The sequence below is a fragment of the Heptranchias perlo genome, chromosome 12, assembly GCF_035084215.1.
Source record: "Heptranchias perlo isolate sHepPer1 chromosome 12, sHepPer1.hap1, whole genome shotgun sequence".
Taxonomy (NCBI): Eukaryota; Metazoa; Chordata; class Chondrichthyes; order Hexanchiformes; family Hexanchidae; genus Heptranchias; species Heptranchias perlo.
Genome location: NC_090336.1, coordinates 71417985 through 71706342, shown reverse-complemented (window position 1 = coordinate 71706342; position 288358 = coordinate 71417985). Strand labels below are relative to the sequence as shown.

At 47.5% G+C, this 288358-nt stretch overlaps 3 protein-coding genes across 6 annotated transcripts in view; all 3 read left to right on the top strand.

The window, feature by feature from the left end:
- The window catches only part of LOC137327792 (F-actin-monooxygenase MICAL2-like), a 205017-nt gene extending 93703 nt beyond the window's left edge, over nt 1–111314 (top strand). The window contains exons 15-30 of the mRNA XM_067993598.1: nt 3546–3653; nt 5506–5692; nt 9503–9597; nt 16614–16941; nt 23210–23263; nt 51020–51094; nt 52646–52756; nt 58549–58672; nt 60575–60692; nt 68956–70423; nt 78421–78515; nt 81490–81585; nt 97287–97380; nt 101417–101516; nt 104231–104304; nt 109863–111314. Of these exons, the coding sequence (XP_067849699.1) occupies nt 3546–3653; nt 5506–5692; nt 9503–9597; nt 16614–16941; nt 23210–23263; nt 51020–51094; nt 52646–52756; nt 58549–58672; nt 60575–60692; nt 68956–70423; nt 78421–78515; nt 81490–81585; nt 97287–97380; nt 101417–101516; nt 104231–104304; nt 109863–110047 (3312 nt within the window). The 3' untranslated portion in view covers nt 110048–111314. The remainder of the gene's footprint in view (nt 1–3545; nt 3654–5505; nt 5693–9502; nt 9598–16613; nt 16942–23209; nt 23264–51019; nt 51095–52645; nt 52757–58548; nt 58673–60574; nt 60693–68955; nt 70424–78420; nt 78516–81489; nt 81586–97286; nt 97381–101416; nt 101517–104230; nt 104305–109862) is intronic.
- A 10228-nt stretch (nt 111315–121542) lies between these two features.
- Nucleotides 121543–247941, top strand: parvaa (parvin, alpha a). Its single transcript, XM_067994248.1, has 13 exons — nt 121543–122034; nt 207447–207536; nt 207627–207697; nt 210106–210208; nt 213593–213733; nt 218634–218749; nt 223723–223781; nt 225488–225507; nt 228203–228264; nt 230722–230790; nt 233946–234047; nt 236311–236383; nt 244297–247941. The coding sequence occupies exons 1-13, from the start codon at nt 121902–121904 to the stop codon at nt 244371–244373; spliced, it is 1116 nt and encodes a 371-aa protein (XP_067850349.1). The 5' UTR covers nt 121543–121901; the 3' UTR covers nt 244374–247941.
- Nucleotides 247942–282532: 34591 nt separating this feature from the next.
- Nucleotides 282533–288358, top strand: part of LOC137328085 (transcriptional enhancer factor TEF-1) — a 270061-nt gene continuing 264235 nt past the window's right edge. For all 4 annotated transcript variants that reach the window (XM_067994247.1, XM_067994245.1, XM_067994246.1 and 1 more), the window contains exons 1-2: nt 282533–282717; nt 283227–283411. The gene's annotated coding sequence lies outside the window, so the exon portion shown is untranslated. The remainder of the gene's footprint in view (nt 282718–283226; nt 283412–288358) is intronic.

The window sequence follows — 288358 nt, the reverse complement described above, 5'->3', positions numbered from 1 at the left end:
ATCTGGGGGTCCTAGTGCAAGAAAATCAAAAAGTTAGTATGCAGGTGCAGCAGGTGATCAAGAAGGCCAACGGAATGTTGGCTTTTATTACTAGGGGGATAGAATATAAAAACAGGGAGGTATTGCTGCAGTTATATAAGGTATTGGTGAGACCGCACCTGGAATACTGCATACAGTTTTGGTCTCCATACTTAAGAAAAGACATACTTGCTCTCGAGGCAGTACAAAGAAGGTTCACTCGGCTAATCCCGGGGATGAGGGGGCGGACATATGAGGAGAGGTTGAGTAGATTGGGACTCTACTCATTGGAGTTCAGAAGAATGAGAGGCGATCTTATTGATACATATAAGATTGTGAAGGGGCTTGATCGGGTGGATGCGGTAAGGATGTTCCCAAGGATGGGTGAAACTAGAACGAGGGGGCATAATCTTAGAATAAGGGGCTGCTCTTTCAAAACTGAGATGAGGAGAAACTTCTTCACTCAGAGGGTAGTAGGTCTGTGGAATTTGCTGCTCCAGGAAGCTGTGGAAGCTACATCATTAAATAAATTTAAAACAGAAATCGACAGTTTCCCAGAAGTAAAGGGAATTAGGGGTTACGGGGAGCGGGCAGGAAATTGGACATGAATTTAGATTTGAGGTTCGGATCAGATCAGCCATGATCTTATTGAATGGCGGAGCAGGCTCGAGGGGCCGATTGGCCTACTCCTGCTCCTATTTCTTATGTTCTTATGTACTGTGTGACCTACATAACAAGTGCGTGCCTGAAGACATTAACACTCAGTCAGATGGGTCATTCTGGTTAATTAATGCTTAGAAGCCAGTTTCGAAACAATTAATTGGCTGCTAAACTGGAATAATTGGTTTGATGGGTTGGAAATGGGTGGAATTTATTTTTCTTTGCTTCTAAAGTGACTAATGCAAGCTGAAAATAGTTATGCAGTAAACCAACTGAAACTTCTTACTGATGTTTGGTGCCCAGAGCTCCCCAGTTGCTAAATGTACTTCATAGTGAGGATCATGAGACGTACAGATCAGGATGGTCCGGGTTTGGTTTCTGGTCTATTATTGAGTTAGCTGCTCTCGAACAGGGGGTGCGAGTGGAGGGAATACATAGGAACAGGGGGAGGCCGTTTCGCCCCTCGAGCCTGTTCCGCCATTTGATGCGATCATGGCTGATCTGTGATCTAACTCCATATACCTGCCTTTGGCCCATATCCCTTAATACCTTTGGTTAACAAAAATCTATCAATCTCAGATTTAAATTTAGCAATTGAGCCGGTATCAATTGCCGTTTGCGGAAGAGAGTTCCAAACTTCTACCACCCTTTGCGTGTAGAAATGTTTCCAAACTTCACTCCTGGAAGTCCTGGCTCTAATTTTTAGACTGTGCCCCCTACTCCTAGAATCCCCAACCAGCGGAAATAGTTTCTCTCTATCCACCCTATCCGTTCCCCTTAATATCTTATAAACTTCGATCAGATCACCCCTTAACCTTCTAAAATCCAGGGAATATTGGCCTCACTGTCTCTGGAGCAAGGAGAGGAATGTCAAACACTCCTGATTATTCCCAGGTGACTTCCGCTGGAATGGGGCGAGGGGCACGCAGGAGTGAGGACAGAATTGAGCTCAGTTGCGATGTCTGACATTGTTGAGTCGCCTGCCAATGTTTGCCATGGATGATCTCCCATGAAGAATGGTCACTTTAGATACTCCAGAAGACTTTTTGAACTGTGCTCATAAGAAATAGGAGCAGGAGTAGGCCATACGGCCCCCTCGAGCCTGCTCCGCCGTTCAATAAGATCATGGCTGATCTTCAACTCCACTTTCCCGCCCGATCCCCTGATTCCCCTAGAGTCCAAAAATCTATCTATCTCAGGCTTGAATGTACTCAACGACTGAGCATCCACGGCCCTCTGGGGTAGAGAATTCCAAAGATTCACAACCCTCTGAGTGAAGAAATTCCTCCTCATCTCAGTCTTAATTGGCCGACCCCTTATCCTGAGACCATGCCCCCTAGTTCTAGGCCTCTCCAGCCAGGGGAAACAACCTCTCAGCATCTACCCTGTCGAGCCCCCTCAGAATCTTGTATGTTTCAATGAGATCACCTCTCACTCTTCTAAACTCCAGAGAGTATCGGCCCATTCTACTCAATCTCTCCTCATAGGACAACCCTCTCATCCCAGGAGATTCATCATGGGGGAAGGGGACAAGAACAAATGCAGATTTTCACTGAGGTTGCCTTGGCAGAGTGAGCAGTGTAGAAACATGGGGGGTGCTACTAATCTGCTTCTTGCTACGAATATCGCATCACGAGTGAAACAACCTTGCGTTTCCCGTTCCCCTCTTGCCACCTCCCTTTCTCTTTGCACGTACCCCTTCCAATAACTCCTGGGATCCTCCTGTGTAATTTGTGCTGTCGGTTGCTTGTCAATTTCAAGCCTGTGACACTTGCTGCCCCAATGGCTCGGTGACTGTCATGCCCCCCCGGCGACCGGCTCGGGGAGGCCGCCGGCGACCGGCTCGACCGCCTCTCCCCTGAGTTGGGGCTGAGTTGGCGAATCCCGACCAGGGCAGTGACGCCATTGGTCTGAAAGACGGGGAAGGAGAGGGCAGTGGGTCAGTGCTCCTGCTCCTGTCGCCACCCGCTAATTGGATATTGAGCGAGACGGAGTTGGACTCCCATATTCGGTGATGAACCCCTCCCCCCCGCCTCCTCCTCTCACCTGATTTCCCCCCTCCGCCCCACCCAGTCAAATAACCTGCAAGACATTCGCTGAATATGGACGTGCGAAATTGACAGGCAGGAAAAGACTATCTGGTCCTTCCATCCTGCCCCTTCACACCATGATGGCCAGACCATCGTGACTAAATCCTCCCTCCCTCCATCCCTGAGGTAATCTCCTGGGAGAGGAAAAAAAAACCAGAGAAAAATCCAGGGCCAATAGTGGGGGGGGAAAGAAAATCTGGAAAATTCCTCTTTTTTTTTTCCCCCCCCCGCCACCTTCCCCAGCCGATCGAGACCTGTCCAGGAGATCACATGGACCATGCTTACGTCAACTGTGAAATCACTTACCTTTTAAAAGACGCAATCTTCGCCCCAATCAAGGGACCCCTTTTGAAGAATGAGCGATGGTCTCTTATGCGAGCCACTGCAGGGCTCTGGGCACGGGTGGGACCCTGTGCCCCAGGAAGGAGTCAAGGTCTTTAGGAGCGGAGTGGGCGAAAGCTGGTGAGAAGCTCTCATAAGGAAAGTCTACCACTTGTCTCTCTTTGCACGTCCGGCTGCATATTTTGCTTTTTTGAGAAGTTGCAAATGTCCCGTTGGGTTCTCTCCTTGTCGTGCTGTGTGATGTGAAACTCAGGGACCCCCAACCTGAGGTAAAGTGTAGTCTTGATTAACGTTGACCCTCTGCTCCTTATCGTCCGGGTAAGCTACCCTCACTTTATTTACCTTTCCCTGATCTCTCTCTCTCTCTCTCTGTGTGTCTCTCTCTCTGTGTCTCTCTCTGTCTCTCTGTGTCTCTCTCTGTCTCTCTGACGTTAGATGACTGTGGGGAAAGTATCGACTGTGATCGGTGCAATGGCAGAAATCCTGGTCACCCTTTACCAGACTGATCACAGGCCCAAAGCAGTGGGAATCTTGCCTGACCTGGTAAGCTTTGAACTAGGTGTGGTTAGACATGGCTAACTACCCGTTTGGCATTCGGAGCATGTTTGTGTAATTGTGGTCAGATTTCAGGTCACAAAGGAGATGACTGCTTTTATTTGTGACCATTCCGGATTGGATTGTGTAAGGTTGATCCTGAAAATTGCTGTGAAAGATGCTTCTAAAATAAGTTGAATGCTTTGTATAATTATACCTAATCCAAACTACTCTCCACGATATTAATAATCGTACAAATTACTGTCAGTGATATTAATCTAATAGGGTACGGTAGCATAGTGGTTATGTTACTGGACCAGTTATCCAGAGTCATGAGTTCAAATCCCACCACAGCAGCTGGGGAATTTAAATTCAATTAATTAAATAAAATCTGGAATTTGAAAAACTGGAATCCGTAATGGCGGCCATGAAACTACCAGATTGTCGTAAAAACCCATCTGGTTCACTAATCCCCGGAAGGGAAGGAAACCTGCCGTCCTTACCCGGTCTGGGCCTATATGTGACTCCAGACCAACAGCAATGTGGTTGATTCTGAAATGGCCTTGCAAGCCACTCGGTTGTAAAATCTCGCTTAAAAAAAACTCATCTTAAGAATCGAACCGGACGGACCACGAGGCACCGGACACAAAGGCAAACCAAGCCCAGTCGACCCTGCAAGTTCCTCCTCGCTAACATCTGGGGACTTGTGCCAAAATTGGGAGAGCTGTCGATGATATTAATCTAATAGCATAACTTACTGTCAGTGACATTATTGTTCCAATATTCACCAAATTTATCCCAACAGACATGAGACTCTTGAAACAACAATTCCATATAAATAATGGATGGAGGAACTTTTAACGAGAGCTTTGGGCTTTTGTACAGTAACATTGTCAACAATGGTTTCTACCCAAATATTATTTAATAGTGTCAGCTTGGCTCGGTGAGTCGCACTGTCACCTCTGAGTCAGAAGGTCGTGGGTTCGAGTACCATCCACAGGCTTCTTCGACAGCACCTCCCAAACCCGCGACCTCTACCACCTAGAAGGACAAGGGCAGCAGGCGCATGGGAACAACACCACTTGCACGTTCCCCTCCAAGTCACACACCGTTGGAAATATATTGGCCGTTCCTTCATCGTCGCTGGGTCAAAATCCTGGAACTCCCTTCCTAACAGCACTGTGGGAGAACCGTCACCACACGGACTGCAGCGGTTCAAGAAGGCGGCTCACCACCACCTTCTCAAGGGGCAATTAGGGATGGGCAATAAATGCCGGCCTCGCCAGCGACGCCCACATCCCGTGAACGAATAAATAAAAAAAAAATAATCCAGGCCGACACTCCCAGTGCAGTACTGAGGGAGTGCTGCACTGCCGGAGGTGCCGTCTATCGGATGAGACCTTAAACCGAGTCCCCGTCTGCCTGTCCAACGGATGTGGGAGAGGACTCGGGGATCTTTGTGCAGAGGCGAGGGAACGGAGCGGGAGAGAGACGGAGTTAACCGTTCAGGCGGAACGGAGAAGATCCCCGCGGCACGACTCAAAGAACAGCAGGGGGTTCTCCTGGTGTCCTGGTCAACATAGAATCATAGAGTGGTTACAGCACAGGAGGGGGGGGGGGAGGCCATTTGGCCCATCGAGCCCGTGCTCAACATTCCACCCTCGACCAACACCATCGCAATGCAGATGAACCGAGGCTGCCCATCTTGCTGCTGCATGTGGGATCTTGCTGTGCAGTAAATTGGTGGCGGAGTTTGTGACAGGCCAGGCAATAGGCGAAATGCTACAAACAGCAAATCGCTGAGGCATTGTTTGGAATGCTCTTGGATGATTTATTTATTTTTTTTTGTCTTTTTTTTTAGGGGTCCCTGCGGAAGGAGTTCCCCCAGAACCTGGGGGGCAGTGACATCTGCTACTTCTGCAAAAAGCGAGTCTACGTCATGGAGCGGCTGAGCGCGGACGGTAAATTCTTTCACCGCGAATGCTTCAAGTGCGAGTTCTGCAGCACCACACTGCGGCTCGGAGCCTACGCCTTCAGTGTGGACGAAGGTAATCACAAACCGCCAGCACTCGTAGGGTTAAATGGGTTGCATTCACGAGGACTGGTCGCGTGGACTCGGCTTGTATTCCCTTGAGTGCAGAAGATGAAGGGGGATGATCTGATTCATAGTTGGATGCAGCACAGATGCAGTCCCTTCTGCTCCAACAAGTGTGGGTCTCATTGCACGGGTCACAATAAAATCCTTGTCCTCAAGATTCCCCATACCAACGGCAGGAAAAGACCCACTGGCCCGTCCAGCCTGTCCCACGCAATTGTGATGAATTATGGTACAGACGCTCCCCTTCCCAACCATGTGATCTCCTGGGAGATAAAATTAGCTCCAAACCCAGGCCAATTGGCGGGGCGAGGGGAGGGGGGGAAAGAGGGGAATGAAAAATTCCTCTCCCACCCCTGAAGTCAGAGGAACAGGAGTAGGCCATTCAGCCCCTCGTGCCTGCTCCGCCATTTGATAAGATCATGGGCTGATCTGTGATCTAACTCCATATACCTGCCTTTGGCCCATATCCCTTAATACCTTTGGTTGCCAAAAAGCTATCTATCTCAGATTTAAATTTAGCAATTGAGCTGGTATCAATTGCCGTTTGCGGAAGAGAGTTCCAAACTTCTACCACCCTTTGTGTGGAGAAATGTTTTCTAATCTCGCTCCTGAAAGGTCTGGCTCTAATTTTTAGACTGTGCCCCCGACTCCTAGAATCCCCAACCAGCGGAAATAGTTTCTCTCTATCCACCCTATCCGTTCCCCTTAATATCTTATAAACTTCGATCAGATCACCCCTTAACCTTCGAAACTCCAGAGAATACAACCCCAATTTGTGTAATCTCTCCTCGTAACTTAACCCTTGAAGTCCGGGTATCATTCTAGTAAACCTACGCTGCACTCCCTCCAAGGCCAATATGTCCTTCCGAAGGTGCGGTGCCCAGAACTGCTCACAGTACTCCAGGTGCGGTCTAACCAGGGTTTTGTATAGCTGCAGCATAACTTCTGCCCCCTTGTACTCCAGTCCTCGAGATATAAAGGCCAGCATTCCATTAGCCGCCTTGATTATTTTCTGCACCTGTTCACGACACTCAGCCATCTTAACCCCAAACCCTCGGAGGGCCTTCACTCATTCGGGACTTGCTGAGGTTCTGGCAGTTCATGAATTGGCTCCAAAGGGAATCCCTCAGATTGGCATCAGGGTCAGTCAGTCTTAGAGGTCAAGCAGGAAACAGGAAAGTTCATTAAACAGCAGTGTTGGCAGTGGCTGGTCTCATTCACCACCCGCAAGACTGGCACAGGATGCCCACATTCGGCATCATACTGGAGTTGCCCCATAGGTTGCCAACCCTCCAGGATTGTCCTGGAGTCTTACATGAATTAAAGATTAACGGTCCAGGACACTGCTGCCAGCAAAAAAAAAAACCAAGGAAAAAATTGTAAGGGCACTAAAAAAAAAAATGTTTTAAAATTTTCTTTAAGAATATAAGAAATAGGAGCAGGAGTAGGCCATTCGGCCCCTCAATAAGATCATGGCTGATCTTCGACCTCAACTCCACTTTCCTGCCCAACCCCCATATGATTCCCCGAGACTCCAAAAATCTATCTACCTCAGCCTTGAATGTACTCAACGACTGAGCATCCACAGCCCTCTGGGGTAGAGAATTCCAAAGATTCACAACCCTCCGGGTGAAGAAATTCCTCCTCATCTCATTCCTTTGAACGTTTCCGTTTAGTAGTTATAAAAATATATAGGGGAAAGTTTGACCGGCAGTCAGGAATCATCCAACCGGCCAATGAAGCTTCTGATCACTTTCCGATTGGCCATGGTAAGGTGAGGGTGGTTGCGTTGGGCGACCAATGGCAGGAGTGTGGGGGGCGGGGCGGTTGGAGGCGGGAGGGTCATGTGACGATGCCTCCGGGGATACGTCCCAACCAGAGTTAGCGACCCCCCGGTGAGAGGTGAGGCCTGTTCACGTTGCTGAAAAGTAAAGGGATAAATAGGAATACTTAAGAAAAGACATGCTTGCTCTCGAGGCAGTACAAAGAAGGTTCACTCGGTTAATCCCGGGGATGAGGGGGCGGACATATGAGGAGAGGTTGAGTAGATTGGGACTCTACTCATTGGAGTTCAGAAGAATGAGAGGCGATCTTATTGAAACATATAAGATTGTGAAGGGGCTTGATCGGGTGGATGCGGTAAGGATGTTCCCAAGGATGGGTGAAACTAGAACTAGGGGGCATCATCTTAGAATAAGGGGCTGCTCTTTCAAAACTGAGATGAGGAGAAACTTCTTCACTCAGAGGGTAGTAGGTCTGTGGAATTTGCTGCCCCAGGAAGCTGTGGAAGCTACATCGTTAAATAAATTTAAAACAGAAATAGACAGTTTCCTGGAAGTAAAGGGAATTAGGGGTTACGGGGAGCGGGCAGGAAATTGGACATGAATTTAGATTTGAGGTTAGGATCAGATCAGCCATGATCTTATTGAATGGTGGAGCAGGCTCGAGGGGCCGATTGGCCTACTCCTGCTCCTATTTCTTATGTTCTTATGAATGTCCCCTTCAGTGCTTCAATCTCCACTGGTGTTCTGTCCTGCTATAGAATCTTACAGCACAGAAGGGGGCCGTTCGGCCCATCGAGACTGTGCCGACTCGTTGAGAGAGCTATCCAATTAGTCCCACTCCCCCCTGCTCGTTCCCCGTAGTCCTGCAAATTTTTCCTTTTCAAGTATTTATCCGATTCCCTTTTGAAAGTTATTATTGAATCTGCTTCCACCGCCCTTTCAGGCAACGCATTCCAGATCATAACAACTCGCTGCGTTGAAAAAAAATTCTCCTCATCTGCCCTCTGGTTCTTTTGCCAATAACACAAATGTCAAGTGTATAACTGAACTGTATCTCATTAGGAATACACGTCCCAGAGGAGCAGATAGAATGTGTTCTCGGATTAGAACACTATTCATGCATGGTGTTACCACTTGGACAAAACATTCCCTGCAGAGGGTGTTAGCTGAACCTGGAAAACAACCAAGAGCCAGTACGTCCAATGGGACCAGTAACCAGCAATTGCTGAGATGTCTACTGCATGTGGTATCGGACTCCCGTGCCTTAGCGATCAGGTGACTTTCTCTCTGGTCACTCCCTGTACAACTCCTCCAGCCCATCCTGATGGTCCCAACGAGCGAACGACTCATCCAATCTTATCCCAGGAATTTCAGCACAGAAAGAGGCCATTCAGCCCATCGTTCCACACCGGAACTACCTACTCTAATCCCATTGCCTTTTAAAGGGATTGGCGAGGGACGACGATGCAGAGAAACTATTTCCTCGAGTGGGGGGAGTCCAGAGCAAGGAGGCATAATCTTAAAATTATGAGCTCGGCCGTTCAGGGGTGACGTCCGGAAGCATTTCGTCACGCAAAGGGGAGTGGGAATCTGGAACTCTCTCCCCCCCCCCAATAAACTGTTACGTCTGGGGGACAATCGAAGCTTTCAAGACTGAGATCGATGACATTTTTTATTGGGTGGGGACATCAAGGGATTTGGAGCAAAGGCAGTTAAATGGCAGAACAGGCTCGAGGGGCTGAATGGCTACAAAATTCACAGGAGGAAAGCAAGCAAATCTCTCCATCCAAACAGAAACAGGAATTGCCCTTCAGTCAAAGGCATTGGGTTTGGGCTCAAAGATATGATTTTTGAACCTTCTCCTGCAGGTCCTCCAACTGAACCCTACAAAAAGCCTCCAGTCATTCTGTGCTGGAACATGCTGCACTTTAATTTGTGATTTTAGCGTGACTTAACCTGACCTCTTGTTCACCCAGGAAAGTTTTACTGCAAACCTCACTTCGCTTACTGTAAATTGAACAACAAGGCAAGAAAGAGGCGAAGCGATCCGACTGCATCAACACACAGAAAGGTAGGGGCGTTAGAAGCAAAGGTACATTACAGAAAGGTAGGGGCGTTAGAAGCAAAGGTACATTACAGAAAGGTAGGGGCGTTAGAAGCAAAGGTACATTATAGAAAGGTAAGGGCTTTATCACCTGCCGGCATCGCACGCATCTTTATAAACAGTGGATATTACGCTGCTCAGCACAGGGTCTAAGACTTGGGCCAAGGGCTCGCTGCATTCAGAGTCCAGATAAACTTTACGCCAAACTTTGCTGTGTGGGAAACCCCTGCAAATGTTGAGCTATCCTGGGGACAACCCTCTACAAGTATTGTCACACTCAAAGGGACTCCCCTCGACAAGTATTGTCGCACTCCCAGGGACTCCTGTCCACAAGTATTGTCACACTCATAGGGACTCCCCTCTACAAGTATTGTCACACTCCCAGAGACTCCCTCTACAAGTATTGTCACACTCACAGAGACACTCTCTACAAGTATTGTCACACTCCCAGAGACACTCTCCACAAGTATTGTCACACTCCCAGAGACTCCCTGTACAAGTATTGTCACACTCCCAGAGACTCTGTCTGCAAGTATTGTCACACTCCCAGAGACTCCCTCTACAAGTATTGTCACACTCCCAGAGACTCTGTCTGCAAGTATTGTCACACTCCCAGAGACTCCCTCTGCAAGTATTGTCACACTCCCAGAGACTCTGTCTACAAGTATTGTCACACTCCCAGAGACTCTGTCTACAAGTATTGTCACACTCCCAGAGACTCCCTCTAGAAGTATTGTCACACTCCCAGAGACTCTGTCTACAAGTATTGTCACACTCCCAGAGACTCCCTCTACAAGTATTGTCACACTCACAGAGACTCTGTCTGCAAGTATTGTCACACTCCCAGAGAATCTGTCTACAAGTATTGTCACACTCCCAGAGACTCCCTCTACAAGTATTGTCACACTCCCAGAGACTCTGTCTACAAGTATTGTCACACTCCCAGAGACTCCCTCTACAAGTATTGTCACACTCCCAGAGACTCTGTCTACAAGTATTGTCACACTCCCAGAGACTCCCTCTACAAGTATTGTCACACTCCCAGAGACTCCCTCTACAAGTATTGTCACACTCCCAGAGACTCCCTGTACAAGTATTGTCACACTCCCAGAGACTCCCTCTACAAGTATTGTCACACTCCCAGAGACTCCCTCTACAAGTATTGTCACACTCCCAGAGACTCTGTCTACAAGTATTGTCACACTCCCAGAGACTCCCTCTACAAGTATTGTCACACTCCCAGAGACTCTGTCTACAAGTATTGTCACACTCCCAGAGACTCCCTCTACAAGTATTGTCACACTCCCAGAGACTCTGTCTACAAGTATTGTCACACTCCCAGAGACTCCCTCTACAAGTATTGTCACACTCCCAGAGACTCCCTCTACAAGTATTGTCACACTCCCAGAGACTCCCTGTACAAGTATTGTCACACTCCCAGAGACTCCCTCTACAAGTATTGTCACACTCCCAGAGACTCCCTCTACAAGTATTGTCACACTCCCAGAGACTCCCTTTACAAGTATTGTCACACTCCCAGAGACTCCCTCCACAAGTATTGTCACACTCCCAGAGACTCTGTCTACAAGTATTGTCACACTCCCAGAGACTCCCTTTACAAGTATTGTCACACTCCCAGAGACTCCCTTTACAAGTATTGTCACACTCCCAGGGACTCTGTCTCCAAGTATTGTCACACTCCCAGAGACTCTGTCTACAAGTATTGTCACACTCCCAGAGACTCCCTGTACAAGTATTGTCACACTCCCAGAGACTCCCTCTACAAGTATTGTCACACTCACAGAGACTCCCTTTACAAGTATTGTCACACTCCCAGAGACTCTGTCTACAAGTATTGTCACACTCCCAGAGACTCCCTCTACAAGTATTGTCACACTCACAGAGACACTCTCTACAAGTATTGTCACACTCCCAGAGACACTCTCCACAAGTATTGTCACACTCCCAGAGACTCCCTTTACAAGTATTGTCACACTCACAGAGACTCCCTTTACAAGTATTGTCACACTCCCAGAGACTCTGTCTACAAGTATTGTCACACTCCCAGAGACTCCCTCTACAAGTATTGTCACACTCCCAGACACTCTGTCTACAAGTATTGTCACACTCCCAGAGACTCCCTCTACAAGTATTGTCACACTCCCAGAGACTCTGTCTACAAGTATTGTCACACTCCCAGAGACTCCCTCTACAAGTATTGTCACACTCCCAGAGACTCTGTCTACAAGTATTGTCACACTCCCAGAGACTCCCTCTACAAGTATTGTCACACTCCCAGAGACTCCCTCTACAAGTATTGTCACACTCCCAGAGACTCCCTTTACAAGTATTGTCACACTCCCAGAGACTCCCTTTACAAGTATTGTCACACTCCCAGAGACTCCCTGTACAAGTATTCTCACACTCCCAGAGACTCCCTTTACAAGTATTGTCACACTCCCAGAGACTCTGTCTACAAGTATTGTCACACTCCCAGAGACTCCCTGTACAAGTATTCTCACACTCCCAGAGACTCCCTTTACAAGTATTGTCACACTCCCAGAGACTCCCTCTACAAGTATTGTCACACTCCCAGAGACTCCCTTTACAAGTATTGTCACACTCCCAGAGACTCCCTTTACAAGTATTGTCACACTCCCAGAGACTCCCTTTACAAGTATTGTCACACTCCCAGAGACTCCCTCTACAAGTATTGTCACACTCCCAGAGACTCCCTCTACAAGTATTGTCACACTCCCAGAGACTCTCTCTACAAGTATTGTCACACTCCCAGAGACTCTGTCTACAAGTATTGTCACACTCCCAGAGACTCCCTCTACAAGTATTGTCACACTCACAGAGACACTCTCGACAAGTATTGTCACACTCCCAGAGACACTCTCCACAAGTATTGTCACACTCCCAGAGACTCCCTTTACAAGTATTGTCACACTCACAGAGACTCCCTTTACAAGTATTGTCACACTCCCAGAGACTCTGTCTACAAGTATTGTCACACTCCCAGAGACTCCCTTTACAAGTATTGTCACACTCCCAGAGACTCCCTGTACAAGTATTGTCACACTCCCAGAGACACTCTCCACAAGTATTGTCACACTCCCAGAGACTCCCTCTACAAGTATTGTCACACTCCCAGAGACTCTGTCTACAAGTATTGTCACACTCCCAGAGACTCCCCTCTACAAGTATTGTCACACTCCCAGAGACTCCCTTTACAAGTATTGTCACACTCCCAGAGACTCTATCTACAAGTATTGTCACACTCCCAGAGACTCCCTCTACAAGTATTGTCACACTCCCAGAGACTCTCTCTACAAGTATTGTCACACTCCCAGAGACTCTGTCTACAAGTATTGTCACACTCCCAGAGACTCCCTCTACAAGTATTGTCACACTCACAGAGACACTCTCTACAAGTATTGTCACACTCCCAGAGACACTCTCCACAAGTATTGTCACACTCCCAGAGACTCCCTTTACAAGTATTGTCACACTCACAGAGACTCCATTTACAAGTATTGTCACACTCCCAGAGACTCCCTTTACAAGTATTGTCACACTCCCAGAGACTCCCTGTACAAGTATTGTCACACTCCCAGAGACACTCTCCACAAGTATTGTCACACTCCCAGAGACTCCCTCTACAAGTATTGTCACACTCCCAGAGACTCTGTCTACAAGTATTGTCACACTCCCAGAGACTCCCTCTACAAGTATTGTCACACTCACAGAGACTCTGTCTACAAGTATTGTCACACTCCCAGAGACTCCCCTCTACAAGTATTGTCACACTCCCAGAGACTCCCTCTACAAGTATTGTCACACTCCCAGAGACTCCCTTTACAAGTATTGTCACACTCCCAGAGACTCTGTCTACAAGTATTGTCACACTCCCAGAGACACTCTCTACAAGTATTGTCACACTCCCAGAGACTCCCTGTACAAGTATTGTCACACTCCCAGAGACTCCCTCTACAAGTATTGTCACACTCCCAGAGACTCCCTCTACAAGTATTGTCGCACTCCCAGAGACTCTGTCTACAAGTATTGTCACACTCCCAGAGACACTCTCTACAAGTATTGTCACACTCCCAGAGACTCCCTCTACAAGTATTGTCGCACTCCCAGGGACTCTCTCTACAATTATTGTCACACTCATAGGGACTCCCCTCTACAAGTATTGTCACACTCCCAGAGACTCCCTGTACAAGTATTGTCACACTTCCAGAGACTCTGTCTACAAGTATTGTCACACTCCCAGAGACTCCCTCTACAAGTATTGTCACACTCACAGGGACTCCCTGTACAAGTATTGTCACACTCACAGGGACTCTCTCTACAAGTATTGTCACACTCATAGGGACTCTCTCTACAAGTATTGTCACACTCATAGGGACTCCCCTCTACAAGTATTGTCACACTCCCAGAGACACTCTCTACAAGTATTGTCACACTCCCAGAGACTCTGTCTACAAGTATTGTCACACTCCCAGAGACTCTGTCTACAAGTATTGTCGCACTCCCAGGGACTCTCTCTACAAGTATTGTCACACTCATAGGGACTCCCCTCTACAAGTATTGTCACACTCCCAGAGACTCCCTGTACAAGTATTGTCACACTTCCAGAGACTCTGTCTACAAGTATTGTCACACTTACAGGGACTCCCTCTACAAGTATTGTCACACTCACAGGGACTCCCTGTACAAGTATTGTCACACTCATAGGGACTCCCCTCTACAAGTATTGTCACACTCCCAGAGACACTCTCTACAAGTATTGTCACACTTACAGGGACTCCCTCTACAAGTATTGTCACACTCACAGGGACTCCCTGTACAAGTATTGTCACACTCATAGGGACTCCCCTCTACAAGTATTGTCACACTCCCAGAGACTCCCTCTACAAGTATTGTCACACTCCCAGAGACTCTGTCTACAAGTATTGTCACACTCACAGGGACTTTTTTTTTATTCGTTCATGGGATGTGGGCGTCGCTGGCGAGGCCGGCATTTATTGCCCATCCCTAATTGCCCCTTGAGAAGGTGGTGGTGAGCCGCCTTCTTGAACCGCTGCAGTCCGTGTGGTGACGGTTCTCCCACAGCGCTGTTAGGAAGGGAGTTCCAGGATTTTGACCCAGCGACGATGAAGGAACGGCCGATATATTTCCAAGTCGGGATGGTGTGTGACTTGGAGGGGGAACGTGCAGGTGGTGTTGTTCCCATGTGCCTGCTGCCCTTGTCCTTCTAGGTGGTAGAGGTCGCGGGTTTGGGAGGTGCTGTCGAAGAAGCCTTGGCGAGTTGCTGCAGTGCATCCTGTGGATGGTGCACACTGCAGCCACGGTGCGCCGGTGGTGAAGGGAGTGAATGTTTAGGGTGGTGGATGGGGTGCCAATCAAGCAGGCTGCTTCATCTTGGATGGTGTCGAGCTTCTTGAGTGTTGTTGGAGCTGCACTCATCCAGGCAAGTGGAGAGTATTCCATCACACTCCTGACTTGTGCCTTGTAGATGGTGGAAAGGCTTTGGGGAGTCAGGAGGTGAGTCACTCGCTGCAGAATACCCAGCCTCTGACCTGCTCTCGCAGCCACAGTATTTATATGGCTGGTCCAGTTAAGTTTCTGGTCAATGGTGACCCCCAGGATGTTGATGGTGGGGGATTCGGCGATGGTAATGCCGTTGAATGTCAAGGGGAGGTGGTTAGACTCTCTCTTGTTGGAGATGGTCATTGCCTGGCACTTATCTGGCGCGAATGTTACTTGCCACTTATCAGCCCAAGCCTGGATGTTGTCCAGGTCTTGCTGCATGCAGGCTCGGACTGCTTCATTATCTGAGGGGTTGCGAATGGAACTGAACACTGTGCAGTCATCAGCGAACATCCCCATTTCTGACCTTATGATGGAGGGAAGGTCATTGATGAAGCAGCTGAAGATGGTTGGGCCTAGGACACTGCCCTGAGGAACTCCTGCAGCAATGCCCTGGGGCTGAGATGATTGGCCTCCAACAACCACTACCATCTTCCTTTGTGCTAGGTATGACTCCAGCCACTGGAGAGTTTTCCCCCTGATTCCCATTGACTTCAATTTTACTCGGGCTCCTTGGTGCCACACTCGGTCAAATGCTGCCTTGATGTCAAGGGCAGTCACTCTCACCTCACCTCTGGAATTCAGCTCTTTTGTCCATGTTTGGACCAAGGCTGTAATGAGGTCTGGAGCCGAGTGGTCCTGGCGGAACCCAAACTGAGCATCGGTGAGCAGGTTATTGGTGAGTAAGTGCCGCTTGATAGCACTGTCGACGACACCTTCCATCACTTTGCTGATGATTGAGAGTAGACTGATGGGGCGGTAATTGGCCGGATTGGATTTGTCCTGCTTTTTGTGGACAGGACATACCTGGGCAATTTTTCACATTGTCGGGTGGATGCCAGTGTTGTAGCTGTACTGGAACAGCTTGGCTAGAGGCGCAGCTAGTTCTGGAGCACAAGTCTTCAGCACTCACAGGGACTCCCTCTACAAGTATTGTCACACTTCCAGAGACTCTGTCTACAAGTATTGTCACACTCCCAGACACTCCCTCTACAAGTATTGTCACACTCACAGAGACTCCCTCTACAAGTATTGTCACACTCCCAGAGACTCCCTCTACAAGTATTGTCACACTCCCAGAGACTCCCTGTACAAGTATTGTCACACTCCCAGAGACTCCCTCTACAAGTATTGTCACACTCCCAGAGACTCCCTGTACAAGTATTGTCACACTCCCAGAGACACTCTCTACAAGTATTGTCACACTCCCAGGGACTCCCCTCTACAAGTATTGTCACACTCCCAGAGACTCTGTCTACAAGTATTGTCACACTCCCAGGGACTCCCCTCTACATGTATTGTCACACAAGTGTGCAGCGATATTACAAATTCTCGAGATACATTGAATACAAATCGCAGCTGTTGGTTTTTTGTTTTTTCAGGGCGAGGTCGTGCCTTTTAGCGACCCGGACGCCGAGGCGTCGACGAGGGCAGAAAGCGTCTGCACTGTCAGTTCTGCGGCCGACACGCCCCCAGGTATCGTGACCTCCTTGTCTCGGAGAATCGTAAGCTGGCCCCTGCGTGCCACGAGCGGGCTGCTTGATCTCCCTCGGCGCCTGTCTAACTGGATGCATGGTGTTCTGCATGCCACCAGTCGCCACTTGAGGGACAATGCGTACAACTATGCCTACCTGTATGAGTTGCTGAGTTTGAGTGTGCCCCTGCTCTATGTGCAGTACGAGATTGTCCTCCACATGTGCCGAGAAGCAGGTCCGTCACCAGACTGCCTGATCGAATGGGTGCAAAACGCCCTGGGGTTTAAAATGAATTGAAGTGCCTTTTTTTAAAAAAAAACTTCTTCCAACCCTGCAGATACTAGCGGCAGATTGTGCAGGTGGGGCTTTAACATGAGGCGAGAGAAAGCTATTTATTTTTTTTCCAAAAAAAAACCAAATGACTGTATTTACAGCGTTCGGTAATCAAACTGTGTATCAGGTACACAAGAGGGTTTATGCAATATAGATTTACAGTCACAGCAATGCATTGTGTTTGTGGTAAATGTGTTTCCAAAATCTTGTCGTTTTTACGATTCAAATTTATATTGTTCTGCTTTAAACTGTTTACATTTTTACATAAGGCTTGTTTTTAAAGAAGGCAGAAAAGGTTTTTTTTTTATAATCCTGTGACAGGGAAATATAGCTTTAAAAAAAATCCAATGAATATAAATTTCCTCACTGTTTACTGCCTTAAGAAATTCAAGGGGCAGACGTGCCTTTAACAAACAGTACTGGTTTACTTAGTTAGACAACTGTTGACAATTAAAATGGTTCACTGTAATTAGACTAAGAATTCGGAGTGGGCAAGGGGATAAACCAGCCCAGTGATGTCCAGTATTAGTTACAGCTGTCGTGCATTTATCAGTATGCGTTTACATAGCAAGGTTACTGTTGGAGTGAAGCAATTCCCGCTCCGCACTGATGCTAAACTGATGTAAAGTGAATCCAGAGTTAGAGTCTGGCCGGACTCCGTGGTGAAGTCGAGTGAGACTCCCCTCCTCTTCGCTCCACGGTGAAACAGAGTGGGACTCACTCCTCCCAGATAGGCTGCCCCCCCGCCCCTCCTCTTCACTCCAGAGTGTCTCAGGCCGTACGTTACTCTGGGTCTCGGCCTTGTCTATGTTGTGACTGCAACTTCAGTGCCACTTTCCTGAAGGGCGAATGCAGCCAAAGTCTTCCGTTATGTTGTGAGCGACCTTGACGCTGTCGTGGATGATTTTTAATATTTATCCGTAGCTTTATTTGAAGTGAATGTTATTTCGTTCCCTCTTTGTGCCTGGCGTCACAAGTGCCTTTTAACGATGGAACCTTCGAGGCCCGTGCAATTGTTTTTTTTAAATGTGTTTGTTTACAAGTTGTTTTTCCAGAGACTGCCGGTAGGACAATTGACGAGTGTTTGATTTGTCCCCGAGTGTTGTGTCAAAAGTCCCTCGGCCAAAAAAAAACAAAGCAATCGTGAACGTGAAGCGCCTGAAGTGCGAGGTTGAAACGTACAGGGGGACCCCTCTTGTCACGATAGGGTTGGCAATGAGAAGGTGGAATCTGTTGGCTGTAATCAGGATAGGGTCGACTTGTACCTGGATTATTTTGGTAAAAGATGACAATCAGAAGTGGCGCCTTGCACTGATTGGATCTGCTGTTAATGTATGTTTTTTTTAAAATTATAATTGCTTGAACCTTTCGTAAGACGGAGTTATGTCTTAATATCAGCGCCCTCCTCTTTTCCATTACATAATTGCGATTTTGCTTGTTTTTGTAATCTCTCTCCGCCTTTTCCCATTGCTTGTATTTTGTCGCCTCTCCTCAGTGCTGCACCCACTGAACAAATATTTATCTCTCGTCATTGGCGATCGACCTGCTTGTGAGCCACTTGACTTCTCAGTAAACCGCATGCCTGATCACACCCTGAACCTTACCACCGCCTCTCTCTCTCTCTCTCTCTCACTCTCTGTAATCCCTTCTCTCTAACCTCTCCCCGTTCAGCCATGACGGCCTTAACCAAAAAAAAAAATGACAAATAGCTTCTGACCCTTTGAACTTTGGAAAGTAGAGAGAAGACGTCTCACAAGAATAGCTTTCAAACTTTGCACATTCTGATAGATTATAGCCAACTGGTAATGAGAGCCAATTAACAAAATCCCTGTTAATGAAGATTAATCAGTCTTTTCAATTTGAAAAAAAATTAAAATGACAATGGAAGCCTTTCAGTTGATATGAAATATGCAAAGCATTAACCTGATGCAAGACTTAACTAAATATTTTATACCAGTAACTCTGCTTTCCGCAGTATTTTTTAAATTCGCTAAAATTGAAACCTTAATTCACTTTATTTCAAAAAAATATAAATCATGTTTTACATCCTGAAACTGAAGAAAAATTTGTTTCAAAAAAATACTTTTCCAAGTTTTAAATTCTGAAGTTAAAAAAAAAATCAATAAATAAATTTGATGTGTCTGAGCGCTTCTGGTCAACTCTTCAAATTTAACAAACAACGCACGCAAAGGCCATAAAATTCCTCAGTGCGATAGTTTGCTGTACGAGCTTTGTGTGAAACTTCGCTATCTGAACCCACTCGTTACGAGCGAGGTTGTTTGAACCCCTTCCGCAGAGTAACGGAGAGAGGAATTTCAGACCTGCTTGGCCGTACCTCCCCCAAAGACGGCACGATTTTCGTGACTTCAAACTCCTCCCGAGTTTAGCAGAGACGGCCTTGTCTCAAATTCTTTTCTGAGTGGATATTTATCGACCAAAGCAAATCGACACATGAAAAGAAATCCTTTTTTTTTCGCTAAGTGGATTTAATGATCAGGCACGTTTAACAGCTAAAAAAAAAAGCACCCTGTGTCCTTACTAACAGACTAAAAGAGCTTGTATCCTGACCCCATGTTTTAATAATACAAATCCACCCATTGCATGGTCTGGAAATGCACACCTTGATTTATAATTAATCCTTCGCACTTTCAGCTGGAGCTATATTCTCCTGTATCTTCTGTTACAGACTCCGCATATCTTTAAAGGATGCGAATCAGAGGATAATTTTAATCGCAATCCATCTGAAAAAGGTTTAACAGAAGGTTCCTATTTCATAACAGAATACAATTAAGGAAAATGTTTGTGAATCCATTTTTTTTTTGAAAAAAATGTGTTTTTTTTTGAAGTCTCACAATCCATCCTGTATTTTGCACAAAATGGAATAATGTCGAGAGTTATTTATGAAACCCAAGGCTGTAAGCAAATAAATAAATTAAATAGATGCTTTGTAAAGTACTCCCTGTCTCTTTCTCTTTCTTTCCTCAAGAGTTTTGTTCTCCTGTGGGCTTTCCCCAAAGCCGTGAGTGAGCGCACTCTCTGTTACAAACGGCCTTTTGAAGAATGGGATTTCTGTGTTGGGGCTGAGTCATCGAGGTGTGAGATTTGCCCGAGATTCAGTTGTGACTTAATAACTGTTAGACACATGCCTGACATTTTAATAGTGCAGAGAAACGGGTTGAAATTGGGGAATTGGGATTGTGACAAGCTCTTGGACTCATTTTGAGGTACATTCCCACACCCCTCAACTCCCCCTGACATGTTTTCCATCCCTCCTGATGCGCTACTATATATCCGTAGGAATATGTACAGATGCAGGCCATTCAGAACCTCCTGCCTGCTCCAACATTCTCTTGGATCATGGCTGATCTCTGCCTCAACCCCATTTACCAACGTTTGCTCCACGTCCCTTGATTCTCTCACCCAACAAAGACACCTATCAAAGATACAGAAGACAGAGGGTGGTTGTAGAGGGTTGTTTTTCAAACTGGAGGCCTGTGACCAGCGGTGTGCCTCAGGGATCGGTGCTGGGTCTGCTGTTATTTGTTATTTATATCAATGATTTGGATGAGAATTTAGGAGGCATGGTTAGTAAGTTTGCAGATGACACCAAGATTGGTGGCATTGTGGACAGTGAAGAAGGTTATCTAGGATTGCAACGGGATCTTGATAAATTGGGCCAGTGGGCCGATGAATGGCAGATGGAGTTTAATTTAGATAAATGTGAGGTGATGCATTTTGGTAGATCGAATCGGGCCAGGACCTACTCCGTTAATGGTAGGGCGTTGGGGAGAGTTATAGAACAAAGAGATCTAGGAGTACAGGTTCATAGCTCCTTGAAAGTGGAGTCACAGGTGGATAGGGTGGTGAAGAAGGCATTCAGCATGCTTGGTTTCATTGGTCAGAACATTGAATGCAGGAGTTGGGATGTCTTGTTGAAGTTGTACAAGACATTAGTAAGGCCACACTTGGAATACTGTGTACAGTTCTGGTCACCCTATTATAGAAAGGATATTATTAAACTAGAAAGAGTGCAGAAAAGATTTACTAGGATGCTACCGGGACTTGATGGTTTGACTTATAGGGAGAGGTTGGATAGACTGAGACTTTTTTCCCTGGAGAGTAGGCGGTTTAGGGGTGATCTTATAGAAGTCTATAAAATAATGAGGGGCATAGATAAGGTCGATAGTCAAAATCTTTTCCCAAAGGTAGGGGAGTCTATAACGAGGGGGCATAGATTTAAGGTGAGAGGGGAGAGATACAAAAGGGTCCAGAGGGGCAATTTTTTCACTCAAAGGGTGGTGAGTGTCTGGAACGAGCTGCCAGAGGCAGTAGTAGAGGCGGGTACAATTTTGTCTTTTAAAAAGCATTTGGACAGTTACATGGGTAAGATGGGTATAGAGGGATATGGGCCAAGTGCAGGCAATTGGGACTAGCTTGGTGGTATAAACTGGGCGACATGGACATGTTGGGCCGAAGGGCCTGTTTCCATGTTGTAAACTTCTATGATTCTATGATTCTATTCGATGGAAATTTCAATTGACCATTTTGGTGGGGGGGGGGGGAAGAGTGTTTCAGATTTCCACAACCAGGGACTGAGAGAGGCTAGACTTGCGATTCATTGTAATTCTCTTCCCCCCAACCCTGGGCCGCTGATGCCAAGTTCCATCGCCACCATCTGGTATCCAAGTGACTATCCTTCGCAAGGTGGGCCCACACTGAAACCCAGCAGCCTCTCCCGCTCTGCCACCTGAGCCTAGCTGACGTGGAGCTGGAGAGGGAGGTTCCCGAGGGTCTGTTTTCCAGCTGAGTCCTGGACGAGTGGACTCTATTTTTGAAATCGTTGCTGGCCGACCGTTTTCATTTCTTGCTAAAGTAGCAAGAAAGAAAGATTTGAATTTATACAGCGCCTTTCACGACCATCAGGACGTCCCAAAGCGCTTTACAGCCAGTGACGTCCTTTTGAAGTGCAGTCACCCTTGTCATGTCGGAAACCCGGCAGCCAATTTGCGCACAGCAAGATCCCACAAACAGCGACGAGATAATCACCAGATAATCTCGTTTTATTAACGTTGGTTGAGGGATAAATATTGGCCGGGACACCGGGGAGAACTTCCCACTGCTCTTCTTCGAAATATTGGCCGTGGGATCTTTTATGCCCACCTGAGAGGGCAGACGGGGCCTCGGATTAACGTCTCATCCGAAAGACGGCACCTCCGACAGTGCAGCGCTCCCTCGGTGCTGCATTGGGAGTGTCGGCCCTGGATTACGGGCTCAAGCCTCTGGAGTGGGACTCGAGCAAGTTTTATTGAGAACATAAGAAATAGGAGCAGGAGTCGGCCAATCGGCCCCTCGAGCCTGCTCCGCCATTCAATAAGATCATGGCTGATCTGATCCGAACCTCAAATCGAAATTCATGTCCAATTTCCTGCCCGCTCCCCTAATTCCCTTTACTTCTAGGAAACTGTCTATTTCTGTTTTAAATTTATTTAACGATGTAGCTTCTACAGCTTCCTGGGGCAGCAAATTCCACAGACCTACCACCCTCTGAGTGAAGAAGTTTCTCCTCATCTCAGTTTTGAAAGAGCAGCCCCTTATTCTAAGATTATGCCCCCTAGTTCTAGTTTCACCCATCCTTGGGAACATCCTTACCGCATCCACCCGATCAAGCCCCTTCACAATCTTATATGTTTCAATAAGATCGCCTCTCATTCTTCTGAACTTCTTTTACATCGGCCACTGACGATTTTACGAATTTACGCCTTGCTGATGTGACAATCTGGAATAATAAAAAGTCTAAGACTGATAATAATCTAGCCTATAATTGACCACTTGCCCAGAGGGAATGGCTGAACAATGCCTTAAACGGACAGGCCAGGTTAGCAGCTAAACATCGCAAGCACATTCCAAACCACAGCCTTAACAACAGACGCCCACCCCGATAATATTATAAAACGTTTATTTAATGTGTGACCCCCGTCCACCGTTGACTGATATCGCTGCTTGGCACTATGGTGTATTTATTATTAAGTCATGACTGAATCTAGGCTCACCTTGCCGTACGTCACTCTTGTGATGGTATCAGAACTGGTTCACGTTCACTCGCGTCTTTTAACAACAGCGACCCGAAGGCTCTGTTGTTATTAATCTGTGTTCCTTCCCTCCTGATTCAGGTGACCTCAGCGTGCTGCGCTCGATCTGCATGAGATACCTGCGAGCAGATCAGGGTAACGACTTTACTGGTTGGGTCTGTTGAGTGCTTCCTTCTGTTTGGGCTTTCCTTCCATCGCTCTCTGTCTCGCGTCACGGAGCGATTTCTATAAGTAGATCGCGCCTTCTCTGGGCTGAAATCTCACCCCTTGCACCAGCCGTGTGAGACCACGCGGAGGATAAACAGTCGTTGAATCGTACGGCGCAGAAGGAGGCCATTTGGCCCGTCGTGCCTCGTGCTGGCTCTTTGAAAGAGCTATCCAATTAGCCCCACAGCCCTGCAAATTTTTCCTTTTCAAGTATTCATCCAATTCCCTTTTGAAAGTTACTATTGAATCTGCTTCCACCGCCCTTTCATGCAGCGCGTTCCAGATCAGAACAAAATTCTCCGCATCTCCCACTCTGGTTCTTTTGCCAATTATCTTAAATCTGTGTCTTGTGGTTACCGACCCTCCTCCCTATCTGCCCTATCAGAACCTCTCATGATTTTGAACACCTCTATCAAATCTCCCCCCTTAACCGTCTCTGCTCTGAGGAGAACAATCCCAGCTTCTCCAGTCTCTCCACATTAACTGAAGTCCCTCATCCCTGGTACCATTCTGGTAAATCTCCCCTGCACCCTCTCCAGGGCCTTGACGTCCTTCCTAAAGTGCGGTGCCCAGAACTGGACACAAAACCCCAGCACAATGATCCCTTAATCATGGTACTGAGCACAGGATATCACAAAAGACCATGATTCAAGAAGGCGGCCCACCACCACCTTCTCGAGGGCAAGCAGGGATGGGCGATGAATGCCGGCCTCGCCAGTGATGGCCACATCCCGAGAATGAATCTTTTCTTAAAAAAAAAAGGATGCCCACTCCCCTCTCCTGACTCGACGGCAGAAACAACCATACTGTTGAACAGGCTAAACCAAGGGATTTCTTTATAAGTTGAATGATATAGGGAAGCAGCAATATATTGAGAGTGCAATTCTTAATAACGATAAAAGCGCCATTGGTCTACAATGGGTTAAAATTCCATTTGCAGAGTAGAGTTCTCGCACAGTTGAATTAGTGATGGGACTCCTGCGAGACAGTTGTTTGTTTTGTAAACCATTGCGATGCGATCAGTGCGGACGATGCAAATTGCCATTGCACCCGTGGAATTCAGATCTCCAGCCAAAATGAATGCCAGTAGGAACATTCCTGAGATTGAAACGGTCCAAAAGTAGGAGTGCCTGCCCCTCGTCCGAGGTCTCTTGTGCCTTTAACCGTGTATAATTTAATTATCCCCTGGAAGAACGCCCACATATCTGACTAGTTTCTATAGCAATGGAAGCCCCATAGAGGTCTTGTGTCCTGGCCTCCATTTTAGGTAAGGGACGATGGTGTCCATTTTAACTCAGACACTACAAACTACTTGGAGGGAAACAAAGACAGAAATTTCCCTATTTGTCACAGAACGAAAATATCTTTTCACCACAAATTAGTATTCTAACTATCCACAAAGATAACATAAGAACATAAGAAATAGGAGCAGGAGTAGGCCATTCGGCCCCTCGAGCCTGCTCCGCCATTCAATAAGATCATGGCTGATCTGATCCTAACCTCAAATCTAAATTCATGTCCAATTTCCTGCCCGCTCCCCGTAACCCCGAATTCCCTTTACTTCGAGGAAACTGTCTATTTCTGTTTTAAATTTATTTGATATATTAATTTAATATATAGAGGCACTGGAGAAGGTGCAAGAAAGAAAAGATTTACATGGATGATACCAGAACTGAGAGGTTAGACCTACCAGGAAAGACTGAACAGGCTGGGGCTCTTTTCTCTTTAAAAAAAACAAGAGAAGGCTGAGGGGTGACCTGATCGAGGTCTTTAAAATTATGAAAGGGTTTGATGGGGAAGATGTAGAGAAAATGTTTCCACTTGTGGGGGAGACCAGAACTGGGGGCCATAAATATAAGATAATCACCAATAAATCCAATCGGGAATTCAGGAGAAACTTCTTTACCCAGAGAGCGGTGAGAATGTGGAACTCGCTCCCACAAGGTTGAGGTGAATAGTGTAGAGGCATTTGAGGGGAAGCCGGATAAACACATGAGGGAGAAAGGAATAGAAGGATATGCTGATAGGGTGAGACGGAGAGGTGGGAGGGTGCTCGTGTGGAGGATGAATAGTAGCTCAGGCCTGTTTCTGTGCTGCAAATTCCACGTAATAGTTTCACGTCTCATCCGATAGACGGCATCTCCGGCAGTGCAGCACTCCTTCAGTACTGTCGAACTAGATTTTGAGCTCAAGTGTCTGGAGTGGGACTCGAACTCACGACCTCCTGACTCAGGTAAGAGTGCTACCCACTGAGCCAAGCCTGACACAGTTGCTGGGAGAAGTCTATATGTTAAGAGAGAGTTTGAATATGGTCGTGTCGTGGTTTTGATGCTCGACCCAGCAGCCCCGAGATTAAGTGTTCAAATCTCACCATCTATGAATCTGGCAATTTATGGAGCGATGCCAAAATAAACTGGGGCAGAATTTATGCTGCAGCTATACAAAACCCTGGTTAGACCGCACCTGGAGTACTGTGAGCAGTTCTGGGCACCGCACCTTCGGAAGGACATATTGGCCTTGGAGGGAGTGCAGCGTAGGTTTACTAGAATGATACCCGGACTTCAAGGGTTAAGTTACGAGGAGAGATTACACAAATTGGGGTTGTATTCTCTGGAGATCGAAGTTTATAAGATATTAAGGGGAACGGATAGGGTGGAAAGAGAGAAACTATTTCCGCTGGTTGGGGATTCTAGGAGAAGGGGGCACAGTCTAAAAATTAGAGCCAGACCTTTCAGGAGCGAGATTAGAAAACATTTCTACACACAAAGGGTGGTAGAAGTTTGGAACTCTCTTCCGCAAACGGCAATTGATACTAGCTCAATTGCTAAATTTAAATCTGAGATAGATAGCTTTTTGGCAACCAAAGGTATTAAGGGATATGGGCCAAAGGCAGGTATATGGAGTTAGATCACAGATCAGCCATGATCTTCTCAAATGGCGGAGCAGGCACGAGGGGCTGAATGGCCTGCTCCTGTTCCTATGTAACCCAATAACTGGTTCACTACTGCCCTGCAGGACAGCGAACCTTGCAAGCTTTGGCCAGCTTGACCGTGTTACCCCAGAGCTGCCCCACACGGCTGACTCTTAATGCCCTCTGAGGTGGCCTCGCGATGCTCCGTTGTACAAAGGCCCCACCACTCGAGGCAAGTCGGGATGGAGACTCGACCACATCGTGAGATGCGAAAGCTTTTATTTACACACCAGATCGATCGGGATGAGCAACAACAGCAACTTGCATTTATATGGCACCTTTAATGTAATAAAACGTCCCAAGGCGCTTCACAGGAGCGATTATCAGACTCAATTTGGCATCGAGCCACGTAAGGAGATATTAGGACAGGTGACCAAAAGCTTGGTCAAAGAGGTAGGTTTTAAGGAGCGTCTTAAAGGAGGAGAGAGAGGCGGAGAGGTTTAGGGAGGGAATTCCAGAGCTTAGGGCCCAGGCAGCTGAAGGCACGGCCGTCAATGGTGGAGCGATGGAAATCGGGGATGCGCAAGAGGCCGGAATTGGAGGAGCGCAGAGATCTCGGAGGGTCGCAGGGCTGGAGGAGGTTACAGAGATAGGGAGGGATTTGAACACGAGCATGAGAATTTTTAAACCGAGGCGTTGCCAACCGGGAGCCGATGTAGGTCAGCGAGCACAGGGGGTGGTGGGAGAACGGGACTCGGTGTGAGTTAGGAGTTAGAGGTCGCTGTTACGTCAGAATCCTGGTACGAGCAACAGGTGTCTCAAAGCAACAAGTTCTGCGTATCTCCACGCTGTTCCAGCAATGTCCTGGATCTAACTTCATTCAAACCAATGCTGACGCTTCACTGAAGGTAAGTTATCGTTTATGAGTGCAGCTGTGGAATGTCTAAATTTATCAGGAGTATTAAATTGCTTTGATTTGCTGAAACTGCCTAACTGCAGTCGTTAGAGTAATATTTCATATCAATTTAATATTGACCGAAGCAAACTTTGACCTATAAAATGTCCTTAATTGGTTTCCCAAACTGTGAATTGGGCATATCAGAAATTCATGGTTCAAGATAAACACAGGTGAAATTTCAGTAAGAATGATAAAGTGTAAACAATTACATAAGAACATAAGAAATAGGAGCAGGAGTAGGCCAATCGGCCCCTCGAGCCTGCTCCGCCATTCAATAAGATCATGGCTGATCTGATCCTAACCTCAAATCTAAATTCATGTCCAATTTCCTGCCCGCTCCCCGTAACCCCTAATTCCCTTTACTTCTAGGAAACTGTCGATTTCTGTTTTAAATTTATTTAATGATGTAGCTTCCACAGCTTCCTGGGGCAGCAAATTCCACAGACCTACTACCCTCTGAGTGAAGAAGTTCCTCCTTATCTCAGTTTTGAAAGAGCAGCCCCTTATTCTAAGATTATGCCCCCTAGTTCTAGTTTCACCCATCCTTGGGAACATCCTTACCGCATCCACCCGATCAAGCCCCTTCACAATCTTATATGTTTCAATAAGATCGCCTCTCATTCTTCTGAACTCCAATGAGTAGAGTCCCAATCTACTCAACCTCTCCTCATATGTCCGCCCCCTCATCCCCGGGATTAACCGAGTGAACCTTCTTTGTCCTGCCTCGAGAGCAAGTATGTCTTTTCTTAAGTATGGAGACCAAAACTGTATGCAGTATTCCAGGTGCGGTCTCACCAATACCTTATATAACTGCAGCAATACCTCCCTGTTTTTATATTCTATCCCCCTAGCAATAAAAGCCAACATTCCGTTGGCCTTCTTGATCACCTGCTGCACCTGCAAACTAACTTTTTGATTTTCTTACATTTTTAAATTTATTTTCATTCACACAGTGTTCTGATGATCTACTCTGATGTGTTGCTAGATTTGAAGTGTCAGCCATGGCTCAGTAGTTAGCATCCTCGAGGGGCCGATTGACCTACTCCTGCTCCTACTTCTTATGTTCTTTTCCTCGCCTCTGATTCAGAAGGTCCATGGGTTCACAATCCCACTCCAGAGACTTGGGTATTCTCGGTGCAGCACTGAGGGAGTGTGGCACTGTCGGAGGTGTAGTTTTTCTGAATGAGATGTTAAACCGAGGCCCTGTCTGCCCTCTCAGGTGGACGTAAAGGACCTCGTGGCACTATTTTGAAAGAAGAGCAGGGGAGTCCTGGCCAATATTTATCCCTCAACCAACATACCTAAAAAAAGAAACCCCAGATTATCTCATTGCTGTTTGTGGGATCTTGCTGTGCGCAAATTGGCTGCTGCCTTTCCTACATCACAACAGTGACTGCACTCCAAAAGTACTTCGTTGGCTGTGAAGCTCTTTGGGACATCGTGAGGGCATGAAAGGCGACAGAATCGCTTCTCGTTTGTTGCCAAAATAATGGCGAGTTTAATGGCGTCCAGCAGTTTGCGGTGAGGAAGAGATTTCCCCGTGAGTTGTGAATCGCCACAAATCGCTGGACGATTTGCGCCGCTCCGCCGTGAGCCTCGCGAAAATGGCCGCTCGTCCTCAACCTCCCCGTTCGTTCGTTCGTGGGATGCGGGCGTCGCTGGCGAGGCCGGCATTTATCGCCCATCCCTGATTGCCCCCTTGAGAAGGTGGTGGTGAGCCGCCTTCTTGAACCGCTGCAGTCCGTGTGGTGAAGGTTCTCCCACAGTGCTGTTAGGAAGGGAGTTCCAGGATTTTGACCCAGCGACGATGAGCGAACATGAAGGACGATGAAGAGTTTCAAGATATTGGTGCATTTGCCCATTAATTGCGCGTTAAACTCGCTGCAGAATGTTAGGGCTGGTACTTAACAGCGTAAGGACCCTTTTAATGACGGGACTTATATTCCTGCAATGCCAATCAAACTCTCTGGTCCAGAAAGGGAATAATTAGAATCATAGATTCATAGAAGTTTACAACATGGAAACAGGCCCTTCAGCCCAACATGTCCATGTCGCCCAGTTTATACCACTAAGCTAGTCCCAATTGCCTGCATTTGGCCCATATCCCTCTATACCCATCTTACCCATGTAACTGTCCAAATGCTTTTTAAAAGACAAAATTGTACCCGCCTCTACTACTGCCTCTGGCAGCTCGTTCCAGACACTCACCACCCTTTGAGTGAAAAAATTGCCCCTCTGGACCCTTTTGTATCTCTCCCCTCTCACCTTAAATCTATGCCCCCTCGTTATGGACTCCCCTACCTTTGGGAAAAGATTTTGACTATCTACCTTATCTATGCCCCTCATTATTTTATAGACTTCTATAAGATCACCCCCTAAACCTCCTACTCTCCAGGGAAAAAAGTCCCAGTCTATCCAACCTCTCCCTATAAGTCAAACCATCAAGTCCCGGTAGCATCCTAGTAAATCTTTTCTGCACTCTTTCTAGTTTAATAATATCCTTTCTATAATAGGGTGACCAGAACTGTACACAGTATTCCAAGTGTGGCCTTACTAATGTCTTGTACAACTTCAACAAGGCATCCCAACTCCTGTATTGAAACTGTGGAGTCTGATTCCTGCAGGTGGTAAATTGTTCTTAGAGATTTTTAAAGTTTATAGTTTTTTTTTTCTTACTTTTCCTTTCTGTCTCTTTTTTCTCTCTCTCTTATTCCAATCTTTCTTTCCCTCTCTTTCTGTACCTGATTTGACTCTAATTCACCCACTTTCCTTCTCTGTCACTCCTGTTTCTTTCTCAATCTTTAAACCTCATCGGTTTAAGTAGACGGACAGTCGGTCCCGTCGTTCACTCAGGGTCCCAGATGCCTCCTTTCCCTCGCTGCCCCGTGATCAGCTCGCACTTCCAGCGAGTAACGGCGCGAAAAGATTTCAAGCTGAAGGGTGAGGTCGAACTCTCGGGGCCTCGTCATGAGATGCCCCACTCCAGCAAATTCTGGGCCAATGATTTCTTAAGGAACAACACATGGGGAGAAAGTTCCAATAATAACCAAACATGTTCCTCCCCTCCTGCTTCGGGATTTATGATTTTCCTCTGATGTTAATTCTTCCCCTTGAAGCTATTTTTTCACAAGCTGCATCAGACACGTGTAATTATTACTGATAAAAGTTGTAGAATTGTAACAGAACAGTTTACAGAACAACTTGTACAATCGAACAGAACAAGCCTTTGAGATTACGAGTCTCCCAGAGTCATGAATTTATTTAGAGGGAGAATAGAAGGCGTTTGCTTTTCGACTCGAGTTGGCTGAATCGCAGAGAATGTCACGGACAGTTCGTTCCTTCTCTCTCTCCCTATAACATTCATCTTACCTTCTTCAAGTTCCAAGCATTCAGGAAAACATGTCAAATTTTGATTGCTTCAATAAAATTCCCCTCCAAGTCACACACCGTCCCGACTTGGAAATATATCGGCCGTTCCTTCATCGTCGCTGGGTCAAAATCCTGGAACTCCCTTCCCAACAGCACTGTGGGAGAACCGTCACCACACGGACTGCAGCGGTTCAAGAAGGCGGCTCACCACCACCTTCTCAAGGGGCAATTAGGGATGGGCGATAAATGCCGGCCTCGCCAGCGACGCCCACATCCCATGAACGAATAATTTAAAAAAATGTTCTGTGCCCTCACATTGTGGGAGATGTCGAGGCCCTGGGAGGGTCACTCGATCAATACCTAGTTTAAAAGCCCTTAATTTAGAGAGTTACAAAATTGGCGGGCAGGAAAAGACCAGTTGGTCCATCAAGCCTGCCCTCACACACCATGGCGGCCAGAGCATCCTGACTAAACACTCCCTCCCCCTCCCTCTACCCTCGCTTCCACCGCCCCCCCAACTCCCACTGCCCCCACAACCATGTAATCTACTGGGAGAGGCAGAAAAAGCAGAGTAAACACATAGAAAAATAGAAAGTAGGAGCAAGAGTAGGCCATTCGGCCCTTCGGGCCTGCTGCTCCATTCAAAATTATGATGGCTGATCGTCTAACTCAGTACCCCGTTCCCGCTTTTTCACAACACAAGGTCAATCATGGAAAGAAATACACTGGAAAATTCCTCTCCACCACCCCCACCAGGAGATCACATGGACCAAGTGTTATGTGCAAGGACACTTACCTTCTAAAACAAGTTGTGTCTTTTTACTCTAGAAAAAGGGAGATCAGATTGAGATATTTAAAATAATGAAGGGGCTGGACTGTGTCCGAGTGAATAGACAATTTGAGTTGGATGGGGTGAGGGAGAACGAGAGGACGCGAGGATATTATGTCGGCACAGAACGAGGTTAGACGTCAGGAGGAGGTTCTGTTCGCTCAGGGTCGTCGACCTCCGGAACAAGTTGTTGGGTTTGAGAAGCGAGTGTGGATTCACTGCAAACGTTGAACGGGGAGTTGGGCGAGCTCCTGGCCGAGCCTGATATCGCTGCGGACAGAAGGTGGGCGGGATGTTGGCTGGTGTTCCTCACGGTCGCTGTGGGCTCCTTTTGGGGATTGGAGAGGAATTTCCTAGAATCCTTCCTTGAGTTGGCCTTGGAGGTTTTTCTTTTCCCCTGGTTGATTTTTGCCTCTCCCAGGAGATTACGTGGTTGCTGATGATGGGTGGGAATCATTGGGTAGGTGGTCATGATACTTAATTGCAGCGTGCCGGTATGGGACAGGCTCGATGGACCAGCAGGTCTTCTCCTCAGGCCTTGTTTTCATATGTCAGTCTGTGCAGTGACTTACTTGGAGTACTGGGTACAGTTCTGGTCTCCATATTATAAAAAGGATATAGAGGCACGGGAGAAGGTGCAAAAAGGATTTACAAGGATGATGCCAGAACTGAGAGGTTATAACTATCAGGAAAGACTCAACAGGCTGGGGCTCTTTTCTCTAGAAAAGAGAAGGCTGAGGGGTGACCTGATAGAGGTCATTACTTTTATGAAAGGGTTTGATAGGGTACCCTTAGAGAGGATGTTTCCACTTGTGGGGGAGACCAGAACTCAGGGCCATAAGTATAAGATAGTCACTAATAAATCCAATCGGGAATTCAGGAGAAACTTCTTTACCCAGAGAGCGGTGAGAATGTGGAACTCGCTCCCACAAGGAGTAGTTGAGGCGAATAGCATCGATGCATTTAAAGGGAAGCTAGATAAACACATGAGGGAGAAAGGAATAGAACATAAGAACATTAGAAATAGGAGCAGGAGTCGGCCAATCGGCCCCTCGAGCCTGCTCCGCCATTCAATAAGATCATGGCTGATCTGATCCTAACCTCAAATCTAAATTCATGTCCAATTTCCTGCCCGCTCCCCGTAACCCCTAATTCCCTTTACTTCTAGGATATGCATGATAGGGTGAGATGAAGTAGGGAGGCAGGAGGCTCGTGTGGAGCATAAATACCGGCATAGACCAGTTGGGCCGAATGGCCTGTTTCTGAGCTGTGCATTCCATGTAATTCTAAGAATCGCAGTGAATGCCATGTGGGAAAAAAGTAGCAGCCGTTTTGCGCGGATCGAAGAGATTAATGACCGTGAGATTAATCTATTTTTTAACCAGTGTTGGTTGAGGGAGGATTGTTGTCCAGGGCTTCAGTCCCTCAGTACTACACTGGGAGCGTCAATCCGGGTTACGTGCTTGTGTCCTGGAGTGTGGGACTTGACCCCACAACCTTTTATGGCGAGAGGCGAGAGAGTGCTACCCACTGAGCCAAACTGGCACTTTCGGAAGTCCACGAAGAAAATTAGTTCATTGGGAATGAGTCACGTTGACATTCAGTCGCACGAGAGTCACCAGCTCTGCTCCACTTCTCCCAACGGGCCGTTCCACCAAGCAAGCATTGCCTTGAGTGTTTGCCCACTGGCCTTTCACGCTCTACCTGCGACCTTTGTAGCGTGAATCACCCGATGACTATCTGGAAAATTCCTCTCCCACCCCTCCCCAAAACCAGGTGACTGAAACCAATCCAGGAGAGCACATGCATACCTTAACAGTTCAATCTTTTACAAGGTGCAATCTCCACGTTCTACCGACTCAGCTAAACTCTGGGTCCTTCCTGATCTGGGAGGCGCGGGCGGGGTTTAAACTCGCCTCCGGCGGTAACGCTAAACGGGCGATGGTATATCGGACGCCCGTGTTACACCCCGCCCCGTTCCTGATCGCCCAAGGCCGCGGTATACCCCAGTGTCACTCTGCACGGTTCATTTAACCCCAGCGAGACATCGGGGGGCGCGTGCCATCCATTTTGTGATCACCACTTGTCCTGTTGTAGCTGCTAGGTCGGTGCGGAGCCTTGATAGATGCCATGTTTACATTAGGAACAGGAGGAGGCCATTCAGCCCCTCGAGTCTGTTCCGTCATTCAGTTGGATCATGCCCGATCTGTATCTCGACTCCATTTAGAAGTAAAGGGAATCTAGAAGTAAAAGGGAATTAGGGGTTACGGGGAGCGGGCAGGAAATTGGACATGAATTTAGATTTGAGGTTAGGATCAGATCAGCCATGATCTTATTGAATGGCGGAGCAGGCCCGAGGGCCGATTGGCCAACTCCTGCTCCTGTTTCTTATGTTCTTACCCACCTTTGCTCCAGATCCCTCGATACCCTCACCCAACAAAAATACATGTTGTAGGCCTGAGGTCCATGTCTGACCCACGCTCGGGCCTCGAGTCCACGCTAAATGATGCGCCCTACCGAAAGCAGAGAAATCACTCTCCGCGATCAGACTCTGTGTTAACCCAGACGGCACTCGCTGATCAATGACAAGACTGTGAGCATTATTTTTCGAAGCTGGCCTTGCACATTCCTTTCAGGCAATTTGGTCGCTTCCAGATGCTGAACTGTGCAGCCTCCAACATATCTGTCTCCTCCCACCAACGGGCATGCCTTGTGTCAGCGAAATGCGAGATCCGTCTAGCTATCAGAAACCCCTCCACCAGCGAAGTAATTCCTGCCTTTAGGTTATTGACTCTCCTCCCCGTTTGAAGGAGAGACCAGACGTACAAACACAAAGAAAGTTGGATCTTTTTTCGTTCCGACAAAAGCAGCTCACTGAGCAGTGCGTTCGAAATGATGAAAGGGTGGGACAGGGCAGATAGAAGCAGAGAGTTTCCAGTAGTTCAGGGATCACGAACGAGGGGCCGTTGATACAAGACGTAAGAGATTGAGGGCAGAGAGCAGGAGAAACTTCCTCACTCAGAGAGTTGTGAGGGTGGGGGATTCACTTTCAGGGTTAGTGGTTGAGACAGAAACTATTGTCAATATTGAAGATTAGATCGGATGGGGGGGAATGAAGGAAAAGGGGGTTGGAGGGGATATGGGAACGGGGGTGTGGGGGGAATAAATGTGATTAGAACTATTTGCTTGTATGGAGGGTAAACACCAACACGGACAGGTTGGGCCGAACGGCCTGTTTCCATGTTGTAACTTTGATGTATTTCGAGGGGAACGACATAGAGCCAAGTTACTGTTCTATTTAATGAATACCAAGCTCTTTATCGGCGAGGAGCAATAATGATCGATATCGTTGACTCCCGCTGCCCCCAGGGTCAGGTCAGGTCAGGTCAGGCTGGGTCAAAGTCTTGATTTATGCCGAAGTGACTTCAGTCACGAATTCGATCAGCAACCCCATGGAGAATTGGCATCCTTTTCAATCCTGGATTTAATCAGGAACTGCTGTCCTTTGATCCGTGAACCCGGTGCGAGCTGTGGTTTTGGGTTGGAGCTGGGTTTTTTTTTTATTCGTTCATGGGATGTGGGCGTCGCTGGCGAGGCCGGCATTTATTGCCCATCCCTAATTGCCCCTTGAGAAGGTGGTGGTGAGCCGCCTTCTTGAACCGCTGCAGTCCGTGTGGTGAAGGTTCTCCCACAGTGCTGTTAGGAAGGGAGTTCCAGGATTTTGACCCAGCGACGATGAAGGAACGGCCGATATATTTCCAAGTCGGGATGGTGTGTGACTTGGAGGGGAACGTGCAGGTGGTGTTGTTCCCATGTGCCTGCTGCCCTTGTCCTTCTAGGTGGTAGAGGTCGTGGGTTTGGGAGGTGCTGTCGAAGAAGCCTTGGCGAGTTGCTGCAGTGCATCCTGTGGATGGTACACACTGCAGCCACTGTGCGCCGGTGGTGAAGGGAGTGAATGTTTAGGGTGGTGGATGGGGTGCCAATCAAGCGGGCTGCTTTGTCCTGGATGGTGTCGAGCTTCTTGAGTGTTGTTGGAGCTGCACTCATCCAGGCAAGTGGAGAGTTTTCCATCACACTCCTGACTTGTGCCTTGTAGATGGCAGAAACAAAAGGATGTTCAACAAATCCATTGGAATTCAATCCGGAGAAGTGTGAGGTAATGCATTTGGGGAGGGCAAACAAGGCAAGGGAATACACAAGAAATGGGAGAATACTGAGAGGTGTAGAGGAAGTGAGGGACCTTGGAGTGCATGTCCACAGATCCCTGAAGGTAGCAGGACAGGTTGATAAGGTGGTTAAAAAGGCATACGGGATACTTTCCTTTATTAGCCGAGGCATAGAATATAAGAGCAGGGAGGTTATGCTAGAACTGTATAAAACACTGCTTAGGCCACAGCTTGAGTACTGCGCACAGTTCTGGTCACCACATTACAGGAAGGATGTGATTGCACTAGAGAGGGTGCAGAGGAGATTTACGAGGATGTTGCCAGGACTGGAGAATTTTAGCTATGAGGAAAGATTGGATAGGCTGGGATTGTTTTCTTTGGAACAAAGGAGGCTGAGGGGAGATTTAATTTGAGATATATAAAATTATGAGGGGCCTAGATAGAGTGGATTGGAAGGACCTATTTCCCTTAGCAGAGGGGTCAGTGACCAGGGGGCATAGATTTAAAGTAATTGGTAGAAGGATTAGAGGGGAGCTGAGGAGAAATGTTTTCACCCAGAGGGTGATGGGGGTCTGGAACTCACTGCCTGAAAGGGTGGGAGAGGCAGAAACCCTCAACTCATTGGATGTGTACTTGAGGTGCCGTAACCTACAGGGCTACGGACCAAGTGCTGGAAAGCGGGATTGGGCTGGTTGGCTCTTTTTTGGCCGGCACGGACACGATGGGCCGAATGGCCTCCTTCTGTGCCGTAAATTTCTGATTCTCTGATTCTGTGATTGAGTGTTCATTGGTTCTGAGCCTTTGTGTAGAACTCAGGGTTGAAAGCTGCGGAAACTGCAAGCTAACCATGAAGCACAATGTCCTAGAAATTGGTTGCACCCATCATCGGACGAGGCCATTCAGCCCCTCGAGCCTGTTCCACCATTCAGTGAGATCACGGCTGATCTGCATCTTAGCTCCATCTACCCGCCTCGGTTCCGTAACCCTTAATCCCCTCACCCAACAAAAATCTATCAATCTCAGTTTTGACATTTTCAATTGACCCCCAGCCTCAACAGCTTTTTGGGGGAGAGAGTCCCAGATTTCCACTCCCCTTTGTGTGAAGAAATGCTTCCTGATTTCACCCCTGAACGGCCCAGCTCTCATTTTAAGGTTATGCCCCCCTTGTTCTGGACTCCCCCCACCAGAGGAAGTAATGCCTCTCTATCGACCCTATCAAATCCTTTAATCATCTCAAACACCTCAATCAGATCACCCTCTTCTAAACTGAAGGGAGTACAAGCCTAGTCTGTGCAACCTGTCCTCATAATTTAACCCTTTTAGCCCCCGGTATCATTCTGGTAAATCTGCGCTCGGCCCACCCCACGGCCGATATATCCTTCCTGAGGTGCGGTGCCCACGACTGAACGCAGCATCTCCAGATGGGGTCTGACCAGAGCAGGTGCTCCAGTTGGTCATAGTGTGCTTGGCCTCAGGAGACGGGAGAACAGTCGGGAGGACTTGCTTTGGACTGTTACCCGGGGGCGGGGGGAGGCCCTTCGTGAAGTCCGCGAGGACAGACTGGGCTCGGCCGTGATCCTTTCCCACGGTTGAGGAGTGTCCTGGTTCACCCGTGAAGGACGGACACTGGATTGAGCTAGCGGACGACACGGGTGATGTAGTGGTTATGTTGCTGGACCGGTAATCCAGAGGTTCATAGATGAATAATCCAGAGAACGTGAGTTCAAATCCCACCAGGGGTAGTTGGAGAACTTAATTTAGTTTTAAAAAACCTAGAAATAAAAAGTTGGGATCAGTAAAAGTGACCACGAAGCTGTCAGAGTCAACCACGTCGGTGTGGGGGACTGGAGTCACGTATAGGCCCAGACCGGGTAAGGACGGCAGGTTTCCTTCCCTAAAGGGCATGAGTGAACCAATTGATGCCAACTAAAAAGAAAGACGGGCAGTTTGACTTTAACTGCCCTCGGAAGTGGCCCAGCGAGACCTTGAGTTGCACCAAACCGCTACCAAAGGTTCAAGAAGGCAGCCCACCGCTGCCTTCTCTGGACAACTCGAAGGACCCCGTCCCTTTCGGCGCGAGAGGTCAGAGGTTTATTGATGACCACGTCACTTGTCATTTTGATGAACTGGATTCTTTTTTCCCCCTCAGTCTGGTTCAGTAAACACTGAGTCGAATACACCTTTAAAGTTCAACACAACTTTAATAGCAGGTCTCAGTCTGTAGCTTCGATTCAGGCTCCTGAGGGAGTCCGGACGATTCTAACAGAGTAAGGAGACAAAGACACATACAGAAATTCATACCTTTATACAGATCAATAGGGGTTGGAACATCTTTAACACAAGAGTCAACACCAATCATAAGCTGGGCATCGGCTGGCCATGCTACATTACATGATTTCAAGCCAATCACAGGTAGCCCATGGCCTGATCATGCCGCAGTGACAGACACTGATGGATGCATCCTTTCTTCTCACTAGGAATGTCCCTTTTGGTCTTGCTAAGGTGTTACCAATCTTGATTGGCTCGCAACATGGAGACACTCAGACCAGACCCTGAAAAACATCATAGACTCTACACTGATAAGACAATGCAGGCCTGCTGACTGCTCAAACATATGGCCCAGCAAGGGCGGGGGGATGCCCTTTACCAACCTCAGCTATCAACGTTTTTTTTTTTTATTCGTTCACGGGATGTGGGCGTCGCTGGCGAGGCCGGCATTTATTGCCCATCCCTAATTGCCCCTTGAGAAGGTGGTGGTGAGCCGCCTTCTTGAACTGCTGCAGTCCGTGTGGTGACGGTTCTCCCACAGTGCTGTTAGGAAGGGAGTTCCAGGATTTTGACCCAGCGACGATGAAGGAACGGCCGATATATTTCCAAGTCGGGATGGTGTGTGACTTGGAGGGGAACGTGCAGGTGGTGTTGTTCCCATGCGCCTGCTGCTCTTGTCCTTCTAGGTGGTAGAGGTCGCGGGTTTGAGAGGTGCTGTCGAAGAAGCCTTGGCGAGTTGCTGCAGTGCATCCTGTGGATGGTACACACTGCAGCCACGGTGCGCCGGTGGTGAAGGGAGTGAATGTTTAGGGTGGTGGATGGGGTGCCAATCAAGCGGGCTGCTTTATCTTGGATGGTGTCGAGCTTCTTGAGTGTTGTTGGAGCTGCACTCATCCAGGCAAGTGGAGAGTATTCCATCACACTCCTGACTTGTGCCTTGTAGATGGTGGAAAGGCTTTGGGGAGTCAGGAGGTGAGTCACTCGCCGCAGAATACCCAGCCTCTGACCTGCTCTCGTAGCCACAGTATTTATATGGCTGGTCCAGTTAAGTTTCTGGTCAATGGTGACCAGAACCCTTTCCTAACCATTTTGCATTCTGCTATTTTGCCACGTCGGCATTTTAATATTTCACTGGACGCTGACCACACAGCGATTCTCAATTTCTCCTGCAGTTTATCCGCTCCGGTCTGGGTCAGTCGGCAGTAAGAGGACAAGATGTGCGTCTGGAGAATTTGGCCTGCGGGAGACGAGCGCCAGCCAGGAGAGACGCTCACCTCTAAGGTCTCCCGGCGTGGACGTGACGGAGCACAACCTCCTGGCGATCCGGGTCATTGTGGTGAGCGACGGGAGCAGGTACTTCTGACCTTAACCTCACGTTGCCCTGAAGGTGATCTGCAGCATTCCTCCTCTGTGACCTGCCGACCCCCTCAAACGCCCTCAAACTGCGTGTTTCGCACCGAGGTGAAGCGGCCTCAGCTGCGCCAACAATAACCCCCTCAACTCCAAGCCCTAATGATAAAAAAAAATCTCCATCGATGGCCGGCCACGCGATGGAACTGTAGAATCGTAGAACGATACAGCACAGAAAGAGGCCATTCGGCCCATCGTGCCTGTGCCGGCTCTTTGATAGAGCTGTCCGATTAGTCCCACTCCCCCCCCTCCCCCCCCCCCCGCCTGCTCTTTTCCCCCCCATAGCCCTGCAAAGCTGTGCAGTGGAATTTTGGAACGGGAGGAGGCCACTGGAGCCCTCGAGACTTTTCTGCCGTTCAATTAGATCAAGTCTGATCTGTATCTTAACTCCATCTACCCGCCTCGGTTCCGTAACCCTTAATACCCTTACCCAACAAAAACCTATCAACTTCAGTTTTGAAATTTTCAATTGACCCCCAGCCTCAACAGCTTTTGGGGGAGAGAGTTCCAGATTTCCACTCCCCTTTGTGTGAAGAAGTGCTTCCTGACATCACCCCTGAACGGCCCGGCTCTAATTTTAAGGTTATGCCCTCCTTGTTCTGGTCTCCCCCCACCAGAGGAAATAGTTTCTCTCTGTCCACCCTCTCAACTCCTTTAATCATCTCAAACATCTCAATTAGATCACCCTTTAATCTTCTGTACTCTCTTGGCTATTGGATGAGAGTTATACTTCACGTATAACTCTATGACAGATGTCAGGTTGATAACACAAGTGAGAACCAGGCTGAATGTAGAAAGTTCAGAGGGGAAGTGTAAAAGGAAATGAGAGGGGCAGAGAGAGAGTATGAGAGTAGACTGGCGGCCAACATAAAAGTGAATCCAAAAGTCTTCTACAGGCAGTAAACGGGTAGTAAGAGGAGGGGTGGGGCCGATTAGGGACCAAAAAGGAGATCTACTCATGAAGGGAAAGGGCACGGCCGAGGTACTAAATGAGTACTTTGCATCTGTCTTTACCAAGGAAGAAGATGCTGCCACAGTCTCAGTAAAGGAAGGTGTAGTTGAGATACTGGATGCACTAATAATTGATGAAGAGGAGGTACTAGAAAGGCTGGCTGTACTTAAAGTAGATAAGTCACCTGGTCCAGATGGGATGCATCCTAGGTTGCCGAGGGAAGTAAGGGTGGAAATTGCGGAGGTACTGGCCATAATCTTCCCAACTTCCTTAGATACGGGGGTGGTGCCAGAGGACTGGAGAATTGCAAATGTTACACCCTTGTTCAAAAAGGGTGTAAGGATAAACCCAGCAACTACAGGCCAGTCAGTTTAACCTCGGAAGTGGGGAAACTTTTGGAAACGATAATCCGGGACAAAATTAACAGTCACTTGGAGGGGTGTGGATTGATTAGGGAAAGCCAGCACAGATTTGTTGAAGGCAAATCGTATTTAACCAACTTGATTTAGTTTTTTAATGAGGTAACAGAGAGGGTCGATGAGGGCAATTTTTAAAAATTATTCGTTCATGGGATGTGGGCGTCGCTGGCGAGGCCGGCATTTATTGCCCATCCCTAATTGCCCCCTTGAGAAGGTGGTGGTGAGCCGCCTTCTTGAACCGCTGCAGTCCGTGTGGTGAAGGTTCTCCCACAGCGCTGTTAGGAAGGGAGTTCCAGGATTTCGACCCAGCGACGATGAAGGAACGGCCAATATATTTCCAAGTCGGGATGGTGTGTGACTTGGAGGGGAACGTGCAGGTGGTGTTGTTCCCATGTGCCTGCTGCCCTTGTCCTTCTAGGTGGTAGAGGTCGCGGGTTTGGGAGGTGCTGTCGAAGAAGCCTTGGCGAGTTGCTGCAGTGCATCCTGTGGATGGTACACACTGCAGCCACAGTGCGCCGGTGGTGAAGGGAGTGAATGTTTAGGGTGGTGGATGGGGTGCCAATCAAATGGGCTGCTTTGTCCTGGATGGTGTCGAGCTTCTTAAGTGTTGTTGGAGCTGCACTCATCCAGGCAAGTGGAGAGTATTCCATCACACTCCTGACTTGTGCCTTGTAGATGGTGGAAAGGCTTTGGGGAGTCAGGAGGTGAGTCACTCGCCGCAGAATACCCAGCCTCTGACCTGCTCTTGTAGCCACAGTATTTATGTGGCAGGTCTCGTTAAGTTCCTGGTCAATGGTGACCCCCAGGATGTTGATGATGGGGGATTTGGCGATGGTAATGCCGTTGAATGTCAAGGGGAGGTGGTTAGACTTTCTCTTGTTGGAGATGGTCATTGCCTTGCACTTGACTGGCACGAATGTTACTTGCCACTTATGAGCCCAAGCCTGGATGTTGTCCAGGTCTTGCTGCATGCGGGCTCGGACTGCTTCATTATTTGAGGGGTTGCGAATGGAACTGAACACTGTGCAATCACCAGTGAACATCCCCATTTCTGACCTTATGATGGAGGGAAGGTCATTGATGAAGCAGCTGAAGATGGTTGGGCCTAGGACACTGCCCTGAGGAACTCCTGCAGCAATGCCCTGGGGCTGAGATGATTGGCCTCCAACAACCACTACCATCTTCCTTTTATGCTTGGTATGACTCCAGCCACTGGAGACTTTTCCCCCTGATTCCCATTGACTTCAATTTCTACTAGGGGCTCCTCGGTGCCACACTCGGTCAAATGCTGCCTTGATGTCAAGGGCAGTCACTCTCGCCTCACCTCTGGAATTCAGCTCTTTTTGTCCACCTTTGGACCAAGGCTGTGATGAGGTCTGGAGCCGAGTGGTCCTGGCGGAACCCAAACTGCTCCTCTTCGAAATAGCGCCACCTGAGAGGACAGATGGGGTGAGGGCTCAGTTTAATGTCCCTTTGCGGGCCTCGTGACGCCTCAAAGTGCTTCACAGTTACTTTTGAGTAGTTTAGTCGCTGTTGTTATGTGGGGGAAATGCAGCAGCCAATTTTGCTGTCACAAACAGCCCCCTTATCACATCCCCAGAACAAAGTACATTCACACCAAATCCAACATTTGTGGTAGGGTTTAAACACACGGGGGGGGAATCCGCATTGGAGTCTCACCGAACCAAAGGTGAACTTGTGGTCACAGAGTTGAGCAAAGGATTGCTCGTCTCAGTGACTCACTCTGACGTTCTGTAGATTTGGTTCCAATAGTCTGAAGGTTGGTTTGAGATCAGACCATTTAGCACAGGCGCTGACCTCATCCCTGATTAAATTGATGGTAAAAAAATCAGTCATTCGGTCTCGGAACTGGTGACTTCACTCCTTAAAAATTCATCTCTCATATTCCTTCTGCGTGTACAGTCCTTGGGAGGACTTGTTGAATTTATTTTACAGACTGGACCTCAGTAAAAACCATTATTAGAAACAGAAGCTCGTAAATATAACTCTAGACACCACATTAGACGCTCGAAAAAAATACCTTCAGCAGTTTGTGCCACGGAATAGAACTGCTGCGTTTTCCATATGTTTTGCTTCTTATTAATGGATCAATTAATGTGGCATTGGTCAGATGTTGCATTATTTTGTAAGGAATGGAGCTTTCTATCGCGTAACGAGTACAACAACTTGCATTTATATAGCGCCTTTAACGTGGTAAAACGTCCCAGGGCGCCTCACGGGAGCGATTATCAAACAAAATTTCACTCCGAGCCGCATCAGGAGATATTAGGACAGGTGACTTGGTCAAAGAGGTAGGCTTTTGAGGAGCATCTTCACGAAGAAGAGAGAGGCGGAGATGCGGAGAGGTTTGGGGAGAGAATTCCAGAGCTGAGGGCCCGGCCGCCAATGGTGAGATGAAGGGAGTGGCGGATTCGCAAGAGGTCAGAATCGGTGGAACGCGGAGGGTTTTCGGGCTGAAGGAGGCTACGGAGGGGGCCAGGCCGCGGAGGAATACGATTCTGTTGCCTCGTGCGCGCGGCGGCCGCAAGATTTAATTGCCGCCCAAAGGCCAGTCCTGGCTAATTGCTCTTTTAGCAGATCCTGAGGTTAATTGAAGGTCTGAAGAGACCAACAGGAAACGACTGGCTTTTATTTTTCATTTTTATTGACGTTAATTTTTTTTGTGCGTGTGACGCCTGAGGTATGATGGGCACGTCACAAAATGGTTTATATTTACTGGCCGATCTCCCATGGTATTGCTCACGGTGAGTTGGAAGATTGTGAAGGGGAATGTAAGATAAGGAAGTGTTCATAGTATCACAGTATGGTGCAGGAGGAGGCCAATCGGCCCATCGTGCCTGTGCTGGCTCTTTGAAAGAGCTATCCAATTAGTCCCACTCCCCCCTGCTCTTTCCCCATTTTTCCCCTTCAAGTATTTATCCAATTCCCTTTTGAAAGTTATTATTGAATCTGCTTCCACCGCCCTTTCAGGCAGCGCGTTCCAGATCATCACAACTCGCTGCGTAAAAAAAATGTCTCCTCATCTCCCCTCTGGCTCTTTTGCCAATCAACTTAAATCTGCGTCCCTCTGGTTACCGACCCTTCTGCCACTGGAAACAGTTTCTCCTTATTTACTCTGTCAAACAACGTTCCTGATTCTCATCAAATCTCCTCTTAACCTTCTCTGTTCTAAGCAAGTATGTGTGACACTGTGAATGCCTTTGGCATTGCCCAAGGCGGATTGTTGAATATCATTTTTTTGTAAATATACGAACTGGCGAGGGAGCTGGGACTTGATAAACTCACTCCACATGGACACCTACCGGCCAAAGCCTGTAACTACAGTTGACATTACAATGGTATTTGTTGATGGGAAAGTGTGACCAAAAATCGTGACAACAGGAAGTAAGGATCTTGGGCAGGAAGTGTGAGCACGCTATGCACAATCTTTAATAACATTTAGGTAGATGATTAAAAGTATTGCACTTCCTGCAAGTGTCACACTTACTTTCTGTCACACTTTCCTCGTCACACATTGTTAGTCACACTCCTATTCTACAACAGTCCATCCTTCGATCCACCGTGAGCAATGCCACGGGAGATCTGCTAGTACAGGATGCACTGCAGCAACTCGCCAAGGCTTCTTCGACAGCGCCTTCCAAACCCGCGACCTCTACCACCTAGAAGGTCAAGGGCAGCAGGCACATGGGAACAACACCACCCGCATGTTCCCCTCCAAGTCGCACACCATCCCGACTTGGAAATATATCGGCCGTTCCTCCATCGTCGCTGGGTCAAAATCCTGGAACTCCCTCCCTAACAGCACTGTGGGAGAACCTTCACCACACGGACTGCAGCGGTTCAAGAAGGCGGCTCACCACCACCTTCTCAAGGGGCAATTAGGGATGGGCAATAAATGCCGGCCTCGCCAGCGACGCCCACATCCCTAGAATTACTAATAAAAAAAATCATCACATCAATTCATTTTCATCCAGATCAACTATTTTCTGAACTATTTTGATTCTATTTCTTGTATATTGTAGGAAGAATGAGGAGGGGCAATATAAACTAAATGGGACAATTTGAAAGGGGGTGCAGGAACAGAGAGACCTGGGGGGTGGACGTACACAAATCGTTGAAGGTGGCAGGACAAGTTGAGAAGGCTGTTAAAAAAGCATACGGGATCCTGGGCTTTATTAATAGGGGCGTAGAGTACAAAAGCAAGGAAGTTACGCTAAACCTTTACAAAACACTGGTTGGGCCTCAGCTGGAGTATTGTGTCCAATTCTGACTTTAGGAAGGACGTCAAGGTCTTTCAAAGAGCTAGCACAGGCACGACGGGCCAAACGGCCTCTTCCTGTGCTGTAAGATTGTATGATTCTGGTAAAGTGCTGTGCTTTGTCCTTTTGTATTCAGTAAAAGGCATCCACAGTGCAGTGAGGCTGGGTCACTGATTCCAATTTCAGACTCAGGCTGCGACGGTATTCAATTAACTGAAGTTTAATTCCAAGGAGCTGAGCTGCTTTATCTCCCCGCGTTTCTCCGTCGTCTGCACCGTACTGTAACCCTGTGCATTCGTTAACTGGGCCTCACAATTCCTTTTTCTCTTCTTGTCTTGGCCCGACCAGCTCGGAAGCTGACGCAGAGCCCTCCGATCGTGAAGGGAAGGTCACCTCCAGCCCGGGCGCCCCCGTATCAGGGCTGGAGACTAACGGACTGCGGCTGAGAGCCCGCCCGCCACTAAGTAAAGATGACGCGAAGCCCAGTCAGCCCAACTCAAACTCCAAGGCCCAGGAAGGTAAGGGGTTGTCTGGTCAACATCAAAGCTGGCGTCTCCTCCCAAATGCCTTTAACGATAGCGACCGGCTGGAATGTGCAAGTGGGCCTTTGAACGCAGACGTTATCTCATCTAATTGCTTTCCTTGCATCAACTCAAGTTGACGGGTGAAGTGGAGCTGACAGCTCCCTCGCCAGTCGTGGCCGGTCTCGCTCGGTTTGTTCAACCCCCATCCCCTGGGGACCCTTTAACGTTCACCGTCATTAGAGTGAAGTTGCTTCCCGGGTCTCTCTCATCCAATCACGTAAAAACTGCGGTTAACATAAGAAATAGGAGCAGGAGGAGGCCAATCGGCCCCTCGAGCCTGCTCCGCCATTCAATAAGATCAAGGCTGATCTGATCCTAACCTCAAATCGAAATTCATGTCCAATTTCCTGCCCGCTCCCCGTAACCCCTAATTCCCTTTACTTCTAGGAAACTGTCTATTTCTGTTTTAAATTTATTTAATGATGTAGCTCCCACAGCTTCCTGGGGCAGCAAATTCCACAGACCCACCACCCTCTGAGTGAAGAAGTTTCTCCTCATCTCAGTTTTGAAGGAGCAGCCCCTTATTCTAAGATGATGCCCCCTAGTTCTAGTTTCACCCATCCTTGGGAACATCCTTACCGCATCCACCCGATCAAGCCCCTTCACAATCTTATATGTTTCAATAAGATCGCCTCTCATTCTTCTGAACTCCAATGAGTAGAGTCCCAATCTACTCAACCTCTCCTCATATGTCCGCCCCCTCATCCCCGGGATTAACCGAGTGAACCTTCTTTGTACTGCCTCGAGAGCAAGTATGTCTTTTCTTAAGTATGGAAAGGTTGAAATCCTTTCTTAAGTTCGTCTGCATGATCCCAACCACTGCAGCAATTTTGTGGTCTAAAAGATTCCCAGCTGTGATACGATCTCAGTGCAGGTGCCTTTGCACTCTTAAGGTTGATGAGAAATTATTCCCTGACACTGAAGTTTTATTGCAAGTCTGGAGTTAGGGCCCAGCCCAGCCTGGGAAGAAGCAGAGTCAGTCTCCCAGGAGATAGTCTCACATCACTAAGATTTTCGTACTGTCTGGTGGCTTGCACTCTTCGCCTCTAAGTTAGAAGGTTCACTGCAGGGATTTGAGCACGTAATCCAGGCCGACACTCCACTGCAGTAACGTGGGAGTGCTGCACTGTCAGAGGTGCCGCCTTTCAGATGAGACATTAAACCGATGCCCCGTCTGCCCTCTCAGGTGGACCGTAAAAGATCCCACGGCCCTGTTTCGAAGAAGAGCAGGGGGAGTTCTCCCCGGCGTCCTGGGGCCAATATTTACCTCTCGACCAACGTCACTTAAAAAAAAAACAGATGATCTGTTCATCGTCACGTCGCTGTTTGTGGGATCTTGCTGTGCGCAAATCGGCTGCCGCGTTTCCTACATCACGGCAGTGACTACACTTCAAAAGCACTTCATTGGCTGCGAAGCCCCTTTTGGACGTCCTGAGGTCATGAGAGGCCCGATAGAAATGCACGTTCCCCCTTTAACATTCAATTTTCAGTGGGCAGCCATTCAACCGGCTTTACGGTGAGCATTTAGTGAACTATATTACCATCTAGTGGCAAAGTCGAGCATTCGCTCCCAGTGTTTGTTCATTGAAGGCCAAAGGGTAATAATGGGTGTTGTTAAAAGCTAATTATTCCACTCCATGGTCACCATTCAAGCCTCGAACAACCCCACCGAAAATAGCTGAATTGGGTCACTCGACTCGCCGCCATTTGTGGGATCTTGCTGTGCGTTATCAACGGCCGGTGCGTTTAACCCGTCCTATGTGTGGTGCTGTTATTGAGAGGGGCGATAAGACGTGGTGGGACGGGGTGAATTTCGTGGGGTTCTCTCCCAATCGTCCCCCATAACTTCGGCGGAAGAGCCCCCCCGCCCCGCTGCGAAAAGTCCCCTTCCCACCCCCACTAAAATTGCTGGACTATAACTTGGTGTTGTAAAATTGTTTACAAAAATAACAGGGACAGGAGCAGGCCATTCAGCCCCTCAAGCCTGCTCCACCGTTCAATTAGACGATGGCTGATCTGTATCTCAACTCCATTGAGCCCGCCTTTGCTCCATAATCCCTCGACACCCTTTATAACAAACCCTACCGATCTCAGTCTTGAAAATTTTCAATTGGCCCCCAGCGTCCACAGCCTTTTTGGGGGGAGAGAGTTCCAGATTTCCACTCCCCTTTGTGTGAAGAAGTGCTTCCTGACATCACCCCTGAACGGCCTGGCTCTAATTTTAAGGAAATGCCCCCTTGTTCTGGACTCTCCCCACACCCACCAGAGGAACATAAGAACATAAGAAATAGGAGCAGGAGTAGGCCAATCGGCCCCTCGAGCCTGCTCCGCCATTCAATAAGATCATGGCTGATCTGATCCTAACCTCAAATCGAAATTCATGTCCAATTTCCTGCCCGCTCCCCGTAACCCCTAATTCCCTTTACTTCTAGGAAACTGTCTATTTCTGTTTTAAATTTATTTAATGATGTAGCTTCCTGGGTCAGCAAATTCCACAGACCTACTACCCTCTGAGTGAAGAAGTTTCTCCTCATCTCAGTTTTGAAAGAGCAGCCCCTTATTCTAAGATTATGCCCCCTAGTTCTAGTTTCACCCATCCTTGGGAACATCCTTACCGCATCCACCCGATCAAGCCCCTTCACAATCTTATATGTTTCAATAAGATCGCCTCTCATTCTTCTGAACTCCAATGAGTAGAGTCCCAATCTACTCAGCCTCTCCTCATATGTCCGCCCCCTCATCCCCGGGATTAACCGAGTGAACCTTCTTTGTACTGCCTCGAGAGCAAGTATGTCTTTTCTTAAGTATGGAGACCAAAACTGTATGCAGTATTCCAGGTGCGGTCTCACCAATACCTTATATAACTGCAGCAATACCTCCCTGTTTTTATATTCTATCCCCCTAGCAATAAAAGCCAACATTCCGTTGGCCTTCTTGATCACCTGCTGCACCTGCATACTAACTTTTTGATTTTCTTCCACTCGGACCCCCAGATCCCTTTGTCCTGCAGTACTTTCCAGTTTCTCGCCATTAAGATAATAAAATAGTTCCTCTCTATCGAACAGAAAGAAGTTCCATTTCTGTAATGCCTTTCACGACCCCAGGATTTCCCAAAGTCAAGTGCTTTTTGAAGTGCAGTCCCTGCTGTAACGTAGGAAATGCGGCAGCCAAATTGCGCACAGCAAGATCCCACAAACAGCAATGTAATAATGACTCGATATTCTGTTTTTAGTGACGTCGGTTGAGGGATAAATATTGAACAGAACTCTCCCGCTCTTCTTCGAAATAGCGGCCGCGGGCTCGCTTACATCCTCCTGAAAGGGCGGAAGGGGTTAAAGATAACTCAACTCTTTGGGTCTCTTCTGGCTCTGCCCCCGCTTCCCGGTGAGGGAAAAAGGCACAGCAGCTCCTCCCCCCACCCCTGGTTAAAATCGCAGTGGGAGCCCGATCTGCATATTTAAAGGATGACTCCGCCTGATTCAGGCTTGCGAGAGTCGGTTAAAATTCCAGACGGAGGGAACGGAGCAGGTTGCAGGTGGGTACATCCCCCGGCCGATTTTAACTGCCCCTCCATACGGTTTGCACTGTTGGGGGGGGCAGGGTTAAAATCACCCCTTGATGGCCAAGGTGGTCCCGGCCGCTGTCCTGGCTGCGATCAGTGAACTCCGCACAGACTGCGAACTGAACCTGCGTCCCTCCCAGCTCTTCCGCCGTGGTTGTACACTGGGGTGCTGCTCTGCCCCACACTGCCGTCGATCAGCTATAATCATAGTATTATAGTAGGCACGGCACAGGAGGAGGCCATTCGGCCCATCGTGCCTGTGCCGGCTCTTTGAAAGAGCCGTCCGATTAGTCCCACTCCCCACCCTGCTCTTTCCTCGCAGCCCTGCAAATTTTTTCCCTACAAGTATTTATCCAATTCCCTTTTGAAAGTTATTATTGAATCTGCTTCCACCGCCCTTTCAGGCAGCGCGTTCCAGATCATCACAACTCGCTGCGTAAAAAAATGTTTCCTCATCTCCCCCTCTGGCTCTTTTGCCGATCACCTTCAATCTGTGTCCTCTGGTCACCGACCCTCCTGCCACTGGAAACAGTTTCTCCTTATTTACTCTGTCAAAACCATTCATGATTTTGAACACCTCTGTTAAATCTCCCCTCAACCTTCTCTGCTCTGAGGAGAACAATCCCAGCTTCTCCAGTCTCTCCACATAACTGAAGTCCCTCATCCCTGGTACCATTCTAGTAAATCTCCTCTGCACCCTCTCTAAAGCCGTGACATCCTTCCTAAAGTGCGGTGCCCAGAATTGGCTGAGCCCTAACCAGTGTTTTATAAAGGTTGAGCATAACTTCCTTGCTTTTGTACTCTACGCCTCTATTAATAAAGCCCAGGATCCCGTATGCTTTTTTAACAGCCTTCTCAACTTGTCCTGCCACCTTCAAAGATTTGTGTACGTGCACCCCCAGGTCTCTCTGTTCCTGCACCCTCTTTAAAATTGTACCATTTAGTTTATATTGCCAATCCTTATTCCTCCTTCCAAAATGCATCACTTCACATTTCTCTGCGTTAAATTTCATCTGCCATGTGTCTGCCCATTTCACCAGTCTGTCTCTGTCCTCCTGAAGTCTGTTACTATCCTCCTCATTGTTTACTACATTTCCGAGATTCGTGCATTAGATTACATCTGCGCACACATCCTGTCATTCCTTTTGAATTATAAATCCTGCAGCGCCTTCCTTGGCGGGAGGCTGTAATTACAGCGTGACAAGTTTACACAGGCAGTTCCCATTATAATTGTTTACATACAAATTTACAATGGCAATATAAAAATAAGGAGAGGATGTGTCACTTCAAAATTGAGATCTGAATTATATCCGTACCCCCTGGTCTCATTATCCCCCACCCACTAACCCCACTTCACCCAAAGACGACACTAGGTCCTGACTCCCCTGCATGTGAAGCTATGGAAGATTGGCTAGTTTTTTTCTCGTTCATGGGATGTGGGCGTCGCTGGCGAGGCCGGCATTTATTGCCCATCCCTAATTGCCCTTGAGAAGGTGGTGGTGAGCCGCCTTCTTGAACCGCTGCAGTCCGTGTGGTGAAGGTTCTCCCACAGTGCTGTTAGGAAGGGAGTTCCAGGATTTTGACCCAGCGATGATGAAGGAACGGCCGATATATTTCCAAGTCCGGGATGGTGTGTGACTTGGAGGGGAACGTGCAGGTGGTGTTGTTCCCATGTGCCTGCTGCCCTTGTCCTTCTAGGTGGTAGAGGTCGCGGGTTTGGGAGGTGCTGTCGAAGAAGCCTTGGCGAGTTGCTGCAGTGCATCCTGTGGATGGTACACACTGCAGCCACAGTGCGCCGGTGGTGAAGGGAGTGAATGTTTAGGGTGGTGGATGGGGCGCCAATCAAGCGGGCTGCTTTGTCCTGGATGGTGTCGAGTTTCTTGAGTGTTGTTGGAGCTGCACTCCAAGACTAGTGCTCTATATACAATTATTTTAGCCAGTTTTCATTGACTCTATTTTATAAATCTGACCCTTAGCCCTGAGACGAGCTCACAGCTTCAACACTCCAGCAGTCAACAGGCAAGAGAAATGGAGGAAGAAAATCCAGACAAGTGAGGATAGAGATATTATTAAATCACTTTTACACTTGATGTTTGCTCTTGTCCGTCCGCCAATCCCTTCCCCCCACCATTGGCGGCCGTGCCTTCAGCCGTCCAGGCCCTAAGCTCTGGAATTCCCTCCCTAAACCTCTCCCCCTCTCTCTCCTCCTTTAAGACGCTCCTTAAAACCTACCTCTTTGACCGAGCTTTTGATCACCTGTCCTGATATCTCCTTCTTTGGTTCGGTGTTAAGTTTTGTCTGATAACGCACCTGTGAAGTACGTTTTACTATCTTAAAGGTGCTAAATAAATGCAAGTTACATCGAATGTACAGCACAGAAACAGGCCACTCGGCCCAACTGGTCTATGCTGGTGTTTATGCTCAACACGAGCCTCCTCCCTCCCTACTTCATCTCACCCTATCAGCATATCCTTCTATTCCTTTCTCCCTCATGTGTTTATCCAGCTTCCCCATTAAATCCATCAACACGATTCACCTCAACTACTCCTTGTGAGAGCGAGTTCCACATTCTCACCACTCTCTGGGTAAAGAAGTTTCTCCTGAATTCCCTATTGGATTTATTAGTGACTATCTTATATTTATTATTGTTGTTTAGTGATTTATAGTAATTATATGGAGCACATGTATTGCCACTGTTCAATAGTATTTGATTTCAGTTATTGCTGTCTGCAGTATTTTGCGAGTTTGAGTTGGTTTGTCTGCATTAGGGATCCATGCTTACCAAATGCAGTCTGACCAAGATAATAACTCCGCTGTTTTACACAGCATTTGTCTTCTCTTCTCACATTGAATACAGGAGTTGGGATGTCTTGTTGAAGTTGTACAAGACATTAGTAAGGCCACACTTGGAATACTGTGTACAGTTCTGGTCACCCTATTATAGAAAGGATATTATTAAACTGGAAAGAGTGCAGAAAAGATTTACTAGGATGCTACCTGGACTTGATGGTTTGACTCATAGGGAGAGGTTGGATAGGCTGAGACTTTTTCCCCTGGAGAGTAGGAGGTTTAGGGGTGATCTTATAGAAGTCTATAAAATAATGAGGGGCATAGATAAGGTAGATAGTCAAAATCTTTTCCCAAAGGTAGGGGAGTCTATAACGAGGGGGCATAGATTTAAGGTGAGAGGGGAGAGATAAAAAAGGGTCCAGAGGGGCAATTTTTTCACTCAAAGGGTGGTGAGTGTCTGGAACGAGCTGCCAGAGGCAGTAGTAGAGGCGGGTACAATTTTGTCTTTTAAAAAGCATTTGGACAGTTACATGGGTAAGATGGGTATAGAGGGATATGGGCCAAGTGCAGGAAATTGGGACCAGCTTAGTGGTATAAACTGGGCGACATGGACATGTTGGGCCGAAGGGCCTGTTTCCATGTTGTAAACTTCTATGATTCTATGATTCTCAGTAACATCTCAATGCACTTCACATCTAATCAGTTACGATTGACGTGCAGTATCTCCTGTTACACGGACAACCATTTCTGCGCACAGCAAGATCCCACAGGCCAGGCAATGATTTCATTTCGGCGGTGGATTCCTCTTGCAGCACTTGAAGATGAGACAATCACAGCATTTAAGAAGGAATTAGAAATGCAGTTGGAGCGAAAAAACGTCGAAGAATTCAGGCAAATGGGAATAGAGGAGACAAATGGTGTCCGTACTTAAGAAAAGACATACTTGCTCTCGAGGCAGTACAAAGAAGGTTCACTCGGTTAATCCCGGGGATGAGGGGGCGGACATATGAGGAGAGGTTGAGTAGATTGGGACTCTACTCATTGGAGTTCAGAAGAATGAGAGGCGATCTTATTGAAACATATAAGATTGTGAAGGGGCTTGATCGGGTGGATGCGGTAAGGATGTTCCCAAGGATGGGTGAAACTAGAACTAGGGGGCATAATCTTAGAATAAGGGGCTGCTCTTTCAAAAGTGAGATGAGGAGAAACTTCTTCACTCAGAGGGTAGTCGGTCTGTGGAATTTGCTGCCCCAGGAAGCTACATCATTAAATAAATTTAAAACAGAAATAGACAGTTTCCTAGAAGTAAAGGGAATTAGGGGTTACGGGGAGCGGGCAGGAAATTGGACATGAATTTAGATTTGAGGTTAGGATCAGATCAGCCATGATCGTATTGAATGGCGGAGCAGGCTCGAGGGGCCGATTGGCCGACTCCTGCTCCTATTTCTTATGTTCTTATAACTCCATTTGAAGAACGAGTAGCAGCACAGGATCGATGGGTCGAATGGGAGAAATATCGGCCCCAGGACACCGGGGAGAACTCCCCACTGCTCTCCTTCGAAATAGCGGCCGTGGGATCTTTTGCATCCGCCTGGGAGGGGCAGACGGGGCCTCGGTTTAACGTCTCATCCGAAAGACGGCACCTCCGACAGTGCAGCACTCCCTCAGTGCTGGCACCGGGAGTGTCGGCCTGGATTATGGGCTCAAGTCTCTGGAGTGGGACTCGAACACATGACCTTCTGACTCAGAGGCGAGAGTGCGAACTTTTATGGAACAATTTATAGCATGTTAGGATTGAGGGGTTGGTTTTGTCCTGTCTGTTACTAGTTTAATGTTATTCTCAAAGCCTCTAATTGCCTTTGAAGTGCCTGTGCATTGTAATTTGGTTGATGACTGGAATTTACGTGAGCTTTTGTTGCTGTGTTCTTTTGGGGAATGGTCTGGGTTTAAATAAGAACAAGATGACAGGAAACCACACTTTAAAGGTGAGAATTGTAAGGAAGATTTCAGTTCCATCTTTATGTGAATCGCAAATGGATCGGGTGGTAAAATGGCTGCTACCTTTCAAAGATGGACTCCCACAGACCAGGAAAGACCCCGGTTCGAATCCCCCCGTCCCTCCTCCCGACCAACCCTGGACAACATCCCAAGTAACATTCGCGCCAGATAAGTGCCAGGCAATGACCATCTCCAACAAGAGAGGGTCTAACCACCTGCCCCTTGACATTCAACGGCATTACCATCACCGAATCCCCCACCATCAACATCCTGGGGGTCATCATTTACCAGAAGCTTAACTGGACCAGCCATATAAATACCGTGGCTACAAGAGCAGGTCAGAGGCTGGGAATTCTGCGGTGAGTGACTCACCTCCTGACTCCCCAAAGCCTTTCCACCATCTACAAGGCACAAGTCAGGAGTGTGATGGAATACTCTCCACTTGCCTGGATGAGTGCAGCTCCAACAACACTCAAGAAGCTCAACACCATCCAGGACAAAGCAGCCCGCTTGATTGGCACCCCATCCACCACCCTAAACATTCACTCCCTTCACCACCGGCGCACTGTGGCTGCAGTGTTTACCATCCACAGGATGCACTGCAGCAACTCGCAAAGGCTTCTTCAACAGCACCTCCCAAACCCACGACCTCTACCACCTAGAAGGACAAGAGCAGCAGGCACATGGGAACAACACCACCTGCACGTTCCCCTCCAAGTCACACACCGTCCCGACTTGGAAATATATCGGCCGTTCCTTCATCGTCGCTGGGTCAAAATCCTGGAACTCCCTTCCTAACAGCACTGTGGGAGAACCGTCACCACACGGACTGCAGCGGTTCAAGAAGGCGGCTCACCACCACCTTCTCAAGGGGCAATTAGGGATGGGCAATAAATGCCGGCCTCGCCAGCGACACCCACATCCCATGAACGAATAATAAAAAAAACCCGTCTCCAGCCTGTGTTAAGTTAACTAGTCTCCCCCAACACCGGCAGTAGGGACACTGCATTTAATTTCAGTGCTCTTTGTCCAGGGAGCATAGGGTGGGAGAGAAAATAATTGCCAGACTGATTGCATGTGTGTGTGTGTGTCATTTTTTTATTCGTTCGTGGGATGTGGGCGTCGCTGGCGAGGCCGGCATTTATTGCCCATCCCTAATTGCCCCTTGAGAAGGTGGTGGTGAGCCGCCTTCTTGAACCGCTGCAGTCCGTGTGGTGAAGGTTCTCCCACAGTGCTGTTCGGAAGGGAGTTCCAGGATTTTGACCCAGCGACGATGAAGGAACGGCCGATATATTTCCAAGTCGGGATGGTGTGTGACTTGGAGGGGAACGTCCAGGTGGTGATGTTCCCATGTGCCTGCTGCCCTTGTCCTTCTCGGTGGTAGAGGTCGCGGGTTTTGGAGGTGTCTGTGTGGGAGTTGGGGTGAGGATAGCCACGATGCCCCCCAAGGTCGACCAGCCTGTCGCTGCTCACCACCCGGACTCGCACACGAAAGGAATGGCCACTTGGATCTGGTACCGGATGGCGGGCAGCTATTTTCCATTGTTCAGTGCGTTCAGGATGAGGGAGAGAGAGAAAACTGTGAGGAGACAATCAGAAAGAGGAATTGTCATAATCTTCTTCACTGTTGTGCCTTGAGCTGCCTGTGGAGGGCAGCGGGGCCCTGTGTGACAGTGCTGAAATATTGTTTGATTATTGATTAGTTGATTGTCACTCCATCATTCTCTGTTCATGAATCTATATACACTATAATTTTATCTATTAATATTACAGTGAATAGGTCGTAAAAGAGTGAAATGACTGGGTTTGTTCACATACGCGACTGCACTTCAGAGCCATTGGTTGTGCGTGAAGCACTTTGTGTCATAAGAACATAAGAAATAGGAGCAGGAGTAGGCCAATCGGCCCCTCGAGCCTGCTCCGCCATTCAATAAGATCATGGCTGATCTGATCCTAACCTCAAATCTAAATTCATCTCCAATTTCCTGCCCGCTCCCCGTAACCCCTAATTCCCTTTACTTCTAGGAAACTGTCGATTTCTGTTTTAAATTTATTTAATGATGTAGCTTCCTGGGGCAGCAAATTCCACAGACCTACTACCCTCTGAGTGAAGAAGTTTCTCCTCATCTCAGTTTTGAAAGAGCAGCCCCTTATTCTAAGATTATGCCCCCTAGTTCTAGTTTCACCCATCCTTGGGAACATCCTTACCGCATCCACCCGATCAAGCCCCTTCACAATCTTATATGTTTCAATAAGATCGCCTCTCATTCTTCTGAACTCCAATGAGTAGAGTCCCAATCTACTCAACCTCTCCTCATATGTCCGCCCCCTCATCCCCGGGATTAACCGAGTGAACCTTCTTTGTACTGCCTCGAGAGCAAGTATGTCTTTTCTTAAGTATGGGTCATTGCTGAGAGATGTGATCAGGTTGGGAGGGAGGGGGAAGGGGAGTTGCCAACCCTCCTGGATTGGCCTGGCGTCTCCAGGAATTTGAGATGAATCTCCAGGACACTGCTGCAAGCAAAACCCCAGAGAAAAAATCATAGGGGCAATAAAAATAACGGTGTGTTTTTTTCATTTTCTTTGGACACTATTGTTTATTAATTATAAAAATATTGGACTTGAAATCATCCAATCGGGTAATGAAGAGTCTATTCGCTTTCTGATTGGCCGTGGGAAGGAGGAGCTCCGCGAGGATGGACATGTTGGGCGACCAATGGCGGGAGTGTTGGGGGGGGTGGGCTCAATGAGGATGGACATGTTGGGCGACCAATGGCCGGAGTGTTGGGGGGTGGGCTCAATGAGGATGGATGTGTTGGGCGACCAATGGCGGGAGTGTGGGGGGGGCTCCACGGGGATGGACGTGTTGGGCGACCAATGGCGGGAGTGTTGGGGGGTGGGCTCAATGAGGATGGACGTGTTGGGCGACCAATGGTGGGAGTGTGGGAGGGGCTCCACGGGGATGGACGTGTTGGGCGACCAATGGCGGGAGTGTTGGGGGGTGGGCTCAATGAGGATGGACGTGTTGGGCGACCAATGGTGGGAGTGTGGGGGGGGCTCCACGGGGATGGACGTGTTGGGCGACCAATGGCGGGAGTGTTGGGGGAGCTCCACGGGGATGGACGTGTTGGGCGACCAATGGCGGGAGTGTTGGGGGGTGGGCTCAATGAGGATGGACGTGTTGGGCGACCAATGGTGGGAGTGTGGGAGGGGCTCCACGGGGATGGACGTGTTGGGCGACCAATGGCGGGAGTGTTGGGGGGTGGGCTCAATGAGGATGGACGTGTTGGGCGACCAATGGCGGGAGTGTTGGGGGGGGGGCTCCACGGGGATGGACGTGTTGGGCGACCAATGGCGGGAGTGTTGGGGGGGGGGCTCCACGGGGATGGACGTGTTGGGCGACCAATGGCGGGAGTGTTGGGGGGTGGGCTCCACGGGGATGGACGTGTTGGGCAACCAATGGCGGGAGTGTGGGAGTGGGCTCAATGAGGATGGACGTGTTGGGCAACCAATGGCGGGAGTGTGGGAGTGGGCTCAATGAGGATGGATGTGTTGGGCGACCAATGGCGGGAGTGTTCGGGGTGGGCTCCACGGGGATGGACGTGTTGGGCGACCAATGGCGGGAGTGTTCGGGGTGGGCTCCACGGGGATGGACGTGTTGGGCGACCAATGGCGGGAGTGTTCGGGGTGGGCTCCACGAGGATGGACGTGTTGGGCGACCAATGGCGGGAGTGTGGGGTGGGCTCAATGAGGATGGACGTGTTGGGCAACCAATGGCGGGAGTGTGGGAGGGGGCTCAATGAGGATGGACGTGTTGGGCGACCAATGGCGGGAGTGTGGGGGGGGGGGGGCTCAATGAGGATGGACGTGTTGGGCGACCAATGGCGGGAGTGTGGGGGGGGCTCAATGAGGATGGATGTGTTGGGCGACCAATGGCGGGAGTGTGGGGGGGGGCTCAATGAGGATGGATGTGTTGGGCGACCAATGGCGGGAGTGTGGGGGGGGCTCCACGGGGATAGGCGTGTTGGGCGACCAATGGCGGGAGTGTAGGGGGGGGTTCCACGGGGATGGACGTGTTGGGCGACCAATGGCGGGAGTGTGGGGGGGGGCTCAATGAGGATGGACGTGTTGGGCGACCAATGGCGGGAGTGTGGGGGGGTGGGCTCAATGAGGATGGATGTGTTGGGCGACCAATGGCGGGAGTGTGGGGGGGGGCTCAATGAGGATGGATGTGTTGGGCGACCAATGGCGGGAGTGTGGGGGGGGCTCCACGGGGATAGGCGTGTTGGGCGACCAATGGCGGGAGTGTAGGGGGGGGTTCCACGGGGATGGACGTGTTGGGCGACCAATGGCGGGAGTGTGGGGGGGGGCTCAATGAGGATGGACGTGTTGGGCGACCAATGGCGGGAGTGTGGGGGGGTGGGCTCAATGAGGATGGACGTGTTGGGCGACCAATGGCGGGAGTGTGGGGGGGCTCAATGAGGATGGACGTGTTGGGCGACCAATGGCGGGGCAGGGCAGTTGGAGGCAGGAGGTCATGTGACCATACCTCCAGGAATATGTCCAACCAGATGTGGCACCCCCCTCGATAAGGTGCTTTATGAATGTTTTTGTTTAATTCTTCAGCTTTCTTTCCAAACACAATTAAATGTTAAATGATGAATTCTACCTTGATCGTTATGAGTTAAAGTCTTCAACACTGCCTTTCCCGTTAAAGAGCTCCCTCTGCTGCTGCGTAAGAAGATTGAACCAACGTCGAGGGAAAGTGACCTGAATCAAGTGAACTCCGCTGAGGACAGGGACCAGGGAGCTCAGGTATGGCAGCTGGTCATTATTGGCTGGTACTTGTTTTTTTAATCGATTCATGGGATGTGGGCGTCGCTGGCGAGGCCGGCATTTATTGCCCATCCCTAATTGCCCCCTTGAGAAGGTGGTGGTGAGCCGCCTTCTTGAACTGCTGCAGTCCGTGTGGTGAAGGTTCTCCCACAGTGCTGTTAGGAAGGGAGTTTCAGGATTTTGACCCAGCGACGATGAAGGAACGGCCGATATATTTCCAAGTCCGGGATGGTGTGTGACTTGGAGGGGAACGTGCAGGTGGTGCTGTTCCCATGTGCCTGCTGCTCTTGTCCTTCTAGGTGGTAGAGGTCGCGGGTTTGGGAGGTGCTGTCGAAGAAGCCTTGGCGAGTTGCTGCAGTGCATCCTGTGGATGGTACACACTGCAGCCACGGTGCGCCGGTGGTGAAGGGAGCGAATGTTTAGGGTGGTGGATGGGGTGCCAAACAAGCGGGCTGCTTTGTGAGGTTGGTTCATGATGATTTGGGGACCTGGCTAAGAACAGAAAAAGTGCACTGTGGACAGTCTGGGTGGAGAAGGGAAGGGAGGGAGAGAAGGAAAGACACTCCGTAACCAACTAATTCACAGCAGCAGCCACTTTGCACCAAATCTTCTGCACTCAAGGGACTACAAGCCAAGGGAATGCACCAGTATCTAATCTCTATACACGTGGAGAGTATTCAACGGAACTGTTCATAACATCAAAAAAAAAGCCTATGAGGTCCCCCCAAGAACTAAATGGACCAATTGGCAAGACTAGGTGGGGCCCTGGTACCATCTCTGGTCTGTGTCATGCTATATACTTTGGATCAAAAAAGGATAGAACAGGGTACTTTCTAAATGGCAAAAAGTTAAAAACAGTGGATGTCCAAAGGGACTTAGGGGTTCAGGTTCATCGATCATTGAAGTGTCATGAACAGGTGCAGAAAATAATCAATAAGGCTAATGGAATGCTGGCCTTTATATCTAGAGGACTGGAGCACAAGGGGGCAGAAGTTATGCTGCAGCTATACAAAACCCTGGTTAGACCGCACCTGGAGTACTGTGAGCAGTTCTGGGCACCGCACCTTCGGAAGGACATATTGGCCTTGGAGGGAGTGCAGCGTAGGTTTACTAGAATGATACCCGGACTTCAAGGGTTAAGTTACGAGGAGAGATTACACAAATTGGGGTTGTATTCTCTGGAGTTTTGAAGGTTAAGGGGTGATCTGATCGAAGTTTATAAGATATTAAGGGGAACGGATAGGGTGGATAGAGAGAAACTATTTCCGCTGGTTGGGGATTCTAGGAGTAGGGGGCACAGTCTAAAAATTAGAGCCAGACCTTTCAGGAGCGAGATTAGAAAACATTTCTACGCACAAAGGGTGGTAGAAGTTTGGAACTCTCTTCCGCAAACGGCAATTGACACTAGCTCAATTGCTAAATTTAAATCTGAGATAGATAGCTTTTTGGCAACCAAAGGTATTAAGGGATATGGGCCAAAGGCAGGTATATGGAGTTAGATCACAGATCAGCCATGATCTTCTCAAATGGCGGAGCAGGCACGAGGGGCTGAATGGCAACTGTTTCATTTCACGCAACACCAATCGGAAAATCCGAGCTTCATCACCTCGGCTCTGACGGGAGCGGGCACGTTGATGAGCTAATGGACAGGGCCTCCAGCTCCCTCTTGTGTGGGCCAATGGATTCAGGAGAGAGATTGCGAAATAAGACACACTATTTTCGAAGGGCTCGGAGATGTAAATATTAATATTTAAGGACCACTTTGACATTCTGCTTATCTGCAGAGCTGAGATATTGGACGCAGGGAGCTCTTATCAGTGCTGGACGCTAACTGTTCCCCGGGCATTGTCAGCGGACAAAGCCGACGTAATCTCTTAATTAGCACAGAATGTTCTTTTGTTCCACAGTCCTTGGAAACGAGGCATTAACTGGCTTGCTGTCTGCCGATTTATGGAGGCTCAGCAGATTCTTGCATTTGGACCTCGGGTGCAGGACAGGAATCTTCTGATACGTTTCGCAATCGTGGTGGGGAAATCCACTGAAGGAATGAGGGCCAGTTCTCCGGCCAAGACTTTCTTTCTTTCCTTTTCGTCCTTTGTTATTTTATTTTTGTTGAGCTGGGTGTCTGAAGGGCCTGGAATTCTGTCACCGTGGAGGAGAGGGGGTGGCGGGGCGGATTTACGATTATTTGGATTTCTCCCCGTTTCGACCACTTAACCACGAGGGACCACTTGCTCGCTGGCGTTCAAGGGACAGGCCAGGTTATCAAAGCCGCGCCCCAGACCCAGAGAGCAACGCCACGGGAGATCTGTTAGTTTCAGCAAGAGCTCTAGAGTCAACTCGGTAAATCAGGCTCCACAGGAGGGTTCCCGGGAAGAAAGGGGAGGCGAGTTTAACCTAACCCCCCCGTCGGAAGAACCAAAGGGCAATGCCACTTTTACGCCCCGCCCGAGTTTACTCGGTCAGTCAACGGAGAGCAATATTGGGCCAGGTGTAAACCCGCGACCTCTACCACCTAGAAGGACAAGGGCAGCAGGCACATGGGAACACCACCACCTGCACGTTCCCCTCCAAGTCACACACCATCCCGACTTGGAAATATATCGGCCGTTCCTTCATCGTCGCTGGGTCAAAATCCTGGAACTCCCTTCCTAACAGCACTGTGGGAGAACCTTCACCACACGGACTGCAGCGGTTCAAGAAGGCGGCTCACCGCCACCTTCTCAAGGGGCAATTAGGGATGGGCAATAAATGCCGGCCTCGCCAGCCACGCCCACATCCCGTGAACGAATTAAAATAGAAAGCTGCATTCCACCCGATCCTGTGGGACCCCCAACCAGCGAGTTTGGTTAAAATTGCCCCCCAGTATGTCAGAATCACCAGTCTAGCATTATTCTGCCAAGATGCAAGATTTGGAAAGTGAAAATTACAGATGGGATATTGCAAGAATACTAAAATGACAACAACAGCTTGCATTTATATCGTGCCTTTAACACAGTAAAACATCCCAAGGCGCTTCACAGGAGCGATTTTCAAACAAAACTTGACCCCGAGCCACATGAAGAGGTATTAGGAAAAGTGACCAAACGCTTGGTAGATAGGTTGAAAGGAGAATCTTAAAGGAGGAGAGAGAGGGGGAGAGGTTTAGGGAGGGAATTCCAGAGCTTCGGGCCGAGGCAGCTGAAGGCACGGCCGCCAATGGTGGAGCGATGAAAATCGGGGATGCGCAAGAGGCCAGAATCGGAGGAGCGCAGCGATAACTCGGAGGGTTGTAGGGGCTGGAGGAGGTTACAGAGATAGGGAGGGGGCGAGGGCCATGGAGGGATTTGAACACAAGGATGAGAATTTTAAAAATCGAGGTGTTCCTGGACCGGGAGCCAATGTAGGTCAGCGAGCACAAGGATGATGGGTGAACTGGACTTGGTGCGACTTAGGATATGGGCAGCAGAGTTTTGGATGATTTCAAGTGCGTGGAGGGTGGGAGATGGGAGGCCGGCCAGGAGAGCATTGGAATAGTCAAGTCTAGAGGTAACGACGGCACGGATGAGGGTTTCAGCAGCAGATGAGCTGAGGCAGGGGGCGGAGACTGGCGATGTTACGGAGGTGGAAGTAGGTGGTCTTGGCGATGGAGCAGGTATTCGGTCGGAAGCTCATCTCAGGGTCAAATAGGACGCCAAGGTTGCGAACGGTCTAGTTCAACCTTAGACAGTGGCCAGGGAGAGGGATGGAATCGGGGGCCGAGGGAACGGAGTTTGTGACAGGGCATCGAAGACAATGGCTTCGGTCTTCCCAATATTTAGTTGGAGGAAATCTCTGCTCAAAATGACTGAGTTATGGGAGATCTTTCCTTTTGGAGTGGCCTCACCTTTGTCCGACTCGAGCAAATAATCTCGGCTGACACTCCCAGCGCAGTACTGAGGGAGTGCAGCACTGTCAGAGGTGCGGTCTTTTGGAGGAGACGTTAAATTGAGGTCCCATTTGCCCCCTCGGGTGGACGTAGAAGATCCCACAGCCACCATTTCGAAGAAGAGCAGGGGAGTTCTCCCCGGTGTTCTGGTCAATATTTATCCCTCAACCAACGTCACTTAAAAACAGATTATCTGGTCATCATCACGTTTCTGTTTGTGGGATCTTGCTGTGCGCAAATTGTCTGCCGCGTTTCCCTACATTACAACAGTGACTACACTTCAAAAGAGCTCCATTGGCTGTAAAGCCCTTTGGGACATCCTGAGGTTGTGAAAGGCGCTATATAAATGCAAGCTCGCTCTTTCTTTATGTGCTGTGCCCAGGTGAAGGGGTGAGGATATCTAGTCCCTGGGGCCAGCGAATGCTTCCTTTTTGTGAAAAGACGTATGACTTTTGGCCCCTGATATTGCCCTGCCAGGATAGGGCCGTATGAACACTTGACGCCTTTCCCTGAAGTTCCGCTCTTGGTCGTTTTCGAGGAGGCAAATGGACTTCAGTCTCCGCTAATAAAAGCAGAGAATTTCAGATGAGAGCACTGAGCGTCCCAGCCCTGCGATGTCTCGTCCTGGATCGATGCAAATGTTCTTTCAAGCCACTGATGTAATTCCTGCTTGTTTTAAGTAGGCAATTTGTAATTAATTTGAAGCATAAAACGGCTCGTGTCAGGAAGAAAGAAAACATAAACAGGGAGAGACTGATATGGTCTCTGTTGATCTGTGTGTGTACAAGCGTGTATATGTGAATGCATGGGTGTTTATATGTCTGTGTGTGTGTCTGCGTATATGTGTATGTGTGTGTACATGCACGTGTGTGTGTACGTCCATGTGTGCGCGCGTCTGTGTGTCTCTGTGTGTGTACGTCTGTGTGTGTGTGTGTGTCTGTGTGTCTGTGTCTATGTGTCTCTGTGTGTGTACGTCTGTGTGTCTGTGTATGTTTGTGCCACCGGCCAGTAACCATTACCTCATCCAAGAGGGGAGGGGAGGTGAGGGGAGGGGAGTGGAGAGGAGGTGAGGGGATCACAGCTGAGTCCAGTACTGTTCTCACAGGATGTCCACATGCACCTACATTTCAGCACCAGTCGATGGACAGCAATCAGGAGCAGGAGCCCTGGTCAATCTTTCCCACTCAGGGGCACTGTGCAAAATTAGTACCCTCTTCCACCTTCCCAGATACCTCAGCACAAACCCTCATGGCCTATCACAACTTTACCAGCTGCACCTTCGAGGGAGATCTGTTCTTTATTCAGTACCCAAAACAATTTTTGCAGGGCTATGGGGAAAGAGGATGAGGAGTGGGACTAATTGGATAGCTCTTTCAAAGAGCTGGCACAGACACGGAGGGCTGAATGGCCTCCTTCTGTGCTGTATGATTCTATGATAAGTTGAGGTTAAATAAATGCGCCAGTGGGATCTATTATAAAACTCTCATCCTTGTTTACAAATCCCTCCATGGCCTCGCCCCTCCCTATCTCTGTAACCTCCTCGAGCCCTACAACCCTCTGAGATCTCTGCACTCCTCCAATTCTTGCCTCTTGCGCATCCTCGATTTTCATCGCTCCACAATTTTTTTTTTATTCGTTCATGGGATGTGGGCGTCGCTGGCGAGGCCGGCATTTATTGCCCATCCCTAATTGCCCTTGAGAAGGTGGTGGTGAGCCGCCTTCTTGAACCGCTGCAGTCCGTGTGGTGACGGTTCTCCCACAGTGCTGTTAGGAAGGGAGTTCCAGGATTCTGACCCAGCGACGATGAAGGAACGGCCGATATATTTCCAAGTCGGGATGGTGTGTGACTTGGAGGGGAACGTGCAGGTGGTGTTGTTCCCATGCGCCTGCTGCTCTTGTCCTTCTAGGTGGTAGAGGTCGCGGGTTTGGTAGGTGCTGTCGAAGAAGCCTTGGCGAGTTGCTGCAGTGCATCCTGTGGATGGTACACACTGCAGCCACAGTGTGCCCGTGGTGAAGGGAGTGAATGTTTAGGGTGGTGGATGGGTGGCCAATCAAGCGGGCTGCTTTGTCCTGGATGGTGTCGAGCTTCTTGAGTGTTGTTGGAGCTGCACTCATCCAGGCAAGTGGAGAGTATTCCATCACACTCCTGACTTGTGCCTTGTAGATGGTGGAAAGGCTTTGGGGAGTCAGGAGGTGAGTCACTCGCTGCAGGATACCCAGCCTCTGACCTGCTCTTGTAGCCACAGTATTTATATGGCTGGTCCAGTTAAGTTTCTGGTCAATGGTGACCCTCAGAATGTTGATGGTGGGGGATTCGGCGATGGTAATGCCGTTGAATGTCAAGGGGAGGTCGTTAGACTCTCTCTTGTTGGAGATGGTCATTGCCTGGCACTTGTCTGGCACGAATGTTACTTGCCACTTATCAGCCCAAGCCTGGATGTTGTCCAGGTCTTGCTACATGCAGGCTCGGACTGCTTCATTATTTGAGGGATTGCAAATGGAACTGAACACTGTGCAATCATCAGCGAACATCCCCATTTCTGACCTTATGATGGAGGGAAGGTCATTGATGAAGCAGCTGAAAATGGTTGGGCCTAGGACACTGCCCTGAGGAACTCCTGCAGCAATGTCCTGGGGATGAGATGATTAGCCTCCAACAACCACTACCATCTTCCTTTGTGCTAGGTATGACTCCAGCCAAGGAAGAGTTTTCCCCCTGATTCCCATTGATTTCAATTTTACTAGGGCTCCTTGGTGCCACACTTGGTCAAATGCTGCCTTTATGTCAAGGGCAGTCACTCTCAGCTCACCCCTGGAATTCAGCTCTTTTGTCCATGTTTGGACCAAGGCTGTAATGAGGTCTGGAGCCGAGTGGTCCTGGCGGAACCCAAACTGAGCATCGGTGAGCAGGTTATTGGTGAGTAAGTGCCGCTTGATAGCACTGTCGACGACACCTTCCATCACTTTGCTGATGATTGAGAGTAGACTGATGGGGCGGTAATTGGCCGGATTGGATTTGTCCTGCTTTTTTGTGGACAGGACATACCTGGGCAATTTTCCACATTGTCGGGCAGATGCCATGCCTTCAGCCGTCTAGGCCATAAGGTCTGGAATTCTCTCCCTAAACCTCTCCGCCCCTCCACCTCTCTCTCCTCCTCTAAGATATTCCTTAAAACCTACCTGTGTGACCAAGCACCTGTCTTAATATCTCCTTATGTGGCTCGGTGTCAAATTTTGTTTGATAATCGCTCCTGTGAAACACCTTGGGACATTTTACTGCTAAATACTTTAGGAAGGATGTCAAGGCCTTAGAGAGGGTGCAGAAGAGATTTACTGGAAAGTGCCAGGGATGAGGGACTTCAGTAATGTGGAGAGACTGGAGAAGCTGGGGTTGTTCTCCTCAGAGCAGAGAAGGTTAAGGGGAGATTTGATAGAGGCGTTCAAAATCATGAACGGTTTTGACAGAGTAAATAAGGAGAAACCGTTTCCAGTGGCAGAAGGACACGGATTTAAGGTGAGCGACAAAAGAGCCAGAGACAACATGAGGAAACGTTTTCTTACGCAGCGAGTTGTGATGATCTGGGACGCGCTGCCTGAAAGGGCGGTGGAAGCAGATTCAATAGTAACTTTCAAAAGGGAATTGGATAAATACTTGAAGGGAAAAAGTTTACAGGGCTATGGGGAAAGAGCAGGAGGAAGGAGACTAAATCTTTCAAAGAGCTGGCACAGGTTCGATGGGCCGAATGGCCTCCTTCTGTGCTGTACCAGTTGTTATACTGTGGTAAAGGCGCTATATGAATGCAAGTTGATGTTGTTGGAGATTAAGGGGTCGGCAGTGGGAGAGGGTTCGAGAATTGTGTCTTGGAGGATAATGCAATTATTCAGCATGTGTTTCCTGAATCTGCATTCATTCCAAATGAGAATTTTGTCGAGTGTATTTGCACCGTCTGATTCATTCACCAATCCTGCGCTCAAAAGGGGCACTGGTTGGAGACAGGGCTCCAACATTTTTCATTCTCTCCGCCATGCTCCCCTTGACCATGGCTTCCCATTGGGTGAGTTGAATTATTGATCATACCCTTCCACACTATGCAGTCCCCACCATGCTCTCTGGAGTTTAGAAGAATGAGAGGTGATCTCATTGAAACATATAAAATTCTTAAGAGGGCTTGACAGGGTAGATGCTGAGAGGCTGTTTCCCCCCTGGCTGGAGAGTCTAGAACTAGGGGGCATCATCTCAGGATAAGAGGTCGGCCATTTAGGATTGAGATGAGGAGGAATTTCTTCACTCAGAGGGTTGTGAATCTTTGGAATTCTCTACCCCAGAGGGCTGTGGATACTCAGTCGTTGAGTATATTCAAGGCTGAGATCGATTGATCGTTGGACACTAAGGGAATCAAGGGATATGGGGATCAGGCGGGAAAGTGGAGTTGAGGTTGAAGATCAGCCATGATCTTATTGAACGGCGGAGCAGGCTCGAGGGGCCGAATGGCCTACTCCTGCTCCTAATTTCTTACCTTCTTACAGCGGGCGTGATCGTGCGAACGCAACTGCCCGCCATGCGCGATGGCCAGTACAGCGAGGGTCGCCCGACTGCAGTAGTCGACAAGAATGTTGCTTGTGTGTAGCTCCACCCTGACCTGTAGCTTTCTTTAAACTGCAGTCAGTTTACAAACTGTAACCCCACACCCCTTTAGAGAGGATTAAAGGCTTTAAGTACACAAAAGGAAGCTGAAGGCTAACGAAGTCTTATTTAATTATGTTTGTTCTTACATTCGCTCCACCTTAACGAGTCGCGAACTGGTGAGTGAGCGCAGCTGTTTCTGGCTGAAATAAACGGAGCATTTTAAACCGCTCGAACCGGTAACTTTGAAATTGATGTTAATGCAAATGGTTATTGGCTTTTGGCCGAGATAAGACAGTTTTAATCATGGACGTTTTAAGTGGCGGGGACTGTGTTTTGTGCCTGTTGGACTTCTGTCACACTTCTGAGTGTCACACTTCTGAGTGTCACACTTCTCAGTGTCACACTTCTGAGTGTCACACTTCTCAGTGTCACACTTCTCAGTGTCACACTTGCTCGTGTCACACTTGCTTGTGTCACGCTTTGTAACAGATGCAAAACGATCTCAAATAAAAAGTCGTTTCATGCTGAGTCCATGTGACCGGGCACCCGAAATCTACAAGTCGCTGCAATTACCCTCTGACTGACCTCGGGTGTTTGGTCATTTGGATTTGCCCATTGAAAGCACCTCCCCACGGGCCTTAAAGGGACAGGCCAGCTCAACATCACGATCACGCTCCACGCCGCGGTGGGGGGCGGTGGACGAGGGGAGATTTGTAGAGTGTAAAATAACAGCGTGAGTGACAGTACTGTCGTATCCGACACAGCCCTGAGCTGAAGCAAACTGCACTCCCCCCCCAACTCTTCGGTAATAACGACTAAACCTCAAAGCTTAACCTGTGCCCCATTCATTGCTGCGGGTTTTAGCCAGAATTTGGACGGTTAAAGATGCGCCAGAATGATAACATTCTACGACTGGGGAGCAACCGGCTATAAGTCAGGACTGTAGTGTCCCGTAAGGCAGCCTGGACGTGTCATCACTGTATCATCCTTGATTATCACCGATTACATTAGGAGTGTCGGCCGATTGCAGAGAGTGATATGATGCACACCTGTGAGTTCTTTATCTCGGCCATGCTGCTGTCGGGCACTCCCTGACAGGCGAGAGCAACTATCAATAATCGGGGGTGCTCTTGTGGGCCTCCGAGAGACTGGCTATGAAGAGGCATTGACAGGATTCTGGAGGAGGTTTTTAGCCCATTCTATCCCGCAGGGAATCTGTGCGAAGAAGCGAGGGGAGAACGGGGTTAACAAGAGAGGGGAACGGGGCTGACGGGCGAGGGGGGGAACGGGGCTGACGGGCGAGGGGGAGAATGGGGCTGACGGGCGAGGGGAGAATGGGGCTGACTGGCGAGGGGGGAACGGGGCTGACGGGCGAGGGGGGGAACGGGGCTGACGGGCGAGGGGGAGAACGGGGCTGACGGGCGAGGGGGGAACGGGGCTGACGGGCGAGGGGGGGAACGGGGCTGACGGGCGAGGGGGGGAACGGGGCTGACGGGCGAGGGGGGAACGGGGCTGACGGGCGAGGGGGGGAACGGGGCTGACGGGCGAGGGGGGGAACGGGGCTGACGGGCGAGGGGGAGAACGGGGCTGACGGGCGAGGGGGGGAACGGGGCTGACGGGCGAGGGGGGGAACGGGGCTGACGGGCGAGGGGGGGAACGGGATTAACGGGCGAGGGGGAACGGAAATACCCACCTCCAAAAAAAAAAGATTAGTTCTGTGATGTATTGACTTCAACTATTTTTATTTCTGGCAGGTTCCTTCTGTCCATAGCCCGTGTCAGCTGAGGAGGGGATATTCTTCACCTAACAGGTCACCATGGCAACAAAGGCCCGTCAAGAATCCAGACCTCGCTGTCTCCGTTCCTCGGCCTCATCTCACACGCGACGTAGAAGCCCCGCTGACTAACAGGGAGGCCCACCAGCCTCGGAAGGTCCATTCGGCCAGGGCAGGCCACAAGTTGCCCATTTTTTGTAACGGTGGCTCCGAGAAAGATGGAGAGGACGTCTCATCCGATTCACGTGTTGGATCCAGCCTGTCAGCAAAGGACGAGTTCACACTTGTCCCGGAAACTTCTGTCTCATCAGGGCATCAGGGCACGGGGCGTGTTTCTCATTCCAAGCTTACTTCAACGGGCACCGTGGGAATGAAAGACTCAATTCTACAAAAGCTACTGTCCAGAGATGGACACTCGCATGGCTCGGTTAAGCGACTGATTGACTCTCCGACGCGGCCAGCGCAGTCGCTGGACTGGAACTCCTCGGTCCCAAGTAACACAATTACGGAGAAACAGCAGGAGACCGAGAAGGTCAAAGGAATTCAGGACAATAGCGGAGAGATATACCTTACAAAGTGTGATGGGAAAAGATCAACCAGGACCAAGACTAAATCATCAGGCACTTCAGTTTTAACCCAACCAACCATTTTAACAAACTCAGACATCCACAGTCCTTCGGAACCTCCCAAGATGGAAGGTACCTCATCCAAAGGTAATACTTCGGATGACGACTCTCCCAAATCACCTCTGAGTTTCTTAGCGAATGTGTTTAGGTCTTTCTTTGATAGCAAAAGCTCTGCGTTGTCGGACGGTGCGGAACGGACCCAGGAAAAGAAATCGAAAGTGAGGCGTGCCAGGCTCATTTCAGGTAGTTCCTTCCATGGCTTATCTGTCAACCCGGTCAACAGTTCCACACAAGACTCATCCTTGTCATCAGAGGCCACCGAGCAACCGAGTTCCGTTATGCAACAGCCTCCTGGTCCAAATCAGCACAGGGACTTATCTTCAGTGCCTCTCCACAGACCAGCTCCAGGGGACTTTCACAACAGCTCAACTGAAGATTCCCGCAAGAACACCAAGAACGAAAACCACCAGCTCACCGCCACAGCGAAGGAGGACCACGCACCAAGCTCCGGGGAGAAAATCTCGGCAAAGGAAGGCGATTCCGATCAGATAAAGCCCCAGCTCAGCTTCCACGCCCAGAGAAACAACGGGTTGTTTTCTTCGCTGAGACTGGGGAACCGAAAAGCAGCAAGCGATGAGAAGCCAGCCCTAGTTCTGGATGACCCCATGGTGGCCGCATCGAAGAACGATATCTGGAGAATCGTGGCCAGTTTCAAGAAGAAGAGTTTCAGGGACGAGGAGATAAAGGAGCCTCTGCTTGGCACGTCCACATCTTCAAATTCTTTCACACTCCAGAATACCAAAGGACTCGACTTACTCCCAGGTACCGACCTGCGCGCTGTGCACTGCTTGCTCGCTGTCAAAAGAGTAACTGTTGATTTATTGTTCCAGAAAATCTTAGCAAGGAAACTTTCTTTTCATTAAATGGGATGTGTTTGTGATTTTTTTTTTGGTTACTAATTTTATGGCATTAAGTGATTTTGAACGAAGTCAAGAAAATGGTTCCCAGAACACTGTGCTTAAGACTTTCTGATTCAAGTATCAGGTAATATTTGTGAGTGATATTTTTGATTGGTAAAGAATAGTCCTTTTTATACAGAATCGTGTATTTTTTTTTCAAATCAGAATCTCTTAAGATTTATATTTTGTTTCATTTAATAGTTTTCAAACTCGAACTTCATAGGGGTTGATGGTGTGTATATGGACTTTCAAAAGGCATCTGATAAAGTGCCACACAATAGACTTGTTAGCAAAATTAAAGCCCGCGGGATTAAAGGGACAGTGGCAGCATGGATACAAAATTGGCTAAGGGGCAGAAAGCAGAGAGTAGTGGTGAACGGTTGTTTTTCAGACTGGAGGGAAGTATACAGTGGTGTTCCCCAGGGGTCGGTATTAGGACCACTGCTCTTTTTTGATAGATATTAATGATCTGGACTTGGGTATAATTTCAAAGTTTGCAGATGACACGAAACTCGGAAATGTGGTAAACAATCTGGAGGATAGTACCAGACTTCAGGAGGACGGAGACAGACTGGTGAAATGGGCAGACACATGGCAGATGAAATTTAACGCGAGCAAGTGTGGAGTGATTCATTTTGGTAGTAAGAATGAGGAGAGGCAATATAAACTAAATGGTACAATTTTACAGGGGGTGCAGGAACAGAGAGACCTGGGGGTGCACGTACACAAATCTTTGAAGGTGGCAGGACAAGTTGAGAAGGCTGTTAAAAAAGCATATGGGATCCTGGGCTTGATTAATAGAGGCCGAGAGTACAAAAGCAAGGACGTTATGCTAAACCTTTATAAAACACTGGTTAGGCCTCAGCTGGAGTATTGTGTCCAATTCTGGGCACCGCACTTTAGGAAGGATGTCAAGGCCTTGGAGAGGGTGCAGAGGAGATTTACTAGAATGGTACCAGGGATGAGGGACTTCAGTTCTGTGGAGAGACTGGAGAAGCTGGGATTGTTCTCCTCAGAGCAGAGAAGGTTAAGAGGAGATTTGATAGAGGTGTTCAAAATCATGAACAGTTTTGATAAAGTAAATAACAAGAAACTTTTTCCAGTCACAGAAAGGTCGGTGACCAGAGGACACAGATTTAAGGTGATCGGTAAAAGAGCCAGAGGGGAGATGAGGAAACATTTTTTTACGCAGCGAGTTGTTCTGATCTGGAACGCGCTGCCTGAAAGGGCGGTGGAAGCAGATTCAATCGTAACTTTCAAAAGGGAATTGGATAAATACTTGTAGGGAAAAAATTTTTACAGGGTTATGGGGAAAGAGCAGAGGAATGGGACTTTCAAAGAGCCAGCACAGGCACAATGGGCAGAATGGCCTCCTCCTGTCCTGGACCTAAAATGATTCTATGATATCTTCACATGTTCTTTCTCCAGCTTCCCAAAGGTTCATGTATTGATGGGACGTTCCTCTTCTGTCCTCTGCCCCGTGGCACATGAGACAACCCATTTCTCCCATCTTACAGCACAGAAGGCGGCCATTCGGCCCATCGTGCCTGTGCCAGCTCTTTGCAAGAGCTGTCCAATTAGTCCCTACTCTTTCCCCATGGCCCTGCAAGTTTTTCCTTTTGAAGTTTATTGTATTTATCCAATTCCCCTTTTGAAAGTTACTATTGAATCTGCTTCCACCGCCCTTTCAGGCAGCGCGTTCCAGATCATCACAACTCGCTGCGTAAAAAAAATTCTCCTCATCTCCCCCCTCTGGTTCTTTTGCCAATTACCTTAAATCTGTGTCCTCTGGTTACCGACCCTTCTGCCGATGGCAACAGTTTCTCCCTGTTTACTCTATCAAAACCCCTCATAATTTTGAACACCTCTATTAAATCTCCTCTTGTCTCCTACTCACCGAGGCTGCCATGGGGAGAAACCTCACTCCCATCGGTAGATGTCAACCCAATATCTCTGTGGGTGTCTGGAGTGGGGCCCGAACCCATAACCTTCTGACTCAGAGCCAAGGATCACTCCTGATGGAACATAGGAACAGGAGTAGGCCATTCAGCCCCTCGTGCCTGCTCCGCCATTTGATAAGATCATGGCTGATCTGTGATCTAACTCCATATACCTGCCTTTGGCCCATTTCCCTTAATACCTTTGGTTGCCAAAAAGCTATCTATCTCAGATTTAAATTTAGCAATTGAGCTAGTATCAATTGCGGTTTGCGGAAGAGAGTTCCAAACTTCTGCCACCCTTTGTGTGTAGAAATGTTTTCTAATCTCACTCCTGAAAGGTCTGGCTCTAATTTTTAGACTGTGCCCCCTACTCCTAGAATCCCCAACCAGCAGAAATAGTTTCTCTCTATCCACCCTATCCGTTCCCCTTAATATCTTATAAACTTCGATCAGATCACCCCTTAACCTTCGAAACTCCGGAGAATACAACCCCAATTTGTGTAATCTCTCCTCGTAACTTAACCCTTGAAGTCCGGGTATCATTCTAGTAAACCTACGCTGCACTCCCTCCAAGGCCAATATGTCCTTCCGAAGGTGCGGTGCCCAGAACTGGGACATTAATTTTCTCTATTTTGTAACTGACATTCCTTTCAGGTTAGTTTCATTCCAAAGGCCATGCAATTTAGTTCAGTTGGTGTGTAATGGAAACCTGCCGAGACGCCCCTACTTTTTCAAAGTTTAAAAAAAATTTACAAACCTGAATACGGAAACAATGATCAAAGATTTTCCAGTTTGGAGGTGTACACTTAGAAAGATGGAGCTGAATGATCAACGTGATAGGATTGGTCTGGGACTGAGATTGGGAAGTTGTGTTATATTTTTCAAAATGGTGGTATCACAAGACATGTCACCAAAGTGTTATCACATAGCTGTTACGTTTATCTTACTACATTGTATTTACAGCTATAGGCCATTCGGCCCAACTGGTCTATGCTGGTGTTTATGCTCCACATGAGTCTCCTCCCAACTTACTTCATCTCACCCTATCATCGTAACCTTCTCGTCCTTTCTCCCTCATGTGTTTATCGAGCTTCCCCTTAAATGCATCTACACTATTCGCCTCAACTACTCCTTGTGGGAGCGAGTTCCACATTCTCACCACTCTCTGGGTAAAGAAGTTTCTCCTGAATTCCTTATTGGATTTATTAGTGACCATCTTCTATTTATGGCCCCCCAGTTCTGGTCTTGCCCACAAGTGGAAACACCTTCTCTCCGTCTACCCCATCAAACCCCTTCATAATTTTAAAGACCTCAATCAGGTCACCCCTCAGTCTTCTCTTCTAGAGGAGACAACCCCGGCCTGTTCAGTCTTTCCTGTTAGTTATAACCTCTCAGTTCTGGTATCATCCTTGTAAATCTTTTTTTTGCACCTTCTCCAGTGCTTTTTCTTCTCCTCAAACAACACTGGATTAAATAACCATCCCCACAATCCAACACTTGATCCTCAATATGGGACCTTAATATGAAGATCACAGGACAATTATGAATATTTATATTGTTACTCTGTGTTGTACGGTAGCGGGTTATTAATATTTCATTGGAGTATATTTGTTTTGTGTTATCCTCCAGCAATTTTTATTTTCAATTTAACTAGACATTATGACGCCAACTGTTTACACTTAGCAGATGTTCACAGTGTAAATATGTTTGCCAGATGCTATAAACTGCCGAAGGCTTTTGTTTGAAACTGCGTGGTTTAGCTGTACAGATTAGCCGGTGTAACTGAGACGGCCATTCAGACCTCACACCATTTTCTTGAAAATATTAATTTATGTGATTTACGTATTTGCGTGTAAGGAGCAAGGCTTCTCATTGTACAAGCAGGACACACAGCGGGGATAGATTTTGACTTTGCACGGTAGTGTAAAACGGGTGATAGTGAGTCGGCAGCCTGAGTAACATCTCTCCGCAACATCTAGCACCTGCTTTACGCTATCGCAAAAAGTCAAGGTCTATCCCAACCTGTGAAGAGAGAGAGAGAGAGACACACACACACACACACACACACACACTGTTTCCACTGGTGGGTGGGTCAGTAACCAGAGGACACAGATTTAAGAGACTTGAAAAGAAAACATTTTACAGGGCTGTGGGGAAAGAGCAAGGGAGTGGGTCTAATTGGACAGCTCTTTCAAAGAGCCCGCACAGGCACGATGGGCCGAATGGCCTCCTCCTGTTGCTGCAAGAATCTATGATTGATATTTATCTATACTGCGTGCACTTCCCAACTTTTCCCATCATAAATTCAGTTCCTATTTACAATGGAAATGACTATGTAAACGTGTCACGCTGTAATTACACTCTTCCCCCAGCAGAGGCGCTGCAGTGACACCGCTGGGTGTAATTACAGCGCGACGAGTTCAGAAAGACAGCTTCCACTATAATACGGACCTGGCAATTTATTATGGAGATATTAAAATAAGGACAGAACGTACGACTATAAAACGGGGACCAAATGACAGCTGGACATCCTGGGCCTCTGTTATCCCCTGTTCCCCGACCACTTGTAGACGACACAAGGTCTTAACTCCCCATGTGCAACACCGTAAAAGATCAACCAATATTCTGCTCGAGTGCATCCCTTGCTCACCCACTAAATCGGGTGATCCACTGTTTAATAAGTACAGGAGTGTAACGTACAATTTATTATTCTGCTGCTCAGGTCAAGTTGTGTCACTTTAAGGCCAGAAAGCCTAATTGCTGTTAAGTAAACACTAGAGCGCACACAAGTCAACCGAGAGGAGACAGTCATTCTGGGTCCGAGTATTTGATGTTCCTTGTTTCTTTTATTTTTGAAGTGTGACACAGAAATTGGAGTGTGAAACTACAAGTGTGATAGATGGTAAATTTGTGCTCGGCATGTCCATTTTAATAAACAGTGAATATAAATATTATATTGAGCACACTTTGTTCTACAGACGTAAAATAATCTGTAGAAAAAAAAAAGTCACTCACCTGGAGCCTGAAACTTACATTCCGATCTGTAAAGCTCCCTGACCACAAAGCAGCAATTAAACTCTGACTGACCCGAGCCTAACAATTAGACTTTGGCCAGAAAATTCCTGGGAGCAGCTCCACTCCAACGCCGAAACTTTGCACATAAATGGGATTTCAGCCACACTTCCGGCGATGGAGCGGGAGCAGATCCGAAGAAATTCCTGGTCTTCATGACCTTGAGGGGAACAATAGCAAAGTAATAAATTGTACGTTGCCTGTGTGTACAAAATAGTATACCATCCAATATACCATGAAATACTATCTGACATTGCCAGCCGTCACTCAGTGGGCAGCACTCTCACCTCTGAGTCAGAAGGTCATGGATTCAAGTCCCACTCCAGAGACTTGAGCACAAAATCCAGGCCGACACTCCCACTGCAGTACTGAGGGAGTGCCGCGCTGTCGGAGGTGCCGTCTTTCAGATGGGACATTAAACCAAGGCCTACTTAGGTGGATGTAAAAGATCCCATGGCCACTATTTTGAAGAAGACCAGGGGAGTTCTCCCCGGTGTCCTGGCCAATATTTATCCCTCAACGAACATCACTAAAAAACAGATTATCTGGTCAAAGTTCTTTCTTTATACCAAGAACAACATCATGAGAAAACTATTGATTTACTAAGTACTTGTGAGCTGCTCAGACAACACTGTAGCACCAGTCCAATATGGAAAGATAATCGTCAATCTCAGTCTTGGCATACATCCCTGCAGAGGACCAGGTTTGGGAATCACTGCAAAGAAGGAGGCAAAATGTGCTGTTGAGGTCACTTCTTGCACTAATCCCTTCCAGATGTCCACGTCTCTTGGCACGGGTCACCAAGCATCAAAACTGGGGTGGAATGTGAGCCGTGAGGAAGGTGCAAAGAGGCTCCAATGTGATTTAGACAAGTTGGGTGAGTGGGCAAGAACATGGCAGATGCAGTATAACGTGGATAAATGTGAGGTTATCCACTTTGGTTGTAAAAACAGAAAGGCAGATTATTATCTGAATGGTGATAGATTGGGAAATGGGGAGGCGCAACGAGACCTGGGTGTCCTTGTACACCAGTCGCTGAAAGCGAGCATTCAGGTGCAGCAAGGCGAATGGTATGTTAGCCTTCATTGCAAGAGGATTTGAGTACAGGAGCAGGGATATCTTACTGCAGTTGCACAGGGCCTTGGTGAGACTACACCTGGAGTATTGTGTGCAGTTTTGGTCTCCTTATCTGAGGAAGGATGTCCTTGCCATGGAGGGAGTGCAACGAAGGTTTACCAGACAGATTCCTGAGATGGCAGGACTGACGTATGAGGAGAGATTGGGTCGACTTGGCCGATATTCACCAGAGTTCAGAAGAATGAGAGGTGATCTCATCGAAACATATAAAATTCGAACAGGACTAGACAGACTAGATGCAGGGAGGATGTTCCCGATGGCTGGGGAGTCCAGAACCAGGGGTCACAGTCTCAGGATACGGGGCGTGCCATTTAGAACCGAGATGAGGAGAAATTTCTTCACTCAGAGGGTGGTGAACCTGTGGAATTCCCTACCACAGAAGGCAGTGGAGGCCAAGTCATTAGATGTATTCAAGAAGGAGATAGATATATTTCTTAATGCTAAAGGGATCAAGGGATATGGGGAAAAAGCGGGAACAGGGCACTGAGTTAGACGATCAGTCATGATCATTTTGAATGGCGGAGCAGGCCCGAAGGGCCGAATGGCCTACTCTTGCTCCTATTTTCTATGTTTGTTTCTAAAATCTAACCTCCTCCAGCCCGACAACCCTACGAGATCTCTGCGCTCCTCCAATTCCAGCCTCTTGCGCATCCCCGATTTTAATCGTTCCACCATTGGCGGCCGTGCCTTCAGCTGCCTGGGCCCTAAGCTCTGGAATTCCCTCCCAAACCTCTCCGCCTCTCTCTCCTCCTTTAAGATGCTCTGTAAAACTTACTTCATTAAACCAAGAATGTGGCCATCTGTCCTAATATCTCCTTACGTGGCTCAGTGTCAAATTTCGTTTGAAAGTCGCTCCTGTGGAGCACCCTGGGACGTTTTACTACGTTAAAGGCGTTATATAAATGCAAGTTGTTGTTGTTGAAGGTAGAACTGCAAGGATCCGGGGGAGCGGAGGGAAGAGAAAATCAAATGGCCTTTATATCTAGAGGACTGGAGTACAATGGGGCAGAAGTTATGCTGCAGCTATACAAAACCCTGGTTAGACCGCACCTGGAGTACTGTGAGCAGTTCTGGGCACCGCACCTTCGGAAGGACATATTGGCCTTGGAGGGAGTGCAGCGTAGGTTTACTAGAATGATACCCGGACTTCAAGGGTTAAGTTATGAGGAGAGATTACACAAATTGGGGTTGTATTCTCTGGGGTTTCGAAGGTTAAGGGGTGATCTGATCGAAGTTTATAAGATATTAAGGGGAACGGATAGGGTGGAGAGAGAGAAACTATTTCCGCTGGTTGGGGATTCTAGGAGTAGGGGGCACAGTCTAAAAATTAGAGCCAGACCTTTCAGGAGCGAGATTAGAAAACATTTCTACACACAAAGGGTGGTAGAAGTTTGGAACTCTCTTCCGCAAACGGCAATTGATACTAGCTCAATTGCTAAATTTAAATCTGAGATAGATAGCTTTTTGGCAATCAAAGGTATTAAGGGATATGGGCCAAAGGCAGGTATATGGAGTTAGATCACAGATCAGCCATGATCTTATCAAATGGCGGAGCAGGCACGAGGGGCTGAATGGCCTACTCCTGTTCCTATGTTCCTAAATGCTTTTTATATTATTTGCACAAGTGAAATGTTGAGTGTGATATAGTTGGGCTGTTGCCTGACGCAGATGTGAGCAGTGCAGTTCTCAGCCTCCGTTTCCTTTGTTTCAGGCTCCAAGGAATTGCACGGCGTCAACCAGCTCGAAGACGAATCTGAGTCAACCAGCGACGAACCATCGGAAGAGAAGCTGTCGTTAAGGCGAAGAGTAAGCACAGTACCGTGTGATGTCATACCTCCTTACCCCTCGACCGGTTAGATGACAAAACCCTGAAAGGTCAAGGTTTAGGCAATCAGAAGTAAACTTTACCTGGGAACATAGGAACAGGAGTAGGCCATTCAGCCCCTCGTGCCTGCTCCGCCATTTGATAAGATCATGGCTGATCTGTGATCTAACTCCATATACCTGCCTTTGGCCCATATCCCTTTGGTTGCCAAAAAGCTATCTATCTCAGATTTAAATTTAGCAATTGAGCTAGTATCAATTGCCGTTTGCGGAAGAGAGTTCCAAACTTCTACCACCCTTTGTGTGTAGAAATGTTTTCTAATCTCGCTCCTGAAAGGTCTGGCTCTAATTTTTAGACTGTACCCCCTACTCCTAGAATCCCCAACCAGCGGAAATAGTTTCTCTCTATCCACCCTATCCGTTCCCCTTAATATCTTATAAACTTCGATCAGATCACCCCTTAACCTTCGAAACTCCAGAGAATACAACCCCAATTTGTGTAATCTCTCCTCGTAACTTAACCCTTGAAGTCCGGGTATCATTCTAGTAAACCTACGCTGCACTCCCTCCAAGGCCAATATGTCCTTCCGAAGGTGCGGTGCCCAGAACTGCTCACAGTACTCCAGGTGCGGTCTAACCAGGGTTTTGTATAGCTGCAGCATAACTTCTGCCCCCTTGTGCTCCAGTCCTCTAGATATAAAGGCCAGCATTCCATTTGCCTTCTTGATTATTTTCTGCACCTGTTCATGACCTGAATGGGAAAAAAAAACACTGAGCCAACGAGTCTCGAGTTTTTTTTTATTCGTTCACGGGATGTGGGCGTCGCTGGTGAGGCCGGCATTTATTGCCCATCCCTAATTGCCCTCGAGAAGGTGGTGGTGAGCCGCCTTCTTGACTTTTTGTAGCGAGATTTTTTTTTACAACTGAGTGGCTTGTTGGGCCATTTCAGAGGGCAATTAAGAATCAACCACATTGCTGTCGGTCTGGAGTCACAGAAAGGCCAGACCGGGTAAGGACAGCAGGTTTCCTTCCCGGACATTAGTGAACCAGATGGGTTTTTACAATAATCCAGTAGTTTCATGGCCATCATTACTGATACTAGTATTTTAATTCCAGATTTTTTTAAAATTTAATTAATTAATTGAATTTAAATTCGCCAGCTGCCATGGCGGGATTTGAACTCATGACTCTGGATTTCAGTCCAGGCCTCTGGATTACGAGCCCAGTAACATAACCACTATGCTACCGTTTATTTGGTTCTTGACCTTGAGTTCCAATGTTTGCTAATATAAGGCAACATTCGTCAACCGTCGGGACGTGGGGGGGGAAAGATAACCTCCTGATAAGGCCGCTGACACCCTCTGTCCATTTAAGATGCATTTTCCACCCCTCTCGGGTGTATGTTAAATATCCCACAGCGCCATTCGGAAGAAGAACAGTGGGGGAGGTCTCTCCCCGGTGTCCTGGGGCCAATATTTATCCCTCAACCAACATCACTTCTTAAAAAAAAACCAGATTATCTGGTCATTTATCTCATTGCTGTTCGTGGGATCTTGCTGTGCGCAAATTGGCTGCCGCGTTTCCTACATTGCAACGGTGACTGCACTTCAAAGATACTTCACTGGCTGAAGGGAACTGTGTAAATGTAAGTTATTTTTCTAGCTTTCTATCTGCCTTCCCATCTTCTTCAGATTTGCGGCCAATCGTCCACCCGTTCTCTCCAGAAATAGGCACCAAGCCGGCTGAGATTTGAAGAATGCGTTTTGTGTTCGGCACATGGTGTGTCACCTGGAAGACAATCCCCTTTTCGTTGTGAACTCGCAACTGGTCAACATCTAACTTCTCCCCGTCTCTTCAGATGATGGATAATATCAGCTACGCCCATTTTATCATGGTATCAGAGAATGATACAGCACAGAAGGAGGCCGTTTGGCCTGTCGTAACTGTGCCGGGTCTTTGGTGGAGCGATCCAATTAGTCCCACTCCCACCTGCTCTTCCCCCTGCAAACTTTTCCCTTTTCAAGTATTTATCCAATTCCCTTTTGAAAGTTACTATTGAATCTGCTTCCACCGCCCTTTCAGGCAGTGCGTTCCAGATGTCGCTGCGTGAAAATTTTTTTTCCTCATCTCCCCTCTGGTTCTTTTGCCGATCACCTTAAATCTGCGTCCTCTGGTTACCGACCCTCCTGCCACTGGAAACGGTTTCTCCTTATTTACTCTGTCAAAACCGTTCATGATTTTGAACACCTCTATCAAATCTCCCCTTAACCTTCTCTGCTCTGAGGAGAACAATCCCAGCTTCTCCCGTCTTTTCATGGGATGTGGGCGTGGCTGGCGAGGCCGGCATTTATTGCCCGTCCCTAATTGCCCCTTGAGAAGGTGGTGGTGAGCCGTCTTCTTGAGCCGCTGCAGTCCGTGTGGTGAAGGTTCTCCCACATAACTGAAGTCCCCCATCCCTGGTCCCATTCTAGTAAATCTCCTCTGCACCCTCTCCAAGGCCTTGACGTCCTTCCTAAAGTGCGATGCCCAGAATTGGACACAATACTCCGGCTGAGGCCAAACCAGTGTTTTATGAAGGTTTAACATAACTTCCTTTTGTAAAACTATTCATAACTGGGAAAGATTTATTTACAGAAGTGAGCAGAATAGGTGAAATTTTAAGCTGTCCGATACAGTATGCATTCCCGATGTTTATCCCTCAACCAACATCACTGAAACAGATGACCTGATCATTATCTCATTGCTGTTTGTGGGATCTTGCTGTGCGCAAATTGGCTGCCGCATTTCCGACATCACAACAGTGACTACACTTCAAAAAAGGTGGCTGTAAAACACTTTGGGATCTCCCAGGGCCGTGAAAGGCGCCACACAAATGCAAATTCTTGCTTGCTTTCTTTCTTTGAAGTGAGCGATCGGTCGCCAATGTTTTGACTGGTTTACGTCTCTCCGCTTTCAGGAAGGACAAAGCTTCAGGAGGAGGAGGAGGAAGGTGCGGAATTTTGCTCTGCGGCAAGAGAAGCGGGGGGAAGTGAAGAGACTCCGCAGAGCACAGGTAGAGTCCAAAAAGGAGCCTGCAGCACCTTCAGGCAAAGGCAATAACTTTGGATAGAATAGCGTAGAATTGATGAGGGGCAGACCACACCTTTCAGAGGGCAGTTATAGTTCCAAGACCTGAAGTAATATGATTGGGGCTCTTTGAGTTATGGTACCACTTGTGCGTCCTGTGAATGATCACGGAATTTTTGCAGAAGGAGGGCATTCAGCCCATCTTATCTGTGCCATTCAAAGCTCCACTTTGGAATTATCCCATTTTCCTGCTCTTTCTCCTTATCCATTAATATTTTTCTTCTTCAGCTGTTTATCCAACTCCTTCTTAAATGCCATGATCAGCTCATCATCAAAAACCAAACCAGTTGAACAGGAATAATAATCGAAGAGGTCTCCCCATAATAATCCCCCCGCTCTCTCCCCATAGCCCTGTATCAATCCCATAATAATCACCCTGCTCTCTCCCCACAGCCCTGTATCAATCCCATAATAATCCCACTGCCCCGCTCTCTCCCCATAGCCCTGTATCAATCCCAAACTAATCACACTGCCCCGCTCTCTCCCCATAGCCCTGTATCAATCCCATAATAATCCCACTGCCCCGCTCTCTCCCCATACCCCTGTATCAATCCCAAACTAATCCCACTGCCCCGCTCTCTCCCCATAGCCCTGTATCAATCCCAAACTAATCCCACTGCCCCACTCTCTCCCCATAGCCCTGTATCAATCCCAAACTACTCCTACTGCCCCGCTCTCTCCCCATACCCCTGTATTAATCCCCAAACTAATCCCACTGCCCCACTCTCTCCCCATAGCCCTGTATCAATCCAAAACTAATCCCACTGCCCCGCTCTCTCCCCATAGCCCTGTATCAATCCCCAAAAATAATCCCACTGCCCCGCTCTCTCCCCATAGCCCTGTATCAATCCCAAACTAATCCCGCTGTCCCACTCTCTCCCCACAGCCCTGTATCAATCCCAAACTAATCCCACTGTCCCACTCTCTCCCCATAGCCCTGTATCAATCCCAAACTAATCCCACTGCCCCGCTCTCTCCCCATAGCCCTGTATCAATCCCAAACTAATCCCGCTGTCCCACTCTCTCCCCACAGCCCTGTATCAATCCCAAACTAATCCCACTGCCCCGCTCTCTCCCCATAGCCCTGTATCAATCCCAAACTAATCCCACTGTCCCACTCTCTCCCCATAGCCCTGTATCAATCCCCAAACTAATCCCACTGCCCCGCTCTCTCCCCATAGCCCTGTATCAATCCCATAATAATCACACTGGCCCGCTCTCTCCCCATAGCCCTGTATCAATCCCAAACTAATCCCACTGCCCCGCTCTCTCCCCATAGCCCTGTATCAATCCCAATCTAATCCCACTGCCCCGCTCTCTCCCCGGAGCCCTGCTTCAAATATTTATCCAATTTTCCCGTAAAAGTTGCAACTGTCTCTGCCTCACCCACTCCCTGTGGAAAAACAGTCCATGCTCCAAAAACCCTCAGTGTAAAGAAATTTCTCCGAATTCCTCTCCTCAGCCTCTAATTCACGGTTTTAAATAGATGGCCCTTCGTCACTGACTCCCCAACCAGAGGAAATAGTCTTTCCCCATTCACTCGATCAAACACTTCCTAATTTAAAAAACCTCCATTAAATCTCCTCTTCGCCTTCTCTACTCCAGTGGAAATAGTCCCAGTATCTCAAGTCGCTCCCCATAACTACAGTTTATATTGCTGGCCTCATCCTGGTGAATCCAAGCTGTGTGCTCTCTGCAGCTTTCATGTTCTTTCTATAATGGGGTGCCCAAAACTGTGCACAGTACTTTACCTGTAGCCTAACCATTGCCTTGTACAAATTTATTACTCATTCCTTACTCTTGTACTCTATTCCCCGATTTATAAAACCGCAAATTCTATTGGGCTTTTTATCACTTGATCTGGACTCGCACTTTCAGGGAATTCAGTGTTTGAAACTCCCTGTATCAATCCCAAACTAATACCACTGGTCCGCTCTCTCCCCATAGCCCTGTATCAATCCCAAACTAATCCCACTGCCCCGCTCTCTCCCCATAGCCCTGTATTAATCCCAAACTAATCCCACTGCCCCGCTCTCTCCCCATCGCCCTGTATCAATCCCAAACTAATCCCACTGCCCCGCTCTCTCCCCTAGCCCAGTATCAATCCCAAAAAAAATCCCCCCCCGCTCTCTCCCCATAGCCCTGCATCAATCCCATAATAATCCCACTGCCCCGCTATCTCCCCAAGCCCTGTATCAATCCCAAAAAAAATCCCCCTGCTCTCTCCCCATCGCCCTGTATCAATCCCAAACGAATCCCACTGCCCCGCTCTCTCCCCATCGCCCTGTATCAATCCCATAATAATCCCACTGCCCCATTCTCTCCCCATCGCCTAGTATCAATCCCAAACTAATCCCACTGCCCCGCTCTCTCCCCATAGCCGTGTATCAATCCCAAACTAATCCCACTGCCCCACTCTCTCCCCATAGCCCTGTATCAATCCCAAACTAATCCCACTGCCCCGCTCTCTCCCCATAGCCCTGTATCAATCCCAAACTAATCCCACTGCCCCGCTCTCTCCCCATAGCCGTGTATCAATCCCAAACTAATCCCACTGCCCCACTCTCTCCCCATAGCCCTGTATCAATCCCAAACTAATCCCACTGCCCCACTCTCTCCCCATAGCCCTGTATCAATCCCAAACTAATCCCACTGCCCCGCTCTCTCCCCATCGCCCTGTATCAATCCCAAACGAATCCCACTGTCCCGCTCTCTCCCCAGAGCCCTCTATCAATCCCAAACTAATCCCACTGTCCCGCTCTGTCCCCATAGCCCTGTATCAATCCCAAACTAATCCCACTGCCCCGCTCTCTCCCCATAGCCCTGTATCAATCCCATAATAATCTCACTGCCCCACTCTCTCCCCACAGCCCTGTATCAATCCCAAACTAATCCCACTGCCCCGCTCTCTCCCCTAGCCCAGTATCAATCGCAAACTAATCCCACTGTCCCGCTCTCTCCCCATAGCCCTCTATCAATCCCAAACTAATCCCACTGCCCCGCTCTCTCCCCATAGTCCTGTATCAATCCCAAACGAATCCACCTGCCCCACTCTCTCCCCATAGCCCTGTATCAATCCCAAACTAATCCCACTGCCCCGCTCTCTCCCCATCACCCTGTATCAATCCCAAACTAATCCCACTGCCCCGCTCTCTCCCCATAGCCCTGCATCAATCCCAAACTAATCCCACTGCCCCACTCTCTCCCCAGAGCCCTCTATCAATCCAAAACTAATCCCACTGCCCCGCTCTCTCCCCATAACCATGTATCAATCCCAAACTAATCCCACCGCCCCGCTCTCTCCCCATAGCCCTGTATCAATCCCAAACAAATCCCACTGCCCCGCTCTCTCCCCATAGCCCTGTATCAATCCCAAACAAATCCCACTGCCCCACTCTCTCCCCATAGCCCTGGATCAATCCCAAACAAATCCCACTGCCCCGCTCTCTCCCCATAGCCCTGGATCAATCCCAAACGAATCCCACTGCCCCGAACTCTCCCCATAGCCCTGTATCAATCCCAAACTAATCCCACTGTCCCGCTCTCTCCCCATAGCCCTGTATCAATCTCAAACTAATCCCACTGCCCCGCTCTCTCCCCATAGCCCTGTATCAATCCCAAACTAATCCCACTGCCCCGCTCTCTTCCCATAGCCCTGTATCAATCCCAAACTAATCCCACTGCCCTGCTCTCTCCCCATAGCCCTGTATCAATCCCAAACTAATCCCACTGCCCCGCTCTCTCCCCATCACCTTGTATTAATCCAAAACTAATCCCACTGCCCTGCTCTCTCCCCATAGCCCTGTATCAATCCCAAACTAATCCCACTGCCCCACTCTCTCCCCAAAGCCCTGTATCAATCCCAAACTAATCCCACTGCCCCGCTCTCTCCCCATAGCCCTCTATCAATCCCAAACTAATCGCACTGCCCCACTCTCTCCCCATAGCCCTGTATCAATCCCCAAACAAATCCCACTGCCCCGCTCTCTCCCCATAGCCCTGTATCGATCTGAAACTAAACCCACTGCCCCGCTCTCTCCCCATAGCCCTGTATCAATCCCAAACTAATACCACTGCCCCGCTCTCTCCCCATAGCCCCGTATCAATCCCAAACTAATCCCACTGCCCCAATCTTTCCCCATCGCCCTGTGTCAATCCCAAACGAATCCCACTGCACCGCTCTCTCCCCATATCCCTGGAACAATCCCAAACAAATCCCACTGCCCCGCTCTCTCCCCATAGGCCTGGATGAATCCCAAACGAATCCCACTGCCCCGAACTCTCCCCATAGCCCTGTATCAATCTCAAACTAATCCCACTGTCCCGCTCTCTCCCCATATCCCTGGATCAATCCCAAGCTAATCCCACTGCCCCGCTCTCTTCCCATAGGCCTGGATCAATCCCAAACTAATCCCACTGCCCCGCTCTCTCCCCATAGCCCTGTATCAATCCCAAACTAATCCCACTGCCCACTCTCTCTCCATAAACTTCTATCAATCCCATAATAATTCCCCTGCTCTCCCCCCAGAGCCCCGTATCCATCCCAAACTAATCCCACTGCCCCGCTCTCTCCCCATAACCATGTATCAATCCTAAACTAATCCCACTGTCCCGCTCTCTTCCCATAGCCCTGTATCAATCCCAAACTAATCCCACTGCCCCGCTCTCTCCCCATAGCCCTGTATCAATCCCAAACTAATCCCACTGCCCGGCTCTCTCCCCATAGCCCTGTATCAATCCCAAACTAATCCCACTGCCCCGCTCTCTCCCCATAGCCCTGTATCAATCCCAAACTAATCCCACTGCCCGGCTCTCTCCCCATAGCCCTGTATCAATCCCAAACTAATCCCACTGCCCCGCTCTCTCCCCATAGCCCTGTATCAATCCCAAACTAATCCCACTGCCCGGCTCTCTCCCCATAGCCCTGTATCAATCCCAAACTAATCCCACTGCCCCGCTCTCTCCCCATAGCCCTGTATCGATCCCAAACTAATCCCACTGCCCCGCTCTCTCCCCAAAGCCCTGCATCAATGCCAAACTAATCCCACTGCCCCGCTCTCTCCCCATGGCCCTGTATCAATCCCAAACAAATCCCACTGCCCCTCTCTCTCCCAATAGCCATGTATCAATCCCAAACTAATCCCACTGCCCCGCTCTCACCCCATAGCCCTGTATCAATCCCATAATAATCTCACTGCCCCACTCACTCCCCATCGCCCTCGATCACTCCCAAACTAATCCCACTGGCCCGCTCTCTCCCCATAGCCCTGTATCAATCCCAATCTAATCCCACTGGCCCGCTCTCTCCCCACAGCCCTGTATCAATCCCATAATAATCCCACTGTCCCGCTCTCTCCCCATAGCCCTGTATCGATCCCAAACTAATCCCACTGCCCGCTCTCTCCCCATAGCCCTCTATCAATCCCAAACAAATCCCACTGCCCCGCTCTCTCCCCATAGCCCTGTATCAATCCCAAACAAATCCCACTGCCCCGCTCTCTCCCCATAGCCCTGCATCAATCCCAAACAAATCCCACTGCCCCGCTCTCTCCCCATGGCCCTGTATCAATCCCAAACAAATCCCACTGCCCCGCTCTCTCCCCATAGCCCCGTATCAATCCCAAACAAATCCCACTGCCCCGCTCTCTCCCCACAGCCCCGTATCAATCCCACACTAATCCCACTGCCCCGCTCTCTCCCCATTGCCCCGTATCCATCCCAAACTAATCCCACTGCCCCGCTCTCTCCCCATCGCCCTGTATCAATCCCATAATAATCCCACTGCCCCGCTCTCTCCCCATCACCCTGTATCAATCCCAAACTAATCCCACTGCCCCGCTCTCTCCCCATCGCCCTGTATCAATCCCAAACTAATCCCACCGCCCCGCTCTCTCCCCATCACCCTGTATCAATCCCAAACTAATCCCACCGCCCCGCTCTCTCCCCATCACCCTGTATCAATCCCCAAACTAATCCCACTGCCCCATTCTCTCCCCATAGCCCTCTATCAATCCCGAACTAATCCCCCTGCCCCGCTCTCACCCCATAGCCCTGTATCAATCCCTTAATAATCCCACTGCCCCGCTCTCTCCCCATCGCCCTGTATCAATCCAAAACTAATCCCACTGCCCCTCTCTCTCCTATAGCCCTGTATCAATCCCATAATAATCTCACTGCCCCACTCTCTCCCCATCGCCCTGCATCAATCCCATAATAATCCCACTGCCCCGCTCTCTCCCCATCACCCTGTATCAATCCAATTCTAATCCCACTGCCCCGCTCTCTCCCCATAGCCCTGTATCAATCCCATAATAATCCCACTGCCCCACTCTCTCCCCACAGCCCAGTATCAATCCCAAACAAATCCCACTGCCCCGCTCTCTCCCCATAGCCCTGTATCAAGCCCAAACAAATCCCACTGCCCCGCTCTCACCCCATCGCCCTGTATCAAGCCCAAACAAATCCCACTGCCCCGCTCTCTCCCCATAGCCCTGTATCAATCCCAAACAAATCCCACTGCCCCGCTCTCTCCCCATAGCCCTGCATCAATCCCAAACAAATCCCACTGCCCCGCTCTCTCCCCATGGCCCTGTATCAATCCCAAACAAATCCCACTGCCCCGCTCTCTCCCCATAGCCCCGTATCAATCCCAAACAAATCCCACTGCCCCGCTCTCTCCCCACAGCCCCGTATCAATCCCACACTAATCCCACTGCCCCGCTCTCTCCCCATTGCCCCGTATCCATCCCAAACGAATCCCACTGCCCCGCTCTCTCCCCATCGCCCTGTATCAATCCCAAAATAATCCCACTGCCCCGCTCTCTCCCCATCACCCTGTATCAATCCCAAACTAATCCCACTGCCCCGCTCTCTCCCCATAGCCCTCCATCAATCCCAAACAAATCCCACTGCCCCGCTCTCTCCCCATAGCCCTGTATCAATCCCAAACTAATCCCACTGCCCCACTCTCTCCCCACAGCCCTGTATCAATCCCAAACTAATCCCACTGCCCCGCTCTCACCCCATCGCCCTGTATCAAGCCCAAACAAATCCCACTGCCCCGCTCTCTCCCCATAGCCCTGTATCAATCCCAAACAAATCCCACTGCCCCGCTCTCTCCCCATAGCCCTGCATCAATCCCAAACAAATCCCACTGCCCCGCTCTCTCCCCATGGCCCTGTATCAATCCCAAACAAATCCCACTGCCCCGCTCTCTCCCCATAGCCCCGTATCAATCCCAAACAAATCCCACTGCCCCGCTCTCTCCCCACAGCCCCGTATCAATCCCACACTAATCCCACTGCCCCGCTCTCTCCCCATTGCCCCGTATCCATCCCAAACTAATCCCACTGCCCCGCTCTCTCCCCATCGCCCTGTATCAATCCCATAATAATCCCACTGCCCCGCTCTCTCCCCATCACCCTGTATCAATCCCAAACTAATCCCACTGCCCCGCTCTCTCCCCATCGCCCTGTATCAATCCCAAACTAATCCCACCGCCCCGCTCTCTCCCCATCACCCTGTATCAATCCCAAACTAATCCCACTGCCCCGCTCTCTCCCCATCACCCGATATCAATCCGAAACTAAACCCACTGCCCCGCTCTCTCCCCATCACCCGATATCAATCCCCAAACTAATCCCACTGCCCCACACTCTCCCCATAGCCCTCTATCAATCCCGAACTAATCCCCCTGCCCCGCTCTCACCCCATAGCCCTGTATCAATCCCTTAATAATCCCACTGCCCAGCTCTCTCCCCATCGCCCTGTATCAATCCAAAACTAATCCCACTGCCCCTCTCTCTCCCATAGCCCTGTATCAATCCCATAATAATCTCACTGCCCCACTCTCTCCCCATCGCCCTGCATCAATCCCATAATAATCCCACTGCCCCGCTCTCTCCCCATCACCCTGTATCAATCCAATTCTAATCCCACTGCCCCGCTCTCTCCCCATAGCCCTGTATCAATCCCATAATAATCCCACTGCCCCACTCTCTCCCCACAGCCCAGTATCAATCCCAAACAAATCCCACTGCCCCGCTCTCTCCCCATAGCCCTCCATCAATCCCAAACAAATCCCACTGCCCCGCTCTCTCCCCATAGCCCTGTATCAATCCCAAACTAATCCCACTGCCCCACTCTCTCCCCACAGCCCTGTATCAATCCCAAACTAATCCCACTGCCCCGCTCTCACCCCATCGCCCTGTATCAAGCCCAAACAAATCCCACTGCCCCGCTCTCTCCCCATAGCCCTGCATCAATCCCAAACAAATCCCACTGCCCCGCTCTCTCCCCATCGCCCTGTATCAATCCCAAACTAATCCCACTGCCCCGCTCTCTCCCCATCGCCCTGTATCAATCCCAAACAAATCCCACTGCCCCGCTCTCTCCCCATAGCCCTGCATCAATCCCAAACAAATCCCACTGCCCCGCTCTCTCCCCATCGCCCTGTATCAATCCCAAACTAATCCCACTGCCCCACTCTCTCCCCATAGCCCTGTATTAATCCCACTGCCCCGCTCTCTCTCCATAAACTTGTATCAATCCCATAATAATTCCCCTGCTCTCTCCCTATAGCCCTCCATCAATCCCATAATAATCCCACTGCCCCGCTCTCTCCCCATTGCCCCATATCCATCCCAAACTAATCCCACTGCCCCGCTCTCTCCCCATAGCCCTGTATCAATCCCAAACTAATCCCACTGCCCCGCGCTCTCCCCATAGCCCTACATCAATCCCATAATAATCCCACTGCCCCGCTCTCTCCCCATAGCCCTGTATCAATCCCAAACTTATCCAATTGCCCCACTCTCTCCCCATCGCCCTGTATCAATCCCAAACTAATCCCACTGCCCCGCTCTCTCCCCATCGCCCTGTATCAATCCCAAACTAATCCCACTGCCCCGCTCTCTCCCCATCGCCCTGTATCAATCCCAAACTAATCCCACTGCCCCGCTCTCTCCCCATCACCCTGTATCAATCCCAAACTAATCCCACTGCCCCACTCTCTCCCCACAGCCCTGTATCAATCCCAAACTAATCCCACTGCCCCGCTCTCACCCCATCGCCCTGTATCAAGCCCAAACAAATCCCACTGCCCCGCTCTCTCCCCATAGCCCTGCATCAATCCCAAACAAATCCCACTGCCCCGCTCTCTCCCCATCGCCCTGTATCAATCCCAAACTAATCCCACTGCCCCGCTCTCTCCCCATCGCCCTGTATCAATCCCAAACAAATCCCACTGCCCCGCTCTCTCCCCATAGCCCTGCATCAATCCCAAACAAATCCCACTGCCCCGCTCTCTCCCCATCGCCCTGTATCAATCCCAAACTAATCCCACTGCCCCACTCTCTCCCCATAGCCCTGTATTAATCCCACTGCCCCGCTCTCTCTCCATAAACTTGTATCAATCCCATAATAATTCCCCTGCTCTCTCCCTATAGCCCTCCATCAATCCCATAATAATCCCACTGCCCCGCTCTCTCCCCATTGCCCCATATCCATCCCAAACTAATCCCACTGCCCCGCTCTCTCCCCATAGCCCTGTATCAATCCCAAACTAATCCCACTGCCCCGCGCTCTCCCCATAGCCCTACATCAATCCCATAATAATCCCACTGCCCCGCTCTCTCCCCATAGCCCTGTATCAATCCCAAACTTATCCAATTGCCCCACTCTCTCCCCATCGCCCTGTATCAATCCCAAACTAATCCCACTGCCCCGCTCTCTCCCCATCGCCCTGTATCAATCCCAAACTAATCCCACTGCCCCGCTCTCTCCCCATCGCCCTGTATCAATCCCAAACTAATCCCACTGCCCCACTCTCTCCCCATCGCCCTGTATCAATCCCAAACTAATCCCACTGCCCCGCTCTCTCCCCATCGCCCTGTATCAATCCCAAACTAATCCCACTGCCCCGCTCTCTCCCCATCGCCCTGTATCAATCCCAAACTAATCCCACTGCCCCGCTCTCTCCCCATCGCCCTGTATCAATCCCAAACTAATCCCACTGCCCCGCTCTCTCCCCATCACCCTGTATCAATCCCAAACTAATCCCACTGCCCCGCTCTCTCCCCATAGCCCTCTATCAGTCCCACACAAATCCCACTGCCCCGCTCTCTCCCCATCGCCCTGTATCAATCCCAAACTAATCCCACTGCCCTGCACTCTCCCCACAGCCCTCTATCAATCCCAAACTTATCCCATTGCCCCACTCTCTCCCCATAGCCCTGTATCAATCCCAAACTAATCCCACTGCCCCGCTCTCACCCCATCACCCTGTATCAATCCCAAACTAATCCCACTGCCCCGCTCTCTCCCCATAGCCCTGTATCAGTCCCACACTAATCCCACTGCCCCGCTCTCTCCCCATCGCCCTGTATCAATCCCAAACTAATCCCACCGCCCCGCTCTCTCCCCATCACCCTGTATCAATCCCAAACTAATCCCACTGCCCCGCTCTCTCCACATCGCCCTGTATCAATCCCATAATAATCCCACTGCCCCTGCTCTCTCCCCATTGCCCCGTATCCATCCCAAACTAATCCAACCGCCCCGCTCTCTCCCCATCACCCTGTATCAATCCAATTATAATCCCACTGCCCCGCTCTCTCCCCATCACCCTGTATCAATCCAAAACTAATCCCACTGCCCCGCTCTCTCCCCATAGCCCTGTATCAATCCGAAAATAATCCCACTGCCCCGCTCTCTCCCCATAGCCCTATATCAATCCCCAAACTAATCCCACTGCCCCGCTCTCTCCCCATAGCCCTGTATCAATCCCCAAACTAATCCCACTGCCCCACTCTCTCCCCATAGCCCTGTATCAATCCCCAAACTAATCCCACTGGCCCGCTCTCTCCCCATAGCCCTGTATATATCCCATAATAACCCCACTGCCCCGCTCTCTCCCCATAGCCCTGTATCAATCTCAAACTAATCCCTCTGCCCCGCTCTCTCCCCATAGCCCTGTATCAATCCCAAACTAATCCCACTGCCCCGCTCTCTCCCCATAGCCCTGTATCAACCCCAAACTAATCCCACTGCCCACTCTCTCCCCATAGCCCTCCATCAATCCCATAATAATCCCACTGCCCCTGCTCTCTCCCCATTGCCCCGTATCCATCCCAAACTAATCCCACTGCCCCGCTCTCTCCCCATCGCCCTGTATCAATCCCAAACTAATCCCACCGCCCCGCTCTCTCCCCATCACCCTGTATCAATCCCAAACTAATCCCACTGCCCCGCTCTCTCCCCATAGCCCTGTATCAATCCCAAACTAATCCCACTGCCCCGCTCTCTCCCCATTGCCCTGTATCAATCCCAAACTAATCCCACTGCCCCGCTCTATCCCCATCGCCCTGTATCAATCCAAAACTAATCCCACTGCCCCGCTCTCTCCCCATAGCCCTGTATCAATCCAATAATAATCCCACTGCCCCGCTCTCTCCCCATAGCCCTGTATCAATCCCATAATAATCCCACTGCCCCGCTCTCTCCCCATAGCCCTGTATCAATCCAAAACTAATCCCACTGCCCCGCTCTCTCCCCATCGCCCTTTATCAATCCCAAACTAATCCCACTGCCCCGCTCTCTCCCCATAGCCCTGTATCAATCCAAAACTAATCCCACTGCCCCGCTCTCTCCCCATAGCCCTGTATCAATCCCATAATCATCCCACTGCCCCACTCTCTCCCCATAGCCCTGTATCAATCCCATAATAATCCCACTGCCCCGCTCTCTCCCCATAGCCCTGTATCAATCCCATAATAATCCCACTGCCCCGCTCTCTCCCCATAGCCCTGTATCAATCCCATAATCATCCCACTGCCCCACTCTCTCCCTATCGCCCTGTATCAATCCCAAACTAATCCCACTGCCCAGCTCTCTCCCCATCACCCTGTATCAATCCCAAACTAATCCCACTGCCCCACTCTCTCCCCATAGCCCTGTATCAATCCCATAATAATCCCACTGCCCCGCTCTCTCCCCATCGCCCTGTATCAATCCCAAACTGATCCCACTGCCCAGCTCTCTCCCCATAGCCCTGTATCAATCCCAAACTGATCCCACTGCCCAGCTCTCTCCCCATAGCCCTGTATCAATCCCAAACTAATCCCACTGCCCCGCTCTCTCCCCATAGCCCTGTATCAATCCCATAATAATCCCACTGCCCCGCTCTCTCCCCATATCCCTTTATCAATCCCAAGCTTACCCCACTGCCCACACTTGAAGGGAATTCAATGTTTGATCCTCCAACTCCCTCTCTTCATCCACACCTTCAGTGTCTTTCCATTGAGAGTATACTCCTATTCGTTGTTTTTGATCCCAAAATGTATAACACCCACCTATAGAAACATATAAAATAGGAGCAGGAGTAGGCCATTCGGCCCTTCGAGCCTGCTCCGCCATTCAGTATGGTCATTGCTCATCCTCCATCTCAATACCATATTCCCGCTCTTTCCCCATGCCCGTTGATGCCTTTTGTGTCTAGAAATCTATCCAGCTCCTTCTCAAATATATTCAGTGACTTGGCCTCCACTGCCTTCTGTGGTAGAGAATTCCACAGGTTCACCATCCTCTGAGTGAAGAAATTTCTCCTCATCTCGGTTCTAAATGTCCTACCCTGTATCCTGAGACTGTGACCCCCTCCCCCTGTTCTGGACGCCCCCACCAGCCAGGGGAAACATCCTCCCTGCATCAAGTCTGTCTCGCCCTTTCAGAATTTTATACGTTTCAATGAGATCCCCCTCTCATTCTCCTAAACTCGAGTGAATGCTGGAGTTAATAGCCCCATTAAATCCCATCTGCCACCTGTCTGCGCAAGGAACGGGAGAAGGGATGGGGCTGATTATGGTGGGAAAGATGATAGACCAGGAGTAGGTTATTGGGAAGTTGTTGGGCTCTCACTGTCTGGAAAAGTAGCTGGTACAAGATCAAGAAGCAGGGGAAAGAAACACGGAGTGATGCAATCAATGGTGTGAGATCAGAGACTGGTAAAATCCAACTGTATAACATCTTTGGGGGGTGGGTATCAAGTACTGGGATCACAGCCTCCAGAGTGGAAATGAGGGCAAGACGCAGAATGGAAAAGAACATAAGAACATAAGAAATAGGAGCAGGAGGAGGCCAATCGGCCCCTCGAGCCTGCTCCGCCGTTCAATAAGATCATGGCTGATCTGATCCTAACCTCAAATCTAAATTCATCTCCAATTTCCTGCCCGCTCCCCGTAACCCCTAATTCCCTTTACTTCGAGGAAACTGTCTATTTCTGTTTTGAATTTATTTAATGATGCAGCTTCCACAGCTTCCTGGGGCAGCAAATTCCACAGACCTACTACCCTCTGAGTGAAGAAGTTTCTCCTCATCTCAGTTTTGAAAGAGCAGCCCCTTATTCTAAGATTATGCCCCCTCGTTCTAGTTTCACCCATCCTTGGGAACATCCTTACCGCATCCACCCGATCAAGCCCCTTCACAATCTTATATGTCTCAATAAGATCGCCTCTCATTCTTCTGAACTCCAATGAGTAGAGTCCCAATCTACTCAACCTCTCCTCATATGTCCGCCCCCTCATCCCCGGGATTAACTGAGTGAACCTTCTTTGTACTGCCTCGAGAGCAAGTATGTCTTTCCTTAAGTATGGAGACCAAAACTGTATGCAGTATTCCAGGTGCGGTCTCACCAATACCTTATATAACTGCAGCAATACCTCCCTGTTTTTATATTCTATCCCCCTAGCAATAAAAGCCAACATTCCGTTGGCCTTCTTGATCACCTGCTGCACCTGCATACTAACTTTTGAAACAGAGACAAAGACAGAGAGAGACAGACACACACACACACACACACAGAAGAATAAGATGCTTTACGTCACCGGGAGTGAAGTTTCAGCGGCTCAGATAAAATGGAGAATTGAGGAGGGATCTCTTTCCGCAGAGAGTGGTGAGAATGTGGAACTCGCTGCCATGTGGAGTGGTTGAAGCGGAGAGTGTCGACACATTTGAGGGGAGGCTTGATGCAAACATGAGGGAGGAATCGAGTGATACGGCGGGGGGGCGGCAGGGTGGGAAGAGGTTTGTTGAGTTGGGAGGAGGCTCATGTGGAGCATAAACACTGGCATGGACCAGTTGGGCCGAATGGCCTGTTTCTGTCCTGTGGATCTATGTTGTCCGACAGAAATCACTGACCAGCCACATGTATGGGGTTTTAACCACATGCACTAAGTTTAGTGGAAAAACACCTCACACGCACTAACAACACGGGTAAATGTACTTCATGTGTGTGTATATTTACCTCACAAACACCTGCCACCATGCGGTGACCAAGGAAGTAAACAAGCCACAACGATCAAAAAACACTCGCACACTCTCTGCTTTTTCCATTTTACAAACAAACGCACGAAAAGGTTAAAGTTCACACGCACACGCCGTGTGGATATGAGCATCGAGATCACGTGACCACCGATGGCGTCTGTTCCTCATTGTTTGTATTCACTGATCAGAAATGCAGTCCGCCAGATCTGGATTCCCATTAGCCACATGTGGCAAGTGCATTGGACGTAGGAACAGGAGAAGGCCATTCAGCCCCTCGTGCCTGCTCCGCCATTTGATAAGATCATGGCTGATCTGTGATCTAACTCCATATACCTGCCTTTGGCCCATATCCCTTAATATCCTTTGGTTGCCTAAAAGCTATCTATCTCAGATTTAAATTTAGCAATTGAGCTAGCATCAATTGCCGTTTGCGGAAGAGAGTTCCAAACTTCTACCACCCTTTGTGTGTAGAAATGTTTTCTAATCTCGCTCCTGAAAGGTCTGGCTCTAATTTTTAGACTGTGCCCCCTGCTCCTAGAATCCCCAACCAGCAGAAATAGTTTCCCTCTATCCACCCTATCTGTTCCCCTTAATATCTTATAAACTTCGATCAGATCACCCCTTAACCTTCGAAACTCCGGAGAATACAACCCCAGTTTGTGTAATCTCTCCTCGTAACTTAACCCTTGAAGTCCGGGTATCATTCTAGTAAACCTACGCTGCACTCCCTCCAAGGCCAATATGTCCTTCCGAAGGTGCGGTGCCCAGAACTGCTCACAGTACTCCAGGTGCGGTCTAACCAGGGTTTTGTGTAGCTGCAGCATAACTTCTGCCCCCTCGTACTCCAGTCCTCGAGATATAAAGGCCAGCATTCCATTCGCCTTATTGATTATTTTCTGCACCTGTTCATGACACGTCAATGATCGATGTACCTGAACCCCTCGGTCCCTTTGGACGACACTGCTATAGACTCCAGGGGGGAATCGTTTTGACCTAATTCGCCAGGCAGGATTCCCATGGTACCGGCTGGAACACTGATTCTACACCCTGCCCAATATTGGTCTCTATTGACCTCAATGGAGAGTAAAATCGCGAGGAATGTAAAACCAGCGTTGTACCCTATCCCGGTCAGCTTCCTGACAAGGCGTGTTAGCTTTCTCGGTTACGTCTCTCCCGCTTGTGCCAGCACAGGTGTTACTGCCGACGTTCCTCAAAGTGGGGAGATCCTCCGGCTGTCTTGTCTTTTATTTTTTTTTTGCTGCCCTGTGCACCTTGAAAACCTGCTTAAAGAAGGGGATTGTTCTCTGGCAGATCATCCAGCGTCAGCTGCAGGAGATCGAAGAGAGACAGCGCGCGCTGGAGGAGAGCGGTGTGATGTTGGAGAAAGCACTGCGGGGCGAGTCAGGTATTTATCTGCGCCTGCGAACCCTTTTGTGTTGATTCTCGGGAAGTGGGCGTCGCTGGCAAGGCTGGCACTTAACGCCCATCGCCCAGTGTCCCTGAGACGGTGGGCCTTCTTCTCAAACCACTGGGTAGCGGTTTTGACGCAACTGCGTGACTCGCTCGGCCACTTCGGAGGGCAGTTAAGAGTCAACCGCGTCAGTGTGGGGACTGGAGTCACGTATGAGAACATAAGAACATAAGAAATAGGAGCAGGAGTCGGCCAATCGGCCCCTCGAGCCTGCTCCGCCGTTCAATAAGATCATGGCTGATCTGATCCTAACCTCAAATCTAAATTCATCTCCAATTTCCTGCCCGCTCCCCGTAACCCCTAATTCCCTTTACTCCTAGGAAACTGTCGATTTCTGTTTTAAATTTATTTAATGATGTAGCTTCCACAGCTTCCTGGGGCAGCAAATTCCACAGACCTACTACCCTCTGAGTGAAGAAGTTTCTCCTCATCTCCGTTTTGAAAGAGCAGCCCCTTATTCTAAGATTATGCCCCCTAGTTCTAGTTTCACCCATCCTTGGGAACATCCTTACCGCATCCACCCGATCAAGCCCCTTCACAATCTTATATGTTTCAATAAGATCGCCTCTCATTCTTCTGAACTCCAATGAGTAGAGTCCCAATCCACTCAACCTCTCCTCATATGTCCACCCCCTCATCCCCGGGATTAGCCGAGTGAACCTTCTTTGTACTGCCTCGAGAGCAAGTTTGTCTTTTCTTAAGTTTCCTTCCCCAAAGGGACATTCGTGAACCGGTTGGGGTTTTTGACAACAATCTGACAGCTTCACGGTCACTTTTACTGATAACAGCTTTTTGATTCCAGATTCCTTAATCTACTGTGGTGGGATTTGAACTCACATTCTTTGGATTATTAGTCCAGGCCTGGGGATTATTAGTTCTGTAACGTAACCAGTGCACCACCGTATCCTAATGCTCCATCTGTGTCTGAGAGCCTTTTGTTTCTATCTTGTTTGAATCAGGCTTCAATCAGCTTTAATTGTTCCATCGAATTACATTCAATGTACAGCACAGAAACAGGCCATTCGGCCCAACTGGTCCATGCTGGTGTTTATGCTCCACACGAGCCTCCTCCCTCCCCACTTCATCTCACCCTATCAGCAAAACCTTCTATTCCTTTCTCCCTCATGTGTTTATCGAGCTTCCCCTTAAATGCATCTACACTATTCACCTCAACTACTCCTTGTGGGAGCGAGTTCCACATTCTCACCACTCTCTGGGGAAAGAAGTTTCTCCTGAATTCCCGATTGGATTTATTAGTGACTATCTTGTATTTATGGCCCCTCGTTCTAGTCTCCCCCACAAGTGGAAACATCTTCTCTACGTTCAGTTCGAGCAAAGCCTAAATGTAATGTGGTCACCACATTACAGGAAGGATGTGATCGCACTAGAGAGGGTACAGAGGAGATTTACGAGGATGCTGCCAGGGCTGGAGAATTTTAGCTATGAGAAAAGATTGGATCGGCTGGGGTTGTTTTCATTGGAACAAAGGAGGCTGAGGGGAGATTTAATTGAGGTACATAAAATTATGACGGGACGAGATAGAGTGGATAGGAAGGACCTATTTCCCATAGCAGAGGGGTGACCAGGGGGCGTAGGTTTAAAGTAATTGGTAGAAGGATTAGAGGGGAGCTGAGGACCTGATATGCCGTAACCTTCAGGGCTACGGACCAAGCGCTGGAAAGTGGGATTAAGGTGGACGGCTTTTTCGGCCGGCGTGGACACGATGGGCCGAATGGCCTCCATCTGTGCTGTAACTTTCTATGATTCCACATGATCCTATCAAGATGGTGAATAAATATTTCCCTGATTTCTCGTAGCCAACTAGGAAGTTCCATGTGCGAGCTCTCCAAGTAGGGTGGCCTTTGGGATCCTTCTCGCTGCACTGCAGGTGCCCAGGATCCCATAATGTCCAAACATTTCAGACCAGACAAACATCCCACAATCCCAATCCAACGGGGTTGTAAAATGGCAGCTCCATGAAGAGAGCAGAGGACACACAGCAGCCCAGGGTCAGAAGAGAGGGAAGAAGGGGATACATAACAGATCATGAGCGGGAACAGCAGGAGAGGAGAATGTGCAATGGACCAAGAGTGAGTTAGAGGAGCAGAGGGGAGGTGGAGCATGTGCACTAGTTTTGGGATGGGACGTGGGGCTGGTGGAGATTCCGGAGATATGGAGAGGCGAGGCCATGTAGGGATTTATTGACGAGGGGTCAGGATTTTAGGGCCAGGGCCAGGACGAGGGGTGATGGATGATTGGGACATTGCATGGGATAGGATGTAGGAGGCGGAGTGAGTTGGAGGTTGGATGGGGTGGAATTAGATTGGACAGAGAGGAGAGGGTGAGTGTGGAGGTGGTGAATATTGAGCTCAGACTTTTACACATCGCGAAGGTAAGGTTATTGAGTGAGCAACAGGCAGTCTTGATGTCAGAAAGTAAAGAAAGACTTGCATTTATATAGCGCCTTTCACGACCTCAGGACGTCCCAAAGCGCTTTACAGCCAATGAAGCACTTTTGAAGTGAAGTCGCTGTTGTAATGTCGGGAAACGCGGCAGCCAATTTTTGCACAGCAAGATCCCACATTCAGTAAATAGACAAGTGACCAGACCATCTGTTTTAGTGATGGGTAAACATTGGCCCCAGGACACCGGGGAGAACTTCCCCTTGCTCTTCTTCGAAATAGTGGGATCTTTTACGCAGCGAGTGTCTGGGAGGTTAATTCCTGGAGACAGGCGACCCCTTGTGATCTTTGACCCAGGGCCCTTGGTGAAATCACTGCCGGTTTGCGATCTTCATTCAGTGACTCGATCGACATTTACTGGCGCAAATAGCGTACGAGCTACAGATGTATAATTTTGTAAATCCATTGACTTAAAAAAAAAACAAAGGCGTTTCTCGTGCACTGCCGGACGACTGAACACGTGCTTTTATTTTGTTAAGGTTGGTGTTTGTTTTATGTAACAGTGCGCAGTGCCTGGTTTGACTGACATTTGATTGTTGAGTGAAATGTTCTTAAATGACTCGTTCCACTGCTGTTAATCTGAAGCAGGAAGATTATTTTCAAGTTTTTCATCCATGCCGTCCCGTCAAGTTGCAAATTGTTTTTTAAAAGCCTGAACTGGCCGTGTTAATTCGCACAGGGTAACCATAATAGTTAATTGCATCAAACGGAAGGCTTCAATCATTAAGATTCCATTGGGACAGCCCATCTGCTGCTCCCCTCATCCAGGTCTTTATTACCTCCAGTCTGGACTATTCCAATGCTCTCCTGCCCGGCCTCCCATCTTCCACTCTCCACAAACTTGAGCTCATCCAAAACTCTGCTGCCCCGTATCCTAACTCGCACCAAGTCCCGTTCACCCATCACCCACCCCTGTGCTCGCTGACCTACATTGGCTCCCGGTCCGGGAACGCCTCGATTTTAAAATTCTCGTCCTTGTTTTCAAATCCCCTCCGTGGCCTCGCCCCCTCTCCCGGTCTCTGTAACCTCCTCCAGCCCCTACGAAACCTCCGAGATCTCTGCGCTCCTCCAATTCTGGCCTCTTGCGCATCCCCGATTTTAATCGCTCCCACCATTGGCGGCCGTGCCTTCAGCTGCCTCGGCCCTAAGCTCTGGAATTCCTTCCCTAAACCTCTCCGCCCCTCTCTCTCCTCTTTTGAGACGCTCCTTAAAAACCATCTCGTTGACAGAGCTTTTGGTAACATGTCCCGATATCTCCTTATGTGGCTCAGTATGAAATTTGGTTTGATAATCGCTCCTGTGAGCTGCCATGGGACGTATTACTTGCGTTTATATAGCGCCTTTAACGTAGTAAAACGTCCCAAGGCGCCTCACGGGAGCGTAATCCGAGAAAAATTTGACGCTGAGTCACGTAAAGAGGGCAAGTGACCAAAAGCTTGGTCAAAGAGGTAAATTTTACGCGCGAGGACAGATTTCCCACTAACTGTACTTTTTATCGAAACACACAGAGCTGAGCTCAAAAGAGGATCCTCAACTCATGCAGAAGTGGTTCAGGCTGGTGATGGAGAAGAACGCACTGGTGCGTTATGAAGCTGAACTGATGATCTTGTGAGTAATCGGCTCGATACGTCAATGGAGAGCAATCGGACTTTAATCAGGGACAATAACGGAAAGGAAAGAACTTGTGTTTTTACCGTAACTTTCTCGACCTCAGGACGTTCCCAAAGCGCTTTACAGCCAATGAAGTGCGGTCGTTGCTGCGACGTAGCAAACGCGGCAGCCGATTTGCGCACAGCAAGATCCCACAGACGGCAATGGGATAAATGGCCAGATAATCTCTGTTGGTGATGTTGGTTGAATGTCGTGATATTTATAAACTTTTAAACAGACGCCATCTCAACGAACCTAAAACTAATTCTAATTTGACCGTGTCGATGCGTCAATTCAAGAGTTCAGGAGTGAGAAATCACCCCTCGATTTACGACGTGGATATTAGCTCTTTGTTTGCGATGTAGCTATCACCCCTCCATTTACGATATGAATATTACCTCTCTGTTTACGATACAGATATTACCTTATCATAGAATCATAGAAGTTACAACATGGAAACAGGCCCTTCGGCCCAACATGTCCATGTCGCCCAGTTTATACCACTAAGCTAGTCCCAATTGCCTGCACTTGGCCCATATCCCTCTATACCCATCTTACCCATGTAACTGTCCAAATGCTTTTTAAAAGACAAAATTGTACCCGCCTCTACTACTGCCTCTGGCAGCTCGTTCCAGACACTCACCACCCTTTGAGTGAAAAAATTGCCCCTCTGGACCCTTTTGTATCTCTCCCCTCTCACCTTAAATCTATGCCCCCTCGTTATAGACTCCCCTACCTTTGGGTAAAGATTTTGACTATCTACCTTATCTATGCCCCTCATTATTTTATAGACTTCTATAAGATCACCCCTTAACCTCCTACTCTCCAGGGAAAAAAGTCTCAGTCTATCCAACCTCTCCCTATAAGTCAAACCATCAAGTCCCGGTAGCATCCTAGTAAATCTTTTCTGCACTCTTTCTAGTTTAATAATATCCTTTCTATAATAGGGTGACCAGAACTGTACACAGTATTCCAAGTGTGGCCTTACTAATGTCTTGTACAACTTCAACAAGACATCCCAACTCCTGCATTCAATGTTCTGACCAATGAAACCAAGCATGCCGAATGCCTTCTTCACCACCCTATCCACCTGTGACTCCACTTTCAAGGAGCTATGAACCTGTACTCCTAGATCTCTTTGTTCTATAACTCTCCCCAACGCCCTACCATTAACGGAGTAGGTCCTGGCCCGATTCGATCTACCAAATGCACCTTTCTGTTGACCATGTAGATATCACTCCCCCATTCACAGTAATGCAGGATTTAAGCACTGGTACGTAGCCAATTGGAATTGGTGGTCGCCCATTCATCTGATCCAACATGGGCAACCATAAAGAAAGAAAGAAAGGTGCATTTTTACAGCACCTTTCAGGACATCCCAAAGCGCTTTACAGCCAATGAAGTATTTTTGAACTGTGGCCACTGTTGTAATGTAGGAAACGCGGCAGCCAATTTACGCACAGCAAGATCCCACGAACAGCAATGAGATAAATGACCAGGTAATCTGTATTTTTTAGGTGATGGTCGAGGGATAAATATTGGCCAGGACACTGCGTTAGCGCTGTGGGATCCACCTGAGAGAGCAGATGGGACCTCGGTTTAACGTCCCGTCCAAAAGCAACACCTCCGACGGTGCAGCACTCCCTCCTCACTGCATTGGGAGTGTAGGCCTGGATCATGTGTTCAAGTCTCTGGATTGGGACTCGAACCCGCAATCAAATTCTAATATTCCCCCACCAGTAGCAGAGCACTGGGCCGTCGGGTCTGGTAACATCTCTTCTTGCTGCGATGAACAGAGGAACAGGAGTCGGCCATTCAGCCCCTCGTGCCTGCTCCGCCATTTGATAAGATCATGGCTGATCTGTGATCTAACTCCATATACCTGCCTTTGGCCCATATCCCTTAATACCTTTGGTTGCCAAAAAGCTATCTATCTCAGATTTAAATTTAGCAATTGAGCTAGTATCAATTGCCGTTTGCGGAAGAGAGTTCCAAACTTCTACCACCCTTTGTGTGTAGAAATGTTTTCTAATCTCGCTCCTGAAAGGTCTGGCTCTAGTTTTTAGACTGTGCCCCCTACTCCTAGAATCCCCAACCAGCGGAAATAGTTTCTCTCTCTCCACCCTATCTGTTCTCCTTAATATCTTATAAACTTCGATCAGATCACCCCTTAACCTTCGAAACTCCAGAGAATACAACCCCAATTTGTGTAATCTCTCCTCGTAACTTAACCCCTTGAAGTCCGGGTGTCATTCTACGCTGCACTCCCTCCAAGGCCAATGTGTCCTTCCGAAGGTGCGGTGCCCAGAACTGCTCACAGTACTCCAGGTGCGGTCTAACCAGGGTTTTGTGTAGCTCCATTTTCCTTCTTTTCTTTTTAAATGGGTCCAGAACTGATCCCTGATCTCTGAAATACCATCCCCAAAACCCCATTGAACTCGCCACCATAATGCATGGCAAATCGGACTTGCTCCCAGCCCATTGTCCTGCTCTCTTCGTGTGCCGAGACAATCCAATCCACCCAGGCCCCCCGTAACAGTCTCGGTTGGCACAACAAACACCTCTTACGTTCGGAAAAGACCACAGCATGGTTTGTGGGTAGGATTTATTGATGTGCGCAGGGATTCCCAGGTTGGCAGAATTCCCTGATTTCTCCCTTTTGTGTCCGACAGCGCCCGGGAGTTGGAGCTGGAGGATCAGCAGAGCAGATTACAGCAGATGCTCCGTGCGCGGATGGCAGTCGATGGTGAGCAGTGCAGCTTGTGGCAGCTTGTAATTAAATTAACCAGCTCTCGACACTGCTAAGATCATTGCAATTATCCAGCAACAAGCTGATGTGATTCTGCTGCCAGCGTGTAATTAAACACTGCCTGTTAAAAAATCTGCGTAATCTCAATGGATTATTGGTGATCAACTCAGATGTGATCATAAATGCAACAGTGGCAGATCAGCCCGCTTGATTGGCACCCCATCCACCACCCTAAACATTCACTCCCTTCACCACCGGCGCACCGTGGCTGCAGTGTGTACCATCCACAGGATGCACTGCAGCAACTCGCCAAGGCTTCTCCGACAGCACCTCCCAAACCCGCGACCTCTACCACCTAGAAGGACAAGGGCAGCAGGCACATGGGAACACCACCACCTGCACGTTCCCCTCCAAGTCACACACCGTCCCGACTTGGAAATATATCGGCCGTTCCTTCATCGTCGCTGGGTCAAAATCCTGGAACTCCCTTCCCAACAGCACTGTGGGAGAACCTTCACCACATGGACTGCAGCGGTTCAAGAAGGCGGCTCACCACCACCTTCTCAAGGGGCAATTAGGGATGGGCAATAAATGCCGGCCTCGCCATATCCCGAGAATCATTTTTTTTTTAAATTCCCCATTGTCGCTGGGATCTGTCCCTAAGGGGGCTGAGACTGGTACCTGCTGACAGCGAGGCAGACGCTGGCAGGCCAGACTTATACTGTCAGCAACACACTGTTCTCTGGTGACTGGAGCTCAGTACCTCCCATTCAAATTCTGTTACCAGTCTAGTGTTGGGTGATACTGCAGTGGGTGTGGAACTGAAGTGCTTTATTTAGAATTACATCGAACGTACAGCACAGAAACAGGCCATTCGGCCCAACTGGTCCGTGCTGGTGTTTATGCTCCACACGAGCCTCCTCCCTCCCCTCTTCATCTCACCCTATCCCCGTATCCTTCTAGCCCTTTCTCCCTCATGTGTTTATCTGGCTTCCCCTGAAAGGCATCTATATTATTTGTCTCAACTACTCCTTGTGGGAGCGAGTTCCTCATTCTCACCACTCTCTGGGTAAAGAGGTTTCTCCTGAATTTCCCTATTGGAATTCATGGCCCCGGGTATTGGACTCCCCCCACCAGTGGTTTGAGACTATCTCCTGCAGGTGTTAAGCAGGGAAGCTCACCACTATTATGTGGCGGGCCGCTATTGTGACCTGCCGGTGACCTGATCCCCGATCCCGTGGACGGGGCAGTTTGAATGCTCGCAGTGGGTGCCCGTATCCATGGCGGTGCATCAGAGGAGCTCAGCCCACCGGAGAGGCAGAGGTCGGAGTGGAAACCTGAAACTCCAATAGGGGGCTCTCAAGGACCCACTGGGGATGGATTACCTCCGCAATCTTCCTCCTCCCGGCCGGCCTTCCCACCTTCCCCCCTCCATAAACTTGAGCTCATCCAAAACTCTGCTGCCCCCCGTATCCTAACTCGCACCGAGTCCCGTTCTCCCATCACCCCCCTGCGCTCGCTGACCCACATTGGCTCCCGGTCCGGGAACGCCTCGATTTTAAAATTCAGATCCTTGTTTTCAAATCCCTCCATGGCCCTCGCCCCCCATCTCCCTATCTCTGTAACCTCCTCCAGCCCCTACAACCCTCCGAGATCTCTGCGCTCCTCCAATTCTGGCCTCTTGCACATCCTCCACTTCCTTCTCCCCTCCATTGGTGGCCGTGCCTTTAACCATCTCGGCCCTGAGCTCTGGAATTCCCTCCTAAACCTCTCCACCTCTCTCTCTCCTCCTTTAAGACGCTCCTTAAAACTTACCTCTTTGACCAAGCTTTTGGTCACCTGTCCTAATATCTCCTTATGTGGCTCGGTGTCAAATTTTGTTTGATAATCGCTCCTGCGTAGCGCCTTGGGACGTTTTACTACGTTAAAGGCGCTATATAAATGCAAGATGTTGTTGGGACCATTGCATGGCTCGGAACAGGACCGACACCTTGACCTGGTGAAACTATCCCGGAATTCCCAGGATGGAATCATGGTGGATCCATGTTCTGCTCCGATTGCAGACACACCCTCTCATCTGGAATATTGCCTGACCAATTGGAATTTACAGCCCATTCTCTGTCACAACTCTCCGCCCTTTCACTGGCCAATACGTGACTGCCAACATCCATGCATCCAAGGAATTTTTGGCCCCCAACGTGGAGCAGGTTTGCACGTGAACAGGAATAGGCCATTCAGCCCCTCGAGCCTGTTACACAGGATCAGGAGGAGGCCATTCAGCCCCTCGAGCCTGTTACACAGGATCAGGAGGAGGCCATTCAGCCCCTCGAGACTGTTACACAGGATCAGGAGGAGGCCATTCAGCCCCTCGAGACTGTTACACAGGATCAGGAGGAGGCCATTCAGCCCCTCGAGTCTATTACATAGGAACACTGGAACAGGAGTAGGCTTTTCAACCCCTCGAGCCTGTCGCATAGGAAAAGGAGGAGGCCATTCAGCCCCTCGAGCCTGTCGCATCGGAACAGGAGGAGGCCATTCAGCCCCTCGAGCCTACTCCGCCATTCAATCAATTCATGGTTGATCTGTACCTTAACACCATTTACTCGCCTTGGTTCCATATCCCTTGATACCCTTACCTAACAAAAATCTATCGATCTCAGTCTTGAACACTCCAATGGACCCCCGGCATCCACAGCCTTTTGGGGGGAGAGAGTTCCAGATTTCCACTCCCCTTTGTGTGAAGAAGTGCTTCCTGACATCACCCCTGGACGGCCCGGCTCTAATTTTAAGATTAAGGAATTCCCCCACCAGAGGAAATAGTTTCTCTCTAACTTCCCTATCGAATCTCTTTATCATTTTAAAGGCCCTGATTAGTTCACCCCTCAACCTTCTATATTTGAGGGAATACAAGCCGAGTCCATGCACCCTGTCCTCATAATTTAACCCTTTTAGCCCCGGTATCATTCTGGTGAATCTGGACACCCCCTCCAAGGCCAATATATCCTTCCTGAGGTGCGGTGCCCAGGACTGAACCCAATACTCCAGATGGGGGTCTGACCGAGGCTCAGTACAACTTTTTTTTAATATTCGTTCATGGCGAGGCCGGCATTTATTGCCCATCCCTAATTGCCCCTTGAGAAGGTGGTGGTGAGCCGCCTTCTTGAACCGCTGCAGTCCGTGTGGTGAAGGTTCTCCCACAGTGCTGTTAGGAAGGGAGTTCCAGGATTTTGACCCAGCGACGATGAAGGAACGGCCGATATATTTCCAAGTCGGGATGGTGCGTGACTTGGAGGGGAACGTGCAGGTGGTGTTGTTCCCATGTGCCTGCTGCTCTTGTCCTTCTAGGTGGTAGAGGTCGCGGGTTTGGGAGGTGCTGTCGAAGAAGCCTTGGCGAGTTGCTGCAGTGCATCCTGTGGATGGTACACACTGCAGCCACAGTGCGCCGGTGGTGAAGGGAGTGAATGTTTAGGGTGGTGGATGGGGTGCCAATCAAGCGGGCTGCTTTATCTTGGATGGTGTCGAGCTTCTTGAGTGTTGTTGGAGCTGCACTCATCCAGGCAAGTGGAGAGTACTCCATCACACTCCTGACTGGTGCCTTGTAGATGGTGGAAAGGCTTTGGGGAGTGAGGAGGTGAGTCACTGGCCGCAGAATACCCAGCCTCTGTCCTCTGAAGCATCACTTCCTCCCCTTCGTGTTCCAGCCCCTTTCGATATAAAGGCCAACATTCCAGTCGTCTTTCTGACTCCTTCTTGGACCTGTGCACGTGCTTTTCGTGATCTCTGCGCGCACAGAAGTAAAATCTTCTGCACAGTCGGAAAATAAACAACAGCTCAGATTCGATGGCCAGAATGACGTCCTCCTGCCCAAAGCTGCTTTTACATTGCGGATCCCGGGTCTCAGGCGAGCAAGATAGTTGAACCTATTCATTTATCTTCTGACGTGCTGCCAGCTGCCCTCCACGTGTTAAAAGGAGATAGAAAGTAACTTGCATTTATGTAGCCTCTTTCAAGACCTCAGGACATCCCAAAGCGCTTTACAGCCAATGAAGTACTTATAGTGCGCCAATTTGCGCACAGCAAGATCCCACAAACAGCGATGTGATAATGACCAGATAATCTGTTTTGGTGATGTTGGTTGAGGGGTAAATATTGGCCCCAGGACACCGGGGAGAACTCCCCCTTGCTCTTCTTCGAAATAGTGGCCGTGGGATCTTTTACCACCTGAGAGGGCAGACGGGGGGTCTCGGTTTAACGTCCACCTCCATCAGTGCAGCGCTCCCTCAGTACTGCACCGGGAGTGTCGGCCCAGACCAGGCGTTCAAGTCTCTGGAGTGGGACTTGAACCCACCCCCTTCTGTCTCAGAGGCGAGAGGGCAACGACAGAGCCAAGGCAATACCCCAAACCCTGGAACACAGGAACTGGAGGAGGCCCATTCAGCCCCTCGAACCTGTTCCGCCATTCAATTAGATCATGGCTGATCTGTATCTCAACTCCATTTACCCGCCTTGGTTCCATAACCCTCAATACCCTCGCCCAACAAAAATCTATCTCTCTCAGTTATGAAATTTTCAATTGACCCCCCAGCCTCAACAGCTTATTGGGGGGAGAGAGTTCCAGATTTCCACTCCCCTTTGTGTGAAGAAATGTTTCCTGACATCACCCCTGAACGGCCCGGCTCTAATTTTAAGGTTCTGCCCTCTTGATCTGGACTCCCCTCAACCAGAGGAAATAGTTTCTCTCTATCGACCCTATCAAATCCTTTAATCATCTTAAACACCTCGATTAGATCACCCCTTAATCTTCTACACTCGAGGGAATACAGGACTAGTCTACGGAACCTGTCCTCATAATTTAACCCTTTTCTCATTCTGGTGAACCTGCGCTGCACCCCCTCTAAGGCCAATACGTCCTTCCTGAGGTGCGGTGCCCAGAACTGAACGCAGTATCTCCAGATGGGGTCTGACCACAGCTTCATATAACTGTCGCATAACTTCCAACCTTTCGTATTCCAGCCCCCTTGAGATAAAGGCCAACGTTTTTTGTTGTCCTGTACCCTGGATTGTAAAAGCTAATTCCTGGTCTGAGAAAGTTAGGAACAGGAGTAGGCCATTCAGCCCCTCGTGCCTGCTCCGCCATTTGATAAGATCATGGCTGATCTGTGATCTAACTCCATATACCTGCCTTTGGCCCATATCCCTTTGGTTGCCAAAAAGCTATCTATCTCAGATTTAAATTTAGCAATTGAGCTAGTATCAATTGCCGTTTGTGGAAGAGAGTTCCAAACTTCTACCACCCTTTGTGTGTAGAAATGTTTTCTAATCTCGCTCCTGAAAGGTCTGGCTCTAATTTTTAGACTGTGCCCCCTACTCCTAGAATCCCCAACCAGCGGAAATAGTTTCTCTCTATCCACCCTATCCGTTCCCCTTAATATCTTATCAACTTCGATCAGATCACCCCTTAACCTTCGAAACTCCAGAGAATACAGCCCCAATTTGTGTAATCTCTCCTCGTTAAAGCTTGCTCACCTTGTCGATGTTACCGTTCCCCAAAACAGACTCCCGGAAGACGGAGAAGGAAATTGCCGAGGAGAAGCAGCTCCTCAATGAAGTGTTGGACGTGGTCGAACGTCGAGACAAACTGGTCGTGTTGCTGGAAGAGCAGAGGATCCAGGAGAAGGTGGAAAATCGAGATTTGGAAAGCTTCGTGGTGGCCGAGGGCTACCAGTTCGACTTGTCCTGAGTCAGGCGGCTTCAAGAGCCAGCAATGCTCTCAAAAGGTTTATAAAAGGAATCGTTCACTGACAATAGCACAGTGGAAAACGCACTGATCTACGGGCGGCCATTTTAACGTAACCTGCCCAGCGAGAAACTGATGCGATTTTATACCCTACCCGATTTTATTCTCTACCGGAGTGGAAATAACTGGTTATAAATCACTGGTTAGGCCTCAGCTGGAGTATTGTGTCCAATTCTGGGCACCGCACTTTCGGAAGGATGTCAAGGCCTTGGAGAGGGTGCAGGGGAGATTTATTAGAATGGTGCCAGGGATGCTGGGGCTGTTCTCCTTAGAGCAGAGGCGGTTAAGAGGAGATTTAATCGAGGTGTTCAAGGGTTTTGATAGGGTAAAGAAGGAGGAACAGTGGCAGGAGGGTCGGTGACCAGAGGGACACAGATTTAACACAACTGGCAAAAGAACCAGAGGGGAGATGAGGAGAATTTTTTTTTTTTAACGGGGCGCGTTGTTATGATCTGGAATGCGCTGCCTGAAAGGGAGGTGGGATATCGGCTTTCAAAGGGAATTGGGTAAATACTTGCAAAGGAAAAATTTTGCAGGGCTCTGGGGACAAAGTGGGGGAGCGGGGACCAATTGGACAGCTCTTTCAAAGAGCCAGCACAGGCCCGACGGGCCGAATGAACTCCTTCTGTGCTGTACCATTCTGTGATTATATGAAATCAACGGAGTTAGGTTAAAATTACTCCCAATATGGTGTCTGCCGGACTGAATTACTCATCGTTTCTCTGATCCTGCTGAGATTCCCATCGTTTATTAATTAGTGAGGCTGTTTGGGGGTGATATTGTCACGTACAAAGTTTTGTGCGTTTTTTTTTTACACGTATATACATTGGGTTATTATTTTTGCAGAACTTCCATTATTTTAGTCCAATGGCTCAGCTATTGGAGAGATTTGCTGTTAGGCTTCAGTCCGTTCTCGACTTGCCGACCTTGAGTTGTACTTGACAGATTGACCCGTTTGTGTGGTTCGAGCCTGTGAGGCAGGAGATAGGAATTGCTGTTCAAAGGATTTCAGGTTTTCTTCGACACAAAATAATACACGCACTGAATGTTAATCGCACTGGAGACAATCACAGTCTCTGTGTCCCAGAGCATGATGTCCTATTCTATTTCAGTGTTAATGTGTGTTAATCTAGGAAACAAAAAAAAATGTTTTAGCTATTAGTAAAGAGGAAAAACACTCTTATTAAGGGGAGAGTGTAATTTTACTGCACTGCCTCTCAGTCTTACGTGATTTATTTGTCTATTTTTTGGATACTCTGGTCACCTGTTCTTTTTTTATTATTCGTTCATGGGCGTCGCTGGCGAGGCCGGCATTTATTGCCCATCCCTAATTGCCCCTTGAGAAGGTGGTGGTGAGCCGCCTTCTTGAACCGCTGTAGTCCGTGTGGTGAAGGTTCTCCCACAGCGCTGTTACTAATCGGGCCTGTCTCGGATTTCCCCTCCTGCGATATCACGACAAAAAACTTGCGTTAATGTCGCATCTTTAACGTAATAGGGCGTCCCAAAGCACTTCACAGGAGCGCAAGCAGACAGAATTTGGCCACGTAAGGAGATATTAGGACAGGTGATCAAATGCTTGGTCAAAGAGGTAGGTTTTAAGAGAGGCGGAGAGGTTCGGGGAGGTAATTCCAGACCTTAGGGGCGTAGACGGCAGAAGGCGCGGCCGCCAATGGTGGAGCGATCGAAATCGGGGATGAACAAGAGGCCAGAATTGGAGGAGCCCAGAGATCTCGGAGGGTTGTAGGGGCTGGAGGAGCTCACAGAGATAGGGAGGGGGGGGCGAGGGCCACGGAGGGATTTGAAAACAAGGATGAGAATTTTAAAATCGAGGCGTCCCCGGACGGGGAGCCGATGTAGGTCAGCGAGCGCAGGGGGGTGATGGGTGAACGGGACTTTGTGCGAATTACGATATGAGCAGCAGACGTTTGGATGACAAGCGGGAATCTACCTGTAACCCAATCCTCCCTGTTTCTGAGGTCCCTCGGGTGGAGCACTCTGATGTCACGGGGGGGGCAACGTTCTACGCAAAACATCAGAAGCCAAGGATGCCCCCACCCAACCCCGGGGGTCAAACTATGAGAAAGGAGCAGCAAATGCTGAAAAAACATCACAGATTCCGAAGCAAAGCCACTGACTTGCAGACCCTGGATCCGTCAAAATATATAGAATTACATAGAATGCACAGCACAGAAACAGGCCATTCGGCCCAACGGGTCCATGCTGGTGTTTATGCGCCACACGAGCCTCCTCCCTCCCTACTTCATCTCACCCTATCAGCATATCCTTCTATTCCTTTCTCCCTCATGTGTTTATCTAACTTCCCCTGAAATGCATCTCTGCTATTCGCCTCAACTACTCCTTGTGGGAGCGAGTTCCACATTCTCACCACTCTCTGGGTAAAGACGTTTCTCCTGAATTCCCTATTGGATTTATTAGTGACTATCTTATATTTATGGCCCCGAGTCGCCCACAAGTGGAAACATCTTCTCTACGTCTACCCTATCAAACCCTTTCATAATCTTAAAGACCTCGATCAGGTCACCCCTCAGTCTTCTCTTTTCTAGAGAGAAGAGCCCCAGCCTGTTCAGTCTTTCCTGATAGGTAGAACCTCTCAGTTCTGGTATCATCCTAGTGAATCTTTTTTGCACCTTCTCCAGTGCCTCAATATCCTTTTTATAATATGGAGACCAGAACTGTTCACAGTACTCCCAGTGTGGTCTAACCAAGGTTCTATACAAGTTCAACATAACTCCTCTGCTTTTCAATTCTATCCCTCTAGTAATGAACCCCAGTGCTTGGTTTGCTTTTTTTTATGGCCTTCTTAACATGCGTGGCTACTTTTAGTGATTTGTGTATCTGTACCCCCAGATCCCTCTGCTCCTCTATCCCATTTAGACTCTTATTATCCAAGCAGTATGTGGCCTCCTTATTCTTCCTACCAAAATGTACCACCTCACACTTATCTATATTGAAATTCATTTGCCAATCACACGCCCATTCTGCAAGTTTATTAATCTCTTCTTGCATTTTGTCACAGTCCTCCTCAGTATTTACCACACTCCCCAATTTGGTTGTGTCTGCAAATTTTGAAATTGTACTTCCTATTCCCGAGTCCACATCATTTATGTAAATGGTAAACAACAGTGGTCCCAGCACCGATCCCTGGGGAACACCACGTCCCACCTTTTGCCAGTCTGAGTAACTACCTTTAACCCCTACTCTCTGTTTTCTGTTTTGTAGCCAGCTTGCTATCCATTCTGCTACCTGTCCCCTGACTCCACATGCTCTGACCTTAGTCATGAGTCTACAATGCGGTACCTTCTCGAAGGCGTTTTGAAAATCCAAATATATTACATCTACTACATTACCCTTGTCTACTCTTTCTGTTACTTCTTCAAAGGATTCAACAAGGTTGGTCCTGCATGACTTTCCCTTCTGAAATCCGTGCTGACTGTTCTTTATTATATTTTCAGTTTCGAGATGTTTCTCTATTACATCTTTGAGTAAAGATTCCATTATCTTTCCTACCACCGACGTTAAGCTAATTGGTCTATTGTTCCCTGGATTTGTTCTGTCTCCCTTTTTAAATATAGGAATCACATTATCTGTCCGCCAGTCCTCTGGCACTATTCCCTTTTTGAATGAATTTTTATATATATGTAATAGTGCCTCTGCTATCTCTTCTCTGACTTATTTTAATATTCGTGGATACAATCCATCTGGACCAGGGGTTTTATCCTCTCTAAGTTTGATTAGTTTATCAATTATCTCCCCCCTTTCTATCTTAAATATTTTTATATCTTTTGTGACATTTTCTCCTAATGTCATGCCCACCTTGTTAGTCTCCCTGAGGCAAAGTAATTATTCAATATTTCTGCCATTTCGCTGACATTTCCTGTGAGTTTATCTTGTGTATCCCTTAGTGACCCTATCCTTATCCTGACTTTTCTTTTGTTATTTATGTTTCTGTGGAATACTTTACTATAATGCTGGCCTTTATATCTAGAGGACTAGGGTACGAGGGGGCAGAAGTTATGCTGCAGCTATACAAAACCCTGGTTAGACCGCACCTGGAGTACTGTGAGCAGTTCTGGGCACCGCACCTTCGGAAGGACATATTGGCCTTGGAGGGAGTGCAGCGTAGGTTTACTAGAATGATACCCGGACTTCAAGGGTTAAGTTACGAGGAGAGATTACACAAATTGGGGTTGTGTTCTCTGGAGTTTCGAAGGTTAAGGGGTGATCTGATCGAAGTTTATAAGATATTAAGGGGAACGGATAGGGTGGATAGAGAGAAACTATTTCCGCTGGTTGGGGATTCCAGGAGTCGGGGGCACAGTCTAAAAATTAGAGCCAGACCTTTCAGGAGCGAGATTAGAAATCATTTCTACACACAAAGGGTGGTAGAAGTTTGGAACTCTCTTCCGCAAACGGCAATTGATACTAGCTCAATTGCTAAATTTAAATCTGAGATAGATAGCTTTTTGGCAACCAAAGGTATTAAGGGTTGGGAACCTGAGCAGGGAGAGAGAGGAAAGCGTAACAGGAAGGGACAGAAGGTATGGAGTAATAGGTAAAGTGTTAAAAAAGGAAAAAGCAGGAACTAAGCGTCACAAAACAGATTTGAAAGTTCTTTATCTGAATGCACGTAGCATTCGTAATAAAATGGACGAGTTAACGGCACAAATAACTACGTATGGGTATGATCTTGTGGCCATTACAGAAACATGGCTGCAGGGTGACAACGACTGGGAATTAAATATGCCAGGGTATTTAACAATCAGGAAGGACAGGCAGGAAGGAAGGGGAGGTGGGGTGGCTATGTTAATAAAGGAAGGAATCACTGTAATACAGAGAAATGATATTGGGACAAAGCATCAAGATAATGAAACAGTTTGGGTGGAGATAAGGAATAATAAGGGAAAAAAAACATTAGTGGGCGTAGTATATAGGCCTCCTAATAGTTGCAACTCTGCTGGAAGAAGTATTAATCAGGAGATAGTCGGGGCATGTAATAAGGGAACAGCCATAATTATGGGGGATTTTAATTATCATATTAACTGGACAAATCAAATTGGGCAGAGCAGCCTTGAGGACGAGTTCATTGAGTGCATCAGGGATGGATTTCTTGAGCAGTATGTAACTGATCCTACAAGGGGGCAGGCAACCTTGGACCTGGTCCTGTGTAATGAGTCAGGATTAATTAATAATGTCCTAGTTAAGGATCCCCTTGGAACGAGCGACCACAACATGGTTGAATTCCATATCCAATTAGAGGGTGAGAAGGTTGATTCTCAAACAAGCGTACTGAGCTTGAATAAAGGAGACTATGATGGTATGAGAGCGGAATTGATTAAAGTGGACTGGGAAAATAGATTAAAGGGTAAGACGGTACATGAGCAGTGGTGTTCATTTAGGGAGTTATTTTACAACTTTCAAAATAAATATATTCCACTGAGGAAAAAAGGGTGTAAAAGAAATGACAGCCACCCGTGGCTAAGTAAAGAAATCAAGGATAGTATCCGACTAAAAACAAGGACATATAAGGTAGCCAAACTTAGTGGGAGGATAGAAGATTGGGAATTCTTCAAAAGACAGCAAAAAGTAACTAAAGGATTGATTAAGAAAGGGAAGTTAGATTATGAAAAGAAATTAGCAAAAAATATAAAAACAGATAGCAAGAGTTTCTATAGTTATATAAAAAGAAAAAGGGTGGCTAAGGCAAACATAGGTCCCTTAGAGGATGAGACCGGGAAATTAATGGTGGGAAACATGGAGATGGCAAAAATGCTGAACAAATATTTTGTTTCAGTCTTTACAGTAGAGGACACTAAGAATATCCCAACACTGGACAAACAGGGGACTCTCGGGGGGGAGGAGCTAAATACGATTAAAATCACTCAGGAGATGGTACTCAGTAAAATAATGGGACTCAAGGCGGATAAATCCCCTGGACCTGATGGCTTCCATCCTAGGGTCTTGAGGGAAGTGGCAGTAGGGATTGTGGATGCTTTGGTGATAGTTTTCCAAAATTCCCTGGACTCAGGAGAGGTCCCGGCAGATTGGAAAACTGCTAATGTAACACCGTTATTTAAAAAGGGTAGTAGGCAGAAGGCTGGAAATTATAGGCCAGTTAGCTTAACATCTGTGGTGGGTAAAATTTTGGAGTCTATTATTAAGGAGACAGTAACGGAACATTTAGATAAGCATAATTTAATAGGACAAAGTCAGCATGGCTTCATGAAGGGGAAGTCATGTCTGACAAATTTGCTTGAGTTCTTCGAGGATATAACGTATAGGGTGGATAAAGGGGAACCAGTGGACGTAGTGTATTTAGACTTCCAGAAGGCATTCGACAAGGTGCCACATAAAAGATTATTACTTAAGATAAAAAATCACGGGATTGGGGGTAATATTCTGGCATGGGTGGAGGATTGGTTATCAAACAGGAAGCAGAGAGTTGGGATAAATGGTTCATTTTCGGACTGGCAACCAGTAACCAGTGGTGTTCCACAGGGGTCGGTGCTGGGTCCCCAACTCTTTACAATCTATATTAACGATTTGGAGGAGGGGACCGAGTGCAACATATCAAAATTTGCAGATGATACAAAGATGGGAGGGAAAGTAGAGAGTGAGGAGGACATAAAAAACCTGCAAGGGGATATAGACAGGCTGGGTGAGTGGGCGGAGATTTGGCAGATGCAATATAATATTGGAAAATGTGAGGTTATGCACTTTGGCAGGAAAAATCAGAGAGCAAGTTATTTTCTTAATGGCGAGAGACTGGAAAGTACTGCAGTACAAAGGGATCTGGGGGTCCTAGTGCAAGAAAATCAAAAAGTTGGTATGCAGGTGCAGCAGGTGATCAAGAAAGCCAACGGAATGTTGGCTTTTATTGCTAGAGGGATAGAATATAAAAACAAGGAGGTATTGCTGCAGTTATATAAGGTATTGGTGAGACCGCACCTGGAATACTGCATACAGTTTTGGTCTCCATACTTAAGAAAAGACATACTTGCTCTCGAGGCAGTACAAAGAAGGTTCACTCGGTTAATCCCGGGGATGAGGGGGCGGACATATGAGGAGAGGTTGAGTAGATTGGGACTCTACTCATTGGAGTTCAGAAGAATGAGAGGCGATCTTATTGAAACATATAAGATTGTGAAGGGTCTTGATCGGGTGGATGCAGTAAGGATGTTCCCAAAGATGGGTGAAACTAGAACTAGGGGGCATAATCTTAGAATAAGGGGCTGCTCTTTCAAAACTGAGATGAGGAGAAACTTCTTCACTCAGAGGGTGGTAGGTCTGTGGAATATGCTGCCCCAGGAAGCTGTGGAAGCTACATCATTAGATAAATTTAAAACAGAAATAGACAGTTTCCTAGAAGTAAAGGGAATTAGGGGTTATGGGGAGCGGGCAGGAAATTGGACATGAAGCTGAGTTCGGATCGGTCAATGCCCTGTGGGTGGCGGAGAGGGCCCAGGGGCTATGTGGCCGGGTCCTGCTCCGACTTCTTGTGTTCTTTAGATTTGTGGTTGGGATCAGATCAGCCATGATCTTATTGAATGGCGGAGCAGGCTCGAGGGGCCGATTGGCCTACTCCTGCTCCAATTTCTTATGTTCTTATGTTCTTATGTTCTTATGATATGGGCCAAAGGCAGGTATATGGAGTTAGATCACAGATCAGCCATGATCTTATCAAATGGCGGAGCGGGCACGAGGGGCTGAATGGCCTACTCCTGTTCCTATATTCCTATTTCTTTTTATATTTCTTGATGATTTAATTTTGTCGTTTCTCGTGCTTTCCGAATTGTTTTTTTGACTTCTTTCCTAACCCTTTCTCGTGCTTTTTGCTGTGATACTGGGATTTTATTACTGCTATTTCGGGGGCATCAGGTTCTGCCATTCTGTCCATTTTCTTTTTGGCAATCGTTAAGTCGGTGTCCCCGAGGCAGTTCAATACAATGGTCTTCCCAATTAACAGGGAGGTCCCAGAAACTGCCTGGAACCTTTTCCTCAAACCCAGGGAACCCCGCTGCCACAAGGTTAGGAACAAAGGAACAGGAGTCGGCCATTCAGCCCCTCGTGCCTGCTCCGCCATTTGATAAGATCATGGCTGATCTGTGATCTGACTCCATATACCTGCCTTTGGCCCATATCCCTTAATACCTTTGGTTGCCAAAAAGCTGTCTACCTCAGATTTAAATTTAGCATTTTGCTTTTGGTGATTAACAGCAACTTTAGAATTTGTTATTTCCAGTTGACGAAAGCTGTACAGTGAAGCATGAAGGGAACACTGTGCAAAAGCCGCGTTCATTTCCGCACTTAACCACTGCTTTGTATTGCCTGCAATTCATTAACCGCAGCCTCCGGGAAAGGCAGAAAATAAATGAATCGGATCTAAAGTTCAGCGAGTTCCAGCACGTCAAACCCAAGTGCGAGTACCCATCTCTCTGCCGTTCGTCAGATGGCATCAGGATGTTTATTAAGGCTGTGGCTCAGTTGCAGCAATTCTTAACTCTGAGTCAGAAGGTTATGGGTTCGATTCCCACTCCAGAGACTTGAGCACGTAATCCAGGGCTGACACTCCCAGTGCCAGTACTGAGGGAACGCTGCGCTGTCGGAGGTGTTGTCTTTCGTATGAGATGTTAAACCGAGGCCTTGTCTGCCCTCTCAGGTGGACGTAAAAGGTCACATCGCACCATCCAAAGTAGAGCAGGGAAGATTCCCCCCTAGTATCCTGGCCAATATTTATCCCATAACCATCACCTAAAAAAAAAAAATCACATTTTCTGGACATTATCTCTTGTGGGACCTTGCCAGTGAACATAAGAAATAGGAGCAGGAGTAGGCCAGTCGGCCCCTCGAGCCTGCTCCGCCATTTAATAAGATCATGGCTGATCTGATCCTAACCTCAAATCTAAATTCATGTCCAATTTCCTGCCCGCTCCCCGTAACCCCTAATTCCCTTTACTTCGAGGAAACTGTCTATTTCTGTTTTAAATTTATTTCATGATGTAGCTTCCTGGGGCAGCAAATTCCACAGACCGACTACCCTCTGAGTGAAGAAGTTTCTCCTCATCTCAGTTTTGAAAGAGCAGCCCCTTATTCTAAGATTATGCCCCCTAGTTCTTGTTTCACCCATCCTTGGGAACATCCTTACCGCATCCACCCGATCAAGCCCCTTCACAATCTTATATGTTTCAATAAGATCGCCTCTCATTCTTCTGAACTCCAATGAGTAGAGTCCCAATCTACTCAACCTCTCCTCATATGTCCACCCCCATATATATATCAGCGCTCCTCATATGTCAGTGCACAAATTGGTTACCACAGTTCCTACATTACAACAGCGACTACCCTATAAAAGTACTTCATTGGTTGTGAAGTGTTTTGGGATATCCTGAAGTCGTGAAAGGTGCTATAGAAATGCAGGTTGGTTCTTTTTATTTTTTTGACCTTGCCTTCAATGCTTCCCACTCCAAATCCTTCCAGTCTCCAGCTCAATGCCCCCAAAACCTATCCCATCTTCTGGGCAGTGCCCCACTCCCTCCCATCTGGGATGGGTACCCTGGTTCCTTCCTAGCTCCAGCCGGGCATCCAACTCCCTCCTGCCTCCTGGTTCCTGCTCCACATCCCATTCCTTCCCTGGATCCTGCTCCACATCCATCTCTGCTCCCTTGGCCAAGTGTTCTGAGGTGTGTTTCTACAGGAAAAAAAGAAAGACTCGCATTTCGATTGCACCTTTCGTGACCTCAGGACGTCCCAAAGAGCTTTACAGCCATTGAAGGACCCTTTGAAGTGTGGTCACTGTTGTGATGTAGGAAACGTGGCAGCCAATTTGCGCACAGCAAGATCCCACAAACAGCAATGAGATAATGATCTGTTTTTAGTGGTGGTGGCTGAGGAATGAATGTTGGCCCCAGGACAATAAAGGATGCTTTACAGATGACACAGGTAATTGGCAAAAGAACCACAGGTGACATGAGGATAAAAATTTTTACGCAGCGAGTTGTGATGATCTGGAACGCGCTGCCTGAAAGGGCGGTGGAAACAGATTCAATAATAACTTTCAAAAGGGAATTGGATAAATACTTGAAGGGACAATATTTACAGGGCTGTGGGGAAAGAGCAAGGGAGTGGGACTAATTGGATAGCTCTTTCAAAGAGCTAGCACAGGCACGATGGACTGAATGGCCTCCTCCAGTGCTGCACCTACTATAATACACTCCCAGGTGTCTCTGTCCTTGCACCCCCTTTAAAATTGTACCATTTAGTTTATATTGCCTCTCTTCATTCTTCCCACCAAAATGAATCACTTCACACTTCTCTGCGCTAAATTTCATCGGCCAAGTGTCTGCCCATTCCACTATGTCCTCCTGAAGTCTGTTACTACCCTTCTCATTGTTTACTACATTTCCAAGTTTCATGTCATCTGCAAACTTTGAATTTATACCCATGCCCAGATCATTAATATATATCAGAAAGCACAGTGGTCCTAATACTGACCCCTGGTGAACACCACTGTAAACTTCTCTCCAGTCTGAAAAACAACCGTTCACCACTACTCTCTGCTTTCTGCCCCTTAGCCAATTTTGTATCCACGCTGCCACTGTCCCTTTAATCCCACGGGCTTTAATTTTGCAAACAAGTCTATTATGTGGCACTTTATCAAATGCCTTTTGAAAGTCCATATACATAACATCAACCGCACTACCCTCATCAACCCTCTCCGTTACTTCATCAAAGAACTCAATCAATCTCGTCAAACACTATTTTTCTTTTACAAATCCGTGCTGGCTTTCATTTATTAATCCATAATTTTCCAAGTGCCAATTAATTGGACCCAGATCATTGTCTCTAAAAGTTTCCCCACCACTGACGTTAGGCCGACTGGCCTGTAATTGCTGGGTTTGTCCCTCTCCCCTTTTTTGAACAGGGTTGTAACATTTGCAATCCTCCAGTCCTCTGAAACCATCCCCATGTCTAAGGAGGATTGCAAGATTGTGGCCAGAGCCTCCGCAATTTCCACCCTTACTTCCCTCAGCAATCGAGGATGCATCCCATCCGGACCGAGTGACTTTTCGACTTTGAGCGCTGCCAACCTTTTAAGTACCTCCTCTTTATTTTTATCCTCTCCAATTTCTCTGCGACCTCCTCCTTTACTGTGACATTGGATGAGCACTTTGCATCTTTACTGGAGACAGATGCAAAGCACTCATTCAGTACCTCAGCCTTCACAAAATCGCTTTCTTGGTCCCTGATCAGCCCCACCCTTCCTCTGAATACCCTCATCTGTCAATCAGCAGGCAATGCTTCAATGTTGAAACCCATTTGCTTCCCAAACTCTCCCTCGTCACCAAAGACAACCCTCTCATTTTGATTTAAAACCTGACCTATTTCGATGCCTTATCACCTCTTGCCAAAAAAAAATCTAGAGGTAGCTCTGTTGTTTTTGCAATTAAGTCTGATCACCAGTCTGGTTCATAACAACTCCCTCTCTGTTGACAGCCTGAGAGAGAGATGGAGAGAAGGTGATTCTTAGTTTGTTGAGGACTAGTGTAAATCGAGGCTGTGTTAAGTGTTGGAGCAGGGATTTGGTTGAAAGTGGGAGTAGAAGAAGGGAACGAGTCCCAGTCCCTGGCGCTGTGTCAGTTTTCTCTGCCTCATAGCCCTGGAATTTGGGATTCGCTGGGAATTCCGCTTCCGTCCACAGCTTCTGAGCTGAAGGTGTGTGTGTGCACACAGACACCAGTCTCCAAACCTTTCACCGATCCCGAATTCGACCACCACCGACATGGCGAGTTCTCCCCAGAAATCCCCATCCACTCCCAAATCGCCCGTCCCAAAGTCTCCCTCTTCCAGGAAAGAGGATTCCTTCCTGGGCAAACTCGGAGGAACTTTAGCCAGAAGGAAAAAAGCCAAAGAAGGTAAGTTTTTTTTAAAAATTTCTTAAACGAGAACGAAAGACGTTGCAAGTTTTTTTTAACATTGAAAAGTTTTGCAAAGTTCGAAAAAGTTTTGCAAAGTTCGAAAAAGTTTTGCAAAGTTCAACTCACAAAAGTGTCTAACTTTGTGTCTGGGGTTAAGTTTATGAAAGAGTTTCGAGAGGGTGCAATGTGTAGTTTTAATCTCTTGCAAGTACTTTTTTAGTGTTTTTTTTAAAACAATAAAGTCCAGTTTTTGTTTTGTGGGGTTGAGAGTTAAGTTCTAGCAGGGTGTAGCCAGGCGTCTTATAGAATCTTTTCCGGTTCATCGTCATTCGGTCGGTGGTTAAAGTTCTCCTGCTGTTAAATTCGAAAGCTTTTTTCTTTTTTTTTTGCATATTCGCAACTGCGAGTTGGTTGCACTGGAACTGATCAAAAAAAATCAGGCGGGGTGATAATTTCTGTGTGGTTAAATTCATCTCTCGGTTGAATAGGGGCAGGTAAGCAGGAAGTAAACAAGCAAGCAGCAGATTGACTATCTGGGAGGGGAAAGAACTTGCATTCCATTGATTTAAAGGCACAGTGAATGACTAAGCGTGGAGTTATTGTGTTCAAAAAAAAATTGGGGCATTTAAAACCCTGGATTGGTTCCAGGGAACATAGGAAGAGGAGAAGGTGCCACATAAAAGATTATTGCTCAAGATAAAGAATCACTGGATTGGGGGTAATATTCTGGCATGGGTGGAGGATTGGTTATCGAACAGGAAAGCAGAGAGTTGGGACAAATGGTTCATTCTCGGACTGGCAACCAGTGGTGTTCCGCAGGGGTCGGTGCTGGGTCCCCAACTCTTTACAATCTACATTAACGATTTGGAGGAGGGGACCCAGTGTAACATATCAAAGTTTGCAGATGATGCAAAGATGGGAGGGAAAGTAGAGAGTGAGGAGGACATAAAAAACCTACAAGGGGATATAGACAGGCTGGGTGAGTGGGCGGAGATTTGGCAGATGCAATACAATATTGGAAAATGTGAGGTTATGCACTTTGGCAGGAAAAATCAGAGAGCAAGTTGTTATCTTAATGGCGAGAAATTGGAAAGTACTGCAGTACAAAGGGATCTGGGGGTCCCAGTGCAAGAAAATCAAAAAGTTAGTATGCAGGTGCAGCAGGTGATCAAGAAGGCCAACGGAATGTTGGCTTTTATTGCTAGGGGGATAGAATATAAAAACAGGGAGGTATTGCTGCAGTTATATAAGGTATTGGTGAGACCGCACCTGGAATACTGCATACAGTTTTGGTCTCCATACTTAAGAAAAGACATACTTGCTCTCGAGGCAGTACAAAGAAGGTTCACTCGGTTAATCCCGGGGATGAGGGGGTGGACATATGAGGAGAGGTTGAGTGGATTGGGACTCTACTCATTGGAGTTCAGAAGAATGAGAGGCGATCTTATTGAAACATATAAGATTGTGAAGGGGCTTGATCGGGTGGATGCGGTAAGGATGTTCCCAAGGATGGGTGAAACTAGAACTAGGGGGCATAATCTTAGAATAAGAGGCTGCTCTTTCAAAACTGAGATGAGGAGAAACTTCTTCACTCAGAGGGTAGTAGGTCTGTGGAATTTGCTGCCCCAGGAAGCTGTGGAAGCTACATCATTAAATAAATTTAAAACAGAAATGGACAGTTTCCTAGAAGTAAAGGGAATTAGGGGTTACGGGGAGCGGGCAGGAAATTGGACATGAATTTAGATTTGAGGTTAGGATCAGATCAGCCATGATCTTATTGAATGGCGGAGCAGGCTTGAGGGGCCGAGTGGCCGACTCCTGCTCCTATTTCTTATGTTCTTGTGTTCTTAGATGACCAAACACTTGGTCAAAGAGGTAGGTTTTAAGGAGTGACTTAAAGGAGAGAGAGAGAGGTGGAGAGGTTTAGGGAGGGAATTCCAGAGCTTAGGGCCTGGGCAGCTGAAGGCACGGCCGCCAATGGTGGAGCGATGGAAATCGGAGGATGCGCAAGAGGCCGGAATTGGAGGAGCGCAGAGATCTCAGAGGGTTGTAGGGCTGAGGTAGGGAGGGGGGGCGAGGCCATGGAGGGGATTTGAACACAAGGATGAGAATTTTAAAATCGAGGCGTTCCCGGACCGGGAGCCAATGTAGGTCAGCGAGCACAGGGGGGGTGATGGGAGAACGGGACTTGGTGTGAGTTAGGGTACGGGGGCAGCAGAGTTTTGGATGACCTTAAGTTTACGGAGGAACCCCGTCATTTCTATGAATTCAGTAACATTTGGCCCATTGTGTCAGTGATAGGTCATGCTATCGACCAGAGCTGTCTTGCTGTTTTGCCTTGATGGGCACTCAAAGCCACTTTGCATTGGCCCAAAACAGCGGCGATTATAAATGCAGTCTTAAGGCTTCGTTGAGAGTTTGCCTCTCAGCGATGCTGTAGTTGTCTTGTAACTGCAGCTCAAAATATCAATTGCTGTTGCTTTTGGGGGAGCTGTCCTGGTTACAGATTTAAATCATTCTCACCCTTGTGTCCAAATCCCTCCACTGCCTTGTCCCTCCCTATCTCTGTAATCTCCTCTAGCCCCATAACCTTCCGAGACCTCTGAGTTTCTCCAACTCTGGCCTCTTGTGCATTCCCTCACTCCCTTCGCTCCACCATTGGCGGCCATGCCTTCAGCTGCCTGGGCCCTAAGCTCTGGAATTCCCTCCCTAAACCTCTCCGCCTTTTCAGGATGCTCCTTAAAACCTACCTCTTTGACCAAGATTTTGGTCACCTGTCCTAATATCTCCTTACGTGGCTCAGTGTTAAATTTTGTCTGACTACACTCCTGTGAAGAGCCTTGGGACGTTTTACTACGTTAAAGGCGCTATATAAATGCAAGTTGTTGTCTTCATGTTCATTCATGTTTGAACTTAATTTAAAGGCTGAGTTTTGCCGATGCGATGAGGGGAAAGGATGAAATAATTCCAGCCTGGGGACGGTTTATCGCTGCTGTGTGCAGTGTTTGGGACCTGCCAATGGCCTGTCTGGGAAGCTAGTAGCATGTGGACCAAACACTGAAAGTCTGCTTCGTAAAATAGATGTAGATATTGCTTCTTTGTCTTCTTTGGGTGTCAGCGTCTCAGTGGGTAGAACTCTCGCCTCTGAGTTAGAAGGTCATTGGGTTCAAGCCTCACTCCAGAGACTTGAGCACATAATCCAGACCGACACTCCCAGTGTCAGCACTGAGGGAGTGCTGCACTGTCGGAGGTGCCGTCTTTCGGATGAGACGTTAAACCGAGGCCCTCTTGGGTGGATATAAAAGATCCCACGGCCACTATTTCGAAGAAGAGCAGGGGGAGTTCTCCCCGGTGTCCTGGGTCAATATTTAATCCCGCAACCAACATCTCTAAAAACAGATTATCTGGTCATTATCACATTGCTGTTTGTGGGATCTTGCTGTGCGCAAATTGGCAGCCACGTTAATCGGTTGTAAAGGGCTTTGGGACCTCCTGAGATCATGAAAGACGCTAAACAAATGCAAGTCTTTTTCTCTCTTCCTTTCTTCCTTCCTTTCTTTTTTATTCTCTTTCTTTTCTTCCCTCCTTTTCTTTCAATCCTACTGTGTGTGATAAAGACAGGCCAGCAAAGTTTTTTTTTGTGCTAATTTTCTGCCTCCATCTCTCATGAAGGCACTGAAATAGGTCCAAGATTAAATGGAAGAGATTTACGAACATACGAATTAAGAGCAGGAGAAGGCCATTCGGCCCCTCGAGCCTGCCCTGCCATTCGATAAGATCATGGCTGATCTGATTGTGACCTCAACCCTACTTTCCTGTCTACCTACTGTAACCTTTGACTCCCTTGTTAATCAGGAATCTACCTCACTCCGCCTTAAAAATATTCACTGACCCTGCCTCCACCGCTCTCTGGGGAAGGGAGTTCCACAGACTCACCACCCTCTGAGAGAAAAAATTTCTCCTCATCTCCGTCTTAAATGGGAGCCCCCTTATTTTTAAACTCTGGCCCCCAGTTCTAGTCTCTCCCACAAGGGGAAACATCCTCTCAGCATCTACCCCTTCTAGTCCCCTCTGGATCTTATATGTTTCAATAAGATCACCTCTCATTCCTCTAAACTCCAGTGTATACAGGCCCAACTTGTCCAACCTTTCCTCATAAGATAACCCCCCTCATCCCAGGAATCAGTCGAGTGAACCTTCTCTGAACCGCCTCCAAAGCAATTATGTCCTTTCTTAAATAAGGAGATCAAAACTGCACACAGTATTCTAGATGTGGTCTCACCAATGCCCTGTACAACTGTGGCAAAACATCTCTACTTTTATATTCCATTCCCCTTGTAATAAATGACAACACTCCATTTGCCTTCCCAATCACTTGCTGCACCTGCGTACTAAATAACTTTTTGTGATTCATGTACTAGGACACCCAGATCCCTCTGTACCTCAGAGTTCTGCAATCTCTCTCCATTTAAATAATATACTGCTTTTCTATTCCTCCTGCCAAAGTGGACAAGTTCACATTTTCCCACATTATACTCCATCTGCCAAATTTTTGACCACTTACTTAACCTATCTATATCTCTTTGCAGACTCCTTGTGTCCTCTTCACAACTTACTTTCCCACCTACCTTTGTGTCATCAGCAAATTTAGCAACCGTACATTCGGTCCCTTCATCCAAGTCATTGATATAGATTGTAAATAGTTGAGGCCCAAGCACTGATCCCTGTGGCACTCCACCCGTTACATCTTGCCAACCTGAAAATGACCCATTTATGCCTACTCTCTGTTTCCTGTTAGCTAACCAATCCTTTATCCATGCTGATATGTTACCCCCGACACCATGAGCTCTTATTTTGTGTGGTAGCCTTTCATGTGGCACCTTGTCAAAAGCCTTCTGGAAATCCAAGTACACCACATCCACAGGATCCCCTTTATCCACGTTGCTTGTTACTTCCTCAAAGGACTCTAATAAATTAGTCAAACACGATTTCCCTTTCACAAAGCCGTGTTGACTCTGCCTGATTGCATTGAGATTTTCTAAGTGCCCTGCTATAACCTCCTTAATAATAGATTCTGGTATTTTCCCTATGACAGATGTTAAGCTAACTGGCCTGTCGTTTCCTGCTTTCTGTCTCCCTCCTTTCTTGAATAGAGGAGTTACATTCGCTATTTGCCAATCTGATGGGACCCTTCCAGAATCTAGGGAATTTTGGTTCGATTAGTACCAATGCATCTACTATCTCTGCAGCCACTCCTTTTAAGACCCTAGAATGAAGTCCGTCAGGACCTGGGGACTTGTCAGCTTTTAGTTCTGAAATTTTTTTCAAAACCCTTTCCCTGGTGATTGTAAATGTTTTAAGTTCCTCCCTCCCTTTCACCTCTTGATTCACAATTATTATTTGTATCCTCTACAGTGAAGACGGACGCAAAATATCTCTTCAATTCATCCGTCATTTCTTTATTCTCCATTATTAATTCCCCAGACTCACTCTCTAGATGACCAACGCTCACTTTACTTACTCTTTTCCTTTTTAAATATCTGTGGAAACTCTTACAATCTGTTTATATATTTCTAGCTAGCTTTCTCTCGTACTCTAATTTCTCCCTCTTTATTATTCTTTTAGTCATTCTTTGCTGTTTTTATAATCTGTCCAATCTTCACGGAATTGAATGCTTTTTCTTTCAATTTGATACTATCTTTAACTTCCTTCGTTAGCCACGGATGGTACGTCCTTCCCCTCGAGTCTTTCTTTCTCACTGGAATGTACCTTTGCTGAGTGTTATGAAATATCTCATTAAATGCCTGCCACTCCATCTCTACTGACCTATCCCATAATCTAATTTCCCAGTTCACTTTAGCCAGCTCTGTCTTCATGTGCTCATAATTGCCTTTATTTAAGTTTAAAACACACTAGTCTTAGACTTACTCTTCTCTCCCTCAAACTGAATGCGAAATTCAATCATATTATGATCACTGCTACCTAGAGGCTCCTTTACAATGAGGTCATTAATTAATCCTGTCTCATTACACATTACTAGATCTAGAATAGCCTGCTCTCTGGTTGGCTCCAGAACATGCTGCTCGAAGAAACTGTCCCGAAAGCACTCGATGAACTCATCTTCCAGGCTACCTTTGCCAATCAGATTCTTCCAATCCATACGTAGATTAAAATCACCCATGATTATCGCTGTTCCTTTCTCACAAGCCCCCATTATTTCTTCCTGTATACCCTGTCCAATGTGGTTACTGTTAGGGGGCCTATAAACTACTCCCAATATGTGACTTCATGCCTTTACTATTTCTCATCTCTACCCAAACTGATTCGACATCTTGGTCTTGAGAACTAAGGTCATTTATCTCTCTCTTTTTCTCGTGTCATCCGTGATTAACAGAGCTGCCCCTCCACCTTCTCCTAGCTTCCTGTCCTTCCGAAATGTCAAGTACCCTTGAATATTCAGGTTCTAGCCTTTGTCACCTTGCAGCCATGTCTCTGTAATGGCGATCAGATCGTACACGTTTATTTCTATTTAAGCTGTCGATTCATCCATCTTGTTACGAATGCTAAGCAAATTCAGATACGAAGCCTTTTAGGACAGAGCAGGAGAAATTTTTTTTCACAAAGGGTTGCAAGGCAGTGAGAAGCACTACTGGGGTTAGTGATTTAAGCAGAGACCCATGTCAGTATTTAATAATAGGAATGTAAGGAATCTTACAACACCAGGTTATAGTCCAACAGTTTTATTTGAAAACCACAAGCTTTCGGAGATTATCTCCTTCGTCAGGTGAGTGAGTGAATGAGAGGTTCTCAAATCGCATATCTTATATTAGGCTGGGACACCATCACACCAATCAAAGGTGTCGTTGGTGTTCAGACAGGTTAGCCACGGGAAACAGTAGGTCCCAGTATACTGAATACACAATGGGTCAAATTACACAGACAAAGAGAGAAAGAGACCCGAAAGGCAGAGAGAGAGAGAGAGAGAGAGAGAGAATGTCCAGTTGTATTAAAAACAGATAACTTTTTTCCCTGCTGGTGGGGTTACGTGTAGCGTGACATGAACCCAAGATCCCGGTTGAGGCCGTCCTCATGGGTGCGGAACTTGGCTATCAATTTCTGCTCGACGATTTTGCGTTGTCGTGTGTCTCGAAGGCTGCCTTGGAGAATGCTTACCCGAAGATCGGTGGCTGAATGTCCTTGCCTGCTGAAGTGTTCCCCGATTGGGAGGGAACACTCCTGTCTGGCGATTGTTGCGCGGTGTCCGTTCATCCGTTGTCGCAGCGTCTGCATGGTCTCGCCAATGTACCATGCTCCGGGGCATCCTTTCCTGCAACGTATGAGGTAGACAACATTGGCCGAGTCACAGGAGTATGAACCATGCACCTGGTGGGTGGTGTCCTCTCGTGTGATGGTGGTATCTGTGTCGATGATCTGGCATGTCTTGCAGAGGTTGCCGTGGCAGGGTTGTGTGGTGTCGTGGACACTGTTCTCCTGAAAGCTGGGTAATTTGCTGCGAACGATGGTCTGTTTGAGGTTGGGTGGCTGTTTGAAGGCGAGTAGTGGAGGCGTGGGGATGGCCTTAGCGAGGTGTTCATCGTCATCGATGACATGTTGAAGGCTGCGGAGAACATGGCGTAGTTTCTCCGCTCCGGGGAAGTACTGGACGACGAAGGGTACTCTGTTGGTTGCGTCCCGTGTAGCTGGTTGAAGGAAAGGGGGAATTAAAGGAGATGTGAACAGAGCGCACATGGATTAGGATATTGCTCAAGTGGCCGATAAACACCAACACGGACTGGTTGGGCCGAACGGCCTGTTTCCCTGTTGTAATATCTCTGTAATTCTTTCTGGGATATATTATCGTTACCCTCTGAAGTGGCCATCGTTCCTGGGTTTGGGAATGAACATTGGCAGGTTATTCCGTAGAACCAAGTTTGAGCCTTTCCTTACCTGACATCAACACAGGCTGCACTGCAGGATCGGGACACCCTGGCTGGCTGATTTTTTTTCCCTCTCCTTAAGGATGTCAAGGCCTTAGAGAGGGTACGGAAGAGATTTACTAGAATGGTTCCAGGGATGAGGGACTTCAGTTATGTGGAGAGACTGGAGAAGCTGGGATTGTTCTCCTTAGAGCACAGACTGTAAGGAAGATTGTAAGAGCTTCTACAAGTATGTAAAAAGGAAGAGATTAGCGAAAGTAAACATTGGTCCCTTAGAGGCTGAGACAGGAGAAATTATAATGGGGAATCAGGAAATGGCAGATGCGTTAAACAAATATTTTGTATCTGTCTTCACAGTAGAAGACACAAAAAGCATAACAAAAGTAGTGGGGAACCAAAGGGGTAAATGAGAGTGAGGAACTTAAAACAATTAATATCACTAGAGGAAAAAGTACCGGACAAATTAATGGGACTAAAAGCCGACAAATCCCCTGGACCTGATGGCCTACATCCGAGGGTTCTAAAAGAGGTGGCTGCAGAGATAGTGGATGCATTGGTTGTGATCTTCCAAAATTCTCTAGATTCTGGAACGGTCCCAGTGGATTGGAAGGTAGCAAATGTTACCCCGCTATTCAAGAAAGAAGGGAGAGAGAGAAAACAGGGAACGACAGGCCAGTTAGCCTGACATCGGTCGTTGGGAAAATGCTGGAATCCATTATGAAGTGGAAACAGGGCACTTAGAAAATCATAATATGATTAGGCAGAGCCAACATGGTTTTATGAAAGGGAAATCGTGTTTGACAAAATTATTAGAGTTTTTTGAGGATGTAACTAGCAGGGTTGATAAAGGGGAACCAGTGGATGTGGTATATTTGGATTTTCAATGGCATTCGATAAGGTGCCACACAAAAGGTTGTTGCACAAGGTAAGGACTCATGGGACTGGGGGTAATATATTGGCATGGATAGAGGATTGGTTAACGGACAGAAAACAGAGAGTAGGAATGAACGGGTCATTTTCAGGTTGGCAGGCTGTAACTAGTGGGATGCTGCAAGGATCAGTGCTTGGGCCTCAGCTATTTACAATCTATATCAATAACTTAGATGAAGGGACCGAGTGTAATGTATCCAAGTTTGCAGACGATACAAAGCTAGGTGGGAAAGTAAGCCGTGAGGAGGACACAAAGAGTCTGCAAAGGGATGTAGACAGGTTAAGTGAGTGGGCAAGAAGGTGGCAGATGGAGTATAATGTGGGGAAATGTGAGGCTATTCACTTTGATAGGAAGAATAGAAAAACAGAATAGTTTTTAAATGGTGAGAAACGATTAAATGTTGGTGTTCAGAGAGACTTGGGTGTCTTTGTACAAGAAACACAGAAAGTTAGTATGCAGGGACAGCAAGTAATCAGGAAAGCAAATGGCATGTTAGCCTTTATTGCAAGGGGGTTGGAGTACAAGAGTAAGGAAGTCTTACTACAATTGTACAGGGCTTTGGTGAGATCACACCTGGAGTACTGTGTACTGTTTTGGTCTCCTTACCTAAGGAAGGATAGACTTGCCTTAGAGGCGGTGCAACAATGGTTCACTAGATTAATTCCTGGGATGAGAGGGTTTTCCTATGAAGAGAGGTTGAGTAGAATGGGCCGATACTCTCTGGAGTTTAGAAGAATGAGAGGTGATCTCATTAAAACATCTAAGATTATGAGGGGGCTTGAGAGTGTAGATGCTGAGAGATTGTTACCCCGGCTGGAGAGTCTAGAACGAGGGGGCATAATCGCAGGATACGGAGTTGGCCGTTAAACTGAGATGGGGAGGAATTTCTTCACGCAGAGGGTTGTGAATCTTTGGAATTCTCTACCCCAGAGGGCTGCGGATGCTCAGTCGTTGAGGATATTCAAGGCTGAGATCGATGGATTTTTGGACTCTGTGGGGAATCAAGGGATATGGGGATGGGGCGGGAAAGTGGACTGGAGGCTCGAGGGGCCATATGGCCTACTCCTGCTCCTGTTTCTTTTGTTGTTATGAGGCGGTTAAGGGAAGATTTGATAGAGGTGTTCAAAATCATGAGGGATTTTGATAGAGGAAATAAGGAGAAACTGTTTTAACTGGCAGGAGGGTCGGTAACCAGAGGACACAGGTTTAAGATCATTGGCAAAAGAACCGGGACGGGGGGCAATGGTGAGACTTCTTTTTACTCAGCGAGTTGTGACGATCCAGAATTCGCTGCCTGAAAGGGCGGTGGAAACAGATTCAATGGTAACTTTCAAAAGGGAATTGGATAAATACTTGAAAAGGGAAAAATTTGCAGGGCTGTGGGGGAAAGAGCAGGGGGGAGTGGATAGCTCTTTCGTAGAGCTGGCACAGCCACGATGGGCCGAATGGCCTCTTTCTGTGCTGTATGATTCTTAACACACAGGTGCCAAAGACAGTTGCAGTACCCTTTAAATAATCCCGGCCGCGATCAGCCAACTCCCCACGGAGCAGGGATCCAAAATCGAACCTGGACTCTGGATCAGCTGCTCACTGAGGTCATTGGCGAAAAGTCAATGAAACTTCAACGAATGGGCAGTGGGTACTTTAATGTCACTTTTCCAAATGCACATTGTTATGGAAGAGGTTTGTCTCTGCAGATATGAGGAAGCTGCACACTAAAAGATAAAGGGTGCACCAGGAGCTGGGCGGAGATCGTAGAGCATGAATTAGTAATCACTGGAATATGTGTGTGTTCTATTTTCTGCATTCCTGGGGAAATTACACATAAAGCTAAGGAAATGTTCATCTGTGATTGATCATTCTTTTTATCAGCCAAGGTCTTGTCAGCTCCTCCACGCTGCTTATAATATGACATCCCTGGGAATGGGCAACATTACTAACTCGTAATACAAACATGTTTTACGTGCATGCATTGAAATTGCTGGATGAGAAAAGAACGAGGTCCATCTCGATCCCCATCGACCATCCCGGTAGTCACGTGATACGATAAGAACATAAGAAATAGGAGCAGGAGTAGGCCAATCGGCCCCTCGAGCCTGCTCCGCCATTCAATAAGATCATGGCTGATCTGATCCTAACCTCAAATCTAAATTCATGTCCAATTTCCTGCCCGCTCCCCGAAACCCCTAATTCCCTTTACTTCTAGGAAACTGTCGATTTCTGTTTTGAATTTATTTAATGATGTAGCTTCCACAGCTTCCTGGGGCAGCAAATTCCACAGACCTACCACCCTCTGAGTGAAGAAGTTTCTCCTCATCTCAGTTTTGAAAGAGCAGTCCCTTATTCTAAGATTATGCCCCCTCGTTCTAGTTTCACCCATCCTTGGGAACATCCTTACCGCATCCACCCGATCAAGCCCCTTCACAATCTTATATGTTTCAATAAGATCGCCTCTCATTCTTCTGAACTCCAATGAGTCGAGTCCCAATCTACTCAACCTCTCCTCATATGTCCGCCCCCTCATCCCCGGGATTAACCGAGTGAACCTTCTTTGTACTGCCTCGAGAGCAAGTATGTCTTTTCTTAAGTATGGAGACCAAAACGGTATGCAGTATTCCAGGTGCGGTCTCACCGATACCTTTATATAACTGCAGCAATACCTCCCTGTTTTTATATTCTATCCCCCTAGCAATAAAAGCCAACATTCCGTTGGCCTTCTTGATCACCGTTGGCCTTCTTGATCACTGATAAAGGAGTTGTTGACTAATCATAGCAATCAATCTCCATCAATGAGTCTACGACAGACCCAGACGTGAGGCGAGGAAAGCCCCCAGTGGGGGAGAGCTTTGGGAACCAGAGGTCCAAAGTCACCTGTTCCTCCCGAGCATCGTTGCACTCACCGCACGTCACGTCTCAAGTTACATCTCTATCTCTCTCAATGATACATCATGCTTTGTTACAAAACGCTCTTAAAATGCTCTCTTCCTCCGAGCTGAAGCCCAAAATTGATGATAATGTGCGAAGTTCCCTCCCAAAGAGCGACAAAACTGACTGAGTCTCTGTGCCCTTTTAAAAGACCTTGGATAGGCCTCATCTAGAATTCTGCTCCCAGTTCCAATCCCCTAACGTGGCGGGAGATTCGTGGCCCTGGAAAAGGTTCAGAGGGAAGGATACTCGATTGACACGTAGTTTAAAGGCCCTTAATTATCATCGGCTTAGAGAGAGCTTGGTATTTTTAATCTAGATTTCAAGTAGATCAGATTGAGATATTTAAAATAATGAAGGGACTGGACTGTGTCCGAGTGAATGGACTATTTGAGTTGGATGGGGTGAGGGAGAACGAGGGGAGACGAGTACATTATGTCGGCACAGAACGAGGTTAGACTTCAGGAGGACGTTCTGTTCGCTCAGGGTCGTCGACCTCCGGAACAAGTTGTTGGGTTTGAGAAGCGAGTGTGGATTCACTGCAAGCGTTGAACGGGGAGTTGGGCGAGCTCCTGGCCGAGCCTGATATCGCTGCGGACAGAAGGTGGGCGGGATGTTGGCTGGTGTTCCTCACGGTCGCTGTGGGCTCCTGGAACTTGTTTCCCATCACCTTTTGGGGATTGGAGAGGAATTTCCTCAAATTCTTCTTCCTTGAATTGGCCTTGGAGGTTTTTTTTCCCCCCTGGTTGATTTTTGCCTCTCCCAGGAGATTACATGGCTGCTGATGGGTGGGAATCATTGGGTGGGTGGGTGGGTGGGGGAAGTCATGATGCTTCATTGTAAGGTGACTGTATGGGTTCAGGCTCGATGGACCAGCAGGTCTTTTCCCCTCTTGTCATTTTTGTATGTTCGGAAGTGGGAGTGGAACTTGAACCCATGACCTTGGTCACCGGTTACGGTTATTGGCTTCGTACAAAGAGGAGAAGAGTCAATTCTCTCTTAGCTCTCAATTCGCTTTATTCACGTCGTTAGATCATATACACATAGCTTATACGTCTGGTTAGATATAGACATGCAGTTTGCACCAGGTTATACAGTTTTATACCCAAACTAGGATCTAAACGCACACCCGCTAGGTTTCTCTGACACTCCCTGAGAGGTCACAGAATATAAAGGATAATACCCGAAAAGGAGAGCTGACGCTGGCCAGGCGTTCCGTTCTCTCTCTCTCTCTCTCTCTCTCTCTCGACGTCGTCTCTACATCCCTGACGTAGGTTCTTCCACTTCCGCGATGGTTGGTCTCCGGAGTCTTCGCTCTGGCTCCACGCCCCAGATCCTTCATTCTTATTCCGAATCTTATCTCTTCAAGCCGTGCTGTCTCTCTCTCTCTCCCGTTGGTTGAGGCTTGCTCGCCTGGTCCGTGTCCTCTCCTCGTTGGCTCTGTCCCAAGGACTTAGGTAGCACTACCTCATTACTCCTTTTCTAAATAAGGACTTGCGTCTTATCACATCTCCTTTTGTCTTTCACTGGACTTAGCTAATTCAAACCGGTTCCAGCCAGCTCAGGCCAGCGACTGAACTCGGGTTACTTCAGTTCAAAAGTTGCTTTTGCCTGTGTGTCAGCAGTTCGGAATAAACTCGGTGGTTCCTGCAGACCCCGGCCATCAACCTCCTGGCTCAGAAGCGAGAGTGCTCCCCACCGAACCGCGGCTGACACCTCCCACTGATGGGCAAAGAGCCTCTGCTGGGGACTGCATTTTCATCCAGCTGAGAGAATAACGTCTGCTGGTTTCAAGGGTTCTGTGTGAAAGGAGGCTGGCTTGGCTTTCGAGGGGGTGTGAGCCCCACAGCACCAGACTGGAAGGAATTGGCATCAAGTTGGTAATTTTAGCACATCTGGTGGTGGGGGGGGGGGGGGGGGAGATGCAATTGCCCTGTTGGTGCAGCAGAGGGCACTATTCTGAGGATGTGTTTGAAATATATTGATCGGGCGGGAGAGGAGCAAGAGCAGGCCATTCGGCCCCTCTGGCCCGCTCCGCCATTCGAAATGATCGTGGCTGATCGTCTAACTCAGTACCCTGTTCCCGCTTTTTCCCCATATCCCTTGATCCCTTTAGCATTAAGAAATATATCTATCTCCTTCTTGAATACATCTAATGACTTGGCCTCCACTGCCTGCTGAGGTAGAGAATTCCACAGGTTCACCACCCTCTGAGTGAAGAAATTTCTCCTCATCTCGGTTCTAAATGGCATACCCCGTATCCCGAGACTGTGACCCCTGGTTCTGGACTCCCCAGCCATCGGGAACATCCTCCCTGCATCTGGTCTGTCTAGTCCTGTTAGAGTTTTATATGTTTCGATGAGATCACCTCTCATTCTTCTAAACTCTAGTGAATACAGGCCTAGTCGACCCAATCTCTCCTCATACGTCAGTCCTGCCATCCCAGGAATCAGTCTGGTCAACCTTCATTGCACTCCCTCCATGGCAAGGACATCCTTCCTCAGATAAGGAGACCAAAACTGCACACAATACTCCAGATGTGGTCTCACCAAGGCCCTGTATAACTGTAGTAAGACATCCCTGCTCCTGTACTCAAATCCTCTTGCAATGAAGGCCAACATACCATTCGCCTTCCTAACTGCTTGCTGCACCTGAATGCTCGCTTTCAGCGACTGGTGTACAAGGACACCCAGGTCTCGTTGCACCTCCCCATTTCCCAATTTATCACCATTCAGATAATAATCTGCCTTTCTGTTTTTTGCAACCAAAGTGGATAACCTCACATTTATCCACGTTATACTGCACCTGCCATGTTCTTGCCCACTCACCCAACTTGTCTGGGAGTTTTAGGTTGCATGTCGGGGTGTAGTTGAGAGAGTTCTCCTCTGCTTTCCCGACTTGGGAGACTGCTTGATGTTGATATTGGATGATATATCCATGGAGAAAAATTCATCCCTCACGATGAGAGAAAAGCTCTCTCTCCAAACAGAAAGGGAAAAGTACCACAGGCAATACAATCCAGTCATAGAGTCATAGAGTTATACAGCACGGATAGAGGCCCTTCGGCCCATCGTGTCCGCGCCGGCCATCAAGCCCTGTCTACTCTAATCCCATATTCCAGCATTTGGTCCGTAGCCTTGTATGCTATGGCATTTCAGGTGCTCATCCAAATGCTTCTTGAATGTTGTGAGGGTTCCTGCCTCCACAACCCTTTCAGGCAGTGAGTTCCAGACTCCAACCACCCTCTGGGTGAAAAAGTTCTTTCTCAAATCCCCTCTAAACCTCCCGCCTTTTACCTTGAATCTATGCCCCCTTGTTATAGAACCCTCAACGAAGGGAAAAAGCTCCTTAGTATCCATCCTATCTGTGCCCCTCATAATTTTGTACACCTCAATCATGTCCCCCCTCAGCCTCCTCTGCTCCAAGGAAAACAAACCCAATCTTCCCAGTCTCTCTTTATAGCTGAAGCGCTCCAGCCCTGGTAACATCCTGGTGAATCTCCTCTGCACCCTCTCCAAAGCGATCACATCCTTCCTGTAGTGTGGCGACCAGAACTGCACACAGTACTCCAGCTGTGGCCTAACCAGTGTTTTATACAGCTCCATCATAACCTCCTTGCTCTTATATTCTATGCCTCGGCTAATAAAGGCAAGTATCCCATATGCCTTCTTTACCACCTTATCTACCTGTTCCGCCGCCTTCAGGGATCTGTGAACTTGCACACCAAGATCCCTCTGACCCTCTGCCTTGGTTCCTCCCATTCATCTTAAAGTAACACCAAGCAGTTATTTTCCATTAATTCTGCTCCTCAGGAATAGGAACGTAGGAATTGCTGGGTGAGAAAAGACCACGATCCATCTAGTTTGCCTTCTACCATCCCGGTAGTCACCTGATACAACGATAATGGAGTTGTTGACTAATCATGGCAATCAATCGCCAATCGATGAGTCTACGACAGACCCAGACATGAGGCGAGGAAAACCCTCAGTGGTGGAGAGCTTTGGGAACCCTCGGTCCAAAGTCACCTGTTCCTCCCGATCCTGTTGCACTCACCGCACGTCATGCCTCAAATTACTCATATACCGTCTCCCGAAATGTTATTTTCAAATACTCCCGCGTCGTAAGTACTAACTGAAGACCTGTGGCATCACTCGTCTTGAGTCGGCTAACATATTGTTTTATAAGGACAGCGGTGTTATTGATGTGATGCGCAGTGTAGTATTCTGCTGCTAAGGCGGGGCTGTGTTTAGGATGGCCTGTCCCTTTAAGGGCATGCAGTCTAATTGCTATAAATTCTGAGGTCAGTCAGAGGTCCATTGCTGTTCGCGAGGGGAGTTTGCAGGTTGGCAGGTGTTTGTAAATTTCTGGTTCCGGGTCACAAGAAACCACCATGAAACGACTGGCTTTCTTTTTTTCTCTTTATGCGTGTTCTTGACAGTGTTGCGGGTTGAAAACTTTGATGTCATGTGTCAGCTTGGCTCAGTGGGTAGCACTCTCTCACCTCTGAGTCAGAAGGCCATGGTCCCACTCCAGAGACTTGAGTACAAAATCTAGGCCAACGCTCCAGTGCAGTACTGAGGGAGTGCTGCACTGTCAGAGGTGCCGCCTTTTGGCTGGAACATCAGACCGAGGCCCCATCCGCCCTCTCCGATGGACGTGAAAGATCCCACGGCCATTATTCGAAGAAGAGCAGGGGAGTTCTCCCCCGGAGTCTTGGCCGACATTTATCACATTGCTGTTTGCGGGATCTTGCTGTGCGCAAATTGGCTGCGGCGATTCCTACATTACAACAGTGAGTACGCCTCAGAAGTACTTCATTGGCTGTAAAGCGCTTTGGGACGTCCTGAGGTCGTGAAAGGTGCTACAGAAATGCAAGTCTTTCTTTAATTGGTGTAAATCTGACCCAGTTTGGTTTTTGCAAAATCTTGATAGCGGTGATTTATTGGGTGCTGATCTCACTTCCGTATAAAACAATACGTGCAGCAGTGAGTATATCGGCGTCGAACAGCACGTGTGAGATTTCCCTGCGGTGGTGAGTCAGGTTTTGGAGTTTAAGTTGCAGTTTTTATATTCTAAATCACGAGACAAGAGACGAGATGGGAATTACAGCAGAATGTCACTCCTCGTCATGGACAAATAAAACTGGCTCCCATTTTACTCGTGGATCAAATAATTTTGAGAGTTTTTTTTGCTGGTTCAACACTAATCTGTACAAGGCGTATGATATAAGAACATAAGAAATAGGAGCAGGAGTAGGCCAATCGGCCCCTCGAGCCTGCTCCGCCATTCAATAAGATCATGGCTGATCTGATCCTAACCTCAAATCTAAATTCATGTCCAATTTCCTGCCCGCTCCCCGTAATCCCTAATTCCCTTTACTTCTAGGAAACTGTCTATTTCTGTTTTAAATTTATTTCATGATGTAGCTTCCTGGGGCAGCAAATTCCATAGACCTACCGCCCTCTGAGTGAAGAAGTTTCTCCTCATCTCAGTTTTGAAAGAGCAGCCCCTTATTCTAAGATTATGCCCCCTAGTTCTAGTTTCACCCATCCTTGGGAACATCCTTACCGCATCCACCCGATCAAGCCCCTTCACAATCTTATATGTTTCAATAAGATCGCCTCTCATTCTTCTGAACTCCAATGAGTAGAGTCCCAATCTACTCAACCTCTCCTCATATGTCCGCCCCCTCATCCCCGGGATTAGCCGAGTGAACCTTCTTTGTACTGCCTCGAGAGCAAGTATGTCTTTTCTTAAGAATGGACACCAAAACTGTATGCAGTATTCCAGGTGCGGTCTCACCAATACCTTAAAAATATATATGTATCACTATCAGGGTGTGGGGAAACTCTCGATAACTTCAATCTAACATCCCTCTGGATAAGAAATCTTTCTTTTGGATCTTGAAGTGCTTTTTTAAAAAAAAACGCAATGATTTTTTTAAATCAGCTGTTCAAATGTCCTGCATCAAAACCGATAATCTAGGCCAGAATGGTCCAATAGGGATCTGCGACCGAGCCAGAGTGGTCCAATAGGGATGTGTGACCGGACCAGAGTGGTCCAATGGGAATCTGCGACCGGGCCAGAATGGTCCAATGGGAATCTGCGACCGGGCCAGAATGGTCCAATAGGGATCTGCGACCGGGCCAGAGTGGTCCAATGGGAATCTGCGACCGGGCCAGAGTGGTCCAATGGGAATCTGCGACCGGGCCAGAGTGGTCCAATAGGGATCTGTGACCGGGCCAGAATGGTCCAATAGGGATCTGTGACCGGGCCAGAATGGTCCAATAGGGATCTGTGACCGGGCCAGAGTGGTCCAATAGGGATCTGTGACCGGGCCAGAGTGGTCCAATGGGAATCTGCGACCGGGCCAGAATGGTCCAATGGGAATCTGCGACCGGGCCAGAGTGGTCCAATAGGGATCTGCGACCGGGCCAGAGTGGTCCAATGGGGATCTGCGACCGGGCCAGAGTGGTCCAATGGGGATCTGCGACCGGGCCAGAGTGGTCCAATGGGAATCTGCGACCGGGCCAGAGCGGTCCAATAGGGATCTGCGACCGGGCCAGAGCGGTCCAATAGGAATCTGCGACCGGGCCAGAGCGGTCCAATAGGGATCTGCGACCGGGCCAGAGCGGTCCAATGGGAATCTGCGACCGGGCCAGAGTGGTCCAATAGGGATCTGCGACCGGGCCAGAGCGGTCCAATGGGAATCTGCGACCGGGCCAGAGCGGTCCAATGGGAATCTGCGACCGGGCCAGAGCGGTCCAATGGGAATCTGCAACCGGGCCAGAGCGGTCCAATGGGAATCTGCGACCGGGCCAGAGCGGTCCAATGGGAATCTGCGACCGGGCCAGAGCGGTCCAATGGGAATCTGCGACCGGGCCAGAGCGGTCCAATGGGAATCTGCGACCGGGCCAGAGCGGTCCAATGGGAATCTGCGACTAGTCACAGGGTGTTGCTATGGCAACACCGTTCTAACCACATGCACTAATTAAATGGAGTAAGTCCATTTTACCCGCCTTTGCTCCGTATCCCTGGATACCCTTACCCAACAAAAACCGAATTGACTGGAGTGTCAGCCTAGATTATGTGTTAAAGTCTCTGGAGTGGGACTTGAGCCCACTTAGGAAAGGAATAGGAGGAGATGCTGATAGGGTGAGATGAAGCAGGGAGGGAGGCTCGTGTGGAGCATAAACACCAGCATGGACCTTTTTGGGCCGAATGGCCTGTTTCTGTGCTGTAAATTCTACGTAGTAGAAAACGCCAGTGCAGGTAAATATACTTCACGTGTGTGTATATTTGCTGAAACAAACATCTCCCGCCATTCAGCGTGAAACTGAGCAGTCGTTCTCTTTCGCCAAAAGTTTAGCGTCCCTCCATGGCCTCGCTCCCCGCCCCCCCCCCCCCGATCTCTGTAACCTCGGCCACTCGTAGGCTGGCAGTTCTGGCCCGTTCCGTTATCGTGTCCTGACTGGTTGCCTGCTCCTGGCACTCTTCTCCAGCTCCAAAACCCTCCGAGATCTCTGCGCTCCTCCAATTCTGGCCTCTTGCCCATCCCCCCCACTCCCTTCGCTCCACCATTGGCGGCCGTGCCTTCAGCTGCCTGGGCCCAAAGCTCTGGAACTCCCTCTCCAAAACCTCTCTCTCTCTCTCCTCCTTTAAGACGCTCCTTAAAACCTACCTCTATTGACCAAGCTTTTGGTCACCTGTCCTAATATCTCATTATCCGGCTCGGTGTCAAATTTTTGTCTGACGACACTCCTGTGAAGTGGCTTCGGACGTTTTCATGACGGCAAAGATGCTGTATCGATGTATTTTCTCTCACTTCACGATCGTAGGCAAGTTAGAGCAGGTATGAAGTGTTTCCTACTTTGCTCAACACTAAACTTGTCAAAGAAAGAACTTGCATTTATATAGTGCCTTTCACGAACTGGTGGAGTCCCAAAGCGCTTTACAGCCGAGGAAGTTCTTTTGAAGTGCAGTCACTGTCGTAATGTGGGAAAAGCGGCAGCCAATCTGCGCACAGCAAGATCCCACAAACAGCCATGTGATGAATGACCAGATCATCTGTTTTAGGTGTCGGTTGACGGATAAACATTAGCCCAGGACACCGGGGAGAACTCTCCCCTGCTCTTCTTCAAATAGTCATAGAGTCATAGAGTTATACAGCACGGATAGAGGCCCTTCGGCCCATCGTGTCCGCGCCGGCCATCAAGCCCTGTCTACTCTAATCCCATATTCCAGCATTTGGTCCGTAGCCTTGTATGCTATGGCATTTCAAGTGCTCATCCAAATGCTTCTTGAATGTTGTGAGGGTTCCTGCCTCCACAACCCTTTCAGGCAGTGAGTTCCAGACTCCAACCACCCTCTGGGTGAAAAAGTTCTTTCTCAAATCCCCTCTAAACCTCCCGCCTTTTACCTTGAATCTATGTCCCCTTGTTATAGAACCCTCAACGAAGGGGAAAAGCTCCTTAGTATCCATCCTATCTGTGCCCCTCATAATTTTGTACACCTCAATCATGTCCCCCCTCAGCCTCCTCTGCTCCAAGGAAAACAAACCCAATCTTCCCAGTCTCTCTTCATAGCTGAAGCGCTCCAGCCCTGGTAACATCCTGGTGAATCTCCTCTGCACCCTCTCCAAAGTGATCACATCCTTCCTGTAGTGTGGCGACCAGAACTGCACACAGTACTCCAGCTGTGGCCTAACCAGTGTTTTATACAGCTCCATCATAACCTCCTTGCTCTTATATTCTATGCCTCGGCTAATAAAGGCAAGTATCCCATATGCCTTCTTTACCACCTTATCTACCTGTTCCGCCGCCTTCAGGGATCTGTGAACTTGCACACCAAGATCCCTCTGACCCTCTGTCTTGCCTCGGGTCCTCCCATTCATTGTGTATTCCCTTGCCTTGTTAGTCCCTCCAAAGTGCATCACCTCACACTTTTCGACTGTATGAGATGCGGTTTATAAATAACGACGGTCGGTCACATTAACTCTCCCTCGCATCTTTAATATCCACTGATCTGCTGCCAAATCGGCCCGAAAGAGGCTGGGACTTCCTGTTTATGGGTTTTCTGTACACAATACTGGAGTTGCTCCTGCTGCCGCACATCTGCCCAATGCACTGCACTGTTTGAACAGCTCGACAGGGAGTGAAATGTGACTCTGGCTTAGGAGTGAACATTTCTGACAATCAATCTACTCTGTTCAGACCCTGGCTGAAACAGTTCAAGGTGAGGAGATTCAGACGTTTCACGTCAATATGGTGCAGAAGAGGCCACCAAGTAGAGTTACATAGAATCGACAGCACAGAAACAGGCCATTCGGCCCAACTGGTCTACGCTGGTCCTCCCACTCTGCCCCCCTACCCTCCATATCCTTCTCCCTCATGTTTGCATCAAGCCTCCCCCCTTAAATGGGTCTCTCTGCTTCAATCGCTTCACATGGCAGCGAGTTCCACATTCTCACAACTCTCTGCGTAGAGTTCAGGTCTCAGCGGGTAACTCTCTCGCCTCTGAGTCAGAAGGTCACGGGTTCAAGTCCCGGTCCAGAGACTTGAGCGCGTAATCCAGGGCTGACACTCCCAGTGCAGCACTGAGGGAGTGCCGCACTGTCGGAGGTGCCGTCTTTCGTATGAGATGTTAGGGCCGAGGCCCCGTCTACCCTCTCAGGTGGACGTAAAAGGAGCTTTTCCCCTTCGTTGAGGGTTCGATAACAAGGGGACATAGATTCAAGGTAAAAGGCGGGAGGTTTAGAGGGGATTTGAGAGAGAACTTTTTCACCCAGAGGGTGGTTGGAGTCTGGAACTCACTGCCTGAAAGGGTTGTGGAGGCAGGAACCCTCACAACATTCAAGAAGCATTTGGATGAGCACTTGAAATGCCATAGCATACAAGGCTACGGACCAAATGCTGGAATATGGGATTAGAGTAGACAGGGCTTGATGGCCGGCGCGGACACGATGGGCCGAAGGGCCTCTATCCGTGCTGTATAACTCTATGACTCTATGACAGTCACTGCTTTGAGACCCCCCCCTTTCTTCAGTTGTGGGGGCAGGGGGTTGCTATCAAAAGACGGACACGTCCCAGGGCAACTCCCAGGACCTAACTTCCGGAAGAAAGTGTCAGCTACCGACAGTGAGACTGTGCTCTCATCGCAGCACCAGTGGGGATCTGTCCACAGCAACGGGAAACACGTGCTGGTTACATCAAATACGTTCTTGAGACCCTCTGCTGTTGGGGGCTCGGTGTACCTGCTCTCAAATGACCAAACATTTGATGAGCTCGTGGATCTGTGGACCCCAGTTGAATACAATAGATTACATTTCAATTAAAGCAGCTTATTTTACTGGTCACAGTGAGTCGTCCAATAGTGTCTCCATCTTAAATATCTGACTGTCTCTTTAAATTTCTCTATCTAGCTCTCTCTATTTATCTATGACTTAGTCAGCCTCTTTCTCTCTCTATCTCTCTCCCTCTCTCTTTGTCTCTCCCCCTCTGTCTGTGTGCATCTTTCTCTCACTCCCCTGTGTGTGCACGGGTATGTGTGTGTGACTCACCCTCAACTTCTGCCTCTTTCTCTTTCTCTTCTCTCTTCCTCCCCCCTCAATGCCTCTCTCTGTCTATCTCTATCTCTGTTTGTTTCTGTTTTTCTATGATGTATGTCTCTCTTTCTGTTTCTCTCTCTGTCTCCTTCTCTGCCTTCATCTGTGTGTGTGTGTCGCTGTCTCTCTCTGTCTGTCTCTCTCTCTGTCTCTCTCTCTCTGTCTGTCTCTCTCTCTCTCTCTGTCTCTCTGTCTCTCTCTGTCTCTCTCTCTCTGTCTCACTGTCTGTCTGTCTCTCTCCCTGTCTGTCTCAATGCCTGCCCCCTCTTTTTTTTTTCTCTCTCTCTCCAGCTCTCGTTCTCTCGTTCTCTAGTTCTCTCTCTCTCTCTCTCTCTCTCTCTCCAGCTCTCCCTCTCTCCCTCTCTCGTTTTCTCTCTCTCTCTCTCTCTCTCTCTCTCTAGCTCTCCCTCTCTCATTTTCTCTCTCTCTCACTCTCTCTAGCTCTCTATCTCTCTCTAGCTCGCTCTCTCGCTCTCTCGCTCTCTAGCTCGCTCTCTAGCTCGCTCTCTAGCTCGCTCTCTAGCTCGCTCTAGCTCGCTCTAGCTCGCTCTCTCTCGCTCTCTCTCGCTCTCTCTAGCTCTCTAGCTCGCTCTCTCGCTCTCTAGCTCTCTAGCTCGCTCTCTCGCTCTCTAGCTCGCTCTCTCGCTCGCTCTCTCGCTCTCTAGCTCGCTCTCTCGCTCTCTAGCTCGCTCTCTCTCTCGCTCTCTCGCTCTCTAGCTCGCTCTCTCGCTCTCTAGCTCGCGCTCTCGCTCTCCCTCTCTCTCGAGCTCTCCCTCTCTCTCGAGCTCTCCCTCTCTCTCGAGCTCTCCCTCTCTCTCGAGCTCTCCCTCTCTCTCGAGCTCTCCCTCTCTCTCGAGCTCTCCCTCTCTCTCTAGCTCTCTCTCTCTCTAGCTCTCTCTCTAGCTCTCTCTCTCTCTATCTCTCTAGCTCTATCTCTCTAGCTCTCTCTCACGCGCTCTCTAGCTCTCGCTCTCTAGCTCTCTCTCTCTCTAGCTCTCTCTCTCTCCAGCTCTCTCTCTCTCTCTCTCTCACGCGCTCTCTCTTTAGCCCTCTCTCTCTCTCTGATTCCCCAGTAGCCATGAAGCAGCTTTCAAGGGATATCAAGTCATCGTGACTTCCCTCTGTGTTGTAATAACGCTGGGATTACTGCAGTTTCCTTATTGTGCTCCAGTGCCTGGAATTCCTGCAGAGTAAACAAAACAAGAGCGTTAAAAGGAAAAGAGACCTCACGAAAGGATCTTCCTGTCCCCCCCACAGGAAGTGCTTGCCTTCGGCACTTCCTTTCTTGTGGCTAAGTAATGACCCTCATTCCCCCCCTCCCCTTGACCCCCGCCCTTGGACTAAAGGTACATTTACTGTTTGTTTTGCAAGGGAATTTCTGACCCACAGGAAGAGCTGAGCTGGAGAGCAGTTTGATCTCTCACCTCCTTCTCAATGGAGGCACAGATGTGTCCCGGTTATAAACTTCCTCCAGCACCATGACCGCTGATGTCGTCCAGTTACAAGACACGCACGGCGTCTGTTACAAGACGCGCACGGCGTCTGTTACAAGACGCGCACGGCGTCTGTTACAAGACGCGCACGGCGTCTGTTACAAGACGCGCACGGCGTCTGTTACAAGACGCGCACGGCGTCTGTTACAAGGAACAAATTGCTGTATTCTGCGACGGGTCCGTTCTTTTGAAAAGCAAGACTTGCGTCTTCCGTGGCCTCGGGCCATCCCAAAGCGCCGACACGGCCAGTCGAGTACTTTTGAAGTGCAGAGAAACGCGGCGGCCGATTTGCGCACAGCAAGATCCCACAAACAGCACTGAGAAAGCGACGAGAGAGAGCGAGCTAGAGCGAGCTAGAGAGCGAGCTAGAGAGTGAGAGAGCGAGAGAGCGAGCTAGAGAGAGATAGAGAGCTAGAGAGAGTGAGAGAGAGAGAAAATGAGAGAGGGAGAGCTAGAGAGAGAGAGAGAGAGAGAGAGAAAACGAGAGAGGGAGAGAGGGAGAGCTGGAGAGAGAGAGAGAGAGAGAGAGAGAACTAGAGAACGAGAGAACGAGAGCTGGAGAGAGAGAGAAAAAAAAAAAGAGGGGGCAGGCATTGAGACAGACAGGGAGAGAGACAGACAGACAGTGAGACAGAGAGAGAGAGACAGAGAGAGACAGAGAGACAGAGAGAGAGAGAGAGAGACAGACAGAGAGAGAGAGACAGAGAGAGAGACAGACAGAGAGAGACAGCGACACACACACACAGATGAAGGCAGAGAAGGAGACAGAGGGTGATGTTTGTGAAGGGATAAATATTGGCCAGGACATCGGGGAGAACTCCCCTGCTCTTCTTCAAAATAGTGCAATGGATTGATACAGGGCTATGGGGAGAGAGCGGGGCAGTGGGGTTATTATGGGATTGATACAGGGCTATGGGGAGAGAGCGGGGCAGTGGGGTTATTATGGGATTGATACAGGGCTATGGGGAGAGAGCGGGGCAGTGGGATTATTATGGGATTGATACAGGGCTATGGGGAGAGAGCGGGGCAGTGGGATTAGTTTGGGGATTGATACAGGGCTATGGGGAGAGAGCGGGGCAGTGGGGTTATTATGGGATTGATACAGGGCTATGGGGAGAGAGCGGGGCAGTGGGGTTATTATGGGATTGATACAGGGCTATGGGGAGAGAGCGGGGCAGTGGGATTATTATGGGATTGATACAGGGCTATGGGGAGAGAGCGGGGCAGTGGGATTAGTTTGGGGATTGATACAGGGCTATGGGGAGAGAGCGGGGCAGTGGGATTATTATGGGATTGATACAGGGCTATGGGGAGAGAGCTGGGCAGTGGGATTATTATGGGATTGATACAGGGCTATGGGGAGAGAGCTGGGCAGTGGGATTATTATGGGATTGATACAGGGCTGTGGGGAGAGAGCGGGACAGTGGGATTATTATGGGATTGATACAGGGCTATGGGGAGAGCGCGGGGCAGTGGGATTATTATGGGATTGATACAGGGCGATGGGGAGAGAGCGGGGCAGTGGGATTAGTTTGGGATTGATACAGGGCTATGGGGAGAGAGCGGGGCAGTGGGATTATTATGGGATTGATACAGGGCTATGGGGAGAGAGCGGGGCAGTGGGATTATTATGGGATTGATACGGGGCTATGGGGAGAGAGCGGGGCAGTGGGATTATTATGGGATTGATACGGGGTTATGGGGAGAGAGCGGGGCAGTGGGATTATTATGGGATTGATACAGGGCTATGGGGAGAGAGTGGGACAGTGGGATTATTATGGGATTGATACAGGGCTATGGGGAGAGAGCGGGGCATTGGGATTATTATGGGATTGATACAGAGCTATGGGGAGAGAGCGGGGCAGTGGGATTATTATGGGATTGATACAGGGCTATGGGGAGAGAGCGGGGCAGTGGGATTATTATGGGATTGATACAGGGCTATGGGGAGAGAGCGGGGCAGTGGGATTATTATGGGATTGATACAGGGCTATGGGGAGAGAGCGGGGCAGTGGGATTATTATGGGATTGATACAGGGCTATGGGGAGAGAGCGGGGCAGTGGGATTATTATGGGATTGATACAGAGCTATGGGGAGAGAGCGGGGCAGTGGGATTAGTTTGGGATTGATACAGGGCTATGGGGAGAGAGCGGGGCAGTGGGATTATTATGGGATTGATACGGGGCTATGGGGAGAGCGCGGGGCAGTGGGATTATTATGGGATTGATACAGGGCTATGGGGAGAGCGGGGCAGTGGGATTATTATGGGATTGATACGGGGCTATGGGGAGAGCGCGGGGCAGTGGGATTATTATGGGATTGATACGGGGCTATGGGGAGAGCGCGGGGCAGTGGGATTATTATGGGATTGATACGGGGCTATGGGGAGAGAGCGGGGCAGTGGGATTATTATGGGATTGATACGGGGCTATGGGGAGAGAGCGGGGCAGTGGGATTATTATGGGATTGATACGGGGCTATGGGGAGAGAGCGGGGCAGTGGGATTATTATGGGATTGATACAGGGCTATGGGGAGAGAGCGGGGCAGTGGGATTATTATGGGATTGATACAGGGCTATGGGGAGAGAGTGGGGCAGTGGGATTATTATGGGATTGATACGGGGCTATGGGGAGAGTGCGGGGCAGTGGGATTATTATGGGATTGATACGGGGCAGTGGGATTATTATGGGATTGATACGGGGCTATGGGGAGAGAGCGGGGCAGTGGGATTATTATGGGATTGATACGGGGCTATGGGGAGAGCGCGGGGCAGTGGGATTATTATGGGATTGATACAGGGCTATGGGGAGAGCGCGGGGTAGTGGGATTATTATGGGATTGATACGGGGCTATGGGGAGAGCGCGGGGCAATGGGATTATTATGGGATTGATACGGGGCTATGGGATTGCTCTGACAAAGCCAGCACAGACACAATGGATTGATTGGCCTCCTTTTTAGTTTTTTTTTATTTGTTCATGGGATGTGGGCGTCGCTGGCGAGGCCGGCATTTATTGCCCATCCCTAATTGCCCCTCGAGAAGGTGGTGGTGAGCCGCCTTCTTGAACCGCTGCAGTCCGTGTGGTGAAGGTTCTCCCACAGTGCTGTTAGGAAGGGAGTTCCAGGATTTTGACCCAGCGATGATGAAGGAACGACTGATAGTGCCGTAAACGTCAACGGTTCTAAGTTTTTATTGGATCTCAGGAATTTTGCCGGACTTGCGAGTAACACCCACATCCCAAGGAAAGAATTTTAGGAAGGAAAGAATTTTAGGAAGTAAAATCACATTTTTGCTCAGGGAAAGTTTTTTCTAACTGCATCACATCAGAAGGTAATTCGATTCACAGCTTCAAAACTTAACATGCCCATTCCAGTGAGATGACTTCACTACTTTTGAATTCTCGTGCTTTCAAACATTTCCATGGATTTTGTTTCGCATTACATGAGAACAAGTTACCCTTTCATTCGTTACTCATGAAGCTTCCCCTCCCGCCCGTCCTGAAAATCTTACGTGAGATGTTATCTTGTGTGCGGAGAGCATGCCTCACTCCTCCCTGCCCCTTTCTGATATCCGTTCCTTTCTCTGGTAATTGTGCTAAAGGATATTTCGAAGGCCTTTGGTTTACATTTCTTTACTGAAAAATGGATAACAGTGTAATGGGACCCCCAGCAGACCTGTAACGTTCCTGGAATTCCATCAATGTCGACTTATCACACAGCACAGAAACAGGCCATTCGGCCCAACAGGTCCCTGCTGGTGTTTGTGCTCCGCACGAGCCTGCTTCATCTCACCCTATCGAGATAATCTTCTATCCCTTTCTCCCTCATGTACTTGCGTAGCATCCTCTCAAATGCATCATTTATTTGGTCATTTGAAATCCTGAGGGAGCTGGTTATTTGTGCCCTTCTGAAAAGCTTTGCTTGATTTGTGGAAATGTCAGTGCTCAGATGTTTGTGCCACATGTGTGTGTGTGTGTGTGTGTGTGTGTGGTCTGAAAGGGAACAAATTATTTTTAAAGGGGTCGTTTTGTAACCCGGAAATGATGGTGCCCCCTGACCTTGTGATATATGGGTTGAATTTTATGTTTTTAAGTGGTAAAATTCACCGACTTTGTTGCTATGCCACAATGCAAGCAGGAATCATAGACTGATCCAGTACAGGAGGAGGCCATTTGGCCCATCATACCTGTGCTGGCTCTTTGAAAGTGCTATCCAATTAGTCCCACTCCCCCCTGCTCTTTGCCCATTGCTCTTAAATTTTTCCTTTTCAAGTATTTATCCAATTCCCTTTTGAAAGTTACTATTGAATCTGCTTCCACCGCCCTTTCAGGCAGCGCGTTCCAGATCAGAACAACTCGCTGCGTACAAAAAAAAGTCTCCTCATCTCCTCAAGTTATCCCAAATGTGTCCTTTGGTTACCGACCCTCCCTATCTACTCTATCAAAACCCCTCAGAATTTTAAACCCCTCTATTAAATCTCCCCTTAACCTTCTCTGCTCTAAGGAGAACAATCCCAGCTTCTCCGGTCTCTCCGCATAACTGGAAGTCCCACGTCCCTGGTACCGTTCTGGTAAATCTCCCCTGCTCCCTCTCCCAGGAATGCTGATGATCACCAGAGAGGAGCATCACGGTGTGATCTAACTTCGAAGCGGGTGGTTTTGCACAGATTTTAATGGCTTGTATCGTTCCTCCACACATCAGCTAGACGGTGAGGGACAAGGAGATGTGGAGGAGCAAAGGGTTCTCGGTCCTTGCAAGGAAATCACTAAAAAGCTAGCGCACAGGTACAAAAAGTAATCAAAAAGGCTAGTGGAATGTTGGCCTTTATCTCCATGGGTCTTGGTCAGACCCCATCTGGGGAGACTGCGTTCAGTTCTGGGCACCGCATCTCAAGAAGGCTATATTGGCCCTGGAGGGGGTGCAGTGCAGATTCACCAGGGGTTAAATGATGAGGACAGGTTGCATAGACCGGGCTTGTATTGCCTTGAATATGGAAGATTAAGAGGTGATCTAGGAACATAGGAACAGGAGTAGGCCATTCAGCCCCTCGTGCCTGCTCCACCATTTGATAAGATCATGGCCGATCTGTGACCTAACTCCATATACCTGCCTTTGGCCCATCGAATCGAGGTGTTTAAAATGATAGAGGGAGTCAATAGGTTAGATGGAGAGAAATTAATCCCTCCGGGCAGGGGGAAGTCCAGAACAAGGGGGCATAACCTTAAAATTAGAGCCAGACTGTTCAGGGGTGATGTCAGGAAATACTTGCTCACTCAAAGGGGAGTGGAGATCTTTTCTCATTCTGCAATTAGTTTTTTGTTTATTCGTTCATGGGATGTGGGCGTCGCTGGCGAGGCCGGCATTTATTGCCCATCCCTAATTGCCCCTTGAGAAGGTGGTGGTGAGCCGCCTTCTTGAACCGCTGCAGTCCGTGTGGTGAAGGTTCTCCCACAGCGCTGTTAGGAAGGGAGTTCCAGGATTCTGACCCAGCGACGATGAAGGAACGGCCGATATATTTCCAAGTCGGGATGGTGTGTGACTTGGAGGGGAACGTGCAGGTGGTGTTGTTCCCATGTGCCTGCTGCTCTTGTCCTTCTAGGTGGTAGAGGTCGCGGGTTTGGGAGGTGCTGTCGAAGAAGCCTTGGCGAGTTGCTGCAGTGCATCCTGTGGATGGTACACACTGCAGCCACGGTGCGCCGGTGGTGAAGGGAGTGAATATTCAGGGTGGCGGATGGGGTGCCAATCAAGCGGGCTGCTTTATCTTGGATGGTGTCGAGCTTCTTGAGTGTTGTTGGAGCTGCACTCATCCAGGCAAGTGGAGAGTGTTCCATCACACTCTTGACTTGTGCCTTGTAGATGGTGGAAAGGCTTTGGGGAGTCAGGAGGTGAGTCACTCGCCACAGAATACCCAGCCTCTGACCTGCTTAGTAATATGGAATTACCGTGGAAAGGGCAACACGGAGACAGGCCATTCGGCCCAAACAGTCCGTGTTTACCCTCCGTATGAGCAGTATCCCAATCCCATGCACCCACCCTGTTTCCAAATCCCTTTCTCCCCCCTTTCCTTCAACCGTCTTCCGAACCGATTATTAACTGTTGGCCTGGTCTCTGCTTCAATCACGAACTCGGGCGGTACATTCCAGGCCTTCGCAAACCTCTGCGTTTTTTTAAAAGAAAGATCAACGTTTCTCCTGCTCTCCCTCCTAAATCTCGTACTTTTAATCGTACGTCTACGTCTCTACTTCCCACACAACACTGGAAAACATAAGAACATAAGAAATAGGAGCAGGAGTAGGCCAATCGGCCCCTCGAGCCTGCTCCGCCATTCAATAAGATCATGGCTGATCTGATCCTAACCTCAAATCTAAATTCATGTCCAATTTCCTGCCCGCTCCCCGTAACCCCTAATTCCCTTTACTTCTAGGAAGCTGTCTATTTCTGTTTTAAATTTATTTAATGATGTAGCTTCCACAGCTTCCTGGGTCAGCAAATTCCACAGACCTACCACCCTCTGAGTGAAGAAGTTTCTCCTCATCTCAGTTTTGAAAGAGCAGCCCCTTATTCTAAGATTATGCCCCCTAGTTCTAGTTTCACCCATCCTTGGGAACATCCTTACCGCATCCACCCGATCAAGCCCCTTCACAATCTTATATGTTTCAATAAGATCGCCTCTCATTCTTCTGAACTCCAATGAGTAGAGTCCCAATCTACTCAACCTCTCCTCATATGTCCGCCCCCTCATCCCCGGGATTAACCGAGTGAACCTTCTTTGTACTGCCTCGAGAGCAAGTATGTCTTAAGTATGGAAAAGGTTGGATTTGATCTATCCTGCCCCATCAGCCTGAACGTCCCCTCCGACCGCAGCTTCGGTTATCCAACATATGCGTGTTTTTATCAACCTTGTGCTCTCATGGACGGCACTGAGTTTGGAACCTGCCGCTCGCTGGAACCGGTTCCGTTACCCCGGCAACTCTTGGCCCCACCCCCTGCCCCGCCAAACCGCACGTTCGGACTGTCCCGTTATTAAAATTGCGGGGGGAGGCAGAGATAATGTACAGGTGAGAGATAATGTACAGGTGAGAGATAATGTACAGGTGAGAGATAATGTACAGGTGAGAGATAATGTACAGGTGAGAGATAATGTACAGGGGAGGCAGAGAGGAAGAACATTCTTGACTGCATTCTACATTTTCTTTTTTAACTTAAAGAGGGTGGTTGGAGTCTGGAACTCACTGCCTGAGAGGGTTGTGGAGGCAGGAACCCTCACAACATTCAAGAAGCATTTGGATGAGCGCTTGAAATGCCATAGCATACAAGGCTACGGACCAAATGCTGGAATATGGGATTAGAGCAGACAGGGCTTGATGGCCGGCGCGGACACGATGGGCTGAAGGGCCTCTATCCGTGCTGTATAACTCTATAACTCTAAGTCGTTCGTTGATCTCAAACACGCCCCCCCTTTGAGAACGTGGCTGTTGGAATCTTTGCCGCACTGCGCACGGGGGAAACAGAGAGACGACGACTTGCATCTTTATAGCGCCTTTCACAACCTCAGGACGTCCTAAAGCGCCTTGCGGCCAATGAAATACTCCCGAAGCGCAGCCGCCGTTGTGATGCAGGAAACGCGGCAGCCAAATCTGCGCACAGCAAGATCCCACAAACGGCCACGAGATAAATGGCCGGATAATCTGTGTTTGGTGACGGTGCTCGAGGGACAAATGTTGAGAACTCGACAGGTGGCGGCCGTGAGAGCTTTTAAGCCCACCTGAGAGGGCCTCGGTTTAACGTCTCATCCGAAAGACGGCGCCTCCGACAGTGCAGCGCTCCCTCGGTACCGGCACCGGGGAGTGCCAGCCCTGGATTGTGCGCTCGAGTCTCTGGAGTGGGGCTTGAACCCAGGATCTTCTGAGTCGGGAGGTGAGCCACTGATCCACGGCCGACACCGCACGGTATGAAATCTTAGTGATGCCTCACTTGAGCCATGGCCGACGTCTTGCTTTGGTCCTCGTGATACTGTGCAGGAGGAGGTTGAGAGAAGAAGCTTTTCAAACCAGAGGTAAGGTTTCAATCGGGAGGGGTCCTGGCGGAGTTCGTGCTACGTGCCAGACTCGCCAATGATTATAAATTCAAAGCCTCCCCACCCCCCCCCACCCAATCTGTGGCTATTCTCAAACTGTCGTCATCTCACTGAGGGGGCGGCAGAGTCTGTATCGGAGTTGGGACGGTGGGGGGTCTGTGATTGGGGGTGGGGTGGGGATTGGGGTTGTATCGGGGGGAACGTAGCAACAGGACGAGGCCATTCAGCCCCTCGAGCCTGCTCAGCCATTCAATTCGCTCATGGCTGCATCTTAATCTTAATTCCATCTACCCACCTTGGTTCTGTAGCCCTCAATACCCTAACCCAACAAGAATCTATAGAGTTCCAGATTTCCACCCCCCTTTGTGTGAAGAAGTGCTTCCTGACGTCACCCCTGAACGGCCTGGCTCGAATTTTAAGATTATGCCCCCTTGTTTTGGATTCCCCCCCACCAGAGGAAATAGTTTCTCTCTAACTTCTCCATCGAATTTCTTGATCATTTCAAAGACCTCGATGAGATCATCCCTCAACCTTCTATATTTGAGGTAATACAAGCCGAGTCTTGTGGAGACTAAGCTTGGAGCGAAGGTGGGGGAGTCCAGAACAAGGTGGTCAAAGCAAGGGCAAGATGGGGCTTGGCCGCAATGCCCTCCACAGTTGAATAGGCTGCCAGGGCTCCATTTGTGTAGGCTTGCACACAGAGAGTGGAGAGGTGCGAGCAGTCAGACGGCAGCCTGTGGAACGAGACCCGGGCATCAGGCGGCTCTTTCCGAGGAGAAGCTCGCTTGGGTGGGTGGGCGGTCTCCGCGGCGATGCCTTATGCAGTCGAATAACACCTGAACCCTGGAGCACCAGACGTGCACGTTAAAGGCAGCTGAAGGCACGGCCGCCAATGGCGGAGCGAAGGAAATCTGGGACGCGCAAGAGGCCAGAATCGGAGGAGCGCAGAGATCTCGGAGGGTTGTAGGGGCTGGAGGAGGCGACAGAGACAGGGAGGGGTGGGGGTGGCGAGGGCCGTGGAGGGATTTGAACACAAGGATGAGAATTTTAACATCGAGGCGTTGCTGGACCAGCAGCCGATGTAGGTTCAGCGAGCACAGGGGCGGTGATGGCGAACGAGACTTGCTCATGACTCTGAGAGTGCACGAGCTCCTTTTTTTCTCTTCATTTATCAGAAAATGGTTGTGCCCTTGACATTGTTGAGTTCAGCGAGCATGATGGCCCTCTCTCCTTTTAAGGTAGGAAGCTGTGGAAATTGAGCCCAGATGTAAATATCCAGACGTCGAATGTTGACTTGTGTCGGTGTTCGGTCCAAATATGGCCCTGGTTACATCAGCTACTGCCCTTGGCCTGCGGTTAGAATTTAATAGAAAATGCAGGCCAAATTCCACAATCACACCAAGATTACAGCGAACCAGTGCAAGTCGAAAGCAATCAAACCGGCAGATAAAATCGAGACCGACATTCGTCGGGAACCCTGGTCGTCCTGAGGGACGAGGGCCTGGTTTTAATGCTGTTTCTCAACAGTAGCTTTTTATTAAAAAATCCTTTTCGGTTTACGGGATTGCAGCAAATTGGCTGCTGTCCAGTTTCAAGAAAGTCTTTTGAAGCATTACAGACATAATTCTCATGTGCTTGTGAGTTTACTGTAAAATCTGGTGTGTAAGCCCCCTCCGATTTATTACTTCCCTGTTTTGATGACTTGCCGGGTGAAGGCGACTTTGGAGGCTGCCGGGGACCGAGGGCTCGTGTTTACGACGCGACGCTCGAGAATTTGGGATTTTCTTTCCTCGGAGAGGATAAGATCGTCAGGGATTATTGATGAGATAAATAATGATAGATCGTTTCATCTGGTCAGTGAGACTGCAGCGAGAGGGTGACAGTGATCTGGGAGTCTTTGTGACAAGCAGTTGTTGGAGGAGAGTCAGTGTAAACATTCTTATAAAAGGGAATTAGATAGTTCCTTGAAAAGTAATATTAAAGGGTACGGGGAGAGTGGGATTAGACTGGGTGGGATATTAAAGGGTACGGGGAGTGAGCGGGAGAGTGGGATTAGACTGGGGGGATATTAAAGGGTATGGGGAGTGAGGGGGAGAGTGGGATTAGACTGGGGGGATATTAAAGGGTATGGGGAGTGAGGGGAGAGTGGGATTAGACTGGGTGGGATATTAAAGGGTACGGGGAGTGAGCGGGAGAGGAGGGAGGGGAAAGTTCAGGAGTAAATCATTCCAGTCTGCGTTGGCTGTCTCCGTCAGTAAAGGCCGAGGCCTGACAGCAGGACATCCCACTGCCCTCTTGGTTGAGGAGAACGTGTAGATGCAGAAATATAATCTGAAGCAAAGCAAAGAAAAAGGTTTGATCTGCTGTGGAGAATGGTGAGGGGAACCCAACTGGGTCAATGACGTCCTTTAGGGAAGGAAACCTGCCGTCCTTACCCGGTCTGGGCCAAAATGTGACTCTTAGTCCCCACACCAACGTGGTTGACTCTTAACTGCCCTCCTGAAGTGGCCTCTGAAGACCCTCAGCTCTCTGGAGAGAGAATAAATGCCGACCTCACAGGTGATGCCCACACACCTCCGAGAAGGAACTTGAAGAACAAAAGGAAGTTAATTTTGCTAATTGTTCACTGGGAAAGAGAATGAGGGAGAGCATGTGTCTCATGCTTTGCTCAGTGAGAAATGTTAATATAATGACTTAAGACCACACTGTGCCCCATAGCAACTTATGTTTGTTCTTGAGATGTGGGCAACTCTGGCAGGGCCCATCCCTAGTTGCCACGAGGAGATGATGGTGGGTCACCTTCTCAAACAGCTGCTCAAAGGAAGTCTTGCATTTATATAGTGCCTTTCATGATCTGAGACTTCCCAAAGCGCTTTACAGCCAGTGAAGTAACTATATACATCGAGTAACTTTTTTTATTCATACATGGGATGTGGGCGTCGCTGGCGAGGCCGGCATTTATTGCCCATCCCTAATTGCCCTTGAGAAGGTGGTGGTGAGCTGCCTTCTTGAACCGCTGCAGTCCGTGTGGTGACGGTTCTCCCACAGTGCTGTTAGGAAGGGAGTTCCAGGATTTTGACCCAGCGACGATGAAGGAACGGCGATATATTTCCAAGTCGGGATGGTGTGTGACTTGGAGGGGAACGTGCAGGTGGTGTTGTTCCCATGCGCCTGCTGCTCTTGTCCTTCTAGGTGGTAGAGGTCGCGGGTTTGGGAGGTGCTGTCGAAGAAGCCTTGGCGAGTTGCTGCAGTGCATCCTGTGGATGGTACACACTGCAGCCACAGTGCGCCGGTGGTGAAGGGAGTGAATGTTTAGGGTGGTGGATGGGGTGCCAATCAAGCGGGCTGCTTTGTCCTGGTTGGTGTCGAGCTTCTTGAGTGTTGTCGGAGTTGCACTCGTCCAGGCAAGTGGAGAGTATTCCATCACACTCCTGACTTGTGCCTTGTAGATGGTGGAAAGGCTTTGGGGAGTCAGGAGGTGAGTCACTCGCTGCAGAATACCCAGCCTCTGACCTGCTCTTGTAGCCACAGTATTTATATGGCTGGTCCAGTTAAGTTTCTGGTCAATGGTGACCCCCAGGATGTTGATGGTGGGGGATTCGGCGATGGTAATGCCGTTGAATGTCAAGGGGAGGTGGTTAGACTCTCTCTTGTTGGAGATGGTCATTGCCTGGCACTTATCTGGCGCAAATGTTACTTGCCACTTATCAGCCCAAGCCTGGATGTTGTCCAGGTCTTGCTGCACGCGGGCACGGACTGCTTCATTATCTGAGGGGTGCCATCTTATAAAGATGGTTACGGCCCTGGAAGGAGTGTTCACGTCACCGCCTGTCCGACTGTTAATCAGCCTGCGACTCCTCCCACGACTTCACTCTGTTCTCCGAGGGAAGAGCGTGAAGATACAAACAAAAATTGTAGCTGATTCCGAGTACCCTCCGAAGTTGCCCAATACCACTTCCCAGGGCAACGAGAGACAGGGCAATGAGGACGGCCCCACATTACCACATCTTGAGAACAAATTAAATTAAACCTGACCGTTGACAGTGTGGAGGCACAGAGTCTCTGCTCTGCCCAATCTCACTCTTTAGTAATTGTTTAGAAATGACTGATAATATTAAATGAGAGCAAATTCAGCCAGTTTCGTTTGTTCCATGTCTCTGGATTATAGTGTCGCTGTATGTAGTCTCTACCCGAACCTTACACTCACAACGAAAGAAAGACTTGCATTTATATAGCGCCTTTCACAACCTCAGGACATCCCAAATTGCTTTGCAACCAATGAAGTACGATTTGAAGTGGAGCCATTGTCATAACGTTCGAAACGCAGCAGCCAACTTGTGCACAGTAAGATCCCACAAACAGTAATGAAATAAATAGAAGTTTACAACATGGAAACAGGCCCTTCGGCCCAACATGTCCATGTCGCCCAGTTTATGCCACTAAGCTAGTCCCAATTGCCTGCACTTGGCCCATATCCCTCTATACCCATCTTACCCATGTAACTGTCCAAATGCTTTTCAAAAGACAAAATTGTACCCGCCTCTACTACTGCCTCTGGCAGCTCGTTCCAGACACTCACCACCCTTTGAGTGAAAAAATTGCCCCTCTGGATCCTTTTGTATCTCTCCCCTCTCACCTTAAATCTATGCCCCCTCATTATAGACTCCCCTACCTTTGGGAAAAGATTTTGACTATCTACCTTATCTATGCCCCTCATTATTTTATAGACTCTTTGTTCTATAATTCTCCCCAATGCCCTACCATTAACGGAGTAGGTCCTGGTCCGATTCGATCCACCAAAATGCATCACCTCACATTTATCTAAATTAAACTCCATCTGCCATTCATCGGCCCACTGGCCCAATTGATCAAGATCCCGTTGCAATCCTAGATAACCACCTTCACTGTCCACATGCCACCAATCTTGGTGTCATCTGCAAACTTACTAACCATTCCTCCTAAATTCTCATCCAAATCATTAATATAAATAACAAATAACAGCGGACCCAGCACCGATCCCTGAGGCACACCGCTGGTCACAGGCCTCCAGTTTGAAAAACAACCCTCTACAACCACCCTCTGTCTTCTGTCGTCAATCCAATTTTGTATCCAATTGGCTACCTCACCTTGGATCCCGTGAGATTTAACCTTATGTAACAACCTACCATGTGGTACCTTGTCAAAGGCTTTGCTAAAGTCCATGTAGACCACGTCTACTGCACAGCCCTCATCTATCTTCTTGGTTACCCCTTCAAAAAACTCAATTAAATTTGTGAGACATGATTTTCCTCTCACAAAACCATGCTGACTGTTCCTAATCAGTCCCTGCCTCTCCAAATGCCCGTAGATCCTGTCCCTCAGAATACCCTCTCACAACTTACCCACTACAGATGTCAGGCTCACTGGTCTGTAGTTCCCAGGCTTTTCCCTGCCGCCCTTCTTAAACAAAGGCACAACATTTGCTACCCTCCAATCTTTAGGCACCTCACCTGTAGCGGTGGATGATTCAAATATCTCTGCTGGGGACCCGCAATTTCCTCCCTAACCTCCCATAACGTCCTGGGATACATTTCATCAGGTCCCGGAGATTTATCTACCTTGATGCGCGTTAAGACTTCCAGCACCTCCCTCTCTGTAATATGTACACTCCTCAAGACATCACTATTTATTTCCCCAAGTTCCCTAACATCCATGCCTTTCTCAACCGTAAATACCGATGCGAAATATTCATTTAGGATCTCACCCATCTCTTGTGGTTCTGCGCACAGATGACCTTGTTGATCCTTAAGAGGTCCTACTCTCTCCCTAGTTACTCTTTTGCCCTTTATGTATTTGTGGAAGCTCTTTGGATTCACCTTTGCCTTATCTGCCAAAGCAATCTCATATCCCCTTTTTGCCCTCCTGATTTCTCTCTTAACTCTACTCCGGCAATCTCTATACTCTTCAAGGGATCCACTTGATCCCAGCTGCCTATGCATGTCATATGCCTCCTCCTTCTTTCTGACGAGGGCCTCAATCACCCGAGTCATCCAAGGTTCCCTACATCTGTTTTTAGTGATGTTGGTTGAGGGATAAATATTGGCCCCAGGACACCGGGGAGAACTCCCCCTGCTCTCCTTCAAAATAGTGGCCGTGGGATCTTTTACGTTCACCTGTCTGACGAACTTGATTGAATTTTTTGAGGAGGTAACAAGGAGGGTCGATGAGGGTAATGCGTTTGATGCAGTATACGTGGATTTTAGCAAGGCTTTTGACAAGGTCCCACATGGCAGACTGGTCAAAAAAGTAAAATCCCATCGGATCCAAGGGAAAGTGGCTCGTTAGATCCAAAATTGGCTTAGTGGCAGGAAGCAAAAGGTAATGGTTGACGGGTATTTTTGCGACTGGAAGGCTGTTTCCAGTGGGGTCCCTCAAGGCTCAGTACTGGGTCCCTTGCTTTAATGATTTGGACTTGAATGTGGGGGGCTTGATCAAGAAGTTTGCAGATGATACAAAAATTGGCCATGTGGTTGACAGTGAGGAGGAAAGCTGTAGACTGCAGGAAGATATCAATGGACTGGTCAGATGGGCAGAAAAGTGGCAAATGGAATTCAATCCAGAGAAGTGTGAAGTAATGTATTTGGGGAGGGCAAACAAGACAAGGGAGTGCACAATAAATGGGAGGATACTGAGAGGTGCAGAGGAACAGAGGGACCTTGGAGAGCATGTCCACAGATCCCTGAAGGTAGCAGGACAGGTCGATAAGGTGGTTAAAAAGGCATACGGGATACTTTCCTTTATTAGCCGAGGCATAGAATATAAGAGCAGGGAGGTTATGCTCGAACCGTATTAAACATTGGTTGGGCCACAGCTTGAGTACTGCGTACAGTTCTGGTCACCACATTACAGGAAAGATGTGATTGCACTAGAGAGGGTGCAGAGGAGATTTACGAGGACGTTGCCAGGGCTGGAGAATTTTAGCTATGAGCAAAGATTGGACAGGCTGGGGTTGTTTTCTTTGGAACAAAGGAGGCTGAGAGGAGATTTAATTGAGGTGTATAAAATTATGACTGGTTTAGATAGAGTGGTTAGGGAGGACCTATTTCCCTTAGCAGAGGGGTCAGTGACCAGGGGGCATAGATTTAAAGTAATTGGTAGAAGGATTAGAGGGGAGCTGAGGAGAATTTTTTCACCCAGAGGGTGGTGGGGGTCTGGAACTCACTGCCTGAGAGGGTGGTAGAGGCAGAAACCCTCAACTCATTTGAAAAAGTACCTGGATGTGCACTTGAAGTGCCGAAACCCACAGGGCTACGGACCAAGAGCTGGAAAGTGGGATCAGGCTGGATAGCTCTTTTTCGGCCAGCATGGACATAGTGGGTTGAATGGCCTCCTTCTGTGCCGTAACTTTCTGAGATTCCAAGAGAGGGCAGACGGGGCCTTGGTTTAACATCTCATCTGAAAGATGGCACCCCTGACGGTGCAGCACTCCCTCAATACTGCACTGGGCGTGTCGGCCTAAATCCTGTGATCGAGCCTCGGGAGTCGGACTTCAACCCACGACCTTCTGACTCGAGGCGAGCCTGTCACAGTCAAAGTTGCCCTCCTTCAATCCCTGGCCTTGTATTTTTCCATTGCTTATCTCGCTCCTGGATCAGAGCTGCTCCCAGACTCGATCCTCGTGCGTCATAAATATCTTGATATCAGGACACTGTAGTTTTCATGCTCACTGCACTAGAATCATAGAATCATAGAATCATAGAAGTTTACAACATGGAAACAGGCCCTTCGGCCCAACATGTCCATGTCGCCCAGTTTATACCACTAAGCTAGTCCCAGTTGCCTGCACTTGGCCCATATCCCTCGATACCCATCTTCCCCATGTAACTGTCCAAATGCTTTTTAAAAGACAAAATTGTACCTGCCTCTACTACTGCCTCTGGCAGCTCGTTCCAGACACTCACCACCCTTTGAGTGAAAAAATTGCCCCTCTGGATCCTTTTGTATCTCTCCCCTCTCACCTTAAATCTGTGCCCCCTCGTTATAGACTCCCCTACCTTTGGGAAAAGATTTTGACTATCGACCTTATCTATGCCCCTCATTATTTTATAGACTTCTATAAGATCACCCCTTAACCTCCTACTCTCCAGGGAATAAAGTCCCAGTCTGTCTAACCTCTCCCTGTAAGTCAAACCATCAAGTCCCGGTAGCATCCTAGTAAATCTTTTCTGCACTCTTTCTAGTTTAATAATATCCTTTCTATAATAGGGTGACCAGAACTGTACACAGTATTCCAAGTGTGGCCTCACCAATGCCCTGTACAACTTCAACAAGACATCCCAACTCCTGCATTCAATGTTCTGACCAATGAAACCAAGCATGCTGAATGCCTTCTTCACCACCCTATCCACCTGTGACTCCACTTTCAAGGAGCTATGAATCTGTACTCCTAGATCTCTTTGTTCTATAACTCTCCCCAACGCCCTACCATTAACGGAGTAGGTCCTGGCCCGATTCGATCTACCAAAATGCATCACCTCACATTTATCTAAATTAAACTCCATCTGCCATTCATCGGCCCACTGGCCCAATTTATCAAGATCCCGTTGCAATCCTAGATAACCTTCTTCAATGTCCACAATGCCACCAATCTTGGTGTCATCTGCAAACTTACTAACCATGCCTCCTAAATTCTCATCCAAATCATTAATATAAATAACAAATAACAGCGGACCCAGCACCGATCCCTGAGGCACACCGCTGGACACAGGCATCCAGTTTGAAAAACAACCCTCGACAACCACCCTCTGTCTTCTGTCGTCAAGCCAATTTTGTATCCAATTGGCTACCTCACTAGGTGGCACTTTACACCGTGCATTGAAATATTTTGTCGGTGTCCTCTGATAATCTGGGTAGCCCGTATTTGCCGAAGTGTGAGATTGCCTCCTTGTGTTCTGTATTCCTGGGCTTGTGCGAAAAGCATTAATTCTCTCTGGTCTTGCAATGACTTACTTTCCTCGTTCCTTGTGTGCTGCATTACATTCACAGAAACATTCGACAGGGTGCCACATAAAAGATTATTGCTCAAGATAAAGAATCACTGGATTGGGGGTAATATTCTGGCATGGGTGGAGGATTGGTTATCTAACAGGAAGCAGAGAGTTGGGATAAATGGTTCATTCTCGGACTGGCAACCAGTAGCCAGTGGTGTTCCGCAGGGGTCGGTGCTGGGTCCCCAACTCTTTACAATCTATATTAACGATTTGGAGGAGGGGACCGAGTGCAACATATCAAAGTTTGCAGATGATACAAAGATGGGAGGGAAAGTGGAGAGTGAGGAGGGCATAAAAAACCTACAAGGGGATATAGACAGGCTGGGTGAGTGGGCGGAGATTTGGCAGATGCAATACAATATTGGAAAATGTGAGGTGGTGCACTTTGGCAGGAAAAATCAAAGAGCAAGTTATTATCTTAATGGCGACAAACTGGAAAGTACTGCAGTACAAAGGGATCTGGGGGTCCTCGTGCAAGAAAATCAAAAAGTTAGTATGCAGGTGCAGCAGGTGATCAAGAAGGCCAACGGAATGTTGGCTTTTATTGCTAGGGGGATAGAATATAAAAACAGGGAGGTAATTGCTGCAGTTATATAAGGTATTGGTGAGACCGCACCTGGAATACTGCATACAGTTTTGGTCTCCATACTTAAGAAAAGACATACTTGCTCTCGAGGTAGTACAAAGAAGGTTCACTCGGCTAATCCCGGGGATGAGGGGGCGGACATATGAGGAGAGGTTGAGTAGATTGGGACTCTACTCATTGGAGTTCAGAAGAATGAGAGGCGATCTTATTGAAACATATAAGATTATGAAGGGGCTTGATCGGGTGGATGCAGTAAGGATGTTCCCAAGGATGGGTGAAACTAGAACTAGGGGGCATAATCTTAGAATAAGGGGCTGCTCTTTCAAAACTGAGATGAGGAGAAACTTCTTCACTCAGAGGGTAGTCGGTCTGTGGAATTTGCTGCCCCAGGAAGCTACATCATGAAATAAATTTAAAACTTAAATAGACAGTTTCCTAGAAGTAAAGGGAATTAGGGGTTACGGGGAGCGGGCAGGAAATTGGACATGAATTTAGATTTGAGGTTAGGATCAGATCAGCCATGATCTTATTGAATGGCGGAGCAGGCTCGAGGGGCCGATTGGCCTACTCCTGCTCCTATTTATTATGTTCTTATTCCCATTGGGATTGTTGGAACGTTTCATTCCTTGCTCTTTGGCCTGCAGTGCTGCACGTCTCCGGTCGTATAAAGCAGAGCTTTTGTCTTTCGATACTTTGCAGCGCTAAAGGTTCGCTTTCCTTCGCCCACTTGCGCACGACCGACAGGATCGCACGGTTGTGAGTCAGTTGGCCAAAGCCAACAGAGTTGAGGGTTGCCAACCCACTCCCAGATTATCCTGGAGCCTCCAAGAATGAAAGATCAATCTCCCGGGCGCTGCTGCGAGCAAAACCCAGGAGAAAGCTCCCAGGGGCGTTTACGGATGATGACCAGATCTTGCTGGAGCGGGGCGTCCCCCGAAGTGCCCCGTTTGTTAGATTTTTACCCTCTCCCTTCAGCTCCGATTATTTTTTTTGCGCCGGAAATCGCTGGAAGTGCGAGCTGATAACAGCGAGGGTATCTGGGCCCTTGGCGAACGATGGGGCCAATAGTCCAACTCCTCAAACAGTGAGATTTAAGGATTGCGAAAGAAACAAGAGGAACGACGGAGAAGGAAATTGAATTAGAGTCAAATCAGGCACGGAAAGAGAGAGGGAAAGAAAGATTGGATTAAGAGAGGGAAAAATAAGAAGAAAAATTTTAAAATTCTCCAAGGACAATTTACTCGTTGCACGGATGAGACTCCAGAGTTTCAGTTGTTCCTTTTCTGGGCCGGAGAGGTCGATGGGATTTATGTTCCTGCAATGCCAATCATTAAAAAGGGTCCTTACGCTGTTAAGTGCCAGCCCTAACTTCCTGCGGCGAGTTTAATGGGCAAATGCAGCAATTTCGTGAGGTTGAGGAGCGGCGCAAATCGTCCAGCGACTTGTGGCGATTCGCAACTCACGGGGGAAATCTCTTCCTCGCCACAAATCGCTGGGGGGATTTACACGTTAATATCGGCGAGCGCCATTAAACTCGCCGTTATTTTCTGGGCGAGTTCTGGATCTACATTTTTAAAATTTTCTTTGAACGCTCTCGTTTATTGGTTATAAAAGTATGGGAGATGGCGGGGAAGGCTGTTTGACCGGGCGGGGGATTGGTGGCGGGAGGTCATGTGATGAAACCGCCATGTGAATACTCCCAACCGCAGTCGGCAAACTTAATCGAGCTCTTTGTAAGAAAGAACTTGCGTTCATATAGTTCCGCCTCACGTCACCCAGAAAGGCAATTTAGAAACAGCAAATTACTTTCCAAGTCTCGCCCCTGTTGCTGATCTGCTGAACGGGGCAGCCATTTTGTACACAGCGAGATCGCGAACCGCGAAGGGTTTGAATGTCCCGTAAATATTTTTGTTTGATGGCGTTGGTTGAGGGAGGAATGTTGGCCAGGACACCGGGGAATAGCTCCTGCTCTTACATGGAATTTACAGCACAGAAACAGGCCATTCGGCCCAACGGGTCCATGCTGGTGTTTGTGCTCCACACGAGCCTCCTCCCTCCCTGCTTCATCTCACCCTATCAGCATATCCTTCCATTCCCTTCTCCCTCATGTGTTTATCGAGCTTCCCCTTAAAGGCATTGATGCTATTCACCTCAACTACTCCTTGTGGTAGCGAGTTCCACATTCTGGGTAAAGATGTTTCTCCTGAATTCCCTGTTGGATTTATTATAGGAAGAGGAGTAGGCCATTCAGCCCCTCGTGCCTGCTCCGCCATTCGATAAGATCATGGCTGATCTGTGATCTAACTCCATATACCTGCCTTTGGCCCATATCCCTTAATACCTTTGGTTGCCAAAAAGCTATCTATCTCAGATTTAAATTTAGCAATTGAGCTAGTATCAATTGCCATTTGCGGAAGAGAGTTCCAAACTTCTACCACCCTTTGTGTGTAGAAATGTTTTCTAATCTCGCTCCTGAAAGGTCTGGCTCTAATTTTTAGACTGTGCCCCCTGCTCCTAGAATCCCCAACCAGCGGAAATAGTTTCTCTCTATCCACCCTATCCGTTCCCCTTAATATCTTATAAACTTCGATCAGATCACCCCTTAACCTTCAAAACTCCAGAGAACACAACCCCAATTTGTGTAATCTCTCCTCGTAACTTAACCCTTGAAGTCCGGGTATCATTCTAGTAAACCTACGCTGCACTCCCTCCAAGGCCAATATGTCCTTCCGAAGGTGCGGTGCCCAGAACTGCTCACAGTACTCCAGGTGCGGTCTAACCAGGGTTTTGTATAGCTCCAGCATAACTTCTGCCCCCTTGTACTCCAGTCCTCTAGATATAAAGGCCAGCATTCCATTTGCCTTATTGATTATTTTCTGCACCTGTTCATGACACTTCAATGATCGATGTACCTGAACCCCTAAGTCCCTTTGGACATCCACTGTTTTTAACTTTTTACCATTTAGAAAGTACCCTGTTCTATCCTTTTTTGATCCAAAGTGGATGACCTCACATTTGTCTACATTGAATTCCATTTGCCACAGTTTTGCCCATTCACTTAATCTATCAATATCGCTTTGTAATTTTATGTTTTCATCTACACTGCTTGCAATGCCACCAATCTTTGTGTCATCGGCAAACTTAGATATGAGACTTTCTATGCCTTCATCTCAGTCGTCAATAAATATTGTGAATAATTGAGGCCCCAAGACAGATCCCTGCGGGACTCCACTGGTCACATCCTGCCAATGTGAGTACCTACCCATTATCCCTACTCTCTGTCGCCTTTCGCTCAGCCAACTTCCTAACCAAGTCCGTACTTTTCCCTCGATTCCATGGGCTTCTATCTTAGCTAACAGTCTCTTATGCGGGACCTTATCAAATGCCTTCTGGAAGTCCATATAAATAACATCCATTGACATTCCCCTGACCACTACTTTAGTCACCTCTTCAAAAAATTCAATCAGGTTTGTCAGGCACGACCTACCTTTCACAAATCCATGCTGGCTCTCCCTGATTAACTGAAAATTCTCGAGGTGTTCAGTCACCCTATCCTTAATTATAAACTCCAGCAATTTCCCCACAACAGATGTTAGGCTTACTGGTCTATAATTCCCTGGTTTCCCTCTCTCTCCTTTCTTAAAAAGCGGAGTGACATGTGCAATTTTCCAATCTAGAGGGACAGTTCCTGAATCTAGAGAACTTTGAAAGATTATAGTTTGGGCATCCGCAATGTGCTCACATACTTCCTTTAAAACCCTGGGATGGAAACCATCTGGTCCTGGGGATTTGTCACTCTTTAGCGCTATTATTTTCTTCATTACTGTTGTTTTACTTATGTTCATTTTATCGAGTCCCTGTCCCCGATTCAATATTAGTTTTCTTGAGATTTCCGGCATGCTATCCTCTTTTTCGACTGTTAGTACTGATGCAAAGTAATTATTCAACATGTCCGCCATTTCCCCATTGTCAATGACAATATCCCCACTCTCAGTTTTTAAGGGGCCAACACTGCTCCTGACCACCCTCTTTTTCCTAATGTAACTATAAAAGTTCTTCGTATTGGTTTTGATATCCCTTGCTAGTTTCTTTTCATACTCTCTTTTTGTAGCTCTTACTATCTGTTCTGTGACCCTTCGTTGATCTTTGTATCTTTCCCATTCGCCAGGATCTGTGCCATTTTTTTGCCTTTTTGTATGCCCTTTCCTTATGTCTTATACTGTCCCTTACCTCTTTAGTTGTCCATGGCTGTTTTTTTTGGCAAGTAGAGTTCTTGCCCCTCAGGGGTATAAACCGATTCTGTATCACGTTAAATGTTTCTTTAAACATTTCCCACTGATCATCAGCCGTTTTACCCATTAACAGATTTGCCCAGTTTACTGTGGACAGTCTCTGTCTCATCCCATTGAAGTCGGCCTTGCCCAAGTCTAGAACCTTAGCAGCTGATTCACTTTTATCCCTTTCAAACACTACATTGAACTCGATCATGTTATGATCGCTATAGAATCATTAAAGGTTACAGCACGGAAGGAGGCCGTTCAGCCCATCGAGTCTGCGCCGGCTCTATGCGAGAGCAATCCAGCTAGTCCCACTCCCCCGCCCTATCCCCATAGCCCTGCAAATTTTTTCCTTTCAAGTGAGTGACTCTCTTATATTTATGACTCCCAGTTTTGGTCTCCCCCCACAAGTGGAAACATTTTCTCTCCGTCTACCTATCAAACCCTCTCATAATTACAAAGACCTCTATTAGGTCACTCCTCGGCTTTCTCTCTTTTTCGAGCGAAAAGAACCCCAGCCCGTTGCTCTTCGAAGAGTGCCATAAGATCATTAACCATCAGGACAGACAGACTGGACATCTCATCTCAAGGATGGGACCTCTAACAATGCAGCACTCCCTCAATACTGTACTGCAGTGTCGGCCTAGGTGATGTGCTGAAGTCTTGGAGCTGGGACTTGTAACTTTGAGGGAAGGGTGCGAGTGTGGCCTGGGTGGAGTTGCCTCCTGTGTACCCTCTCTTTTTCCTCCTCACTGTGATCTCCCACGGCCACTATTTCGAAGAAGAGCAGGGGAGTTCTCCTCGGTGCCCTGGCCAATATTTATCCCTCAGCCGACGCCTAAAACAGATGATCTGGTCATTTATCTCATTTGCTGTTTGTGGGAGCTTGCTGTGCACAAATTGGCTGCCACGTTTCCTACATCGCAACAGTAATTCACGGGCTGTAAAGCGCTTTGGGACATCCTGAGGTCGTGAAAGGCGCTATATAAATGCAAGTTCTTTCTTTAATAATTATTTGCTCAGGACAAAGATTGGCCTCTGGGTTATGCTACAAAGTAACATCACAGTAAGTAAGCCCCTTGTCTGCAGAGAGATGGTGGTGGCAAAGGAATGGACAAGTCCACATCTCACCCCACCCTTTACCTTAAGGGGATTCAGGAAAGGGAGAGCCCATTGGATTAAAATTGGGGAGGGGGGGGGAGGAATTAATGTTGGGTCAGCTCCAATTGCTGAATATTCTGGGGGGGATTGGAATGAGTAATTTCCATATTACTGGCAGGGTTATTGTGTTTTCTCAAGACAGGGGCATTATGTTGCACAACTCGCATTGTAGTATTGTGCTGATGACATGCAGCAGTGTGTAACGTGCTGTGACACCTTAAGGTCACATAGAAACATGGAAAATAGAAGCAAGAGTAGGCCATTCGGCCCCTCGGGCCTGCTCCGCCATTCAAAATGATCATGGCTGATCGTCGAACTCAGTCCCCTGTTCCCGCTTTTTCCCCATATCCCTTGATCCTTTTAGCATTAAGAAATATATCCATCTCCTTCTTGAATACATCTAATGACTTGGCCTCCGCTGCCTTCTCATAGAGTCATAGAGTCATACAGCACGGATAGAGGCCCTTCGGCCCATCGTGTCCGCGCCGGCCATCAGCTCTGTCTACTCTAATCCCATATTCCAGCATTTGGTCCGTAGCCTTGTATGCTATGGCATTTCAAGTGCTCATCCAAATGCTTCTTGAATGTTGTGAGGGTTCCTGCCTCCACAACCCTTTCAGGCAGTGAGTTCCAGACTCCAACCACCCTCTGGGTGAAAAAGTTCTTTCTCAAATCCCCTCTAAACCTCCCGCCTTTTACCTTGAATCTATGCCCCCTTGTTATAGTACCCTCAACGAAGGGAAAAAGCTCCTTAGTATCCATCCTATCTGTGCCCCTCATAATTTTGTACACCTCAATCATGTCCCCCCTCAGCCTCCTCTGCTCCAAGGAAAACAAACCCAACTTCCCAGTCTCTCTTCATAGCTGAAGCGCTCCAGCCCTGGTAACATCCTGGTGAATCTCCTCTGCACCCTCTCCAAAGCGATCACATCCTTCCTGTAGTGTGGCGACCAGAACTGCACACAGTACTCCAGCTGTGGCCTAACCAGTGTTTTATACAGCTCCATCATAACCTCCTTGCTCTTATATTCTATGCCTCGGCTAATAAAGGCAAGTATCCCATATGCCTTCTTTACCACCTTATCTACCTGTTCCGCCGCCTTCAGGGATCTGTGAACTTGCACACCAAGATCCCTCTGACCCTCTGTCTTGCCTCGGGTCCTCCCATTCATTGTGTATTCCCTTGCCTTGTTAGTCCCTCCAAAGTGCATCACCTCGCACTTTTCCGGGTTAAATTCCATTTGCCACTGTTCCGCCCATCTGACCAACCCATCTATATCGTCCTGCAGACTGAGGCTATCCTCCTCGCTATTTACCACCCTACCAATCTTTGTATCATCAGCGAACTTACTGATCATACCTTTTACATTCATATCCAAGTCATTAATGTAGACCACAAACAGCAAGGGACCCAGCACCGATCCCTGTGGTACCCCACTGGCCACAGGCTTCCAGTCACAAAAACAACCTTCGACCATCACCCTCTGCCTTCTGCCACTAAGCCAGTTTTGTATCCAAAGTGCCAAGGCACCCTGGATTCCATGGGCTCGTACCTTCTTGACCAGTCTCCTGTGGGGGACTTTATCGAAGGCCTTACTGAAATCCATGTATACCACATCCACTGCGTTACCCTCATCCACACGCCTAGTCACCCCCTCAAAAAATTCAATCAAATTAGTCAGACATGATCTTCCCTTGACAAAGCCATGTTGACTATCCCTGATTAATCCTTGCTTCTCCAAGTGGAGACTAATTTTGTCCTTCAGAATTTTTTCCAATAATTTTCCTACCACTGATGTTAGGCTCACTGGCCTGTAGTTCCCCGGTTTTTCCCTACTCCCCTTCTTGAATAATGGTATTACATTAGCGGTTCTCCAGTCCTCTGGCACATCCCCTGTGGCCAGAGAGGTTCTGAATATATGTGTCAGAGCCCCCGCAATCTCCTCCTTTGCCTCACACAGTAGCCTGGGATACATTTCGTCCGGGCCTGGGGATTTATCCATTTTTAGGCCTGCTAAAACCGCCAATACCTCCTCCCGCTCGATGTTAATATGTTCAAGTATATCACAGTCCCCCTGCCGTATTTCTATGTCTACATCGTCCTTCTCCATAGTGAAAACAGATGCAAAAAATTCATTTAGAACCCCTCCTACATCTGCCGGCTCCACACACAGATTGCCATTTTTGTCCCTAATGGGCCCTATTTTTTCCCTAGTCATCCTCTTACCCTTAATATACTTATAAAACATCTTAGGATTTTCCTTTATTTTGCTTGCCAATGTTATTTCATGGCCCCTCCTTGATCTCCTAATTTCTTTTTTAAGTATCCCCCTGCACTTTTTGTACTCCTCTAGGGCTTCCTCCGTCTTTAGCCTTTTGTATCTGCCAAAAGCCCTCCTTTTTTTCCTAATCCATTCTCGTATATCCCCTGACATCCAAGGTTCCCTGGAGTTCTTGGAACCACCCTTGACCTTTACGGGAACATGTTGCCATTGTATGGTCTCAATCTCCCTTCTGAAAGACTCCCATTGCTCCGATGCGGATTTTCCTACAAGCAGCTGATCCCAGTCCATTTTGGCCAGATCCTGCCTTATCCTATTAAAATCGGCCTTCCCCCAATTTAGAACCTTTATTTCCGGCCCCTCCCTGTCCTTTTCCATGACCACCTTAAATCTCACCGAATGTGGTAGAGAATTCCACAGGTTCACCGCCCTCTGAGTGAAGGTCGAACTGTGGTGCCTTGCTGGGTCAGTTCGAGGCTAATTGCCCACAGGCAAATCCTTGACAATTAAAGGTCAGACTTTTTTTCCTTTATAATTGACTACAGAAATCATATTAAAAAAAGTTTATAAAAATTTTTTTTTATTAGGGTGCTCCTCTGTACAATGGAATGATCGGCTTGCTTTCTTTTGATATACTTCATTTATTAAAATTCATTCATGGGATGTGGGCGTCGCTGGCGAGGCCGGCATTTATTGCCCATCCCTAATTGCCCCTTGAGAAGGTGGTGGTGAGCCGCCTTCTTGAACCGCTGCAGTCCGTGTGGTGACGGTTCTCCCACAGTGCTGTTAGGAAGGGAGTTCCAGGATTTTGACCCAGCGATGATGAAGGAACGGCGATACATTTCCAAGTCGGGATGGTGTGTGACGTGCAGGTGGTGTTGTTCCCATGTGCCTGCTGCCCTTGTCCTTCTAGGTGGTAGAGGTCGCGGGTTTGGGAGGTGCTGTCGAAGAAGCCTTGGCGAGTTGCTGCAGTGCATCCTGTGGATGGTACACACTGCAGCCACTGTGCGCCGGTGGTGAAGGGAGTGAATGTTTAGGGTGGTGGATGGGGTGCCAATCAAGCGGGCTGCTTTGTCCTGGATGGTGTCGAGCTTCTTAAGTGTTGTTGGAGCTGCACTCATCCAGGCAAGTGGAGAGTATTCCATCACACTCCTGACTTGTGCCTTGTAGATGGTGGAAAGGCTTTGGGGAGTCAGGAGGTGAGCCTGGGTTCGAGTTGGAACTGTCAATTTGCCTTTTTCTCAGAATGGAGTTAGAATCATAGAATCATACAGCACAGAAGGAGGCCATTCAGCCCATCGTGCTTTTGCCAGCTCTTTGAAAGAACTATCCAATGAGTCCGACTCCCCTGCTCTTTCCCCATCGCCCTGTGAGTTTTTTCTCTTCCAAGTATTTCTCCAATTCCCTTTTGAAAGTTATCATTGAATCTGCTTCCACCGCCCTTTCAGGCAGTGAATTCTAGATAATCATAACTCGCTGTGTTTAAAAAAAAAAATCTTGTTCTCTCCTCTCTGGTTCTTTAGCCAATCACCTTAAATCTGTGTCCTCTGGTTCCCGACCCTTCTGCCACTGGAAACAGTTTCTCCTTATTTACTCCATCAAAACCCTTCATGATTTTGAACACCTCTATCAAATCTCCCCTTAACCTTCTCTGTTCTAAGGCGAACAATCCCAGCTTCTCCAGTCTCTCCACATAACTGAAGCCCCTCATCCCTGGAACCATTCTAGTAAATCTCCTCTGCACCCTCTCTAAGGCCTTGACATCCTTCCTAAAGTGCGGTGCCCAGAACTGAACACAATACTCCAGCTGAGGCCTAACCAGTGTTTTATAAAGGTTCATCATAACTTCCTTGCTTTTGTACTCTATGCCTCTATTAATAAAGCCCAGGATCCCATATGCTTTTTTAACAGCCTTCTCAACTTGTCCTGCCACCTTCAAAGATTTGTGTACGTGCACCCCCAGGTCTCTCTGTTCCGGCAGCCCCTTTAAAATTGTACCATTTAGTTTATTTTGCCTCTCCTCATTCTTCCTATCAAAATGTATCACTTCACACTTCTCTGTGTTAAATTTCATCTGCCATGTGTCTGCCCATTTCTCCAGGCTGTCTCCGTCCTCCTGAAGTCTGTTGCTATCCTTATCACCGTTTACTATATTTCCGAGTTTCCTGTCATCTGCAAACTTTGAAATTATCCCCTCTACATCCAAGTCCAGGTCATTAATATCTATCAAAAATAGCAATGGTCCCAAGAGAGAAATCAGGAGGGCAAAAAGGGGATATGAGATTGCTTTGGCAGATCAGGCAAAGGTGAATCCAAAGAGCTTCTACAAGTACATAAAGGGCAAAAGGGTAACTAGGGAGAGAGTAGGGCCTCTTAAGGATCAACAAGGTCATCTATGTGCGGAACCACAAGAGATGGGTGAGATCCTGAATGAATATTTCACATCGGTATTTACGGTTGAGAAAGGCATGGATGTTAGGGAACTTGGGGAAATAAATAGTGATGTCTTGAGGAGTGTACATATTACAGAGAGGGAGGTGCTGGAAGTCCTAATGCGCATCAAGGTAGATAAATCTCCGGGACCTGATGAAATGTATCCCAGGACGTTATGGGAGGTTAGGGAGGAAATTGCGGGTCCCCTAGCAGAGATATTTGAATCATCCACCGCTACAGGTGAGGTGCCTGAAGATTGGAGGGTAGCAAATGTTGTGCCTTTGTTTAAGAAGGGCGGCAGGGAAAAGCCTGGGAACTGCAGACCAGTGAGCCTGACATCTGTAGTGGGTAAGTTGTTAGAGGGTATTCTGAGGGACAGGATCTACAGGCATTTGGAGAGGCAGGGACTAATTAGGAACAGTCAGCATGGTTTTGTGAGAGGAAAATCATGTCTCACGAATTTGATTGAGTTTTTTGAAGGGGTAACCAAGAAGATAGATGAGGGCTGTGCAGTAGACGTGGTCTACATGGACTTCAGCAAAGCATTTGACAAGGTACCGCATGGTAGGTTGTTACATAAGGTTAAATCTCATGGGATCCAAGGTGAGGTAGCCAATTGGATACAAAATTGGCTTGACGACAGAAGACAGAGGGTGGTTGTGGAGGGTTGTTTTTCAAACTGGATGCCTGTGTCCAGCGGTGTGCCTCAGGGATCGGTGCTGGGTCCGCTGTTATTTGTTATTTATATTAATGATTTGGATGAGAATTTAGGAGGCATGGTTAGTAAGTTTGCAGATGACACCAAGATTGGTGGCATTGTGGACAGTGAAGAAGGTTATCTAGGATTGCAACGGGATCTTGATAAATTGGGCCAGTGGGCCGATGAATGGCAGATGGAGTTTAATTTAGATAAATGTGAGATGATGCATTTTGGTAGATCGAATCGGGCCAGGACCTACTCCGTTAATGGTAGGGCGTTGGGGAGAGTTATAGAACAAAGAGATCTGGGAGTACAGATTCATAGCTCCTTGAAAGTGGAGTCACAGGTGGATAGGGTGGTGAAGAAGGCATTCAGCATGCTTGGTTTCATTGGTCAGAACATTGAATGCAGGAGTTGGGATGTCTTGTTGAAGTTGTACAGGGCATTGGTGAGGCCACACTTGGAGTACTGTGTACAGTTCTGGTCACCCTATTATAGAAAGGATATTATTAAACTAGAAAGAGTGCAGAAAAGATTTACTAGGATGCTACCGGGACTTGATGGTTTGACTTACAGGGAGAGGTTAGACAGACTGGGACTTTTTTCCCTGGAGAGTAGGAGGTTAAGGGGTGATCTTATAGAAGTCTATAAAATAATGAGGGGCATAGATAAGGTCGATAGTCAAAATCTTTTCCCAAAGGTAGGGGAGTCTATAACGAGGGGACATAGATTTAAGGTGAGAGGGGAGAGATACAAAAGGGTCCAGAGGGGCAGTGTTTTCACTCAAAGGGTGGTGAGTGTCTGGAACGAGCTGCCAGAGGCAGTAGTAGAGGCGGGTACAATTTTGTCTTTTAAAAAGCATTTGGACAGTTACATGGGTAAGATGGGTATAGAGGGATATGGGCCAAGTGCAGGCAATTGGGACTAGCTTAGTGGTATAAACTGGGCGACATGGACATGTTGGGCCGAAGGGCCTGTTTCCATGTTGTAACTTCTATGATTCTATGATTCTATGATAACAGTGACCCCAGGGGCACCACTGTACACCTCCCTCCAGTCTGAAAAACAACCGTTCACCACTGCTCTCTGCTTTCTGTCCATAAGTCAATTTTGAATCTCCGCTTGCAAACATTCATTCTTTGCACACCAAGGCTCCTTTTATACAATTCAAATTTGTATATTTTTATGATATTTCAACACTTCACCAATATTTCTTTGTGTATATATTCAAAAAAAGTTTTGAGATGTGCCTGTCACATTTCAGACGTCACTTATGCAAATCTCTGTCACACAGCCACATAAATGCCGTGTCTACCAGAGCAGGTCAGAGGCTGGGTATTCTGCAGTGAGTGACTCACCTCCTGACTCCCCAAAGCCTTTCCACCATCTACAAGGCACAAGTCAGGAGTGTGATGGAATACTCTCCACTTGCCTGGATGAGTGTAGCTCCAACAACACTCAAGAAGCTCGACACCATCCGGGACAAAGCAGCCCGCTTGATTGGCACCCCCATCCGCCACCCTAAACATTCACTCCCTTCACCACCGGCGCACTGTGGCTGCAGTGTGTACCATCCACAGGATGCACTGCAGCAACTCGCCAAGGCTTCTTCGACAGCACCTCCCAAACCCGCGACCTCTACCACCTAGAAGGACAAGAGCAGCAGGCACATGGGAACACCACCTGCACGTTCCCCTCCGAGTCACACACCATCCCGACTTGGAAATATATTGGCCGTTCCTTCATCGTCGCTGGGTCAAAATCCTGGAACTCCCTTCCTAACAGCACCGTGGGAGAACCTTCACCACACGGACTGCAGCGGTTCAAGAAGGCGGCTCACCACCACCTTCTCAAGGGGCAATTAGGGATGGGCAATAAATGCCGGCCTCGCCAGCGACGCCCACATCCCATGAACGAATTTAAAAAAAAAACTCAAACAAAAAAGTGGGATGAAGTGTTTCAGTCCAAATGTAAAGCTGGCCAACACTGAAAAAAAACGATTCATGGTATAAACTGGGCGACATGGACATGTTGGGCCGAAGGGCCTGTTTCCACGTTGTAAACGTCTATGATTGTATGACTAAATCTGAAGTGTTTTTTTTTGGGGGGGGGCGGGATGGATATCGATCAAACTCTTGTAGAAGTTAGCGATTCAGTTTTGGGGGATCGGGTGAACTCTCTGCCCAGCTCCCTCCCCGTCCGTTTCCGATGACACGGCTGTTGCCATGACTGCTACGTGAACAGCCCAGGATCCAGGTCCGACCAAATCTTTTTCTTCAGCTCCCTGCAGGTACAAATAGTAATGAGATCTCAATGCCCACTCGAGCTGCCGGATCAGCTGGTGAATTCTTCGACTGTGGGCATTGTGTGCCGCAAACCAGAAGTCACGTCACCTTGGCAACGTGATTGAATTCATTTGAAGTGAGGGCAGGGGATGTTTTGGAGAGACAGCTGAATTTTGTTTTCGTACAAGCTCCAACGGTCCATTCTAAGTACAAATCTGTGTTCTTCACCACCACCTATCCAACAACAACTTGCATTTATATAGCGCCTTTTGACATAGTAAAACGTCCCAAGGAGCTTCACGGGAACGATTATCAAACCAAATTTGACACCGAGCCACATAAGGAGATATTTTGTTATTCGTTCATGGGATGAGGGCGTCGCTGGCGAGGCCGGCATTTATTGCCCATCCCTAATTGCCCTCGAGAAGGTGGTGGTGAGCCGCCTTCTTGAACCGCTGCAGTCCGTGTGGTGACGGTTCTCCCACAGTGCTGTTAGGAAGGGAGTTCCAGGATTTCGACCCAGCGACGATGAAGGAACGGCCGATATATTTCCAAGTCGGGATGGTGTGTGACTTGAAGGGGAACGTGCAGGTGGTGTTGTTCCCATGTGCCTGCTGCTCTTGTCCTTCTAGGTGGTAGAGGTCGCGGGTTTGGGAGGTGCTGTCGAAGAAGCCTTGGCGAGTTGCTGCAGTGCATCCTGTGGATGGTACACACTGCAGCCACAGTGCGCCGGTGGTGAAGGGAGTGAATGTTTCGGGTGGTGGATGGGGTGCCAATCAAGCGGGCTGCTTTGTCCTGGATGGTGTCGAGCTTCTTGAGTGTTGCTGGAGCTGCACTCATCCAGGTAAGTGGAGAGTGTTCCATCACACTCCTGACTTGTGCCTTGTAGATGGTGGAAAGGCTTTGGGGAGTCAGGAGGTGAGTCACTCGCCACAGAACACCCAGCCTCTGACCTGCTCTTGTTGCCACAGTATTTATATGGCTGGTCCAGTTAAGTTACTGGTCAGTGGTAACCCCCCAGGATGTTGATGGCGGGGGATTTGGCGATGGTAATGCTGTTGAATGTCAAGGGGAGGTGGTTAGACTCTCTCTTGTTGGAGATGGTCATTGCCTGGCACTTGTCTGGTGCGAATGTTACTTGCCACTTATCAGCCCAGGCCTGGATGTTGTCCAGGTCTTGCTGCATGTGGGCTCGGACTGCTTCATTATCTGAGGGGTTGCGAGTGGAACTGAACACTGTGCAATCATCAGCGAACATCCCCATTTCTGACCTTATGATGGAGGGAAGGTCATTGATGAAGCAGCTGAAAATGGTTATAAGAACAACATAAGAAATAGGAGCTGGAGTCGGCCAATCGGCCCTTCGAGCCTGCTCCGCCATTCAATAAGATCATGGCTGATCTGATCCGAACCTCAAATCTAAATTCATCTCCAATTTCCTGCCCGCTCCCCGTAACCCCTAATTCCCTTTACTTCTAGGAAACAGTCTATTTCTGTTTTAAATGTATTTAATGATGTAGCTTCCTGGGGCAGCAAATTCCACAGACCTACTACCCTCTGAGTGAAGAAGTTCCTCCTTATCTCAGTTTTGAAAGAGCAGCCCCTTATTCTAAGATTATGCCCCCTAGTTCTAGTTTCACCCATCCTTGGGAACATCCTTACCGCATCCACCCGATCAAGCCCCTTCACAATCTTATATGTTTCAATAAGATCGCCTCTCATTCTTCTGAACTCCAATGAGTCGAGTCCCAATCTACTCAACCTCTCCTCATATGTCCAGCCCCTCATCCCCGGGATTAGCCGAGTGAACCTTCTTTGTACTGCCTCGAGAGCAAGTATGTCTTTTCTTAAGTATGGTTGGGCATGGGACACTGCCCTGAGGAACTGGTGACCAAAAACATGGTTGAAGGAGCGTCTTAAAGGAGGAGAGAGAGGCGGAGAGGTTTAGGGAAGGAATTCCAGAACTTAGAACCTAGGCAGCTGAAGGCACGGCCGCCAATGGTGGAGCGATGAAAATCAGGGATGCACACGAGGCCGGAATTGGAGGAGCGCAGAGATCTCAGAGGGTTTTCAGAATCCGTTCTTGGCGAAGGTTTTTCAAATTCCTCCTCTGGGCAAGATGAGAATTAATAGATTCTCACCTCCACAACTCGGGTTTTTTTCAGTGGCTGAAAATTGAAGCCGGTGTTTAATTGATCCTTTGTTTAAATAATAATTTCTTTAAAATTATTCCGTGCCGTACAATTGGGATGTGGAATTCTTGGCCGACTGTAACTTTACAAAAACGTCAGCCGGTCACGTACGCAGATCTTTGAAGATGACGGGACAACTTGATGGTTTGACTTATAGGGAGAGGTTGGATAGACTGAGACTTTTTTCCCTGGAGAGTAGGAGGTTCAGGGGTGATCTTATAGAAGTCTATAAAATAATGAGGGGGCATAGATAAGGTAGATAGTCAAAATCTTTTCCCAAAGGTAGGGGAGTCTATAACGAGGGGGCATAGATTTAAGGTGAGAGGGGAGAGATACAAAAGGGTCCAGAGGGGCAATTTTTTCACTCAAAGGGTGGTGAGTGTCTGGAACGAGCTGCCAGAGGCAGTAGTAGAGGCGGGTACAATTTTGTCTTTTAAAAAGCATTTGGACGGTAAGATGGGTATAGAGGGATATGGGCCAAGTGCAGGCAATTGGGACTAGCTTAGTGGTATAAACTGGGCGACATGGACATGTTGGGCCGAAAGGCCTGTTTCCATGTTGTAAACTTCTATGATTCTATGATTTTAACTTGAGAAGGCTGTTAGAAAAGCATACGGACTCCTTAGCTTTATAAAGAGAGGGATAGAGTACAAAAGCAAGGAAGTTATGCTGAACCTTTACAAATAAGAACATAAGAAATAGGAGCTGGAGTCGGCCATACGGCCCCTCGAGCCTGCTCCACCATTCAACAAGATCATGGCTGATCTTCTAACTCAACGCCATTTTCCTGCACCATCCCCATATCCCTTGATGCCTTTAATATCTAGAAATCTATCGATCTCTGTTTTGATTGTACTCAATGACTGAGCCTCCACAGCCCTCTGTGGTGGAGAATTCCAAAGATTCACCACCCTCTGAGTGAAGAAGTTTCTCCTCATCTCAGTCCTAAATGGCCTACCCCTTATTCTGAGACTGTGACCCCTGGTTCTCGACTCCCCAGCCAGGGGAAACGTCCTCCCTGCATCTACCCTGTCGAGCCCCGTAAGAATTTTATATGTTTAATGAGATCACCTCTCATTCTTCTAAACTCTAGAGAATACAGGCCGAGTCGACCCAATCTCTCCTCATAGGACAACCCCACCATCCCAGGAATCAGTCTGGTGAACCTTCATAGAAAATAGGAGCAAGAGTTGGCCATTCGGCCCTTCGGGCCTGCCCCGCCATTCAAAATGATCACGACTGATCGTCTAACTCAGTACCCTGTTCCTGCTTTTTCCCCATATCCCTTGATCCCTTTAGCATTAAGAAATATATCTATCTCCTTCTTGAATACATCTAATGACTTGGCCTCCACTGCCTTCTGTGGTAGAGAATTCCACAGGTTCACCACCCTCTGAGTGAAGAAATTTCTCCTCATCTCTGTTCTAAACGGCATACCCCGTATCCCGAGACTGTGACCCCTGGTTCTGGACTCCCCAGCCATCGGGAACATCCTCCCTGCATCTGGTCTGTCTCGTCCTGTTCGAATTTTATATGTTTCGATGAGATCACCTCTCATTCTTCTGAACTCTAGTTCTTCGTTGCACTCCCATTTCCGAATCTCTCACCATTTCTGTTTTTCCGACCAAAGTGGATAACTTCACGTTTTTCCACATTCTGCCATGTTCTTGCCCACTCACTTAGCCTGTCTGTATCCCCTTGAAGCCTCTTTGCATCCTCCTCACAACTCACATTCCCACCTCGTTTTTGTGTCAAGAGCAAACTTGGAAATGTTACATTTAGTTCCCTCATCCAAATCATTGATAGATATTGTGAATAGCTGGGGCCCAAGCACTGATCCCTGCGGTACCCCACTAGTCACTGCCTGCAAACCTGAAAAAGACCCGTTTATTCCTACTCTCTGTTTTCTGTCTGTCAACCATTTCTCAATCCATGCCAGTATATTACCCTCAATTCCATGTGCTCTAACTTTGTTCACCAACTTTCTGTGTCGGACCTTATCGAAAGCCTTCTGAAAATCCAAATACACCACACCCACTTATCCATTCACTGGTTAGTTGTCAGCTGGAGTATTGTGTCCAATCCTGGCCACTACACTTTAGGAAGGATGTCAAGGCCTTGGAGAGGGTGCAGAAGAGATTTACCAGAATGGTTCCAGGGATGAGGGACTTCAGTTATGTGAAGAGACTGTTACATAAGGTTAAATCTCATGGGATCCAAGGTGAGGTAGCCAATTGGATACAAAATTGGCTTGACGACAGAAGACAGAGGGTGGTTGTCGAGGGTTGTTTTTCAAACTGGATGCCTGTGTCCAGCGGTGTGCCTCAGGGATCGGTGCTGGGTCCGCTGTTATTTGTTATTTATATTAATGATTTGGATGAGAATTTAGGAGGCATGGTTAGTAAGTTTGCAGATGACACCAAGATTGGTGGCATTGTGGACAGTGAAGAAGGTTATCTAGGATTGCAACGGGATCTTGATAAATTGGGCCAGTGGGCCGATGAATGGCAGATGGAGTTTAATTTAGATAAATGTGAGGTGATGCATTTTGGTAGATCGAATCGGGCCAGGACCTACTCCGTTAATGGTAGGGCGTTGGGGAGAGTTATAGAACAAAGAGATCTAGGAGTACAGATTCATAGCTCCTTGAAAGTGGAGTCACAGGTGGATAGGGTGGTGAAGAAGGCATTCAGCATGCTTGGTTTCATTGGTCAGAACATTGAATGCAGGAGTTGGGATGTCTTGTTGAAGTTGTACAGGGCATTGGTGAGGCCACACTTGGAGTACTGTGTACAGTTCTGGTCACCCTATTATAGAAAGGATATTATTAAACTAGAAAGAGTGCAGAAAAGATTTACTAGGATGCTACCGGGACTTGATGGTTTGACTTACAGGGAGAGGTTAGACAGACTGGGACTTTATTCCCTGGAGAGTAGGAGGTTAAGGGGTGATCTTATAGAAGTCTATAAAATAATGAGGGGCATAGATAAGGTCGATAGTCAAAATCTTTTCCCAAAGGTAGGGGAGTCTATAACGAGGGGGCACAGATTTAAGGTGAGAGGGGAGAGATACAAAAGGATCCAGAGGGGCAATTTTTTCACTCAAAGGGTGGTGAGTGTCTGGAACGAGCTGCCAGAGGCAGTAGTAGAGGCGGGTACAATTTTGTCTTTTAAAAAGCATTTGGACAGTTACATGGGGAAGATGGGTATCGAGGGATATGGGCCAAGTGCAGGCAATTGGGACTAGCTTCGTGGTATAAACTGGGCGACATGGACATGTTGGGCCGAAGGGCCTGTTTCCATGTTGTAACTTCTATGATTCTATGATTCTAAGCTGGGATTGTTCTCCTTAGAGAAGAGAAGGTTAAGGGGAAATGTAATGGATTTAAGGAGAGGTATTCAAAATAATGAGGATTTTTTGATAGAGTAGATACGGAGAAACTGTTTCCAGTGGCAGGAGGGTCGGTAACCAGAGGACACAGATTTCAGATAATTGGCAAAAAACCCCGGGGGGAGATGAGGAGAATTTTGTTTGTGCAGCGAGTTGTTATGATCTGGAATGCGCTGCCTGAAAGGGCGGTGGAAGCAGATTCAAAAGTAACTTTCAAAAGGAAATTGGATAAATACCTGAAAAGGAACAAATTGCAGGGCTAAGGGGAAAGAGCAGGACTAATTCGACAGCTCTTTCAAAGAGCCAGCACAGGCACAGTAGGCCAAATGGCCTCCTTCTGTGTTGTAAAACTCTATGAAGTCCAGAGGCCATTACTTCTGCTTTGATCAATGATTTCTCCAGCTACTGTTAAAGGAAATTGCAGCCAAAATGCAGTAATCATTGTGTAGGTTTTTTTCTGTGTGTGTACAGATTGTGTGCATGTGTGTGATACATATATTTATATTTATATATATATATTTATATTTATTTATATATTTATATTTATTTATATATTTATATTTATTTATATATTTATATTTATATATATATATTTATATTTATATATTTATATATTTATTTATATATATATATTTATATATTTATTTATATATATATATTTATATATTTATTTATATATATATATTTATATATTTATTTATATATATATATTTATATATTTATTTATATATATATATTTATATATTTATTTATATTTATATATTTATATATATTTATTTATATTTATATATTTATATATATTTATTTATATATTTATATTTATATTTATATATTTATATTTATATATTTATATATTTATATTTATATATTTATATTTATATTTATATATTTATATATTTATATTTATATATATATTTATATATATATTTATATATATTTAGAGAGAGAGATGGATAGATATAGATATTTATATTTATATAGATAGATAGATTTAAATTTAGATGGATAGATATAGATATTTATATTTAGATAGATAGATAGATAGATTTATATTTAGATAGATAGATAGATAGATTTATATTTAGATAGATAGATTTATATTTAGATAGATAGATAGATTTATATTTAGATAGATAGATAGATAGATTTATATTTAGATAGATAGATTTATATTTAGATAGATAGATAGATTTATATTTAGATAGATAGATAGATAGATTTATATTTAGATAGATAGATTTATATTTAGATAGATAGATAGATTTATATTTAGATAGATAGATAGATTTATATTTAGATAGATAGATAGATTTATATTTAGATAGATAGATTTATATTTAGATAGATAGATAGATTTATATTTAGATAGATAGATAGATATATATTTAGATAGATAGATAGATAGATTTATATTTAGATAGATAGATAGATAGATTTATATTTAGATAGATAGATTTATATTTAGATAGATAGATAGATTTATATTTAGATAGATAGATAGATAGATTTATATTTAGATAGATAGATTTATATTTAGATAGATAGATAGATTTATATTTAGATAGATAGATAGATAGATTTATATTTAGATAGATAGATTTATATTTAGATAGATAGATAGATTTATATTTAGATAGATAGATAGATTTATATTTAGATAGATAGATAGATTTATATTTAGATAGATAGATTTATATTTAGATAGATAGATAGATTTATATTTAGATAGATAGATAGATATATATTTAGATAGATAGATAGATAGATTTATATTTAGATAGATAGATAGATTTATATTTAGATAGATAGATAGATTTATATTTAGATAGATAGATAGATTTATATTTAGATAGATAGATAGATTTATATTTAGATAGATAGATAGATAGATAGATTAATATTTAGATAGATAGATAGATAGATAGATAGATTTATATTTAGATAGATAGATAGATAGATTTATATTTAGATAGATAGATAGATAGATAGATAGATTTATATTTAGATAGATAGATAGATAGATAGATAGATTTATATTTAGATAGATAGATAGATAGATTTATATTTAGATAGATAGATAGATAGATAGATAGATTTATATTTAGATAGATAGATAGATAGATTTATATTTAGATAGATAGATAGATAGATAGATAGATAGATTTATATTTAGATAGATAGATAGATAGATAGATAGATAGATAGATTTATATTTAGATAGATAGATAGATAGATAGATTTATATTTAGATAGATAGATAGATAGATAGATAGATAGATTTATATTTAGATAGATAGATAGATAGATTTATATTTAGATAGATAGATAGATAGATTTATATTTAGATAGATAGATAGATAGATAGATAGATTTATATTTAGATAGATAGATAGATAGATAGATAGATTTATATTTAGATAGATAGATAGATAGATAGATAGATAGATATATATTTAGATAGATAGATAGATAGATAGATAGATTTATATTTAGATAGATAGATAGATAGATTTATATTTAGATAGATAGATAGATAGATAGATAGATAGATATATATTTAGATAGATAGATAGATAGATAGATTTATATTTAGATAGATAGATAGATAGATTTATATTTAGATAGATAGATAGATAGATAGATAGATTTATATTTAGATAGATAGATAGATAGATAGATAGATAGATATATATTTAGATAGATAGATAGATAGATTTATATTTAGATAGATAGATAGATAGATAGATAGATTTATATTTAGATAGATAGATAGATAGATAGATAGATAGATATATATTTAGATAGATAGATAGATAGATAGATTTATATTTAGATAGATAGATAGATAGATTTATATTTAGATAGATAGATAGATAGATTTATATTTAGATAGATAGATAGATAGATAGATAGATTTATATTTAGATAGATAGATAGATAGATAGATTTATATTTAGATAGATAGATAGATAGATAGATTTATATTTAGATAGATAGATAGATAGATAGATAGATAGATAGATATATATTTAGATAGATAGATAGATAGATAGATTTATATTTAGATAGATAGATAGATAGATAGATTTATATTTAGATAGATAGATAGATTTATATTTAGATAGATAGATAGATTTATATTTAGATAGATAGATAGATAGATAGATAGATTTATATTTAGATAGACAGATATATATATGATATGTCCGATCTCGGTTGATTGCTTGGGGCAGCTGGCGAGAGATTGAGGGAGGGGGAGACATTTTATTGTAAGGCAAGGACTGAGATGGGCTCCAGGTGACTGCGGTTGAGATGCTGCACTATAACAAACGCAGGAACGATAATATCATGAATTTTTGCCTTTAAATTTCAGCGTCTGTGTGACTCAATCCAAAATGTCCAATAAAAAAAAAATAGATTTACATCTTCAACCCCTTTTTGTCCTATGAGTTTGCTAAATATAGTTTATTGGATTTGATAGCTGAGAACAGGCCCGACTGCAACATCTCCACAAAGTAAATTGTGTAATAGCTGATGTCAGGTCAGTAACCATGTTAAAAATGATGCGATTGAAATCTCTTCCCATTTTGAACAATCGCAATAGATTTGTACTCTTATCTTCCTGGCCAAATCAACATTACCTGCTGTCTTGTGCCACAGAATGCTTTTTAGAACTTGTTCTTGGGGTATGGATTATATCTACGTTGTTTCCAAAGCGCCAACCATGAATCGCACTCCCCCCTGCTCCCAGTACGAGTGCGATCAGAGGTGACTCGCTCTCCCGTTTCTCACTCGTTGCCGCATGGGGAAATATGTAATGTGTCAGCCATGGCTCGGTGGATAACACCCTCGCCTCTGAGGCAGAAGGTCGTGGGTTCGAGTCCCGCTCCAAAGTATTTGAGCACGTAAACCAGGCCGACGCTCCCTGGTGCCAGTCCTGAGGGAGTGCCGCACTGTTGGAGGTGCCGTCTTTTCAGATGAGACGTTGAACCGAGATAGAAGACGTCTGCCCTCTCGGGCGGACGTAAAAGATCCCTTCCTTCAAGAAGTACTTTTTTTTTTATTCGTTCATGGGATGTGGGCGTCGCTGGCAAGGCCAGCATTTATTGCCCATCCCTAATTGCCCTCTTCATGACCTCAGGACGTCCCAATGTGGAGCACATTGGGACGTCCTGAGGTCATGAAGATCGCAGGATAAATGCAAGTTCCTTCTTTTTCATTTTTAGCGGTGAGGGAAATGTGCAGATTTCCAGGTGCTTGTAAAGTTCTGGCTGCAGAGAGTTGGGATAAATGGTTCATTCTCGGACTGGCAACCAGTAGCCAGTGGTGTTCCGCAGGGGTCGGTGCTGGGTCCCCAACTCTTTACAATCTATATTAACGATTTGGAGGAGGGGACCGAGTGTAACATATCAAAGTTTGAAGATGATACAAAGATGGGAGGGAAAGTAGAGAGTGAGGAGGGCATAAAAAACCTACAAGGGGGATATAGACAGGCTGGGTGAGTGGGCGGAGATTTGGCAGATGCAATACAATATTGGAAAATGTGAGGTTATGCACTTTAGTCGGAAAAATAAGAGAGCAAGTTATAATCTTAATGGCGAGAAACTGGAAAGTACTGCAGTACAAAGGGATCTGGGGGTCCTAGTGCAAGAAAATCACAAAGTTAGTATGCAGGTGCAGCAGGTGATCAAGAAGGCCAACGGAATGTTGGTTTTTATTGCTAGGGGGATAGAATATAAAAACAGGGAGGTATTGCTGCAGTTATATAAGGTATTGGTGAGACTGCACCTGGAATACTGCGTACAGTTTTGGTGTCCATACTTAAGAAAAGACATACTTGCTCTCGAGGCAGTACAAAGAAGGTTCACTCGGTTAATCCCGGGGATGAGGGGGTGGACATATGAGGAGAGGTTGAGTAGATTGGGACTCGACTCATTGGAGTTCAGAAGAATGAGAGGCGATCTTATTGAAACATATAAGATTGTGAAGGGGCTTGATCGGGTGGATGCGGTAAGGATGTTCCCAAGGATGGGTGAAACTAGAACTAGGGGGCATAATCTTAGAATAAGGGGCTGCTCTTTCAAAACTGAGATGAGGAGGAACTTCTTCACTCAGAGGGTAGTAGGTCTGTGGAATTTGCTGCCCCAGGAAGCTGTGGAAACTAAATCATTAAATAAATTTAAAACAGAAATAGACAGTTTCCGAGAAGTAAAGAGAATTAGGGGTTACGGGGAGCGGGCAGGAAATTGGACATGAATTTAGATTTGAGGTTAGGATCATATCAGCCTTGATCTTATTGAATGGCGGAGCAGGCTCGAGGGGCCGATTGGCCTACTCCTGCTCCTATTTCTTATGTTCTTATGAAAACCACCGACCGACACAGCATGCTGTTTAACCTTTGTGCTGTTAGCTTTAATTCCCACCCTGTCTAACCTTGCGAGCCCCTCACCATTTTTCCACAAAACGAACAACAACTTGCATTTATATAGCGCTTTAACGTAGTGAAACGTCCCAGGGTGCTTCACGGGAGCGATTATCAAACAAAATTTGACACCGAACCACGTATGGAGATTTTAGGATAGGCGACCAAAAGCTTAGACCATAAGAGATAGGAGCAGGTGTAGGCCATTCGGCCCCTCGAGCCTGCTCCGCCACTCAGTGAGATCATGGCTGATCTGATTTTTACCTCAACTCCACTTTCCCGCCCTTTCCCCATATCCTTTGACTCCCTCGCTGATCAAAAAATTGTCTAACTCAGCCTTGAATGTATTCAATGTCTCAGCCTCCACAGCTTTTTGGGGTAAAGAATTCCAAAGATTCACGACCCTCTGGGAGAAGAAATTCCTCCTCATTTCCGTCTTAAACGGGCGACCCCTTATTCTGAGACTGCGCCCCCTAGTTTTAGATTCCCCCATGAGGGGTAACATCCTCTCAGCATCTACCCTATCGAGTCCCCTCATAATCTTGTATGTTTCAATAAGATCTCCTCTCGTTCTTCGAAACTCCAATGAGTATAGACCCAACCTGTTCAATCTTTCCTCATAGGACAACCCTTCCATACCCGGGATCAACCTAGTGAACCTTCTCTGAACTGCCTCCAATGCAAGTATCTCCTTCCTTAAATAAGGGCACCAGAACTGTACGCAGTACTCCAGGTGTGGTCTCCCCAGCACCCTGTACAGTTGGAGCATGACTTCCCTGCTTTTATACTCCATCCCCCTCGAAATAAAGGCCAATATTCCGTTTGCCTTCCGGATTACCTGCTGCACCTGTATGTTGACTTTTTGTGTTTCATGTACGAGGACACCCAGATCCCTCTGTACCACAGCATTTTGTAGTATTTCTCCATTCAAATAATATTTTGCTTTTTTATTTTTCCTTCCAAAGTGGGATGACTTCACATTTTCCCACATTATATTCCATCTGCCAAATTTTTGCCCATTCCCTTAACCTGTCAATATCCCTTTGCAGACACTTTGTGTCCTCATCTCAACTTGCTTTTCCACCTATCTTTGTATCATCAGCAAATTTGGCCACAAGACACTCTGTTCCTTCATTGATATATATTGTAAATAGTTGAGGCCCCAGCACTGAGCCCTGCGGCACCCCACTAGTTACAGATCGCCATTTTGAAAATGACCCTTTTATCCCCACTCTTTGTTTTCTTGGTCAAAGAGGTAGGTTTTAAGGAGCGTCTTTAAAGGAGGGGAGAGAGACGCAGAGGTTTAGGGAGGGAATTCCAGAGCTTCGGGCCCAGGCAGCTGAAGGCACGGCCGCCAATGGTGGAGCAATTAAAATCGGGACAAATGTTTCAATGAATCTTGCACGAGTTCCCAGGACAACTGGAAGCACTAGTAGATCTGAATTGCCCATTTTAACTTTATAATGAGGGGATTTCAACAAAGGGCCTTGTATTATTTTTCAGGCAGGACTGAGTTGTAAGTGGAAGATTCTTGATCACAATTTATCCAAAGCTGGAAAATTGTACCCTGGGCCTGTGATAAACCACCCAGGTCACTGGCAAAGTTACTCAGTGACATTTGCACCATCTCACTCAGTTTCAAGTCAGCCCGCATATTCTTCGGCAGCATCTCCCATACTAAAACGAGCAAGAAATATAAAAACAGATTGTAAGAGCTTCCACAAAAGGAAGAGAGTAGCAAAAAGTAAACGTGGGTCCTTTAGAGGCAGAGACGGGAGAAATTATAACTGGGAATAAGGAAATGGCAGAGACGTTTAAACAAATATTTTATATCTGTCTTCACAGTCGAAGACACAAAAAAAAAATACCAGAAATAGTGGGGAACCCAGGGTCTAATGAGAGTGAGGAACTTTAAGTGCTTAAGATTTGTAAAGAAAAAGTATTCGAAAAATTAATGGGATCCCCAGGACCTGATGGTAGCTTTGGAGATAGTGGACGCATTGATAATGATCTCCCAGACTTCCCTAGATTCTAGAACGGTCCCTGTGGATTGGAAGGTAGCAAATGTCACCCCGCTATTCAAGAAAGGAGGGAGAGAGAAAACAGGGAACTTACAGGCCAGTTAGCCTGACATCAGTAGTAGGGAAAATGCGAGAACCTATTATTAAGGACATAGTAACAGGGCACTTCGAAAATCATAATACGATTAGGCAGAGTCAACACGGTTTTACGAAAGGGAAATTGTGTTTGACAAATTTGTTAAGAGTTTTTGAGGGGGTAACTAATAGAAACATAGAAAATAGGAGCAAGAGTAGGCCATTCGGCCATTCAGCCCTTCAGGCCCGTTCAAAATGATCATGGCTGATCGTCTAACTCAGTACCCTGTTCCCGCTTTTTCCCCATATCCCTTGATCCCTTTAGCATTAAGAAATATATCTATCTCCTTCTTGAATACATCTGGTGACTTGGCCTCCACTGCCTTCTGTGGTAGAGAATTCCACAGGTTCACCAATGCTCTGAGTGAAGAAATTTCTCCTCATCTCGGTTCTAAATGGCACGCCCCATATCCTGAGACTGTGACCCCTGGTTCTGGACTCCCCATCCATCGGGAACATCCTCCCTGCATCTAGTCTGTCTCGTCCTGTTAGAATTTTATATGTTTCGATGAGATGAGGGTAGATAAGGGGAACCAGTGGATGTAATATATTTGGATTGTCAAAAGGCATTCGATAAGGTGCCACGTAATAGGTTGTTACACAAGATTAGGGCTCATGGGATTGGGGGTAATATGTTAGCATGCTTTGAGGATTGGTTAACGGACAGAAAATAGAAAGTAGGAATAAACGGGTCATTTTCAGGTTGGCAGGCTGTAACTAGTGGGGTGCCGCAAGGATCAGTGCTTGGGCCTCAGCTATTTACAATCTATATTAATGACTTAGATGAAGGGACCGAGTGTAATATATCCAAATTTGCTGATGATACAAAGCTAGGTGGGAAAGTAAGCTGTGAGGGGGACACAAAGAATCTGCAAAGGGATATAGACAGGTTAAGTGAGTGGGCAAGATGGTGGCAGATGGAGTATAATGTGGGGAAATGTGAGGTTATTCACTTTGGTAGGAAAAACAGAATATTTTTTAAATGGTGAGAAACTATTAAATGTTGGTGTTCAGAGGGATTTGGATGTCCTTGTCCACGAAACACAGAAAATGGTCTGTTGGCCATTATTGCAAGGGGGTTGGAGTACAAGAATAAGGAAGTCTTGCTACAATTATATTGGGCTTTGGTGAGACCTGGAATACTATGTCTAGTTTTGGTCTCCTTACTTAAGGAAGGATATACTCGCCTTAGAGGCGGTGCAACGAAGGTTCACTCGATTGATTCCTGGGATGAGAGGGTTGTCCTATGAGGAGAGATTGAGTCGATTGGGCCTATACTCTCTGGAGTTTAGAAGAGTGAGAGGTGATCTCATTGAAACATATAAGATTCTAAGAGGAATCAAGGGATATGGAGATCAGCCATGATCTTATTGAATGGCGGAGCAGGCTCGAGGGGCCATATGGTCTACTCCTGCTCCTGTTTCTTACGTTCTTACGCTCTTATTACCTGCATCCTCCATCGCCAAGAAGGACAAGGGTAGCAGGTTCGTGGGGACACCATCACCTCCGAGTCACACACCACCCCGATTTGGACATATATTGGCTGTTCCTTCATCGTCGCTGGGTCAAAATCCTGGATCTCCCCACCTAACAGCACCGAGGGAACACGGACTGCAGCGGTTCAAGAAGGCGGCGGCCCACCACCATCTTCTCAAGGGGCAATAAATGCCAGCCTTGCTAACCGAGAATGAATTTTTAAAAAGTAAAGAAGGAACGTTCTGTAATGTCTTGACAGATGTTGCTGCCGTGACTACCATTCAGGTTAAGAATTTTAATTCGAATTTATTCCAGCGAGGTGATGCGCAGAGTGCTCGGTGAACCGAAAAAGCAGTTTGCTCCAATCCTCCCTTCCCCGACAGATGCGGTTAAATGTTGGTCAGTTGGATCTGGCTTCCCGAGGCTCAGAGATTTGAAGATTTAGTCAGGCGGGTGGTGAAATGGCTCTTTATCGGTCGCCAAGGTGGGGAGGAATCTGGGTGGATGAAATGGCTAATTCGCCGGGATTTGCAGCCATCTGATCTGATTTGCGATAGTTAGTTACCGGGTCAGAGGGAGTAGAGCAGAGTCTCTGGTCGCATTCGATCTCATTAAACACCCTTCAGCGTAACTTTAGAAGGAGGAAAAGGCGACCATTTGCAGCATTAACACGTCTCGATTCCGAACCAGCCCTTGTGTCGAGGGGGAAGAAAAGAAGTGCTGAGTTTAACAGTGGAGCTCGCAAGCAAAATAACTACTGAAGACAAATCGAGAGGAAGGCAGTGACTCATCACGAAGGTTATTAATATTTCAGACTATTCCCCAATTTGCAGGGAGAATGAAGGTGAATTGGCCTGAGTGCAATGGGCTGTGGAGCACTTTGTTGTAAAGGTAAGATGTTCTTTGCCCTTGAGTATTTTGAGGCATTGAATAGTTCATTTAATTGTAATCCCCATTTGTTGCAGCAATTATTGCCTGCGTGTTCTACACTGTGGGTCGTCATCTCATAAAGGAGAAGACAGCTCTTCAAATCCTTCGGAGAATGTGGCTTTCTTTTATTTAAAAAAAAATTGAAAGCTTTTTTGTCCGAGTAATGCAGCCTTGTTACATTCTGAATTTTCTCTCCCTTTTGTAATCTTTGACAATCAGTCAAGGCAGACGCTGTCGAATATAATTTAATTTTCTGTGTGAAGTTGTAACAAAAAAAAAAAGTTTTATTGGACTATTCTGAAGAGGTGAGAGAAAAAAATAATAATAATAATCGAACCCGGGCTTTTTTGTAACTGGTTAACTTCTTTGTGTGTCGCATTGTGTGGTGTAGCTGTGTGGACTACATTTTGCACTGAATAAAACAACTGGAGGACAAAGACTGCAGTATCTGCAGCTATAGAATTCAGTATTGAACAGCCTTTGATGCTATTAAGAATATTGGCAAAAAACCAGGGTGAGCAAGAATGAGGAGGTCACAAGAATTGTGTCCTCCCCGATTACATGCATTTCATGTCGTGCTGTCATTCGCCGAACATAATTGTCGCTTTGCGACCAAATTCCGTTTACAGGAATTTTTTTTTTCTTCAATATTGATGACGAAATCTTTTAACTGCGCTGTAAATCTCATGATGTGGAGATGCCGGTGATGGACTGGGGTGGACAAATGTAAGGAATCTTAAAACACCAGGTTATAGTCCAACAAATGTATTTTCAAAATCACAAGCTTTCGGAGATTATCCCCTTCGTCAGGTGAATGACGAAGGGGATAATCTCCGAAAGCTTGTGATTTGAAAATAAATTTGTTGGACTATAACCTGGTGTTTTAAGATTCCTTACATCTGTCAATCTCAGACTGGTAACGTTTATGGTTGGGAAGGTCGGGGGGGGTGTCGTTTTTCTGTGACCTCTCAGTGAGGTGCCGAAGGAATGCTCTGGTGGGTGCTGGGGTGAGTCACGGCGCCTCAGGCCTGTGGGAGGGGTCGGACTGGGATGGGAGGGAGGGGCTTTCCCAAATCCAGATCGCAATCCAGCGGCGCGCGCGGATATCGGCTGGAAACAGCTGTGACGCCACCCGCGGTTGAATAGCTGGCCGACACTCCATGTCCGGATCTCACATGTAGAATGGGTTGGGTCAGGTACTGAGGAGTGCGAGGCACCTGTGGATCTGTACTCCAAGGGGGAGGGGGGGGGGGAGAAAATAAGAAATGCCATCAGCTCTGGTAAATTTGAACTCATCTTTTTGTTTTGCTTAGAAAATAAGCCGAATTATCCAGGAGCGTGAATTAAGTAATTATAATAAAGGCACAAGAGGGTTTTACTTTGTACGGTTTCAGCTTGAATTAACAGGTAATTTGACGAAGGAGAAGGCCTCCGAAAGCTTGTGATTTTTCAAATAAAACTGTTGGACTATAACCTGGTGTTGTAAGAATCCTTACAAAGAAAATAATGGCACTAAAGAGTGACAAATCCCCAGGACCAGATGGTTTCCATCCCAGGGTTTTAAAGGAAGTAGGTGAGCACACTGCGGATGCCCTAACTATAATCTTTCAAAGTTCTCTAGATTCAGGAACTGTCCCTCTAGATTGGAAAATTGCACATGTCACTCCGCTTTTTAAGAAAGGAGAGAGAGGGAAACCAGGGAATTATAGACCAGTTAGCCTAACATCTGTTGTGGGGAAAATGCTGGAGTCTACAATTAAGGATAGGGTGACTGAACACCTCGAGAATTTTCAGTTAATCAGAGAGAGCCAGCATGGATTTGTGAAAGGTAGGTCGTGCCTGACAAACCTGATTGAATTTTTTGAAGAGGTGACTAAAGTAGTGGACAGGGGAATGTCAATGGATGTTATTTATATGGACTTCCAGAAGGCATTTGATAGAGTCCCTCATAAGAGACTGTTAGCTGAAGCTGAAGCCCATGGAATTGAGGGCAAATTATTGACCTGGTTAGAAAATTGGCTGAGCGGCAGGAGACAGAGAGTAGGGATAATGGGCAGGTACTCACATTGGCAGGATGTGACTGGTGGAGTCCCACAGGGATCTGTGTCGGGGGCTCAGTTATTCACTGTATTTATTAACGACTTAGATGACGGGATAGAGAGCCACATATCCAAGTTTGCCGATGACACAAAGATAGGCAGCATTGTAAGCAGTGTAGACAGAAGCAGAAAATTACGGAGAGATATTAATAGATTAAGTGAATGGGCAAAACTGTGGCAAATGGATTTCAATGTAGGCAAGTGTGAAGTCATCCACTTTAGACCTAAAAAGGATAGAACAGAGTACTTTCTAAATGGTGAAAAGCTCAAAACAGTGGAGAGACTTATGGGTGCATGCACATAGATCATTAAAATGTCATGAACAGATGCAGAAAATAATCAAAAAGGCTAATGGAATGTTGGCCTTTATATCTGGAGGACTGGAGTACAAGGGGGCAGAAGTTATGCTGCAGCTATACAAAACCCTGGTTAGACCACACCTGGAGTACTGTGAGCAGTTCTGGGCACCGCACCTTCGGAAGGACATATTGGCCTTGGAGGGAGTGCAGCGTAGGTTTACTAGAAGGACACGTCTGCAGTAAGTTCTCGATCCCACACCACATTGAACTCAAACCATGCGTTTGTTCTCTGTAAACCGTCTGTAAACTTTGGACCTGTCCCCCAGGAACACAATACAAAATATCCCAGCGACTGTACACAGTTATGTTGAGAGGCAGGGATTGTTCTCCTTAGAGCAGAGGAGATTTGATAGAGGTGTTCAAAATCATGAAGGGTTTTGACAGAGTAAATAAGGAGAAACCGTTTTCACGAGCAGGAGGTTGAGGTAATTTGCAAAAGAACCAGAAGTGAGATGAGAATTTTTTTTATTGTGATCTGAAAGGGCGGTGGAAGTAGATTCAGTCGTAAGGGAATTGGGTAAAGACATGAAGGGGAGAAATTTGCAGGGCTATGGGGAAAGTCCAGGGGGGAGTGGGACCAATTGGATAGCTCTTTCAAAGAGCCGGGCACAGGCACGATGGGCCGAATGGCCTCCTCCTGTGCTGTACGCGGTCACTTACTCTCGCCGGGTTGAGCCGAGAGCTGCCTCTCGTGGCTTCTCTGATGCACGAGGTTCGTGAAACAGCTGTGCATTGCAATCACAAACTTGAGGCCTGAACCACTTTGGCGTTCCCAATGAGAGTTATGGGGAGATCTCCATGGATATAATCCCATTTCCTGCTTTCACGTCACGCTCTCTCTCTCTCGCGCTCTCTCTCTCTCGCGCTCTCTCTCTCTCGCGCTCTCTCTCTCTCGCGCTCTCTCTCTCTCGCGCTCTCTCTCTCTCGCGCTCTCTCTCTCTCGCGCTCTCTCTCTCTCGCGCTCTCTCTCTCTCTCGCGCTCTCTCTCTCTCGCGCTCTCTCTCTCGCGCGCTCTCTCTCGCGCGCTCTCTCTCTCGCTCTCTCTCTCGCGCGCGCTCTCTCTCTCTCGCGCGCGCTCTCTCTCTCTCGCGCGCGCGCGCGCGCGCTCTCTCTCTCTCTCTCTCTCTCTCTCTCTCGCGCGCGCTCTCTCTCTCGCGCGTGCTCTCTCTCTCTCGCGCGCGCTCTCTCGCGCGCGCTCTCTCTCTCGCTCTCTCTCTCTCGCGCGCTCTCTCTCGCTCTCTCTCTCTCGCGCGTGCTCTCTCGCGCGCGCTCTCTCTCTCGCGCGCGCTCTCTCTCGCGCGCTCTCTCTCGCGCGCTCTCTCTCGCGCGCTCTCTCTCGCGCTCGCTCTGTCTCGCTCTCGCGCGCTCTCTCTCTCTCTCTCTCTCTCTCGCGCTCTCGCTCTCTCTCTCGCGCGCTCTCTCTCGCGCTCTCTCTCGCGCTCTCTCTCGCGCTCTCTCTCGCGCTCTCTCTCGCGCTCTCTCTCGCGCTCTCTCTCTCGCGCTCTCTCTCTCGCGCTCTCTCTCTCGCGCGCTCTCTCTCGCGCTCTCTCTCTCGCGCGCTCGCTCTGTCTCGCTCTCGCGCGCTCTCTCTCTCTCTCTCGCGCTCGCTCTCTCTCGCGCGCGCTCTCTCTCGCGCGCGCTCTCTCTCGCTCTCTCTCTCTCGCGCGCTCTCTCTCGCGCTCTCTCTCTCGCGCGCTCTCTCGCGCGCTCTCTCTCGCGCGCTCGCTCTGTCTCGCTCTCGCGCGCTCTCTCTCTCTCTCTCTCGCGCTCTCTCTCTCTCGCGCTCTCTCTCTCTCTCTCTCGCGCTCTCTCTCTCGCGCTCTCTCTCTCGCGCTCTCTCTCTCGCGCGCTCTCTCTCTCGCGCTCTCTCTCTCGCGCTCTCTCTCTCGCGCTCTCTCTCTCGCGCTCTCTCTCTCGCGCTCTCTCTCTCGCGCTCTCTCTCTCGCGCTCTCTCTCTCGCGCTCTCTCTCTCGCGCTCTCTCTCTCGCGCTCTCTCTCTCGCGCGCTCGCTCTCTCGCGCTCTCTCTCTCGCTCTCTCGCTCTCTCTCTCGCTCTCTCTCGTGCGCTCTCGCTCTCTCTCGCTCTCTCTCGCTCTCTCGCTCTCTCTCGAGCTCTCTCTCTCTCGCGCTCTCTCTCTCTCTCTCTCGCGCTCTCTCTCTCTCTCGCGCGCTCGCTCTCTCAACCCGTGAATGGGCAAAAATAAACGCCTCCCGTGCCCTCATTGTGAGTGTTCAGTTCTCACTCCATATTTTTTATCCAGCAAAAAAAGAAATGACTCCCTCCAGTCCCTCACCCAACCCCAACCCATTCCACGTGCGAGGTCGGGACAAAGCAGTGACGGCCGGCTATTCAACTGCAGGGAGCATGTCAGCTGTTTGCACCCAATGGCCTTGCACGCTGGTCAGCAGCAAACCTCTTGGGTGGGGGTTATTTTGCTCTCTTTGTGCGAGAAGTCTCCAGCAGGGGGGGGGGGAGTGAGTAGCTTGTTTGGGAGGTGTGACGCTGCCCAGACGCTACGGGATCTATCCCCGCGGCCGCACTGTCATGCGACTTGTGAGCACGTCCGTCGGAGAAGGGCTCCTTGCCATCACTGGTCTAATCTTCTATTGGACTCGACAGGAAGCTCTTTAATGAAAGAAACATTACAATCATTCCATTAGCCACTGACTCCGAGCCAAGACATTTGCAAATCAAATAACTTGCCACTAACACTCTGCTTTTACATGCACTTTTCAACCCAGACATCACTGCATTAGCGCAAATTCACCGAACGACGAGCACCCGCAAAGTGTTTCTCCCCTTTTAAAAGCCAACGCGGCTGTCAGTCGCTCCGCGATAACTCAATCTGGTTCACGTATTGATGCGCTGATCACGCACGTGGTCTTTTCTGCACTCCCGACAGGGCAGGGCTGAGATCGGCAGGTGAATCGTAGGACGATACGGCACGGAAGGAATCCATTCGGCCCGTCGTGCTGGGATGTTGGGAACGGTTTTGCACAGCTGGCTGAAAGGAGGGGGGTGGTGAAAAGGAAAAGGTTACGTGTCTCATCGTTGTTGGACATTTTGTTTCTCGCCCTCCCCAGAACACCTTCAGTTGGGACGTCCTGCCTGTGCAAAACTTAAAAAGTCTCGTCCTTGGAGAAAAATATGTATTCTCGGGATGTGGGCGTTGCTGGCAAGGCCGGCCGGTATTGCCCGTCCCCAGTTGCCCCCTTCAGTAGGTGGTGGTGGGCCTTCTATCTTTAATATAACTTAGTTGATTGCTAGGCCGCTTCAGAGGGCGGTTAAGAGTCAACCACGTTGGTGTGGGATTGGAGTCACATATAGGCCCAGACCCGGGGAAGTTAGTGGCAAGTTATTCCTTCCCCTAAAAGACATTAGTGGCCCAGTTGGCTTTTTAACACAATCCAACAGCTTCATCCTCACTTTTACTGACACCAGCTTTTCAATTCCAGATTAATTCAAATTAAGAACGTAAGAAATAGGAGCAGGAGTCGGCCAATCGGCCCCTCGAGCCTGCTCCGCCATTCAATAAGATCATGGCTGATCTGATCCTAACCTCAAATCTGAAGAACACAAGAAGCAGGAGCAGGACCCGGCCACTCAGCCCCTGGGCCCTCTCCGCCACCCACAGGGCCTTGACCGATCCGAACTCAGCTTCATGTCCAATTTCCTGCCCGCTCCCCGTAACCCCGAATTCCCTTTACTTCTTGGAAACTGTCTATTTCTGTTTTAAATTTATTTAATGATGGAGCTTCCACAGCTTCCTGGGGCAGCAAATTCCACAGACCTACTACCCTCTGAGTGAAGAAGTTTCTCCTCATCTCAGTTTTGAAAGAGCAGCCCCTTATTCTAAGATTATGCCCCCTAGTTCTAGTTTCACCCATCCTTGGGAACATCCTTACCGCATCCACCCGATCAAGCCCCTTCACAATCTTATATGTTTCAATAAGATCGCCTCTCATTCTTCTGAACTCCAATGAGTAGAGTCCCAATCTACTCAACCTCTCCTCATATGTCCGCCCCCTCATCCCCGGGATTAACCGAGTGAACCTTCTTTGTACTGCCTCGAGAGCAAGTATGTCTTTTCTTAAGTATGGAGACCAAAACTGTATGCAGTATTCCAGGTGCGGTCTCACCAATACCTTATATAACTGCAGCAATATATACCTTATATTCTAAGATTATGCCCCCTATTCCTTTGGTTAACAAATTCTCAAACTGCCCATGGTGGGGTTTGAACTCGAGGTCCTTGGATTATTACCCAAGCCTCTGGTTGACTGGTCCAGTAACATAACCACTTATTCTTGCATACTCTGGTTTACCCCAATAGAAGGCAAGCCTACACCAGATAGGAACATAGGAATAGGAGTCGGCCAATTAGCCCCTTGAGGCTATTGAATGCGATCATGGCCGATTTGTGACCTAACTCCACATACCCGCCTTAGCCCCATAAGCCTTAATACCTTTGGTTAACAAAAATCTATCAAAATTAACAATTGAGCTAGTATCAACTGCCATTTGCGGAAGAGTTTTCCAAACTTCTCCCACCCTTTGCGTGTAGAAGTGTTTCCAGCCATATAAATACTGTGGCTACTAGAGCAGGTCAGAGGCTGGGTATTCTGCGGCGAGTGACTCACCTCCTGACTCCGCAAAGCCTTTCCACCATCTACAAGGCACAAGTCAGGAGTGTGATGGAATACTCTCCACTTGCCTGGATGAGTGCAGCTCCAACAACACTCAAGAAGCTCGACACCATCCAGGACAAAGCAGCCCGCTTGATTGGCACCCCATCCACCACCCTAAACATTCACTCCCTTCACCACCGGCGCACCGTGGCTGCAGTGTGTACCATCCACAGGATGCACGGCAGCAACTCGCCAAGGCTTCTTCGACAGCACCTCCCAAACCCGCGACCTCTACCACCTAGAAGGACAAGGGCAGCAGGCGCATGGGAACACCACCTGCACGTTCCCCTCCAAGTCACGCACCATCCCGACTTGGAAATATATCGCCGTTCCTTCATCGTCGCTGGGTCAAAATCCTGGAACTCCCTTCCTAACAGCACTGTGGGAGAACCGTCACCACACGGACTGCAGCGGTTCAAGAAGGCGGCTCACCACCACCTTCTCAAGGCCAATTAGGGATGGGCAATAAATGCCGGCCTCGCCAGCGACGCCCACATCCCATGAACGAATAATAAAAAAAAAAATTCCAGGGAATATAACCCTAGTTTGTGTAATCGCTCCTCGTAACTTAACCTTTGAAGTCCGGGTATCATTCCAGTAAACCTACGCTGCACTCCCTCCAAGGCCAATATGTCCTTCCGAAGGTGCGGTGCCCAGAACTGCTCACAGTACTCCAGGTGCGGTCTAACCCAGGGTTTTGTATAGCTGCAGCATAACTTCTGCCCCCTTGTATTCTAGTCCTCCAGATATAAAGGCCAGCATTCCATTAGACTTTTTGATTATTTTCCGTACCTGGCCGTGACATTTTGATCTATGTACGTGGACTGCTAAATCTCTTTGGATCTCCGCTGTTTCGAGCTTTTCACCATTTAGAAAGTACTCTGTTCGATTCCTTTTTCGGAGCAGAGTGGATGACCTCACACTTGTCTACATTGAAATCCATTTGCCACAGTTTTGCCCATTCACTTAATCTATTAATATCTCTCTGTAGTTTTATGCTTCCATCGACACTGTTACAATGCTTGCCTGTCTTTGTGCAGAATGTGGGATGAGTCATCACTGGAATTAGTCAACTAAGGAAGCTTGGTTTGCCAAAACAATTCAAAACAAAATAAGAATGAAAAATGGACCTCATAAAGCCTGCAGGGAGAAAGATGAGAGGTTCCACAGGAAGCTTTGGAATCATATCAAGAGTTTAAAAAGTGCAAAGAGGAATCTAGAAACAGGCGTGGCCCACAGACGCTAAACACATCAACGGACTTGCGATATTGTAACGATAAAAGTGTCATTTGGGGAAGAGACAAGAACCTCAAAGGAATAAAATGAGGATGCACGGAAAATAATCAATATACCCGACAATTACTTCCTCAAAGTATTAACCAGTGAAGATTATCTCGGGAGACTTACGGACTTCAACGCAACTGAGAAGGAGAGACTCGGGATGAAACTTTTGAAATTCTGATACTCGTCACAAAGGAGTCGTGGAAATACATAGAAGTTGCAACATGGAAATAGGCCATTCGGCCCAACCAGTCCGTGCTGGCGTTTGCTCTCCAGGCCAGGAATCGTCAATTTTAAGTCCCTCGGTGGCCCCGCTCCTCACTCGGTGGCCCTATCACTCTGACCTGCCCTAGCCCTATCACCATGCCCCTCTGCGCTCCCATAAGAACAGAAGGAATAGGAGCAGGAGTCGGCCAATCGGCCCCTCGAGCCTGCTCCGCCATTCAATAAGATCATGGCTGATCTGATCCGAACCTCAAATCTAAATTCATGTCCAATTTCCTGCCCGCTCCCCGTAACCCCTAATTCCCTTTATTTCTCGGAAACTGTCTATTTCTGTTTTAAATTTATTTAATGATGTAGCTTCCTGGGGCAGCAAATTCCACAGACCGACTACCCTCTGAGTGAAGAAGTTTCTCCTCATCTCAGTTTTGAAAGAGCAGCCCCTCATTCTAAGATTATGCCCCCTAGTTCTAGTTTCACCCATCCTTGGGAACATCCTTACCGCATCCACCCGATCAAGCCCCTTCACAATCTTATATGTTTCAATAAGATTGCCTCTCATTCTTCTGAACTCCAATGAGTAGAGTCCCAATCTACTCAACCTCTCCTCATATGTCAGCCCCCTCATCCCCGGGATTAACCGTTCCTCTGACTCTCTTTTAAGGCCTTTCTGAAACCCACCTTTTTGATCCAGGTTTCGATCGCCCCTCCTAATATCTCCTCCTTTGGCTCAATATCCATTGTGCCTTGTGTTGTGTTTTTTCTGTAAAAGGTGCTGTTCGTGCAAGCTCTGGATGATTATGAATTTTGAATCTAGGGTCTGACCCACCATGAATCAACCCAGAAGACCATTCCCATTCAGTCTTTGTGTGAACAAGTTCGTTCTTTGTTACAGATGATCTCACATTGACAGGATGTGACTAGTGGAGTCCCGCAGGGATCTGTCTTGGGGCCTCAATTATTCACAATATTTATTAACTACTTAGATGAAGGCATAGAAAGTCTCATATCTAAGTTTGCCGACAACACAAAGATTGGTGGCATTGTAAGCAGTGTAGATGAAAACATAAAATTACAAAGCGATATTGATAGATTAGGTGAATGGGCAAAACTGTGGCAAATGGAATTCAATGCAGACAAATCATAGAATCATAGAAGTTACAACATGGAAACAGGCCCTTCGGCCCAACATGTCCATGTCGCCCAGTTTATACCACTAAGCTAGTCCCAATTGCCTGCACTTGGCCCATATCCCTCTATACCCATCTTACCCATGTAACTGTCCAAATGCTTTTTAAAAGACAAAATTGTACCCGCCTCTACTACTGCCTCTGGCAGCTCGTTCCAGACACTCACCACCCTTTGAGTGAAAAAATTGCCCCTCTGGACCCTTTTGTATCTCTCCCCTCTCACCTTAAATCTGTGCCCCCTCGTTATAGACTCCCCTACCTTTGGGAAAAGATTTTGACTATCGATCTTATCTATGCCCCTCATGTGAGGTCATCCACTTTGGATCAAAAAAGGATAGAACAGGGTACTTTCTAAATGGTAAAAAGTTAAAAACAGTGGATGTCCAAAGGGACTTAGGGGTTCAGGTACATCGATCATTGAAGTGTCATGAACAGATGCAGAAAATAATCAATAAGGCAAATGGAATGCTGGCCTGTATATCTCGAGGACTGGAGTACAAGGGGGCAGAAGTTATGCTGCAGCTATACAAAACCCTGGTTAGACCGCACCTGGAGTACTGTGAGCAGTTCTGGGCACCGCACCTTCGGAAGGACATATTGGCCTTGGAGGGAGTGCAGCGTAGGTTTACTAGAATGATACCCGGACTTCAAGGGTTAAGTTACGAGGAGAGATTACACAAATTGGGATTGTATTCTCTGGAGTTTCGAAGGTTAAGGGGTGATCTGATCGAAGTTTATAAGATATTAAGGGGAACGGATAGGGTGGATAGAGAGAAACTATTTCCGCTGGTTGGGGATTCTAGGAGTAGGGGGCACAGTCTAAAAATTAGAGCCAGACCTTTCAGGAGCGAGATTAGAAAACATTTCTACACACAAAGGGTGGTAGAAGTTTGGAACTCTCTTCCACAAACGGCAATTGATACTAGCTCAATTGCTAAATTTAAATCTGAGATAGATAGCTTTTTGGCAACCAAAGGTATTAAGGGATATGGGCCAAAGGCAGGTATATGGAGTTAGATCACAGATCAGCCATGATCTTATCAAATGGCGGAGCAGGCACGAGGGGCTGAATGGCCTACTCCTGTTCCTATGTTCCTTTGAAAAATGATCTTTTTAAAAAAAAATGGGGAAAGAATGTCATTAACCTGGAGCCTGAAATTAACGAGCCCCCTCCAATCAGCAATTAAACCCTTTATTTACCTCGACCTCTTTTTATTTAACAACAGTTAGATTTTGTCGCCTCAAAGGGACACCTTAGCAAAATGATGCATTGTGTATCGTGTAAAGAAAGAAACAAATTGCATTTATATAGCGCCTTTCACAACCTCAGGACATCCCAAGCCTGGGTGTTGTCCAGGTCTTGCTGCATGCAGGCTCGGACTGCTTCATTATTTGAGGGGTTGCGAATGGAACTGAACACTGTGCAATCATCAGCGAACATCCCCATTTCTGACCTTATGATGGAGGGAAGGTCATTGATGAAGCAGCTGAAGATGGTTGGGCCTAGGACACTGCCCTGAGGAACTCCTGCAGCAATGTCCTGGGGCTGAGATGATTGGCCTCCAACAACCACTACCATCTTCCTTTGTGCTAGGTATGACTCCAGCCACTGGAGAGTTTTTCCCCTGATTCCGTTCTCGTGAATTTGTATTACAGCCTTTTTTCCTCTCTCTCCTAAACCTGTTGAAGAAGTTTTCTATTTATGAGGTATTGCTGCAGTTATATAAGGTATTGGTGAGACCGCACCTGGAATACTGCATACAGTTTTGGTCTCCATACTTAAGAAAAGACATACTTGCTCTCGAGGCAGTACAAAGAAGGTTCACTCGGTTAATCCCGGGGATGAGGGGGCGGACATATGAGGAGAGGTTGAGTAGATTGGGACTCGACTCATTGGAGTTCAGAAGAATGAGAGGCGATCTTATTGAAACATATAAGATTGTGAAGGGGCTTGATCGGGTGGATGTGGTAAGGATGTTCCCAAGGATGGGTGAAACTAGAACCAGGGGGCATAATCTTAGAATAAGGGGCTGCTCTTTCAAAACTGAGATGAGGAGAAACTTCTTCACTCAGAGGGTAGTAGGTCTGTGGAATTTGCTGCCCCAGGAAGCTGCATCATTAAATAAATTTAAAACAGAAATAGACAGTTCCCTAGAAGTAAAGGGAATTAGGGGTTACGGGGAGCGGGCAGGAAATTGGACATGAAGCTGAGTTCGGATCGGTCAAGGCCCTGTGGGTGGTGGAGCGGGCCCAGGGGCTGAGTGGCCGGGTCCTGCTCCTACTTCTTGTGTTCTTCAGATTTGAGGTTAGGATCAGATCAGCCGTGATCTTATTGAATGGCGGAGCAGGCTCGAGGGGCCGATTGGCCTACTCCTGCTCCTATTTCTTATGTTCTATTTGTACATTCTCAGTTGCTTCTGTGACGCTGTTCCACTCGTAAACGAATTGGATTCAAACCACTGCCCTTCTGGGGTGTGTGTGTTTTTTTGAACCATTCCTCGTGTTGATTGTAGACTTTGAGGGTAATTGAAGATTTATGTGATGTTGAACCAAACAAAGTACAAGTCCGACAGTTTGGAAAGGAAAGTGGGAGGGGGGTCTCTCTCTCTTTCTGCTTCAGAAATCTGAAGTGTCCTTGCATGAGACCACGTTTCGAATACCGCGTCTGCTTTTGGTCCCCTCACCTGGTGGGTGATGTGGAGGCTTTGGAAAAGGCGGATAGGGTGGTGAAGAAGGCATTCGGCATGCTTGGTTTTATTGGTCAGAACATTGAATACAGGAGTTGGGATGTCTTGTTGAAGTTGTACAAGACATTAGTAAGGCCACACTTGGAATACTGTGTGCAGTTCTGGTCACCCTATTATAGAAAGGATATTATTAAACTAGAAAGAGTGCAGAAAAGATTTACTAGGATGCTACCGGGACTTGATGGTTTGACTTACAGGGAGAGGTTGGATAGACTGGGACTTTTTTCCCTGGAGAGTAGGAGGTTAAGGGGTGATCTTATAGAAGTCTATAAAATAATGAGGGGCATAGATAAGGTAGATAGTCAAAATCTTTTCCCAAAGGTAGGGGAGTCTATAACGAGGGGGCATAGATTTAAGGTGAGAGGGGAGAGATACAAAAGGGTCCAGAGGGGCAATTTTTTCCACTCATAGGGTGGTGAGTGTCTGGAACGAGCTGCCAGAGGCAGTAGTAGAGGCGGGTACAATTTTGTCTTTTAAAAAGCATTTGGACAGTTACATGGGTAAGATGGGTATAGAGGGATATGGGCCAAGTGCAGGCAACTGGGACTAGCTTAGTGGTATAAACTGGGCGACATGGACATGTTGGGCTATGATTCTATGATCCTATAAGGTTCGGAGGAAGGGCACGAGAACGGTTCCCAAGAAATGAGTCGTCCGCGGCTCAGTGAGTAGATCTCTCACCTCTGAGTCAGAAAGTTGCGGGTTGAAGTCCCGCTCCGGAGACCCGAACGCGCGATCTCGGCCGACGCTCGGTGCGGTACTGAGGGGAGCGCCGCACTGTCGGGGGTGCCGTCTTTCGGGATGTGACGTTAAACCGAGGCCCTGTCCCGTCCCTCTCAGGTGGATGTAAAAGATCCCATGACCACTATTTCAAAGTGGAGCAGGGGGAGTTCTCCCAGGTGTCCTGGGCCAATATTTATATCTCAACCAACAACTAAATGGATTATCAGGTCATTTGTCTCATTGCTGTTGGTGGGATCTTGCTGTGCGCAAATTGGCCACTGCATTTCATACGTGACAACACTTCAAAAGTACTTCGTTGGCCGTAAAGCGCTTTGGGACGTCCTGAGGTTGTGACAGATATTATATAATGCCAGTTCTTGCTTTCTTTGAACAATCATACTTACTCAGGCTTAAGAAGCTGTGCATGTTCGCTTTAGAGATGCATGGAGTTTGATAGAGTTCTCCGAAATCATTAAAAGGCTAGATTGTGTTCCTATTGAGATATTATTTCACTTTGATGGATTGGTGAAGACCAGGGGTTAAAAACAGTGGACGTCCAAAAGGGACTTAGGGGTTCAGGTACATCGATCATTGAAGTGTCATGAACAGGTGCAGAAAATAATCAATAAGGCTAATGGAATGCTGGCCTTTATATCTCGAGGACTGGAGTACAAGGGGGCAGAAGTTATGCTGCAGCTATACAAAACCCTGGTTGGACCGCACCTGGAGTACTGTGAGCAGTTCTGGGCACCGCACCTTCGGAAGGACATATTGGCCTTGGAGGGAGTGCAGCGTAGGTTTACTAGAATGATACCCGGACTTCAAGGGTTAAGTTACGAGGAGAGATTACACAAATTGGGGTTGTATTCTCTGGAGTTTCGAAGGTTAAGGGGTGATCTGATCGAAGTTTATAAGATATTAAGGGGAACGGATAGGGTGGATAGAGGGAAACTATTTCCGCTGGTTGGGGATTCTAGGAGTAGGGGGCACAGTCTAAAAATTAGAGCCAGACCTTTCAGGAGCGAGATTAGAAAACATTTCTACACACAAAGGGTGGTAGAAGTTTGGAACTCTCTTCCGCAAACGGCAATTGACACTAGCTCGATTTGCTAAATTTAAATCTGAGATGGATAGCTTTTTGGCAACCAAAGGATATTAAGGGATATGGGCCAAAGGCAGGTATATGGAGTTAGATCACAGATCAGCCATGATCTTATCAAATGGCGGAGCAGGCACGAGGGGCTGAATGGCCTACTCCTGTTCCAATGTTCAAGTTACGCGATGCTGGGGCTAGGGTCAGATGTTGTACGTGTCTCCTTTATCCAGATGTTAGTAGACATGTGGAACAAGTTGCTAGCCCTTGTGGCGAGTGCTGACTCCCTTTTATAAGGAGAGCTGAACCAGCTCCTGGCTGGGTTGGCGATCGCATTTTATAAAAGCTAGGTGAACTATCAGGTCGTGTAAGCAGGGTGAGTGAGATCTCGTGGACTATTCTCCATTGCCTGTGGCAGTGGGGGAGGAATTTTCCAGATTTGCTTTCTTCCCCCCCACCCCCCCACCGGTTGTCAAGGTTGCCAATTCTGGTTTGGACATATTCCTTGGTGGTTTCATCGCACGACTGCCTGCCGCCAAACACCCCGCCCCCTTCACGCATCACAGCCGTGAGGGGCCGGCTCGATGGGCCAGGTGGACTTCCACTGACCGGCCCGTTTATTTTTTTGTATCGTTGTCGTCTCTTAAAGGTGACTGTGCAAAAAGGGTCTGGCTGTTTCATCGAAGTCGGTCTTCAAACTTGTGCGTGTGTCTCTCCCGCAGTGTCAGAGCTCCAAGAAGAAGGGAAAAATGCCATCAACTTGCCCCTCAGCCCTATCCCCATCGAACTGGACCGTGAGGACACGATGCTGGGTAAGATCATTCCTCCTTGAGTCGGATGAGACGAGCCACGTGCTGCTTTCGAGTACTGCTTTAGTTATTGTGTAATTGTCCTATTTCCAGAGGAAAATGAAGTTCGTACAATGCTCGACCCGAACTCGAAAAATGACCCCAAGCTCCAAGAACTGATCAAGGTAAGGACAGAAAGACTTGCGTTTATACAGCGCCTTTCGTAACACCAGGACGTCCCAAAGCTCTTTGGAGCCAATGACGCACTTTTGAAGCGTAGCCACTGTTGTAATGTAGGAAACACGGCATTCAATTGGTGCACAGCAAGATCCCACAAACAACAATGTGGTGATAACCAGATTAATCTGTTTTTAGTGATGTTGGTTGAAGGATAAATGTTGGCCAGGACACCGGGGAGAACTCCCCTGCTCTTCCTTCGAATAGTGGCCCTGGGATCTCTTACGTCCACCTGAGAGGGCCAGACGGGGCCCTCGGTTTAACGTCGCACCCTAAAGTCGACGCCTCCGACAGTGCAGCGCTCCCTCAGTTCTGCACTGGAGTGTCGGCCTCGATTTTGTGCTCAAGTCCCTGTGGTGGGGACTTGCTGCCTCAGAGGCAGGAGTGCCACCCACTTATTGACAGTGGCTACTGAAGACTAGCAATCGGCCGTTCCTTCGTGCGCCCGTTCGTCTAAAATGGGCTAACGCCTCCACTGCCTACGATGAGGACAACAGCTTGCATTTATATAGCGCCTTTAACGTAGTAAAACGTCCCAAGGCGCTTCACAGGAGCGATTATCAAACTAAATATAACACCGAGCCACCTAAGCAGATATTAGCACAATGTGGAGCATCGCAGGCCATGTGTAGGCCCAGGCCCTCCAACTGAGGGACATCTTCAGTGGAGTGGGAATTCCACAGTGTTTCCTTTTCTTTTTTGTCCCCTTGTCCCTGGCCAACTTTCAGGCTGCGCTGTGCTCCCGGGCCACTGCGGGGAGGGAAGTCACTCCGAGCTGAGACCGGAAACTAACTGCAGCGGACCTCTGAGGGAAGAGGATGTCTCCCTCTGTGCCCTTTGAAAAATCTGCATGTTTTTTTCTTTGGACAATAAGGCTAATGGAATGCTGGCCTTCATATCTCGAGGACTGGAGTACAAGGGGGCAGAAGTTATGCTGCAGATATACAAAACCCTGGGTTAGACCGCACCTGGAGTACTGTGAGCAGTTCTGGGCACCGCACCTTCGGAAGGACATATTGGCCTTGGAGGGAGTGCAGCGTAGGTTTACTAGAATGATACCCGGACTTCAAGGGTTAAGTTACGAGGAGAGATTACACAAATTGGGGTTGTATTCTCTGGAGTTTCGAAGGTTAAGAGGTGATCTGATCGAAGTTTATAAGATATTAAGGGGAACGGATAGGGTGGATAGAGAGAAACTATTTCCGCTGGTTGGAGATTCTAGGAGTAGGGGGCACAGTCTAAAAATTAGAGCCAGACCTTTCAGGAGCGAGATTAGAAAACATTTCTACACACAAAGGGTGGTAGAAGTTTGGAACTCTCTTCCGCAAACGGCAATTGATACTAGCTCAATTGCTAAATTTAAATCTGAGATAGATAGCCTTTTGGCAACCAAAGGTATTAAGGGATATGGGCCAAAGGCAGGTATATGGAGTTAGATCACAGATCAGCCATGATCTTATCAAATGGCGGAGCAGGCACGAGGGGCTGAATGGCCGACTCCTGTTCCTATGTTTCCTAAAGGAACCCGTGCGATTTTCCGACATTTGCTGTGTCCGGGCGCCAGCCCACAGACCCAAGAAAATCTTCCCTATTAACTGATGATTGAATTTGTGGCTAGTCATTGGATCTTGCTGTGCACAAAATGGGTGGCGCATTTGTCTACGTAACAACGAGCATCATTTATTGTGCATGAAGCACTTTGAGAATCATGATGAGCTGTGCATTGTTTGCTGGAACAATGCAGATTAGGGAGCGATACGATAGAAGTTTTTAGATTAGATTTGAGGTTCGGATCAGATCAGCCATGATCTTATTGAATGGCGGAGCAGGCTCGAGGGGCCGATTGGCCTACTCCTGCTCCTATTTCTTATGTTCTTATAAGTGTTTACAATGATGAATGGACGGGACAGAGTAGATAGAAGCAGAGTGTCTCCATTAGTCGAGGGGCTCAAGAACGAGGGGCCAGAGGTAAGATATTTAGAACAGGAGAAACATCTTCACACAAAGAGTTGTGAGGCTGTGGGATTCACTCCAGGACTAGTGGTTGAGGCAGAAACTAGTGTCAATATTGAAGATTAGATCGGAGAGGGGGGACTGAAGGAAAAAGGGGGCTGGAAGGATATGGGAACGGGGCGGACAAATGTGATTGGAACGATTTGCTCCTGCGGAGGGTAAAAGCCGACACGAGCCGGATGGGCTGAACGGCCTGTTTCCCCTTTGTAGTCTCTATGTATAACTTATGTCGGACGAGTTTGACTTCCTCTCACTGCCCTAATCTTGGGGGTTGTACACAAGGGAAAGGATTATGAGGAGAACATAGGTTTCATGTAAGCAACTGAATGTTGTGTGCGCCCAGGTTTTAATCGACTGGATCAACGATGAGCTGGTTGAGGAGAGGATCATCGTGAAGGATTTGGCTGAAGACCTCTACGACGGACAAGTGCTGCAGAAACTCTTCGGTAAGACGTTCGAGCGTTGAATTGATAAGGTCGCCATTTTTTTTTTTGTCCTCAATCAAACACTGCAGGATTTAGCAAGCCGTGGCAAGGAACAGATACGGTCAAGGACTTTCCGCAGAAGAAAAGTGTTTCCTACATGGGCACCTTGTCTGTTTGCCCCCTCCTGCCAACATATATTGAATTGAAAACACAGTTCCTGTTTGTTATCTATTGTCGGAGATGTGCATTCCTTAAAGTACTCTGTTTGACCCGTTCTGTGCGTAATTTGTGAAGGACATTCTACTCTTTCACTTCAAAGGACGGCCTTTCAGATGCAACAGTTCTTATAACGCTGTCGATTTATTTTTTTTTAACCAGTTAATACAAAATCAGATACATACATAAAAATTTTTAGGGTTGCCGCACTTCAAAGTGTTGGAATCCTACAGCTCAAAACGAACCCATTCGGCCCATCGAGCCTGTGAACGCGCTTTGAAAGAGCTATCCAATTCGTCCCACTCCACCCCTTGCGCTTTCCCCACCGCCCTGGAAATTTTTGAAGGAGATATCCAATTCCCTCGAGGTCACCCTGCAGACCCCCTGAGGCCTGGGCTGGAGGAACTGCGCGCAGAACTATTGGCAATAAACTTGCATTTCTGTATTTATAGAGGGACAGTAAAGCGCAGGAATGAGAGCCCTCTCATATCATACCAATTAATACAAAAACCAGACCTTTTTTTTTTGGATTGTATGGTTCCAATTTAAGATATCTCTAATCAGGAGTACTGTTTTTTTCTCTGTTGAAATCTCAATGCAGCCAACACTTGGTCCCATGAGCGAGCAAACCTGGAACCCAACTGAATATAAAAATAATTAGAGACTGCTTCGAATGTCACATCTCTTCCTTGCGGAGAGGAAATGATGGCTCAGTCCTCTGTGCCGTGTTTTTGCAGGCGTTTTTTTTTCCAATAAAGTGAGTAAACAGCTGGAAGAGGGGAATAAATGGTCCTGCAGTTTTGACTGGCGTCTGAGCCACTTTTTATAATCCAACCAGTGTAAGGCTTCTCGAGATTGATGTGCTTTGCTGCGTCTGCCACCAGAGATAAAGGACTCGTTAATACGAGGCTTCATCGGGTGGAGATTCGGACGGTTTTATGACCCCGGTGCATGGACTGTACCGGCTGTTCAGTGCCATGCTCTGCTCTTTCCGTGCAAATGCCACACTCCAAACTAAAGTGAAGCTGAACGATTGACCGAAAGGAAAGAACTTGCATTTATATAGCGCCTTTCACAACCTCAGGGCGTCCCAAAGCGCTTTACAGCCAATGAGGTACGTTTGAAGTGTTAGTCACTGTTGTAATGTTGGAAACGTGGCAGCCAATTTGCGCACAGCAAGATCCCACAAACAGAAACGAGATGGTGACCGTAAAGTCAGTTTTCGTGATGTTGGTTGAGGGATAAATATCGGCCCCGGACACCGGGGAGAACTCCCCTGCTCTTCTTCAAAATAGTGCCATGGGATCTTTTACGTCCCCTTGAAGTACAGCGTCAAAGGCGCTATATAAATGCAAGTTCTGCGGCGAGTGACTCGCCTCCTGACTCCCCAAAGCCTTTCCACCATCTACAAGGCACAAGTCAGGAGTGTGATGGAATACTCTCCACTTGCCTGGATGAGTGCAGCTCCAACAACGCTCAAGAAGCTCGACACCATCCAGGACAAAGCAGCCCGCTTGATTGGCACCCCATCCACCACCCTAAACATTCACTCCCTTCACCACCGGCGCACAGTGGCTGCAGTGTGTACCATCCACAGGATGCACTGCAGCAACTCGCCAAGGCTTCTTCGACAGCACCTCTCAAACCCGCGACCTCTACCACCTAGAAGGACAAGAGCAGCAGGCACATGGGAACAACACCACCTGCACGTTCCCCTCCAAGTCACACACCATCCCGACTTGGAAATATATCGTCCGTTCCTTCATCGTCGCTGGGTCAAAATCCTGGAACTCCCTTCCTAACAGCACTGTGGGAGAACCTTCACCACACGGACTGCAGCGGTTCAAGAAGGCGGCTCACCACCACCTTCTCAAGGGGCAATTAGGGATGGGCAATAAATGCCGGCCTCGCCAGCGACGCCCACATCCCATGAACGAATAAAAAAAAAAGTTATTTTTTTTCCTGTTGTGCGTAGCATGATACAACACTGCTAATCTTGCATCGTCTGACTTAACATGAACAACGTGATGGGAGATCTGCTCGTCTGTGAGTCCAGCTCATCAAGGCCATCCCAATCCAGATGTTGCTCTTTAAAAAAGAGAGAGTGACAAAGAAAGGTGGTAATTTAATGCTGATTTTCCCTGACATGAAGATGAAATTTACAAACGTTGCCCACCTCCCTCACCAACATTGACCTCAAAATTTACAGCAACTAGACTTAAGGTGGAGCTGTGACCTAATCCTTTAACAGCAGAATAATACTCTTTTGCGTATAATACCTTATAAAGCATCATATCATCCGACTCCCCGTGAGCAATGCCATGAGAGGTCGGCGAGTTGTATAAAATGCCCTGTTTATAGGATACTGTAGCATGCATTCTGTACAGCTGGAAAGGAGCTAGTGTCCTTTATGGCACATGGAATATACAACAGACCCTGTCCGTCGGACGCCACAGAACTGGCTTCTGGATCGCACGTTGTCACCGAGGTCTGGTGTTGGGATTATTGATTTTTCAGGGACATGATCTGATTTTATGATCCCTAGTGAAGATTTATCTCCGATGATAACGAAAGCTTATACTACTTCCAGACTTGACTTATCCACTGCTCTCCTGGTCGGCCTCCCATCTTCCACTCTCCATAAATTTGAGCTCATCCAAAACTCTGCTGCCCCGTATCCTAACTCGCACCAAGTCCCGTTCTCCCAACGTCCCTGGCTCCCGGTCCGGGAACGCCTCGATTTTAAAATTCTCATCCTGGTTTTCAAATCCCTCCATGGCCCTCGCCCCCCCTCCCTATCTCTGCAACCTCCTCCGGCCCCTACAACCCTCCGAGAACTCTGCGCTCCCCCAATTCTGGCCTCTTGTGCATCCCCATTTTAATCGCTCCACCATTGGCGGCCGTGCCTTCAGCTGCCTGGGCCCTAAGCTCTGGAATTCCCTCCCTAAACCTCTCCGCCTCTCCCTCTCCCCCCTCCTTTAAGACGCTCCTTAAAACCTAGTTCTTTGACCGAGCCTTTGGTCACCTGTCCTCATATCCCCTCCTTTGGCTCGGTGTCATTCTTTGCCTGATTACGCTCCTGTGAAACGCCTTGGGAGGTATTACTACGTTAAAGGTGCTATATAAATGCAAGTTGCTGTTGTGGAAAGAGACAAGTTTAACTCTGCTTCCGTTTGCTCCCGTGCACAGAGAAACTTGAGGGCGAGAAACTGAATGTTGCTGAGGTGACGCAGTCGGAGATTGCCCAGAAGCAGAAACTGCAGACTGTCCTTGAGAAAATCAACGAAACGCTGAAACTCCCACCCAGGAACATCAAATGGACCGTTGACAGTAAGTCTGACTTGGACAGAGCAGAATTAGCATCGGTAGAATTGGAGGGAGAAAGGAATGGAAGGATATGGCGATCGGGTGAGATGAAGTAGGGTGGGAAGAGGCTCGTGTGGGCCGAATGGCCTGTTTCTGTGCTGCACATTCTATGTAATGGTCTGTCGGATGAGATGTTAAACCAAGGTCCTCTCAGGCGGACGCAAGAGATCGCAGGGCTCTGTTTCGAAGAAGAGCAGGGGACTTTCTCTCTGGTGTCCTGGACAATGTTTATCCCTCAACCAACACCATTAAAACAGATTCAGTGGTCATTGCTGCTTGTGGGACCTTCCCGCGTGTAAATTGACTGCCGTGTTTCCTACGTTACAACAGTGACTGCACCTCAAAAAAGAGAGATGGACAGACTAAGTGAGTGGGCAAACTAGCGGCAGATGAAGTCCAATCTGGGCAAGTGTGAGCTCGTCCACTTTGGATCCCACATAGTCTGGGAGCTCTGGAGGAACAAAGGGTTTTCGGTTCCCGGGTACACACGTCACCTAAAAGCTCGTGCACGAGACGGACGCGCGGGGCAAACAGTAGAATCGCCGAATCGTACAGCACAGAGGGGGTGGCTTAACGTGCGAGGTCACGGACCAAGAGCTGGAAAGTGGGATGGCTTTTTCTCAGCCGGCACCGACACGATGGGCCGAACGGCCTCCTTAACTTTCTGTGATACGCGCCTGTGCCCGCTCTTTGAAGGAGCTGTCCAATTAGTCCCACACCCCCCCCCCCCCCGTTGGCCTGAAAAATTTTTTCCCTTCAAGTATTTATCCAATTCCCTTTCGAAGGTTACCATTGAATCTGCTTCCACCGCCCTTTCAGGCAGCGAGTTCCAGATCATCGTAACTCGTTGCGTAAAAAGAATTTCTCCTCATAGAGTCATAGAGTTATACAGCACGGATAGAGGCCCTTCGGCCCGTCGTGTCCGCGCCGGCCATCAAGCCCAGTCTAATCTAATCCCATATTCCAGCATTTGGTCCAGCATTTCATCTCCTCCCCCCCCACCCACCCCGGTTCTTTTGCCAATTACCTAAATAGAATGACAATGTCAGGAGAGTTGGAGGCGGGAGTTAATTGGATGTATTCCGAAAGTTTTCACCACATCAGAGTTGGCAACCTTAACGTGCGCGCGCCCACACCCTTGTAATGAATGAAGGACATGGGATACAAGTCTCCCCGAGAGAACTCTCTTGTGTTGTGTGTGCATTGCACTGGAAAGAACAAAATGCAAACTCTGGAAATCTGAAACGAAATGGAAAAAAAACAGGAAATGCTGGGGTCGGTCAGCTCTGGAAGAGACGAAACACAAGTTTAAAGGTCGGTTGTCAGAAGTCCAGTTGTCCGAACCAACGACAGACTCGACCCGGATTTTCACTCTTTGGATGCTGACGGATCTGCTTTGTACTTCCAGCATTTTCAAGTCTTTGTTTTCTCCTGAGACTGCCCCTTCAATATGCCCATTCCTCTCGGTGTATTTGTTGTGCGTTCCTTATTGACGTCATTTTTCTGTGCTCCTTTCTCTCTCAATCAAACTATCCGACTGCCGCTCTCACAAAACAATGATGTGGAGATGCCGGTGATGGACTGGGGTTGACAATTGTAAACGATTTTTACAACACCAAGTTACAGTCCAACAAATTTATTTTAAATTCCGCAAGCTTTCGGAGGCTTCCTCCTTCCTCGGGTGAACGGTGTGGAAATGACATTTTCGAATTTCAAACGCGAAGGATTCGAAAATGTCATTTTCCACACCGTTCACCCGAGGAAGGAGGAAGCCTCCGAAAGCTCGTGGAATTTAAAATAAATTTGTTGGACTATAACTCACAAACAATGGACTGGATTGTGTTTGTCCACAGAGTCGGTAACCGTGTTGGAGAAGGGTTGACCACATGTTAGCCACCATCTCTGCACAACACGGGGAGCAAGGATTTCTTCAGTCACACTCAATTCCTTGGTTTGCTAATCACCCGCTGATCTGCACTGAGGGAAACAAGTGGCTAACGTCCTGGAAAAGCTGACCGAGGAAGAATTCTCATTCTGGCTCTGCCGTACTCCTCGTCCGTTGCCAACTTTGGCCTTCCACAGAACCTCGTTCAGGGAACACCGCTTGGCGAGTTGAAGAGAAAATAACGCTCTTGGATTTTATTAGCGCTAAACGATCTCTTCCCCCTTTCAGCGTGGGCGCGGTGCAATTAAGTTCAGAGCCTTCCACAGCTGGAGTGGGGCTCGAGCCAGGCCCTCCGTGTTAATGCCAGGAACAGCAGCTGTCAAAGTTGGACCTCCACGTTTTCTGGCACTCCGGAGACGCCTGTGCCGAAAGCTAGGAGCGAAGCTTTACACGACCTGCCCTCCTGTCTGCAGCCACCTTCCCACGGACAGATTAATTCCCTGGGACTCTTCTCCTTGCGTGCAGAACTTTGATCGAGCAGCGAGTCGCTCACTGAAACAGTCGCGTACCGAACAATGGCGCAAACTTAAAATCGGAACTCGGCCGTTCGGGGGGCGATGTCAGGGAGCACTTCTTCACACAAAGGGGAGTGGAAATCTGGAACTCTCTTCCCCCCCCCCCCCCAAAAAAGCTGTTGAGGCTGGGGGTCAATTGAAAATTTCAAAACTGAGATCGATAGATTTTTGTTGGGCGAGGGTATTAAGGGTTACGGAACCAAGGCGGGGAGATGGAGTTAAGGTACAGATCGGCCACGATCTAATTGAATGGTGGAACAGGCTCGAGGGGCTGAATGGCCTCCTCCTGTTCCTGTGTCCCCTGCCTCGTTTCCCTCCACAGACTTTCATGCTCCTGGCAACTGTCGGGCAGGTTTGTTGAGTTGTCCTTGTTCCAGTCGCCTTCGAAGGCACAATCTGGTGCTGAAAAGATCAAACCAATAATTCGGAAATTTTGCAGGGCCATGGGGGGAAAGAGCAGCGGGGAGTGAGACTAATCGGATAGCTCTTTCAAAGAGCCGGCACGGGCACGATGGGCCGAATAGCCTCCTTCCGCATCGCACGATTCCATGGTTATTGTTATTTCATCGAGCGATACCAGCTCAATTGCTAAATTTAAATCTGAGATGGATAGCTTTTTGGCAACCAAAAGGTATTAAGGGATATGGGCCAAAGGCAGGTATATGGAGTTAGATCACAGATCAGCCATGATCTTATCAAATGGCGGAGCAGGCACGAGGGGCTGAATGGCCGACTCCTGTTCCTATGTTCCTATGAGTGGTTTTCAAAACTTCCATGTGGGGAACGCTTCTGGAAATATTGGCACACCCCTGAGGACCCCCTTGGAAATTCTGATTCACCCTCCGTTCTAACCTCAGCATCAGCTACGCAAAGGACAATTGTGTTATCATTGCTGTCGTTAAGATTCTATGAACTGTCAGGCCATTTCCCAAAATCGGCAGGAAAAAGCCCGGTCACCGACAAAGGTTACGAGGGAGTATGTTTATTCAGTCAATTGGACAGCGGTTATTGCAATGATTTTTTTTTATTGTAGTTGAAGAGACTTACATTTATAAAGCACCTTTCACGAGCTCAGGACGTCCCAAAGCTCTTTACATTTCAGAAGTACGTCATTGGCTGCGGTCGCTGTTGTAACGTAGGAAACGCAGCAGATAATTTGTGCACAGCAAGATCCCGCAAACAGCAATGTGATGATGACCAGGTCATCTGTGTTTAGTGATGTTGGTTGAGGGATAAATGTTGGGGGGGGGGACGAACTCCCCTGCTCTCGTTCGAAATATATCTTTCACATCAACCCGAGAGGGCAGACTTGCCTCATCCGAAAGACGGTACCTCCGACCGTGCAGCACTCCCTCAGTACTGCGCTGGGAGTGTCGGCCTGGATTATGTGCTCAGGTCTCTGGAGCGGGCCTCGAACCCACGACCTTCTGACTCCGAGATGAGAGAGTGCTGCCCTCTGAACCACAGCTGACACTGATAGCCTTTGTAACGAATGGGTGTGAAATTTCTCTGTTGTTTCCAAAAAGGAACTAACCATTCAATATAAATAAAAAACTGATTCCTGGGATGGCAGGACTGACATGTGAGGAGAGATTGGGTCGACTAAGCCTATGTTCACTAGAGTTTAGAAGAATGAGAGGTGATCTCATCGAAACATCTAAAATTCGAACAGGACTAGACAGACTAGATGCAGGGAGGATGTTCCCGATGACTGGGGAGTCCAGAACCAGGGGTCACAGTCTCAGGATACGGGGCGTGCCATTTAGAACCGAGATGAGGAGAAATTTCTTCACTCAGAGGGTGGTGAACCTGTGGAATTCTCTACCACAGAAGGCAGTGGAGGCCAAGTCATTAGAAGGAGATAGATATATTTCTTAATGCTAAAGGGATCAAGGGATATGGGGAAAAAGCGGGAACAGGGTACAGAGTTAGACGATCAGCCATGATCATTTTGAATGGCGGAGAAGGGCCAAAATGGCCTACTCTTGCCCCTATTTTCGATAAATATGTTTGCCTTTTTCACACTAATGGACAAAGGAATTTCACACAGACCCGTTACTGTATTTTGTTACTAAAATCACACAGCGTAATTTCAACCCATTCGTGTCACGACTGGGCAGTTCACTTCTCCTCTCCAAAATGGTGAGCTGATTTTTTTTTTTGGTCTGGTCCTCGGTCCGCGTGTCTTTTGATTCTGTTTTTATTTCACGTCTGACGCGCGTTGATGCCGTGCAGTTTTCTGACGTTATATTTCCCATCTTTCACCGGGAGGGGGGGTAACGAGCGAGAGGGCTGTTCTTACTGTTTGACGCACCGGTGTGTCGACCAGGTGAAGCCTCTTTTTTTAATGAGTCACGGAGTGGAGACGGTGCTGTTGACTGTCGTCCTTTATTACGGTCTTTAGATGTTCACGTGAAGAGCCTGGTGGCCATTCTGCACCTGTTGGTCGCTGTATCCCATTACTTCAGGGCACCGATTCGACTTCCAGATCACGTCTCTGTTCAGGTGGTGGTTGTCCAGGTAAATGACGACAAGAAAAGAAATCTCTCCGGAATTTCTCCCCTTCCCCGCGAAAGGTCGCTTCACAACTTTACTCGTGCGCAAGGTGGCTGCCTTGGCTCAGTGGTAACACTCTGGCCTCCGAGTCACGGGTTCAACAAAAGCCGAGGCACAATTCAACAAAAGAGGAGGCGAGTTCTCCCAGTGCCCTGGCCGACATTTATCCCATTGGGCCTTTTAACGTCTACCCGAGAGATTTGGCGTCTCGTCCGAAAGACGGCAATGCAGCACTCCCCTCTGCACCGCACTTGTGCTCAAGTCTCGGGAGTGGGACTCGAACTCACGACCTTCTGACTCGGAGGCGAGGACGCTACCCGCTGAGCCGCAGCCGACCCTCTCGGAGTCGATGCTCTTTGCCTGGAATTTTTTCGTGTGCTGTGGAGGAGGTTTTAAAAATATTGAGGAAATAAGTTTTAAGAAGAAAGAACTAAAAGTTGGGAGCCAAACCGGCAGATTAAGCTGGAGTGATAGGGCAGACAAGAGACGGGTGGAAGTCCCAGAGCAACGGGTAATGGTCTGAAAATTTGCAGGGCCCTAAATCTGTCTACTGGGTGGAAATAAATCTCGCTGGGGACCAGAGAGAATTTGAATAAATGGGAGGAATAAACAAAGGGACAAACGCAAGAGTTTGATCGGCAAATCCAGATTAAATAGTGAACTGGATCGCCAGGACGATCTATACTCGCAGCGGGATTTCTTTAAATGGTGTGCTGCCGTTCTGACCAGTCATGAATGATTTGAGCAAGATATCATTTAAAGGGCTGTCTTCCTCATGGACCGTTTCTTTTTAGGGAGGTGGAAGAGGGAGAAAGTCCCCTTTGTTATTTCCGTTAATTACAATCTATATTAACGATTTGGAGGAGGGGACCGAGTGTAACATATCAAAGTTTGCAGATGAGGGAAAGTAGAGAGTGAGGAGGACATAAAAAAAACCTACAAGGGGATACAGACAGGCTGGGTGAGTGGGCGGAGATTGGGCAGATGCAATACAATATTGGAAAATGTGAGGTTATGCACTTTGGCAGGAAAAATCAGAGAGCAAGTTATTATCTTAATGGCGAGAAACTGGAAAGTACTGCAGTACAAAGGGATCTGGGGGTCCGAGTGCAAGAAAATCAAAAAGTTAGTATGCAGGTGCAGCGGGTGATCAAGAAGGCCAACGGAATGTTGGTTTTTATTGCTAGGGGGATAGAATATAAAAACAGGGAGGTATTGCTGCAGTTATATAAGGTATTGGTGAGACCGCACCTGGAATACTGCATACAGTTTTGGTCTCCATACTTAAGAAAAGACACACTTGCTCTCGAGGCAGTACAAAGAAGGTTCACTCGGTTAATCCTGGGGATGAGGGGGTGGACATATGAGGAGAGGTTGAGTAGATTGGGACTCTACTCATTGGAGTTCAGAAGAATGAGAGGCGATCTTATTGAAACATATAAGATTGTGAAGGGGCTTGATCGGGTGGATGCGGTAAGGATGTTCCCAAGGATGGGTGAAACAAGAACTAGGGGGCATAATCTTAGAATAAGGGGCTGCTCTTTGAAAACTGAGATGAGGAGAAACTTCTTCACTCAGAGGGTAGTAGGTCTGTGGAATTTGCTGCCCCAGGAAGCTGTGGAAGCTACATCATTAAATAAATTTAAAACAGAAATAGACAGTTTCCTAGAAGTAAAGGGAATTAGGGGTTACGGGGAGCGGGCAGGAAATTGGACATGAATTTAGATTTGAGGTTCGGATCAGATCAGCCATGATCTTATTGAATGGCGGAGCAGGCTCGAGGGGCCGATTGGCCTCCTCCTGCTCCTATTTCTTATGTTAACACCACGCGCACAAAAGTTATGGAACACAAAGAGGTTAGGAACAAAGTCGGAAAAACAATTAGGAAAGCAAAGAGGAGCCACGAAATTAAATTATCAAGGAATGTAAAAAGAATCAGGATAGGGATAGGGTCAGTTAGGGACACACAAGATAAACTCTCAGGTAATATCAGCGAAATGGCAGAAATATTGAACAGTTACTTAGTCTCCCTGGTAAATAATGAGGCAAACATGGTGGGCATGACATTAGAAGAAGAGATCAAAAAACATTTAAAATAAAAAAGGGGGAGATAGTTGATAAACTGATCAAATTTAGAGAGGATAAAACCCCTGGTCCAGGTGGATTGGGATTGCATCCGTGCAAATCAAAAGAAGTTAGGGAAGAGGTAGCAGAGGCACTTATTTATATTATATATATATATATATTTAAAATTCATTAGAAAAGGGAATAGTGCCAGAGGACTGGCGGACAGTTAATGTGATTCCTATATTTAGAAAGGGAGATTGAACCAGTCCAGGGAACATAAGAACATAAGAACATAAGAAATTGGAGCAGGAGTAGGCCAATCGGCCCCTCGAGCCTGCTCCGCCATTCAATAAGATCATGGCTGATCTGATCCCAACCACAAATCTAAAGAACACAAGAAGTCGGAGCAGGACCCGGCCACACAGCCCCTGGGCCCTCTCCGCCACCCACAGGGCATTGACCGATCCGAACTCAGCTTCATGTCCAATTTCCTGCCCGCTCCCCATAACCCCTAATTCCCTTTACTTCTATAGACCAATTAGCTTAACGTCGGTGGTAGGAAAGATAATGGAATCTTTACTCAAAGATGGAATGGAAAAACATCCAGAAACCAAAAATACAATAATGAACAGTCAGCACGGATTTCAAAAGGGAAGGTCATGCCTGACCAACCTGATTGAATTTTTTGAAAAAGTAGCAGAAAGAGTAGACAAGGGTAATGTAGTAGATGTAATATATTTGGATTTTCAAAAGGCCTTCGATAAGGTACCGCATTGTAGACTCATGACTAAGGTCAGAGCGTGTGGAGTCAGGGGACAGGGAACAGAATGGATAACAAGCTGGCTACAAAACAGAAAACAGAGAGTAGGGGTTAAGGTTAGTTACTCAGACTGAGAAAAGGTGGGAAGTGGTGTTCCCCAGGGATCGGTGCTGGGACCACTGTTGTTCACCATTTGGAATCAGAAGTACAATTTCAAAATTTTTGGACGACACCAAATTGGGGAGTGTGGTAAATACTGAGGAGGACTGTGACAAAATGCAAGAAGAGATTAATAAACTTGCAGAATGGGCGTGTAATTGGCAAATGAATTTCAATATAGATAAGTGTGAGGTGGTGCATTTTGGTAGGAAGAATAAGGAGGCCACATACTGCTTGGATAATCAGAGTCTAAATGGGGTGGAGGAGCAGAGGGATCTGGGGGTACAGATACACAAATCACTGAAAGTAGCGACGCAGGTTAATAAGGCCATAAAAAAGGCAAATCAAGCACTGGGGTTCATTTCTAGAGAGAGAGAATAGAAAAGCAGAGAAGTTATGTTGAACTTGTATAGAACCTTGGTTAGACCACACTTGGAGCATTGTGCACAGATCTGGTCTCCATATTATAAAAAGGATATAGAAGCAATGGAGAAGGTGCAAAAAAGATTCACAAGGATGATACCAGAACCGAAAGGATAAACATAGCAAGAAAAGCTGAACAGGCCGGGACTCTCTTTTTTTTCTGTAGGAGGAGTGACCTGATTGAGGTCTTCAAGATAATGAAAGGTTTGATAGGATAGACATAGAGAAGATGTTTCCACTTGTGGGAGAGACCCGAACTAGAGGTCCTCATATATAAGATAGCGACTGATAAATCCAATAGGGAATTCAGGAGAAATCTTTTTACACAGAGAGTGGTGAGAATGTGGAACTCGCTCCCACAAGGAGTAGTTGAGGTGAATAGTGTAGATGGATTTAAGGGGAAGCCGGATAAACACATGAGGGAGAAAGGAATAGAAGGATATGGTGATAGGGTGAGATGAAGTAGGGAGGGAGGAGGCTCGTGTGGAGCATAAACACCAGCATGGACCAGTTGGGCCGAATGGCCTGTTGTCGTTTCGATGTGACTCGATGCACTTTTTAACGCAATGCAAACTCCTTGCCTTATGCTCGGCAGACAAATGGAAAACAGATTGTCTTTTTTTTTACGAAAACAGTGTCATCAATTTTAATATTGAAACCGTCATAATGTACGACCGACCTGGGAATTTTCTGGAAGAGAGAAAAATGAAATGGATATTAGACTCATAAGGGCTGATTTTAAGTTTGAGCACAAAAATTCAAAGGCGAAAGCTAAAATGGAAATAACTTATAGACGCACTGTTTATTTTTAATCCCAAAAACATATAAATAACAACAGTTTGTACAGTGCCTTTCATGTAGTAAAACTTCCCAGGGCGCTTTACAGGAGCGTGCAGAGAAAAAATTTTACACCGAGGCAAAGCGGGAGATATTAGGACAGGTGACCAAAAGCTTGGTCAAAGAGGTAGGTTTTAAGGAGCGTCTTAACGGAGGAGAGAGAGGGAGAGGCGGAGAGGTTTAGGGAGGGAATTCCAGAGCTTCGGGCCTGAGCAGCTGAAGGCACGGCCGCCAATGGTGGAGCGAAGGAAGTGGGAGGTGCCCATGGGGCCGGAATCGGAGGGGGCGCAGAGATCCCGGAGGGTTGTGGGGGTCCTGGAGGAGGTTGCAGCGATAGGGAGGGGGCGAGGGCCATGGAGGGATTTGAACACGAAGATGAGAATTTTAAAATCGAACCAGGAGCCAAAGTAGGTCAGCAAGCAAAGTGGGGGGTGGTGGGTGAACAGAACTTGGTGTGCATTAGGATACGGGGCAGCAGAGTTTTGGATGAGCTCGAGTTTAGGGAGGGTGGAAGATGGGCCAGCATTGGAATAGTCGAGGAGGTGACAAAAATATGGATGAGGGTTAACTCGGTACTTTACAGCATGACCGAGATTTTGGTTAACTTCCATGACTCTCTATATGGAACCAAATAAATAGAGCTGATTGCTTCAAGGATTCATTCTTTTTTGATTTTGTTTCTTTCCCACAGAAAAGAGAGGGAATTCTGCAGTCTCGGCATATCCAAGAGGAAATCACTGGCAACACAGAGTATGTAAACACAGTTTGTTCTTCAGCCTCTCTGTAACTGAATCCAGATGTAGGGGTTTTGAGACTCGATGGTTAATCCGTGTTTTGTCAACTGAGGTTCTGCGGCAGCCAAGGGAAATAGAGCTGCCGGTAAACGAATTCTCACAGTATGTCAAAAAAACATCTCCGAGAGGGAAAACCGCTGAGAGACTCACGAATGTAAAGCTTTCAAAACGTCCAATAATTCCAAGAAAGGTTGTCCCTGGGGCCTCTTGGCTGAGAGTTATTTCTAGGTTGCTTCCTCTCTTTAAGTTCCCCATCACCCCGTCCGATCGTAAAAAGCATTGTTTATTTCCCTCGCAAAAAAGTTGGTGGATTTTAGTCATGTTTCGTCAAAATGGGGTGGTCGCTCTCGATTTTTTTTTTGCTTTGACCAAGTGCAGGCAACTGGGACTAGCTTAGTGGTATAAACTGGGCGACATGGACATGTTGGGCCGAAGGGCCTGTTTCCATGTTGTAAACTTCCTATGATTCTATGACCAGTTTCACCCAACATAAACCCAACCTGGGGAAAGGAGGAGGCGGTGAGCCGCCTTCTTGAACCGCTGGAGTCCGTGGGGTGAAGGCTCTCCCACTGTGCTGTTGGGAAGGGAGTTCCAGGATTTTGTCCCAGTGAAGAAACAGCCGATATACGTCCAAGTCAGAAATCCAGTAAACAACGAGAAGGATAGTAACAGACTTCAGGCGGACACAGACAGCCTGGAGAAATGGGCAGACACACGGCAGACGAAATTTAACGCAGAGAACTGCAAAGTGATGCATTTTGATGGGAAGAATGAGGAGAGGCAATATAAACTAAATGGTACAGTTTTAAAGGGGGTGCAGGGACGGAGAGAGCTGGGGGTGTGTGTACACAAACCTTTTGAAGGTGGCAGGACAAGTTGAGAAGGCTGTTAAAAAAGCATATGGGATCCTGGGCTTTATTAATAGAGACGTAGAGTACAAAAGCAAGGAAGTTTTGCTAAACCTTTATAAAACACTGGTTAGGCCTTAGCTGGAGTATTGTGTCCAATCCTGGGCACCGCAGTTTAGGAAAGATGTCAAGGCCTTAGAGAGGGTGCAGAGGAGATTTACCAGAATGGTGCCAGGGATGAGGGACTCCAGTTATGTGGAGAGACCGGAGAAGCTGGGATTGTTCTCCTCAGAGCAGAGAAGGTTAAGAGGAGATTTGATAGAGGGGTTCAAAATCATGAGGGATTTTGACGGTGTAAATAAGGAGGAACTGTTTCCAGTGGCAGAACGGTCGGTGACCAGAGGACACAGATTTAAGGTAAATTGGCAAAAGAACCAGAGGGGAGATGAGGGGGAAAGAAATTACACGAGTTGTGATGATCTGGAACGCGCTGCCTGAAAGGGCGGTGGAAGCAGATTCAATAGTAACTTTCAAAAGGGGAATTGGATAAATACTTGAAGAGGAGATATTTGCAGGGTTACTCTGGGATTGCGGGACTAATTGGACAGCTCTTTCAAAGAGCCGGCACAGGCACGATGGGCCGAACGGCCACCTCCTGTGCTTCATTCTATGGTGTGCGACTTGGAGGAGAACCTGGAGGTGATGGTGTCTGTGTAATACCGTATTTGAACTGCACCAAAACGTCACTTAAAAAGTACGTGAGATAAATATTCTGTGCCTTATTGCTAATACCTGTCTTATGTTTTAATCACAGGGCTTTGTCAGGCAGGCATGGTAAGTGTTCAGTGAATTACTGGAAGGTCTCAGCATGCCAAATTCAGTCTCTCTTTTTTTGGGTGCGTTCCTTCGCTCTTCATCCCGATTTGTCTCTCTTCGAGTCGCTGTGCTACGGTGATGGGGCCGTCACAGAATTCCTGCCCCACCTCCTAAAGGAAAAAAAAAAATCGGAGGTCAGAAAATCCTGGCTCGCAAACTTAACGCTACACACGAGCAATGCCAGGGAAGGCGTGCTTGTCCTCTCGATAAAGATGAAAGCAATCCGATATCGGACTTTAAGACGGTTGAGGGGTGATGTGATCGAGGTGTTTGGGTGAAATGATTCGATGGTGCAGACAGGGAGAAACTCTTTCCTCTGGTGGGGGAAATCCAGAACAAGGGGACGCAACCTTAAAATTAGAGCTGGGCCGTTTCGGAGTGAAGTCAGGAAGCTCTTTTTCGCACAAAGGGCAGTGGAAACCTGGAATTCTGTCCCCCAAAAAGTTGTGGATTCCAGTACAGTTGGAGCTTTCAAGACTGAGATCGATAGATTTTTGTTGGGTTAAGGGGAAAGAAAGAACTTGCATTTATGCAGCATCTTTCATGACCTCAGGATGTCCCAAAAGTAATTTTTGAAGTGTTGTCACTGTTGTAATGCAGGAAACCCGGCAGCCAATTTGCACACAGCAAGATCCCACAGACAGCAATGTTTGTTTTTATTCGTTCATGGGGTGTGGGCGTCGCTGGCGAGGCCGGCATTTATTGCCCATCCCTAATTGCCCCTTGAGAAGGTGGTGGTGAGCCACCTTCTTGAACCGCTGCAGTCCGTGTGGTGAAGGTTCTCCCACAGTGCTGTTAGGAAGGGAGTTCCAGGATTTTGACCCAGCGACGATGAAGGAACGGCCGATATATTTCCAAGTCGGGATGGTGTGTGACTTGGAGGGGAACGTGCAGGTGGTGTTGTTCCCATGTGCCTGCTGCTCTTGTCCTTCTAGGTGGTAGAGGTCGCGGGTTTGGGAGGTGCTGTCGAAGAAGCCTTGGCGAGTTGCTGCAGTGCATCCTGTGGATGGTACACACTGCAGCCACTGTGCGCCGGTGGTGAAGGGAGTGAATGTTTAGGGTGGTGGATGGGGTGCCAATCAAGCGGGCTGCTTTGTCCTGGATGGTGTCGAGTTTCTTGAGTGTTGTTGGAGCTGCACTCATCCAGGCAAGTGGAGAGTATTCCATCACACTCCTGACTTGTGCCTTGTAGATGGTGGAAAGGCTTTGGGGAGTCAGGAGGTGATCATCTGATTTAGTGACGTTGGTTGAGGGGATAGAATATTGACCAGGACTCCCCTGCTCTTCAAAATGGTGTTGTGGGCTCATTTACGTTCATCTGAGAGGGTAGACAGGGCCTCGGTTTAACGTCTCATCCAAAACACGGCACCTCCGACAGTGCAGCACCCACTCAGTAGTGCTTCTGACTCAGAGGCGAGAGAGCTACCCGCTGAGCCACTGGAACAAGGGATATGGAGCAAAGACGGGCAAATGGAGTTGAGGTGCAGATCAGCCATGCTCTAACTGAATGGCAGAGCAGGCTCGAGGGGCTGAATGGCCTCCTCCTGTTCCTGTGTATTTCTGCTGAACTTACTGATGTAACTATCGTGAATGAATAGAAGATTGTGGCAAATGGAATTCAATGTAGACAAATGTGAGGTCATCCATTTTGGATCAAAAAAGGATAGAACAGGGTACTTTCTAAATGGTAAAAAGTTAAAAACAGTGGATGTCCAAAGGGACTTAGGGGTTCAGGTACATCGATCATTGAAGTGTCATGAACAGGTGCAGAAATTAATCAATAAGGCTAATGGAATGCTGGCCTTTATATCTAGAGGACTGGAGTACAAGGGGGCAGAAGTTATGCTGCAGCTATACAAAACCCTGGTTAGACCGCACCTGGAGTACTGTGAGCAGTTCTGGGCACCGCACCTTCGGAAGGACATATTGGCCTTGGAGGGAGTGCAGCGTAGGTTTACGAGAATGATACCCGGACTTCAAGGGTTAAGTTACGAGGAGAGATTACACAAATTGGGGTTGTATTCTCTGGAGTTTCGAAGGTTAAGGGGTGATCTGATCGAAGTTTATAAGATATTAAGGGGAACAGATAGGGTGGATAGAGAGAAACTATTTCTGCTGGTTGGGGATTCTAGGAGCAGGGGGCACAGTCTAAAAATTAGAGCCAGACCTTTCAGGAGCGAGATTAGAAAACATTTCTACACACAAAGGGTGGTAGAAGTTTGGAACTCTCTTCCGCAAACGGCAATTGATACGAGCTCAATTGCTAGATTTAAATGTGAGATAGATAGCTTTTTGGCAACCAAAGGATATTAAGGGATATGGGCCAAAGGCAGGTATATGGAGTTAGATCACAGATCAGCCATGATCTTATCAAATGGCGGAGCAGGCACGAGGGGCTGAATGGCCTACTCCTGCTCCCATGACAAACGGCAGCAATTAAATTGGGGCGACGATGCTGCGGGTATTTTATTGTTTATTAGTTTCTAGCTCGGGGCTGCTGCACGAACCAGATATTGCAATGCTGGTTCATTGATGAGCTGTGTTGGTGCGGTTTCGGAATGGATGTACGTTATTTGAGGGAGGTTTTGTTCATCGTGTGACTTTATAATCCTGTGTGCACTCTCCGTGTGTAACTCTGTTCGGTCTCTTTCAGAACGGGATGCGTTTGACACTCTGTTCGATCACGCTCCAGACAAACTCAATGTTGTCAAAAAGGTTTGAAATAATTTTGCTCACTGTTGTGTGAACTGACGGGAGTTTAGAACCCTGCTCATAATCGCCCAAAGGACTGACGCAGAGTCATGCCCAACCAAAATGCACCATTAAATGATGCGGTGAATCTGTGCAATGGATGCAGGTCTTTTACTTTCACAGAACTGGACAGCACAGAAGGAGGCCATTCGGCCCATCGTGCCTGTGCCGGCTCTTTGAAAGAGCCGTCCAATTAGTCCCACTCCCCCCCCCTGCTCTTTCCCCGTAGCCATGCAATTTTTTCCCCTTCGAGTATTTACCCAATTCCCTTTTGAAAGTTCCTATTGAATCTGCTTCCACCGCCCTTTCAGGCAGCGCATTCCAGATCATCACAACTCGCTGCGTAAAGAAAATTCTCCTCATCTCCCCCCTGGTTCTTTTGCCAATTATCTTTTAATCGTTATTTCGCCCTCATCTGCTCCAACCCTCCTCATTCTTGCTGGGTGACGGTCCACCTCAGAACCAGGGCCCCTCTGGTGTATCAGATAAGTGGTCTTTCTCTTTTTTTTTATTCGTTCGTGGGATGTGGGCGTCGCTGGCGAGGCCGGCATTTATTGCCCATCCCTAATTGCCCCTTGAGAAGGTGGTGGTGAGCCGCCTTGAACCGCTGCAGTCCGTGTGGTGAAGGTTCTCCCACAGTGCTGTTCGGAAGGGAGTTCCAGGATTTTGACCCAGCGACGATGAAGGAACGGCCGATATATTTCCAAGTCGGGATGGTGTGTGACTTGGAGGGGAACGTGCAGGTGGTGTTGTTCCCATGTGCCTGCTGCCCTTGTCCTTCTAGGTGGTAGAGATCGCGGGTTTGGGAGGTGCTGTCGAAGAAGCCTTGGCGAGTTGCTGCAGTGCATCCTGTGGATGGTACACACTGCAGCCACAGTGCGCCGGTGGTGAAGGGAGTGAATGTTTAGGGTGGTGGATGGGGTGCCAATCAAGCGGGCTGCTTTGTCCTGGATGGTGTCGAGCTTCTTGAGTGTTGTTGGAGCTGCACTCATCCAGGCAAGTGGAGAGTATTCCATCACACTCCTGACTTGTGCCTTGTAGATGGTGGAAAGGCTTTGGGGAGTCAGGAGGTGAGTCACTCGCCGCAGAATACCCAGCCTCTCACCTGCTCTTGTAGCCACAGTATTTATGTGGCTGGTCCAGTTAAATTTCTGGTCAATGGTGACCCCCAGGATGTTGATGGTGGGGGATTCGGTGATGGTAATGCCGTTGAATGTCAAGGGGAGGTGGTTAGACTCTCTCTTGTTGGAGATGGTCATTGCCTGGCACTTGTCTGGCGCGAATGTTACTTGCCACTTATGAGCCCAAGCCTGGATGTTGTCCAGGTCTTGCTGCATGCGGGCTCGGACTGCTTCATTATCTGAGGGGTTGCGAATGTTGTGTGGGTCTCGCCCGAGCTGTGGACTGGCAGGGTCGGGGGTGGGGGACAAATGTGGCAATCAGACCCTTGAAACTCGGGGAACTCAGTCCTATTTACGTTTGCATTTCTCACTCGCTGGTTTGTCCCGTTTGATTTTTGATTTTGGCGGTGGGGGCTAAACAGTGAATTTCGACAGGCTATTTAATCAAAACCGAGCTTGATCATACACCCACCTGATACGGGCAGACGCCCCCGGGGCCCGGGCAGACGCCCCCGGGGCCCGGGCAGACAGACACACACACACACTTTCGAGCAAGGATTATTAATTAGTGGATCCTCCTCCTCCCTAGCCTGAGACACTGTGCCCTCACCGAGACTAAGGATGTTGATTGAGTCGGTGATCCCCGGTTCAGGGTATACTAGGGGTACGGTAACCTAGTTGTTATGTCACTGGACTAGTAATCCAGAGAAGATGAGATGAAATCATACCGTGGGCTGTATCTGACAATAAAAACCTGGTCTTCGTAAAAATGACCGTGAAGCTTACGAATTGTCATAAAAACCCAACTGGTTCACTGACGTCCTTTGGGGAAGGAAACCGGCCGTCCTCGCCCGGTCTGGGCCTCCATGTGACTCCCGTCCCAACGCAACGTGATCGACTCTTGACTGTCTTCTGAAGTGGCCCAGCGAGACGCTGCGTCCTGTGTCAACTGGGGTTCCAGAAGAAGGCCCACCACCATCATCTCGGGGCAACTGTGGGGGTGGGGGGAACGGGCGATAAACGCCGGCCCTGCCAGCCACGCCCGCGTCCCGAAAATGAATTTTTAAAAGTTGCTGAGCTCTGCCACGGTGTCTGGGAGGCACTGGCTGGACGCCAGTCCCCAGTCCCCAGTCCCTCCCCGGTCCCGAGTGGCGTCAGCGGCCGGGGGCTCGTGTTCCTCGCCCCCGCCAAATCGTGCTTTTCTTGCAGACGCCTTAGTGTGGCGACGGGATTGCAACGCGTCGGGTGGAGCAGCCTGGTTTTTTGTTTCAGTGGACTGACCCTCGTTTTCTATCCGCAGACCCTGATCACGTTTGTGAATAAACACCTGAACAAATTAAATCTGGAAGTCACAGAACTGGAGACTCAGGTGAGTCGATGGTCGAACTCCGCGAAGCACAGCCTTGGGGTGGAGTGGGAGGAAAGGAGAGAGGTCGGACGGCGGAACGGGCTCGAGGGGCTGAACGGCCAACTCCCGTTCCTGCGTTGCCGGAAGCGATATCTTCTGGCAAAGTCCAGCACATCCTGAATGGGACATAAAGAGCGCAGTGTGGCGGCGCTGTTTGCTACCTCAGGATCTGCCGGTGTGGAAGTTCAATCCAGGGTGCGTTGTTTGGGAAGTCAGGCCTCAGTGTAAAGTTCCCCCGAGCCATGGTGATGCTGGCACTAAAGTCACAGCCGGCCAAGCGCCCTCTTTGAGCTCCAGCCAACGGGCTCAACAAAGGTGGACAGTTAGTTTTTTTACAACTATCTTTATTTTTCTCTGGTGCCAGCGCACAAATCAGCAGATTTATTAACAACTTGCCATGGTGGGATTTGAACTCATGATCTCTGGGTCGCTACCATAACCACGACGCTTATCGTGCTGGCAGCTGTAGCATTGATAACACTTCCATGCAGATGGCCTCTTTCAATGTAATCGGGCCTTGCACAGTGACCTTTTCGAAATCCCCGTTTTACATAGAACTACGAAGAATTTACAGCACAGAAGCAGGCCATTCGGCCCAACGGGTCCATGCTGGTGTTTATGCTCCACACGAGCCTCCTCCCTCCCCACTTCATCTCACCCTATCGACATATCCTTCTATTCCTTTCTCCCTCATGTGTTTATCCAGCTTCCTTTTAAATACATCTCTGCTATTCGCCTCAACTACTCCTTGTGGGAGCGAGTTCCACATTCTCACCACTCTCTGGGTAAAGAAGTTTCTCCTGAATTCCCGATTGGATTTATCAGTGACTATCTTATATTTATGGCTCCTGGTTTCGGTCTTCCCCACAAGTGGATGCATCTTCTCTACATAGGAACAGGAGGAGGCCATTCAGCCCCTCGTGCCTGCTCCGCCATTTGATAAGATCATGGCTGATCTGTGATCTAACTCCATATACCTGCCTTTGGCCCATGTCCCTTAATACCTTTGATTGCCAAAAAGCTATCTATCTCAGACTTAAATTTAGCAATTGAGCTAGTATCAATTGCCGTTTGCGGAAGAGAGTTCCAAACTTCTACCACCCTTTGTGTGTAGAAATGTTTTCTAATCTCGCTCCTGAAAGGTCTGGCTCTAATTTTTAGACTGTGCCCCCTACTCCTAGAATCCCCAACCAGCGGAAATAGTTTCTCTCTATCCACCCTATCCGTTCCCCTTAATATCTTATAAACTTCAATCAGATCACCCCTTGACCTTCGAAACTCCAGAGAATACAACCCCAATTTGTGTAATCTCTCCTCGTAACTTAACCCTTGAAGTCCGGGTATCATTCTAGTAAACCTACGCTGCACTCCCTCCAAGGCCAATATGTCCTTCCGAAGGTGCGGTGCCCAGAACTGCTCACAGTACTCCAGGTGCGGTCTAACCAGGGTTTTGTATCGCTGCAGCATAACTTCTGCCCCCTTGTACTCCAGTCCTCTAGATATAAAGGCCAGCATTCCAGTAGCCTTCTTGATTATTTTCTGCACCTGTTCATGACACTTCAATGATCGATGTCCCTGAACCCCTAAGTCCCTTTGGACATCCACTGTTTTTAACTTTTTACCATTTAGAAAGTACCCTGTTCTATCCTTTTTTGATCCAAAGTGGATGACCTCACATTTATCTACATTGAATTCCATTTGCCACAGTTTTGCCCATTCACCTAATCTATCAATATCCCTTTGTAATTTTATGTTTTCATCTACACTGCTTACAATGGCACCAATCTTTGTGTCATCGGCAAACTTAGATATGAGACTTTCTATGCCTTCATCTAAGTCGTTAATAAATATCCACCCTATCGAACCCCTTCATAATCTTAGAGTCTATCAGGTCACCCCTCAGTCTTCTCTTTTCTAGAGAAAAGAGCCCCGGCCTGTTCAAGCTTTGCTGATGGCTGTACCCTCTCAATCCTGGTGGTATCCTCGTAAAAACAAAATTCACTTTCTCCTGTGCCTCCACATTCTTTCTGCGATACGGAGACCAGAATTGTGCCCAGTACTGCAAGTGTGATCTCACCAAGGCTCTCTAAGGTTTTGGGATTCTTCTTTGTTCTCGGGATGTAGACAAATGTGAGGTCATCCACTTTGGATCAAAAAATGATAGAACAGGGTACTTTCTAAATGGTAAAAAGTTAAAAACAGTGGATGTCCAAAGGGACTTCGGGGTTCAGGTACATCGATCATTGAAGTGTCATGAACAGGTGCAGAAAATAATCAATAAGGCTAATGGAATGCTGGCCTTTATATCGAGAGGACTGGAGTACAAGGGGGCAGAAGTTATGCTGCAGCTATACAAAACCCTGGTTAGACCGCACCTGGAGTACTGTGAACAGTTCTGGGCACCGCACCTTCGGAAGGACATAATGGCCTTGGAGGGAGTGCAGCGTAGGTTTACTAGAATGATACCGGGACTTCAAGGGTTAAGTTACGAGGAGAGATTACACAAATTGGAGTTGTATTCTCTGGAGTTGCGAAGGTTAAGGGGTGATCTGATCGAAGTTTATAAGATATTAAGGGGAACGGATAGGGTGGATAGAGAGAAACTATTTCCACTGGTTGGGGATTCTAGGAGTAGGGGGCACAGTCTAAAAATTAGAGCCAGACCTTTCAGGAGCGAGATTAGAAAACATTTCTACACACAAAGGGTGGTAGAAGTTTGGAACTCTCTTCCGCAAACGGCAATTGATACTAGCTCAATTGCTAAATTTAAATCTGAGATAGATAGCTTTTTGGCAACCAAAGGTATTAAGGGATATGGGCCAAAGGCAGGTATATGGAGTTAGATCACAGATCAGCCATGATCTTATCAAATGGCGGAGCGGGCACGAGGGGCTGAATGGCCTGCTCCTGTTGCTATGCGGGCGTCGCTGGCACGGTTGGTGTTTATCGCCCGTTCCTAGTTGCCCCTTGAGATGGTGTTGGTGGTGAGCCTTTTCCTTGAAGTGCTGCGGTCCACGTGGTGAGGGTGCTCCCACCTTGGGATTGTGCGCCCGCTGTTCGATGTTCCCCTTGACCTGTCCGAGCGGTTAACGTCTGCACCAAACTCTTTCTTACAGTTTGCCGATGGCGTCTACCTGGTGCTGCTCATGGGACTGGTGGAGGATTATTTCATACCTCTGCACAACTTCTTCCTCACCCCAGACAGCTTTGAACACAAGGTAAATATCTGTTGGCTGTCTCGCCATAAAGTCGCATGGTATCTGGAAGAGACGCAACTTTTTGATTGAACGTGAAGCGCCAAGAGGATGTGGAGCGAGAGAAGGCCCATCAACCACTTCCTGTTCATCCTCCAGCTCCTTTTTAAATCCCCCGATCCAAATCGGGAGCAATCCTGGTCTCAGCAGCACCTGTTACGGGCATATTCTCCCATCCAGGCACTGAGAATAGAATTTAATATCTAATAATCATTTCCTGTCCGCCTTCATTTATAGCTAGCAGAAATAAATTTAAAGCAGAAATAGAGAGTTTCCTAGAAGTAAAGGGAATTAGGGGTTACGGGGAGCGGGCAGGAAATTGGACATGAATTTAGATTTGAGGTCAGGATCAGATCAGCCATGATCTTATTGAATGGCGGAGCAGGCTCGAGGGGCCTGCTCCTATTTCTTATGCAGAACATTCCGAATTGAAAACAATTCTGAGCAATTAATTCCTGATGGATACGGTGATACTATCAAAAAGTCATGCATTAAGGGACTTCGGGGTAGTGTCACACTTCCTGTGTCACACTTACTTTCCTGTCACACCCGTACGTCACACTTTTCCGTCACTGTTAGACTTACCTCCCGATCGAGTCCTCCAAGGTGGGGTCGTTGCATGTTCGCACCCGAGGTCGCAGAGCTCCATCCGTGGTGCCTCCTGTCCTGGAGGAGCTAAAACCAGGCCTTCTGTCCAACTGCCTGCTGGCAACGCTAAGATACGAGGCCCCCCCACCGCCCGACTCCAACTCCCGTAGTGTCAAATCAGCGATTGTAGCCAAATGCTCTGACTCCATAGGAGATGCACATGAAACATGTAATCTGTCACACTCCAAAAGTGTCACGGGTGCAAAAAAAACAACCAATGGCCAAGAAAGCCAGTCTCGATGGCTTCTTTTGACCTGGAGCCCGCTGCCTCCCTGAAGGACCTTGGGAGTTCACCAGCCGCGACGTGGGGCCGTGTCGTTACTTGTCCGCCGGACGCAAAAGCCTCGGCCCAGTACGCCCGTGTCCCCGCGGGGATTCCCGCCCGCAACGCGCAGCGGGCCGGGCTCCCTCGGAGGGAGCGGTGCTGAGGCGGGGGAAGGGGCCTGGTCCACGCTTGCCTTTCCTCAGCCGACGCCGACCGGTCTCACCGAAACGGCGGCCGTCGGCACGAAACCGCCAGCGGCCGACGTGAACGCCGGAGAGGGCCGGCGCCCCAACGAGTGCCTGCCGATCGGACGATTAAAACCCACACTGGGGCGCGTTGTGAAGAAAAAAATCGTTCCGCTTTCAAGAACGAGTCATCCCCGAACACGCAGATCGTCCGTTTGCATCCGACGCGCCCTAAAACAGACTAAAACAGGTAGGTCGAATCGGGCCAGGACCTACTCCGTTAATGGTAGGGCGTTGGGGAGAGTTAGAGAACAAAGAGATCCAGGAGTACAGGTTCATAGCTCCTTGAAAGTGGAGTCACAGGTGGATAGGGTGGTGAAGAAGGCATTCGGCATGCTTGGTTTCATTGGTCAGAACATTGAATACAGGAGTTGGGATGTCTTGTTGAAGTTGTACAAGACATTAGTAAGGCCACACTTGGAATACTGTGTACAGTTCTGGTCACCCTATTATAGAAAGGATATTATTAAACTAGAAAGAGTGCAGAAAAGATTTACTAGGATGCTACCGGGACTTGATGGTTTGACTTATAGGGAGAGGTTGGATAGACTGGGACTTTTTTCCCTGGAGAGTAGGAGGTTAAGGGGTGATCTTATAGAAGTCTATAAAATAATGAGGGGCATAGATAAGGTAGATAGTCAAAATATTTTCCCAAAGGTAGGGGAGTCTATAACGAGGGGGCATAGATTTAAGGTGAGAGGGGAGAGATACAAAAGGGTCCAGAGGGGCAATTTTTTCACTCAAAGGGTGGTGAGTGTCTGGAACGAGCTGCCAGAGGCAGTAGTAGAGGCGGGTACAATTTTGTCTTTTAAAAAGCATTTGGACAGTTACATGGGTAAGATGGGTACAGAGGGATATGGGCCAAGTGCAGGCAATTGGGACTAGCTTAGTGGTATAAACTGGGCGACATGGACATGTTGGGCCGAAGGGCCTGTTTCCATGTTGTAAACTTCTCTGATTCTATGAAGAGCCGAGATTAGCTGTGTTGACTGGATCGAGAATGAAAACCTACTGTGCACCAAAGCTTATTTATTTCTTTCAGTTACAATTTCCTAACTCTTTTCAACAGGTCCATAACGTGTCCTTGGCATTTGAACTGATGCAAGACGGAGGATTGGAGAAACCAAAACCTCGATCAGAAGGTAGGTAACTCATCCATTAATCGACGTGCGACGGAGCTGCGCTCTTGTTGGACCTTATTCACAACTACGATGTTCTGACCACCCAAACCGCCAAAGCAGTCCAACTGGTCACTGGCTGTTTGAGGGACCTTGCTTGGGGACGCAGAATGAAGCGGCTGAAAGGAGCTAAATTACGAGGGCAGGTTGCATGGGCTGTCAAGCAGGTATGGTGTCCTGTTGCATTCAAAGAACGGACAGCACAGAAACCGGCCATTCAGCCCAACAGGTCCATGTGAGCCTTCTCCCACCCTGCTTCGTTCAGCCCTGTGAGCATAACCTTCCCTCGTGCTTATCTCGTTTCCCCTTAAATCCATCTATGCTGTTCAACTCAACCACTCCATGTGGTGGCGAGATCCACATTCTCACCACTCTCTGGGTGAAGTAGTTTCTCCTGAATTCCCTATCAGTGATTATCTTATATTTATGGCCCCTAATTCTGGTCTCCCCCACAAGTGGAAACATCTTCTCCACATCGAGTTTGAATTCAGTTTAAAAAAAGAAAATCTGGACATAAACATCTGGCAAGAAAATCAAAAAGTTAGTATGCAGGTGCAGCAGGTGATCAAGAAGGCCAACGGAATGTTGGCTTTTATTGCTAGGGGGATAGAATATAAAAACAGGGAGGTATTGCTGCAGTTATATAAGGTATTGGTGAGACCGCACCTGGAATACTGCATACAGTTTTGGTCTCCATACTTAAGAAAGGACATACTTGCTCTCGAGGCAGTACAAAGAAGGTTCACTCGGTTAATCCCAGGGATGAGGGGGCGGACATATGAGGAGAGGTTGAGTAGATTGGGACTCTACTCATTGGAGTTCAGAAGAATGAGAGGTGATCTTATTGAAACATATAAGATTGTGAAGGGGGCTTGATCAGGTGGATGCGGTAAGGATGTTCCCAAGGATGGGTGAAACTAGAACTAGGGGGCATAATCTTAGAATAAGGGGCTGTTCTTTCAAAACTGAGATGAGGAGAAACTTCTTCACTCAGAGGGTAGTAGGTCCGTGGAATTTGCTGCCCCAGGAAGCTACATCATTAAATAAACTTAAAACAGAAATAGACAGTTTCCGAGAAGTAAAGGGAATTCGGGGTTACGGGGAGCGGGCAGGAAATTGGACATGAATTTAGATTTGAGGTTAGGATCAGATCAGCCACGATCTTATTGAATGGCGGAGCAGGCTCGAGGGGCCGATTGGCCTACTCCTGCTCCTGTTTCTTATGTTCTTATGGACCCTCTCAAACCCTTTCGTAATCTGAAAGGCCTCTATCAGGTCACCCCCTCGGCCTTCTCCTTCCAAGAAAAGCAGTCTTGGGAAGGGCTCAACCGACAATCGCAGAATGATCCTGCCGGGGAGGAACTGACAGCCGTGGAGAACATTTCAAACTTTCTCTCTTTCGGCCAGACGGTCGGATGCAGTTAACTCATTAACAACAGTTCGAAAGGTGCGGGGGAGTACCTTGGCGTTTCCTGACGTTGTGGCAAAGTGCTACATAAATCTCTACTTACCCCGATTCTTTCTCCACATCCGGGGCACTGCGTACGGTTCTGGGCACCCTCGCCTTGGAAAGGATATCCCGGCCTTGGAAGGAACGCAGCGCAGATTTGGATATGAATGTAGAAGGTATGATCAGTAAGTTCGCTGATGATACAAAGATTGGTAGGGTGGTAAATAGCGAGGAGGATAGCCTCAGTCTGCAGGACGATATAGATGGGTTGGTCAGATGGGCGGAACAGTGGCAAATGGAATTTAGAATCATAGAATCATAGAATCAAAGAAGTTTACAACATGGAAACAGGCCCTTCGGCCCAACATGTCCATGTCGCCCAGTTTATACCACTAAGCTAGTCCCAATTGCCTGCACTTGGCCCATATCCCTCCATACCCATCTTCCCCATGTAACTGTCCAAATGCTTTTTAAAAGACAAAATTGTACCCGCCTCTACTACTGCCTCTGGCAGCTCGTTCCAGACACTCACCACCCTTTGAGTGAAAAAATTGCCCCTCTGGATCCTTTTGTATCTCTCCCCTCTCACCTTAAATCTGTGCCCCCTCGTTATAGACTCCCCGGAAAAGTGCGAGGTGATGCACTTTGGAGGGACTAACAAGGCAAGGGAATACACAATGAATGGGAGGACCCTAGGCAAGACAGAGGGTCAGAGGGATCTTGGTGTGCAAGTTCACAGATCCCTGAAGGCGGCGGAACAGGTAGATAAGGTGGTAAAGAAGGCATATGGGATACTTGCCTTTATTAGCCGAGGCATAGAATATAAGAGCAAGGAGGTTATGATGGAGCTGTATAAAACACTGGTTAGGCCACAGCTGGAGTACTGTGTGCAGTTCTGGTCGCCACACTACAGGAAGGATGTGATCGCTTTGGAGAGGGTGCAGAGGAGATTCACCAGGATGTTACCAGGGCTGGAGCGCTTCAGCTATGAAGAGAGACTGGGAAGATTGGGTTTGTTTTCCTTGGAGCAGAGGAGGCTGAGGGGGGACATGATTGAGGTGTACAAAATTATGAGGGGCACAGATAGGATGGATACTAAGGAGCTTTTTCCCTTCGATGAGGGTTCTATAACAAGGGGACATAGATTCAAGGTAAAAGGCGGGAGGTTTAGAGGGGATTTGAGAAAGAACTTTTTCACCCAGAGGGTGGTTGGAGTCTGGAACTCACTGCCTGAAAGGGTTGTGGAGGCAGGAACCCTCACAACATTCAAGAAGCATTTGGATGAGCACTTGAAATGCCATAGCATACAAGGCTACGGACCAAATGCTGGAATATGGGATTAGAGTAGACAGGGCTGATGGCCAGCGCGGACACGATGGGCCGAAGGGCCTCTATCCGTGCTGTATAACTCTATGACTCTATGATTCACCAGAATGTTATCAGGGCTCCGGGGGATAAATTACGAGGAGAGACTCTTTAAAAACTAGGCTCGTATTCCCCGGAATATAGAAGGTTGAGGGGTGATTTGATTTGAGGATTTAAAGAATTGATAGAGCACATGGAGAGAAACTTTTTCCGCTGGTGGGCGAGTCTAGGACAAGGGGAACAGAACCTTAAAATCAGAACCAGGCCATTCAGGAGAGAAGTTTGGAAACACTTCTTCGTGCAAAGGGTGGTGGAAGTGTGGGACTCTCTCCCAATTAATAATTTTAAATCTGAGAGCGATCGAATTTCTGCTAGCCATGGGTATTAAGGGATATGGAGTTAAGATACAGATCAGCCACGATCTGATTAAATAGAGTCATAGAGTCATACAGCACGGATAGAGGCCCTTCGGCCCATCGTGTCCGCGCCGGCCATCAGCCCTGTCTACTCTAATCCCATATTCCAGCATTTGGTCCGTAGCCTTGTATGCTATGGCATTTCAAGTGCTCATCCAAATGCTTCTTGAATGTTGTGAGGGTTCCTGCCTCCACGACCCTTTCAGGCAGTGAGTTCCAGACTCCAACCACCCTCTGGGTGAAAAAGTTCTTTCTCAAATCCCCTCTAAACCTCCCGCCTTTTACCTTGAATCTATGTCCCCTTGTTATAGTAACCTCAACGAAGGGAAAAAGCTCCTTAGTATCCATCCTATCTGTGCCCCTCATAATTTTGTACACCTCAATCATGCCCCCCCTCAGCCTCCTCTGCTCCAAGGAAAACAAACCCAATCTTCCCAGTCTCTCTTCATAGCTGAAGCGCTCCAGCCCTGGTAACATCCTGGTGAATCTCCTCTGCACCCTCTCCAAAGCGATCACATCCTTCCTGTAGTGTGGCGACCAGAACTGCACACAGTACTCCAGCTGTGGCCTAACCAGTGTTTTATACAGCTCCATCATAACCTCCTTGCTCTTATATTCTATGCCTCGGCTAATAAAGGCAAGTATCCCATATGCCTTCTTTACCACCTTATCTACCTGTTCCGCCGCCTTCAGGGATCTGTGAACTTGCACACCAAGATCCCTCTGAACCTCTGTCTTGCCTAGGGTCCTCCCAATCATTGTGTATTCCCTTGCCTTGTTAGTCCCTCCAAAGTGCATCACCTCGCACTTTTCCGGGTTAAATTCCATTTGCCACTGTTCCGCCCATCTGACCAACCCATCTATATCGTCCTGCAGACTGAGGCTATCCTCCTCACTATTTACCACCCTACCAATCTTTGTATCATCAGCGAACTTACTGATCATACCTTTTACATTCATATCCAAGTCATTAATGTAGACCACAAACAGCAAGGGACCCAGCACCGATCCCTGTGGTACCCCACTGGCCACAGGCTTCCAGTCACAAAAACAACCTTCGACCATCACCCTCTGCCTTCTGCCACTAAGCCAGTTTTGTATCCAAAGTGCCAAGGCACCCTGGATTCCATGGGCTCGTACCTTCTTGACCAGTCTCCTGTGGGGGACTTTATCGAAGGCCTTACTGAAATCCATGTATACCACATCCACTGCGTTACCCTCATCCACACGCCTAGTCACCCCCTCAAAAAATTCAATCAAATGGCGGAAACAGGCTGGCGGGGGCTACTTCTGCTGTCAGGTTCCTTCCTACGTTCTTCTGCCGACGTAGCTCTGCCCCCAAGGTCTGTGTCAGTAAGAGAGTCGAACCTGTCTTTCTCTGTCGACCGTCCTGACCTTTCTTGATTGTTCCTCAGAAGTTGTCTCGCCTTGGGTTTGCACCTCCTTTCACAGTCCATTGGCGGTTTTGAGGGGTACGGTGGTGTAGTGGGTTATGGTACTGGGCTTGTGATCCAGACTAACAATCCAGAGAACGTGAGTTCAAATCCCACCATGGTCGTTTGAATTCAGTTTTTAAAAAAAAGAAAATCTGGACATAAAAATCTGGCAAGAAAATCAAAAAGTTAGTATTCAGGTGCAGCAGGTGATCAAGAAGGCCAACAGAATGTTGGCTTTTATTGCTAGGGGGATAGAATATAAAAACAGGGAGGTATTGCTGCAGTTATATAAGGTATTGGTGAGACCGCACCTGGAATACTGCATACAGTTTTGGTCTCCATACTTAAGAAAAGACATACTTGCTCTCGAGGCAGTACAAAGAAGGTTCACTCGGTTAATCCTGGGGATGAGGGGGCGGACATATGAGGAGAGGTTGAGTGGATTGAGACTCTACTCATTGGAGTTCAGAAGAATGAGAGGCGATCTTATTGAAACATATAAGATTGTGAAGGGGCTTGATCGGGTGGATGCGGTAAGGATGTTCCCAAGGATGGGTGAAACTAGAACGAGGGGGCATAATCTTAGAATAAGGGGCTGCTCTTTCAAAACTGAGATGAGGAGAAACTTCTTCACTCAGAGGGTAGTAGGTCTGTGGAATTTGCTGCCCCAGGAAGCTGTGGAAGCTACATCATTAAATAAATTTAAAACAGAAATCGACAGTTTCCTAGAAGTAAAGGGAATTAGGGGTTACGGGGAGCGGGCAGGAAATTGGACATGAATTTAGATTTGAGGTTAGGATCAGATCAGCCACGATCTTATTGAATGGCGGAGCAGGCCCGAGGGGCCGATTGGCCTACTCCTGCTCCTATTTCTCATGTTCTTATTAGTAAAAGTGACCGTGAAGCTGTCGTAAAAACCCAACTGGTTCACAAATGTCCTTTTCGGGAAGGACACCTTCTGCCCTTACCCGGTTTGGGCCCGTATGTGACTCCCGTCCCAAACCAACATGGTTGACTCTTAACTGCCCTCTGAAGTGGCCACTGCATTGTATCAAAACTGCCACTAGTTGTTCAAGAAGAAGGCTCAACGCCTACTCGAGGGGCAACTGAGGATGGGCAGTAAAAGCTGGCCTTGCCAGCGATGCCCGCGTCCTGTCAATTATTTTTTTTTTTGTATGCAAGAGCAGAGGTCAGTCTGCGGTGAATGCCTCCTCGTTCACCACATACTCCGCTGAAACCTTCTGAATGAAACCACTGCAAAAATTCCACTTGGAATCACACCAAAAGAGCAATTGAGTGAAGCCATCACATGGTCCTTGCAAAAAACCTCCACCAAAAGAACAGTGACCTGCTGGCGAGTGGCATGCGACCCAGATGAAGTGTTGTTTTTGTTCACCTGCTTTGCAACTCCAAGGCCAATCGCTTAACAGCCTCCAAGTGCTCCACGTGCAATGAACGACTGTTGAAATGTGAACTCCAGCGCAGTGCTGAGGGAGTGCTGCACTGTCAACGGCGCCGTCTTTTTTCCCGATTGCGCACTCCCGATCCTCAAAGCTCTGCATTGGGAGCCCGCAGCTGTAAAGTAGGGCCCTGTATTTCCTTTCCTTTCCTCTCCTCTCCTCTCCTCCCCTTCCTGACCCGAGGGCGCTGCCTTGTTGGGATCCGCTCCCACGGGGCTCCGGCAGCCAAGCCGGTACCTCGCGCCAACGACCGTCCTTCAGGCGCCAGGCCCGGACGGTGGCTGCTCGGCCGCAGAGGGCGTCATAGATTTGCCTGATCCTGTCTTCGCTCCCCGTCCTCTCACGCCCACCACCGTGACTTAGCGGGTTAGAAGCAGGTGGAGCGTGGGCGGGGGGAGAGAGGTCCCTGGTCTGAGGGCAGTGAAGCCAGCTGTAAACCTCTTTTTACCAGTATAGCCAAAGGTCAGCAAAGTCGGAACAGAACAGGGATGGAGCCTGAGGCCTCCTTGGCACCATTTGGCCCACCGGTTGGCGCGGTTACTCTCTCGGCCACTGGGGGAGACCCCTCAAAATTGATTGAATGTAAAAAAGTTATTTTGGCGCAGAAAATGTTCACGAGAAGGTCAAGGGGAGATTTAATAGAGGCGTTCAAAATTATGAGGGGTTTTAACAGAGTAAATAAGGAGAAACTGTTTCCATTGGCAGGAGGGTAAGTAACCAGAGGGCACAGATTTACGGTAATTGGCAAAAGAACCAGGGGGGAGATGAGGAGAATGTTTCCAGTGGTTGGGGATTCTAGGAGTAGGGGGCACAGTCTAAAAATTAGAGCCAGACCTTTCAGGAGCGAGATTAGAAAACATTTCTACACACAAAGGGTGGTAGAAGTTTGGAACTCTCTTCCGCAAACGGCAATTGATACTAGCTCAATTGTTAAATTTAAGTCTGAGATAGATAGCTTTTTGGCAACCAAAGGTATTAAGGGATATGGGCCAAAGGCAGGTATATGGAGTTAGATCACAGATCAGCCATGATCTTATCAAATCCACTGCCCTAAACATTCTCTCCCTTCACCACCGGCGCACAGTGGCTGCAGTGTGTACCATCCACAGGATGCACTGCAGCAACTCGCCAAGGCTTCTTGACAGCACCTCCCAAACCCGCGACCTCTCCCACCTAGAAGGACAAGAGCAGCAGGCACATGGGAACAACACCACCTGCACGTTCCCCTCCAAGTCACACACCATCCCGACTTGGAAATATATCGGCCGTTCCTTCATCGTTGCTGGGTCAAAATCCTGGAACTCCCTTCCTAACAGCACTGTGGGAGAACCTTCACCACACGGACTGCAGCGGTTGAAGAAGGCGGCTCACCACCACCTTCTCAAGGGGCAATCAGGGGTGGGCAATAAATGCCGGCCTCGCCAGCGACGCCCACATCCCATGAACGAATAAAAGAAAATCTTATCAAATGGCGCAGCAGGCACGAGGGGCTGAATGGCCTACGTCCCCATGTACTGCTTGAAAGGGCGGTTCAGTAGTAACTTTCCAAAGGGAATCGGATAAATACTTGAAAAGGAAATATTTGCAGGACTATGGGGAAAGAGCAGGGGGAGTGGGACTAATCGGACAGGTCTTTCAAAGAGCCAGCACAGGCGCAATGGGCCAAGTGGCCTCCTTCAGTGCTGTCAGATTCTACGCTTCTAACTGCAACCATGAACACACGTCAAAAGCGATGCATTGTCTCTTGCAGATATTGTAAACTGTGACCTGAAGTCGACCCTACGAGTGCTCTACAACCTGTTTACCAAATACAGGAACGTAGAGTGACCGTAAGCCGGACAGCGCCCTCCAGGAACCGAACTGCAAAGCATCTACGACGACACCAACGGCATCTACAGGAGCTCTGCGCCAAGCAACAAGCTCGACTGCCAATCACTGTCTTTTTGTAACGTTGAAACAATGGTATTTCAAGATTTTTGTTGGTTACAAGATTATCGTAAGTTCTTGTCTATCTTAGGAGAAAAAAAAAAGCACTTGAATTACAAAGACCAGAAACAAGTTGGACTCGGTGATTGCCAGTCCTTGAAAATTAAACTGTTTGGGTTGGATGTTGAGTGGAATTCGGTTCGTCTGGAATCTCTGTCCTGGAAGTAGCAATGGAGCATTCCAAAGATGCCTGTGTCACAAATACCAAAGAAGAAATGAAGAGTTTCCTAGATGCAGTTTCAGAGCTGAAACTCCAAAATTGCCATTATTCAGTGGAAGTAAAGTTGCATTTTATGTTTAAATAATGTATAAAAGACCGGGGACCAGGTGGGGCAGAATTCTAGGGCAGCATCTTACATGGGATGGACCAAAAACATCTGGAATCGTCGTCACAGTGTCCTCACACTTGATGTTCAGGCACTAGTCAGACCCTCGCATCCCAGTGTGACGTCATTGAAGCTTTACGTGTGAGAATTTACAATGAACACGTGGCTAGTTTGAACATGCATTGACGTTTCAACTCTGTAATTGTCAGTGCATGTGAGGATGTGGGGTTTGTCACTAATTCCAATCCCACCGATTATAAATTGTGAAATTGGATTCAATAAATCTGGTTATTTGAGGGCCAGTACCAGAGAGAAAGAAAAATGGCCATTGGATTGTCATAAAAAACCCAACTGGTTGACTAATGTCCTTCAGGGAGGGAAACTTGCCGTCCTATCCCAGTCTGACCTATATGTGACTCCAGTCCCATGTTGTGAGTTGATACCTCTGAACTGGCCTAGCGACCCACTTAGATGTTTGAGCAACCAGAGGTGGGGCAATAAATGCAACCTTGCCAGTGTTGCCCACATCCCGAGAACAATTTTTACTCTTTTATCTTTTACCCCCCACCCCCGACCCCCCCTTTCCTGGAAGTATTCTTTCAAACAAAAATATCTTCATTTGAATTGAGCGTTATCAGATTTTAATTTTGATGAGTTCTATATCTGGTGTTGTTTGGCTCGATTTCTCTCTATAGCTGTGGCTTTCAAACTTTTCCACATGGGGGACCCCCTTGTAAAAATTGACACTGCCCAGACCCCACCCTGCAAATATTGGTGCATTCTTGGGGATTCCCTTCAAATACCGACACGCTCTCGGGGATTCCCTTCAGATACTGACGCCCTCTCGGGGATTCCCTTCAGATACCGACGCGCTCTCGGGGATTCCCTTCAGATGTTGACGCGCTCTCGGGGATTCCCTTCAGATGTTGACGCCCTCTCGGGGATTCCCTTCAGATGTTGACGCCCTCTCGGGGATTCCCTTCAGATAGTGACACCCTCTCGGGGATTCCCTTCAGATAGTGACACCCTCTCGGGGATTCCCTTCAGATACCCGACGGGCTCTCGGGGATTCCCTTCAGATACCCGACGCGCTCTCGGGGATTCCCTTCAGATACTGACGCGCTCTCGGGGATTCCCTTCAGATACTGACACGCTCTCGGGGATTCCCTTCAGCTACCCGACGCACTCTCGGGGATTCCCTTCAGATACTGACACGCTCTCGGGGATTCCCTTCAGATACTGACACGCTCTCGGGGATTCCCTTCAGATACCCGACGCGCTCTCGGGGATTCCCTTCAGATGTTGACACCCTCTCGGGGATTCCCTTCAGATACTGACGCGCTCTCGGGGATTCCCTTCAGATACTGACACGCTCTCGGGGATTCCCTTCAAATACTGACGCACTCTCGGGGATTCCCTTCAGATACTGACACCCTCTCGGGGATTCCCTTCAAATACTGACACCCTCTTGGGGATTCCCTTCAAATACTGACACCCTCTCGGGGATTCCCTTCATATACTGACACACTCTCGGGGATTCCCTTCAGATACTGACACGCTCTCGGGGATTCCCTTCAAATAGTGACGCCCTCTCGGGGATTCCCTTCAAATACTGACGCCCTCTCGGGGATTCCCTTCAGATATTGACACGCTCTCGGGGATTCCCTTCAGATACCCGACGCGCTCTCGGGGATTCCCTTCAGATGTTGACACGCTCGGGGATTCCCTTCAAATACTGACACCCTCTCGGGGATTCCCTTCAAATACTGACGCGCTCTCGGGGATTCCCTTCAGATACTGACACCCTCTCGGGGATTCCCTTCAAATATTGACACCCTCTCGGGGATTCCCTTCAAATATTGACGCCCTCTCGGGGATTCCCTTCAGATACTGACACGCTCTCGGGGATTCCCTTCAGATAGTGACACACTCTCGGGGATTCCCTTCAGATAGTGACACAGTCTCGGGGATTCCCTCCAGATACTGACACCCTCTCGGGGACCCCTTCACATACTGACACCCTCTCGGGGATTCCCTTAAGATAGTGACACCCTCTCGGGGATTCCCTTCAGATACTGACGCGCTCTCGGGGATTCCCTTCAGATACTGACGCGCTCTCGGGGATTCCCTTCAGATACTGACGCGCTCTCGGGGATTCCTTTCAGATAGTGACACACTCTCGGGGATTCCCTCCAGATACTGACACCCTCTCGGGGACACCTTCAGATAGTGACACCCTCTCGGGGATTCCCTTCAGATACCGACACCCTCTCGGGGATTCCCTTCAGATAGTGACACCCTCTCGGGGATTCCCTTCAGATACCGACGCGCTCTCGGGGATTCCCTTCAGATACCGACACCCTCTCGGGGACCCCTTCACATACCGACACCCTCTCGGGGATTCCCTTCAGATACCGACACGCTCTCGGGGATTCCCTTCAGATACCGACACGCTCTCGGGGATTCCCTCCAGATACTGACACCCTCTCGGGGATTCCCTTCACATACTGACACCCTCTCGGGGATTCCCTTCAGATAGTGACACCCTCTCGGGGATTCCCTTCAGATAGTGACACCCTCTCGGGGATTCCCTTCACATACTGACACCCTCTCGGGGATTCCCTTCAGATAGTGACACCCTCTCGGGGATTCCCTTCAGATAGTGACACCCTCTCGGGGATTCCCTTCAGATACTGACACAACACTGGGATCTTGGGGATATGAGCTACACTTCTGATACTGCAGAAAACTTTTTTTTTTCATTCAGATGGAACTGCAGGCGTAACATGCAAGTAAATCAACCAGTACAGAAATATGATCAGACAAATATATAAAAAAAAATCTGATGACCTCCGTGACCTCCTCCCAAGTCCTTCCTGTGTAGGGCATTGTTTTGAAAAGTATTGCAAACATTCACAATGAGACGAAGCTTCCCTGTTTTCTTAAATCTTTACGGAATTTGAATTATTTTTGTCATTAGCAAGTGTGGGGTAATAATCTCAAAATGTCATATGATTCACCTCATTCTATCCTACTTCATACCTCACATGGATTTAAGATCCAAAAGAACCGGGGGGGGGGTGTGGAGATGGGGAGAATTTTTCTTACGCAGCGAGTTGTTATGATCTGAACTTGTGGGAGGGGGTGGAAGCAGATTCAATAATAACTTTCAAAGGGTGCAGTGGATTAATACTTGAAAGGGAAAAATTTCCAGGGCGGTGTGTGGGGGGGGAGTGGGACTAATTGGACAGCTCTTTCAAAGAGCTGGCACAGGAACGATGGGCTGAATGGCCTCCTATGCTATGCGATTCTAGATTAAACTAGTTCCGATTCAGATTTGTCCAAGATCGCGCCTCCCTCCGCCCTAATTGTAGAAGTGCGAAATGAGCAGGTCTCTCTCTCTCGAGGCTGTCGCCCTCCACCTTCGCTGATTTTCACCGAGTTCTATCCCGGGGATTGAGTGTTCACACGGCTCCGTCCCATGGATTGAGTGTTCACACGGCCCCATCCCGGGCATTGAGTGTTCACACGGCCCCGTCCCGGGGATTACTGGTACAGAGAGTTCACACAGTGACCCTGGGATTACTGGTACAGAGAGTTCACACAGTGACCCTGGGATTACTGGTACAGAGAGATCACACAGTGACCCTGAGATTACTGGTACAGAGAGTTCACACAGTGACCCTGGGATTACTGGTACAGAGAGATCACACAGTGACCCTTGGATCACTGGTACAGAGAGATCACACAGTGACCCTGGGATTACTGGTACAGAGAGATCACACAGTGACCCTGGGATTACTGGTACAGAGAGATCACACAGTGACCCTGGGATTACTGGTACAGAGAGATCACACAGTGACCCTGGGATTACTGGTACAGAGAGATCACACAGTGACCCTGGGATTACTGGTACAGAGAGATCACACAGTGACCCTGAGATTACTGGTACAGAGAGATCACACAGTGACCCTGGGATCACTGGTACAGAGAGATCACACAGTGACCCCGGGATTACTGGTACAGAGAGATCACACAGTGACCCTGGGATTACTGGTTCAGAGAGATCACACAGTGACCCTGAGATTACTGGTACAGAGAGATCACACAGTGACCCTGAGATTACTGGTACAGAGAGATCACACAGTGACCCTGAGATTACTGGTACAGAGAGATCACACAGTGACCCTGAGATCACTGGTACAGAGAGATCACACAGTGACCCTGAGATCACTGGTACAGAGAGATCACACAGTGACCCTGAGATCACTGGTACAGAGAGATCCCACAGTGACTCTGAGATCACTGGTACAGAGAGATCACACAGTGACCCTGAGATTACTGGTACAGAGAGATCACACAGTGACCCTGGGATTACTGGTACAGAGAGATCACACAGTGACCCTGAGATTACTGGTACAGAGTGATCACACAGTGACTCTGAGACCACTGGTACAGAGAGATCACACAGTGACCCTGGGATTACTGGTACAGAGAGATTACACAGTGACCCTGAGACCACTGGTACAGAGAGATCTCACAGTGACCCTGAGATTACTGGTACAGAGAGATCACAGTGACCCTGGGATTACTGGTACAGAGAGATCACACAGTGACCCTGAGATTACTGGTGCAGAGAGATCACACAGTGACCCTGAGATTACTGGTGCAGAGAGATCACACAGTGACCCTGAGACCACTGGTACAGAGAGATCACACAGTGACCCTGAGACCACTGGTACAGAGAGATCACACAGTGACCCTGAGATTACTGGTACAGAGAGATCACACAGTGACCCTGGGATTACTGGTACAGAGAGATCACACAGTGACCCTGAGATTACTGATACAGAGAGATCACACAGTGACCCTGGGATCACTGGTACAGAGAGATCACACAGTGACCCTGAGACCACAGGTACAGAGAGATCACACAGTGACCCCGGGATTACTGGTACAGAGAGATCACACAGTGACCCTGAGATTACAGGTACAGAGAGATCACACAGTGACCCTGAGACCACTGATACAGAGAGATCACAGTGACCCTGAGATTACTGGTACAGAGAGATCACACAGTGACCCTGGGATCACTGGTACAGAGAGATCACACAGTGACCCTGGGATTACTGGTACAGAGAGATCACACAGTGACCCTGAGATTACTGGTACAGAGAGATCACACAGTGACCCTGAGATCACTGGTACAGAGAGATCACACAGTGACCCTGGGATCACTGGTACAGAGAGATCACACAGTGACCCTGGGATTACTGGTACAGAGAGATCACACAGTGACCCTGAGATTACTGGTACAGAGAGATCACACAGTGACCCTGAGATCACTGGTACAGAGAGATCACACAGTGACTCTGGGATCACTGGTACAGAGAGATCACACAGTGACCCTGGGATCACTGGTACAGAGAGATCACACAGTGACCCTGAGATTACTGGTACAGAGAGATCACACAGTGACCCTGAGATCACTGGAACAGAGAGATCACACAGTGACCCTGAGATCACTGGTACAGAGAGATCACACAGTGACCCTGAGACCACTGGTACAGAGAGATCACACAGTGACCCTGAGACCACTGGTACAGAGAGATCACACAGTGACCCTGGGATTACTGGTACAGAGAGATCACACAGTGACCCTGGGATTACTGGTACAGAGCGATCACACAGTGACCCTGAGATCACTGGTACAGAGAGATCACACAGTGACCCTGAGATCACTGGTACAGAGAGATCACACAGTGACCCTGAGATCACTGGTACAGAGAGATCACACAGTGACCCTGAGACCACTGGTACAGAGAGATCACACAGTGACCCTGAGACCACTGGTACAGAGAGATCACACAGTGACCCTGGGATTACTGGTACAGAGAGATCACACAGTGACCCTGGGATTACTGGTACAGAGCGATCACACAGTGACCCTGAGATCACTGGTACAGAGAGATCACACAGTGACCCTGAGATCACTGGTACAGAGTGATCACACAGTGACCCTGAGATCACTGGTACAGAGAGATCACACAGTGACCCTGAGATCACTGGAACAGAGAGATCACACAGTGACCCTGAGATTACTGGTACAGAGAGATCACACAGTGACCCTGGGATCACTGGTACAGAGAGATCACACAGTGACCCTGAGATCACTGGTACAGAGAGATCACACAGTGACCCTGAGATTACTGGTACAGAGAGATCACACAGTGACCCTGAGATTACTGATACAGAGAGATCACACACTGACCGTGGGATTACTGGTACAGAGAGATCACACAGTGACCCTGAGATTACTGGTGCAGAGAGGTCACACAGTGACCCTGAGACCACTGGTACAGAGAGATCACACTGTGACCCTGAGACCACTGGTACAGAGAGATCTCACTGATCTGCCACCCACATCGAGCAGGTTAAAAGCTCTTCCAAGTGCCTCAATATTTGACATTTAGCAGCAAACCTGCGCTTTACAATGACGCGAGCTTGAAATTGCTGCGTAATTGGCCATAAAAGTTAGAAAATACAATCTGCGCGACTGCTTGGGGCCGAGGAGAGGGTTAATGGGGGATGCTTGAAGGCCATTATGCCTGTTGAAAAACGATGGGCTTTTTTAAAGAGGGCTCAATCTGTTTTTATTTGCAGGACAACACGCTGTTCCTTTTTGTGGTAGATTTATGAGAGGGGCAGATCCAGAGCAGAAGTGGCCGATTTTAATCCTGCCCAGATATTACGACCACACAATATAATAAATGGCAGCTGTGCTGGAAACCCAGTTAAAACTTCACCTTAATGATTCTAGCAAGTCAATCGTACGTGTCCAGAAAGAAAAGAAAAACTCGGGGAATCTTACTGGGCTCCTCGGTCCTATCTTGTCACCGCAACCCCTTCTCACCCAAGCTCGGCACAGGCGGCGATCTCTCGCTCTCTCTCTCCCTCTCTCGGGGTTCCGCTAAATATATTTCAAAGAAATTTTTCAAACCCGTTTTAATAACGCACAAGTGGTATTCTAACTGCGTTCGATTCGATAATTACGGCGTTATAGGGCTTAATACAGGACATTATTCAGCACTTATGAGAAAGCAGGGCCATTGACAATAATATGGAATAATGAATGGCTCGGAGGGAGCTGTAACGTAATTGAGAGGTTGAGATGACATTGTGAACCATGAGAGCGTAGCATGGGTGGTTTATATGAGGCGTCTGATCTGGAGATTATGTTCGTGCTGTCAGCACCTGTGGGAGGGAGGGAGGAGGTGGAATGGGAGTAGACGGGATGCAGGATGATCTGTGTGTGTGTGTGTGTGTCTCCCCTGTCTCTCTCCCTCTTCATCTGTCTCTCTTTCTCTTAAGCGCTCTCTCTTTCTGTGTTTCTCTGTCTCTCTCTGTTATTCTGTCTCTATTTCTCTCTCTCTATCCATCTCTCTATTTCTGCCTCTCATTCTGTCTCTTTTTCTCTCTCGATCTCCTTCTCTCTCTCGATCTACGTCTCCATCTCTCTATCTCTATCTATCTATCTATCTATCTATCTATCTATCTATCTATCTATCTATCTATCTATCTCTCTCTCGATCTACGTCTCCATCTCTATCTATCTATCTATCTCTCTCTCTCTCGATCTACGTCTCCATCTCTCTCTCTATCTCTCTCTCTCTCTCTCTATCTCTATCTCTCTATCTCTCTATCTATCTATCTCTCTCTCTCTATCGCTATCTCTCTCTCTCTCTATCGCTATCTCTCTCTCTCTCTCTCTATCGCTATCTCTCTCTCGATCTACGTCTCCATCTCTATCTATCTATCTATCTCTCTCTCTCTCGATCTACGTCTCCATCTCTCTCTCTATCTCTCTCTCTCTCTCTCTATCTCTATCTCTCTATCTCTCTCTCTATCTATCTATCTCTCTCTCTCTATCGCTATCTCTCTCTCTCTCTATCGCTATCTCTCTCTCTCTCTATCGCCATCTCTCTCTCGATCTACGTCTCCATCTCTCTATCGATCTCTCTCTCTCTATCTCTCGCTCTCTATCTCTCTCTATCGCTTTCTCTCTCTCTCTCTCTATCGCTATCTCTCTCTCTCTATCGCTATCTCTCTCTCTATATATATATCTCTCTCTATCTATCTCTCTCTCTCTCTCTCTCTATCGCTATCTCTCTCTCGATCTACGTCTCTATCTCTCTCTCTCTCTCTATCGATCTCTCTCTCTCTATCTCTCGCTCTCTCTCTCTCTCTCTCTCTATCTATCTCTCTCTATCTCTCGCTCTCTCTATCTCTCTCTCTATCTATCTCTCTCTCTCTCTCTCTCTCTATACTGAGATTTCAGCACTCTGGTTTGATGACGACTTCCAGTACCCTCTTTATTAATAAAATGTAAACATTGTATGTTGGCCCCATTGATCCTGGGTTCGGTTCTGAGTTGCAGAAAATGAGATGGGACAGAAGGGGAAATGATGCCCCCCCTCCCCCAAACAATACCTCTCCAGTCTGCATTTGGACTTACGAGGAAGGGGCTTAACTTTACTGCCTTGAAGTGTCTGCTCTCGATCGCAGCCTGAAATTCCCTCCTACCAACTAGGTATAATATTGAGTTTCCTTTTTAATTGTTCAAGAATGTTGAAAAATCCGTGTCTCAGGAATATGCAAACAGACTCGTATCCTGTGCAGTTCCAAAACTCAGTGACATCAGCAAGTCTATATTACAAGCCTCGATACGTAAGCAAATGCATGATTCCAGATCAGTGGGCCAGCAGTAGACTGGGTCGCTCGGCTACTTCCTGTAGTGAGATATCAGCCTTGTATTTTTTTTTAAATATTATTATAATAATCTTGTTAACATAACTGTTTTTACAATGCACACAACCTGAATTAAATTAAATTTAGATCAAAGGAGTTTTTAATGCATTAAATCTTATTACAAAATGTGCTGTTGCTTTATTGTCCGTTTTGACTGTGCACATAGCTCGGCTTCTTTCATCAGCGAGCTGAGTGAAGCTGCAGATTAGCGGCCTTTCATGTTGCGGTATTAATATTGAAGCATTTACTGTATATTCCTAGGCAGGCAGCAGAAATTTTGTTTGCATTATGACAATGTGAAAAAGGAGTTTTAAAAACATAAGTTGCATATTTATTGTCTGGGACCGTTGGGGATACTGAAGGAAACACTTGAAACACTGCGGAGCAGAGCAGCAGGGCACACCAAATCTTTTGGGCAGGCGCTGTTAAATTTGATGCACATCTGTGCATAAGTATTTAGCCTCTCTGGGAAGTTTGGGGGGCTGGGGGGAGTTGGTGGGGGGGTTGGGAAGGAACTGCAGGCCAGCTGTTTGCAGCTGCGACTGTTTCCAAATTTCCTGCGTCCACCGACGAGTCCCCTTTGCTCCTTCCCTGATGTACTGTTTCTTTTGAGGCTCCTGGTGTTCAAGGTTACACGTTGTAATTGTGTCACTATTGATTTGCTCTTCGATTTTGTCTGTTGTGCGGTGGCTGCCTGGGCCCTAAGCTCTGGAATTCCCTCCCTGAACCTCTCCGCCTCTCTCTCTCTCTCTCTATCCTCCTTTTAAGACGTTGCTTCAAACCCGACTTTATGGCCAAGCTTTTTGGTCACCTGTCCTGTTATCTCCTTCTTTGGCTCGGTGTCAGTCTTTTTTTTTTGTCTGGTTGGCGCTCCTGTGAAGGGCTTCGGGACGTTAAGGGCGCTATATAAATGCAAGTTGCTGTTGTTGAAATACTTAGGACATCTTATCAATGTCGTCAGAATGGGCTCCCCAAAACCGTTCCGTCATTCGGTTGGATCATGGCTGATCTATTGACCCCGTCTTTGGTCCATTTCCCTCGATACCCTTAACTAACAGAAAAAAATCTACCGATCTCAGTCTCGAAAGTTCTGGGTACGGTAGCGTAATGGTTATGTTACTGGGCTAGTAATCCAGAGGCCTGGACTAAAATCCAGAGTCACAAGTTCAAATCCCGCCACGGCGGCTGGCGAATTTAAATTCAATTAATTAAATAAAAATCTGGAATTAAAATACTAGTATCAGTAATGATAGCCATGAAACTACCGGATTGTCGTAAAAACCCATCTGGTTCACTAATGTCCTTTAGGGAAGGAAACCTGCCGTCCTTACCCGGTCTGGCCTATATGTGACTCCAGACCCACAGCAATGTGGTTGATTCTTAATTGCCCTCTTAGGGATGGGCAATAAATGCCGGCCTTGCCAGCGACGCCCACATCCCGTGAACGAATAAAAAAAATTTTAAAAAATTGACCCCCAACAACCACAGCCTTTTTGGGGGAAAGGGAGGTCCAGATTCCCACTCCCCTTTGTGTGAAGAAGTGCTTCCTGATTTCACTCCTGAACGGCCCGGCTCTAATTTTAAGGTCTCGATTTCCCCCCACCAGAGGAAATAGTTTTTCTCTATCTGCCCTATCGAATCCCTTAATCTTTTTGAACACCTCGATTAGGTCACCCTGCGACCTTCCAATCGCGAGGGAATGCAACCTGTCCTCGTAATTTAACCCTCTCAGCCCCGGTATCATTCTGGTGAATCTGCGCTGCATCCCCCTCTCCAAGGCCAATATATCCTTCCTTCGAAAGTGCTTCATTGGCTTTTGGGGACGTCCTGAGGTCGTGAAAGGCGCTATATAAATGCAAATTCTTTCTTTATATCTGTAACCAGCCTATAATAGAAAGCCCATTGCCCCTCCCCTCAGTAAGGGAGGTTCTCCTGGGTCCATCAATGAAGGAAAGTCGGGCGGGTTCCTTCAAAGGCATGGGCTCCAACTCATTCGCTGGCCCCCGACAATCCAAGGCACCTCGGCTCAGACCAATGACGACCCCACACCTCCCACCCACTATTGACCAGTCAGAGGTAACCCTAACATCGGAACAGGAGTAGGCCATTCAGCCCCTCGTGCCTGCTCCGCCATTTGATAAGATCATGGCTGATCTGTGATCTAACTCCATATACCTGCCTTTGGCCCATATCCCTTAATACCTTTGGTTGCCAAAAAGCTATCTATCTCAGATTTAAATTTAGCAATTGAGCTAGCGTCAATTGCCGTTTGCGGAAGAGAGTTCCAAACTTCTACCACCCTTTTTGTGTGTAGAAATGTTTTGTAATCCCACTCCTGAAAGGTCTGGCTCTAATTTTTAGACTGTGCCCCCTACTCCTAGAATCCCCAACCAGCGGAAATAGTTTCTCTCTATCCACCCTATCCGTTCCCCTTAATATCTTATAAAAGTACTTAATTGGCTGTAAAGCGTTTTGGGACGTCCTGAGGTCATGAAAGGTGCTATATAAATGCAAGTTCTTTCTTTATATCTGCAACAAGCCTATAATAGAAAGCCCATTGCCCCTCCCCTCAGTAAGGGAGGTTCTCCTGTGTCCATCAATGAAGGAATGTCGGGCGGGTTCCTTCAAAGGCATGGGCTCCAACTCATTCGCTGGCCCCCGACAATCCAAGGCACCTTGGCTCAGACCAATGACTACCCCCCACCCCACACCTCCCACATCCCACCCACTATTGACCAGTCAGAGGCAACCCTAACCAGGCACCGATCAATCCCGAGCATCACGCACCATACCAACCCATCCAGAGAGCGTTGTCTTGCTCTCTGACCTGCGTGCCGTGACCCGGTGAAGGAAGTCGATTTGTCTGTTACAGATTGTGTTCTGTTTTCTCCCCTCCCTTTTAATGAGGAGTCACCATATGGTCGACGCCAGTACAGCCCTGTGGCAGTCACTGTTATAACACCAGCTGCACTAACTCTGGCACTGGCTGCAAGCAGGCATGGCTGTCTCACTCCCTCAGGTCGGTGCTGCTCAGAGGGCTGAGTGTTCCAGCGAAGAAACAAGAGCATTGTTTCAAAATAAGTGGACAATTAACAGTCCGTTGTGGAGCGATTGCATTTCATGAGCTGCTTGCACAGGCTTAGTCAAGATGTTGAATGGGGAACGCTGTAAAAGCTTTACAAAAAATACTGCAGATGCATAAACTTGGCTTGAGTATCCCCTTGAGTTCTCAGAAGGTTGACCCCATCTGGAGAGACTGCGTTCAATTCTGGGCACTGCACCTCAGGAAGGATATATTGGCCTTGGAGAGGGCGATGCAGCGCAGATTCACCAGAATGATACCGGGGCTGAGAGGGTTAAATTACGAGGACAGGTTGCATTCCCTCGCGATTGGAAGGTCGCAGGGTGACCTAATCGAGGTGTTCAAAAAGATTAAGGGATTCGATAGGGCAGATAGAGAAAAACTATTTCCTCTGGTGGGGGGAAATCGAGACCTTAAAATTAGAGCCGGGCCGTTCAGGAGTGAAATCAGGAAGCACTTCTTCACACAAAGGGGAGTGGAAATCTGGAACTCCCTTTCCCCCAAAAAGGCTGTGGATGTTGGGGGTCAATTGGAACTTTCAAGACTGAGATTTTTTTGTTCGTTAAGGGTGTCGAGGGAAATGGACCAAAGACGGGGTCAATGGATCAGCCATGATCCAACCGAATGGCAGAACGGTTTTGGGGAGCCCATTCTGACGAAGGGTTTGTGTCTGGAACGTCAATGGTTCCCTTTCTTTACAGATACCCCCCGATCTGCTGAATATTTCCAGCCCCTTTGAAATTGATGGCTCCTTTTGCCTCTCTCTCTCTCTCTCTCTCTCTCGCCTTCCCTCCCCCCTTTAACCCCTACCCCTTCCACGATTAGCACCAATGGCGGTCACTCTCCATCGTCACACCCAAGTTGCGTTTGGTCCAACATGAGCCTCGACGGTTAATGTTTGAGGGGGGTGATATCCCACTACGGAAGGCCAATCCATTCCTCTCCTGACCCATGCCCTTTTATCCGGGGTAGTGGGGGGGGGGGGGAAATGTTGGATATCAGGAATCCTGGCCCATTATGCCCCTTCCCTAGCCCAGCGGAGCAGCAGTAACTGGGCTGGAGATGATGCCTGGGGTCTCCGTGGCCTGAGATGGCTGAGAGATGGCTTCTCTGCTCCTGAACCATTACAGCTTACGGTTCTAATACCACTTAACATTGTGACTCTCCATGTTGATGCCTGTTCAAAGGTTTCTAAAATACAACCCACTGGGGTCATTCTCCTTGGAGCCAGAGAAGGTTAAGGAGAGATTTAATTGAGGTGTTCAAAATTATGAGGGGTTTTGATAGAGTAGATGGGGAGAAGCTGTTTCCAGTGGCACTAGGGTCGGTGACCAGAGGGACACAGATTTAAGATAATCGGCAAAAGAACCAGAGGGGGAGATGAGGAGAATTTTTTTTAACGCAGCGAGTTGTTCTGATCTGGAACGCGCTGCCTGAAAGGGCGGTGGAAGCAGATTCAATAATAACTTTCAAAAGGGGAATTGGATAAATACTTGAAAAGGAAAAATTTGCAGGGCTACGGGGAAAGGGCAGGGGGGAGTGGGTCCAATTGGATAGCTCTTTCAAAGAGCCAGCAGAGGCACGACGGGCCGAATGGCCTCCATCTGTGCTGTATGTAAGCCCATTGTGTACGTACCCTGGAACAACATTCTGGTTATTGTACTGCAGTACCAGTATTACGCAGCTGCCCAGTTTAATTGTGGCTTCGAGTGCTTCTGCTATCTGCGTCATAACTTTAATCATTAAAAATGTAGATACAAATCAGACGTAAAATACTGGAGCTGGCTACTAAGGAAGAGTGCGAAGAGATTGTACAAATTCTTCGGTTTTTTTTTTGCTAAGCTGTATCCAAAACAGCTCAGATCAAATCGAGGTGTTCAAAATGTTCAAAGGACTCGATAGGGTAGACACAAAAAATTTCTTTCCTCTGGTGCTGGAATCCGGGTTGAGGAGGCATCATCTTAAAATTAGAGCCAGGTCGTTCAGGGGTGAAATTAGGAAGCACTTTTTCACGCAAAGGGTGGTGGAAATCTGGAACTTGCTCCCCCAAAAGGCAATGGATGATGGGGGACAATTGGAGCTTTCGAGACCGGGATGAAAAGATTTTTGTTGGGTAAGGGATATGGAGCAAAGGCGGGTAAATGCAGTTGATCAGCCGTCGTAGGCTCGAGGGGCTGAATGGCCTCCTCCTGTTCCTAAACACATTTTGCTCTCGAGGCAGTACAAAGAAGGTTCACTCGGTTAATCCCGGGGATGAGGGGGCGGACATATGAGGAGAGGTTGAGTAGATTGGGACTCGACTCATTGGAGTTCAGAAGAATGAGAGGCGATCTTATTGAAACATTTAAGATTGTGAAGGGGCTTGATCGGGTGGATGCAGTAAGGATGTTCGCAAGGATGGGTGAAACTAGAACGAGGGGGCATAATCTTAGAATAAGGGGCTGCTCTTTCAAAACTGAGATGAGGAGAAACTTCTTCACTCAGAGGGTAGTCGGTCTGTGGAATTTGCTGCCCCAGGAAGCTACATCATTAAATAAATTTAAAACAGAAATAGACAGTTTCCGAGAAATAAAGGGAATTCGGGGTTACGGGGAGCGGGCAGGAAATTGGACATGAATTTAGATTTGAGGTTCGGATCAGATCAGCCATGATCTTATTGAATGGCGGAGCAGGCTCGAGGGGCCGATTGGCCGACTCCTGCTCCTATTCCTTCTGTTCTTACGTACAATGTGCACTGCATGAATTTAGACTAACTTTGACTGCCACCATCACCATTATGGTTATTTGTCCATGTCGTAAATGTGAGAAGGTTGCCCTCCATGTTGCTCAAACTCCGTTAGGATAGTCAGTAGATGGCGAATCTTTCAGACCTATCCTTTTGCGATATATTACACAGTGAATTATTGAGTGAAATGAATGGCAGGGGAAGGAAGAAAGGAGAGACGCCAAAAGGGAAATGTTGGAAACAGGTTTGGAGACAGTCCACGTGAAATAAATCAGGAGTCTATGGGAATCTTGGAATTAATGGGAACCAACGAAAATGAGATATTCCCCAGTTTATTCCCAACACTGCTTTAGAGCACAGCCTCTGGATTATTGACTTTCTCCAAACTCGACATCTTCTGTTTGATTCAAAACTCTGAATCGGATCTGCTTCAGATGAAATAGATTTTTTTAATTCAAAGTGCTACTTTTTCAGCTTGAATACACAGATCCTGGCAGGTACAATTTGTGGAGAGTCATTTTTTTTTTGTAGAGAAATTATCTACCTTTCCAAAAAAACGTTTATTAAAAGTTTTTGTACTTTTGCACATATCCAGCATTTATAAACATGTTGCTACTTGCTACAGTCACAGTATATTGACACAATTTGTCACTTAATATTTCTTCTTTAAATAAAGATATTTCTATTAAACCGATCCACTGTAGGATACTTTTTGTGTGTGAATTGCAAGATTAATTCATGGGGGGGGGTGGGATTTCATCCTCATTAACATGAGGGTGAAACTTTATTTGTTCTAACACAGGAACGATGATTCGAATGGCCCGTGCCTCACTGATGGGCCGAATAGCCTCTTTAATCTCTTTTGAGGGATATTGGTGCTTGTACTAAACCAACATGTTATGCTGCGGCTATACAAAACCCTGGTTAGCCCGCACCTGGAGTACTGTGAGCAGTTCTGGGCACCGCACCTTCGGAAGGACATGTTGGCCTTGGAGGGAGTGCAGCGTAGGTTTACTAGAATGACACCCGGACTTCAAGGGTTAAGTTACGAGGAGAGATTACACAAATTGGGGTTGTATTCTCTGGAGTTTCGAAGGTTAAGGGGTGATCTGATCGAAGTTTATAAGATATTAAGGGGAACGGATAGGGTGGATAGAGAGAGACTATTTCCGCTGGTTGGGGATTCTAGGAGTAGGGGGCACAGTCTAAAAATTAGAGCCAGACCTTTCAGGAGCGAGATTAGAAAACATTTCTACACACAAAGGGTGGTAGAAGTTTGGAACTCTCTTCCGCAAACGGCAATTGATACTAGCTCAATTGCTAAATTTAAATCTGAGATAGATAGCTTTTTGACAACCAAAGGTATTAAGGGATATGGGCCAAAGGGAGTTAGATCACAGATCAGCCATGATCTTATCAAATGGCGGAGCAGGCACGAGGGGCTGAATGGCCTTACTCCTGTTCCTATGTCCCTATCACTTTTTTTTTTAAAAACAGATTATCTGGTCATTATTGCACGGCTGTTTGTGGGACTTAGCTCTGCTCTATTTGGCTGCTGAGTTTCCTCGAGTCGGCCGTGGCTCAGTGAGTCGCACTCTCTCGCCTCTGAGTCAGAAGGTCGTGGGTTCAAGTCCCACTCTCGAGACTCGAGTGCATAATCCAGGCTGACGCTCCGGTGCCGCGCTGTTGGGGATGCCGCACTGTCGCGAGTGCTGGTTTTTTTGCCCACGAAAGCTGCAGCTGACTGCATCACTCTGAGCAGCATGCAGAGGGGGAGGCACGAATTGAGAACGGACCTGGTCTGCGTGCCTCGAGCACCAGACCTCAAAGCACAACGAGGGCCATTAGAGTCATAGAGTTATACAGCACGGATAGAGGCCCTTCGGCCCATCGTGTCCGCGCCGGCCGTCAAGCCCTGTCTCCTCGAATCCCATATTCCAGCATTTGGTCCGTAGCCTTGTATGCTATGGCATTTCAAGTGCTCATCCAAATGCTTCTTGAATGTTGTGAGGGTTCCTGCCTCCACAACCCTTTCAGGCAGTGAGTTCCAGACTCCAACCACCCTCTGGGTGAAAAAGTTCTTTCTCAAATCCCCTCTAAACCTCCCGCCTTTTACCTTGAATCTATGTCCCCTTGTTGTCGAACCCTCAACGAAGGGAAAAAGCTCCTTAGTATCCATCCTATCTGTGCCCCTCATAATTTTGTACACCTCAATCATGTCCCCCCTCAGCCTCCTCTGCTCCAAGGAAAACAAACCCAATCTTCCCAGTCTCTCTTCATAGCTGAAGCGCTCCAGCCCTGGTAACATCCTGGTGAATCTCCTCTGCACCCTCTCCAAAGCGATCACATCCTTCCTGTAGTGTGGCGATTAGTGGAAGCAATTCTTGCCAACTACGTCGTTACTGGGCATTTGTTGATGCGGATTTAATGGCATATCTGGTAGCAAAAGATATAACAATGGTCTCATAACGCAAGCTTAACAGATATGAACCATCGTAGAAAGACGCCAGGTTGATAACGCGTGACGTGTTCCAGATGGAGTGCAGTCGGTGTGTTTGTTTGTTTAACAAAAGGGCAACATCCTTCACGCCCATTTGAAAATGGTTGAGGAGACCTTAACTCCAGCACCGTATCAAAAGCCACATTTCCTCAAACTATACCGCGTTCGTAAGAGACAGTGAATGGTTCTGAATTAAGCCCACTGGCACTGCAGGATAATGTTCTTTTGTGACTGATTCGACCCTCTTAGCAATAAAACGGATAATCTAGGCGTGAATAGATTCTGTCTCAGAGTAATCACGGTATGTGTATGGATTCAGTCTCTGTTAACAGCGAGGTTTTGAAGAGGAAAAACTCACTCTGTATTGGATATCTGCGGAAATGAAGTCCAAAAAAAGTGGTGTGTTTTCAGCGCGTGGTCTGAAGGCTTTTAAAATTATCTTTATGATTACATATAGAATAAACACTACTTGTGATGAGAAGACGATGATCTCATAAAGCTAAAATAAATGCTAAACCTTTACAAAATCACTGGTTAGGCCTCAGCTGGAGTATTGTGTCCAACTCTGGGCACCGCACTTTCAGAAGGATGTCAAGACCTTGGAGAGGGTGCTGGGGAGATTTACTGGAATGGTACCAGGGATGAGGGACTTCGGTTAATGTGGAGAGACTGGAGAAGCTGCGATTGTTCGCCTCAGAGCAGAGAAGGTTAAGAGGAGATTTGATAGAGGTGTTCAAAATCATGAGGGTTTTGATAGAGTAAATAAGGAGAAACTGTTTCCATTGGCAGAAGGGTCAATAAGCAGAGGACACAGTTTTAAGATAATTGGTAAAAGAGCCAGAGGGGAGATGAGGACAATTTTTTTTTTACGCAGCGAGTTGTGATGATCTGGAACGCGCTGCCTGAAAGGGCGGTGGAAGCAGATTCAATCGTAACTTTCAAAAGGGAATTGGAAAAATACTTGAAACGGAAAAATTTGCAGAGGTACGGGGAAAGGGCAGTGGGGGAGTGGGACTAATTGGACAGCTCTTTCAAAGAGCCGGCACAGGCACGATGGGCCCAATGGCCTCCTTCTGTGCTGTAAGATTCTACAATATGATACTGTAAGCAAGTTATAGCCTGTATTAACCATTCCTCAGGATGAACACAGGATTCAAACAGCTCTTCCACAAGATGAGATCATCGAATTCAACACATAGGAGCAGGAGGAGGCCATTCAGCCCCTCATGCCTGCTCTGCCATTTGATAAGACCATGGCTGATCTGTGATCTAGCTCCATATACCTGCCTTTGGCCCATATCCCTTAATACCTTTGGTTGCCAAAAAGCTATCTATCTCAGATTTAAATTTAGCAATTGAGCTAGTATCAATTGCCGTTTGCGGAAGAGAGTTCCAAACTTCTACCATCCTTTGTGTGTAGAAATGTTTTCTAATCTCGCTCCTGAAAGGTCTGGCTCTAATTTTTAGACTGTGCCCCCTACTCCTAGAATCCCAAACCAGCGGAAATAGTTTCTCTCTATCCACCCTATCCGTTCCCCTTAATATCTTATAAACTTCGAGCAGATCACCCCTTAACCTTCGAAACTCCAGAGAATACAACCCCAATTTGTGTAATCTCTCCTCGTAACTTAACCCTTGAAGTCCGGGTATCATTCTAGTAAACCTACGCTGCACTCCCTCCAAGGCCAATATGTCCTTCCGAAGGTGCGGTGCCCAGAACTGCTCAACAGTACTCCAGATGCGGTCTAACCAGGGTTTTGTATAGCTGCAGCATAACTTCTGCCCCCTTGTACTCTAGTCCTCTAGATATAAAGGCCAACATTCCATTTGCCTTCTTGATTATTTTCTGCACCTGTTCATGACACTTCAATGATCGATGTACCTGAACCCCCTAAGTCCCTTTGGACATCCACTGTTTTTAACTTTTTACCATTTAGAAAGTACCCTGTTCTATCCTTTTTTGATCCAAAGTGGATGACCTCACATTTGTCTACATTGAATTCCATTTGCCACAGTTTTGCCCATTCACCTAATCTATCAATATCCCTTTGTAATTTTATGTTTTCATCTACACTGCTTACAATGCCACCAATCTTTGTGCCACTGACCAAGGATTGAACCAGAACCTTCCTGGGAGATGGGACACACTATCACACCATGTGGGGTATTTGCCCAGTGAGCCATTTATACATTGATAAATCATTTTCATCTGATTAATGGGAGGTTCAATGCCCATCATAAGGCATAACATTGACGCCTATGCCTGAATTGTGACTGTCTCATCAGACCGTCAGTAGAAGTTCTTTAATCTGTATTTTTAAAATTAATTCCCGGGATGCAGGCGTCGCTGGCAAGGCCGGCATTTATTGCCCATCCCCTAGATGCCCCTTGAGAAGGTGGTGGTGAGCCGCCTTCTTGAGCCGCTGCAGTCCGTGTGGTGACGGTTCTCCCACAGTGCTGTTCGGAAGGGAGTTCCAGGATTTTGACCCAGCGACGATGAAGGAACGGCCGATACGTGCCCAAGTCGGGATGGTGCGCGTGTGAGAGACTCGGAGGGGAACGTGGTAGGTGAAACCTTACTGTGTTTTAATTGCCACAGTGAGGAAACGTCTCACACGGTGAGCCTCACTTCCAGCGAAAACAGATCAATGTCTCAACGAACAGCAATTCCTGCAAACAGAAGTTGTGAACTCTGTTTACACAATCCGATTGGTAATGAACGGAAAACCGTATTCAAGAAAGAATAATTTGACCCAACTCTATTTCCTCTTGTGAGATAAAGTGCATCTGATGGGACCTTGAGGCACTGGTACAAGACGTCACTGTGATAAATGTATGTCAAATCCCTTCTGGTTCTTCTTCACCATCCCCTTACCCCTTCCAAAAAAAAGTTTGACTAGCACTTACATAAGAAATAGGAGCAGGAGTAGGCCAATCGGCCCCTCGAGCCTGCTCCGCCATTCAATAAGATCATGGCTGATCTGATCCTAACCTCAAATCTAAATTCATGTCCAATTTCCTGCCCGCTCCCCGTAACCCCTAATTCCCTTTACTTCTAGGAAACTGTCTATTTCTGTTTTAAATTTATTTAATGATGGAGCTTCCTGGGGCAGCAAATTCCACAGACCTACCACCCTCCGAGTGAAGAAGTTTCTCCTCATCTCAGTTTTGAAAGAGCAGCCCCTTATTCTAAGATTATGCCCCCTCGTTCTTGTTTCACCCATCCTTGGGAACATCCTTACCGCATCCACCCGATCAAGCCCCTTCACAATCTTATATGTTTCAATAAGATCGCCTCTCATTCTTCTGAACTCCAATGAGTAGAGTCCCAATCTACTCAACCTCTCCTCATATGTCCGCCCCCTCATCCCCGGGATTAACCGAGTGAACCTTCTTTGTGCTGCCTCGAGAGCAAGTATGTCTTTTCTTAAGTATGGACACCAAAACTGTATGCGGTATTCCAGGTGCGGTCTCACCAATACCTTATATAACTGCAGCAATCCCTCCCTGTTTTTATATTCTATCCCCCTCGCAATAAAAGCCAACATTCCGTTGGCGCTAATGCACATAGAGTCGTTAACCTGTTCTCTCCACTATCAACCACCTCTTTGCACCCAACTTCCCACCCCTTCCACCCTCACCTCCGACAAGTGCGAGGTGCTCGTGGACTTCTTTGTCACTAAGACTGATGCTCAGATGCCTCAGCCCATCTGCTGCTGAAACTCTCATCCATGCCTGAGACGTATCTCCAAACCAATCTGCCTCTGCACCTCTTTTAAGACCTTCTTAAAACCCAACCCTTTGTCCAAGCTTTTGGTCACCCCTCCTAATATCTCCTTCTTTGGCTCAACATTCGATTTTTGTACAATTACGCTCCTGTGAAGCACTTTGTGACCTTTTTCCATGTCAAAGGTGCTATATAAACACAAGTTGTTGTCGTAAACACCAGCTCGGACGTGTGAGAGATCCCAGCATAGAAATAGAATGGTCACAGCACAGAAGGAGGCCTTTCGGCCCTTCGAGCCCGTGCTGGCTCTCTGCAAGAGCAATCCAGCTAGTCCCACTCTCCCGTCCCATCCCCGTAGCCCTGCAATTTATTTTTTCCTTCAAGTAATTATCCAGTTCCCTTTCCAAAGCCATGATTGAATCTGCCTCCACCACCCCCTCGGGCAGCGCATTCCAGATCCCGACCGCTCGCTGTGTAAAAGAGTTTTTCCTCGTGTCGCCTTTGGTTCTTTTGCCAATCACCTTAAATCTATGCCCTCTGGTTCTTGACCCTTCTGCCAATGGGAACAGTTTCTCTCTATCTACTCTGTCTAGACCCTTCATGATTTTGAGCACCTCTATCAAATCTCCTCTCAACTTCTCTGCTCTAAAGAGAACAACCCCAGCTTCTCCAGTCTCTCCACGACAGGGGCGGAGAAGGGCGAAGAAACGCAGATGGAATTAGGCCGACTTGGTGTTGGGGCGGATAGGAGAAACATAGGAACAGGAGCAGGCCATTCAGCCCCTCGTGCCTGCTCCGCCATTTGATAAGATCATGGCTGATCTGTGATCTAACTCCATATACCTGCCTTTGGCCCATATCCCTTAATACCTTTGGTTGCCAAAAAGCTATCTATCTCAGACTTAAATTCAGCAATTGAGCTAGTATCAATTGCCGTTTGCGGAAGAGAGTTCCAAACTTCTACCACCCTTTGTGTGTAGAAATGTTTTCTAATCTCGCTCCTGAAAGGTCTGGCTCTAATTTTTAGACTGTGCCCCCCAACTCCTAGAATCCCCAACCAGCGGAAATAGTTTCTCTCTATCCATCCTATCCGTTCCCTTAATATCTTATAAACTTCGATCAGATCACCCCTTAACCTTCGAAACTCCGGAGAATACAACCCCAATTTGTGTAATCTCTCCTCGTAACTTAACCCTTGAAGTCCGGGTATCATTCTAATAAATATGTGATCTGTCTTTCTGTCTCTCTCTCTCTCTCTCTCTCTGTCTCTCTTTCTTTCGCTGTCTCTCTCTGTCTCCATCTCTCTATCTCTCTCCCTGTCTCTCTATGCCTGTGTCTCGGTCTCTCACTGTGTCGCTCTCTGTCTCTCTCTCTCTCTCTCTTTCTGTCTATCACTTTGTCTCACCCGCTCTCTCTCTCTTTATCTCTCTCTCATTTTCCACACCGTTCACCTGAGGAAGGAGGAAGCCTCCGAAAGCTTGTGGAATTTAAAATAAATTTGTTGGACTCTAACTTGGTGTTGTAAAATTGTTTACAATTTATCTCTCTCTGTTTGATTAAAATACCAAATTCACATCTGTTCACTCCAGACCTTCCCCATGGGAACATAGGAACAGGATATTTAATGTGTGATATTTTTCTGACTGCTATTTTAGTGGAGGTGTTGACATAAACAAAAAGAAATGAGTCTATCTCTGTTAAACCAATAGGCAGAGGAATGTCATACCACTATACTGAGTGTGCTTTTTGGCAACCAAAGCTTTTTGGCTTCCAAGAAATTTCCAGGTCCTTACGTCTACTGCAAACACCTAACGCTCATCTTTAACCTCACCGGCATCCCGTGATCAACAACTTGCATTTATATAGCACCTTTAAGATCGAAAAATGTCCTAAATTGCTTTACAGAGGCGTGATCGAAGAAACACCATCCTATGTAAACCTCTACCGTCCGTATCCTATCCCACTCTCTTCCTATCCCACTCCCCTATTAGTCCTGTCCCCGCCAGACTTTGCTGGCTCCCACCCCCCCCAACGCAATGACACCTTGTCCTTACTTAACAGTCTCCTCCATGATCTAGTCCCTCCCCTCCTCTCCTCTCCAACCTCCTCCGGCCCCATGTTCCAGTCTACCTCATCTGCTCTTCCAACTCTGGCCTCCATGTCTCTCTTTCTCTCTCCCTTCCCTCGAAAACCTTTTTTTTTTCACCATGGCTTCAGTCACCGTTCCTAACTCCGCTCCCCACCAATTCCCCATGTCCCTTTGCCTCTGTGAAGTGCCTTGGGATGTTTTACAGCGTTGAGGTGTTAGAGTCGACCTTGGCTTAATGGCAGCACCTCTGAATCAGACGGTTGTGGGTTCAAGTCCCACTCCCCCAAGGCCTGAGCACATAATCTAGGCCGTCATGTCAGTGCAGTACCGATTGTGTGCTGTCCTTCAGTTGAGATGTTAAACTGAAGCCTTGTATGTGCTCCTAGGTGGTCGTAGAAGATCCCACGGTAATATTAGAACAGGAGGGGCGTTCTCCTGGTGTCCTGGCCAACATTTATCCCTCAACCAGAAAATATAGGAGGCAGAATATGAGTGATTTGAGTCATAGGAACAGGAGTAGGCCATTCAGCCCCTCGTGCCTGCTCCGCCATTTGATAAGATCATGGCTGATCTGTGATCTAACTCCATATACCTGCCTTTGGACCATATCCCTTAATACCCTTGGTTGCCAAAAAGCTATCTATCTCAGATTTAAATTTAGCAATTGAGCTAGTATCAATTGCCGTTTGCGGAAGAGAGTTCCAAACTTCTACCACCCTTTGTGTGCAGAAATGTTTTCTAATCTCGCTCCTGAAAGGTCTGGCTCTAATTTTTAGACTGTGCCCCCTGCTCCTAGAATCCCCAACCAGCGGAAATAGTTTCTCTCTATCCACCCTATCCGTTCCCCTTAATATCTTATAAACTTCGATCAGATCACCCCTTAACCTTCGAAACTCCAGAGAATACAACCCCAATTTGTGTAATCTCTCCTCGTAACTTAACCCTTGAAGTCCGGGTGAGATCCTGAATGAATATTTCACATCGGTATTTACGGTTGAGAAAGGCATGGATGTTAGGGAACTTGGGGAAATAAATAGTGATGTCTTGAGGAGTGTACATATTACAGAGAGGGAGGTGCTGGAAGTCTTAACGCGCATCAAGGTAGATAAATCTCCGGGACCTGATGAAATGTATCCCAGGACGTTATGGGAGGTTAGGGAGGAAATTGCGGGTCCCCTAGCAGAGATATTTGAATCATCCACCGCTACAGGTGAGGTGCCTGAAGATTGGAGGGTAGCAAATGTTGTGCCTTTGTTTAAGAAGGGCGGCAGGGAAAAGCCTGGGAACTACAGACCAGTGAGCCTGACATCTGTAGTGGGTAAGTTGTTAGAGGGTATTCTGAGGGACAGAATCTACAGGCATTTGGAGAGGCAGGGACTAATTAGGAACAGTCAGCATGGTTTTGTGAGAGGAAAATCATGTCTCACGAATTTGATTGAGTTTTTTGAAGGGGTAACCAAGAAGATAGATGAGGGCTGTGCAGTAGACGTGGTCTACATGGACTTCAGCCAAGCATTTGACAAGGTACCGCATGGTAGGTTGTTACATAAGGTTAAATCTCATGGGATCCAAGGTGAGGTAGCCAATTGGATACAAAATTGGCTTGACGACAGAAGACAGAGGGTGGTTGTCGAGGGTTGTTTTTCAAACTGGATGCCTGTGTCCAGCGGTGTGCCTCAGGGATCGGTGCTGGGTTCGCTGTTATTTGTTATTTATATTAATGATTTGGATGAGAATTTAGGAGGCATGGTTAGTAAGTTTGCAGATGACACCAAGATTGGTGGCATTGTGGACAGTGAAGAAGGTTATCTAGGATTGCAACGGGATCTTGATAAATTGGGCCAGTGGGCCGATGAATGGCAGATGGAGTTTAATTTAGATAAATGTGAGGTGATGCATTTTGGTAGATCGAATCGGGCCAGGACCTACTCCGTTAATGGTAGGGCGTTGGGGAGAGTTATAGAACAAAGAGATCTAGGAGTACAGATTCATAGCTCCTTGAAAGTGGAGTCACAGGTGGATAGGGTGGTGAAGAAGGCATTCAGCATGCTTGGTTTCATTGGTCAGAACATTGAATGCAGGAGTTGGGATGTCTTGTTGAAGTTGTACAGGGCATTGGTGAGGCCACACTTGGAGTACTGTGTACAGTTCTGGTCACCCTATTATAGAAAGGATATTATTAAACTAGAAAGAGTGCAGAAAAGATTTACTAGGATGCTACCGGGACTTGATGGTTTGACTTACAGGGAGAGGTTAGACAGACTGGGACTTTATTCCCTGGAGAGTAGGAGGTTAAGGGGTGATCTTATAGAAGTCTATAAAATAATGAGGGGCATAGATAAGGTCGATAGTCAAAATCTTTTCCCAAAGGTAGGGGAGTCTATAACGAGGGGGCACAGATTTAAGGTGAGAGGGGAGAGATACAAAAGGATCCAGAGGGGCAATTTTTTCACTCAAAGGGTGGTGAGTGTCTGGAACGAGCTGCCAGAGGCAGTAGTAGAGGCGGGTACAATTTTGTCTTTTAAAAAGCATTTGGACAGTTACATGGGGAAGATGGGTATCGAGGGATATGGGCCAAGTGCAGGCAATTGGGACTAGCTTAGTGGTATAAACTGGGCGACATGGACATGTTGGGCCGAAGGGCCTGTTTCCATGTTGTAACTTCTATGATTCTATAAACCTACGCTGCACTCCCTCCAAGGCCAATATGTCCTTCCGAAGGTGCGGTGCCCAGAACCGCTCACATGACATTTGAGACAGTGCAACATGCTCGGAAGGAAGAGGTGACTTTGGACCTCTGGTTCCCAAAGCTCTCCACCACTGGGGGCTTTCCTCGCCTCATGTCTGGGTCTGTTGTAAACCCATTGATGGAGATTGATTGCTATGATTAGTCGATAGCTCCTTTATCGTTTTATCATGTGACGACCGGGATGGGAGAAGGCAAACCTTGGACTTTATTCATCCGCAATTCCTACGTAACCAACACCATTAAAGCAGATCATTCATCTCATTGCTGTCTGTGGGATCTTGCTTTGTGCAAATTGGCCGCCATGTTTGCTTGCAAAAACAAAACACTTCAAAAGTAATTAATTGGCTGTGCCGTGTTGCCAACTCTGGTCGGGCGCATTCCAGAAGGTTCCGTCACAGGAAACCCCAAGATTCCACCATTAGTCACCGGACACACCAAAAACAACCTTTGTACCCAGCTCCAATATAGAATCGTAGAAAGGTTCCAGCACCGAAGCAGGCCATTCGGCCCATCGAGTCTGCGCCGGCTCAATGCAAGAGCAATTTATAATTTAATAAGGAAAGAAGAGGAAGAAAAGACATTTTGTTTAATGACCCCATGATTTTTTTTTCCTGGGTTTTTTTTGCTTGCAGCAGTGTCCTGGAAATTAATCTCTCGTTCCTGGAGACCCCAGGACAAACGTGGAGGGTCGCAACCCCCACGGCTTGATGGACTTTGGAAACACCCTGTGGAGGTGAACCTGTGGCTATAATGAAGGCCAGTTCTATCTTTTTATTGTGTGAAAGGCACATTGTGAATGCAAAGCAGGAAATTCAACAGAAAGAACATTACTTACGCGAGGAATAAGGCACGGTCATTAAGAGTGAAAGACAACAATTTAACTGCAATATTGACTCAACAAAATGCGTTGCATGAGTCGGTTCACTTGTGGGTTTCTGAGACTCCGCCAGATGGCGACCATACATGATGTATTGTTCGTTAATTTAACGCCGGAGTTGGGAGTCTTAAAATGTGCAAGTTGTTCTTTCAACTTTTCCGGAGTAACTAATTAACATGCCAACTTTTTATATAAACACACACACACACACACATATATATATATATGTAAAACTCACAAGAGGTGCAGTTGGGAGACAAGTAACTAAACAACATCCCTGAGATCAGTGGTTCCAACAGGGCAGCCCCTCTGAAACTAACACCAGATGAAATCCCAGCTGATCAGTCTGCAGTTGGCCCCAAGTCATTTTTTTAATGCAGCACTATCTCTCGCAATGTCCTGAGACAGAGGGAGGGAGGGGGGAGAAACGTAAGCCAGAAGACTAGTCGGGATATTGCAGAATTCCCAACATTAGCTCCCCCCCACTGAGTGCACTGACCTTCCAAGTCTGTCCCCATCACATTACCGCTGCCTGGGCCAAACTATCTCAATGCATTCTTTGTGCAAAAAATTGCCTTCGAAAAGAAGTGTGTGTGTGTGTGCTTTTTAAAAAAAAATTGCATTCCTCCAGAAGACGTGTTAAGATAAAGAAAATATAAAGGGTCAACCAGATAAGGAGTGTTTATACCGATCCAGCACTTTGGAAATCTGAAGTTCATTTCAGAGTTTTCTTGCCAATGAAGACACGAGATGGCTGAAGCGTGGAGTTCTGGGAGTTGTAGTTCCCAGGCGTGTTTTTAACTGGTATTTTACTTCACAGCATCACATTAGAATTCCAGATTTATTTGCTAAAGCAAGTGGTTGGCCCCTTTCACTAAACTCGCCCTGAAAAGAAAAGACTTGCATTTTACAGCATCTTTCGACAACCTCAGTAAGTCCCAAAGTGTTTTCCAGCCAACAAAGTACTCTTGAAGTGTCATCACTGTTGTAATGAACACGCACCAGCACAGCAAGATCCCACACCAGATAACCTGTTTAAGTGATGTTAGTTGGGGGATTAATATTGGCCGGAATACCGGGGAGGACGCCCCTGCTCTTTGAAATGTTGCCGGGGGGATCTTCTACGTCCCCCCCCCCCAAGAGGGCAGACGGGACCTCGGTTTAACGTCTCATCGGAAAGACGGCACCACTGACAGTGCAGCACTCCCTCAGTGCCGGGAGCGTCAGCCCTGGATTATGAGAGCAAGACGCTGGAGTGGGTCTTGAACCCATGACCTTCGGACTCAGAGGTGAGAGTGTCTAATTTGCTTCCAGTCTGAACTGCCTTGGCGATGGCAGTGATTTACGTGCTGGAGCCCACTTTCAGCACCGTGCCTTAATTTGTTTCAATTAGCTTTCTCCGTAAGAGATGCATTCAGTCCTGCTGCATTTAGATTTTTAATTTTATTGTGATTTTCAGTTTTAACCCGGGGTCCGAACGCAGCACAAAGTTCTCCAGCCGGGTGGCTGTTTGTGTACGAGAATAATATAACAACAGCAAACTCGCACTTGTTACTTTAAAACGTCCCAAGGCACTCCACAGGAGCGTCACCCAAACAAACAATATGGGGGGGAAAAAACTAAAGTACTGCAGATGCTGGCGATCCGAAATAAAAATTGAAAATTGATGGGGTGGTGAAGAAGGCATTCGGCATGCTTGGTTTCATTGGTCAGAACATTGAATACAGGAGTTGGGATGTCTTGTTGAAGTTGTACAAGACATTAGTAAGGCCACACTTGGAGTACTGTGTACAGTTCTGGTCACCCTATTACAGAAAGGATATTATTAAACTAGAAAGAGTGCAGAAAAGATTTACTAGGATGCTACCGGGACTTGATGGTTTGACTTATAGGGAGAGGTTGGATAGACTGAGACTTTTTTCCCTGGAGAGTAGGAGGTTTAGGGGTGATCTTATCGAAGTCTATAAAATAATGAGGGGCATAGATAAGGTAGATAGTCAAAATCTTTTCCCAAAGGTAGGGGAGTCTATAACGAGGGGGCATAGATTTAAGGTGAGAGGGGAGAGATACAAAAGGGTCCAGAGGGGCAATTTTTTCACTCAAAGGGTGGTGAGTATCTGGAACGAGCTGCCAGAGGCAGTAGTAGAGGTGGGTACAATTTTGTCTTTTAAAAAGCATTTGGACAGTTACATGGGTAAGATGGGTATAGAGGGATATGGGCCAAGTGCAGGCAATTGGGACTAGCTTAGTGGTATAAACTGGGCGACATGGACATGTTGGGCCGAAGGGCCTGTTTCCATGTTGTAAACTTCTATGATTCTATAAAATACTCAGCAAGTCAGGCAGAATCTGTGGAGAGAGAAACACACCTTTCACCAGGGTGATTTTAGTGAAAACACATTGTGCTGCATAACTCAATGCCAAGTGAATCTGAGCGTAACTTGGTACGACCTTCAGAGGTCGTAAAATGTGATGCATTCTTAAGGTCAGTTGGAGGCTAATTGCTCTACGCAGATCCTCAAATTAGTTACAAGTCAAATGCTTTGCTATTATACTTGGTTTTGAGTGTAGCTCGTGAAGAAATCAACTAGAAGCTATTTTCACAGGAGCAGGAGGAGGCCATTCAGCCCCTCAAGCCTGTTCGAGCATTCAGTTAGATCATGGCTGATCTGCACCTCAACTCCATTGAACCGGCTTTGCTCCATTTCTCTTGATACCCGACCCCAACAAAAATCTATCGCTCTCGGTCTTGAAAGCTCCCAATGACCCCCCAGCGCCCACAGGCTCTTGGGGGAGGGGGTTCCAGATTTCCGCTATCTTTTGTGTGAAGAAGGGCTTCCTGATTTCAACCCTTAATGGACCAGCTCTAAATTTAAGGTTGTGCCCCCTTGTTCTGGATTCCCCCGCCAGAGGAAATAGTCTCTCTGTATCTACCCTATCATAGAAACATCGAAAATAGGAGCAGGGGTAGGCCATTCGGCCCTTCGAGCCGTTCAATATGATCATGGCTGATCCTCTATCTCAATACCATAGTCCTGCTCTCTTCCCCATATCCCTTGATGCCTTTTGTGTCTAGAAATCTATCTAATCCCTTTATCATTTTAAACACCTCAGTTAGATCATCCCTCAACCATCTAAACTCAAGGGGATACAAGCCAAGTCTATGCAACCTGGTCCTCATAATTTAACCTTTTTAGTCCTGGTATCATTCTGGTGAATCTGCCAGGCCGATATATCCTTCCTGAGGTGCGGTGCCCAGAACTGAACACAGTATCTCCAGAAGGGGTCTGACCAAGGCTCCGTACAACTGAAGCATCACTCTTGAATCCCAACCCTCTTGAGCTAAAGACCAACATGCCATTAATGTTTTGATTGCGGAAATAGTCTCTCTCTATCCACCCTATCCGTTCCCCTTGATATCTTATAAACTTCGATCAGATCACCCCTTAACCTTCAAAACTCCAGAGAATACAACCCCAATTTGTGTAATCTCTCCTCGTAACTTAACCCTTGAAGTCCGGGTATCATTCTAGTAAACCGACGCTGCACTCCCTCCAAGGCCAATATGTCCTTCCGAAGGTACCTAAAATAGGAACATAGGAACAGGAGTAGGCCATTCAGCCCCTCGTGCCTGCTCCGCCATTTGATAAGATTATGACTGATCTGTGATCTAACTCCATATACCTGCCTTTGGCCCATATCCCTTAATACCTTTGGTTGCCAAAAAGCTATCTATCTCAGACTTAAATTTAGCAATTGAGCCAGTATCAATTGCCGTTTGCGGAAGAGAGTTCCAAACTTCTACCACCCTTTGTGTGTAGAAATGTTTTCTAATCTCGCTCCTGAAAGGTCTGGCTCTAATTTTTAGACTGCGCCCCCTACTCCTAGAATCCCCAACCAGCGGAAATAGTTTCTCTCTATCCACCCTATCCGTTCCCCTTAATATCGTATAAACTTCGATCAGATCACCCCTTAACCTTCGAAACTCCAGAGAATACAACCCCAATTTGTGTCATCTCTCCTCGCAACTTAACCCTTGAAGTCCGGGTATCATTCTAGTAAACCTACGCTGCACTCCCTCCAAGGCCAATATGTCCTTCCGAAGGTGCGGTGCCCAGAACTGCTCACAGTACTCCAGGTGCGGTCTAACCAGGGTTTTGTATAGCTGCAGCAAATACCTGGACCCCTAAATCCCTTTTGCTCCTCCACACCTCATAGTCTGTCACCATTTTAAAAAAAATATTCTGATTTGTCTTTCTCCGATCCAAAATGGATGACTTCACACTTCCCCTACGTTGAACCCCATTTGCGTCAGATTTTGCCTCTCGATTAGCCTGTCGATGTCTCTTTGTAACTTCCCGCTCCCATCTACACAACTTATTGTGCCTCCTAACAGTTGGGAAGTTGGAAGTTCCTTAATACTTTGGAAACGGTTGGCTTTCTTTCTCTTTTTTTTCCCCCAGTAAGGTCAGTCAGAGTTTACAGACACTCTGGCTCCTGTGTGAAAAGTATTTTCTTTATATATTTTTTTTGACACGGAGATTTGAGTGTGACACTTGAAGTGTCACACTCAAATCTCCGTGTCAAAAGTGTCATGGACAGGAAAAATGAAGCATGACGTGCAGAGAACGCAGATTTCTTGCACTGTTTCTGGAATATTTTAAATATGTGCGCACTAATGGACGCCCCGTGGCATTGCTCAATCTTGGGACCTCACGGTCGTGAGGTTATCCTGAGGTCGATCATATGGGCATTTGAAACTGATTGTAAATTTCAGGCTGCGGCTCCATTTTTTTCATCTGTAACAAGGTGTGATGTCTGACGTGTGATATCCAGAATGTGCCTGATGCATGGTTGAAGCAAAATCTGAGGCTTCAAGTTTTGTTGCCAGTAGAAAATTTCTTTCTGTTTTTGAAGTGCTCGGAACAATTGTCAGTGAGAGAGATTTCTGGTAACAGAAAACGTTGTGCTCATCAATGTTTGCCATTTTGTACATTTGCAAATTTCAACTGTTTTGTATTAACAACGGCAACTTGCATTTATATAGCGCCTTTTGGCGCTTCACAGGAGCGATTATCAAACAAAATTTGACACCGAGCCACGTACGGAGATATTAGGACAGGTGACCAAAAGCTTGGTCAAAGAGGGAGGTTTTAAGGAGCGTCTTAAAGGAGGAGAGAGAGAGGCGGAGAGGTTTAGGGAGGGAATTCCAGAGCTCAGGGCCCAGGCAGCTGAAGGCACGGCCGCCAATGGTGGGAGCGATGGAAATCGGGGGATGCGCAAGAGGCCAGAATTGGAGGAGCGCAGAGATCTCGGAGGGTTGTACGGCTGGAGAGATTACAGAGATAGGGAGGGGCGAAGGCCATGGAGGGATTTGAAAACAAGGATGAGAATTTTAAAATCGAGGCGTTCCCGGACCGGGAGCCAATGTAGCTCAGCGAGCACAGGGGGGGTGATGGGAAAACGGGACTCGGTGCGAGTTAGGATCCGGGCAGCAGAGTTTTGGATGAGCTCAAGTTTATGGAGGGTGGAAGATGGGAGGCCGGCCAGGAGAGCATTGGAATAGTCCAGTCCGGAGGTAACAAAGGCACGGATGAGGGTTTCAGCAGCAGATGAGCTGAGGCAGAGGCGGAGACGGGCGATGTTACGGAGGTGGAAGTAGGCGGTCTCGGCGATGGAGCGGATATGGGGTCGGAAGCTCATCTCAGGGTCAAATGGGACGCCGAGGTTGAGAACGGCCTGGTTCAGCCTCAGACAGCGGCCGGGGCGAGGGATGGAGTCGGGAGCCGAGGGAACGGAGTTTGCGACGGGGACCGAAGACAATGGCTTCAGTCTTCCCAATATTTAGTTGGGGAAAATATTTTGCTTATCCAGTACTGGATGTCAGATAAGCAATGTGACAAATGAGAGACAGTGGAGAGGTCAAGGGAGGTGGCTGTGAGGCAGAGCTGGGTGTCGTCAGTGTACAGGCGGAGCCTGGCGTCGTGTTTTCGGATGATGTCGCCGGGGCACGAGAGATAGGAGGGGGCCAAGGATCGATCCTCGAACCACAATTATCCTTCTAAATGTCACAATTCCGTGTGCAGATTTGTTAAGCATTTTGCACAGTCATATTTAGTGCATACCTAAACTGTGCGCAGGACCAGCACGGTTATAATTCCTGTGTCATTCTGGGTCTTCTGAGTGTTGTACATTAATATCACCCCTTGTAATGGGATGCACTTTAATGCTGGTGTTGGAACAGTTATTTAATCAAATCAGTCCTGATGGTACTCAATGCAATTGTATGATTGCCAAAAAGACATTTGAATAATTAGCAACATGTTGCAAAGGGCCAATTATTTAAATAGATTTTTTTTCTTCATTTTCCCCTGCAGGGCTTTATTTATTTATTTATTTATTTTAAAAATGGCAACAATCAAAGTTGTATTAAAGATCATTTTGTATTTGTACCTCATTATTCAATCATCGAAACAGATTTTTTTTTTCTGATTTGCTTTCGCTGTATCCTTGAAATGTATGTAAATTCTGTTCCATTTAGTTCTGGGCCGGTTTCACAGGTTCGAAGGAATAAAGAGTTTCCTTCAAAGAATTCAGCTTGTTTTGGGTGTTCCTGCGTCCCACAGTTTCAATTTTTTTTTTTGTTCATTGCTATGGAAATAAATGGCCATTTTTGGTCCAAAAGTATTTTCAATAAGTCAACTATCCATTTAAAAAAATTGTCCTGAGCAAAAAGCAATGTCTTAAAAACCCTGCAGGTGCAGCAGGTGATCAAGAAGGCCAACGGAATGTTGGCTTTTATTGCTAGGGGGATAGAATATAAAAACAGGGAGGTATTGCTGCAGTTATATAAGGTATTGGTGAGACCGCACCTGGAATACTGCATACAGTTTTGGTGTCCATACTTAAGAAAAGACATACTTGCTCTCGAGGCAGTACAAAGAAGGTTCACTCGGTTAATCCCGGGGATGAGGGGGCGGACATATGAGGAGAGGTTGAGTAGATTGGGACTCTACTCATTGGAGTTCAGAAGAATGAGAGGCGATCTTATTGAAACATGTAAGATTGTGAAGGGGCTTGATCGGGTGGATGCGGTAAGGATGTTCCCAAGGATGGGTGAAACTAGAACTAGGGGGCATAATCTTAGAATAAGGGGCTGCTCTTTCAAAACTGAGATGAGGAGAAACTTCTTCACTCAAGAGGGTAGTAGGTCTGTGGAATTTGCTGCCCCAGGAAGCTGTGGAAGCTACATCATTAAATAAATTTAGAACAGAAATAGACAGTTTCCTAGAAGTAAAGGGAATTAGGGGTTACGGGGAGCGGGCAGGAAATTGGACATGAATTTAGATTTGAGGTTAGGATCAGATCAGCCATGATCATATTGAATGGCGGAGCAGGCTCGAGGGGCCGATTGGCCTACTCCTGCTCCTATTTCTTATGTTCTTATCCCAAAGATTTTATTGTTTAAACAGTTAACACTGCCAGCAGTTTTACACGATCCGTGTTGAGATTATTCACTGGGAATATAGCGAAACTTTTAAATCTTTGCCATGGATTCAAAAACAATTTTGATGCATTTTCACGCTCGATCCCTCATCTATCCCACCAGTCTTTCTTTTAAAAAAACCACAAAAGATACATAAATGTACAAAAACTTAGAGAGAGAAAATATTTTTGTCTTAGAGCTTCACTGGGTATGGTAGCATTGCGGTTATGTTACTGGACTAGTGATCCAGAGAATGTGAGTTTAAATTGCAGTTTGAGAATTTCAATTTAATTTTTTTTAAAAATCCGGAAATAAAAAGCCAGCGTCAGTAAAAGTGACCATGAAGCTGTCGGAGTGTCGTAAAAACCCAACTGGTTCACTAATGCCGACGACACAAAGATTGGTGGCATTGTAAGCAGTGTAGATGGAAACATAAAATTACAAAGCGATATTGATAGATTAGGTGAATGGGCAAAACTGAGGCAAATGGAATTCAATGCAGACAAATGTGGGGTCATCCACTTTGGATCAAAAAAGGATAGAACAGGGTACTTTCTAAATGGTAAAAAGTTAAAAACAGTGGCTGTCCAAAGGGACTTAGGGGTTCAGGTACATCGATCATTGAAGTGTCATGAACGGATGCAGAAAATAATCAATAAGGCTAATGGAATGCTGGCCTTTATATCTTGAGGACTAGAGTACAAGGGGGCAGAAGTTATGCTGCAGCTATACAAAACCCTGGTTAGACCGCACCTGGAGTACTGTGAGCAGTTCTGGGCACCGCACCTTCGGAAGGACATATCGGCCTTGGAGGGAGTGCAGCGTAGGTTTACTAGAATGATACCCGGACTTCAAGGGTTAAGTTACGAGGAGAGATTACACAAATTGGGGTTGTATTCTCTGGAGTTTCGAAGGTTAAGGGGTGATCTGATCGAAGTTTATAAGATATTAAGGGGAACAGATAGGGTGGATAGAGAGAAACTATTTCCGCTGGTTGGGGATTCTAGGAGTAGGGGGCACAGTCTAAAAATTAGAGCCAGACCTTTCAGGAGCGAGATTAGAAAACATTTCTACACACAAAGGGTGGTAGAAGTTTGGAACTCTCTTCCGCAAATGGCAATTGATACTAGCTCAATTGTTAAATTTAAATCTGAGATAGATAGCTTTTTGGCAACCAAAGGTATTAAGGGATATGGGCAAAGGCAGGTATATGGAGTTAGATCACAGATCAGCCATGATCTTATCAAATGGCGGAGCAGGCACGAGGGGCTGAATGGCCTGCTCCTGCTCCTATGTTTTCGGGAAGGAAACCGGCCGTCCTTACCCGGTCTGGGCCTATATGTGACTCCAGTTCCCACACCAACAAGTAGCAATGTGCAAGTGGAATGGGCAATAAATGCCAGCCTGGCCAGCGACACACACACACGTCAACGTGAATACATTTTTTAAAAAAATGTTCAAATTAGTCCTTCATTTGGGGCCTTGCGTTTATCTGGCTGTTGGTTTTCTAGATTTGTTTTGTTCCCTTTGAGTGTTACTGTGAACCTCTGAATATTTGTTACCATCTGTCACTAGGCTTTAATGGCATGTATGTTCCTTCAAAAGTACCGGGAAGGATTTCTTTGTTCTGTACCCTGGTTGAGCACATTCATTAACGATACATTGTCAGCTTGGCTCAGTTCCTTGCACTCTTTCGTTGTTGGGTTGTGAGTTCGAGCCCCACACGGACTGCAGCGGTTCAAGAAGGCGGCTCACCACCACCTTCTCAAGGGCGATTAGGGATGGGCGATAAATGCCGGCCTCGCCAGCGACGCCCACATCCCACGAACGAATAAATGAAAAAAAAGGACCTCGGCCGACACTCCCAGTGCAGCACTGAGGGAGCGCCGCACTGTCGGAGGTGCCGTCTTTCGGATGAGACATTAAACACATGGGAACAACACCACCTGCACGTTCCCCTCCGAGTCACACACCATCCCGACTTGGAAATATATCGGCCGTTCCTTCATCGTCGCTGGGTCAAAATCCTGGAACTCCCTTCCTAACAGCACTGTGGGAGAACCTTCACCACACGGACTGCAGCGGTTCAAGAAGGCGGCTCACCACCACCTTCTCGAGGGCAATTAGGGATGGGCAATAAATGCCGGCCTCGCCAGCGACGCCCACATCCAATGAACGAATAAAAAAAAAACGAGGCCCCGTCTGCCCTCTCGAGGTGGATGTAAAGGGGTCCCATGGTATGATTTCGAAGATGAGTTCTCCCTCGTGTCTCCGGCACCCGATATTTATCTCTCAACCAATGTCGTTTAAAAAAAAAACCCAGATTACCTGATCGTCACCGCATTGCTGCTTGTGGGATCTTGCTGTGCGCAAATCCGCCGCTGCTACATAACCCTCCGTCACCACTACAATAGCAGGTCAGAGGCTGGGTATTCTGCGGCGAGTGACTCACCTCCTGACTCCCCAAAGCCTTTCCACCATCTACAAGGCACAAGTCAGGAGTGTGATCGAACACTCTCCACTTGCCTGGATGAGTGCAGCTCCAACAACACTCAAGAAGCTCGACACCATCCAGGACAAAGCAGCCCGCTTGATTGGCACCCCATCCACCACCCTAAACATTCACTCCCTTCACCACCGGCGCACTGTGGCTGCAGTGTGTACCGTCCACAGGATGCACTGCAGCAACTCGCCAAGGCTTCTTCGACAGCACCTCCCAAACCCGCGACCTCCACCACCTAGAAGGACAAGGGCAGCAGGCACATGGGAACAACACCACCTGCACGTTCCCCTCCAAGTCACACACCATCCCGACTTGGAAATATATCGGCCGTTCCTTCATCGTCGCTGGGTCAAAATCCTGGAACTCCCTTCCTAACAGCACTGTGGGAGAACCGTCACCACACGGACTGCAGCGGTTCAAGAAGGCGGCTCACCACCGCCTTCTCGAGGGTGCAACGAGGGACGGGCGATAAATGCCGGCCTCGCCAGCGACGCCCACCTCCCACGAACGAATAAATAAAAAATAAAGGACCTCGGCCGACACTCCCAGCGCAGCACTGAGGGAACGCCGCACTGTCGGAGGTGCCGTCTTTCGGACGAGACGTTAAACGCATGGGAACAGCACCGCCCGCACGTTCCCCCTCCGAGTCGCACACCGTCCCGACTTGGAAATATATCGGCCGTCGCTGCGTCGAAATCCCGGAAACTCCCTTCCTCGCGGCGCTGCGGGAGAACCTTCACCACACGGACTGCAACGGTGGTGAAGGTGGTAGGGGGGGCGGTGCGATTCGGGACGAGCGAACGAACGGAGGGGCAATTCGGGAACGGTAGCCGTCCTCCCGGGGCGGGCGGGGCGGGGGCGGGGGACGGGGACGAACGGGACGCGCCCGGGCGCCAGAGCAAGGCAAGAGAGGAACACATGCCTTTGAGACTACAAGTCCCAGCAGGCATTTCAGAACACATGAGTCCTCGCACATTGGATGGGATGGGATGGATGACGTATGGCAGAGAGAGGAGGGGGGAGGGGGGGGGGGGCTCCACCCCCCACCCACCCACCCACCCCTCCCCCTTTCTGGGGCCAGCAGTGCGCAGACTCCGGGTCGCGTTCATTTCATTCCAGTTCTCATTCCTGGAATTCTTGCGAGCGCCCGTGTCCTTCCACCGGGCTCCACAACTCACTTCAATAACCGAGAGCAAAAAAAAAATAACACACCCAACCCCCCCCCCTTCCCCCTTCCCCTTCCCCTCAAGCAACAAGTTCCAAACTTTTTTTATTTAATGCATTTATCAGAGATTTAAAAAAAAAATCCTGAGGTAAGTTTGTATCTATTTTTTGTTTCCCTGTCTGAGACAATGTGTCTATTTATTTTAACAATGTGTCGAATTAATTGTAACAATGTATCTAATTTATTTGGGCAACCCCCCAAAAAAAAAAATGTGCAACTTCGGATTCTGTGTGGGAAAAGGCATGTTTTTTTTTAAAAATTGATTTTAAAATAAGAATAAGTGTGTGTGTGGGGGGATTTTGCTGTCCGTTCCCCGCGCCCCGCGCCCAGGGAAGTCTGGCGCAAAAAATCTTTGACATTTTTAACATTTTTTTCCCCCCCCCCCCCTCCCTCCCTCTCCCTTCTTGTCTAAAGCAGAACTTCCGGACGCAAGTCTTAAGAGAGGAGGGGGGGAGAGGGAATAAAAAAAAAATATATATTTACTTCAGTTTTTTTTTTAATGTGTGTTTTAAGGCTTTTTTCCCCCCCTCCCCTCCCCAGTGCTGTATAATGAAAGGGCGGAATTTCGTGTCTTATATTTCTGTTTTCCTGCTGCAGGAGTGGGGAGAAAATAAAGAAAAGAAGCCTCCTTGGAGCGGCGGAGAAATTTCTTCTTGTGTGTTGTGTTGGGGGAGAGAGAGAGAGAGAGAAAGAATCACGGTGAACGCCGCCGGCTGCTGACTTGTTGCAATCCCCAGGAAAAAAAAAAATCCGAGTGCTTTCTCCCCCCTCTCTCTCTCTGAGTAAGTAATTCAATTCCTCTATCCATTTATATATATTTTTTTAAACACACCACACACACACACACAGAGTAAATATTTGCTTAGATTCTGACGTAAGGGTGCAGTGATTTTCACACACATCAAATCTTAACCCTGCACTTTTTTACATTTTGCCTTTTTTAAAAAATAAATGTCATCTCTCCACTTGCATAGTTTTGGAAGTGTTATTGTGTGGTAAGGGGGAGATTGTGCAGTTTGTAGCTATGCAAAGTAGGAGATATTTATTACATGTGGTTTTTTAAAACATTATTTGACAGGAATCTTTTTTGTAAAAAGTTAAATTGCATGCCTGATTTGACTCTTGTGTGTTTTTTTTAATGTATGGGCTTGTAATCACTCATTTACCCTCTGGAGAATTGGTTAAATAATTTAGTGCTGTAGATGAATGGTTGATAGTGTAAGGTTTTTTTTAAAATTGAAATTGATTGCTTTGGAAAAAAAACAGCATTTTTATTTTTGGATTCTGGTGTGAGGGAAGCCTGGAGTGGTGAATTTAAATGTGCCAGGCATGGTTTAAGGGTCTGTGCTGTCTGTGGGGAATTGGTGGCGAGCACATTTCTCAGATCCCAGCTCGTTTTCAGAAATTGTGAACTTTGGTGTGATAAAGTGCAGAGCTGGATTGCACACAGGCTTTTTAAATTTATTCAGAGAATCTGCCTGAAACTCTGTCCGCATTATTGAAGCAGTTTATTTTTTTTTAAAAAAAACAAAAGCAATGTGTTTGTGTATATATTGTGTCTAATTCATGGGGGAAATTTATGGTGAAGCTGAATTCTGATGCAGTTTGATATCGAGAAAAACTGATATTTTCGAGATTGTTAAATCTTTTCAATATTTTCCGAAAATTGATGCATTGTAGCTGTTAGTTGCCAGGATAAATTCTGTAATGCTCACAGGTAATTCTACATCATCATAAAACTTTGTAGGACCTGTCTTTTAATTTTTCTCTCCTTTTTCTCTTTCCTTCTCTCTTTTTCTCTCTTCCTTCTTTTTCCTCTTTTCCTTCTCTCTTTTTCCTCTTTTCCTTCTCTCTTTTTCCTCTTTTCCTTCTCTCTTTTTCCTCTTTTCCTTCTCTCTTTTTCCTCTTTTCCTTCTCTCTTTTTCCTCTTTTCCTTCTCTCTTTTTCCTCTTTTCCTTCTCTCTTTTTCCTCTTTTCCTTCTCTCCTTTTTTCTCTTTTCCTTCTCTCTCTTTCTCTTTTCCTTCTCTCTCTTTCTCTTTTCCTTCTCTCTCTCTTTCTTTCTCTTTTCCTTCTCTCTCTCTCTCTTTCTCTTTTCCTTCTCTCTCTCTCTCTTTCTCTTTTCCTTCTCTCTCTCTCTCTTTCTCTTTTCCTTCTCTCTCTCTCTCTTTCTCTTTTCCTTCTCTCTCTCTCTCTTTCTCTTTTCCTTCTCTCTCTCTCTTTCTCTTTTCCTTCTCTCTCTCTCTTTCTCTTTTCCTTCTCTCTCTCTCTTTCTCTTTTCCTTCTCTCTCTCTCTTTCTTTCTCTTTTCCTTCTCTCTCTCTCTTTCTTTCTCTTTTCCTTCTCTCTTTTTCTTTTTCTCTTTCTCTCTTTCCATTTTTTTTCTCTCTCTTTATTCTGGTCGATATTTTGTTCAGATTATAAATTTGATTTCCCCTCATCTGGAGGGAAAAAAAGGGTGTGAGGAGGCCCTGTGAATGAACTTTAAAATGGAACTCGAGCATCGGGCCTTCCCAGTGCCAACAGTTACTATAACGCTCGTTTTGTGTCTGGTTTTTTGAATGGTTGTGGAATAGTTTCATGTTTTATATAAACGACTGAATTTCTTGCAGACATCAGGTTGAAGGAAACAGATCTTGCGTCGTGGGTTGGCTGGTGATTTCAGCCAAAATAAATATGTTAGAGCAGCAGAATAAGCATCGGAATTATTGCTTATCGGAGAAAATAATTTTTCTGATTTCGTAAACATGTCGATTTTAGTTAAGTCACAAATGTAGGGGGTTGGGGTTTTGGAAATCAGTTTGAAATACCTCCTTCCTGAGTGCACAAAGTTTATTTTGACAGGTTTAATTATACTCAGTGACACTTTTAAAAGTTACAGATGCTAAGTAATTCTCATGACCATTTTAGTAGTTTTAAATTTGTTTTTTTTTAAAAATCACCTGTCGTACGCAAACTTGCAGTTTATTTTTTTTAAACGGTAATTTTATTGGATTCTGTGGATAATGTTTTTTTTTTGCATCGTGACTGTAAATTGGTTCCTTCATTTTTTAAGTGCATTTGCTAACTGTTAAAATGTCCGATTTCTAAACGTGTCTTCTCGTCCCGTACTCCTGCTGTTCGGTCGTTCCAGAGAAGCGCGGTTTCTTCGTGTCCAATGAACGCAAACTTACCCACGCGCGCAAGTAATTATAACGCGGATTATTCGCGACAGGGTGTCGTAACCTCGAACTTGCTCGGAAAATCACTTTCAAAATGGACACCAGTTGCGATGTCCCTTTTGATCGTACCATCGGAACAGGAGGAGGCCATTCAGCCCCTCGAGCCTGTTCCGTCATTCAGTTCGATCATGGCTGAACTTTATCTTAATTCCATTTATCTGCCTCGGTTCCGTGTCCCTTTATAAATTTACCCAACAAAAAAATCTATCAATCTCAGCATTGAAATTTTCAATTGACCCCCCCCTCCCCAGCCTCAATAGGTTTTTGGGGGGAGGGAGTTCCAGATTTCCACTCCCCTTTGTGTGAAGAAGTGCTTCCTGACATCACCCCTGAACGGCCCGGCTCTAATTTTAAGGATATGCCCTCCCTTGTTTCCAGAGGAAATAGTTTCTCTCTCTCTCTCTCTATCTATCTATCTATCTATCTATCTATCTATCTATCTATCTATCTACCCTATCATGTCCTTTAATCATCTTAAACACCTCGATTAGATCACCCCTCGATCGTCTGTACTCGAGGGCCTGCAAACCTAGTCTATGCAACCCTTTCAGCCCCTGGTGAACCTGAGCTGCACCCCCTCTCCAAGGCCGACACATCTCCTGAGGTGCGGTGCCCAGAACTGAATGGGGTCTAACCAGAGCTTTTATATAATTGTGACATAACTTCCACTCCCTATGTATTGCAGCCCCCTTTGAGGTGAAGGCAACATTCCAATAGCCCCCCCAAACCAGAGTAAGGAATCTTACAACACCAGGTTATAGTCCAACAGTTTTATTTGAAAATCACAAACTTTCGGAGGCTTCCTCCTTCGTCAGGTCAGTCAATGGCCCCGCTGCTGGATTCACCGAGCCCTCAGTCCAATGTTTCAAACTCCTGGTTCACGGAGACAGGGACCCTCTGGCTTCTCACTGTGCGCTACCGAAACAAACAGACAAGACGACCTGGCTAAAAGGGGGTGTGTGTGTTTACAGTCCAATGCTCCCACGCGAAGTTAAAAATTTATTGCCATCTGGGGCTAAAAGGAAAAGCTCAAATCTGAGCAAGTCCCGATTCGCTGACTCTTTCTATTTAAGTTTATTATTTTTTTTTTAAAAAAAGGTTTTTTGGGACGTTTGAGTCGGAAAAGTTCATTACGATTTTGACATTACATAAGCTCACCTGACGAAGGAGAAAGCCTCCGAAAGCTTGTGATTTTCAAATAAAGCCGTTGGGCTATGACCTGGTGTTGTAAGATTCCTTACATTTGTCCACCCCAGTCCGTCACCGGCCTCTCCACCATCATCCCCAACCAGAGGGAATAGGAACTGTGAATTGATCAACTTCAGACTGCTTACATAAGAACATAAGGAATAGGAGCAGGAGTAGGCCAATCGGCCCCTCGAGCCTGCCCCGCCATTCAATAAGATCATTGGCTGATCTGATCCGAACCTCAAATCTAAATTCACGTCCAATTTCCTGCCCGCTCCCCGTAACCCCTAATTCCCCTTTACTTCTCGGAAACTGTCTATTTCTGTTTTAAATTTCAGTGCTGCTTGTGTAACGTCCGAATTGTAATGAACTTTTCTGACTCAAACGCCCTTTTTTTTTAGAATAATAAACTAAAATAGAAATAGCCAGCGAATCGTTACTTGGTCAGATTTGAGCTTTTCCTTTTAGCCCCAGACGGCAATAAATTTTTAACTTCGCGTGGGAGCACTGTACTGTAAACACACACACCCTTTTAGCCAGGTCGTCTTGTCTGTTTGGGTAGCGCACAGTGACAAGCCAGAGGGTCCCTGTCTCCGTGAACCAGGAGGTTGAAACGTCAGACTGAGGGCTCGGTGAATCTAGCAGCGGGGCCACCGACTGACCTGACGGACCAGTGAATTCATCGTGACAGCAACCCGTGCCCGCACACGCGTGGAGCGTCTCGCGTTGGCTTTTCTTTGCAAGCTGGCTTTAATATGTGAGAAGGATGACTCTATATAACACTGGTCCACTGTTCCTTGCTACGGACCAGTGCCCCTCTCTCAACTACTGGTCCTGGCAGCCTAATTTCAAGCCCTGGTGCACTCAAGTTTGGTTCCAAATATATACATATATAAAAAAAAAATCTGCTGTAAGCAGAAGGGTTGTAAAAGATGTACCGTAACCAAATGGTGTCATCGATGCCTCTTGTATATTGGAAAAAAAAACACGTTTCAAAGTAGTGTGAGTTGAAGAGGGGGGGGGTTTAAAAAAACAAACAAGACACGTTACTTTCTCGAAGAACTGGGCTGTAATTAATGTGTCCAAAATTGAATGCATGCCGTATCACATTTCATATTGACAGCGAGCTGCCTTATAAACTGCACCGTGAACTTGTTTTTGAGACTGGGAGCTGCGCTGTGAGCTGTTTATTGCCCATAATGCCTTGATTTATGAAAGCTGGAAGCAACTTAGCAGAAAAAACATTTGACATCTACACAGCGTTCTGCCGTAGAGAGCATCTGAAACAAGTTTATTAAAATTCAATATCTTAAAAAGATTTGC

Coding starts and splice junctions, on each gene's coding strand:
- parvaa (XM_067994248.1), top strand. CDS start 121,902: ATGGCGAGTTCTCCCCAGAAATCCCCATCCACTCCCAAATCGCCCGTC. Junction 213,734..218,633: donor CATCAAATGGACCGTTGACA/GTAAGTCTGACT, acceptor TACGGTCTTTAG/ATGTTCACGTGAAGAGCCTG. Junction 218,750..223,722: donor TTCAGGTGGTGGTTGTCCAG/GTAAATGACGAC, acceptor TCTTTCCCACAG/AAAAGAGAGGGAATTCTGCA.